The sequence below is a fragment of the Leptosomus discolor genome, chromosome 9, assembly GCF_034619465.1.
Source record: "Leptosomus discolor isolate bLepDis1 chromosome 9, bLepDis1.hap2, whole genome shotgun sequence".
Taxonomy (NCBI): domain Eukaryota; kingdom Metazoa; phylum Chordata; class Aves; order Leptosomiformes; family Leptosomidae; genus Leptosomus; species Leptosomus discolor.
The window spans coordinates 45507599-45750897 of NC_141399.1; the positions used below are offsets into that span (position 1 = coordinate 45507599).

The 243299-nt window shown below is 46.2% G+C and overlaps 8 protein-coding genes across 9 annotated transcripts; 7 read left to right on the plus strand and 1 right to left on the minus strand.

The window, feature by feature from the left end:
• The first annotated feature begins 8240 nt into the window (after positions 1–8240).
• On the plus strand, positions 8241–42029 carry LOC147414926 (serine/threonine-protein kinase PAK 3). Of its 2 annotated transcripts, XM_086470337.1 has the most exons (15): positions 8241–8415; positions 14729–14829; positions 18441–18485; positions 19615–19768; positions 20784–20821; positions 22860–22991; positions 23680–23842; positions 28518–28581; positions 32383–32431; positions 33547–33659; positions 34362–34479; positions 35346–35445; positions 35864–36060; positions 40217–40354; positions 41940–42029. In XM_086470337.1, exons 1-15 carry the CDS (start codon positions 8241–8243, stop codon positions 42027–42029), a joined length of 1677 nt encoding a protein of 558 aa, XP_086326463.1. The 2 variants fall into 2 exon arrangements, with proteins under 2 accessions (XP_086326463.1, XP_086326464.1); XM_086470338.1 differs by lacking the exon at positions 18441–18485.
• Positions 42030–53817: 11788 nt separating this feature from the next.
• Positions 53818–71480, plus strand: LOC147414927 (serine/threonine-protein kinase PAK 3-like). The gene is made up of 16 exons (XM_086470688.1): positions 53818–53992; positions 54098–54173; positions 56220–56351; positions 56841–56983; positions 57945–57982; positions 58904–59035; positions 59720–59876; positions 60923–60986; positions 61933–61981; positions 63513–63625; positions 64331–64448; positions 65315–65414; positions 65833–66050; positions 67146–67283; positions 68858–68923; positions 71091–71480. The coding sequence occupies exons 1-16, from the start codon at positions 53818–53820 to the stop codon at positions 71478–71480; spliced, it is 2109 nt and encodes a 702-aa protein (XP_086326814.1).
• A 130-nt stretch (positions 71481–71610) lies between these two features.
• LOC147414928 (serine/threonine-protein kinase PAK 3-like) lies at positions 71611–89268 on the plus strand. The gene is made up of 16 exons (XM_086470689.1): positions 71611–71785; positions 71891–71966; positions 74012–74143; positions 74633–74688; positions 75737–75774; positions 76696–76827; positions 77512–77668; positions 78716–78779; positions 79726–79774; positions 81306–81418; positions 82120–82237; positions 83103–83202; positions 83621–83838; positions 84934–85071; positions 86646–86711; positions 88879–89268. The coding sequence occupies exons 1-16, from the start codon at positions 71611–71613 to the stop codon at positions 89266–89268; spliced, it is 2022 nt and encodes a 673-aa protein (XP_086326815.1).
• Positions 89269–89398: 130 nt separating this feature from the next.
• On the plus strand, positions 89399–107143 carry LOC147414929 (serine/threonine-protein kinase PAK 3-like). The gene is made up of 16 exons (XM_086470691.1): positions 89399–89573; positions 89679–89754; positions 91800–91931; positions 92421–92476; positions 93525–93562; positions 94484–94615; positions 95300–95456; positions 96504–96567; positions 97514–97562; positions 99093–99205; positions 99908–100025; positions 100890–100989; positions 101385–101602; positions 102711–102848; positions 104528–104651; positions 106761–107143. The coding sequence occupies exons 1-16, from the start codon at positions 89399–89401 to the stop codon at positions 107141–107143; spliced, it is 2073 nt and encodes a 690-aa protein (XP_086326817.1).
• Positions 107144–107273: 130 nt separating this feature from the next.
• On the plus strand, positions 107274–122784 carry LOC147414930 (serine/threonine-protein kinase PAK 3-like). The gene is made up of 14 exons (XM_086470692.1): positions 107274–107516; positions 108500–108520; positions 109675–109829; positions 111400–111437; positions 112359–112490; positions 113469–113625; positions 114672–114735; positions 115682–115730; positions 117265–117377; positions 118080–118197; positions 119063–119162; positions 119580–119776; positions 120906–121043; positions 122632–122784. Exons 4-14 carry the CDS (start codon positions 111420–111422, stop codon positions 122782–122784), a joined length of 1239 nt encoding a protein of 412 aa, XP_086326818.1. The 5' UTR covers positions 107274–107516; positions 108500–108520; positions 109675–109829; positions 111400–111419.
• A 1619-nt stretch (positions 122785–124403) lies between these two features.
• Positions 124404–138540, plus strand: LOC147414931 (serine/threonine-protein kinase PAK 3-like). The gene is made up of 14 exons (XM_086470693.1): positions 124404–124646; positions 124801–124841; positions 125430–125584; positions 127155–127192; positions 128114–128245; positions 129224–129380; positions 130427–130490; positions 131429–131477; positions 133012–133124; positions 133827–133944; positions 134802–134901; positions 135320–135516; positions 136647–136784; positions 138388–138540. Exons 4-14 carry the CDS (start codon positions 127175–127177, stop codon positions 138538–138540), a joined length of 1239 nt encoding a protein of 412 aa, XP_086326819.1. The 5' UTR covers positions 124404–124646; positions 124801–124841; positions 125430–125584; positions 127155–127174.
• Positions 138541–140173: 1633 nt separating this feature from the next.
• Positions 140174–153947, plus strand: LOC147414932 (serine/threonine-protein kinase PAK 3-like). The gene is made up of 13 exons (XM_086470694.1): positions 140174–140440; positions 141200–141354; positions 142925–142962; positions 143882–144013; positions 144698–144860; positions 145906–145969; positions 146913–146961; positions 148495–148607; positions 149330–149447; positions 150313–150412; positions 150831–151027; positions 152158–152295; positions 153849–153947. Exons 3-13 carry the CDS (start codon positions 142945–142947, stop codon positions 153945–153947), a joined length of 1191 nt encoding a protein of 396 aa, XP_086326820.1. The 5' UTR covers positions 140174–140440; positions 141200–141354; positions 142925–142944.
• Positions 153948–159731: 5784 nt separating this feature from the next.
• Positions 159732–214551, minus strand: CAPN6 (calpain 6). The gene is made up of 12 exons (XM_009956673.2): positions 214387–214551; positions 183389–183520; positions 182706–182914; positions 182119–182311; positions 178215–178408; positions 176718–176795; positions 175294–175489; positions 171969–172091; positions 169422–169624; positions 168630–168751; positions 161441–161577; positions 159732–159914 (listed from the first exon to the last, which is right to left on the minus strand). Exons 1-12 carry the CDS (start codon positions 214549–214551, stop codon positions 159732–159734), a joined length of 1935 nt encoding a protein of 644 aa, XP_009954975.2.
• Positions 214552–243299: the final 28748 nt, after the last annotated feature.

Here is a 243299-nt window from a genome sequence, read left to right on the forward strand (position 1 = left end):
CCAGGTCATGTAACCATCCCAAAGCTCGAGTGGTTTAGTAAGTGGCCAGGATCCCAGCATGAGCGCGGTTTGAAGGGATAGCTTTTGTTTAGATGTGATTAAAAAACACCCACAAAGAAAATACGTTGGACTAGGAGTGTGCTCTAGGGCTCAGCCCCATCCCAGCGGGGTGGTGAGGGACTCTCTCCAGTGTTTCTTTCACAGTGCCCAACAGCTATACAGAAGCCTCCGTGTCCTTGTTCATGTTCTCTCATACATTAAGCACTGGTTAAGCATGGCCCTTAAATATACACCTAACTTTAAACATCGCTGGCTTTAATGATGCAAAAATAATCCCACGTTTCACTTTTTGGGACCACAGCCTGAGGAGCCGTGGCTTTGTACACAGAGTGAGAGGCACTCCGTGGAAACCTGGGCAAGTCCCAATGCTTGTTGCACTTGGAAAAGTGAACCAGTGTGAGGAGCCGTGAAGCTTTTGTAGCGGGAGTCGGTACTGAGTGCTGGGAGTCTGCAGAGCAGCAGCGAGTTTCCACCATGGGGGAAGAGGTGCTTAAAGCGGGTGGGCTGAAGGGTGTTGTCAGATGACAGACACATGCATTTTGTAAAAGTGTTGCCTGTGGTTGCATTGGCAGTTTTGCAGAGAAGGAGTTGAAGGAGTTGTGGAAAGAAATGTAGGTAGATAGGTAGACTAGGTGTTTGAAGAGATCCTTGAAGGCCATTTACTGAAAAATGCTGTCAAATGTCAATTAAGCAAGGGGAAAAAAAATATGTTTGCAGATTACTTGCATCAGCTGTGACAAGCTTCATTGCTTCAGTCCATTCCCAGCTCTTCGCAATTTAACTGGGTGATTCTTGGGGTCCAGACAAAGGACATAGTAATTGAAATGTGAACAAATATTTAGTCAAAACCATTAAATTCACAGCTACTGCACTCACATCTCTTTTGTATTCTTTTTTTGATGGTATCGCTGCAAGTGCAGCGTCAAGAGTAGATTTTAAACCAGTATTAGTAAGTCACTTAGTAAAAGTCTTAATGCTGCAATTACTAACAGAAGCTTGTTTCTCCCATCTCAGAAAACAAACAGTTGCCTTGTGACCTTGTTTCGCGTGGATACAACCTGAATTCAAAATACCCCGTGCACCCAGGGAGCTGCTTATGAACAGGTAGTTCAGAGGCCAGAAGTTACTTGTAGCAAGTTTCAGAGGCTAACTTCTGAATAAATGAATATATTGGAGATCATAAGCTGCTTACAGGGTGTTTGCAAACAGAAACAGAGAGTACATTCATCAAAGAAATTACTCAGTTTGAATAATTTGTTCAGCTCGGAGCATGTTTACCTGCCTGTGAGGGGAATGGGAAGGCTTAATTGGCAAATGTTTGTTTTGTGCTTTGAGACAGTTGTATGAAAGTGAAGCAGTACTGTTACGGTTTCTAGGGTTCTAATTCCTTCTGTAGTTTCTGTGAATGCTGCTTTTTTTCAGGGTTGTATAAAGAAGGGACGCAATGGTTGGTTTACAAGACATGCATGTGAGGGAGGTCCCAGAAAGATGTCTTTACTCCCAAAGGCACCGAGGCACCCTGGCTACATCCTGCAGAGGCAGCCCTGAGCACTCCTCTCCCAGGCTGCAGGCACCCAGGGGTGGAAGCAGCTGGGCACAGACTGCCCTGGGGGCATCATGGACCCTGAGTACCCAGACAGAGTTGTGTCTGCTTTAGCTGGTGCTGAATATGGCCCTTTTTTATCAAAAAGGCATCAGTATTGTATTTTAATGAAGTTTTGCAGAGAAGACGGTAAACCTCTTTCACTTAGGTAGTGGAGCCGTGACTGCGTCCATTCTGTACAACTAATGGGCTGCTCTTTCAGATGAACTTTCAGAAAACTGTGAGTAGACATGCAGTTGTAGAAAAGCAGGTACAGTTCTTCTGCGACTGGGCTGGGAAGTACTGTATAAATACCTTCAGATAGTACTTAACAGAGTGTCTCAGTACTCAGTATGTAGAGAGAATCCTTCTCAGTTACAGCACCATTGATTTCTGGGAAATGGATGAGTATCACTGGGAGCAGAATTTGGCCCATATAACTAAGTAATAAAATATCTTTTTGCAGGAAGTATATTTGTACACAAAGAGTGAGCATTGCATCTTCAAGTTACATTTGCAAAGCTACTGCCTGAAAATTGGCATGGCTCCTTCCAGTCAAGGGATCTTAGAAACAGTTTTGCTGCATCACAAGCTGCAATAGTATCTCTGAGGCTTTGAAAATGAACACCAGTGTCTCTGCAAACAGGATACTCTTTGTGAGTTTTAATTGGAACCAGTCATGTCTGAATGCTGCAGACTTTGAAATAACGTGACTAACCTAAGAAAGCTATTCAAGATCTATCTACAAACAGTATTCCCCAGATACACAGGGGTGAAGAGCTTACTTGGATAAAGGCCCAGCGTGAGATTCTGCTCTGAACTTGAACTGAATGGAACCAATTTTGTGTGTGTGTGTTGTTTTGAAGACATTTGGGTGCTTCAGATATCTTCCTTCCTCTCCTCTCCCTAGCTTGGCAAGAACTAGATACAAAAATATTGTAAGACAGGCTTTTGCAAAGGGGTAATTGAGTCATGGAGAAGCTGAATGCCATATATTTAAAGTCAATGTTTGTCTTTACACTTAGCAAAATTGGTGATTGGGCGGGAAGGGGAGGGATGTTGGAACATCTTCTATAACCCTGTAGTAGTTATGTAGAAGCAACTGACCTGGCTGAGAATTTGGCTTTTGCCACTTGGCCCTGAAGCCCTAGCTAACGTTTGTGTTTTGGTGCAACGGTCTTTTTTTAAATGCTTCCTTAAAGCCAATGGGCATTCAAAGGAATTTTCTCTGGAAGTAGGTGGTTATTTGCTATCTGTTCTCTTTGTTACACACGTGCTATTATCTTACAAATTTCTTTTAAAGGGTTACCAACGCTGCCTTGGTTGCACTAATGGGGTCTTTGAAGACCGAGGTGGGGAAAACGGTGTTGATGGTGTACTCCATCCCCTTGGCCAGCCCAGGCTGGCCTCTGCCAAAAGCGGTCCCTGCTGACAGCCTGGGCGGCTCTCACAGCTCTGCTGCGGTATGGTGAAGTGCTCTGGTAGCTGTGTTATAGGAACCCTCAGAAGTAGGGCACAGGGTTTACCGAGATCTTGTCTCCATTGCAGAATTATTCTGAGATCTCAGTTCTGTTTTATAAAATTTACTCTCAAGCACTCAGGGCTGCAGGAAGAGTCTAAAAAATGCGACAGGAGCGTAAACCAATGCCATGCTGCCTTCCTGAGCTTGCAAGGGCTGTGAAATATTAGCTGAGAGACCCTGGAACTGCTCCCTACCCGTCAGACTCCTGTGGATTTTGCGATCCTTTGGGCAAGGAGCATGTTACTTCAGCGTTGTTCTCCTAGAATTTGCAATTCTGATACAGGTGGGAATTGGAGGGGTTGTTTGTCTTGTTGAGGGGTTTGCTTTCAGTAGTTTCTTTGGGAGAAGCTCTTCAGTGGATTACATAATTCACTTCTTGAAGTACTGCACAGAAACTTAGTCAGCATGAAGTCAGAGACTTGGGAATTCATCTTGCACCTAAGAAATGGAAGTTTCTCTCCAAGGAGGAGTGCAATCATCAGCACCTTGCATGATAGCATTACAGGGAGCAAGGGCGCCTGGGAGCTTGCCAGGAGGCATAGGAAAAACTCATGAAACCAATGTGTGTTTTGAGTGGAGAACTTTGTGTCTGTATGTCTGTGTGTATGAAGGGGATGGGGTAGCAGAGATTATTTCTGGGAGGCAGGAATTGGTGCTGCTGCAATACTTAAAGATTCTTAATGAGGCAGAAGTTATAATTTCGGGACATGGGAAAAAGGATACAAACCCCAGCTTGTAATCAGGAGGCTGAATGCACTGCTTTGCTAAGAGTTTCCTAGGAGTGCCTTGTGGCATACTGGCTGGTTTGTCAGATGATGAGGGCAGAGAAAGCATTTTGTTTTGAAAGGTAATCCAAAGAGTGAAATTCTCAGTGAACCTCACATTTTTAAGAAATCAAGATAATTAGCTTTTAGAATAGTTTAGTTAGAAGGGGCCTATAATGATCATCTAGTCCCACTTCTGACCAAAAGTTAAAGCATGTTATTAAGGGCAGTGTCCAAATGCCACTTAAACAGTGACAGGCTTCGGGCATCGACCACCTCTCTAGGAAGTCTGTTCCAGTGTTTGACCACCCTCTCAGTAACGAAATGCTTTATAACTTCCAGTCTTTTGACCTTCCAATCTTATCAATATCCTTTTATTTAAAAAAAACAAACCAAAACAACAAAAAAAAACAACACACCCCACCCCGCTGCCACCCCCGCCAAAAAAAAAAAAAGGAAAAAGAGAGAGAACAGCAGAATTTGACTGTTTGACTGAATATATAGGTATGGTATAATAATTTCCAATAGACAGGAGGTGGTTTTGGATGGGGTCGTCCTGTTCAGAACAAGACTAGCAGGACCAGGGACTTGTTATGTCAGGCAAACCCGGCCCCAGGACAGAGTTTAACTTGGTCTGTCATCCTGTTGACACTTCTCTGCAATGCAAACCTGAGAAGTTTCTGAGCTGAATACATCTTGTGGCCCTCCAGTCTTTACAGGTTTTCTCTAAGTTAAGTTGGACTGAATTAGTACAAAACACTTAAATCTGAAGTCTCATGTGATAGTGAATGTTCTTTTGTTGTGATAGAGTGGTACATGGAAATTCTTAAAATTAGAATGAATGGAAGAGCAGATGGCTGCTGATCAAGAAAACCATAAATTGTAAGTCTCTTGGTGTGTATTGCCTTGTGGTTTGCTTTATTTTTTCTTTAGACCAGCTTTAGAAAGTTAATATCAACCGTTAAACCTTTTAGACTATCTTCCCCCCCCTCTTTTTTTTTTTTCTTTTTTTTCTGGTTTAGAAGTGAATAAAAGAGCTTTGTACAGTTCTTGAAACTGAGCCTGAAACAGCTCTGAACAAAATATAGTGTTCCTTTCAAAATCTTGGAAATAATTACATCATAGGCAAATTGGGCCAGAAACCGTTAATAGTATTCTTTGTGGAATGAAATCCCATGGGAGGACCTATTTCAGCAAACTGGCATTGTTTACAAATAAATGCAGTGACAGATACAGTTGTCCCATTCTGAGGGACAGCTGAAACTTTGTGCCCTATAATGGACTTCACGGAGTAACCATCTTGCTTTCGATAACAGGCTGAAAACGTGCCTTGGTGCTTCTGCGGTCAGCCTCACGCCGACAGTCTCAGGGAGGGAAAGCTGTCTTTGGCACTGGAAAAGTGTTTGTAGGTGGGTTGAAGAGAAAATAAAAGCCTCCATTGCCAGAAGCTCCTAGTCTGTAAGAATTACTGGGGGGGGATAGGGAGCCGTGTCCAGATGTGTCTGTTGGGCTTCATAAGTGGGAACTCTCTCGTGCTTCCCTGTGCAGAAATACCTGGGCAGCGTGCCCTTTCCCTTCACCAGGGTGACACGCATGGCACATGTAGTTCTCCCTGTTACCTTACAGTAGTTTTCGTTACTGGCTCCTTTTCCCTCCCCCCCCCCCCCCCATTACTGGAAAACCTTCTGCATTTCAGGATAGAAAGCACAAAGATTAGTAATGTTAACTGTTTGACCTAAATCTACAAAATCATTTAGTTCACTAGGTAGATAGGCTAGTCTGTACTTGAAAGTTAGATCAGCACAAGCCCTAGCCTGGGCGCAACTGTAGCTGTTCCTTGGTGATATAAAGCACATTACTGCCTACATACATGCTTCCATAGGAGGGTGGGCCATGTTCTTCCATCGCCAGAGCAGGTCTCCCAGCAGACTTTTTCCTGGGCAGAGCCATCTTGTGGGGAGTGGGGTAGACAGTGGGGACCACAGTGCTCTGTGTAGGGTCACTTCCCTGCTTTCTCCAGGTGGTGTGTTCTGAAAACATCTTTGACAGCTGCCTCCAACACCTGACTTCACTAGTTAACAGTGCATGATCTTTTCCACACTTCTAGGCCTGAAGGCAAAGCTATAGGGAACAACGCCTGGTCAGTGGCTACCTGTGCAGCGTGCAGGTGGAGCTGAGCAACTCCGTGGTGTAGGAAGGGTCTAGCAGTGCACATAGGGCTTGAGCCTACGAGTAGGCATCCTCTTTGGCTGGTGAACACCATATTGATCTACCAGCAGAGCAATTGCTTCAGCCCTCCCTAATTTGCTGCAGGCAAAATATGCCAGAATAGCTCAGATCACTAATTTAACACAAACCGGTTGATGAAGTCATCTGGGAAGGGTGCTTATGCAAACTGCTCCCCTGATGGAGGTGAGCAACTGGGGTCAATAACATCTTTAAGTGCATGTGTGTGAGTCAAGATCTCCAGGATCCCCACTTCATGCTGTATGTACCAGGGAGAGGGCTGGGACCAGCTGTTGCTAAGGTTTTCAACTGCGTGGACCCAGGACTGGTGCAAAACAGACATGGTGTGGTATGTTTCATTTATTGTTCTTGTCACTGGGCAGATGCTTTGAATCTCAGATCTGGCATTTCGAGATCTCATTTAGATGAAGCTAAAAATCTAGGTCAAATAAAAAAAGAAGTGATTGTTTTATGTATGGTAATTTAAAAATGGTAACAAAAGCTAAAATGCCTAATGTCATAAAAAACATCCTGGAGTAAACATCTCTAAATGTTTCAGTTGGTCATTTAGTTTTTACGTGGAAAGTGTTGTCAGTTAAGCCAATGTGTATTTGATTATCCCCTATTAATAGATCAGCTGGAAATCCTGGCAAAATTCCAGCTATATAAAAAGAAATGCAATTGTCGAAAATGTTAACCTCGGTCCTTAGAAAATCCAAAAAACCCCAGAAGCCCTCAACTGTGGCAGCTTTACCTGACCAAAGTGCGAGCAGCAATGCTGTTACCAGTTGAGCTTCAGGACCTCTTTCTGTAAGTGACAGTCACCACGTTTGACTGATACTTGTGAAAAAAACCCTATGACTTCCACAGCTGAAAACCATAAGTTGCTTCATTTTAAATTTGAGAGAGTAGCTGATGACTGCAGTAACTTGTGGTACCTGTGAATCAGCACAAGGAGAGATCCATAACACGTGCGCAGAGGTTTGCCTGTGCCTTCCATGAAAGGAGCCACATTGATTTTAGGGGGTTTGAAGGCAAGGTGCCTGTAGAATTTTAACCTTCAAAAATGTGCTGTATAGCCCACATCACATCTGATCTGTCTGAAATCACACCCTATTCTCAGGAGTTGAAACAGTTCATTTTACCAAGCATTCCTTACCAGCTGCTGAATTTTAATATTTAAGATACACTAGACAGATCAGGAATTTGAAAAGTCTTACCTGCCCTGTGTTTTTCCAGCTTATGAAAGTTCTGTAACAATTTCTGGGTATTTTTTTCTCTTAGATCAGTACCCCTGTTCTTAGCGGTCACCAACAGGCTGTGTGTGTCTGCTCCTCGCTGAGGTACCGCGCTTGGGACTTGGTGGTGCTCTTCAAAGCTGTGCCACAAACAGCCCTACGGTACCAGGCGTGTGTGGTAGCAGGAGAGAAGGAGGAAGACTGGAATTGTTTCCAGGCTACAGTCGTTTTGCTGCTCAGATTTTGACTGGTCCTAAAGCGACTCTATTGCTCATTTTTATGTGCGAGAAAGTATTGAATTGGTACTTCTGAATGAATTTCCTTTGGGCAGATTGTTCTGTTTGAAGCCCGGCACTCCCAGGACCTAACCCTCTGCAAACACAGAGCAGGGAGGGAACAGAGATCCTGATGCTTGCTGTCCGTATCCCCCCAACAGGCACCTTGTTTCTTACACCGTAAGAATGGTTCACTACTGATAGAGTTTCAGGTACCAGGTAGTTTCAGTGGATCATTTAAATTTTGCTTTGGAAGTCTGGCTTCAGAGAACAATTTGGATTGTAAACAGCTACAGGAAAAAAGTTGTAAACAAAAATTTAAAAAGCCTTTAACAGGGATTAAAAAAAGAAAAGCTTTAGTTTAGTGGTAATGCAGTGACCCTTAGGAATTGGCCGCTGCATTTATTTCTAGCAGTAATCTTCTTCGCAGCAAAGCGCTACTAGAGAGGCTTCCGAATTCCACCAGAAGGCTTTTGTCGCCCCCTTTCTCCCCAGGACACCAGCCTTGGCGTCCTGACCTGACAGGCTTGCTTTCTGTTCTGCTTTTGCAGGAGGCTGTGAGGGCTGCTGAAGATGTCCGATAGTCTCGATATTGAAGAGAAACCTCCAGCCCCACCGCTGAGAATGAACAGCAACAATCGCGATTCTTCAGCCCTAAACCACAGTTCCAAACCGCTCCCCATGGCCCCCGAGGAGAAGAACAAGAAAGCCAGGCTTCGCTCCATCTTCCCGGGAGGAGGGGATAAAAGTAAAGTATCAGCAGCGCGAACGGGCGTCTACGTCTCGGTTTGCTTCCTGTTGGCTGTGGGGCATCGCGTTTACCTTCTGCCCCCGTTTTCTGTTTTGGTTGCAGAACATGCTACAGCCCTTCCAAAGCCTTCTGTTCCGATTGCTCTAATCACGTGTTTCCAAGGAGGGGGAGGCATTCAGTCAGTTACTTCCTTGCAGTTGGAAAGCCAGTAACACGTGCCTGCGTTGTGCGACTGGCCTTTGAAAAATAACTTTCTGGTGAAGCTGGGGAATCCTGTCCTTTGGATTTTGCTTTGCGTTTGCAGTAAAAACGGAGCTCAGGTGGTGTACTTTTGAAGAGACCTGTGCAGCAGTGAGAAGGCAACGTGCCTGAGGCTTTTGGGTCGTTTATTTTAAATGCCCTTACATTCCAGGAATGGGAGCAAGGCTCTTGTTGCTTTTGCAGCAAGGGGGGCCGCAGAAGGGCTTGGTTTGAAACCTGCTAGTGCGATGACAGCACGAGAGTCTCTGAAACATGCAGGAGACAGCATTTCAGTTGCGTTCTTTGAAGTGCACTGGCAGAAAGGAGCGTGTTTTGAGTTAGCGCGTTCACAGAATTAAGGGAAGGGGTCTTCTCTTTTTGTAATGCCGTGGGAAGTGATGGGCTGCGCCCACGAGTGCTGAGGGAGCTGGCTGATGTCACTGCAAGGCCACTCTTGGTTCTCTTTGAAAAGCTGCGGTGCCTGGGGATGCTCCTGATGACTGTAAAAAAAGCAAATGTCACTGCTGTCTTTAAGAAGGAGGATGTGGGGAACTAGGGGCTGGTCAGCCTCACCTCAGTCCCTGGGAAGCTGGTGGAGCAAGTCCTCCTGGAAGCCATTTCCACACAAAGGCAGGCTAAGAATGGGACCAGGAACAGTCAGCCCAGGTTTCATGCTGAACCACCCTGACGGCCTTCTACCAGGAGGTGTCAGGCTTGGTGGCGATGGGAGAGCAGTGGGTGTTAGTTCTGCTTTAGGAAGGTGTTCAACACAGCCTGCCATGGTGTCCTCACAGACAAACTGATGAAGTACAGTCTGGGCGAGTGGACAGTGAGGTGGACTGAAAAGTGGCCGAGCTGCTGGGCTCAAAGAGTTGTGATCAGCAGCAGGAAATGCAGCTGGATTTTGAGAGGGATTCCACCTTTGCTGTGCCTCGCTGCTCCCCCAGTTCCCTCAGAGCTCCAGCTCAGCTGCGCTGCTCAGCCGCCCCACTCATGAGTCTCTCCCACAGGTCATGTGGAGCGGCTGGAGCGAGTCTGGCACTCAAAACTCCTCACAGGCAGCAGAAGGCACAGTTTCAGCCCCATTCCTTCCCTCAGCCAGGGGGAGTCCTGATGGCTCCTCTCCTGTGAAGGCTGGATGGGCCCGTTCCTCAGGCAGAGCTGGCTGGTTTGCTCTGCAGAGTGCTTCCCAAACTGTCCCCTTGTGGGAACAAGATTAATTTTCAACTGATTCTTTTTAAAGGCCAAACTTAAAATCTCTCCTGGCATGTTTAATTCCTGGAAGGACTTGGGTCACCTCTTCCCCTGACTGCCAGCGGGCTGGCTTTACCCTGCTCCGAGAGATCACTTCCGAAGTAGGAGCTGCTGTGTGAAATGCATGCAGAAACAGGGAGATTCAGAAACAGCCCCTCCTGGAAATGATCAGTGAGAATAAAAATCGATGCAATTACCTCCTGCCAGTCAGAGCAGTCTGAGGAAGCATACAGGTATCGTGATTTTAAATGTGACTGTGAGGGAAGGTAAGCTAACATGTATAGCTTACTTTTGTTGGGCGACCTAATAAATGGGGGAAGTTTAGCTTGGCTGGCCAAGGCCCTTGAGGTGGTTTCATCTGAGGGTTGGTTTGTGGGTCAGGGTATCAGCTGGCCTGTGTGTGCTTCGCAGATTCAGTGACACATTTTGGAGAGTCCTGCTTATAAAACAGAAGGTGGTTGATACGGCTGCTCTCATCTAGTGCCGTGCTTTGCAGCAGCACGACTTCTTACTAAGAGTCCACCACTGGCACTAGTAAACAGAATGTGAAGAAAACGCCATGGCAGGGTGTTTCTGCCTGAACCTGCAGGAACATTGTTGTGTTTCGTTTGCTCACCAGACTGGAGGAGTGTGAGGATGGATATGCCGCAGCACCTTCTCTCCAGGCCAATGGTGTATTCTGAGACTGCTGTGCTCAGGAACCAGGAATCTCTCGCAGTCACTCCCCTGTGGAATGTAGGGTTTTCAGTTAGGGTCTGAGCACTTCTGTGTTCAAAACCTGGTTTTCACAAGCCACTGCTGGCTCTGTGGGACCCTGCTGTGCTTCTGCAGTTGAAACACGCCATTTAGGCATTAATGTCCTGCTCCTTTCCGTAGCACCTGACTTCCTTACGTTCCTTTGAACAGCTCCTTCGCCCCCATCTCAGCAGTAAGGTACCCCATTTTCTGGGGGCAGGAAGCCAAGGCAGACAGCTGAAATAGGTTTCAAGTATCACGTGAGTGATCCGTGTGGAACAAGGAGCTGAACTTGTTCCCCCACAGCCCGTGCTGCCGCTGTGAAATTGGCCTGCCTTCCTCGGAGGTAATGGTGGTGGTGGGAGCCTCGGTGGAGTTCACAGCATTAGTGTTTCCTTTCAGCAGAGTGCTTTACCCAAGGAGAATTGAGAGCAGAAGGAGATGACTTATGTTCTTCTGGTTGTTTGATACAGCCTTGTTCTTCCTTCATTAAACCGCCTGTAATTCCTGTGCTATGAAATAAATTAATACTATGTGTGAACTGGTGGCTCTGTGAAGGTGCTGTAGAGCATTCCACCTAAAGAAATGAGAGGGCAGCAGGCCCCCCACAGCTGAGATGCCCCTTTCAGCTGAAGAGGTACATCCATGTTAAGATTACTGGATGAAGAGTATCACTTCCATTGAAGCTGCTTTAGACTGAGCTGCGGATGGGAGCAGTCTGACCTTTAGTCATCTGGTTGCCTCCTGGACAGAAAAACAAGAAAAGAGGGAAGGAGAAGAAGCCAGCGGGGTTAAGATTAATGGAGGAGAAAGAAAAGGACAAGGCAGCTGAGGTAGGACAGGAGGAGCAGAGCAAGAAGGAGAATGGGAGGACAGCGTGAGTGACAGGGGAAGGGAGAGGGAGGGGATGGAGGAAAGAACAGAATGAGATGAAGAGGAGGCAAGCAAACAGGAGGGCATAAGCATGGGGTCAAACCCTTCCTCCCTTTCTGGAGAAACGCTGATGCTTAGCTGAGTCATGTTTTTCTGCCAAACAACTGCTCGTTTAACATAATAATGATGGTGATGATGCACACTGCGAAGACAGAAAACTCTTTCCTTGTTCTCTTTCGATCTGTAATAGTTGCTGAGGTAGTGTGGGTGGCCCTTATGGCTAACTGCTGTGCGGCAGGAGTGTGTTCTGAGGGGCATTTATGAGAAAATCAAATAGGAATGTACAGTATAAACTCTTGAATCCAGTTAACCATTGCTTCAAAGAAGTCATGCCTTTTCGTATAATTTTGCCAGCTTACGTAAAACATGTGATGTGAGTTGCAGGGCGCAGACAGAAGTATCAGAGTTTTTAGGCTGGGGAGGGGTGAGGGTGTTGCAAGGAGATGTTTAATTCTGTATTTAATTTATAGTTTATCAGCATTTGGACCATAGACGTTATATCCACAGTCTGGTAGGCAGAGATCTGTGAAGCAGATGAGGCAAATCTTAGGGAATGAGCTGGTGGAACACTTGCCCCCCTGGCAGGAGAGGCCTAGAATGGACAAAGTGCAGCTTTTGATGGAACATTTTCTGTAATGCCTTATTTCGCTTCTAGATTTGACTGTTGCTTTGAGCTGAATTTGATGATCCTTTAAATCTAATTTTCACTGCATTTGCTTGCAAATGATGAGGTAGGAGAAGCCAGTTTTATTATCTACAGTAAAGAGTTATATATGCTGAATGGAGATGATGTCTTGTAACTGGCAACATCTATCCTGAAAATTAAACAACATCATCTTAGAGATAAAAGAAGAGGAATAGCCTTTGCATTTATATTTGATATATTGCTGCCATCTTTACTGAATGCTAAATGAAAATAATTTGTCAGTTAAGATTGTGTCGGGGTGTGCAGTACAGACAAAAGGTGACAGTTAATTATTTAATGAGGATAAATGCAACAATGCAGAGAAAGGATTAGAAACATCCAAAGTACTCTAGACTATAATTATGAAGAGCAGAGCATCTTCCAACTAAAGGAGGCTGTAAGGTACAATAAGAAAGGTACACAAAGAGAGGCCTTGTGGAGCTGCTGTCTATAAGCAAAGACAGACCCAGGCTGGGCGGCGTGCTGATACACAGCGAGTTCAGCCCTTCGATGAGACCCCTAGGTAAACTTAGGAAGCTGCAAACGTAATAGTAAAACATCGAGGGAAAATGTTAATTAAAAGTCCGTGAGCATAGTAGTGCTTTGTGTTAGAAGACTGATGTACCAGAAAATAGATTTCGCATAGCTCCATCCTGGTTGATAAGGGTAGAAGGGGACACTTGCTTTTGAAATAAGACACAGGCAAAATTGTCTTCATCCAGCTGTTTTTGATGTGCATAGCATGGCTGTCACTGGTGCTGCACGGAGGGAATACGGAAGGCAAAGACAGGACCTGCTCCTTTCTCTCCTGCTGATGTGTAACTATGGCACCTGTATTCATTTTCATATTATCGTTAATAAGGGGTGATACACGGGCCTTTAGAGATCCTGATATGGAGTCCCATTGTGAGAGGCACAGTATAAACCTCTCATATATCTCTGGGTTTCTCACAACTGTTAGCGTGAAGTCATGTCACATGAGATCTATAGAGCAAGCCTGCTCAGGACCACGATGAGGATGTGTAAACCAGACACACCTTAAACTGATAAGGAGGGCAGCAGAGGAGAGGGGGGACCCTGGGGTGCAGAGTACTCTCTTTAAAGATGTGAAATCACGTGATTTTTTTTGTATTCTACATGAGCGCTTTAAGCGTGACTCAGTTCCTGAGTTTGTGTTAATAACTCTCGTGTACTGCAAGTGAGCTCTGTAGTATTTGTTCTGTAATTTTTCCACTGAAATGACAAATGTATTTGGTAGAATGGCAGTTCCCCTCTCAACTGTTAGAGATACACTGCTGGCACTAGAGAAGATCCTACAGACAGCTCTGTACTGTATTATTCAACCATGTGGTGCTTAGTCTTGGAGCATGCTGGTTCTCCAGGGAAGCCAAATATTGGAGGTACCCACCAGCAGGATAGATGTTTGAATGTGGGTTTATGCTGAGTTTGCGAGTTGTCCAGAACTGGCGTTATTGTGACCGTTTCTCAGAGAAGACAGTCTCTGTTGAACACGGACTCTTGATGGATCAGAGTGAAGGCAGCTTCTCTCAGCCTTTATTGCACTCATTCTTTATCAGGGTCAATGAAAGTGGGCTGAAGTGGATCAATAGTATTCTTGCTGAATTTGTCAATAGTAAAAAGCACAGGGATGTTACTTTGGCAAGTTGTTAAAATAGGAGGGAGATGAGAAACATGCAGATTGACTGACTTCCAAATCTGTCTCCTTCAATAAGATACTCCACACTCTGGGAATACTAGTGGAGTGATTTAAAAACAAGGAATTCCTGGAGACTAATAAAGCCTGGGTTTTATGATTAGGTGCCTTAGTTAATTGAGAGCTCCAGTGAAACTTTTCCAATGGCATTTATGGGATCTTGTTGCTGTGCAGATTCTGTGGTTTCTAATACAGAAGAGAGGAGGCAGGAATTGGATCTTTGTCTTCTCCTGAGCTGCCTGTTTTCACAGAACTTGTAGGAGCCTGGTTATCTTAAAAAACCTCTCCTCTCTGATTTGGCTGAGTCTGACAACAGGTTCAAAGCATGTTGGAGATAAGACACACGTGCAAACAGTCACGTGCGTGTCCTGGGTGCTTTACTTCTGCAGGAACCCACAGAGCGAAGTTGGACAGGAGTTAGTTGCTGGATATGAAAACTTGGTGAAAAAATGTACTGATAATAGAAATCATGCTGGTTAGAGATAGCCTAAGAAGGCTACTTCATGAACAGCTTGCTTTGGCAGCTGTGACGCTGATTGGAAGGAAAATGAAGTAACACCTTCTAGACCTTCCCAAACAGGGGTTGGCAGGCTGGTGGTGTATTAGCTCGGGTCCGTTTGTCAAGTAAGATGGACATTAATTGATTTGGTTTCCACTTCTAAAATACTATTCTGAGCACACCTAATTGTGAAAATTTCTGAATGAAAAGCTGTGCAGAAAATAAGTGCATGTTAACATTTTGCCTCTAGCCAACAAGAAGAAGGAGAAAGAACGTCCTGAGATCTCTCTTCCTTCAGACTTTGAACATACCATCCATGTGGGATTTGATGCCGTCACAGGAGAATTCACAGTAAGTAGCTGCTGTATTGTGTGCTTACCAGAGCTTCTAGTTTCTTGATGGTAAAATAACCTCCTGTTGCCAGAAACATCAGATGACAGGAGCCAGGCTGTGAAGAGAGACTTTTATTTGTTGGGCTTAGGATTTGGAGTGTTTTACTTCTGATTCAGGCTGCTTTTTTTTTTCTCCAAGGATTGTCAGCAGTGTCTTTGGAAAGTGAAAACTAGGAAGAATGTAGGTGTATGATTTTGTCAGTCCCACAAGCTGCTACAGGGGTTGGTTATTCAGTGTCTTTGGAAAAGCACAAAACCCCCACACATACGTGCATAGTGTATGTCTTGCTGTAAACAATCAGCCCGAAAGAGTAAAGTTCAGCTGCTCTGCAGACAGCCCTTGGAGACACCCAGAAAGCGGCAGCATTGTGGAAATCCATTCATTTTAATTTAATATCCTTCAAAATACATCCATAGACTAGGTGATCAGACACATTTCTAGCCTTTATGTATTAATAAAATAGCAGTCAGCTTTTTCTACTTCCTTCATGGCAGTGTATGAAATGTTGGGAAAAATTAGTCTGATAGAAGCTCCTTGAAGTGTGCAGGGGGCTTCAAAGCATTTTCTCTCAGACTACTAGTTAGGTGTTGAAACCATTAATCCTTAAAGCTGAGATGGCAGTAAGTTTACATTTGGTTGAGCTGTGGAGGTGAGAGGAAGCATTAGCAACTCTGTACATCAGTAGTACCTGTGAGCTAAGTGGTCAGACTGTGTTACCACCGTGTGTCAAATTGTAAAGCGTGCTAGTGCTGACAGGCTGCATACACCAAACAGGATGGGACAAATCATTTGCCTGGACAAAGGATGGTTGGTTTTCAGATTATGAGCCCTAAGTGTGATTTTTTTCATGATTTTTTACTTTGGTTGCTACTTCTGTTTCTCAAAAACATTTCAGAAAGCTGGAAACTTTCTGTATACTACAGTAGCAGTAGCAATAGTAATAGTAACAATAGAAGGGAAAAAAAGGCACATTTAATGACAGCATGTCTTCAAAGGAATAGTGAAATTGAATTATCCTTAGTAATTAGGAAATACAGCTACATTTAAAATATGTGGAGTAGTTAATTAGCCTTTTTAAAATAGATGTCATTTACAAAATCTTACTTCAAAATTTGTTCTGTGCCAAACCCTAGGGCTTGATTAAATGCTCATTTAAAAAGCCTGGATGTGGTCATTTTTGATCAGAAACTTAGCATAAAGCTTTTAAAAATGTGTTTTCCCTGGTATCTGTCTTGATATTTCCTCTTTTTTTCCACTCTATCTCTCCCTGTGGCCACTTTATTGTTCAGGTTAATCTTCAGCACCATTCTCTTTATCTTGGTATCATCGTATATATTCTGATACTTTCTGCTTTTGTTTTCTCCCTTTTGTGTTTACATCCCTTCTTCCTGTCTGTCTCCCATTCCTTCCCTCCTTTCCCTCCTTTCCCTCCTTTCCCTCCTTTCCCTCCTTTCCCTCCTTTCCCTCCTTTCCCCACTGAATGTTCAGCTGTTCCTAGTCTATATTTGTTCTTCCTTTCAGCCCTCTGCCTTTATTTCTACCCTGTGCTTCAGACTTTTTCCTTCTGGCTCTATGAAAACGCGATGGGTCACAATCGTGTTCTCTTGTAGACTGACTGGTGGTGAGGATCCCAGTTAGTTTCATGTCCGTCCCAGCTGGAACAAAAAGGAGGGACATTTTGGTTAACACAGTTGAGTTCTAAGCACAAGCGCCCTTTATCAGTACTTCAGAGATCACCGTTTGAATGTTGTTATTATTATCATCCAGTGTGTCAAAACAGTCTCTAGCTAATCAGAGATCTTTTTTTTGTTTGTTTTTATGTGTTAGATGCCACCAGCACAGGTCCTGGCCTTTTACAGAACAAAGCAATTGTACATGGTTAAATGCGTACAGCTTTATCACTGTAGCACATTTCTTTTTAGTATCTTTTTCCCAGTTCAAAACAGTGGACATAAGATGGTTGCTGTTTCACAATTATATGATATTTCTACAGTAACCTTCATTCCTAAAATGTGGAAGTGCAGCCCCGCAGTTTGAGAAGGCTCTAACCAATTCAAAACAAACCAAAGGCACAGACGACTTCCCCTGTACAGCTTGCCAGCACAGGACTTAACACTGCAGTCCTTAGTAGAGTAAAATGTCAGTCAAAGCAAGGGGATTTTTGCACCATTAAGAACTAGCTATCAGCTCCCAACTACTCCCAGATGCAAGCATTATGTTACACATTACATCAGGCATGTTTGATTTGTCCCAACCTGGATTCCACCAGTGTATCAGCTGGGTAGTTATGTGGTAAGTATGTCCTGCTGAAGGGACTGCCACTAGCCATATCATGTAAAAATATTCCCACTGTCTAGTGATCACACTGTCTCTTTCAAAAGTTTGGAAGTGCCATGGGAATGTCCAATAAATGTGCAAATATATGGTTTTTTTCTTTCAAATTTAATTACAGTTGGCATGCTAAGAGCGTCTGCTCAACTGGTTATGTGCAATGCATTGGGCCATTTTCTGACACCTAACAGTCACCCACCAGCTGCATTACCTGGTTGCTGTTAGTTGCATCTCAAATCAAAGTTGCATGGACTCCTGAGTTTCAGCTTTCAGGCTTGAGCACTAAGCTGTGTTGTTGGTCGTGAATGTGTTATATCTCCATTTCACTGTGCTTGGAGCAACCACATTTGCTAAGAAGTGGCGCTTCAAAGGCTCAAAATAAAATTGATTGGAAACTATTGGGTGGGAGCATGCTGCTGGAGCTTTATGTTGATTTCTTTTGAAGAAACCGTCGCCTTCTCTGAATGGAGGAAGAAGTGTGGTTTGCAGGGCTTTGGGGAGTGCATTTTGTAAGGCATGCATTTTTGAAACAGTTTCCTGATCCCCAGTCTAGAACAAAATATGGTCACCCACCAAACTTTTAAAGTTTCAAGATTATGACATTAGCAAGTGGGAGAAGGTGGCTATAGATCCGAAGAAGTTGCACGTTATTAATCTAATGGGGCATTTTTTTAGAATTGTCCTGATTTTCAGTCTGACACACATAGATTACTTGCGTTGTGACAGTACACAATCTGCCAGTATGAAATCCAACTTTGACCAGCTACTTTCTCCACTGCACTTTGTTGATTCATGCACTGGCCAATTGTGAGCTTGGGGCTGGAGAACCATTGGAAAAAACTTGTGTAGAGCCATTCAAAAATGCTAACCTGGCTTTCAAAGCTAGACAAACAGCAAAAGCCCCTATTATTAAAAAAAAGAAATCCTGGGTAATTTTTACAGTCACTTAACTATTAATCCTCAGTCATGTATTTTTAGGAGGGAGAGAATAACTGGTTTAAAAATGAGAGGAAGGGGAATGATGCTTCCAAACTTTGGAACAGTTGTGATATTTCTGTTTTCCTAAGCCTGCCTTCCTGTAGCCTGTCCACCACCTAACCTGTTTGGTATCTACCTCATGACTCCCACTTTAGATGGGATTTCCCCATTTTGGCCCATTGGTTTCCTCCTACCACCTTCTAAGTTGTCCCACATTCTGTTTTAACTTTCTTTTCTTTCTTTATTTACATCCATTGCAGCCAGATCTCTATGGCTCACAGATGTGCACAGGGAAGCTCCCAGAGGTGCGTCACAGGCCCAAAAGAATCTTGCATCAAAATGCTTCTTTGAGATGTCATAGCACTGCAGCGGCAGGTTGATGTGTGTGCAGTAGATTTGTTGCTTGGCTTATCCCACTTTTTTTTTCATTAATCCTAAATTTTGGAGGCCCATGTCACACATTGCTTTGTGGAGAACTTCTTAGGAAGACACTATATTAAAGTGTTAACCTAGACTGGGGTGGCACCAAGGCTGAGTTGAAATGTACTTCAGGTGTAGCTTTTCATTCAGTAAGCCCTGCAATTCGCTGGTACGTGTTGGCTGTGCAGTGTATGGGGAAAATGACAGGCTTTCAAATTTAGGAAATTATACTGGATATTTAAAGCAATTTGTCATCAATATAATTTCAACACCGAGATGCAGCTTTCAGCGATGGGGTCAGTGTTCAAATGCCACCCTCACTCGTAAGACGTCCCAGAATTCATGCAAGGCTTTGGCACTCTCAGCCCATTTTCCGAGTCCCCAGTTTCTGCATCTTTACAGTAGCGAACCTAGAGAGCTACGGGAGCTCGAAAGAGAGACATCCTTAGCAGCGGTGGTAGGACTCAGTGTGAGGATTCTGAGAATTTCCATGCGGATTCTTAACCCCGCCACGTTCCCTGGTGTGCTGAAAACGAATTGTACCAGGGTGGGGTTTCCCTTTTAATCCGACAGCAGGGGTCATTGCAGCAAGATGTGTTTGTGTTATTAAGCATTAAAAATCCAGTGTAAAGCTCCTAAAATGCACGGTGTTGTCCACAAGTATAGAACAGTCATGTTGTGTCTGCACTGAATCACCAGGAAAACCAGCTAAGCCTTAAATCATTATTCCATGGGAAGAGGAGAGTTGATTTAAAGATGAGTGTCATGGCCTTTTTTTCCTATCACAGTCATAACTTTCTTTTCTTTTTAAAGTTGGATCCTGGTTTTAGCTCTCTATTTTGGTAGAGAAGAGAATGATTGCATCTAATGTCTAAGCTCCTAATTTGAATTGTAAGGTGTCAATCAAAGTTTCCGAAAGTAATCTTACAGGTAGCATGGGATCTTGGTAAAGGTCTGTGAGGCTGCAGCTGTTCATTATTCTAAATGCTGATTCTTTCCCGTTGACATCTACAGGGCATTCCAGAGCAGTGGGCCAGGCTACTGCAGACCTCCAACATAACAAAACTGGAGCAGAAGAAGAACCCACAAGCTGTTCTAGATGTCCTCAAATTTTATGATTCCAAAGAGACAGTTAACAACCAGAAATACATGAGCTTTACATCAGGAGGTAAGTCGACATCTCGCTGGGAAAAAGGGGGTGTCAGGCCCCGAGAGGAGTCAGACGGACGTTCGACGTTCAAGTGGTCAAGAAGCAACCTTAGAAAACTCCACTTTTGGAATGCTCCTGAAACAATAGAATCATAGAATACCGAGTTGGAAGGGACCTCGATGATCATCTAGTCCAACCCTTCAAAGTAAATACATAGTTTAAATTATATGGCCCAGTGCTGTGTCCAGCTCTGGGGCCCCCAACGCAACAAAGACATGGACCTGCTTGAGCGGTCCAGAGCAGGCCACAAAGATGATCAGGGGCTGGAGCACCTCCCCTGCGAGGACAGGCTGAGAGAGTTGGGCTTGTTCAGCCTGGAGAAGAGAAGGCTCCGGGGAGACCTCCTAGTGACCTTCCAGTACTTAAAGGGGGGCTGCAGGAAAGGTGGGGAGGGACTCTTTGTCAGGACGAGGGGTAACGGTTCCAAACTGAAAGAGGGGAGATTTAGGTTAGAGATGAGGAAGAAATCCTTCCCTGGGAGGGTGGTGAGGCACTGGCACAGGTTGCCCAGAGCAGCTGTGGCTGCCCCCTCCCTGGCAGTGGTCAAGGCCAGGCTGGATGGGGCTTGGAGCAACCGGCTCTAGTGGAAGGTGTCCCTGCCCATGGCAGGGGGTTGGAGCTGGGTGGCCTTTAAGGTGCCTTCCAGCCCAAACCGTTCTACCAAAAAAGGCTGCGGTAGCTCTTGGGCAGAACAGAAGCATTGACTGTAATAGAGCAATTTGTGTTTTCTTCAGCAAGTTTCTGTTTGACTGGGGGCAAAAAAAGGGCCAAAAAATAGACCTAAGAAACTGTAGAAAAAGAATAACCTGGTATATTGTCCTGCTCTCTTGCTTGCAATGTAAAATAACTATTGCTGCCAGAGGGCTGTTGTGGACGAAAAATGCGATCTGTTTGGATTTACGTGTTTTGTGGGACTCCCCACAACAGGCAGTTTTATAACAGCATCTGGTTAATTTTCCCTTGCCCATTGCAGATAAAAGCGCCCGTGGATACATAGAAGCCCATCCTTCGGTAAGTGTGAAAGTTACCTTTTACTTGCCTAGCGTTTAGGAACTGTGGAGCGAGCTGTGAGCGTTGCCTTTTGTGATAGAGTGCCAGCCTTGTAGGCTGAAAGAAAATACATCTTCTTGCCTTTGCAGCAGCAGAAAAGGGTTTGCTGGCTGTTTTTTAATTTTCTGTTCAAGGCCTTTTAAAGAGGTGGAAGTCTGTTTCTGCAGACGGAAGATTGCTTGCTGTTCTCAGGCATGGTCGAATATATAATTCACAACAGTATTCATTTCTGTCTAATTAGCCCATTTTAATTTAGTTTTAACAGCTTTTCTCTTACATTTTATGATTTATCCTTAGTACAGCTGGATGTGGAGCTGAATATAAATAAGGTTAGAATTGATACGTAACTCACTGGAGCCATTGAAAGAATGTTTTAAATAATCATCCACTCTAATGAGTACTGGATTGCCATAGCAATCCCAGAGATGTAGTCATGACCTCCACATGAATATTGACCAGATTTATTAGTGTTAATGTTAGTGCATTAAATAGCAAATGACTGAATGAGGATTTGGCCTTTATTTTCAAGTGTTAAGCAACATAATTTTAGGTTTGCAATTAAACAGCAGAGAGTGTGTGTAACAAAGTGAAAATCATCTGTGAATATTCACACTTCAGATTTTCAATTGATGCCAATTTCATCGTCTTATAAACCCCAATTTTAAAAGGAAGTTTGGGGTTCACCAGAGCACCCTAAGCCTTCCCCATAGCTTTTCCAGTGGGTACGGGCACATTGGCGGATGCTGTGGTAGTTTGTTCTAGCAGACGTAGACGGTGGTGAGACAGTCAAGATGTCAGCTTTCGCAAGTTACCGACTCGGAGCGTGCTGGTTGAGTGTTACAGTGCAGGGAGAAGGGCGCTCTGACAGGATTGAGCAGTCCTTGGAAGGACTTTTAATTTTGTTCCACTCCTTAACGGGAGTCTGGCACTAAAGACTATGGCGTTGTGTATGTTCTAGCTGCACAATTGAGTGCTGTCGGACCAAGCAGGGAGCCCAGTGGAAGAAATAGTTCTAAGAATTGGACATAACAGAAATATGATTATTCCCTCCTTTAGTTTGCCCTTGATCCCCTTCTGTCAGCATAGCGCTCATGATGCATAGAGAGCTGTACACTGATGTAAGATATGACAAAGAAACACTCACCTTCCCTTTAGGGCATCCTTTGCTTGAGAGCGTTGGCCCTTAAACTGGCGTTTAGAACGTCTGACGTATCATTCCCGGCGTTGGCCAGATTAGCAGCCTGTTTCACCATTTCCCTTTAAAAGTTGGGTTTTATTCTCCAATGCCTGTAAGGGGAGGCTGGGTGAGCAGTCGGGATGCCTGCCTGGCAGCCCCGGGCAGGGCGGCGTAGTGCACCTTGCTGCTGAGAGGGCTGCATTCACTCTGGGCTCCGGGCGAAGAGTGGAGAGATCAATGTGTTCACTTCTGATTGGGTGAAGAGGAGGATGGTGCTGCAAAAGGAGCTGCTGAACAGGGAAATTCAGCGCTGTGGGAACAGGCAACACGATTACCCCTCGGGTGAATTAGTAGAGAGACAAACAGCCTTTCTCTCCAAAACGCGATTCCCACCAAGATGATGGAGGAGGCCTTGCACTTTGAAGTGTGTGAATTAACCTGGCCAGTGGACAGCTGTCAGCTTCTGGTTAACGTTACCGTTTCTGCGCACCCAATGCTAAAGCAATTCACCAGCGAGCAGATGTGGTTCCTAGTGATGTACTCGAGCATTACATTTGTGAAATTAGACTCTAACTAAGGCCGGGAATGATGTAGTTGTTTGTAGCAAACACAAACAGCACCAAGGCGAATGAACGAAACCGCCCAGTAATTTGTAACCTTTAAATCGTGTTGTGCCGTGTGGAACTTAGCACTGAGGCCTGTAGGACTACAGACGTGTCTAGATTGGTTGCTGGTGTCTGAGCAGACTAAAGTTTTGTGTGGTTCTCAAACCTCTGAAGTGCCAAAGTGGTGGCTGTCACTCATGCTGCTGTCTGTCCACAGAGCACAAAAACAGCATCAGAACCCCCGCTAGCTCCCTCTGTTTCTGAAGAAGAGGATGAAGATGATGAAGAGGAGGAAGATGACAATGAACCTCCACCTGTTATTGCACCACGGCCTGAACATACAAAATCAGTAAGTCCCAGCTTTGGTTAGCGCTGCAGGGGGTGTAATTCAGAGCTGCGTGTTTCTGATCAGACAGCATTTGCCGCTGACGGATGGACGGGCTGGAGTCCTCCCATGACCTAGGGCTTCACCTGAGTCACTGACACACCCCTTAGCTTTTCCATGGCTGCAGTTTGGTGAGGAGAACCCTCCACAGCTCTGCCTTGTGCAGAGAAGGGAGGTCTGTGAAGGACCGGAACGCAGTTCCAAACGGCCACTCCCTAAGGCTTGAAATCCTGCTGAGAAGTCAGTTCCACCGCTGTGATCAGAAAAGGGAGATGCTTCCTGCTTCTATTCGGACACTTGGGTACCAACTAAAGCGTTGTTTTGTTACCCCTGAAAACACATGAGCATGGAGGAGCAAGGCTCTGGGGCCCTGGTCAGATCTATTTCTCTCTTCTTATAACGCAGTAAATTCATTGTTTCGGGCATCTTTCCGAAAATCAATGAAAATTGAAAATGAAACTGGCCATGAACTTGTGTAAAACCAGCCTTTCATGTTTGCCTGTTGAGTTTGAGAAGGGGACGGCAAAACCAGAAATTTTCTAAGAGCCCTGGATGGGGCAGACAGGATCTTCCTAAGGGTTTGCATGTAAAATAGGATCTCAGGGCATGTCTGCAAGCCACTTTTCTGACACAAAATACTTTCTTGTCACAGATCTACACGCGCTCTGTAATTGAACCTGCTGCTGCACCAGCACCAGCTAAGGAAGCCACCACTCCTCAGCCTGAAAACTCAAACACAAACACTTTGTACAGAAACACGGACCGGCAGCGAAAAAAATCCAAAATGACAGATGAGGAGATCCTAGAGAAACTGAGTACGTATTCTGTATTTCTTGTCTGATAAAGCTGTGTACGCTGTGTGCGCGTCTCGGGGTTATAGGTACTCAATGGTCATCCTCAGTTTAGTGTCACAGAGACTCGACTCCCTGCACAAACTGTTCCTGTGCTTAAGAGGAAGCAAGAGAGCACTCTGGGCATTGCTTCTGCCACCGAGGGTAGCTGTGACAGGGTTGGCTTTGCCTGAGCTGCCTTCTAGGCTAAAGGCAAAAGCAGAGTTTGTTTCTGGTTGAGCAGAGAAGGCTGTGACCTAGTGAATGACCTGGTGAACTCCTGTGTGCTAATGGCCAAATGGAGCAGAATATTTAGGTTCCTCAATTGTCTTTAGACTCCTGATTCTCACCCGTCCTTGGAGCAAAACACTTTGCAGAAGTCTGCTGGGGTTTTGGTTTGGGATTTTTTGGTGTTGTGTTTTTGTGTTGGGGTTTGGTTTGGTTTGGTTTGGTTTTTTTAAACCCTTGGACAACTACAGCACTAAGCTGATTCTTTTAAGCCTCAAGGCGCTCCCCTGCCCCAGATATTCTATTGGTGTCATTTTTATGATTGCTGTTACTACTACTAGTATATCGGAGTTCATTTTTGTAAGAATTCTATGTTTTTGTCAGAGAGAATTCCTTTGAAAGAACATCAGTTGACACCATGGATAGAGAAGAAGAGGTGTTTTCAGTGTTCCCTAACAGAAGAAATCCCCACTTTTTTATTCTTACTTTATGCTTATAAAGATGTGTTGGAGACACAGCTGTGCGGCATGCTCAGGTAAAACTGCACTGCAAGTGTTTCTCAGGAGGCCGCCTGCAGCACATCCACTGTATGTCCTTCAGATACGTGGCACTTTGTCATAGCTCATTTCCAGCCTGTTAATATTATTAAAATCCTAACCGTTGGCCCCAAAGCCCTCTGTAGGTCATACTTTAGGAAAAGACATCAAGCCCTTTGCGATTCTGCAGTACAACCAATTTCATCTGCTTCATGCACTTAATAACTGCCAGTGCTGTGTTCTCAGATGATAAATTTTTGGATTCATAACATAGCCCAGTTTATTCTGTGTCTGCCATTAACTGTTAGGACAAAAAGTAGATTGAGATACACCTCCTTGTGTGTGATCTCAAAGCCAATGACTTTCTGTCTTTAATGGGGACAACAGCTTGTAAAGGGGTGCAGTTGGGCTGTGGCTTCTTCACAGCAGTTCTCAGTGGTCGTTGTTGTGCTACACCAAACCTTTCTGTTGTCCCTGCCCTGCCACTGATGGCTGGTGTGACTGCAGAGGCTGAAGCCTTCCTTAGCTGCGAGATTTCAGGTACTTGTGTAGGGTTCTCTGCACCCTTACAGGTTGACAGGACTATAAAGAACTGAATCTCAGTGCCATTAGGAAGTATCCAAGGGCTAAATTCAATAGCTTTAGCTGAGGGCACAATGAAATAAATTCCAGAGCAGATAGTTACTTGCAGGTATGTCAGCTTATAAAGGGAGGAATTACAGCATCTTCAACTGAGGCTAAATGTTTGAAGCAGGCTTCCTCCATGGTATCTGCAGGTACTCTGCATAACTGAACGTAAATATGCATGTCATTTATTCAAGCTGCTGTGTATGCTGAATTAGGACTAAGCCCTTGAGTTATTGTGGGTTATATCTTTGAAATGTTACATGCTTTCATGCTTTTTCGTTCTTAAGAATTTGATGCCAAGTGAGCAAGGTCTGAAGGTCTGCCTTGGGCAGATTGTGATGTGGATGATGAAAATCTTTTTGTGCGTTCTTGAAGCTATATGAAAACGGGGGTGATGCTTTTTTGGTACAGTCCTGGGCTAATTGTATTTAAGCACATGTGATGGTTGTTTTTTTCTGTTTTGATTTTGTTTTAGCTTGTGTGACTTCTCCACCTTGCCTACTTCCCCCACAATTGATTTTATACTACTTTTAGGAAGATGTCCCCTGCTCTCTTTTATCTCAAATTGTTTTCATAATTCTTTTCTGCATGAAATAACTTGGGTTTTTCTAGAGCCACTTTCATTACAAGTTTTACTAGGGAGTAAAGCCTGTAATATTGAGATAAGATCAAACAGAATTCTGTCTGTAATGAAATCATGAATATGTTCCACTGCAATTATAAAGTAGAAATGGCCCAATTCTGCTTTCTTATCCACTTAATATCCACTTGATAAAGGAAGGTGCTTAAAGACATCAAAATAGCTGATAAGTTTATCTTTTGTCCAGAGTTGGGAGTGCTTCTCTGAACTGGTGCTGCATCCCAGTCACTTTGGTGGTTTTGGTTTTAGTGCTGCCATATTTGATACGTATCGACTTAAGAACAGGAAACCAGCCACAAACAACTAACTTGTGAAAGCAGCTACTCAAGTTTTGAGGAAACACTCCGGAAACCTGAACAGCAAAATCAGGGGCAAATTTGGAAAATTCTTTTTCAAAATATTTGTTCTGCAGTCTTTTTCTTTATTCTTTTCTAATACAAACTTCCGTGAACTTCTGATATCTGTTCTGATAGACACACAGTTCCATTAACTAGCTGAAAATAGCACCTAGCCAGACACCGGCAGCACAGTTTTTCCTCTTGTCCAGCCCAGCACAGGATTATGGCAGTGTTTGGTTTAGTGCTGCAGAGTCTCATGGGGATCCCTGTCTGGGGGATGGTTAAGCTCAGCAATGTGAGCAGGAGGGTAGGCTTTCTCATCTCGCATCCTTTCTTCTAGTCAGTTAAAAGGGAGTCCCAGGGTCTACTGGTCATATTCTTCTTGACTGAAGAGTTATTTTATAGTGGAGACCCACTATAGAGAAGCAGAACAAAAGCGTTGTCTTACGCTAGACGTTTCAGTGAGGTGAAGTTGACCAGGTGCTGAAAGCATGACATGGCTTGGACTCCAGACGAACCTGTTACTCTGCCTCTTGCAGACTGGCACAGTGGGGCAGGACCACTTCAGCCACTTGAGACCCTGTGGGCGTGCTCAGCAGCCAGGCGCTCGCACTGCCGTCAGCAGTGGGCACTGGCTGGCGTTCCTGGAGTGCCGGCTGGGGGCAGCGAGGACCGCAGGGCAAAGGAAGCCTCTTCTCCTGCAGCTCCCATTAGCGATCCTGCCAAGGCCAGCAAAATTATTTTACAGGGAGTGTACCAGGTGGTGGGGATGCCCCGTCGTCTTGCCGTGCTGGCAGGCAGGATTCCTGGCTAGGCATCCAGTCAGATGCCCATTTGGATGCTAAAGCCCTCTGCTCCAAAGAAATGGCCTGGACAGGGGATAGAGGTGTTTGTTCCTACTTACAGTGAATGGTGCATCACCTAGTTTTGTTTTGGATGCATGAGTGAACAAATAAGCATGTGTTTGTATTAGTGATACAGGAATGTTGCCAGATCAGTGAAACAAAATATGCTGTGAAACATTGGAAGTCTTCCTCCTGAACTAATCTTCTTAAAGTATTTCAGTGATGTATGTTCCAAGTTAAATCTTTAGAAGTCATTTGCATTGAGCCATCACCTTAGGCTTCGTTTTTTGTATTTTATCTAGGAAACTACCAGCCCAGAGAAAGCAAGATTGTGGTTTTTTTAACTATTCCTTCAGATTTGTTTGAGTTTATGAGATTTTGGCTCTTTCACTCAACACAAACACAATATTGTAATGACTGCTTGCTTTCCTTCCTGGTCAGACTGCCCGCACCTCCGAGCGGGCCAGAAGCCATCAGGCCGTGCACGCTTTACTTTTGGCCGTCAGTGGCAGATGAGCTGTACAGTAGCTGATGGACCCAGCCTGTCCCACGCCCTGTGCTGGACACGCTGGCCCTGCCTTGCCCTGCCGCAGCGCAGAGCTGCCGGGAGGCGGCAGCAGCCCGTCTGGCCTGGCTTCTGACTCGCCTCCCCTGCACCCCTGAAATGATCAGCATCTGGTTTGTGCAGCTCTGGGTGACACGAGCGCCTGGGGAGCGTTGCTGCTGCTGTTGTCCAGCACGGCTGTGCTTGTTGGGGGAGGTCAGCATGTGTGCAGTGTTGGGAGCGCGAGTCAAATGCTGGTCACTGATCCAAGTCAGGCTGGAGACAAACAGCGTGGTTCATAAAATGGCACAAACAAGGTCGTCTTAGGAACTTAGCCTGGTAATAAATTATAAGGGCCATAGTTCTTAAAGACCTGTAATTATTGATTATAACGGGAGATGCCATTCTTTAAAAACATAAAGGCATTCTTTTGGCAAACCACTGAAACATGGAGAAGATCCCCTCCTGGAAACACTTTGCAATATTCTTCCTGTTCTGCAAGTGGCACCTGTTCATAAACATTGATTCCAGAAGCCAAGGTGCAGTTAATCTTCAGAAGTCTTCAACCTTCTGTTGAGTCGCACAGACTATTTATTCCTAAGACAATGAAGGCTCTGTTGTTCCAGCGCTCATGAATGTTTCTAGACAGCAAACACTTGCATTGGTACTTGTTCTTTTCTGATATCTGGCTCCTGTGAATGTTCCTCCATGTTCTTGGTTTCCTGTCAAGGTAACTCTCCAAAGGACTGTAGAAAATCAGGCTTCGGGGAGACTCTCTGTGTGCTGCGGAGCTGCTTGTGTTGTTGTCGTTGCCTACAAATGGCTCACAGCCCCAGAGAGTGGGGCTGCGTTTCTGACCTGCTGGAAGGCGGAATCTCCATTGTTAATGTTGTTTCTTTCAGGGAGCATTGTGAGCGTGGGAGATCCTAAGAAGAAATACACTCGATTTGAAAAAATCGGGCAAGGGTAAGTCCAGTCACAGTTACTTACACAGAAACACGGGCCAGGTATTTTGCTGGTATAATACCAAGCGTGAAGTCAGGCAAGCTCCCAAGGTGTTCAGACACTGGTTTTAGACTCTCCTGTCTCTCCGTACTGATCAGAGTTCTTAACTGTGGTCAGAAGGCGTCATCAAAGAATACTTGATGCTGGCAGTGTCTTGTCTGCTGTGGCAAGGAGCAGGACCTGGAAGATCTCCTGTCCCTCAAGTTTGTGGCACCCGTTTGCTTATTTTCTTAGGAGAAATCATTTTTGTATGTCTCAAAATACTACGGCCACGCTAGAGAAAGGAGAAACAACTTTATTGCCTGAAAGAGCAGCTTGCAACCCGATAGTTGTCAGATAAATAACAGCTCTCAATAACATTTATTTCACATATTTTGCTTGAAAAATGTTCAGTGATCAGGCTTATAACGGCATAGTTTAGAAACTGAAACTAGAGATGAAATAATAAGCTCTCTTTCCTAGCAGAGGTAGTGAAAAACAACAATTCAGTAATAAACACAGTGTCGATGCACAAAGTACTTGATGAGAAAATGCATCATCTGCCTGATGGCAGAGAACTCGTGGATCTGGCAGGTTTTAGGAGTTTACTGAAAATAATCAACCACGCTATTCCCTTTTGAAGCCCAATTTTGCTTACTGTAAATAGGATTGATTTGAAATATTTCCATGTGATGAGGCAACAACAAAAGAAATTACCTCAAAATTAGGTATCTGACTTGCATTTTAATTGTGGACAGACTCCCTGCTCGGTCAAAGTTTCCTGGGCTGTGTTGTAATTCCAGGAGGGCTAGTGCCATTTGTGTAGCACTAGGATCACGCTGCTGTCAGTGTATGACAGAAGCTTTTTACTGACATCAGGAGACATTTTACTGCCTTAACTGTTTGTGAGGTTTGAACCCAGGGTAGCATGCTGCTGACCTAGAACTGATACATACTGCAGAAAGCCAGGCACGCTCATGCTCTTTCTCTGACAGGCTTTATCATAGATATATCTTGTTTGGTAGGGCACTTGTGGGAAGGTGTTTCTGCTCCATTTATTGAATAAAAACTCTTTTCAGTTTCCAGCTTTGCTTTCTACCCGAAGTTTTGGTTCTTATTGTCATTTGTAAAATGTCAGCGGACACTTAGAGCTTGCCAGACTCTTGAAAGAGAAGTGTCAGCCGAAGAAGTGAGAGTCAGAATAAGCATGCGTGTGAAGCAGATTATTGCTGTCACCGTGAGAATATGACCATCACCCTCACCATCTTTTATTTTGACAGTCCTAGGAGTGAGCTTGTACAAAGTTGCCTCAACAACTGGTGGAAAGACAAGGCTAATATCTGGCCTAAAAGGGTATCTAAATTGATTGCCTTCGGCTTTTAGTACAGCCTGAAGATTGCATGCCCTTCTTACAGAGGAGTGAGTGTGCTGCCATAACCAGCTCAGGACTGTAATGCCGCAGGTCAATTTACCGCGATGGGGAAAGATCCTAAAGAAAAAAATCATCACAAAGGTAATCAAACAGGATGATCAGGAGGAACCAGACTGCTGCATGGCTGGGGTTAGCGTTGTCTTTTTGCAGCAGGGCTGGGCTGAGATGCACTGCCTTGGATGGTGCTGATGTGCTTAGTTGATGCAGGTGCCAGTTCCTGAGCTGGCCGCCTTTGCCATGATTTCGGCACAGTTATGCCAAAGGCACTATTAGTGTTGGAAGCAAGTAGGTTTTTAGTAGTTACTAATGAGAGCGCTGCACGGCAGCAAGAGACGTGGCTGCTCAGAGAACGGCAGGTAGAGAGCAACGTCTTACTTTGAGGAAAAGCAACTTGACTGACACGTAGCACTTTGTGGCTTGATGCAGCTGGTAAGCTAATAAAGGGTGTGATGGTTTTACAGCCACTTTGCAGTGAACAGTAGTCACCAGGCCTGTGCTGAAGAACAGGTCAGCTTCAGTGCTGAATCTCTGGTTTGTCATCTGTCTCCAATTGAGGACTGAAAATGCTGCTGACAGTGGAGGAAACTTAGTTAACTTGTGCTTGATAAAGAGGCTGTGTTTACTCAAGCAGTGTTAGCTCTTGCTAGAATGACAAATTAGTGTGGAGCCATGAGCAGCCTGGGTTCAGGTTGTTTTTTTTTAACTTGTACTGCACCGCATCACAGTACCACAGATCTAATTGTGGGCCCTGGTACTTGCCTAACTGCATTAAACCCAAGAAGTGTTTAAAGGTTAGATACAGATCAGACATTATAGTTGCTTACAAGTAAAAGTTCATAATGCAGAATTGCAGAGCCCTTGCAATTATTTCACAGCTTTACTTAAATTACTCACCTTTATCTAAACTCCTCACAGATAGCCTGGAGCATACCAAAAGCATCCTAATTTAAATAGCTGTTTTTAAATAAACCCTGACAGGACTTTGCTTAGGAGGTACAGCACAGCGTTAGCAAGTCTGAATAAGTGGTGTTGGCTTTTTATGAAAACAAATTGGATTAATCTCGACAATTAGTTGTAGGAAAATGCATTTGCATTTATATTAAAAGAATACATAGCATGCCCAATGAGAACATTGTTCTCGACACAGACACACGGTCTCTGGTGACTGCTGAATTAAAATGCTTCAGAAATATTTCAGCCTGCAGGTGAACAAACAAGCTGAGGGATCATGTAAAAATGAGCAAACTGATTTTGGCATTTTCAGTCAGTGGGACACTTGCTGGATGCGTGTTCCTGCTTCTCAAAATTCCCACCCTGGCTCTCCCTTGCCTCACTGCCCACGCAGATGGGGGCTTCTTAAATGATGGCAGTGTAAACCTGTGGTTTAGCTCAGAAGAAAGCCCCATGAGGGTTTACAAGCCTGCAGTTGTTTTTAAACCCAAAGGGGTTTCCTCTGATCGTGGCCTATCCAGCCCTTTGCATCATTACAGGGGAAGAACCTCTTTTAAGGAGAGGCAGATGGCAAACAAAACCCCACACTGACTAGTCTGCAGGTGACTGTGCTGTTTATTTCTGGTGGCTTTACAACACAACCTATGTCTGCGACAGAAGCAAAACGTAGACACCACGAAGAGTCCTTAACGTGTCTGGTGCATCTAACACAAGCAGCTGCTGATGCCTCGTAGACACACAGAGAAGCTAAGGATCCTCTGTTTTGTGTAGTTCTCCATTTGTGTGTGAAATAAAACGTGCCGTAACCTGCTCTAGCTATGACCTCGCGGTGTGACTGGAGAATAGTTTCCTTGCATGCTGGAGAAAGCTGTGTCTAGGTCCTTTCCTCAAATGGCTGGCACACGTATTCAGGGCTCTCAGAATGACTGCATGGTGTTGCCTGAGTTTTGCAGATAGATCCAAATAAGAGGTCTGAGAAGGCACAACTAGACTGTGTGTGCATTACATTCTCTGGAAAGAAACCACACCCACTCACCAAAAAAAAGGAAAAAAAAAGAAGAGGAAAAACTAAAGCCCAACAGAGCAAAACTGGAGAAAATGGGAAAAGATTTAAATATATTATTTTCCCGTTTTTGTAGACACCCCGCCCTTCAGTTTTGAACTAAAATTATTTAGTATGAACATTGGAGATTAGCACCAGCCCTTTCTCTTCATGTTGGACATCAGTTTTCTCTTGGATAAAGGGGGCTGGTGGGCTGCTGCACTGTGCGCTGCTGGCTGAGGGAGTGCAGGAACCAAGGTGTTTTAGAAACACTAGAGGCAGCAGAGATCTCCTGTCAGGGCTTTCACTTACAGGGTCTAAACCACTGCTCATTTCTTCACTGCTCTTTTGTCTCTAGGGCGTCTGGAACTGTTTATACAGCAATCGACATTGCCACGGGACAAGAGGTAAGTGTCAACAGCCCCAGCAGATTTTGCAGGTGTTCAGTGCTTTTCCCCCCGGTGCGAACTGTGGCTGGGCTTTCGGATCGCCAGGAGATCTTTACTGCCAAGGCTGCTGTTCCTCTGAAGCACAGACTGGCGCCAGCCTGCAACATAGCTCATGTGCTGTCTTCAGGTTTTCGGGGAAAGCTCTTTAAGGACCACGTGGTTCTGTGCCTCAGGAACTGAGCGCTTGCTGCAGCTCTCCACTCTCCAGCAACCATTACACCGAGGGGTTGATTAATGCCTGAAAAGGTGCCTGCGAATTCCTGAGGGGAGGCGCTGGTCCCCCTGGAATCAGTTAGAGCCTTGGTGCTCTCTGTGCTTGGGCTGATGCTTCAGCCATCACTGTCAAGGCCAATTGTAAGAGAATTGGTTTTTTACTTACTCTGTCTTCAGAACAGGTTGGTGCTCTCCAAAGTATTGTTGTTCCCCGGCTGGCACCATGTTACATGGATTATTGTTTTTAAACGCGGAAAAGCATTGCAAATCTTAACTGTGTGAAAGAATGGTGTTTAGAGTTGCAAAATCAAAGTTCAAGATCTTAGGAAGTGTTAGGATCATATTTTCTTTGCATAACCTTAAGAATCTTTTTAGTACAGCATTTGATACAGAAGGTACATTTGAGTTTGCTTTCAGTGATGCAGTCAAGAATAACAGCAGTTGCTGAAATAATGATCAAAAAATCACGTAATTGCTGAAGCATTACCAGCCGTTTTGTTTTTGCAGTAACAAAATCACTTCCTGCTTGCAAAATGTGCATGACTAGTAATAGTGATGATAAACTGAGGCATTTGAAAAGAATGTAGGTCCAGAGAGGGCTGTTAGAGATTTGTGGCTGATAGTTTAAAGACCATTTTTACAGATTCACCAATCAAAATATACATGGCCACGTGTCCTGTAAGTAGCAGCCGAGCTAGCAGAGAAACAGGGTGTTGTAGTGTGAGTTGCTGACCTCTTATGTCTAGGAACAGGACAGCTTGGCAGAGCTCTGCTACGTCATTCCAAAAACACTCCCTCCATGTTCATTCTGATCTCGTGCAACCGACTGCTCAAATTAATGGTTTTCCATGTCCTTTTAGGTGGCCATAAAGCAAATGAATCTCCAACAACAGCCAAAAAAGGAACTAATTATTAATGAAATCCTGGTCATGAGGGAAAATAAGAACCCCAATATTGTTAACTATTTAGACAGGTAAGTAGTTCTGGTACAATCACATGAATGTTCCTTTACGTACTGCAAGCCAAAGATTAAAAACCCTTTTGGTCTCTGGCAGAAAATTGACCTCTTTTATTGTTTATCTGCTCATATAAAATTTATGGGAGAAGATTGTGTTTTGTCTGCATTAATCTTTTCTGGCATATATAGTTTGAAGGCAGTTTTCAAAAGCCCAGATCAGCCATATCTTACTAAAACAACAGCCTGTAAGTTCACTACCTTCGTGGTTTTTTGTGCCTGGGTTTTTTGTTGTCTCTGAGTGTATTTTATGTAAGGTTTTCCAGACTGTTGACCGATGTCTGTCCTCAGTGGTACACGCCCTCCTACGGTGGACAAGTATGAAAGTTGTGTTGCCTTGTTTCTGGAGCTGATCCTGGAATTGGTGTGTTAAGATGATGAACCAGTTGACGTGCTACCTCCTGGTTCAAGATTTATCTTTGCTGGTACTAAACTGCATTTTTCACTTGCTTGCCATCTAAGACACCTAATTTTTCACTTACCTGCCTTTCTTGTTTAGACCGGACAGTTTCTAGGTACGTATAGCCTAGAAGGAATGTCCAGTCCTTTTCGTCTGTCTTCATTTAGAAATGGCCTGGAAACCAAAACCAAGTGCAGTCTTTTTCCTGAGGTTATTTAGCTCTGCCTGTTCACCTGAGTGCCATTGTTTTCTTCTTTCAGCTACCTGGTCGGCGATGAGCTCTGGGTGGTTATGGAATACTTGGCCGGAGGCTCTTTAACCGATGTTGTTACGGAGACCTGTATGGATGAAGGACAGATCGCAGCTGTCTGTAGGGAGGTAAGGGATCTAGCGTGTGCTTCCTCTTCCCTGGCCAGGATGGTATTTCTGAACAGGTGGTAAGAACAAGAGGGATTTCATCTTGAGAGCTTTGTTTCTGTGTTGCTTTTAGAATATGGAGAAGAAAGAGCACCTTAAGTGAACTCCCTGCCGGTATCACTGCGCTTACTATACCCTGTCATTACTCTCTTGAATACTGTTATTGTATTTTCTCTTTTTTTTTCTCTTTTTTTTTTTTTTTTTTTAGTTTTACTCTTCTCAACTCTGCCTCTAAATTTAAACACGTGCCTGGAGCGTGTCTGTCCTGCATTCCTTGCCCATAAAAGCAAACATGCTGGTGGCACAATTTTAAAGTAACAGCAAAGAAAAGTAGAGATTCATTTGTCACAGTCCTCAGCTTAAAAGGATAGCATGCCACCCAAAAAGGTGTTTACTCCTGAAAAAAGAGTGACATGCTATTTCCAAATCTGCTCTAGAGCCTGACAATAAACCCTCTGTCATGCAACCGCCCACCCAACAGTGATCCACTTCATACCGAAGGGAGGGACTTTCTCATTTTGGCAAACAATGGTTTGTCGTACGGATGGAGATAGCACACTGAGTGCAGCAGCAGCCCTGCTGTCTGCGCTTTCAGGGGCTACTCTGTGACAGTAATGGACATTTCTCTTTCCAAACCTGTTACGCCTTCATTTAGAAAGTTATTATTTTAACAGTGTTGAAGGAGCAAGCTGTTCCTCTTGATGGCGCAATTTTCCGGCATTACTCACAATTCCTCTAGAAATTAAATCTTTTAGCAGCCTTTCCTTTCTTGTGTGATGAAATCAGGTCATCAGTTTTTACCCCCATGTTTCTTTGTTATCTATCAGTGCCTGCAAGCCCTGGATTTCCTTCACTCAAACCAAGTGATTCACAGAGACATCAAAAGCGACAATATTCTTCTGGGAATGGATGGATCTGTCAAATTGAGTAGGTATTCTTGGTCAGACTGTGGCATGGGGCTGCTTTTGACTGACTGCCAGTTCCCCAAAAGCGATGCCTGTGGTAGTGCACTGACCACTGCTGCAAGCTGCGAGCCCCATTCCAACGTGCAGAGAGGGGTAGAAAGGAAAAAGGTGTTGTAAAGAGTGGCTTTGGTTTGTGTATGGCCCTTCCAGCAGGAGAGATGTCCAGTCTAAAGCTTCAAGTAAACAAAAGCCACTGCAGGAAACTTGAGGGGTTTTTTAATGGCCACTTAAGGATTTCCTTGGCTACAGCACTGAGTAAAGAGAGCACGGCCGCTTTTCCAGACAGATTCAACAACGTGTTCTCAGGCATGCAGTGGGGGTTTCTTTTGCTTGCTTTCATAATTCAAGCTGCCTTTAACCACATTTTTTTTTCTCCTCAGCTGATTTTGGCTTCTGTGCTCAAATCACCCCTGAGCAGAGTAAACGGAGCACAATGGTCGGGACTCCTTACTGGATGGCACCAGAAGTGGTGACAAGAAAAGCGTATGGCCCCAAAGTGGACATCTGGTCACTTGGGATCATGGCAATAGAAATGGTGGAAGGAGAACCTCCTTACCTTAATGAAAATCCTCTCAGGGTAAGGTGCACATAAAATCCCAGTCACATCAGCTGGAAGTAGTTCCCCCAGGACCCGCTTCTAAAACTGTCACCGGAGCATCTCAGCATACACTGTAGCTTTGGTTGTGTCAAGGGGAGAACCTCCAAAGAGCAGTGACATGTAGCCAGGTCAGGAATGTGCCACTTTTGCCTTCAACGATGCTTGAAATATCTCGTGCGGTTTTTGAACTCTCTTTGAGCTGTATCTCTGAATGACAGCAGTTTTTCAGCGGCCAGTTTTTGTGAAAAGCATTCCGACTGTATCTACAGGCAGAGAAGTCTTTTCAAACTCGGGTCAGTGCCGCCGGCTTAACTGATCCTTTCAGGAAGTGTCACTGGTTATAGAAATGCCATAATTATTCATTAGCAAATAACTTTCTAAAAGGATGTTTTAGCACAGATACTTGTAGTAAACTAATGTATCTTTAATGTTTTGCAGTTTTCAGTTTTATCCTCATTTCTTAAAATTAAATGACCGGTTCTTATCCCAAATGAGTATGTAATAGTGCAGGAACGTATACCAAGTTAAAACCTCATGACTGGTAGCTGAAACAAAGTTAAATGCTGCACAGTTAATTGCTGATAGGAGGTAGGAATTTATGAGGAAATTAATTTTGACCTATGTGTATACATAGATCATTTTTGTGAAGGCTAGAATTAAAATAGAGCATGACGTGTAGCTTTTCTCGTAGCAGTAAGGCTGCACCCTCTCTGGTCTATGGCACCCAGACTGTGTACTGCAGGCTGAAAGAAGAAACAGAACAGTCAGGAAATACCCCCTGGCAGGCTGCTTAAGAAAGGAATACAACAACTACACCAATGTCAGTCTTCCACTCTGTTTGAACAAAGGTTCCTGAGTTTTCTTGGAAGACTTCTTTGGGTTCGGTAGGTGCCCTGGAGTTTCTGGTTCCAGTGCACGCACCAGGAGCGGTGTGCGTTGTGCCACCTCGTGAGGGGGGATAAGAAACAAACAGGTTTGGGTTCAGCCTGATGCTGAGTAAGCTGAGTGCACCGTAGCTGGCAGGGTGGCAGTAGGCCTGTGTCACTGGTTTGGAGGCTGAAAACTCCCAGCTTCCTTAACCTCAAGTGTTGATTAGGGCTCCTCAAGAAGCCTCAGGTCAACTGTTAAGAGGGGAACTGGATTTCTTTTCTCTGATCAAATTCACATTCAGTTATTCCTGTCCTTGCCTAGATGATTTGAGATGCTCTTTTTCTCCGTACATGCCTCATCTCCTGCTGGAGTTAAGATCAGCATCTTCAGGTGTCTGAGTAAAATTGCAGGAGATTAAAATCAGGCATCTGGAGTTGGTACCATCTGTGTTCGCTTCCTGGACTCTTTTGCAGAGGTGGTTGCCCCTGAGCTAAGAGCAGTGAACAGCTTGTGATGGACCGCCTGAAGTTCCCCAGTTATCAGCTGGTTTTATTCAAGTAAATCAACCCCAGCGGGGACAGGATCCTTCTGCTGTGGTATGTGGAATCACAGACTTCAGCGAGAGGTCTCAGCTGCATCCAAACAGGAGGGCTTATAAGCAAGACCTGTGTTTACAGGTCAGATTTTTAGCTGATGGCCCACAATAGTTGTTTGGTTTAATAGTCACATTTAGACCACATCCAGGGAATTCTGCAAAGCCTGGAAACAAACGGATGCTCTTTCAAATCTTTGTGAATGAGTGTTTTAATAATGGAAGACACACAGCAGCTTCAGTCACTGACATTAATTTAAATACATAAATACACTATAAGGGCATTAAAGGATCATTAATCATAGAGTTAACACCAGCCTTAATGTAGATGCGTTTGTTGTTTTCCACATGTAAAGCAAGCGCATCCCCTCTTGCTCAGGCTCTTTCCAGCCTATCCAGAACTCACAGAAATGAACCATTTTCCAACCATGAATGTCGTGGATATTTCTGTGATAGTGTTTGTTTTCTCTCACTGTGCTTTCCTTCCATCAGGCGTATGCCTGGGGCCTAAGGGACAAATATTAGTGTGGTAAATATCCTTTGAAATGCCTGTTGGACCTCCCCAGTTTGAGTTTTAAAAAAGCCCAACAAACCAAACCCTAAGCATTTCTGTTTGCTTTTTCATTTCTTAACCACAGTGCATCGATTTTCCTCAAAACTGTAGCATGTTTTCCAAATGCTGTGGATCTTCTACAGTTTCAGGCTTCTAAATCATCTGTATGTTGTGCTGTCATGTATGCGGGTGCCCTGGATAACTTTAGGATATCGTTTTCACAGGCGGCAGCTGTACTCGTATGCCAAATCTGTACTTGTTTCTTGGTACAGAAATTGTTAACAGAAATGGTTAAACAAATTCGTGAGCTTACTGCCCCTTTGCAGCTACCGCAAACACTCATTTCCTTTGTACTGTACTTGTTTTTCTCTGCCAGCTGTATCATAGGAAAGCAAAAGATATATGACAAGAAGGTACTTCAGCTTCCCATAGACCTTTTTCTGTTGTCGTAGAACTATTTAAAAGTTGCAGTACCCAGCTAAAGATGACTCAGATGATTCGTGTTCTGTGAAGAAACGAGCAACTGAAAGAGCTCCATTTGTCCTGGCACTCCTGTTTCACAGTCAGGTAGATGTAGCTGGAATAACATTTCCAAGGCTGACATCAGTGCTGTATTCCTTTACTGCAGGGGAAGTGACATCTCTCAGGCAGCACAATCTAAACGTCATGAGGACAGGCACTTTGGCTCACCGCTGTGCCCGGTGCCCGAGGTCAGCTGCAGATGGACAGGCTAAGACTGATTTTGTGACATTTATCTTGTGGGAAAAGTAAAGAAACTTCCTTTTTTTGTTTTTACTCTAGGATAGTTCATTTGACTTTTTAGGCCTGGAAATTTTCCTCTGTATTTAAGAGGATAGTAACAAAGTCAATTTGGTCACCGTCTATTTAAATGCCAGTCGTGCAGAGCTGTTCTTGTCATGGCAGACATCTTTATGGAAGACTCCTAGGCCTATTTCTATTATTATTACTGCATATTGGAGACATATTCTGCAAGTTTAAGTTGGAAGAGTTCAAAATGTTTCTCTTGCATTTCTAAAGAATATCTTGCAAAAGCAGAATGAACTCATCTGTCTGGCTGCTCAGCATGTTAGACCTTGGTTACGAGTGTACCACACTGGATAATGCTCGCCCGATGTTTTGCAAAATTACATTCTAATTCCTTGCCCTGAGGAATATCAGGAAGACTTCCTAAGCTATATGAACACTGTCAGCTGCATGGAAGTGAGTGTCCTTGGCTTTCCTTAAGAAACCTAAGCCTAGCTTAGGCTAGATGCTGTCGAGGAGGAGAAAGGATGGAATTTTCAAGTGTTTGGGTAGGCCTGTGGTGCACAGAATGACTGTGAATTCAGATGAGCAGCTGGACATTTATGCACATCATGGAAGGGAATTCACAGAGGACTCAACCCTTAACACAGACAAATACTCCCAGTTCTCAGGTAACACTTCGCTTTGGGTTTTAAGTTGTTCCAGCTCTTCTGTCTATGAAGATGACCCTGAAAACATGAAACAAGTGTAATAGATTTAAGGTTACATTTCCTAAAACCAAAAATAGATTAAAAAACTTTTCTAAAACAGTGGTTTTGAGAGATGAACTACCCTCCAGTTCTTCTCACTTGGGAAGCTTGTCTGAAACATGAAGATTATAGTTTAAAGGCAGCATAGTCTATTCTGGTTCTTGTCCAGTAACCATGTTTGTCTAGAACAGAGCAAAAAAACTTGACTCCCTTTGTTTTCTGGGAACTGTACTTTAGGGAGCAGTGAGCACTGCAGAGATGCATGTTATGTAAAAATCCTTTGAAGGAATACAGCTAGACCAAATTCACTCTTTCAAATAGCCAGCAAAGCTGGTGTCAGTCGTTGGAGAAGCAAAATGTGCTTTTGCTGATGTAGTTGATACTCACTAGGTCACCCCATGAAATCAGCTGTCAAGGCAAGACCAATGTGATGTTGGAGTAGCTGTGGCTGTATGCGGGGTTTTTTGTAGCTACAGAAAAACCATCTCTAACCCTCTGCCAGGGAAGAAACTGGGACTGGAGTCTGGACCTTAAAAAATGGGCTCTGTATGAGCAGTTACGGATAAGAAAGAAACAGGTGGAGTCTCGTGTTTGTTTTTTCTCTAGGCGCTGTATCTGATAGCTACGAACGGGACACCAGAGCTGCAGAACCCCGAGCGATTGTCCGCTGTGTTTCGCGACTTTCTGAACTGCTGCCTGGAGATGGACGTGGACAGGCGAGGGTCTGCCAAGGAACTTCTGCAGGTAGAACGCGAAGCGGCTGCGAGTGAAAGAGCTGTACTGTGTAATGGTTTTCTCATCAGCTAAACTCGAAGGCATCAGAGGGAGCCCCCTCGTATTGGTCTCCAGTCTTGGTGCTTTTCAGATGAAAAATAAGTGGAATCACAGGCTGGTTTGGGCTGGAAGGGACCTTTCAAGGCCCTGTAGTCCAAACCCCTGCAGGAAGCAGGGACATCTTCAGCTACATCAGGTTGCTCAGAGCCCCCTCCAACCTCACCTTCCATGTCTCCAGGGATGGGGCTTCTACCGCCTCTCTGGGCAGCCTGTGCCAGTGTTTCACCACCCTCAGTGTAAAAAATGTCTTCCTTGTATCTGGTCTGAATCTGCCCTCTTGTAGTTTGAAACCGTCACCCCTTGTCCTGTTGCAACAGGCCCTGCTAAAGGGTCCCTCCCCACCTTTCTCACAGGCCCACTTTAAGCACTGGAAGGCCGCTAGAAGGTCTCCCCGGAGCCTTCTCTTCTCCAGGCTGAACAAGCCCAACTCGCTCAGCCTGTTCCGTCCCTCTGATCGTTTCTGTGGCCCTATTTTGTATTTTGGTAGTATATTCAGTTTTACACGGTGGCAAAATAGCCAAAGTGCAGCGATACCAGGTGCAGAGGCCTGAAATGGGGTTGGGGACTAGTGTATACAGAGATGACCAGGGAGGAGCGCAGTGACATCAGTCACAGGCAAGCGGTCAGAGACTTGGCTGTGGGAAGGAAGGGGCTGTGGGTGCTCCCTGTGAGCATCAGAGAGGCCCTGGCTTGTCCATCCTGCCCCACTCTTAGAGGTTTCTGCTGCTGAGCCCCACTTTTAGAGGTTTCTGCCACCAAAACAGGGACGGCTGAGCAGGACGTGTCACAACTCCTTCTGTTGCCTGGCAGAGTCGAGTAGATGAAAACTGCTGCAGGTTTAGGGCCAGTTTTGTGGGAGATAGGGAGTGGCGCCGTGTGCCACTTGGCTGTCCCTGCTGTGAAGGTGCCAGCCAGCGCAGGAGGGGCAGGGGATGGGGTGGTAGGCACTGCCATCCCTGCAACCCAGAGCTGAGTCCATCAATCAGCGCTATGTCCCTTGTCTCCCTGCTCTTTTGGTGCTGAACACCTGTACCTCAGTGGCCTTCAGAAGAGCACATGGGCCTAAATACCACTGCGATCAACGTTTCCTAGAGGTACTGGCCTTGCCTGAGGAACGGCTTGTGCCCCTCATCTCTTCTGGCAACTAAAATAGCCCGTGTCTTCAGAAAACAGGAGCCTAAGTAAGCATTTGGAGTCTCCTGAAAGGAACAAGGCCCTGGGACAGCAAGCAGCATTCCCAGAGCGCTGGCAGGGCCAAAATGCCAGCAAGCTGAAGACACCTTGCTAAATGGATTAATCGAATGATGGGCCATGGTTGCCTGTGATAGCAAGGGACGGGACTAGAAGATGCAGGTGCAGATGGTCCCCTCGGTCCTATTTCTGCATGTTCCTGGTAACCAGCGAAATACTGCTTGAGCCTGTCAGTAACTGGGTTTGGAAAGTAACGGTTCCTTTCTTTTTTCTTTTTTCTTTTTTCTTTTTTTCCTTTGGGCAGCACCCATTTTTAAAGTTAGCCAAGCCTCTCTCCAGCCTGACTCCTCTGATCATTGCAGCAAAGGAAGCAATTAAAAACAGCAGCCGCTAGCACTTCACAACGGCTTTCTCCCACCTCAGCTCAGCGCAAGACTGAGAAGAAAAACTCTGTAAAACCTCAACTCTTGTGCTGCAGGACAGATGGACAGATGAACAAACCAACGGTCACAGTCATGGTGGTATGAGGGAGAACAACCCAGTCCCTCGAGTAAAAATTTATTGTTTGTCTTCTTCCTGCTTCCTGGCTCCTTAATTTATTTTTAAGATGAAACAGGGCTTAAGACGGAGAGGTAATGACCGAAAATGCTTTGCTGCCTCAACCGTTTCCAAGGTAAAGCAAATGGAGTTGGACGATTCTCTTCCTTCTCACCCTGTGAATAAGCTGTACCTTCACTTTTAAATTGTCAGTTGTTTCGTAGAGACGGAAAGTCCCTTTTATGGTTGGGCTTTTTTGGTAAGGTTTGGAATTGGAGAAGGGTCTCCTTCATTCATCAACTCCAGACTGCACTGCCTTTTCAGTACAGCCTACTTGCTGGTATGTGCCCAGTCATGGTCCTTCTGGAGGAGGAAGAAATTAAATTGCATTTCCAACCAAAAATGGATCGGGAGTGGGGCAGGCAAGACCTCCTGTTGCGAATCAGGCTTTCAGCTGTGAATGCATCGTGTTTCGGTTCTTGACCATTTGATTTGTATAACTAATTGTAATCTGTTTGCCTGGATGAGAGTCTTTAGTACAATGAAAAAGCAGAAAGGTCAGTCCGTGTGCTCAGAAAGGGCTCGTCTGATGCAAAGCTGCAAGAGAAAGAGGAGGTGAGAGCGGGCCCAGCCTTGCCTGGTGCTGAGCGCCAGCAGAGCCCTTGTGGAGCACAGAGCAGCCTCAGCATCCGCAGAGCCAGGCGGGAAGAAGGCGCTCGTGGAGGCAAGCAGCAGCAGACCGGCCCTGGCTGCTTGTCTCTTCCTGGGACCGGACTAAACATTCCGTATCGGAGCCAAACTGGCAGTGGGCTGCTCCTGAGGTGAATTGTAGCCATGCTGTGAAATGCACACACTGGTGGGATTAGCCATTTTGGGTATATGCAGGAGTAGAGGAGGGCAAAACTGAGCTGAGTGGCGGTGTCACTTCCGAGGATGCCTACTCTCCCGGTCGTCTTGTAGCTCCCAGGAAAGGTTAGTAGAATCTGCACTGCTCTTGGGAGAGGGTGTGGGAGCCAGGCTGCTCCACAGGCTCAGGCACAGGTGAGTGTCCTTTGGGCACTTGGGTTCTGCCATGGAAACGGAGGCCAACACGAGCAAGTGACAACTTCTGCCATTTAGGTATGTGTGAGCCAGTGCAGCAGACAGCTCTGGAAGAAAGCGCATTAAAACCTGGAGTTCTGGACTGAGTGAGAGCAAATGTGTGAGATGCAGAATGGACTGCAGAAATATTTAGAGACATCAAGCCAGCCCTTCTTTCTGCTGTCCTGTGTACAGCAAGCACTGCTGAATGCAGCTCTGAGTTGATGAGAGAGAGAGGGAATCCTGGATGTGGCTGAGGATTGTGCGTGACTAGTCAACTGATTTGTAAGGGAGCAGAATAGTTTACATTTGCAATTTGTGTTTTATTTATTCATTTCTGAAAGAAAGATGCAATGTGGCTTCACTCAGAAAAAGCATTTGCATCAAGCATTTGTTGCTATATTTTAGGAGTACAACCAAGCAAAGACCTTCAAAACAGCAGTTGAGGCAACACCCACCCAGTGAGCAAAAAAAAACAACCCAGAGTAAAACAGCTTTCTGCTGTAGATCTTCGTGTTTAAGCCTGGTCCTGCAAAGGGCTAAGCAGCCTTTAAGGTACTAACCACCTTCAGTGCCAGTAGGAACAAAGGATGCCTGGGCTATTCTTGAATCTGGCCACTAGCTTGTTTGGCTTTGGCTTTTTAGTTACCGTCTTTGTGTTGCAACTGTCATTAATACTGCCAGCTAACCTACCCTCGCTCGCTCTGTCCGTCCCACTGTCTTTGGCTGAGGCAACAGATGGAGGCAATGCTCTTTGAGTTACCACAGCGAAGTACGAATTAACCTTTCCTGATTCCCTCGGGAGTGCAACAGGTCTGAGTTTCTGACACCCAAATAACATGCTGAGGTGAGCAGCTCCCGTTTCCCAAACCAGGGGAGCCTCCGGGGGAGCAGAGACACCCGCCAGGAACCCACAGCTCCTGGCCTCTGAGCCAGACCAGGAGCAACAGTGGGAGGTTGAGGAGTATCAGGGAGTGTGAGAGACTACTGGAATTGCACCCTCCTTTCCCTGAGACAGGCCCGACAGGCAGACAGGACACATGATATGGAGGATTCCCTCCCCTCTCTCCGCCCAGCTGAACACGGTGACTTAAGGGAGAGGGACAATGGCGACAAGTTCCCGCCCGGCACAGCAGGCCCGTCTCCTCTGTGACTGCCTCACCTCCCCAGGTGCCCTTGCATAATAGGTACAAGGCTCTGCAAGTGGAACCGAACAATGGCAAGGACAATGGTCTGTCTAGCTTGGAGGTGTTGCTGAGGTTGAGTCTGCCTATGCCCTGTGTCAAAACTACTTCCATAAAGAGAAATGATGTGTCATTGTCATAGGAGGCTCACTTGGAGGGAACAGAAGGCCCAATACACAGACCGGACCCACTCCTTAGGGAAGTCTGCTGCCTCCCTGAGGCCCAGGTTAGAGATGTGAAGAGAAACCTTCCTACCCTGGTAAGGCTCTCAGATCACTATCCATTATTGATATTTCATGTAGGCAGCGATGAAGTTGCAACAAGAAGTCCGAGGGCAATCAAGAGACTTCAGTGCCTTGGGACAACTGCTTAAGGGATCAAGAGCACAAGTAGTGTTCTCCTCTATCCTGTCACTTGTGGGAATGATGAGGGAAGAAACGGGAAGACCCAGCAGGTCAATACCTCGCTCCGAGCGTGGTGTTACCGGCAGAATTTTGGGATTTTTTGATGATGGGTTGGTTTACACAACACCAGGCCTGCTGGCAACAGACAGGGTATGCCTGTTGCAAAGGGCGAAAAGGATCTTTGTGCAGGAGTTAGCAGGGCTCATTGAAAGAGCTTTAAACTAGAGTTGAAGGGGGGAAAGGGATAAAACCAGGCTCGCTAGAGATATGCCTGGGGGCATCACACCAGTGTTTGAGGGATGGTGTGCCAGTGAGGTCTTCCCTGTCAGCAAAGACACAAGAGTTACTGATGTAAAGAAACAGTGTGACTAGCAGGGCTAGGGGCGTGACCATCCCCCTGTACTTGGCACTGGTGAGCCTGCATCTCAAATCCTGTGTGCAGTTTTGGGCCCCTCGCTGTAGGAAAGACATTGAGGTACTGGAGTGGGTCCAAAGGGCGACAAAGCTGGTGAGGGGTCTAGAGCACAAGTCCTGTGAGGAGCAGCTGAGGGAACTGGGGTTGTTTAGCTGGAGGAGGCTGAGGGGAAGACCTTATCGCTCTCTACAACTACCTGAAAGAAGGTTGTAGTGAGGAGGAGGTCAGTCTTTTCTCCCAACTGACTAGCGATAGGACAAGAGGAAACGTCCTCAAGTTGAGCCAGGGGAGGTTTAGATTGGATATTACGAAAAATTTCTTCACCAAAGGGTTGTCAAGCATTGGAAGAGGCTGCCCAAGGAAGTGCTTGAGTCACCATCCCTGGAGGTATTTAAGAGACATGTAGATGAGGTGCTTAGGGACATGGTTTAGTGGTGGGCTTGGCAGCGTTAGGTTTATGGTTGGACTCGATGATCTTAAAGGTCTTTTCCAACCTCAATGATTCTGTTCTATTTTCTTCTATTCAAAAGAGTCTGTTTCTTTTGTAAGGTCCCATTTTTCTCTGTCAACTCAAGCTGTCTATCTGGGGGAGAGACTTTGAGAAAGACAGTAATTCGGGCTCGAGATGGACTGCTCTCAATTTGTAAAGCATTCATCTGAGTGAAACATGTTTGTATTTCATGTAAGAAGTGAAGAAACAAGTGAATTTCTGTTTCCAGTGTAGCCTTTATTTTTTCCTACCCACAAAGGAACAGACATCCGTCCTTTAAAAGGAAAGCACTTTTTTATGGTACATGTTTGCTGGACATACAATAGAAATACTTAGGTTGACAGACTACACTATTTGATTGGGGTTTTTCCTATTTATTTTTCTTTACCTATAAGTATTTTAGCATCTCTACTTTTAAAAAGAAACACCGCCACACCTTCCCGGAAGATAACAGATGCAAAAAATAGGAAAATGAAATGGTAGCATCTTTTTTTTTTTTAATTTTAAATCAGTGTATGCCCCAGCGTATTGTTGGCACTGGTGGTTTAAAGGCAACTGCTGAGATAAGAGTCCTTACTTTGTATTTTATTAATTATTATATTTATTTTTCTTTGCATCAGCAAATCTAGAGATTTTTCTTCTAAAAAAAATTCCTGGGAGGCAAACAGGATTCAACAGAAATAATCTCTGCCAGTGGCTGTTTTCAACATGGACTGTGATTGCCCAGCTGAGACTGTCTGACATGCAGGGATACGCACCTCAGGCATCCCTGTGGCTCTGTGCTGGAGACAGTCGCTGGCACTAAATTCTCAGTCACTAGATACTGAAAGATGGCAGCTGCGTTTATATCCTCCCAACTCTGACAGGAAATGTGGAAGAGGCATATTAATATATTAAAAAACCAAACTAAACCAAAAAACAGTCCTGAGAGGGGTAAGTCTTGCACATTATTTACAGGCTCACAGAGTACATTAGGATTGACAATAGCATTGACCTTGCAGAAAGGAGGGAGATGAATACTATAAAATCTCTGGAACCATCTTGGGTTTCCTGACTGCTATCCTCAGATTAAGCAATTAGTTATATGTATTTTTTGAGTTATTAGAAATAGGCTGTTTCTGTCGCAAAATGCATAGGTAAATAGGTTTCAAACACTTTCATGCCAAGGTTTTAAAAGATAAGTTAATTGTCTTAATTTTTAAATTCGTTACATGGTGAAACACCCTATCCAGAGCTTGACTGTGATTCCCATCCCTGCAATGAAGACGTGTGAAAATGACACGATGGCTTGCTGTGGTTTTAATGTGTTTTGGGACAGAAGCATGACAGCAGTTAAGTCAGGGAAGTTCTGAGAAGCACAGAAAAGTTTGTTTATTTAAGAAAAAAAGAAAAAAAAAAAAGGGAACCCCCCCCCCATACCTATGTAAAATTACATACAGCTCCTGCATGCACTCCTGGGAGCCTGCACAGGGGTGAATGTTACAGTGCTGTCAGGATTTGATCACCGACTCTGGCCGGGATTGCACTCACTTCGCATCCAGTGCTTTTGTAAATACCTGTGTGTTTATTCTCCATCTTGGGCTACTGCACACAAGCGAACTCAAGTATTTGTTTTAGCTGTTTGTGCTGAGTTTCTCTGAGGCCAGTGGCTGCACCTCGGCAGGTCTTTCAGTCAGTCTCCCCCCATGTCTTGCCACCGAAAATGAAGCACATTCCAGTCACCCCAAGAAGGGAAGTGAGGACATGTCTCCCGTCCTCCAGTTTAGGAGATGCCACCACACCCTGCTGTCTGTAAGGCAGTTGTTTCCAGTGGATAGTCATTGGTGTGGCTACTGAATGTTCCTCACGCTGAGCATGTAAAACCAGGTATTTCTTGGTGCAGTCCTGAGCAAATCTAGTGAGCAAAGAGCCAGAGAGAGCTCTGTGACACCTGCTGTTGAAGACAGGAGCCACCGGTGTTTCTTTGCTTGACATCCAGGGCATGCACAGTACTGCCAGCTTCGCCTTGCTGAACGTTACCAAGTTAGTGGTCCACACACCTTCCCAGTGGAATGTTGGTCATTCATGTGCAGATGTGCAGCAACTTAATGGTGGGTGATGGGGCAAGCTGATGAAGACCCATAAATGTCAGTGTTCAACTTATTTATTTTTTTTCCCCCCTCTGCCTTGACCAGCTAAGTATCTTTAATTTTAGCCCCCAGTTTTCAGGAAGCAGGCAAAGGACAACCTTTGTGTTTCAACAGAAACCATCCCAAGTTTCTTTGCATGTAATTTGCAATTCAGGGATCTTTAAAACTTCTCTTTGCTTGTGTCTGTCCTTGAGCTGATAGGGCAATTTCTTTTTCTGACTGAAACTTGCAGAATCTTGCTTATACGTACTCTCTTTGTATGCGGTTTAGAGCTGATTGCCACAATCCTAGGTGTGCATCATGCATATAAACCATCACTGGCCTGAGCCCACCAGTGGTTGTGTGCACCTTTGGTGACAAGAGCCATCCCAAAAGAAAAAATGGTATTGTAGGAAAGAGGAGAGGTGCTTACGTGCTCCCCATGGGTGCCCTCTGGACTGCCATGTGGATGTGAGCCTGAAAACTTTGTTCTTGCTGCTCAGCAATTCTCCCAAGCAAGTACTTGCATGCTGCTAGAATCTGACCCTGACTGAGGGAACTGGGAGCAGTATTAGTTAAAGCTGATAATATGGAAATTTGCTAATTGTTTTAATAACCTATGAGGACAGTGGCTTTGCATTGGACAGTTTCGCAGCAGACCACACCTCCGCCTCAGCAGCCGTGTGTCAGGTGCCTCCCGCTCTGAGTGGCACCATGTTCATGGCCGCTTGGGGACCACGCTTGGTTTCTGCGAGGTTTGCCCAGCTTACGTACAAAGACGGAAGGACTGCAGTTGGGCACGATGGCCTGGGTTGGCACATCAGGAGAGCCTCTGGGCACGTGTGCAGACACGTTTCAATCACAGCTCCCTAATGGTATGGGTTTACGCATGCCAGCCACTGTAAGAGGGTCCGACCCTAGGATAGGAGTGAAGGTTTCCAACTCTTCTGTTATTAGTTCTCAGGTGACAGCTTGAGCTGAGTGTCTCCAGAGAGGGACCCCTACCCCAATACACACCTCTCAATCACACCCGTACCACCCATCACCCCATCCCCAAGTCCAACACCACGTCAAATCACTTAATTCTGGTTAGTGGTCTCCTGATTTCTTACTGCTTTTCACTGTCGCTGGGCTGGCCACCTTTTGAAGTTACTTCGTTCTCTTGGATATGTCTCCTTGGTCCTTTTCTTCATTCTACACGTATCTGGCAGAAAAGGACCTGGGGTTGTTGGTCGACAGCCGGCTGAACGTGAGCCAGCAGAGTGCTCAGGTGGCCAAGAAGGCAAACAGCATCCTGGCCTGTATCAGAAATAATGTGGCCAGCAGGAGTAGGGAGGTGATCATCCCCCTGTACTCGGCACTGGTGAGCCTGCATCTCAAATCCTGTGTGCAGTTTTGGGCCCCTCGCTGTAGGAAAGACATTGAGGTACTGGAGTGGGTCCAAAGGGCAACAAAGCTGGTGAGGGGTCTAGAGCACAAGTCCTGTGAGGAGCAGCTGAGGGAACTGGGGTTGTTTAGCTGGAGGAGGCTGAGGGGGAGACCTTATCGCTCTACAACTACCTGAAAGGAGGTTGTGCTGAGGTGGGGGCTGGGCTCTTCTCCCAAGCAACAAGAGGTAGGACAAGAGGAAATGGCCTCAAGTTGAGCCAGGGGAGGTTTAGATTGGACATTAGGAAAAATTTCTTCACCAAAGGGAAGAGGGTGCCCAGGGAAGTGCTTGAGTCACCGTCCCCGGAGGTGTTTAAAAGACATGTAGATCTGCTGCTTAGGGACATGGCGTAGTGGGACTTGGCAGTGTCAGGTTAACGGTTGAACTTCGTGATCTTAAAGGTCTTTTCCAACCTAAATGTTTCTGTGACTCTGACGGATTCAGCTAGTTCCATGTTAGCAGCATTACTTTTATCAAAAAGTTTCCTCTCCTTCAGCTCTTGCAGCTTAAGGCTTCAGCTACTTTGGCTACTACTGCTAAGCTGCTGATGCTGAATGAGACTACTCAGAAAGAAGAATACAGTTAATCAAATTTCTTCTACAACACAGAGGGAGGAAGTGTATGAACTGAGGACATATTTGTGTGTCACCTCCTCTCTGTCCTTCACTCCCTTCAGGGGCTTGAAACAGGGAATTTTTTTCCTAGAGAGAAATTGAGCAGCGTGTTACCTCTTACAGGTCTTGCTCTTTCCAGTCTCGCTATGCCTGACTGATTTTGTCCCTCATGCTGTGCCCTTTGTTTTTCCTGCACTCGGTGGCTGCTAACCAAGACTGTAACTGGCTCAGATAAAGTGCTTGAGATCCTCATTTCTCTGCCCTTTGAATTGCCTGTTTACAGCAGCCTTTTGACACAGGTTTCAGGCAGATCTGCAACAGAATTCTGCAGCTCTTGACTGGATCAGGACGTCACCGGTGCTAAAACTCCGGTTCAGTCCGAAGCAACTAGTTTATGCCTATGCTGGTGTCTGCTAGATTTTTTTTTTTTTTCTTCAGGGTATCCAGATAAAAGAAAACAGAGGAGGAGCCTACATTTTCATTATTTATCAGAAATGTATCTCATTTTGCTGTACATTCCTTTTTTAGGACGTGTTATCTGTTTAAAAAAAAAGAAAACGAAAAAAAGACAAGAAAAAACAGAAAAAAAGAAAAAGGTAAAAGATAAAAAACAAATGTGTAGTGAAAAATCTTCTGTAACTTTGGATTAAGAGGTAACTGATCTTTTTAAAAAGAGAACTAAGTTATTTACTTTGTAAATGTGCTGATGGCATGAATCCATCTTACTGACCTCAGCATCCTTTTTTTTTTTAAGATTTTGGGTTTTGTTTCCAATATTAAGTTATTTTAAATTGTGGTTGAAGCAATAGAAAATTGAAATATGGATTGTGCATGACTGTGTCTTGAGTGTAAAAATATTGCAGTTTGAAACTTGGACCTAAAGTATTGCAAATAAAAGTTATAAATACCAATGGATTATGTGACTGCAGCTTTTCCTGTAGGATTTGCTGGTGCTGTTTGACAAAAGAGTGTCAGGAATGGCTGAAGATACACCAGCCTCGATCCTTGATCCTCTGCAGTCAGAAACGCTCCAGCGGTATGGCTGTGTGTGCTTGTAGCTTTGTATTATGCCATTTTAATATATAAAAGTATTTTTGTATGTACACATACCCTGTATACGGGGGGAAAGAGACACCCTTCTAGAACTACGTAACTCTCTCCATTTTATACACAGAAGTCACATGGAAAAGAAGAGGGATAATGGGGACAAGTTACTCCTGGGGAGATTCCAGTTGGACACAAGAGGAAAATTTTTCACAATGAGAATGATCAGCTATTGGAATAGTCTCTCCAGGGAAGTGGTGGTATCCCCAACGTGGGACATTTTAAGATTCGGCTGGACAGCGTGCTGGGCCATCTCATCTAGACCGTGCTTTCGCCAAGGGAGGATGGAACAGATGATCCTCCAGGTCCCTTCCAACCTGGTCTTTGTGATCCTGTTCATTACAGAGTAGATACCTACGTGTGTATGTGCAAACACACACAGACCCTTAATGTTCCCTGTCTCTAGCGACCTATGTTATATACTACCTGTATATTTTATATACACAGAGACACTTCTATGAATGCAATGTACTCTAGCTATACTCTATATATACATAGACGTGGTGTCACAGGAGAGTCAGAGATCACTCAGGTCCTGTGTGTGATGTTTATACACACCTATGTGGAAGCCATGGGGCGGGAGCACAGGACCGCGTCCCACCGTCGCAGAGCGCTGCCCTCGCCCCGCGCCCGCTCCGGCGGCACCGCGCTCCCCCGCCATGCCCGCCCCGCGCCCCCTCACCGCCGCCCCCTGCCCGCCCCGCCGGGCCTCACGGGCAAGATGGCGGCCGCCCCCCTCCCGCCAGGGCCGGCGGGCAGGGCGGGAGCGGGCGCGGGGCGCGGGCGCCCTCCAGCGGTGACGGGCGCTCACGGCAGCGGGCGGCGCCGTCCCGCCCTGCCGCTGCCCCGCCGACCCGGGGGCCGTCCCCGGCAGGAGCCTGGCCTGAGGGAGCGGCGGCGACCGGGCAGCGAGGGGCGGGCGGCGGGGAGGGGTCGCGCTGCTGTGGGGCGGCTCGCAGCAGCCGAAGGCTCGGCTCGGCCGCTGGGTCTTTCTCCCGGCACGGCGTGTGCCGCGTCCGGGCAGCGCCAGCCTGGGTGGCCTGGGGCGGAGGAGCGATGCAAAGGCGCGGGCTGTGGCGCCCAGGCCGTGCCGGGCTTCGTGCCGACTCCTGTGGCGTAGAACAGCCCTTCAGCCTTCCTAACTCGCCGCCGCTATGGGCGGTGCTGCCCCAGCAGGACCGACAGAGCCGGTCGCTTTCCCCCGAAGCTGCAGCAGGCGGTAACGCGCCGCTCCCGAACGCTGGCTGACAGCTGCAGGCCTGGCTGCTCACCGTCGACCTCGGCGACCGCCTCTGCACCCGCGGGCAGGGGATGGCGCGGGAGTCAGGCTGTGTGTCTGCCCCGCAGCCGTCCTAGGGCGAGAACTGGAACCAGCGAGGATTTCGTTGAGACAGACAGCAAAGCCGCGGGTGGAGTGGAGCTCTTCCAGCCGCGACAGCACCGCTGTGCGCTGTGCTCGGCAAGGTCAGTGCAGCGTTCCCCGCTGAGGGCACCGGCCTGGGGTGCCGGAGGAGACGGGTAAGCGTCAGCCTGAGCCTAACGGGGGGAAGCGTCCCGGGGGTTCCCAGAGCTCGCCCTGATGGGGGAGGAGGGAAAGGGAATGGGAACGCAGCCGTGAGGGCAGAAGCTGGGCTTCACTGAAACCGAAGGCGTTCGAGGTCAACTGCAGCGCTCTGCCTGCAGCTGAGGGCTGGTGAGCGGCTCCGAACCACAGCGCAGCGTCGAGCAGGAGTCGTGAGGCACCGCTGTTGTGCAGCCAGGGACGGGGCTTGGCCTTCCTCAGGGTGAGGGACAGCAAGGAAGGCTACAGTGCGATGGGGACCGTGATGAGCTGGGAACTGCTCCGGGGAAAGTGGGGAGCAGTTGTGAAGGAAAAGGCAGGCAGGGGAGAGAACTGTGCAGTGAACAGCCGAGATGCGTTTTGCTTCTCGAGCAAGCTGAAAAAACGTCACTTCTTTTATCTGAAACTGACTGTTTCGTTTCAGAAATTAACGAACATTTTTCCCCCCCCTTCTTTCGGTACCCCTGTTCTTAGCGCTCACCAACAGGCTGTTTGTGTCTGCTCCTCGCTGAGGTACCGCGCTTGGGACTTGGTGGTGCTCTTCAAAGCTGTGCCACAAACAGCCCTACGGTACCAGGCGTGTGTGGTAACAGGAGAGAAGGAGGAAGACTGGAATTGTTTCCAGGCTACAGTCGTTTTGCTGCTCAGGTTTTGACTGGTCCTAAAGCGACTCTATTGCTCATTTTTATGTGCGAGAAAGTATTGAATTGGTACTTCTGAATGAATTTCCTTTGGGCAGATTGTTCTGTTTGAAGCCCGGCACTCCCAGGACCTAACCCTCTGCAAACACAGAGCAGGGAGGGAACAGAGATCCTGATGCTTGCTGTCCATATCCCCCCAACAGGCACCTTGTTTCTTACACCGTAAGAATGGTTCACTACTGATAGAGTTTCAGGTACCAGGTAGTTTCAGTGGATCATTTAAATTTTGCTTTGGAAGTCTGGCTTCAGAGGACAATTTGGATTGTAAACAGCTACAGGAAAAAAGTTGTAAACAAAAATTTAAAAAGCCTTTAACAGGGATTAAAAAAAGAAAAGCTTTAGTTTAGTGGTAATGCAGTGACCCTTAGGAATTGGCCGCTGCATTTATTTCTAGCAGTAATCTTCTTCGCAGCAAAGCGCTACTAGAGAGGCTTCCGAATTCCACCAGAAGGCTTTTGTCGTCCCCTTTCTCCCCAGGACGCCAGCCTTGGCGTCCTGACCTGACAGGCTTGCTTTCTGTTCTGCTTTTGCAGGAGGCTGTGAGGGCTGCTGAAGATGTCCGATAGTCTCGATATTGAAGAGAAACCTCCAGCCCCACCGCTGAGAATGAACAGCAACAATCGCGATTCTTCAGCCCTAAACCACAGTTCCAAACCGCTCCCCATGGCCCCCGAGGAGAAGAACAAGAAAGCCAGGCTTCGCTCCATCTTCCCGGGAGGAGGGGATAAAAGTAAAGTATCAGCAGCGCGAACGGGCGTCTACGTCTCGGTTTGCTTCCTGTTGGCTGTGGGGCATCGCGTTTACCTTCTGCCCCCGTTTTCTGTTTTGGTTGCAGAACATGCTACAGCCCTTCCAAAGCCTTCTGTTCCGATTGCTCTAATCACGTGTTTCCAAGGAGGGGGAGGCGTTCAGTCAGTTACTTCCTTGCAGTTGGAAAGCCAGTAACACGTGCCTGCGTTGTGCGACTGGCCTTTGAAAAATAACTTTCTGGTGAAGCTGGGGAATCCTGTCCTTTGGATTTTGCTTTGCGTTTGCAGTAAAAAACGGAGCTCAGGTGGTGTAATTTTGAAGAGACCTGTGCAGCAGTGAGAAGGCAACGTGCCTGAGGCTTTTGGGTCGTTTATTTTAAATGCCCTTACATTCCAGGAATGGGAGCAAGGCTCTTGTTGCTTTTGCAGCAGGGGGGGCCGCAGAAGGGCTTGGTTTGAAACCTGCTAGTGCGATGACAGCACGAGAGTCTCTGAAACATGCAGGAGACAGCATTTCAGTTGCGTTCTTTGAAGTGCACTGGCAGAAAGGAGCGTGTTTTGAGTTAGCGCGTTCACAGAATTAAGGGAAGGGGTCTTCTCTTTTTGTAATGCCGTGGGAAGTGATGGGCTGCGCCCACGAGTGCTGAGGGAGCTGGCTGATGTCACTGCAAGGCCACTCTTGGTTCTCTTTGAAAAGCTGCGGTGCCTGGGGATGCTCCTGATGACTGTAAAAAAAGCAAATGTCACTGCTGTCTTTAAGAAGGAGGATGTGGGGAACTAGGGGCTGGTCAGCCTCACCTCAGTCCCTGGGAAGCTGGTGGAGCAAGTCCTCCTGGAAGCCATTTCCACACAAAGGCAGGCTAAGAATGGGACCAGGAACAGTCAGCCCAGGTTTCATGCTGAACCACCCTGACGGCCTTCTACCAGGAGGTGTCAGGCTTGGTGGCGATGGGAGAGCAGTGGGTGTTAGTTCTGCTTTAGGAAGGTGTTCAACACAGCCTGCCATGGTGTCCTCACAGACAAACTGATGAAGTACAGTCTAGGCGAGTGGACAGTGAGGTGGGCTGAAAAGTGGCCGAGCTGCTGGGCTCAAAGAGTTGTGATCAGCAGCAGGAAATGCAGCTGGATTTTGAGAGGGATTCCACCTTTGCTGTGCCTCGCTGCTCCCCCAGTTCCCTCAGAGCTCCAGCTCAGCTGCGCTGCTCAGCCGCCCCACTCATGAGTCTCTCCCACAGGTCATGTGGAGCGGCTGGAGCGAGTCTGGCACTCAAAACTCCTCACAGGCAGCAGAAGGCACAGTTTCAGCCCTGTGGAAATGTACTTCAGGTGTAGCTTTTCATTCAGTAAGCCCTGCAATTCGCTGGTAGGTGTTGGCTGTGCAGTGTATGGGGAAAATGACAGGCTTTCAAATTTAGGAAATTATACTGGGTATTTAAAGCAATTTGTCATCAATATAATTTCAACACCGAGATGCGGCTTTCAGCGATGGGGTCAGTGTTCAAATGCCACCCTCACTCGTAAGACATCCGAGAATTCATGCAAGGCTTTGGCACTCTCAGCCCGTTTCCCGAGTCCCCAGTTTCCGCATCTTTACAGTAGCGAACCTAGAGAGCTATGGGAGCTCGAAAGAGAGACATCCTTAGCAGCGGTGGTAGGACTCAGTGTGAGGATTCTGAGAATTTCCATGCGGATTCTTAACCCCGCCGCGTTCCCTGGTGTGCTGAAAACGAATTGTACCAGGGTGGGGTTTCCCTTTTAATCCGACAGCAGGCGTCATTGCAGCAAGATGTGTTTGCGTTATTAAGCATTAAAAATCCAGTGTAAAGCTCCTAAAATGCACGGTGTTGTCCACAAGTATAGAACAGTCATGTTGTGTCTGCACTGAATCACCAGGAAAACCAGCTAAGCCTTAAATCATTATTCCATGGGAAGAGGAGAGTTGATTTAAAGATGAGTGTCATGGCCTTTTTTTCCCATCACAGTCGTAACTTTCTTTTCTTTTTAAAGTTAGATCCTGGTTTTAGCTCTCTATTTTGGTAGAGAAGAGAATGATTGCATCTAATGTCTAAGCTCCTAATTTGAATTGTAAGGTGTCAATCAAAGTTTCCGAAAGTAATCTTACAGGTAGCACGGGATCTTGGTAAAGGTCTGTGAGGCTGCGGCTGTTCAGTATTCTAAATGCTGATTCTTTCCCGTTGACATCTACAGGGCATTCCAGAGCAGTGGGGCCAGGCTACTGCAGACCTCCAACATAACAAAACTGGAGCAGCAGAAGAAGCCACAAGCTGTCCTAGATGTTCTCAAACGTTCTGATTCCAAAGAGAGAGTTAACAACCAGAAGTAGCTGAGCTTTACGTCAGGAGGTAAGTCGACATCTCGCTGGGAAAAAGGGGGTGTCAGGCCCCGAGAGGAGCCAGACGGACGTTCGACGTTCAAGTGGTCAAGAAGCATTCTTAGGAAACTCATTGACTTTTCTTTGTCGCTTGTTTTTTGAACTAAGTTACTAGATGGAACAACCATGACCATTTTTAGTCAGAAGCATTAGTGGCCGAAGGTCACGTTTCCTTTTTGTCTTTGCATCCTTGTTCCTTCACAGTGTTCAGATGGGGGTACAGGGTGTGCTTGTTTTGTGCGTTTTCTGAGCTACTCTTGGATCCTTTGAGCAATAGGTTCCAGACTAAGAGGATTTTTTGGGGTACTTTGTGATTGAGCCCGTTTTTCAAGGATATCCTTGCATCAGCTGCCGAGCAGAGTTGGTTGCTATGCATGACATCACAAACCACCCTAGGCGGGCTGCTATTGTGATGTAACAGGACCGTTGCCTCAGAGGAGAGGGAAGGTGTCGGTGCCCAGAGCAGTCTCCGTAGCACACTCCTTCCGGGAGGGTGTGACGAGAGTGCCGTTTTGTCCCCTTGGTCAGGCCCAGTCTGCAGACTTGTCGTGTGGCGTTGCGAAGATGAAGAAGCAAGTCTGTGACGTGATTTTCCATGTCCTTTTGTCTTTGGCCCATTCTTTCTGTTATTTGCTAGACAAAATCTGGCTGATGACAGATCTAGTAGGTAAGCAGAGGGTCTGATGAGGTGCAGGGTATCTGGCTTTTGCATCGGTGTGTTCTTTTGCTGTTCCGTAATCACGGAGTTGATTTTCAAGCAAAAATACCATTAAGTTACCAGTGGTCCGGAGGATGCAACAAAGGTGATGAGGGGGCTGGAAGCACCTCCCCTGCGAGGACAGGCTGAGAGAGTTGGGCTTGTTCAGCCTGGAGAAGAGGAGGCTGCGGGGAGACCTCCTAGTGCCCTTCCAGTACTTAAAGGGGGGCTGCAGGAAAGGAGGGGAGGGACTCTTTGTCAGGGAGGGTAGTGACAGGACGAGGGGTAACGGTTCCTAACTGAAAGAGGGGAGATTTAGGTTAGAGATGAGGAAGAAATCCTTCCCTGGGAGGGTGGTGAGGCACTGGCACAGGTTGCCCAGAGCAGCTGTGGCTGCCTCCTCCCTGGCAGTGGTCAAGGCCAGGCTGGATGGGGCTTGGAGCAACCTGCTCTAGTGGAAGGTGTCCCTGCCCATGGCAGGGGTTTGGAGCTGGGTGGCCTTTAAGGTGCCTTCCAGCCCAAACCGTTCTACCAAAAAAGGCTGCGGTAGCTCTTGGGCAGAACAGAAGCATTGACTGTAATAGAGCAATTTGTGTTTTCTTCAGCAAGTTTCTGTTTGACTGGGGGCAAAAAAAGGGCCAAAAAATAGACCCAAGAAACTGTAGAAAAAGAATAACCTGGTATATTGTCCTGCTCTCTTGCTTGCAATGTAAAATAACTATTGCTGCCAGAGGGCTGTTGTGGACGAAAAATGCGATCTGTTTGGATTTACGTGTTTTGTGGGACTCCCCACAACAGGCAGTTTTATAACAGCATCTGGTTAATTTTCCCTTGCCCATTGCAGATAAAAGCGCCCGTGGATACATGGAAGCCTGTTCTTCGGTAAGTGTGAAAGTTACCTTTTACTTGCCTAGCGTTTAGGAACTGTGGAGCGAGCTGTGAGCGTTGCCTTTTGTGACAGAGTGCCAGCCTTGAGAGGGTGGGCCCTTAAACTGGCGTTTAGAACGTCTGACGTATCATTCCCGGCGTTGGCCAGATTAGCAGCCTGTTTCACCATTTCCCTTTAAAAGTTGGCTTTTATTCTCCAATGCCTGTAAGGGGAGGCTGGGTGAGCAGTCGGGATGCCTGCCTGGCAGCCCCGGGCAGGGCGGCGCGGTGCACCTTGCTGCTGAGAGGGCTGCATTCACTCTGGGCTCCGGGCGAAGAGTGGAGAGATCAATGTGTTCACTTCTGATTGGGTGAAGAGGAGGATGGTGCTGCAAAAGGAGCTGCTGAACAGGGAAATTCAGCGCTGTGGGAACAGGCAACACGATTACCCCTCGGGTGAATTAGTAGAGAGACAAACAGCCTTTCTCTCCAAAACGCGATTCCCACCAAGATGATGGAGGAGGCCTTGCACTTTGAAGTGTGTGAATTAACCTGGCCAGTGGACAGCTGTCAGCTTCTGGTTAACGTTACCGTTTCTGCGCACCCAATGCTAAAGCAATTCACCAGCGAGCAGATGTGGTTCCTAGTGATGTACTCGAGCATTACATTTGTGAAATTAGACTCTAACTAAGGCCGGGAATGATGTAGTTGTTTGTAGCAAACACAAACAGCACCAAGGCGAATGAACGAAACCGCCCAGTAATTTGTAACCTTTAAATCGTGTTGTGCCGTGTGGAACTTAGCACTGAGGCCTGTAGGACTACAGACGTGTCTAGATTGGTTGCTGGTGTCTGAGCAGACTAAAGTTTTGTGTGGTTCTCAAACCTCTGAAGTGCCAAAGTGGTGACTGTCACTCATGCTGCTGTCTGTCCACAGAGCACAAAACCAGCATCAGAACCCCCGCTAGCTCCCTCTGTTTCTGAGGCAGAGGATGAAGATGATGAAGAGGAGGAAGATGACAATGAACCTCCACCTGTTATTGCACCACGGCCTGAACATACAAAATCAGTAAGTCCCAGCTTTGGTTAGCGCTGCAGGGGGTGTAATTCAGAGCTGCGTGTTTCTGATCAGACAGCATTTGCCGCTGACGGATGGACGGGCTGGAGTCCTCCCGTGACCTAGGGCTTCACCTGAGTCACTGACACACCCCTTAGCTTTTCCATGGCTGCAGTTTGGTGAGGAGAACCCTCCACAGCTCTGCCTTGTGCAGAGAAGGGAGGTCTGTGAAGGACCGGAACGCAGTTCCAAACGGCCACTCCCTAAGGCTTGAAATCCTGCTGAGAAGTCAGTTCCACCGCTGTGATCAGAAAAGGGAGATGCTTCCTGCTTCTATTCGGACACTTGGGTACCAACTAAAGCGTCGTTTTGTTACCCCTGAAAACACATGAGCATGGAGGAGCAAGGCTCTGGGGCCCTGGTCAGATCTATTTCTCTCTTCTTATAACGCAGTAAATTCATTGTTTCGGGCATCTTTCCGAAAATCAATGAAAATTGAAAATGAAACTGGCCATGAACTTGTGTAAAACCAGCCTTTCATGTTTGCCTGTTGAGTTTGAGAAGGGGACGGCAAAACCAAACATTGTCGAAGAGCCCTGGATGGGGCAGACAGGATCTTCCTAAGGGTTTGCATGTAAAATAGGATCTCAGGGCATGTCTGCAAGCCACTTTTCTGACACAAAATACTTGTCACAGATCAACACACGCTCTGTCATTGAACCTGCCGCTGCACCAGCACCAGCTGAAGAAGCCACCACTCCTCAGCCTGAAAACTCAAACACTTCGTCCAGAAACACGGATGGGCAGCGAGAAAAATCCAAAATGACAGATGAGGAGATCCTAGAGAAACTGAGTACGTATTCTGTATTTCTTGTCTGATAAAGCTGTGTACGCTGTGTGCGCGTCTCGGGGTTATAGGTACTCAATGGTCATCCTCAGTTTAGTGTCACAGAGACTCGACTCCCTGCACAAACTGTTCCTGTGCTTAAGAGGAAGCAAGAGAGCACTCTGGGCATTGCTTCTGCCACCGAGGGTAGCTGTGACAGGGTTGGCTTTGCCTGAGCTGCCTTCTAGGCTAAAGGCAAAAGCAGAGTTTGTTTCTGGTTGAGCAGAGAAGGCTGTGACCTAGTGAATGACCTGGTGAACTCCTGTGTGCTAATGGCCAAATGGAGCAGAATATTTAGGTTCCTCAGTTGTCTTTAGACTCCTGATTCTCAGCTGTCCTTGGAGCAAAACACTTTGCAGAAGTCTGCTGGGGTTTTGGTTTGGGATATTTTGGTGTGGTGTTTTTGTGTTGGGTTTTGGTTTGGGTTTTGTAGTTTTTTTAAACCCTTGGACAACTACAGCACTAAGCTGATTCTTTTAAGCCTCAAGGCGCTCCCCTGCCCCAGATATTCTATTGGTGTCATTTCTTCTCCTGCAGCTCCCATTAGTGATCCTGCCAGGGCCAGCAAAATTGTTTAACAGGGAGCGTACCAGGTGGTGGTGATGCCCCGTTGTCTTGCCATGCTGGCAGGCAGGATTCCAGAAGCCCAACTGCAATTAATCTTCAGAAGACTTCAGCCTTCTGTTGAGTCGCACAGACTATTTATTCCTAAGACAATGAAGGCTCTGTTGTTCCAGCGCTCATGAATGTTTCTAGACAGCAAACACTTGCATTGGTACTTGTTCTTTTCTGATATCTGGCTCCTGTGAATGTTCCTCCATGTTCTTGGTTTCCTGTCAAGGTAACTCTCCAAAGGACTGTAGAAAATCAGGCTTCGGGGAGACTCTCTGTGTGCTGCGGAGCTGCTTGTGTTGTTGTCGTTGCCTACAAATGGCTCACAGCCCCAGAGAGTGGGGCTGCGTTTCTGACCTGCTGGAAGGCGGAATCTCCATTGTTAATGTTGTTTCTTTCAGGGAGCATTGTGAGCGTGGGAGATCCTAAGAAGAAATACACTGGATTTGAAAAAATCGGGCAAGGGTAAGTCCAGTCACAGTTACTTACACAGAAACACGGGCCAGGTATTTTGCTGGTGTAATACCAAGCGTGAAGTCAGGCAAGCTCCCAAGGTGTTCAGACACTGGTTTTAGACTCTCCTGTCTCTCCGTACTGATCAGAGTTCTTAACTGTGGTCAGAAGGCGTCATCAAAGAATACTTGATGCTGGCAGTGTCTTGTCTGCTGTGGCAAGGAGCAGGACCTGGAAGATCTCCTGTCCCTCAAGTTTGTGGCACCCGTTTGCTTATTTTCTTAGGAGAAATCATTTTTGTATGTCTCAAAATACTACGGCCACGCTAGAGAAAGGAGAAACAACTTTATTGCCTGAAAGAGCAGCTTGCAACCCGATAGTTGTCAGATAAATAACAGCTCTCAATAACATTTATTTCACATATTTTGCTTGAAAAAGTATTCAGTGATCAGGCTTATAACTGCATAGTTATGCATGGTGTTGCCTGAGTTTTGCAGATAGATCCAAATAAGAGGTGTGAGAAGGCACAACTAGACTGTGTGTGTTACATTCTCTGGAAAGAAACCACACCCACCCACCCACCCACCCATCAAGAAAAGGAAAAAAAAAAAAATAAAAAAAGGAGAAGGAAAAAATAAAGCCCAAGAGAGCAAAACTGGAGAAAATGGGAAAAGAATTAAATGTATTATTTTCCCCGCCCTTCAGTTTTGAACTAAAATAATTTAGTATGAACATTGGAGATTAGCACCAGCCCTTTCTCTTCATGTTGGACATCAGTTTTCTCTTGGATAAAGGGGGCTGGTGGGCTCGTGGGCTGCTGCACTGTGCGCTGCTGGCTGAGGGAGTGCAGGAACCAAGGTGTTTTAGAAACACTAGAGGCAGCAGAGATCTCCTGTCAGGGCTTTCACTTACAGGGTCTAAACCACTGCTCATTTCTTCACTGCTCTTTTGTCTCTAGGGCGTCTGGAACTGTTTATGTGGCACTCGACATTGCCACGGGACAAGAGGTAAGTGTCAACAACCCCAGCAGATTTTGCAGGTGTTCAGTGCTTTTCCCCCCGGTGCGAACTGTGGCTGGGCTTTCGGATCGCCAGGAGATCTTTACTGCCAAGGCTGCTGTTCCTCTGAAGCACAGACTGGCGCCAGCCTGCAACATAGCTCATGTGCTGTCTTCAGGTTTTCGGGGAAAGCTCTTTAAGGGCCATGTGGTTCTGTGCCTCAGGAACTGAGCGCTTGCTGCGCTCAGGACACGCTAGCTCTGTCTTAGTTACTGAATGTATTAGTGCATCCACTCGCTGCTGAAGGCTGCGGTCATTCAGTCCCAATTTACCTTAATCCCAGGTTCAGGCAGTGATACTGTTTAGCATCTTTTCCATCATGTGTTCCATCTTCAAAGACCTAACTAAGGAGAGATCGCTGCGTTTCAGACGCAGTTTTGTGTGTTAGTCGTCCTGAAGCTGGTTGGCCCGCACACTGACAAATGAGAAGACGTATATCAAGAGCAAAGGTCTCTCCAAAACAATACGGTCGTGTTTAGGTCCGGTGTCGGTGACAGCCCATGCCAGGCCGTGAACTGGTTGCAGGGAAGTGGGGGCCAGGGGCTTGAGAAGCAAATCATGATGAGGCAGAGGCGGGATGGCTACAGAGGTTCAGAGCAAAAGTGGTCATTTTAGTAATCAACAGACAAAGTGGTGTCTTAACGAATCCTGTTGTTCCTTGGGGCTACAGCTTAAGATTTCTGGTTGACCATTTCTGGCTGTCAGCAAATACCATCTGAATGTTACGGGTATTTCTCCTCCACCTGCAGTGCTGCACTTTATACCTGCTCTTAGGTGGAGTTCTACAAGGGATCTAAAAGCCCTAAGCTCTGCTTATAACCCTGGGTGTATCCATACGATACCATAGAACGGATTATTGGTTTTAAACGCGGAAAAGCATTGCAAATCTTAACTGTGTGAAAGAATGGTGTTTAGAGTTGCAAAATCAAAGTTCAAGACGTTAGGAGGTGCTAGAATCATATTTTCTTTGCGTAACCTTAAGGATCTTTTTAGTACTGCATTTGATAAGGGAGGTATGTTTGAGTTTGCTTTCAGTGATGCAGTCAAGAATAACAGCAGTTGCTAAAATAATGATCAAAAATCACGTAATTGCTGAAGCATTACCAGCCGGTTTTATGTTTTTGCAGTAACAAAATCACTTCCTGCTTGCAAAATGTGCATGACTAGTAATAGTGGTGATAAACTGAGGCAGTTGAAAAGAATGTAGGTCTAGAGAGGGCTGTTAGAGATTTGTGGCTGATAGTTTAAAGACCATTTTTACAGATTCACCAATCAAAATATACATGGCCACGTGTCCTGTAAGTAGCAGCCGAGCTAGCAGAGAAACAGGGTGTTGTAGTGTGAGTTGCTGACCTCTTATGTCTAGGAACAGGACAGCTTGGCAGAGCTCTGCTACGTCATTCCAAAAACACTCCCTCCATGTTCATTCTGATCTCGTGCAACCGACTGCTCAAATTAATGGTTTTCCATGTCCCTTTAGGTGGCCATAAAGCAAATGGATCTCCATCGAGAGCCCCAAAAGGAAGTATTTCTTGATGAAATCCTGATCATGAGGGAAAACAAGAACCCAAATATTGTTAACTATTTAGACAGGTAAGTAGTTCTGGTACAATCACATGAATGTTCCTTTACGTACTGCAAGCCAAAGATTAAAAACCCTTTTGGTCTCTGGCAGAAAGTTGACCTATTTTATTGTTTATCTGCTCATATAAAATTTATGGGAGAAGATTGTGTTTTGTCTGCATTAATCTTTTCTGGCATATATAGTTTGAAGGCAGTTTTCAAAAGCCCAGATCAGCCATATCTTACTAAAACAACAGCCTGTAAGTTCACTACCTTCGTGGTTTTTTGTGCCTGGGTTTTTTGTTGTCTCTGAGTGTATTTTATGTAAGGTTTTCCAGACTGTTGACCGATGTCTGTCCTCAGTGGTACACGCCCTCCCTCCTACGGTGGACAAGTATGAAAGTTGTGTTGCCTTGTTTCTGGAGCTGATCCTGGAATTGGTGTGTTAAGATGATGAACCAGTTGACGTGCTACCTCCTGGTTCAAGATTTATCTTTGCTGGTACTAAACTGCATTTTTCACTTGCTTGCCATCTAAGACACCTAATTTTTCACTTACCTGCCTTTCTTGTTTAGACCGGACAGTTTCTAGGTACGTATAGCCTAGAAGGAATGTCCAGTCCTTTTCTTCTGTCTTCATTTAGAAATGGCCTGGAAACCAAAACCAAGTGCAGTCTTTTCCTGAGGTTATTTAGCTCTGCCTGTTCACCTGAGTGCCATTGTTTTCTTCTTTCAGCTACCTGGTCGGCGATGAGCTCTGGGTGGTTATGGAATACTTGGCCGGAGGCTCCTTAAACAATGTTGCTGCGAAGGCCTCTATGGATGAATGGCAGATCGCAGCTGTCTGTAGGGAGGTAAGGGATCTAGCGTGTGCTTCCGCTTCCCTGGCCAGGATGGTATTTCTGAACAGGTGGTAAGAACAAGAGGGATTTCATCTTGAGAGCTTTGTTTCTGTGTTGCTTTTAGAATATGGAGAAGAAAGAGCACCTTAAGTGAACTCCCTGCCGGTATCACTGCGCTTACTATACCCTGTCATTACGCTCTTGAATACTGTTATTGTATTTTCTCTTTTTTTTTTTTTCTTTTTTTTTTTTTTTTTAGTTTTACTCTTCTCAACTCTGCCTCTAAATTTAAACACGTGCCTGGAGCGTGTCTGTCCTGCGTTCCTTGCCCATAAAAGCAAACATGCTGGTGGCAGAATTTTAAAATAACAGCAAAGAAAAGTAGAGATTCATTTGTCACAGTCCTCAGCTTAAAAGGATAGCATGCCACCCAAAAAGGTGTTTACTCCTGAAAAATGAGTGACATGCTATTTCCAAATCTGCTCTAGAGCCTGACAATAAACCCTCTGTCATGCAACCGCCCACCCAACAGTGATCCACTTCATACCGAAGGGAGGGACTTTCTCATTTTGGCAAACAATGGTTTGTCGTACGGATGGAGATAGCACACTGAGTGCAGCAGCAGCCCTGCTGTCTGCGCTTTCAGGGGCTACTCTGTGACAGTAATGGACATTTCTCTTTCCAAACCTGTTACGCCTTCATTTAGAAAGTTATTACTTTAACAGTGTTGAAGGAGCAAGCTGTTCCTCTTGACGGCGCAATTTTCCGGCATTACTCACAATTCCTCTAGAAATTAAATCTTTTAGCAGCCTTTCCTTTCTTGTGTGATGAAATCAGGTCATCAGTTTTTACCCCCATGTTTCTTTGTTATCTATCAGTGCCTGCAAGCCCTGGATTTCCTTCACTCAAACGGAGTGATTCACAGAGACATCAAAAGCGACAATATTCTTCTGGGAATGGATGGATCTGTCAAATTGAGTAGGTATTCTTGGTCAGACTGTGGCATGGGGCTGCTTTTGACTGACTGCCAGTTCCCCAAAAGCGATGCCTGTGGTAGTGCACTGACCACTGCTGCAAGCTGCGAGCCCAATTCCAACGTGCAGAGAGGGGTAGAAAGGAAAAAGGTGTTGTAAAGAGTGGCTTTGGTTTGTGTATGGCCCTTCCAGCAGGAGAGACGTCCAGTCTAAAGCTTCAAGTAAACAAAAGCCATTGCAGGAAACTTGAGGGGTTTTTAAGTGGCCACTTCAGGATTTCCTTGGCTACAGCACTGAGTAAAGAGAGCACGGCCGCTTTTCCAGACAGATTCAACAACGTGTTCTCAGGCATGCAGTGGGGGTTTCTTTTGCTTGCTTTCATAATTCAAGCTGCCTTTAACCACACTTGTTTTTCTCCTCAGCTGATTTTGGCTTCAGTGCTTGGATCAGCCCTGAGCAGAGTAAACGGAGCACAATGGTCGGGACTCTGCAGTGGATGGCGCCAGAAGTGGTGTTAGGAGAAGCATACGGCCCCAAAGTGGACATCTGGTCACTTGGGATCACGGCAATAGAAATGGCAGAAGGAGAACCTCCTTACCTCCATGAAGATCCTCTTGTGGTAAGGTGCACATCAAATCAGGTCCCACTGTCTTTCAAACCTATTCCATGTTTAGACCCCCATGTGACAAAATCCCAGTCACATCAGCTGGACGTAGTTCCCCCAGGACCCGCTTCTAAAACTGTCACTGGAGCATGTCAGCATACACTGTAGCTTTGGTTGTGTCAAGGGGAGAACCTCCAAAGAGCAGTGACATGTAGCCAGGTCAGGAATGTGCCACTTTGGCCTTCAACAGTGCTTGAAATGTCTCGTGTGATTTTTGAACTCTTTGAGCTGTATCTCTGAATGACAGCAGTTTTTCAGCGGGCAGTTTCTGCAGTTGGGCAATTTTTGTGAAAAGCATTTGGACTGTATCTGCAGGCAGAGAAGTCTTTTCAAACTCGTTGCCCCTTTGCAGACACTGCAAACACTCATTGGTTATGAGTGCACCACACTGGATAAGGCTCGCCCGATGTTTTGCAAAATGACGCTCCAATTCCTGGGCCTGAGGTGTATCAGGAAGACTGGCTGATGTGGAATTTGGAGACTGCTGAAAGACAGAGTTGCAGGTGGCTCCTGTCTGCCCAGTTACGCGTTTTCTTCGTAATGTATTTGTGCATGCAGCTTAGATGTCGGTGTTGAAAATGAGGTTCCAATTTCTATTTCTTTATCCAAGGAATAAGCTGATGGATTTACTTTTTTTTCATCCGGTTACCATGTTTGTCTAGAACAGAGCAAAAAACTTGACTCCCTTTGTTTTATGGGAGCTGTACTTTAGGGAGCAGTGAGCACTGCAGAGATGCATGTTATGTAAAAATCCTTTGAAGGAATACAGCTAGACCAAATTCACTCTTTCAAATAGCCAGCAAAGCTGGTGTCAGTCGTTGGAGAAGCAAAATGCGCTTTTGCTGATGTAGTTGATACTCACTAGGTCACCCAATGAAATCAGCTGTCAAGGCAAGACCAATGTGATGTTGGAGTAGCTGTGGCTTGTATCCGGGGTTTTTTGTAGCTACAGAAAAACCGTCTCTAACCCTCTGCCAGGGAAGAAACTGGTGCTGGAGTCTGGACCTTAAAAAATGGGCAGTTACGGATAAGAAAGAAACAGGTGGAGTCTCGTGTTTGTTTTTTCTCTAGGTGATGAATTTGATAGCTATGGAAGGGACACCAGAGCTGCAGAACCCCGAGCGACTTTCTGCTTTGTTCCATGACTTTCTGAACTGCTGTCTGCAGGTGGATGTGGACAGGCGATGGTCTGCCAAGGAACTTCTGCAGGTAGAACGCAAAGCGGCTGCGAGTGAAAGAGCTGTACTGTGTAATGGTTTTCTCATCAGCTAAACTCGAAGGCATCAGAGGGAGCCCCCTCGTATTGGTCTCCAGTCTTGGTGCTTTTCAGATGAAAAATAAGTGGAATCACAGACTGGTTTGGGCTGGAAGGGACCTTTCAAGGCCATGTAGTCCAAACCCCTGCAGGAAGCAGGGACATCTTCAGCTACATCAGGTTGCTCAGAGCCCCCTCCAACCTCACCTTGCATGTCTCCAGGGATGGGGCTTCTACCGCCTCTCTGGGCAGCCTGTGCCAGTGTTTCACCACCCTCAGTGTAAAAAATGTCTTCCTTGTATCTGGTCTGAATCTGCCCTCTTGTAGTTTGAAACCGTCACCCCTTGTCCTGTTGCAACAGGCCCTGCTAAAGGGTCCCTCCCCACCTTTCTCACAGGCCCACTTTAAGCACTGGAAGGCCGCTAGAAGGTCTCCCCGGAGCCTTCTCTTCTCCAGGCTGAACAAGCCCAACTCGCTCAGCCTGTTCCATCCCTCTGATCGTTTCTGTGGCCCTATTTTGTATTTTGGTAGTATATTCAGTTTTACACGGTGGCAAAATAGCCAAAGTGCAGCGATACCAGGTGCAGAGGCCTGAAATGGGGTTGGGGACTAGTGTATACAGAGATGACCAGGGAGGAGCGCAGTGACATCAGTCACAGGCAAGCGGTCAGAGACTTGGCTGTGGGAAGGAAGGGGCTGTGGGTGCTCCCTGTGAGCATCAGAGAGGCCCTGGCTTGTCCATCCTGCCCCACTCTTAGAGGTTTCTGCTGCTGAGCCCCACTTTTAGAGGTTTCTGCCACCAAAACAGGGACGGCTGAGCAGGACATGTCACAACTCCTTCTGTTGCCTGGCAGAGTCGAGTAGATGAAAACTGCTGCAGGTTTAGGGCCAGTTTTGTGGGAGATAGGGAGTGGCGCCGTGTGCCACTTGGCTGTCCCTGCTGTGAAGGTGCCAGCCAGCGCAGGAGGGGCAGGGGATGGGGTGGTAGGCACTGCCATCCCTGCAACCCAGAGCTGAGTCCATCAGCGCTGTGTCCCTTGTCTCCCTGCTCTTTTGGTGCTGAACACCTGTACCTCAGTGGCCTTCAGAAGAGCACATGGGCCTAAATACCACTGCGATCAACGTTTCCTAGAGGTACTGGCCTTGCCTGAGGAACGGCTTGTGCCCCTCATCTCTTCTGGCAACGAAAATAGCCCATGTCTTCAGAAAACAGGAGCCTAAGTAAGCATTTGGAGTCTCCTGAAAGGAACAAGGCCCTGGGACAGCAAGCAGCATTCCCAGAGCGCTGGCAGGGCCAAAATGCCAGCAAGCTGAAGACACCTTGCTAAATGGATTAATCGAATGATGGGCCATGGTTGCCTGTGATAGCAAGGGACGGGACTAGAAGACGCAGGTGCAGATGGTCCCCTCGGTCCTATTTCTGCATGTTCCTGGTAACCAGCGGAATACTGCTTGAGCCTGTCAGTAACTGGGTTTGGAAAGTAACGGTTCCTTTCTTTTTTCTTTTTTCTTTTTTTCCTTTGGGCAGCACCCATTTTTAAAGTTAGCCAAGCCTCTCTTCAGCCTGACTCCTCTGATCATTGCAGCAAAGGAAGCAAATAAAAAAAAGCAGCTGCCAAAACCTGACGATGGCTTTTTCTCACCTCAGCTCAGTGCAGGACTGAGAAGAAAAACTTTGTAAAACCTCAACTCTTGTGCTGCAGGACGGATGGAAAGATGAAGAAACCAACAGTCACAGTCATTGTGGTAGGAGGGAGAAGAACCCAGTCCCTCGAGTAAAAATTTATTGTTTGTCTTCTTCCTGCTTCCTGGCTCCTTAATTTATTTTTAAGATGAAACAGGGCTTAAGACGGAGAGGTAATGACCGAAAATGCTTTGCTGCCTCAACCGTTTCCAAGGTAAAGCAAATGGAGTTGGACGATTCTCTTCCTTCTCACCCTGTGAATAAGCTGTACCTTCACTTTTAAATTGTCAGTTGTTTCGTAGAGACGGAAAGTCCCTTTTATGGTTGGGCTTTTTTTGGTAAGGTTTGGAATTGGAGAAGGGTCTCCTTCATTCATCAGCTCCAGACTGCACTGCCTTTTCAGTACAGCCTACTCGCTGGTATGTGCCCAGTCATGGTCCTTCTGGAGGAGGAAGAAAGGAAATTGCATTTCCAACCAAAAATGGATCGGGAGTGGGGCAGGCAAGACCTCCTGTTGCGAATCAGGCTTTCAGCTGTGAATGCATCGTGTTTCGGTTCTTGACCATTTGATTTGTATAACTAATTGTAATCTGTTTGCCTGGATGAGAGTCTTTAGTACAATGAAAAAGCAGAAAGGTCAGTCCGTGTGCTCAGAAAGGGCTCGTCTGATGCAAAGCTGCAAGAGAAAGAGGAGGTGAGAGCGGGCCCAGCCTTGCCTGGTGCTGAGCGCCAGCAGAGCCCTTGTGGAGCACAGAGCAGCCTCAGCATCCGCAGAGCCAGGCAGGAAGAAGGCGCTCGTGGAGGCAAGCAGCAGCAGACCGGCCCTGAATCGGTGAGCTTGGCCTGGAGAGGGAGTTACCACCTCCATCTTGTGCACAACCTGCAGGAGCGCGGGGTCTGTCATCTGAAGTCCCTGCTTGCGTTGAGGGCTCCTGGCTACTTCAGGCTGGTGTGACACCACCGCAAACCTGAGGCAATAGTGGCAGGTTGTTGCTTTTTAAGTCAGGCCCTTTTGCTGCTGCCCGTTGCATCTGTCATTTGTCCAGCCCGGCCATAGACTTAGGGATCGGGTACAGGCACTGCTGCTACTCCTGTTGAGGCCAGGGAGAATTTGGTCGTTGGCCTCAACGGCAGCACAACTGGTCGCTTAAGAAGCAGGTGCTGATAATGCCCTGAGTATGGGGGGCTGGAGGTGTCCCTCGGCTGAGCGGGTGGAAGAGAGCTGCCGGTTGTCCTCCTTCTCCATCGTGCAAAGCTGTCCGGGTCAGAAGTGGGTCAACATAGCAAACATGAAGCATGCAAGTCTCCCACACCTGTGTCTGCTGAGATTTTTGAGCTTCAGGCGCACAAAGGCAATTGCTTTTTGTCGCACCGTTTATATTCTTGTTAAAAAATGCTGCTCAATCAGTCTGTAGCACAGCAACAGGGGAAAAAGCCTCTCAGCTCTTGAGGTACGACTGTGGTAAGGTGCCGGTATCCACCTTCGCAGGTGAGCCAGTGGCAGGGGAGCTGCTCTAGATGGGAACTAGTAGCACAGGACTGCACCCATCGCAGTCCTGGTGAAGAGAACGCCTCCTTCTTGGGCAGAGCCCAAATGCAGTGGGGGCATAGCAGGGTTACTCGGGTGCACTGGTGCTGGGTGTGCACCGCAGGTGCTGAGTGTGCAGACATAGGTATCGGGCAGATCTGCAACAGAATTCTGCAGCTCTTGACTGGATCAGCATGTCACCGGTGCTCAACTCCAGTTCAGTCCGAAGCAACTAGTTTACGCCTGCGCTGGTGGCTGCTAGCTACCAAACCTTTTTTGCCCCTGTTACAGGCATGGGTGTGAGTTTTGCTGGGAACTTTCGACATATTCATCCTGTTTCCTGGAACCAGTTCTCAGAGCTGCCTAGTTATTCAGCCTGGAGCCCCGAGGGGCTTCCATGGGGGCTCTGGTGGCCTTTGAAGAGGCGTCGCTGAGGGTCCTTTCCATGAAATCTGAGTCTGCCTTCCATACGGGCCTTCCCTCGTCTCTCCGCCCTGCTTGCAGATTCCTCAGTTGCCTTATCTCGGTGCTTTCCCTGCATTCCCCCAGGACGCGCCAGTGCAGGGGGCAAAACGTCCTCGAGGGCGTTCCTGCCCGAGGCTCTTCCCAAGGCCAGGGCGGGAACACAGGACCGCGTCCCACCGTTGCAGAGCGCTGCCCTCGCCCCGCGCCCGCTCCGGCGGCACCGCGCTCCCCCGCCATGCCCGCCCCGCGCCCCCTCACCGCCGCCCCCTGCCCGCCCCGCCGGGCCTCACGGGCAAGATGGCGGCCGCCCCCCTCCCGCCAGGGCCGGCGGGCAGGGCGGGAGCGGGCGCGGGGCGCGGGCGCCCTCCAGCGGCGACGGGCGCTCACGGCTGCCCCGCCGACCCGGGGGCCGTCCCCGGCACGAGCTTGGCCTTATTTCTAGCAGTAATCTTCTTCGCAGCAAAGCGCTACTAGAGAGGCTTCCGAATTCCACCAGAAGGCTTTTGTCGCCCTCTTTCCTCCCCAGGACGCCAGCCTTGGCGTCCTGACCTGACAGGCTTGCTTTCTGTTCTGCTTTTGCAGGAGGCTGTGAGGGCTGCTGAAGATGTCCGATAGTCTCGATATTGAAGAGAAACCTCCAGCCCCACCACTGAGAATGAACAGCAACAATCGCGATTCTTCAGCCCTAAACCACAGTTCCAAACCGCTCCCCATGGCCCCCGAGGAGAGGAACAAGAAAGCCAGGCTTCGCTCCATCTTCCCGGGAGGAGGGGATAAAAGTAAAGTATCAGCAGCGCGAACGGGCGTCTACGTCTCGGTTTGCTTCCTGTTGGCTGTGGGGCATCGCGTTTACCTTCTGCCCCCGTTTTCTGTTTCGGTTGCAGAACATGCTACAGCCCTTCCAAAGCCTTCTGTTCCGATTGCTCTAATCACGTGTTTCCAAGGAGGGGAAGGCGTTCAGTCAGTTACTTCCTTGTAGTTGGAAAGCCAGTAACACGTGCCTGCGTTGTGCGACTGGCCTTTGAAAAATAACTTTCTGGTGAAGCTGGGGAATCCTGTCCTTTGGATTTTGCTTTGCGTTTGCAGTAAAAACGGAGCTCAGGTGGTGTACTTTTGAAGAGACCTGTGCAGCAGTGAGAAGGCAACGTGCCTGAGGCTTTTGGGTCGTTTATTTTAAATGCCCTTACATTCCAGGAATGGGAGCAAGGCTCTTGTTGCTTTTGCAGCAGGGGGGGCCGCAGAAGGGCTTGGTTTGAAACCTGCTAGTGCGATGACAGCACGAGAGTCTCTGAAACATGCAGGAGACAGCATTTCAGTTGCGTTCTTTGAAGTGCACTGGCAGAAAGGAGCGTGTTTTGAGTTAGCGCGTTCACAGAATTAAGGGAAGGGGTCTTCTCTTTTTGTAATGCCGTGGGAAGTGATGGGCTGCGCCCACGAGTGCTGAGGGAGCTGGCTGATGTCACTGCAAGGCCACTCTTGGTTCTCTTTGAAAAGCTGCGGTGCCTGGGGATGCTCCTGATGACTGTAAAAAAAGCAAATGTCACTGCTGTCTTTAAGAAGGAGGATGTGGGGAACTAGGGGCTGGTCAGCCTCACCTCAGTCCCTGGGAAGCTGGTGGAGCAAGTCCTCCTGGAAGCCATTTCCACACAAAGGCAGGCTAAGAATGGGACCAGGAACAGTCAGCCCAGGTTTCATGCTGAACCACCCTGACGGCCTTCTACCAGGAGGTGTCAGGCTTGGTGGCGATGGGAGAGCAGTGGGTGTTAGTTCTGCTTTAGGAAGGTGTTCAACACAGCCTGCCATGGTGTCCTCACAGACAAACTGATGAAGTACAGTCTGGGCGAGTGGACAGTGAGGTGGGCTGAAAAGTGGCCGAGCTGCTGGGCTCAAAGAGTTGTGATCAGCAGCAGGAAATGCAGCTGGATTTTGAGAGGGATTCCACCTTTGCTGTGCCTCGCTGCTCCCCCAGTTCCCTCAGAGCTCCAGCTCAGCTGCGCTGCTCAGCCGCCCCACTCATGAGTCTCTCCCACAGGTCATGTGGAGCGGCTGGAGCGAGTCTGGCACTCAAAACTCCTCACAGGCAGCAGAAGGCACAGTTTAAGCCCCATGGAAATGTACTTCAGGTGTAGCTTTTCATTCAGTAAGCCCTGCAATTCGCTGGTAGGTGTTGGCTGTGCAGTGTATGGGGAAAATGACAGGCTTTCAAATTTAGGAAATTATACTGGGTATTTAAAGCAATTTGTCATCAATATAATTTCAACACCGAGATGCGGCTTTCAGCGATGGGGTCAGTGTTCAAATGCCACCCTCACTCGTAAGACATCCGAGAATTCATGCAAGGCTTTGGCACTCTCAGCCCATTTCCCGAGTCCCCAGTTTCCGCATCTTTACAGTAGCGAACCTAGAGAGCTACGGGAGCTCGAAAGAGAGACATCCTTAGCAGCGGTGGTAGGACTCAGTGTGAGGATTCTGAGAATTTCCATGCAGATTCTTAACCCCGCCGCGTTCCCTGGTGTGCTGAAAACGAATTGTACCAGGGTGGGGTTTCCCTTTTAATCCGACAGCAGGGGTCATTGCAGCAAGATGTGTTTGCGTTATTAAGCATTAAAAATCCAGTGTAAAGCTCCTAAAATGCACGGTGTTGTCCACAAGTATAGAACAGTCATGTTGTGTCTGCACTGAATCACCAGGAAAACCAGCTAAGCTTTAAATCATTATTCCATGGGAAGAGGAGAGTTGATTTAAAGATGAGTGTCATGGCCTTTTTTTCCCATCACAGTCGTAACTTTCTTTTCTTTTTAAAGTTGGTTCCTGGTTTTAGCTCTCTATTTTGGTAGAGAAGAGAATGATTGCATCTAATGTCTAAGCTCCTAATTTGAATTGTAAGGTGTCAATCAAAGTTTCTGAAAGTAATCTTACAGGTAGCACGGGATCTTGGTAAAGGTCTGTGAGGCTGCGGCTGTTCAGTATTCTAAATGCTGATTCTTTCCCGTTGACATCTACAGGGCATTCCAGAGCAGTGGGGCCAGGCTACTGCAGACCTCCAACATAACAAAACTGGAGCAGCAGAAGAAGCCACAAGCTGTCCTAGATGTTCTCAAACGTTCTGATTCCAAAGAGAGAGTTAACAACCAGAAGTAGCTGAGCTTTACGTCAGGAGGTAAGTCGACATCTCGCTGGGAAAAAGGGGGTGTCAGGCCCCGAGAGGAGCCAGACGGACGTTCGACGTTCAAGTGGTCAAGAAGCATTCTTAGGAAACTCATTGACTTTTCTTTGTCGCTTGTTTTTTGAACTAAGTTACTAGATGGAACAACCATGACCATTTTTAGTCAGAAGCATTAGTGGCCGAAGGTCACGTTTCCTTTTTGTCTTTGCATCCTTGTTCCTTCACAGTGTTCAGATGGGGGTACAGGGTGTGCTTGTTTTGTGCGTTTTCTGAGCTACTCTTGGATCCTTTGAGCAATAGGTTCCAGACTAAGAGGATTTTTTGGGGTACTTTGTGATTGAGCCCGTTTTTCAAGGATATCCTTGCATCAGCTGCCGAGCAGAGTTGGTTGCTATGCATGACATCACAAACCACCCTAGGCGGGCTGCTATTGTGATGTAACAGGACCGTTGCCTCAGAGGAGAGGGAAGGTGTCGGTGCCCAGAGCAGTCTCCGTAGCACACTCCTTCCGGGAGGGTGTGACGAGAGTGCTGTTTTGTCCCCTTGGTCGGGCCCAGTCTGCAGACTTGTCGTGTGGCGTTGCGAAGATGAAGAAGCAAGTCTGTGACGTGATTTTCCATGTCCTTTTGTCTTTGGCCCATTCTTTCTGTTATTTGCTAGACAAAATCTGGCTGATGACAGATCTAGTAGGTAAGCAGAGGGTCTGATGAGGTGCAGGGTATCTGGCTTTTGCATCGGTGTGTTCTTTTGCTGTTCCGTAATCACGGAGTTGATTTTCAAGCAAAAATACCATTAAGTTACCAGGTGTCCGGAGGATGCAACAAAGGTGATGAGGGGGCTGGAAGCACCTCCCCTGCGAGGACAGGCTGAGAGAGTTGGGCTTGTTCAGCCTGGAGAAGAGGAGGCTGCGGGGAGACCTCCTAGTGCCCTTCCAGTACTTAAAGGGGGGCTGCAGGAAAGGTGGGGAGGGACTCTTTGTCAGGGAGGGTAGTGACAAGACGAGGGGTAACGGTTCCTAACTGAAAGAGGGGAGATTTAGGTTAGAGATGAGGAAGAAATCCTTCCCTGGGAGAGTGGTGAGGCACTGGCACAGGTTGCCCAGAGCAGCTGTGGCTGCCTCCTCCCTGGCAGTGGTCAAGGCCAGGCTGGATGGGGCTTGGAGCAACCGGCTCTAGTGGAAGGTGTCCCTGCCCATGGCAGGGGTTTGGAGCTGGGTGGCCTTTAAGGTGCCTTCCAGCCCAAACCGTTCTACCAAAAAAGGCTGCGGTAGCTCTTGGGCAGAACAGAAGCATTGACTGTAATAGAGCAATTTGTGTTTTCTTCAGCAAGTTTCTGTTTGACTGGGGGCAAAAAAAAGGCCAAAAAATAGACACAAGAAACTGTAGAAAAAGAATAACCTGGTATATTGTCCTGCTCTCTTGCTTGCAATGTAAAATAACTATTGCTGCCAGAGGGCTGTTGTGGACGAAAAATGCGATCTGTTTGGATTTACGTGTTTTGTGGGACTCCCCACAACAGGCAGTTTTATAACAGCATCTGGTTAATTTTCCCTTGCCCATTGCAGATAAAAGCGCCCGTGCATACATGGAAGCCTGTTCTTCGGTAAGTGTGAAAGTTACCTTTTACTTGCCTAGCGTTTAGGAACTGTGGAGCGAGCTGTGAGCGTTGCCTTTTGTGACAGAGTGCCAGCCTTGAGAGGGCTGGCCCTTAAACTGGCGTTTAGAACGTCTGACGTATCATTCCCAGCGTTGGCCAGATTAGCAGCCTGTTTCACCATTTCCCTTTAAAAGTTGGCTTTTATTCTCCAATGCCTGTAAGGGGAGGCTGGGTGAGCAGTCGGGATGCCTGCCTGGCAGCCCCGGGCAGGGCGGCGCGGTGCACCTTGCTGCTGAGAGGGCTGCATTCACTCTGGGCTCCGGGCGAAGAGTGGAGAGATCAATGTGTTCACTTCTGATTGGGTGAAGAGGAGGATGGTGCTGCAAAAGGAGCTGCTGAACAGGGAAATTCAGCGCTGTGGGAACAGGCAACACGATTACCCCTCGGGTGAATTAGTAGAGAGACAAACAGCCTTTCTCTCCAAAACGCGATTCCCACCAAGATGATGGAGGAGGCCTTGCACTTTGAAGTGTGTGAATTAACCTGGCCAGTGGACAGCTGTCAGCTTCTGGTTAACGTTACCGTTTCTGCGCACCCAATGCTAAAGCAATTCACCAGCGAGCAGATGTGGTTCCTAGTGATGTACTCGAGCATTACATTTGTGAAATTAGACTCTAACTAAGGCCGGGAATGATGTAGTTGTTTGTAGCAAACACAAACAGCACCAAGGCAAATGAACGAAACCGCCCAGTAATTTGTAACCTTTAAATCGTGTTGTGCCGTGTGGAACTTAGCACTGAGGCCTGTAGGACTACAGACGTGTCTAGATTGGTTGCTGGTGTCTGAGCAGACTAAAGTTTTGTGTGGTTCTCAAACCTCTGAAGTGCCAAAGTGGTGACTGTCACTCATGCTGCTGTCTGTCCACAGAGCACAAAACCAGCATCAGAACCCCCGCTAGCTCCCTCTGTTTCTGAGGCAGAGGATGAAGATGATGAAGAGGAGGAAGATGACAATGAACCTCCACCTGTTATTGCACCACGGCCTGAACATACAAAATCAGTAAGTCCCAGCTTTGGTTAGCGCTGCAGGGGGTGTAATTCAGAGCTGCGTGTTTCTGATCAGACAGCATTTGCCGCTGACGGATGGACGGGCTGGAGTCCTCCCGTGACCTAGGGCTTCACCTGAGTCACTGACACACCCCTTAGCTTTTCCATGGCTGCAGTTTGGTGAGGAGAACCCTCCACAGCTCTGCCTTGTGCAGAGAAGGGAGGTCTGTGAAGGACCGGAACGCAGTTCCAAACGGCCACTCCCTAAGGCTTGAAATCCTGCTGAGAAGTCAGTTCCACCGCTGTGATCAGAAAAGGGAGATGCTTCCTGCTTCTATTCGGACACTTGGGTACCAACTAAAGCATCGTTTTGTTACCCCTGAAAACACATGAGCATGGAGGAGCAAGGCTCTGGGGCCCTGGTCAGATCTATTTCTCTCTTCTTATAACGCAGTAAATTCATTGTTTCGGGCATCTTTCCGAAAATCAATGAAAATTGAAAATGAAACTGGCCATGAACTTGTGTAAAACCAGCCTTTCATGTTTGCCTGTTGAGTTTGAGAAGGGGACGGCAAAACCAAACATTGTCGAAGAGCCCTGGATGGGGCAGACAGGATCTTCCTAAGGGTTTGCATGTAAAATAGGATCTCAGGGCATGTCTGCAAGCCACTTTTCTGACACAAAATACTTGTCACAGATCAACACACGCTCTGTCATTGAACCTGCCGCTGCACCAGCACCAGCTGAAGAAGCCACCACTCCTCAGCCTGAAAACTCAAACACTTCGTCCAGAAACACGGATGGGCAGCGAGAAAAATCCAAAATGACAGATGAGGAGATCCTAGAGAAACTGAGTACGTATTCTGTATTTCTTGTCTGATAAAGCTGTGTACGCTGTGTGCGCGTCTCGGGGTTATAGGTACTCAATGGTCATCCTCAGTTTAGTGTCACAGAGACTCGACTCCCTGCACAAACTGTTCCTGTGCTTAAGAGGAAGCAAGAGAGCACTCTGGGCATTGCTTCTGCCACCGAGGGTAGCTGTGACAGGGTTGGCTTTGCCTGAGCTGCCTTCTAGGCTAAAGGCAAAAGCAGAGTTTGTTTCTGGTTGAGCAGAGAAGGCTGTGACCTAGTGAATGACCTGGTGAACTCCTGTGTGCTAATGGCCAAATGGAGCAGAATATTTAGGTTCCTCAGTTGTCTTTAGACTCCTGATTCTCAGCTGTCCTTGGAGCAAAACACTTTGCAGAAGTCTGCTGGGGTTTTGGTTTGGGATATTTTGGTGTGGTGTTTTTGTGTTGGGTTTTGGTTTGGGTTTTGTAGTTTTTTTTAAACCCTTGGACAACTACAGCACTAAGCTGATTCTTTTAAGCCTCAAGGCGCTCCCCTGCCCCAGATATTCTATTGGTGTCATTTCTTCTCCTGCAGCTCCCATTAGTGATCCTGCCAGGGCCAGCAAAATTGTTTAACAGGGAGCGTACCAGGTGGTGGTGATGCCCCGTTGTCTTGCCATGCTGGCAGGCAGGATTCCAGAAGCCCAACAGCAATTAATCTTCAGAAGACTTCAGCCTTCTGTTGAGTCGCACAGACTATTTATTCCTAAGACAATGAAGGCTCTGTTGTTCCAGCGCTCATGAATGTTTCTAGACAGCAAACACTTGCATTGGTACTTGTTCTTTTCTGATATCTGGCTCCTGTGAATGTTCCTCCATGTTCTTGGTTTCCTGTCAAGGTAACTCTCCAAAGGACTGTAGAAAATCAGGCTTCGGGGAGACTCTCTGTGTGCTGCAGAGCTGCTTGTATTGTTGTCGTTGCCTACAAATGGCTCACAGCCCCAGAGAGTGGGGCTGCGTTTCTGACCTGCTGGAAGGCGGAATCTCCATTGTTAATGTTGTTTCTTTCAGGGAGCATTGTGAGCGTGGGAGATCCTAAGAAGAAATACACTGGATTTGAAAAAATCGGGCAAGGGTAAGTCCAGTCACAGTTACTTACACAGAAACACGGGCCAGGTATTTTGCTGGTGTAATACCAAGCGTGAAGTCAGGCAAGCTCCCAAGGTGTTCAGACACTGGTTTTAGACTCTCCTGTCTCTCCGTACTGATCAGAGTTCTTAACTGTGGTCAGAAGGCGTCATCAAAGAATACTTGATGCTGGCAGTGTCTTGTCTGCTGTGGCAAGGAGCAGGACCTGGAAGATCTCCTGTCCCTCAAGTTTGTGGCACCCGTTTGCTTATTTTCTTAGGAGAAATCATTTTTGTATGTCTCAAAATACTACGGCCACGCTAGAGAAAGGAGAAACAACTTTATTGCCTGAAAGAGCAGCTTGCAACCCGATAGTTGTCAGATAAATAACAGCTCTCAATAACATTTATTTCACATATTTTGCTTGAAAAAGTATTCAGTGATCAGGCTTATAACTGCATAGTTATGCATGGTGTTGCCTGAGTTTTGCAGATAGATCCAAATAAGAGGTGTGAGAAGGCACAACTAGACTGTGTGTGTTACATTCTCTGGAAAGAAACCACACCCACCCACCCACCCACCCATCAAGAAAAGGAAAAAAAAAAAAATAAAAAAAGGAGAAGGAAAAAATAAAGCCCAAGAGAGCAAAACTGGAGAAAATGGGAAAAGAATTAAATGTATTATTTTCCCCGCCCTTCAGTTTTGAACTAAAATAATTTAGTATGAACATTGGAGATTAGCACCAGCCCTTTCTCTTCATGTTGGACATCAGTTTTCTCTTGGATAAAGGGGGCTGGTGGGCTGGTGGGCTGCTGCACTGTGCGCTGCTGGCTGAGGGAGTGCAGGAACCAAGGTGTTTTAGAAACACTAGAGGCAGCAGAGATCTCCTGTCAGGGCTTTCACTTACAGGGTCTAAACCACTGCTCATTTCTTCACTGCTCTTTTGTCTCTAGGGCGTCTGGAACTGTTTATGTGGCACTTGACATTGCCACGGGACAAGAGGTAAGTGTCAACAACCCCAGCAGATTTTGCAGGTGTTCAGTGCTTTTCCCCCCGGTGCGAACTGTGGCTGGGCTTTCGGATCGCCAGGAGATCTTTACTGCCAAGGCTGCTGTTCCTCTGAAGCACAGACTGGCGCCAGCCTGCAACATAGCTCATGTGCTGTCTTCAGGTTTTCGGGGAAAGCTCTTTAAGGGCCATGTGGTTCTGTGCCTCAGGAACTGAGCGCTTGCTGCGCTCAGGACACGCTAGCTCTGTCTTAGTTACTGAATGTATTAGTGCATCCACTCGCTGCTGAAGGCTGCGGTCATTCAGTCCCAATTTACCTTAATCCCAGGTTCAGGCAGTGATACTGTTTAGCATCTTTTCCATCATGTGTTCCATCTTCAAAGACCTAACTAAGGAGAGATCGCTGCGTTTCAGACGCAGTTTTGTGTGTTAGTCGTCCTGAAGCTGGTTGGCCCGCACACTGACAAATGAGAAGACGTATATCAAGAGCAAAGGTCTCTCCAAAACAATACGGTCGTGTTTAGGTCCGGTGTCGGTGACAGCCCATGCCAGGCCGTGAACTGGTTGCAGGGAAGTGGGGGCCAGGGGCTTGAGAAGCAAATCATGATGAGGCAGAGGCGGGATGGCTACAGAGGTTCAGAGCAAAAGTGGTCATTTTAGTAATCAACAGACAAAGTGGTGTCTTAACGAATCCTGTTGTTCCTTGGGGCTACAGCTTAAGATTTCTGGTTGACCATTTCTGGCTGTCAGCAAATACCATCTGAATGTTACGGGTATTTCTCCTCCACCTGCAGTGCTGCACTTTATACCTGCTCTTAGGTGGAGTTCTACAAGGGATCTAAAAGCCCTAAGCTCTGCTTATAACCCTGGGTGTATCCATACGATACCATAGAACGGATTATTGGTTTTAAACGCGGAAAAGCATTGCAAATCTTAACTGTGTGAAAGAATGGTGTTTAGAGTTGCAAAATCAAAGTTCAAGACGTTAGGAGGTGCTAGAATCATATTTTCTTTGCGTAACCTTAAGGATCTTTTTAGTACTGCATTTGATAAGGGAGGTACGTTTGAGTTTGCTTTCAGTGATGCAGTCAAGAATAACAGCAGTTGCTAAAATAATGATCAAAAATCACGTAATTGCTGAAGCATTACCAGCCGGTTTTATGTTTTTGCAGTAACAAAATCACTTCCTGCTTGCAAAATGTGCATGACTAGTAATAGTGGTGATAAACTGAGGCAGTTGAAAAGAATGTAGGTCTAGAGAGGGCTGTTAGAGATTTGTGGCTGATAGTTTAAAGACCATTTTTACAGATTCACCAATCAAAATATACATGGCCACGTGTCCTGTAAGTAGCAGCCGAGCTAGCAGAGAAACAGGGTGTTGTAGTGTGAGTTGCTGACCTCTTATGTCTAGGAACAGGACAGCTTGGCAGAGCTCTGCTACGTCATTCCAAAAACACTCCCTCCATGTTCATTCTGATCTCGTGCAACCGACTGCTCAAATTAATGGTTTTCCATGTCCCTTTAGGTGGCCATAAAGCAAATGGATCTCCATCGAGAGCCCCAAAAGGAAGTATTTCTTGATGAAATCCTGATCATGAGGGAAAACAAGAACCCAAATATTGTTAACTATTTAGACAGGTAAGTAGTTCTGGTACAATCACATGAATGTTCCTTTACATACTGCAAGCCAAAGATTAAAAACCCTTTTGGTCTCTGGCAGAAAGTTGACCTCTTTTATTGTTTATCTGCTCATATAAAATTTATGGGAGAAGATTGTGTTTTGTCTGCATTAATCTTTTCTGGCATATATAGTTTGAAGGCAGTTTTCAAAAGCCCAGATCAGCCATATCTTACTAAAACAACAGCCTGTAAGTTCACTACCTTCGTGGTTTTTTGTGCCTGGGTTTTTTGTTGTCTCTGAGTGTATTTTATGTAAGGTTTTCCAGACTGTTGACCGATGTCTGTCCTCAGTGGTACACGCCCTCCTACGGTGGACAAGTATGAAAGTTGTGTTGCCTTGTTTCTGGAGCTGATCCTGGAATTGGTGTGTTAAGATGATGAACCAGTTGACGTGCTACCTCCTGGTTCAAGATTTATCTTTGCTGGTACTAAACTGCATTTTTCACTTGCTTGCCATCTAAGACACCTAATTTTTCACTTACCTGCCTTTCTTGTTTAGACCGGACAGTTTCTAGGTACGTATAGCCTAGAAGGAATGTCCAGTCCTTTTCTTCTGTCTTCATTTAGAAATGGCCTGGAAACCAAAACCAAGTGCAGTCTTTTCCTGAGGTTATTTAGCTCTGCCTGTTCACCTGAGTGCCATTGTTTTCTTCTTTCAGCTACCTGGTCGGCGATGAGCTCTGGGTGGTTATGGAATACTTGGCCGGAGGCTCCTTAAACAATGTTGCTGCGAAGGCCTCTATGGATGAATGGCAGATCGCAGCTGTCTGTAGGGAGGTAAGGGATCTAGCGTGTGCTTCCGCTTCCCTGGCCAGGATGGTATTTCTGAACAGGTGGTAAGAACAAGAGGGATTTCATCTTGAGAGCTTTGTTTCTGTGTTGCTTTTAGAATATGGAGAAGAAAGAGCACCTTAAGTGAACTCCCTGCCGGTATCACTGCGCTTACTATACCCTGTCATTACGCTCTTGAATACTGTTATTGTATTTTCTCTTTTTTTTTTTTCTTTTTTTTTTTTTTTTTAGTTTTACTCTTCTCAACTCTGCCTCTAAATTTAAACACGTGCCTGGAGCGTGTCTGTCCTGCGTTCCTTGCCCATAAAAGCAAACATGCTGGTGGCAGAATTTTAAAATAACAGCAAAGAAAAGTAGAGATTCATTTGTCACAGTCCTCAGCTTAAAAGGATAGCATGCCACCCAAAAAGGTGTTTACTCCTGAAAAATGAGTGACATGCTATTTCCAAATCTGCTCTAGAGCCTGACAATAAACCCTCTGTCATGCAACCGCCCACCCAACAGTGATCCACTTCATACCGAAGGGAGGGACTTTCTCATTTTGGCAAACAATGGTTTGTCGTACAGATGGAGATAGCACACTGAGTGCAGCAGCAGCCCTGCTGTCTGCGCTTTCAGGGGCTACTCTGTGACAGTAATGGACATTTCTCTTTCCAAACCTGTTACGCCTTCATTTAGAAAGTTATTACTTTAACAGTGTTGAAGGAGCAAGCTGTTCCTCTTGACGGCGCAATTTTCCGGCATTACTCACAATTCCTCTAGAAATTAAATCTTTTAGCAGCCTTTCCTTTCTTGTGTGATGAAATCAGGTCATCAGTTTTTACCCCCATGTTTCTTTGTTATCTATCAGTGCCTGCAAGCCCTGGATTTCCTTCACTCAAACGGAGTGATTCACAGAGACATCAAAAGCGACAATATTCTTCTGGGAATGGATGGATCTGTCAAATTGAGTAGGTATTCTTGGTCAGACTGTGGCATGGGGCTGCTTTTGACTGACTGCCAGTTCCCCAAAAGCGATGCCTGTGGTAGTGCACTGACCACTGCTGCAAGCTGCGAGCCCAATTCCAACGTGCAGAGAGGGGTAGAAAGGAAAAAGGTGTTGTAAAGAGTGGCTTTGGTTTGTGTATGGCCCTTCCAGCAGGAGAGACGTCCAGTCTAAAGCTTCAAGTAAACAAAAGCCATTGCAGGAAACTTGAGGGGTTTTTAAGTGGCCACTTCAGGATTTCCTTGGCTACAGCACTGAGTAAAGAGAGCACGGCCGCTTTTCCAGACAGATTCAACAACGTGTTCTCAGGCATGCAGTGGGGGTTTCTTTTGCTTGCTTTCATAATTCAAGCTGCCTTTAACCACACTTGTTTTTCTCCTCAGGTGATTTTGGCTTCAGTGCTTGGATCAGCCCTGAGCAGAGTAAACGGAGCACAATGGTCGGGACTCTGCAGTGGATGGCGCCAGAAGTGGTGTTAGGAGAAGCATACGGCCCCAAAGTGGACATCTGGTCACTTGGGATCACGGCAATAGAAATGGCAGAAGGAGAACCTCCTTACCTCCATGAAGATCCTCTTGTGGTAAGGTGCACATCAAATCAGGTCCCACTGTCTTTCAAACCTATTCCATGTTTAGACCCCCATGTGACAAAATCCCAGTCACATCAGCTGGACGTAGTTCCCCCAGGACCCGCTTCTAAAACTGTCACTGGAGCATGTCAGCATACACTGTAGCTTTGGTTGTGTCAAGGGGAGAACCTCCAAAGAGCAGTGACATGTAGCCAGGTCAGGAATGTGCCACTTTGGCCTTCAACAGTGCTTGAAATGTCTCGTGTGATTTTTGAACTCTTTGAGCTGTATCTCTGAATGACAGCAGTTTTTCAGCGGGCAGTTTCTGCAGTTGGGCAATTTTTGTGAAAAGCATTTGGACTGTATCTGCAGGCAGAGAAGTCTTTTCAAACTCGTTGCCCCTTTGCAGACACTGCAAACACTCATTGGTTATGAGTGCACCACACTGGATAAGGCTCGCCCGATGTTTTGCAAAATGACGCTCCAATTCCTGGGCCTGAGGTGTATCAGGAAGACTGGCTGATGTGGAATTTGGAGACTGCTGAAAGACAGAGTTGCAGGTGGCTCCTGTCTGCCCAGTTACGCGTTTTCTTCGTAATGTATTTGTGCATGCAGCTTAGATGTCGGTGTTGAAAATGAGGTTCCAATTTCTATTTCTTTATCCAAGGAATAAGCTGATGGATTTACTTTTTTTTCATCCGGTTACCATGTTTGTCTAGAACAGAGCAAAAAACTTGACTCCCTTTGTTTTATGGGAGCTGTACTTTAGGGAGCAGTGAGCACTGCAGAGATGCATGTTATGTAAAAATCCTTTGAAGGAATACAGCTAGACCAAATTCACTCTTTCAAATAGCCAGCAAAGCTGGTGTCAGTCGTTGGAGAAGCAAAATGCGCTTTTGCTGATGTAGTTGATACTCACTAGGTCACCCAATGAAATCAACTGTCAAGGCAAGACCAATGTGATGTTGGAGTAGCTGTGGCTTGTATCCGGGGTTTTTTGTAGCTACAGAAAAACCGTCTCTAACCCTCTGCCAGGGAAGAAACTGGTGCTGGAGTCTGGACCTTAAAAAATGGGCAGTTACGGATAAGAAAGAAACAGGTGGAGTCTCGTGTTTGTTTTTTCTCTAGGTGATGAATTTGATAGCTATGGAAGGGACACCAGAGCTGCAGAACCCCGAGCGACTTTCTGCTTTGTTCCATGACTTTCTGAACTGCTGTCTGCAGGTGGATGTGGACAGGCGATGGTCTGCCAAGGAACTTCTGCAGGTAGAACGCAAAGCGGCTGCGAGTGAAAGAGCTGTACTGTGTAATGGTTTTCTCATCAGCTAAACTCGAAGGCATCAGAGGGAGCCCCCTCGTATTGGTCTCCAGTCTTGGTGCTTTTCAGATGAAAAATAAGTGGAATCACAGACTGGTTTGGGCTGGAAGGGACCTTTCAAGGCCATGTAGTCCAAACCCCTGCAGGAAGCAGGGACATCTTCAGCTACATCAGGTTGCTCAGAGCCCCCTCCAACCTCACCTTGCATGTCTCCAGGGATGGGGCTTCTACCGCCTCTCTGGGCAGCCTGTGCCAGTGTTTCACCACCCTCAGTGTAAAAAATGTCTTCCTTGTATCTGGTCTGAATCTGCCCTCTTTTAGTTTGAAACCGTCACCCCTTGTCCTGTTGCAACAGGCCCTGCTAAAGGGTCCCTCCCCACCTTTCTCACAGGCCCACTTTAAGCACTGGAAGGCCGCTAGAAGGTCTCCCCGGAGCCTTCTCTTCTCCAGGCTGAACAAGCCCAACTCGCTCAGCCTGTTCCATCCCTCTGATCGTTTCTGTGGCCCTATTTTGTATTTTGGTAGTATATTCAGTTTTACACGGTGGCAAAATAGCCAAAGTGCAGCGATACCAGGTGCAGAGGCCTGAAATGGGGTTGGGGACTAGTGTATACAGAGATGACCAGGGAGGAGCGCAGTGACATCAGTCACAGGCAAGCGGTCAGAGACTTGGCTGTGGGAAGGAAGGTGCTGTGGGTGCTCCCTGTGAGCATCAGAGAGGCCCTGGCTTGTCCATCCTGCCCCACTCTTAGAGGTTTCTGCTGCTGAGCCCCACTTTTAGAGGTTTCTGCCACCAAAACAGGGACGGCTGAGCAGGACGTGTCACAACTCCTTCTGTTGCCTGGCAGAGTCGAGTAGATGAAAACTGCTGCAGGTTTAGGGCCAGTTTTGTGGGAGATAGGGAGTGGCGCCGTGTGCCACTTGGCTGTCCCTGCTGTGAAGGTGCCAGCCAGCGCAGGAGGGGCAGGGGATGGGGTGGTAGGCACTGCCATCCCTGCAACCCAGAGCTGAGTCCATCAGCGCTGTGTCCCTTGTCTCCCTGCTCTTTTGGTGCTGAACACCTGTACCTCAGTGGCCTTCAGAAGAGCACATGGGCCTAAATACCACTGCGATCAACGTTTCCTAGAGGTACTGGCCTTGCCTGAGGAACGGCTTGTGCCCCTCATCTCTTCTGGCAACGAAAATAGCCCATGTCTTCAGAAAACAGGAGCCTAAGTAAGCATTTGGAGTCTCCTGAAAGGAACAAGGCCCTGGGACAGCAAGCAGCATTCCCAGAGCGCTGGCAGGGCCAAAATGCCAGCAAGCTGAAGACACCTTGCTAAATGGATTAATCGAATGATGGGCCATGGTTGCCTGTGATAGCAAGGGACGGGACTAGAAGACGCAGGTGCAGATGGTCCCCTCGGTCCTATTTCTGCATGTTCCTGGTAACCAGCGGAATACTGCTTGAGCCTGTCAGTAACTGGGTTTGGAAAGTAACGGTTCCTTTCTTTTTTCTTTTTTCTTTTTTTCCTTTGGGCAGCACCCATTTTTAAAGTTAGCCAAGCCTCTCTTCAGCCTGACTCCTCTGATCATTGCAGCAAAGGAAGCAAATAAAAAAAAGCAGCTGCCAAAACCTGACGATGGCTTTTTCTCACCTCAGCTCAGTGCAGGACTGAGAAGAAAAACTTTGTAAAACCTCAACTCTTGTGCTGCAGGACGGATGGAAAGATGAAGAAACCAACAGTCACAGTCATTGTGGTAGGAGGGAGAAGAACCCAGTCCCTCGAGTAAAAATTTATTGTTTGTCTTCTTCCTGCTTCCTGGCTCCTTAATTTATTTTTAAGATGAAACAGGGCTTAAGACGGAGAGGTAATGACCGAAAATGCTTTGCTGCCTCAACCGTTTCCAAGGTAAAGCAAATGGAGTTGGACGATTCTCTTCCTTCTCACCCTGTGAATAAGCTGTACCTTCACTTTTAAATTGTCAGTTGTTTCGTAGAGACGGAAAGTCCCTTTTATGGTTGGGCTTTTTTTGGTAAGGTTTGGAATTGGAGAAGGGTCTCCTTCATTCATCAGCTCCAGACTGCACTGCCTTTTCAGTACAGCCTACTCGCTGGTATGTGCCCAGTCATGGTCCTTCTGGAGGAGGAAGAAAGGAAATTGCATTTCCAACCAAAAATGGATCGGGAGTGGGGCAGGCAAGACCTCCTGTTGCGAATCAGGCTTTCAGCTGTGAATGCATCGTGTTTCGGTTCTTGACCATTTGATTTGTATAACTAATTGTAATCTGTTTGCCTGGATGAGAGTCTTTAGTACAATGAAAAAGCAGAAAGGTCAGTCCGTGTGCTCAGAAAGGGCTCGTCTGATGCAAAGCTGCAAGAGAAAGAGGAGGTGAGAGCGGGCCCAGCCTTGCCTGGTGCTGAGCGCCAGCAGAGCCCTTGTGGAGCACAGAGCAGCCTCAGCATCCGCAGAGCCAGGCAGGAAGAAGGCGCTCGTGGAGGCAAGCAGCAGCAGACCGGCACTGAATCGGTGAGCTTGGCCTGGAGAGGGAGTTACCACCTCCATCTTGTGCACAACCTGCAGGAGCGCGGGGTCTGTCATCTGAAGTCCCTGCTTGCGTTGAGGGCTCCTGGCTACTTCAGGCTGGTGTGACACCACCGCAAACCTGAGGCAATAGTGGCAGGTTGTTGCTTTTTAAGTCAGGCCCTTTTGCTGCTGCCCGTTGCATCTGTCATTTGTCCAGCCCGGCCATAGACTTAGGGATCGGGTACAGGCACTGCTGCTACTCCTGTTGAGGCCAGGGAGAATTTGGTCGTTGGCCTCAACGGCAGCACAACTGGTCGCTTAAGAAGCAGGTGCTGATAATGCCCTGAGTATGGGGGGCTGGAGGTGTCCCTCGGCTGAGCGGGTGGAAGAGAGCTGCCGGTTGTCCTCCTTCTCCATCGTGCAAAGCTGTCCGGGTCAGAAGTGGGTCAACATAGCAAACATGAAGCATGCAAGTCTCCCACACCTGTGTCTGCTGAGATTTTTGAGCTTCAGGCGCACAAAGGCAATTGCTTTTTGTCGCACCGTTTATATTCTTGTTAAAAAATGCTGCTCAATCAGTCTGTAGCACAGCAACAGGGGAAAAAGCCTCTCAGCTCTTGAGGTACGACTGTGGTAAGGTGCCGGTATCCACCTTCGCAGGTGAGCCAGTGGCAGGGGAGCTGCTCTAGATGGGAACTAGTAGCACAGGACTGCACCCATCGCAGTCCTGGTGAAGAGAACGCCTCCTTCTTGGGCAGAGCCCAAATGCAGTGGGGGCATAGCAGGGTTACTCGGGTGCACTGGTGCTGGGTGTGCACCGCAGGTGCTGAGTGTGCAGACATAGGTTTCGGGCAGATCTGCAACAGAATTCTGCAGCTCTTGACTGGATCAGCATGTCACCGGTGCTCAACTCCAGTTCAGTCCGAAGCAACTAGTTTACGCCTGCGCTGGTGGCTGCTAGCTACCAAACCTTTTTTGCCCCTGTTACAGGCATGGGTGTGAGTTTTGCTGGGAACTTTCGACATATTCATCCTGTTTCCTGGAACCAGTTCTCAGAGCTGCCTAGTTATTCAGCCTGGAGCCCCGAGGGGCTTCCATGGGGGCTCTGGTGGCCTTTGAAGAGGCGTCGCTGAGGGTCCTTTCCATGAAATCTGAGTCTGCCTTCCATACGGGCCTTCCCTCGTCTCTCCGCCCTGCTTGCAGATTCCTCAGTTGCCTTATCTCGGTGCTTTCCCTGCATTCCCCCAGGACGCGCCAGTGCAGGGGGCAAAACGTCCTCGAGGGCGTTCCTGCCCGAGGCTCTTCCCAAGGCCAGGGCGGGAACACAGGACCGCGTCCCACCGTTGCAGAGCGCTGCCCTCGCCCCGCGCCCGCTCCGGCGGCACCGCGCTCCCCCGCCATGCCCGCCCCGCGCCCCCTCACCGCCGCCCCCTGCCCGCCCCGCCGGGCCTCACGGGCAAGATGGCGGCCGCCCCCCTCCCGCCAGGGCCGGCGGGCAGGGCGGGAGCGGGCGCGGGGCGCGGGCGCCCTCCAGCGGCGACGGGCGCTCACGGCTGCCCCGCCGACCCGGGGGCCGTCCCCGGCACGAGCTTGGCCTTATTTCTAGCAGTAATCTTCTTCGCAGCAAAGCGCTACTAGAGAGGCTTCCGAATTCCACCAGAAGGCTTTTGTCGCCCTCTTTCCTCCCCAGGACGCCAGCCTTGGCGTCCTGACCTGACAGGCTTGCTTTCTGTTCTGCTTTTGCAGGAGGCTGTGAGGGCTGCTGAAGATGTCCGATAGTCTCGATATTGAAGAGAAACCTCCAGCCCCACCACTGAGAATGAACAGCAACAATCGCGATTCTTCAGCCCTAAACCACAGTTCCAAACCGCTCCCCATGGCCCCCGAGGAGAGGAACAAGAAAGCCAGGCTTCGCTCCATCTTCCCGGGAGGAGGGGATAAAAGTAAAGTATCAGCAGCGCGAACGGGCGTCTACGTCTCGGTTTGCTTCCTGTTGGCTGTGGGGCATCGCGTTTACCTTCTGCCCCCGTTTTCTGTTTCGGTTGCAGAACATGCTACAGCCCTTCCAAAGCCTTCTGTTCCGATTGCTCTAATCACGTGTTTCCAAGGAGGGGAAGGCGTTCAGTCAGTTACTTCCTTGTAGTTGGAAAGCCAGTAACACGTGCCTGCGTTGTGCGACTGGCCTTTGAAAAATAACTTTCTGGTGAAGCTGGGGAATCCTGTCCTTTGGATTTTGCTTTGCGTTTGCAGTAAAAACGGAGCTCAGGTGGTGTACTTTTGAAGAGACCTGTGCAGCAGTGAGAAGGCAACGTGCCTGAGGCTTTTGGGTCGTTTATTTTAAATGCCCTTACATTCCAGGAATGGGAGCAAGGCTCTTGTTGCTTTTGCAGCAGGGGGGGCCGCAGAAGGGCTTGGTTTGAAACCTGCTAGTGCGATGACAGCACGAGAGTCTCTGAAACATGCAGGAGACAGCATTTCAGTTGCGTTCTTTGAAGTGCACTGGCAGAAAGGAGCGTGTTTTGAGTTAGCGCGTTCACAGAATTAAGGGAAGGGGTCTTCTCTTTTTGTAATGCCGTGGGAAGTGATGGGCTGCGCCCACGAGTGCTGAGGGAGCTGGCTGATGTCACTGCAAGGCCACTCTTGGTTCTCTTTGAAAAGCTGCGGTGCCTGGGGATGCTCCTGATGACTGTAAAAAAAGCAAATGTCACTGCTGTCTTTAAGAAGGAGGATGTGGGGAACTAGGGGCTGGTCAGCCTCACCTCAGTCCCTGGGAAGCTGGTGGAGCAAGTCCTCCTGGAAGCCATTTCCACACAAAGGCAGGCTAAGAATGGGACCAGGAACAGTCAGCCCAGGTTTCATGCTGAACCACCCTGACGGCCTTCTACCAGGAGGTGTCAGGCTTGGTGGCGATGGGAGAGCAGTGGGTGTTAGTTCTGCTTTAGGAAGGTGTTCAACACAGCCTGCCATGGTGTCCTCACAGACAAACTGATGAAGTACAGTCTGGGCGAGTGGACAGTGAGGTGGGCTGAAAAGTGGCCGAGCTGCTGGGCTCAAAGAGTTGTGATCAGCAGCAGGAAATGCAGCTGGATTTTGAGAGGGATTCCACCTTTGCTGTGCCTCGCTGCTCCCCCAGTTCCCTCAGAGCTCCAGCTCAGCTGCGCTGCTCAGCCGCCCCACTCATGAGTCTCTCCCACAGGTCATGTGGAGCGGCTGGAGCGAGTCTGGCACTCAAAACTCCTCACAGGCAGCAGAAGGCACAGTTTCAGCCCCATGGAAATGTACTTCAGGTGTAGCTTTTCATTCAGTAAGCCCTGCAATTCGCTGGTAGGTGTTGGCTGTGCAGTGTATGGGGAAAATGACAGGCTTTCAAATTTAGGAAATTATACTGGGTATTTAAAGCAATTTGTCATCAATATAATTTCAACACCGAGATGCGGCTTTCAGCGATGGGGTCAGTGTTCAAATGCCACCCTCACTCGTAAGACATCCGAGAATTCATGCAAGGCTTTGGCACTCTCAGCCCATTTCCCGAGTCCCCAGTTTCCGCATCTTTACAGTAGCGAACCTAGAGAGCTACGGGAGCTCGAAAGAGAGACATCCTTAGCAGCGGTGGTAGGACTCAGTGTGAGGATTCTGAGAATTTCCATGCAGATTCTTAACCCCGCCGCGTTCCCTGGTGTGCTGAAAACGAATTGTACCAGGGTGGGGTTTCCCTTTTAATCCGACAGCAGGGGTCATTGCAGCAAGATGTGTTTGCGTTATTAAGCATTAAAAATCCAGTGTAAAGCTCCTAAAATGCACGGTGTTGTCCACAAGTATAGAACAGTCATGTTGTGTCTGCACTGAATCACCAGGAAAACCAGCTAAGCTTTAAATCATTATTCCATGGGAAGAGGAGAGTTGATTTAAAGATGAGTGTCATGGCCTTTTTTTCCCATCACAGTCGTAACTTTCTTTTCTTTTTAAAGTTGGTTCCTGGTTTTAGCTCTCTATTTTGGTAGAGAAGAGAATGATTGCATCTAATGTCTAAGCTCCTAATTTGAATTGTAAGGTGTCAATCAAAGTTTCTGAAAGTAATCTTACAGGTAGCACGGGATCTTGGTAAAGGTCTGTGAGGCTGCGGCTGTTCAGTATTCTAAATGCTGATTCTTTCCCGTTGACATCTACAGGGCATTCCAGAGCAGTGGGGCCAGGCTACTGCAGACCTCCAACATAACAAAACTGGAGCAGCAGAAGAAGCCACAAGCTGTCCTAGATGTTCTCAAACGTTCTGATTCCAAAGAGAGAGTTAACAACCAGAAGTAGCTGAGCTTTACGTCAGGAGGTAAGTCGACATCTCGCTGGGAAAAAGGGGGTGTCAGGCCCCGAGAGGAGCCAGACGGACGTTCGACGTTCAAGTGGTCAAGAAGCATTCTTAGGAAACTCATTGACTTTTCTTTGTCGCTTGTTTTTTGAACTAAGTTACTAGATGGAACAACCATGACCATTTTTAGTCAGAAGCATTAGTGGCCGAAGGTCACGTTTCCTTTTTGTCTTTGCATCCTTGTTCCTTCACAGTGTTCAGATGGGGGTACAGGGTGTGCTTGTTTTGTGCGTTTTCTGAGCTACTCTTGGATCCTTTGAGCAATAGGTTCCAGACTAAGAGGATTTTTTGGGGTACTTTGTGATTGAGCCCGTTTTTCAAGGATATCCTTGCATCAGCTGCCGAGCAGAGTTGGTTGCTATGCATGACATCACAAACCACCCTAGGCGGGCTGCTATTGTGATGTAACAGGACCGTTGCCTCAGAGGAGAGGGAAGGTGTCGGTGCCCAGAGCAGTCTCCGTAGCACACTCCTTCCGGGAGGGTGTGACGAGAGTGCTGTTTTGTCCCCTTGGTCGGGCCCAGTCTGCAGACTTGTCGTGTGGCGTTGCGAAGATGAAGAAGCAAGTCTGTGACGTGATTTTCCATGTCCTTTTGTCTTTGGCCCATTCTTTCTGTTATTTGCTAGACAAAATCTGGCTGATGACAGATCTAGTAGGTAAGCAGAGGGTCTGATGAGGTGCAGGGTATCTGGCTTTTGCATCGGTGTGTTCTTTTGCTGTTCCGTAATCACGGAGTTGATTTTCAAGCAAAAATACCATTAAGTTACCAGGTGTCCGGAGGATGCAACAAAGGTGATGAGGGGGCTGGAAGCACCTCCCCTGCGAGGACAGGCTGAGAGAGTTGGGCTTGTTCAGCCTGGAGAAGAGGAGGCTGCGGGGAGACCTCCTAGTGCCCTTCCAGTACTTAAAGGGGGGCTGCAGGAAAGGTGGGGAGGGACTCTTTGTCAGGGAGGGTAGTGACAAGACGAGGGGTAACGGTTCCTAACTGAAAGAGGGGAGATTTAGGTTAGAGATGAGGAAGAAATCCTTCCCTGGGAGAGTGGTGAGGCACTGGCACAGGTTGCCCAGAGCAGCTGTGGCTGCCTCCTCCCTGGCAGTGGTCAAGGCCAGGCTGGATGGGGCTTGGAGCAACCGGCTCTAGTGGAAGGTGTCCCTGCCCATGGCAGGGGTTTGGAGCTGGGTGGCCTTTAAGGTGCCTTCCAGCCCAAACCGTTCTACCAAAAAAGGCTGCGGTAGCTCTTGGGCAGAACAGAAGCATTGACTGTAATAGAGCAATTTGTGTTTTCTTCAGCAAGTTTCTGTTTGACTGGGGGCAAAAAAAAGGCCAAAAAATAGACACAAGAAACTGTAGAAAAAGAATAACCTGGTATATTGTCCTGCTCTCTTGCTTGCAATGTAAAATAACTATTGCTGCCAGAGGGCTGTTGTGGACGAAAAATGCGATCTGTTTGGATTTACGTGTTTTGTGGGACTCCCCACAACAGGCAGTTTTATAACAGCATCTGGTTAATTTTCCCTTGCCCATTGCAGATAAAAGCGCCCGTGCATACATGGAAGCCTGTTCTTCGGTAAGTGTGAAAGTTACCTTTTACTTGCCTAGCGTTTAGGAACTGTGGAGCGAGCTGTGAGCGTTGCCTTTTGTGACAGAGTGCCAGCCTTGAGAGGGCTGGCCCTTAAACTGGCGTTTAGAACGTCTGACGTATCATTCCCAGCGTTGGCCAGATTAGCAGCCTGTTTCACCATTTCCCTTTAAAAGTTGGCTTTTATTCTCCAATGCCTGTAAGGGGAGGCTGGGTGAGCAGTCGGGATGCCTGCCTGGCAGCCCCGGGCAGGGCGGCGCGGTGCACCTTGCTGCTGAGAGGGCTGCATTCACTCTGGGCTCCGGGCGAAGAGTGGAGAGATCAATGTGTTCACTTCTGATTGGGTGAAGAGGAGGATGGTGCTGCAAAAGGAGCTGCTGAACAGGGAAATTCAGCGCTGTGGGAACAGGCAACACGATTACCCCTCGGGTGAATTAGTAGAGAGACAAACAGCCTTTCTCTCCAAAACGCGATTCCCACCAAGATGATGGAGGAGGCCTTGCACTTTGAAGTGTGTGAATTAACCTGGCCAGTGGACAGCTGTCAGCTTCTGGTTAACGTTACCGTTTCTGCGCACCCAATGCTAAAGCAATTCACCAGCGAGCAGATGTGGTTCCTAGTGATGTACTCGAGCATTACATTTGTGAAATTAGACTCTAACTAAGGCCGGGAATGATGTAGTTGTTTGTAGCAAACACAAACAGCACCAAGGCAAATGAACGAAACCGCCCAGTAATTTGTAACCTTTAAATCGTGTTGTGCCGTGTGGAACTTAGCACTGAGGCCTGTAGGACTACAGACGTGTCTAGATTGGTTGCTGGTGTCTGAGCAGACTAAAGTTTTGTGTGGTTCTCAAACCTCTGAAGTGCCAAAGTGGTGACTGTCACTCATGCTGCTGTCTGTCCACAGAGCACAAAACCAGCATCAGAACCCCCGCTAGCTCCCTCTGTTTCTGAGGCAGAGGATGAAGATGATGAAGAGGAGGAAGATGACAATGAACCTCCACCTGTTATTGCACCACGGCCTGAACATACAAAATCAGTAAGTCCCAGCTTTGGTTAGCGCTGCAGGGGGTGTAATTCAGAGCTGCGTGTTTCTGATCAGACAGCATTTGCCGCTGACGGATGGACGGGCTGGAGTCCTCCCGTGACCTAGGGCTTCACCTGAGTCACTGACACACCCCTTAGCTTTTCCATGGCTGCAGTTTGGTGAGGAGAACCCTCCACAGCTCTGCCTTGTGCAGAGAAGGGAGGTCTGTGAAGGACCGGAACGCAGTTCCAAACGGCCACTCCCTAAGGCTTGAAATCCTGCTGAGAAGTCAGTTCCACCGCTGTGATCAGAAAAGGGAGATGCTTCCTGCTTCTATTCGGACACTTGGGTACCAACTAAAGCATCGTTTTGTTACCCCTGAAAACACATGAGCATGGAGGAGCAAGGCTCTGGGGCCCTGGTCAGATCTATTTCTCTCTTCTTATAACGCAGTAAATTCATTGTTTCGGGCATCTTTCCGAAAATCAATGAAAATTGAAAATGAAACTGGCCATGAACTTGTGTAAAACCAGCCTTTCATGTTTGCCTGTTGAGTTTGAGAAGGGGACGGCAAAACCAAACATTGTCGAAGAGCCCTGGATGGGGCAGACAGGATCTTCCTAAGGGTTTGCATGTAAAATAGGATCTCAGGGCATGTCTGCAAGCCACTTTTCTGACACAAAATACTTGTCACAGATCAACACACGCTCTGTCATTGAACCTGCCGCTGCACCAGCACCAGCTGAAGAAGCCACCACTCCTCAGCCTGAAAACTCAAACACTTCGTCCAGAAACACGGATGGGCAGCGAGAAAAATCCAAAATGACAGATGAGGAGATCCTAGAGAAACTGAGTACGTATTCTGTATTTCTTGTCTGATAAAGCTGTGTACGCTGTGTGCGCGTCTCGGGGTTATAGGTACTCAATGGTCATCCTCAGTTTAGTGTCACAGAGACTCGACTCCCTGCACAAACTGTTCCTGTGCTTAAGAGGAAGCAAGAGAGCACTCTGGGCATTGCTTCTGCCACCGAGGGTAGCTGTGACAGGGTTGGCTTTGCCTGAGCTGCCTTCTAGGCTAAAGGCAAAAGCAGAGTTTGTTTCTGGTTGAGCAGAGAAGGCTGTGACCTAGTGAATGACCTGGTGAACTCCTGTGTGCTAATGGCCAAATGGAGCAGAATATTTAGGTTCCTCAGTTGTCTTTAGACTCCTGATTCTCAGCTGTCCTTGGAGCAAAACACTTTGCAGAAGTCTGCTGGGGTTTTGGTTTGGGATATTTTGGTGTGGTGTTTTTGTGTTGGGTTTTGGTTTGGGTTTTGTAGTTTTTTTTAAACCCTTGGACAACTACAGCACTAAGCTGATTCTTTTAAGCCTCAAGGCGCTCCCCTGCCCCAGATATTCTATTGGTGTCATTTCTTCTCCTGCAGCTCCCATTAGTGATCCTGCCAGGGCCAGCAAAATTGTTTAACAGGGAGCGTACCAGGTGGTGGTGATGCCCCGTTGTCTTGCCATGCTGGCAGGCAGGATTCCAGAAGCCCAACAGCAATTAATCTTCAGAAGACTTCAGCCTTCTGTTGAGTCGCACAGACTATTTATTCCTAAGACAATGAAGGCTCTGTTGTTCCAGCGCTCATGAATGTTTCTAGACAGCAAACACTTGCATTGGTACTTGTTCTTTTCTGATATCTGGCTCCTGTGAATGTTCCTCCATGTTCTTGGTTTCCTGTCAAGGTAACTCTCCAAAGGACTGTAGAAAATCAGGCTTCGGGGAGACTCTCTGTGTGCTGCAGAGCTGCTTGTATTGTTGTCGTTGCCTACAAATGGCTCACAGCCCCAGAGAGTGGGGCTGCGTTTCTGACCTGCTGGAAGGCGGAATCTCCATTGTTAATGTTGTTTCTTTCAGGGAGCATTGTGAGCATGGGAGATCCTAAGAAGAAATACACTGGATTTGAAAAAATCGGGCAAGGGTAAGTCCAGTCACAGTTACTTACACAGAAACACGGGCCAGGTATTTTGCTGGTGTAATACCAAGCGTGAAGTCAGGCAAGCTCCCAAGGTGTTCAGACACTGGTTTTAGACTCTCCTGTCTCTCCGTACTGATCAGAGTTCTTAACTGTGGTCAGAAGGCGTCATCAAAGAATACTTGATGCTGGCAGTGTCTTGTCTGCTGTGGCAAGGAGCAGGACCTGGAAGATCTCCTGTCCCTCAAGTTTGTGGCACCCGTTTGCTTATTTTCTTAGGAGAAATCATTTTTGTATGTCTCAAAATACTACGGCCACGCTAGAGAAAGGAGAAACAACTTTATTGCCTGAAAGAGCAGCTTGCAACCCGATAGTTGTCAGATAAATAACAGCTCTCAATAACATTTATTTCACATATTTTGCTTGAAAAAGTATTCAGTGATCAGGCTTATAACTGCATAGTTATGCATGGTGTTGCCTGAGTTTTGCAGATAGATCCAAATAAGAGGTGTGAGAAGGCACAACTAGACTGTGTGTGTTACATTCTCTGGAAAGAAACCACACCCACCCACCCACCCACCCATCAAGAAAAGGAAAAAAAAAAAAATAAAAAAAGGAGAAGGAAAAAATAAAGCCCAAGAGAGCAAAACTGGAGAAAATGGGAAAAGAATTAAATGTATTATTTTCCCCGCCCTTCAGTTTTGAACTAAAATAATTTAGTATGAACATTGGAGATTAGCACCAGCCCTTTCTCTTCATGTTGGACATCAGTTTTCTCTTGGATAAAGGGGGCTGGTGGGCTGGTGGGCTGCTGCACTGTGCGCTGCTGGCTGAGGGAGTGCAGGAACCAAGGTGTTTTAGAAACACTAGAGGCAGCAGAGATCTCCTGTCAGGGCTTTCACTTACAGGGTCTAAACCACTGCTCATTTCTTCACTGCTCTTTTGTCTCTAGGGCGTCTGGAACTGTTTATGTGGCACTCGACATTGCCACGGGACAAGAGGTAAGTGTCAACAACCCCAGCAGATTTTGCAGGTGTTCAGTGCTTTTCCCCCCGGTGCGAACTGTGGCTGGGCTTTCGGATCGCCAGGAGATCTTTACTGCCAAGGCTGCTGTTCCTCTGAAGCACAGACTGGCGCCAGCCTGCAAATAGCTCATGTGCTGTCTTCAGGTTTTCGGGGAAAGCTCTTTAAGGGCCATGTGGTTCTGTGCCTCAGGAACTGAGCGCTTGCTGCGCTCAGGACACGCTAGCTCTGTCTTAGTTACTGAATGTATTAGTGCATCCACTCGCTGCTGAAGGCTGCGGTCATTCAGTCCCAATTTACCTTAATCCCAGGTTCAGGCAGTGATACTGTTTAGCATCTTTTCCATCATGTGTTCCATCTTCAAAGACCTAACTAAGGAGAGATCACTGCGTTTCAGACGCAGTTTTGTGTGTTAGTCGTCCTGAAGCTGGTTGGCCCGCACACTGACAAATGAGAAGACATATATCAAGAGCAAAGGTCTCTCCAAAACAATACGGTCGTGTTTAGGTCCGGTGTCGGTGACAGCCCATGCCAGCCCGTGAACTGGTTGCAGGGAAGTGGGGGCCAGGGGCTTGAGAAGCAAATCATGATGAGGCAGAGGCGGGATGGCTACAGAGGTTCAGAGCAAAAGTGGTCATTTTAGTAATCAACAGACAAAGTGGTGTCTTAACGAATCCTGTTGTTCCTTGGGGCTACAGCTTAAGATTTCTGGTTGACCATTTCTGGCTGTCAGCAAATACCATCTGAATGTTACGGGTATTTCTCCTCCACCTGCAGTGCTGCACTTTATACCTGCTCTTAGGTGGAGTTCTACAAGGGATCTAAAAGCCCTAAGCTCTGCTTATAACCCTGGGTGTATCCATACGATACCATAGAACGGATTATTGGTTTTAAACGCGGAAAAGCATTGCAAATCTTAACTGTGTGAAAGAATGGTGTTTAGAGTTGCAAAATCAAAGTTCAAGACGTTAGGAGGTGCTAGAATCATATTTTCTTTGCGTAACCTTAAGGATCTTTTTAGTACTGCATTTGATAAGGGAGGTACGTTTGAGTTTGCTTTCAATGATGCAGTCAAGAATAACAGCAGTTGCTAAAATAATGATCAAAAATCACGTAATTGCTGAAGCATTACCAGCCGGTTTTATGTTTTTGCAGTAACAAAATCACTTCCTGCTTGCAAAATGTGCATGACTAGTAATAGTGGTGATAAACTGAGGCAGTTCAAAAGAATGTAGGTCTAGAGAGGGCTGTTAGAGATTTGTGGCTGATAGTTTAAAGACCATTTTTACAGATTCACCAATCAAAATATACATGGCCACGTGTCCTGTAAGTAGCAGCCGAGCTAGCAGAGAAACAGGGTGTTGTAGTGTGAGTTGCTGACCTCTTATGTCTAGGAACAGGACAGCTTGGCAGAGCTCTGCTACGTCATTCCAAAAACACTCCCTCCATGTTCATTCTGATCTTGTGCAACCGACTGCTCAAATTAATGGTTTTCCATGTCCCTTTAGGTGGCCATAAAGCAAATGGATCTCCATCGAGAGCCCCAAAAGGAAGTATTTCTTCATGAAATCTTGATCATGAGGGAAAATAAGAACCCCAATATTGTTAACTATTTAGACAGGTAAGTAGTTCTGGTACAATCACATGAATGTTCCTTTACGTACTGCAAGCCAAAGATTAAAAACCCTTTTGGTCTCTGGCAGAAAATTGACCTCTTTTATTGTTTATCTGCTCATATAAAATTTATGGGAGAAGATTGTGTTTTGTCTGCATTAATCTTTTCTGGCATATATAGTTTGAAGGCAGTTTTCAAAAGCCCAGATCAGCCATATCTTACTAAAACAACAGCCTGTAAGTTCACTACCTTCGTGTTGTTTTGTGCTTGGGTTTTTTGTTGTCTCTGAGTGTATTTTATGTAAGGTTTTCCAGACTGTTGACCGATGTCTGTCCTCAGTGGTACACGCCCTCCTACGGTGGACAAGTATGAAAGTTGTGTTGCCTTGTTTCTGGAGCTGATCCTGGAATTGGTGTGTTAAGATGATGAACCAGTTGACGTGCTACCTCCTGGTTCAAGATTTATCTTTGCTGGTACTAAACTGCATTTTTCACTTGCTTGCCATCTAAGACACCTAATTTTTCACTTACCTGCCTTTCTTGTTTAGACCGGACAGTTTCTAGGTACGTATAGCCTAGAAGGAATGTCCAGTCCTTTTCGCCTGTCTTCATTTAGAAATGGCCTGGAAACCAAAACCAAGTGCAGTCTTTTTCCTGAGGTTATTTAACTCTGCCTGTTCACCTGAGTGCCATTGTTTTCTTCTTTCAGCTACCTGGTCGGCGATGAGCTCTGGGTGGTTATGGAATACTTGGCCGGAGGCTCTTTAACAAATGTTGTTACGGAGACCTCTATGGATGAATGGCAGATCGCAGCTGTCTGTAGGGAGGTAAGGGATCTAGCGTGTGCTTCCGCTTCCCTGGCCAGGATGGTATTTCTGAACAGGTGGTAAGAACAAGAGGGGTTTCATCTTGAGAGCTTTGTTTCTGTGTTGCTTTTAGAATATGGAGAAGAAAGAGCACCTTAAGTGAACTCCCTGCCGGTATCACTGCGCTTACTATACCCTGTCATTACGCTCTTGAATACTGTTATTGTATTTCCTCTTTTTTTTTTTTCTTTTTTTTTTTTTTTTAGTTTTACTCTTCTCAACTCTGCCTCTAAATTTAAACACGTGCCTGGAGCGTGTCTGTCCTGCGTTCCTTGCCCATAAAAGCAAACATGCTGGTGGCAGAATTTTAAAATAACAGCAAAGAAAAGTAGAGATTCATTTGTCACAGTCCTCAGCTTAAAAGGATAGCATGCCACCCAAAAAGGTGTTTGCTCCTGAAAAAAGAGTGACATGCTATTTCCAAATCTGCTCTAGAGCCTGACAATAAACCCTCTGTCATGCAACCGCCCACCCAACAGTGATCCACTTCATACCGAAGGGAGGGACTTTCTCATTTTGGCAAACAATGGTTTGTCGTACGGATGGAGATAGCACACTGAGTGCAGCAGCAGCCCTGCTGTCTGCGCTTTCAGGGGCTAGTCTGTGACAGTAATGGACATTTCTCTTTCCAAACCTGTTACGCCTTCATTTAGAAAGTTATTACTTTAACAGTGTTGAAGGAGCAAGCTGTTCCTCTTGACGGTGCAATTTTCCGGCATTACTCACAATTCCTCTAGAAATTAAATCTTTTAGCAGCCTTTCCTTTCTTGTGTGATGAAATCAGGTCATCAGTTTTTACCCCCATGTTTCTTTGTTATCTATCAGTGCCTGCAAGCCCTGGATTTCCTTCACTCAAACGGAGTGATTCACAGAGACATCAAAAGCGACAATATTCTTCTGGGAATGGATGGATCTGTCAAATTGAGTAGGTATTCTTGGTCAGACTGTGGCATGGGGCTGCTTTTGACTGACTGCCAGTTCCCCAAAAGCGATGCCTGTGGTAGTGCACTGACCACTGCTGCAAGCTGCGAGCCCAATTCCAACGTGCAGAGAGGGGTAGAAAGGAAAAAGGTGTTGTAAAGAGTGGCTTTGGTTTGTGTATGGCCCTTCCAGTGGGAGGGAAGTCCAGTCTAAAGCTTCAAGTAAACAAAAGCCACTGCAGGAAACTTGAGGATTTCCTTGGCTACAGCACTGAGTAAAGAGAGCACGGCCGCTTTTCCAGACAGATTCAACAACGTGTTCTCAGGCATGCAGTGGGGGTTTCTTTTGCTTGCTTTCATAATTCAAGCTGCCTTTAACCACACTTGTTTTTCTCCTCAGCTGATTTTGGCTTCAGTGCTTGGATCAGCCCTGAGCAGAGTAAACGGAGCACAATGGTCGGGACTCTGCAGTGGATGGCGCCAGAAGTGGTGTTAGGAGAAGCATACGGCCCCAAAGTGGACATCTGGTCACTTGGGATCACGGCAATAGAAATGGCAGAAGGAGAACCTCCTTACCTCCATGAAGATCCTCTTGTGGTAAGGTGCACATCAAATCAGGTCCCACTGTCTTTCAAACCTATTCCATGTTTAGACCCCCATGTGACAAAATCCCAGTCACATCAGCTGGAAGTAGTTCCCCCAGGTCCCGCTTCTAAAACTGTCACCGGAGCATCTCAGCATACACTGTAGCTTTGGTTGTGTCAAGGGGAGAACCTCCAAAGAGCAGTGACATGTAGCCAGGTCAGGAATGTGCCACTTTGGCCTTCAACAGTGCTTGAAATGTCTCGTGCGATTTTTGAACTCTCTTTGAGCTGTATCTCTGAATGACAGAAATTTTTCAGCGGGCAGTTCTGCAGTTGGGCAATTTTTGTGAAAAGCATTTGGACTGTATCTGCAGGCAGAGAAGTCTTTTCAAACTCGTTGCCCCTTTGCAGACACTGCAAACACTCATTGGTTATGAGTGCACCACACTGGATAAGGCTCGCCCGATGTTTTGCAAAATGACGCTCCAATTCCTGGGCCTGAGGTGTATCAGGAAGACTGGCTGATGTGGAATTTGGAGACTGCTGAAAGACAGAGTTGCAGGTGGCTCCTGTCTGCCCAGTTACGCGTTTTCTTCGTAATGTATTTGTGCATGCAGCTTAGATGTCGGTGTTGAAAATGAGGTTCCAATTTCTATTTCTTTATCCAAGGAATAAGCTGATGGATTTACTTTTCTTTCATCCGGTTACCATGTTTGTCTAGAACAGAGCAAAAAACTTGACTCCCTTTGTTTTATGGGAGCTGTACTTTAGGGAGCAGTGAGCACTGCAGAGATGCATGTTATGTAAAAATCCTTTGAAGGAATACAGCTAGACCAAATTCACTCTTTCAAATAGCCAGCAAAGCTGGTGTCAGTCATTGGAGAAGCAAAATGGGCTTTTGCTGATGTAGTTGATACTCACTAGGTCACCCAATGAAATCAGCTGTCAAGGCAAGATCATTGTGATGTTGGAGTAGCTGTGGCTGTATCCAGGTTTCTTTTGTAGGTACAGAAAAATCTTCTCTATACCCTCTGCCAGGGAAGAAACTGGTGCTGGAGTCTGGACCTTAAAAAATGGGCTCTGTATGAGCAGTTACGGATAAGAAAGAAACAGGTGGAGTCTCGTGTTTGTTTTTTCCCTAGGTGGAGGATTTGATAGCTACGAATGGAACACCAGAGCTGCAGAACCCCGAGCGACTTTCTGCTTTGTTCCACGACTTTCTGAACTGCTGCCTGGAGGTGGATGTGGACAGGCGATGGTCTGCCAAGGAACTTCTGCAGGTAGAATGCGAAGCGGCTGCGAGTGAAAGAGCTGTACTGTGTAATGGTTTTCTCATCAGCTAAACTCGAAGGCATCAGAGGGAGCCCCCTTGTATTGGTCTCCAGTCTTGGTGCTTTTCAGATGAAAAATAAGTGGAATCACAGGCTGGTTTGGGCTGGAAGGGACCTTTCAAGGCCCTGTAGTCCAAACCCCTGCAGGAAGCAGGGACATCTTCAGCTACATCAGGTTGCTCAGAGCCCCCTCCAACCTCACCTTCCATGTCTCCAGGGATGGGGCTTCTACCGCCTCTCTGGGCAGCCTGTGCCAGTGTTTCACCACCCTCAGTGTAAAAAATGTCTTCCTTGTATCTGGTCTGAATCTGCCCTCTTGTAGTTTGAAACCGTCACCCCTTGTCCTGTTGCAACAGGCCCTGCTAAAGGGTCCCTCCCCACCTTTCTCACAGGCCCACTTTAAGCACTGGAAGGCCGCTAGAAGGTCTCCCCGGAGCCTTCTCTTCTCCAGGCTGAACAAGCCCAACTCGCTCAGCCTGTTCCATCCCTCTGATCGTTTCTGTGGCCCTATTTTGTATTTTGGTAGTATATTCAGTTTTACACGGTGGCAAAATAGCCAAAGTGCAGCGATACCAGGTGCAGAGGCCTGAAATGGGGTTGGGGACTAGTGTATACAGAGATGACCAGGGAGGAGCGCAGTGACATCAGTCACAGGCAAGCGGTCAGAGACTTGGCTGTGGGAAGGAAGGGGCTGTGGGTGCTCCCTGTGAGCATCAGAGAGGCCCTGGCTTGTCCATCCTGCCCCACTCTTAGAGGTTTCTGCTGCTGAGCCCCACTTTTAGAGGTTTCTGCCACCAAAACAGGGACGGCTGAGCAGGACGTGTCACAACTCCTTCTGTTGCCTGGCAGAGTCGAGTAGATGAAAACTGCTGCAGGTTTAGGGCCAGTTTTGTGGGAGATAGGGAGTGGCGCCGTGTGCCACTTGGCTGTCCCTGCTGTGAAGGTGCCAGCCAGCGCAGGAGGGGCAGGGGATGGGGTGGTAGGCACTGCCATCCCTGCAACCCAGAGCTGAGTCCATCAGCGCTGTGTCCCTTGTCTCCCTGCTCTTTTGGTGCTGAACACCTGTACCTCAGTGGCCTTCAGAAGAGCACATGGGCCTAAATACCACTGCGATCAACGTTTCCTAGAGGTACTGGCCTTGCCTGAGGAACGGCTTGTGCCCCTCATCTCTTCTGGCAACGAAAATAGCCCATGTCTTCAGAAAACAGGAGCCTAAGTAAGCATTTGGAGTCTCCTGAAAGGAACAAGGCCCTGGGACAGCAAGCAGCATTCCCAGAGCGCTGGCAGGGCCAAAATGCCAGCAAGCTGAAGACACCTTGCTAAATGGATTAATCGAATGATGGGCCATGGTTGCCTGTGATAGCAAGGGACGGGACTAGAAGACGCAGGTGCAGATGGTCCCCTCGGTCCTATTTCTGCATGTTCCTGGTAACCAGCGGAATACTGCTTGAGCCTGTCAGTAACTGGGTTTGGAAAGTAACGGTTCCTTTCTTTTTTCTTTTTTCTTTTTTCTTTTTTCTTTTTTCTTTTTTCTTTTTTCTTTTTTCTTTTTTCTTTTTTCTTTTTTCTTTTTTCTTTTTTCTTTTTTCTTTTTTCTTTTTCTTTTTTTTTTTTTTTCCTTTGAGCAGCACCCATTTTTAACGTTAGCCAAGCCTCTCTTCAGCCTGACTCCTCTGATCATTGCAGCAAAGGAAGCAAATAAAAAAAAGCAGCTGCCAAAACCTGACGATGGCTTTTTCTCACCTCAGCTCAGTGCAGGACTGAGAAGAAAAACTTTGTAAAACCTCAACTCTTGTGCTGCAGGACGGATGGAAAGATGAAGAAACCAACAGTCACAGTCATTGTGGTAGGAGGGAGAAGAACCCAGTCCCTCGAGTAAAAATTTATTGTTTGTCGTCTTCCTGCTTCCTGGCTCCTTAATTTATTTTTAAGATGAAACAGGGCTTAAGACGGAGAGGTAATGACCGAAAATGCTTTGCTGCCTCAACCGTTTCCAAGGTAAAGCAAATGGAGTTGGACGATTCTCTTCCTTCTCACCCTGTGAATAAGCTGTACCTTCACTTTTAAATTGTCAGTTGTTTCGTAGAGACGGAAAGTCCCTTTTATGGTTGGGCTTTTTTTGGTAAGGTTTGGAATTGGAGAAGGGTCTCCTTCATTCATCAGCTCCAGACTGCACTGCCTTTTCAGTACAGCCTACTCGCTGGTATGTGCCCAGTCATGGTCCTTCTGGAGGAGGAAGAAAGGAAATTGCATTTCCAACCAAAAATGGATCGGGAGTGGGGCAGGCAAGACCTCCTGTTGCGAATCAGGCTTTCAGCTGTGAATGCATCGTGTTTCGGTTCTTGACCATTTGATTTGTATAACTAATTGTAATCTGTTTGCCTGGATGAGAGTCTTTAGTACAATGAAAAAGCAGAAAGGTCAGTCCGTGTGCTCAGAAAGGGCTCGTCTGATGCAAAGCTGCAAGAGAAAGAGGAGGTGAGAGCGGGCCCAGCCTTGCCTGGTGCTGAGCGCCAGCAGAGCCCTTGTGGAGCACAGAGCAGCCTCAGCATCCGCAGAGCCAGGCGGGAAGAAGGCGCTCGTGGAGGCAAGCAGCAGCAGACCGGCCCTGAATCGGTGAGCTTGGCCTGGAGAGGGAGTTACCACCTCCATCTTGTGCACAACCTGCAGGAGCGCGGGGTCTGTCATCTGAAGTCCTTGCTTGCGTTGAGGGCTCCTGGCTACTTCAGGCTGGTGTGACACCACCGCAAACCTGAGGCAATAGTGGCAGGTTGTTGCTTTTTAAGTCAGGCCCTTTTGCTGCTGCCCGTTGCGTCTGTCATTTGTCCAGCCCAGCCACAGACTTAGGGATCGGGTACAGGCACTGCTGCTACTCCTGTTGAGGCCAGGGAGAATTTGGTCGTTGGCCTCAACGGCAGCACAACTGGTCGCTTAAGAAGCAGGTGCTGATAATGCCCTGAGTATGGGGGGCTGGAGGTGTCCCTCGGCTGAGCGGGTGGAAGGGAGCTGCCGGTTGTCCTCCTTCTCCATCGTGCAAAGCTGTCCGGGTCAGAAGTGGGTCAACATAGCAAACATGAAGCATGCAAGTCTCCCACACCTGTGTCTGCTGAGATTTTTGAGCTTCAGGCGCACAAAGGCAATTGCTTTTTGTCGCACCGTTTATATTCTTGTTAAAAAATGCTGCTCAATCAGTCTGTAGCACAGCAACAGGGGAAAAAGCCTCTCAGCTCTTGAGGTACGACTGTGGTAAGGTGCCGGTATCCACCTTCGCAGGTGAGCCAGTGGCAGGGGAGCTGCTCTAGATGGGAACTAGTAGCACAGGACTGCACCCATCGCAGTCCTGGTGAAGAGAACGCCTCCTTCTTGGGCAGAGCCCAAATGCAGTGGGGGGATAGCAGGGTTACTCGGGTGCACTGGTGCTGGGTGTGCACCGCAGGTGCTGAGTGTGCAGACATAGGTATCGGGCAGATCTGCAACAGAATTCTGCAGCTCTTGACTGGATCAGCATGTCACCGGTGCTCAACTCCAGTTCAGTCCGAAGCAACTAGTTTACGCCTGCGCTGGTGGCTGCTAGCTACCAAACCTTTTTTGCCCCTGTTACAGGCATGGGTGTGAGTTTTGCTGGGAACTTTCGACATATTCATCCTGTTTCCTGGAACCAGTTCTCAGAGCTGCCTAGTTATTCAGCCTGGAGCCCCGAGGGGCTTCCATGGGGGCTCTGGTGGCCTTTGAAGAGGCGTCGCTGAGGGTCCTTTCCATGAAATCTGAGTCTGCCTTCCATACGGGCCTTCCCTCGTCTCTCCGCCCTGCTTGCAGATTCCTCAGTTGCCTTATCTCGGTGCTTTCCCTGCATTCCCCCAGGACGCGCCAGTGCAGGGGGCAAAACGTCCTCGAGGGCGTTCCTGCCCGAGGCTCTTCCCAAGGCCAGGGCGGGAAGACAGGACCGCGTCCCACCGTTGCAGAGCGCTGCCCTCGCCCCGCGCCCGCTCCGGCGGCACCGCGCTCCCCCGCCATGCCCGCCCCGCGCCCCCTCACCGCCGCCCCCTGCCCGCCCCGCCGGGCCTCACGGGCAAGATGGCGGCCGCCCCCCTCCCGCCAGGGCCGGCGGGCAGGGCGGGAGCGGGCGCGGGCGCCCTCCAGCGGCGACGGGCGCTCACGGCTGCCCCGCCGACCCGGGGGCCGTCCCCGACACGAGCTTGGCCTTATTTCTAGCAGTAATCTTCTTCGCAGCAAAGCGCTACTAGAGAGGCTTCCGAATTCCACCAGAAGGCTTTTGTCGCCCTCTTTCCTCCCCAGGACGCCAGCCTTGGCGTCCTGACCTGACAGGCTTGCTTTCTGTTCTGCTTTTGCAGGAGGCTGTGAGGGCTGCTGAAGATGTCCGATAGTCTCGATATTGAAGAGAAACCTCCAGCCCCACCACTGAGAATGAACAGCAACAATCGCGATTCTTCAGCCCTAAACCACAGTTCCAAACCGCTCCCCATGGCCCCCGAGGAGAGGAACAAGAAAGCCAGGCTTCGCTCCATCTTCCCGGGAGGAGGGGATAAAAGTAAAGTATCAGCAGCGCGAACGGGCGTCTACGTCTCGGTTTGCTTCCTGTTGGTTGTGGGGCATCGCGTTTACCTTCTGCCCCCGTTTTCTGTTTTGGTTGCAGAACATGCTACAGCCCTTCCAAAGCCTTCTGTTCCGATTGCTCTAATCACGTGTTTCCAAGGAGGGGGAGGCATTCAGTCAGTTACTTCCTTGCAGTTGGAAAGCCAGTAACACGTGCCTGCGTTGTGCGACTGGCCTTTGAAAAATAACTTTCTGGTGAAGCTGGGGAATCCTGTCCTTTGGATTTTGCTTTGCGTTTGCAGTAAAAACGGAGCTCAGGTGGTGTACTTTTGAAGAGACCTGTGCAGCAGTGAGAAGGCAACGTGCCTGAGGCTTTTGGGTCGTTTATTTTAAATGCCCTTACATTCCAGGAACGGGAGCAAGGCTCTTGTTGCTTTTGCAGCAAGGGGGGCCGCAGAAGGGCTTGGTTTGAAACCTGCTAGTGCGATGACAGCACGAGAGTCTCTGAAACATGCAGGAGACAGCATTTCAGTTGCGTTCTTTGAAGTGCACTGGCAGAAAGGAGCGTGTTTTGAGTTAGCGCGTTCACAGAATTAAGGGAAGGGGTCTTCTCTTTTTGTAATGCCGTGGGAAGTGATGGGCTGCGCCCACGAGTGCTGAGGGAGCTGGCTGATGTCACTGCAAGGCCACTCTTGGTTCTCTTTGAAAAGCTGCGGTGCCTGGGGATGCTCCTGATGACTGTAAAAAAAGCAAATGTCACTGCTGTCTTTAAGAAGGAGGATGTGGGGAACTAGGGGCTGGTCAGCCTCACCTCAGTCCCTGGGAAGCTGGTGGAGCAAGTCCTCCTGGAAGCCATTTCCACACAAAGGCAGGCTAAGAATGGGACCAGGAACAGTCAGCCCAGGTTTCATGCTGAACCACCCTGACGGCCTTCTACCAGGAGGTGTCAGGCTTGGTGGCGATGGGAGAGCAGTGGGTGTTAGTTCTGCTTTAGGAAGGTGTTCAACACAGCCTGCCATGGTGTCCTCACAGACAAACTGATGAAGTACAGTCTGGGCGAGTGGACAGTGAGGTGGACTGAAAAGTGGCCGAGCTGCTGGGCTCAAAGAGTTGTGATCAGCAGCAGGAAATGCAGCTGGATTTTGAGAGGGATTCCACCTTTGCTGTGCCTCGCTGCTCCCCCAGTTCCCTCAGAGCTCCAGCTCAGCTGCGCTGCTCAGCCGCCCCACTCATGAGTCTCTCCCACAGGTCATGTGGAGCGGCTGGAGCGAGTCTGGCACTCAAAACTCCTCACAGGCAGCAGAAGGCACAGTTTCAGCCCCGTGGAAATGTACTTCAGGTGTAGCTTTTCATTCAGTAAGCCCTGCAATTTGCTGGTAGGTGTTGGCTGTGCAGTGTATGGGGAAAATGACAGGCTTTCAAATTTAGGAAATTATACTGGGTATTTAAAGCAATTTGTCATCAATATAATTTCAACACCGAGATGCGGCTTTCAGCGATGGGGTCAGTGTTCAAATGCCACCCTCACTCGTAAGACATCCGAGAATTCATGCAAGGCTTTGGCACTCTCAGCCCGTTTCCCGAGTCCCCAGTTTCCGCATCTTTACAGTAGCGAACCTAGAGAGCTATGGGAGCTCGAAAGAGAGACATCCTTAGCAGCGGTGGTAGGACTCAGTGTGAGGATTCTGAGAATTTCCATGCAGATTCTTAACCCCGCCGCGTTCCCTGGTGTGCTGAAAACGAATTGTACCAGGGTGGGGTTTCCCTTTTAATCCGACAGCAGGGGTCATTGCAGCAAGATGTGTTTGCGTTATTAAGCATTAAAAATCCAGTGTAAAGCTCCTAAAATGCACGGTGTTGTCCACAAGTATAGAACAGTCATGTTGTGTCTGCACTGAATCACCAGGAAAACCAGCTAAGCCTTAAATCATTATTCCATGGGAAGAGGAGAGTTGATTTAAAGATGAGTGTCATGGCCTTTTTTTCCCATCACAGTCGTAACTTTCTTTTCTTTTTAAAGTTGGTTCCTGGTTTTAGCTCTCTATTTTGGTAGAGAAGAGAATGATTGCATCTAATGTCTAAGCTCCTAATTTGAATTGTAAGGTGTCAATCAAAGTTTCTGAAAGTAATCTTACAGGTAGCACGGGATCTTGGTAAAGGTCTGTGAGGCTGCGGCTGTTCAGTATTCTAAATGCTGATTCTTTCCCGTTGACATCTACAGGGCATTCCAGAGCAGTGGGGCCAGGCTACTGCAGACCTCCAACATAACAAAACTGGAGCAGCAGAAGAAGCCACAAGCTGTCCTAGATGTTCTCAAACGTTCTGATTCCAAAGAGAGAGTTAACAACCAGAAGTAGCTGAGCTTTACGTCAGGAGGTAAGTCGACATCTCGCTGGGAAAAAGGGGGTGTCAGGCCCCGAGAGGAGCCAGACGGACGTTCGACGTTCAAGTGGTCAAGAAGCATTCTTAGGAAACTCATTGACTTTTCTTTGTCGCTTGTTTTTTGAACTAAGTTACTAGATGGAACAACCATGACCATTTTTAGTCAGAAGCATTAGTGGCCGAAGGTCACGTTTCCTTTTTGTCTTTGCATCCTTGTTCCTTCACAGTGTTCAGATGGGGGTACAGGGTGTGCTTGTTTTGTGCGTTTTCTGAGCTACTCTTGGATCCTTTGAGCAATAGGTTCCAGACTAAGAGGATTTTTTGGGGTACTTTGTGATTGAGCCCGTTTTTCAAGGATATCCTTGCATCAGCTGCCGAGCAGAGTTGGTTGCTATGCATGACATCACAAACCACCCTAGGCGGGCTGCTATTGTGATGTAACAGGACCGTTGCCTCAGAGGAGAGGGAAGGTGTCGGTGCCCAGAGCAGTCTCCGTAGCACACTCCTTCCGGGAGGGTGTGACGAGAGTGCCGTTTTGTCCCCTTGGTCAGGCCCAGTCTGCAGACTTGTCGTGTGGCGTTGCGAAGATGAAGAAGCAAGTCTGTGACGTGATTTTCCATGTCCTTTTGCCTTTGGCCCATTCTTTCTGTTATTTGCTAGACAAAGTCTGGCTGATGACAGATCTAGTAGGTAAGCAGAGGGTCTGATGAGGTGCAGGGTATCTGGCTTTTGCATCGGTGTGTTCTTTTGCTGTTCCGTAATCACGGAGTTGATTTTCAAGCAAAAATACCATTAAGTTACCAGTGGTCCAGAGGAGGCAACAAAGGTGATGAGGGGGCTGGAAGCACCTCCCCTGCGAGGACAGGCTGAGAGAGTTGGGCTTGTTCAGCCTGGAGAAGAGGAGGCTCCGGGGAAACCTCCTAGTGCCCTTCCAGTACTTAAAGGGGGGCTGCAGGAAAGGTGGGGAGGGACTCTTTGTCAGGGAGGGTAGTGACAAGACGAGGGGTAACGGTTCCTAACTGAAAGAGGGGAGATTTAGGTTAGAGATGAGGAAGAAATCCTTCCCTGGGAGAGTGGTGAGGCACTGGCACAGGTTGCCCAGAGCAGCTGTGGCTGCCCCCTCCCTGGCAGTGGTCAAGGCCAGGCTGGATGGGGCTTGGAGCAACCGGCTCTAGTGGAAGGTGTCCCTGCCCATGGCAGGGGTTTGGAGCTGGGTGGCCTTTAAGGTGCCTTCCAGCCCAAACCGTTCTACCAAAAAAGGCTGCGGTAGCTCTTGGGCAGAACAGAAGCATTGACTGTAATAGAGCAATTTGTGTTTTCTTCAGCAAGTTTCTGTTTGACTGGGGGCAAAAAAAGGGCCAAAAAATAGACCCAAGAAACTGTAGAAAAAGAATAACCTGGTATATTGTCCTGCTCTCTTGCTTGCAATGTAAAATAACTATTGCTGCCAGAGGGCTGTTGTGGACAAAAAATGCGATCTGTTTGGATTTACGTGTTTTGTGGGACTCCCCACACCAGGCAGTTTTATAACAGCATCTGGTTAATTTTCCCTTGCCCATTGCAGATAAAAGCGCCCGTGCATACATGGAAGCCTGTTCTTCGGTAAGTGTGAAAGTTACCTTTTACTTGCCTAGCGTTTAGGAACTGTGGAGCGAGCTGTGAGCGTTGCCTTTTGTGACAGAGTGCCAGCCTTGAGAGGGTGGGCCCTTAAACTGGCGTTTAGAATGTCTGACGTATCATTCCCGGCGTTGGCCAGATTAGCAGCCTGTTTCACCATTTCCCTTTAAAAGTTGGCTTTTATTCTCCAATGCCTGTAAGGGGAGGCTGGGTGAGCAGTCGGGATGCCTGCCTGGCAGCCCCGGGCAGGGCGGCGCGGTGCACCTTGCTGCTGAGAGGGCTGCATTCACTCTGGGCTCCGGGCGAAGAGTGGAGAGATCAATGTGTTCACTTCTGATTGGGTGAAGAGGAGGATGGTGCTGCAAAAGGAGCTGCTGAACAGGGAAATTCAGCGCTGTGGGAACAGGCAACACGATTACCCCTCGGGTGAATTAGTAGAGAGACAAACAGCCTTTCTCTCCAAAACGCGATTCCCACCAAGATGATGGAGGAGGCCTTGCACTTTGAAGTGTGTGAATTAACCTGGCCAGTGGACAGCTGTCAGCTTCTGGTTAACGTTACCGTTTCTGCGCACCCAATGCTAAAGCAATTCACCAGCGAGCAGATGTGGTTCCTAGTGATGTACTCGAGCATTACATTTGTGAAATTAGACTCTAACTAAGGCCGGGAATGATGTAGTTGTTTGTAGCAAACACAAACAGCACCAAGGCAAATGAACGAAACCGCCCAGTAATTTGTAACCTTTAAATCGTGTTGTGCCGTGTGGAACTTAGCACTGAGGCCTGTAGGACTACAGACGTGTCTAGATTGGTTGCTGGTGTCTGAGCAGACTAAAGTTTTGTGTGGTTCTCAAACCTCTGAAGTGCCAAAGTGGTGACTGTCACTCATGCTGCTGTCTGTCCACAGAGCACAAAACCAGCATCAGAACCCCCGCTAGCTCCCTCTGTTTCTGAGGCAGAGGATGAAGATGATGAAGAGGAGGAAGATGACAATGAACCTCCACCTGTTATTGCACCACGGCCTGAACATACAAAATCAGTAAGTCCTAGCTTTGGTTAGCGCTGCAGGGGGTGTAATTCAGAGCTGCGTGTTTCTGATCAGACAGCATTTGCCGCTGACGGATGGACGGGCTGGAGTCCTCCCGTGACCTAGGGCTTCACCTGAGTCACTGACGCCAGGAACATCTGCTTTGAACTTTTGCACGTAGAGATGAGTTTCCTGTGCTCCTGCTAGAGACCGTGTATTTCTCTTAGTATTGGCTAAGAGGTAGCATTCTGTCTGTTAATGCTGCTGGTGTAAAAGTGAGCAGCTTTGTCCAAAGTACCTGTCCAGGCTCTCTGGCATCAGTGGAGAGTGCGGTGATCAGACACAGTTCACACCCTTGCAGGATACATCAGAGAAACCGTCCCCTGGAGGTACCCGTCGCTCTCCACAGACTATATAAGTAGAGAAATGAGCAGCTCAGGCACACCCCTTAGCTTTTCCATGGCTGCAGTTTGGTGAGGAGAACCCTCCACAGCTCTGCCTTGTGCAGAGAAGGGAGGTCTGTGAAGGACCGGAACGCAGTTCCAAATGGCCACTCCCTAAGGCTTGAAATCCTGCTGAGAAGTCAGTTCCACCGCTGTGATCAGAAAAGGGAGATGCTTCCTGCTTCTATTCGGACACTTGGGTACCAACTAAAGCGTCGTTTTGTTACCCTTGAAAACACATGAGCATGGAGGAGCAAGGCTCTGGGGCCCTGGTCAGATCTATTTCTCTCTCCTTACAACGCAGTAAATTCATTGTTTCGGGCATCTTTCCAAAAATCAATGAAAATTGAAAATGAAACTGGCCATGAACTTGTGTAAAACCAGCCTTTCATGTTTGCCTGTTGAGTTTGAGAAGGGGACGGCAAAACCAAACATTGTCGAAGAGCCCTGGATGGGGCAGACAGGATCTTCCTAAGGGTTTGCATGTAAAATAGGATCTCAGGGCATGTTTGCAAGCCACTTTTCTGACACAAAATACTTGTCACAGATCAACACACGCTCTGTCATTGAACCTGCCGCTGCACCAGCACCAGCTGAAGAAGCCACCACTCCTCAGCCTGAAAACTCAAACACTTCGTCCAGAAACACGGATGGGCAGCGAGAAAAATCCAAAATGACAGATGAGGAGATCCTAGAGAAACTGAGTACGTATTCTGTATTTCTTGTCTGATAAAGCTGTGTACGCTGTGTGCGCGTCTCGGGGTTATAGGTACTCAATGGTCATCCTCAGTTTAGTGTCACAGAGACTCGACTCCCTGCACAAACTGTTCCTGTGCTTAAGAGGAAGCAAGAGAGCACTCTGGGCATTGCTTCTGCCACCGAGGGTAGCTGTGACAGGGTTGGCTTTGCCTGAGCTGCCTTCTAGGCTAAAGGCAAAAGCAGAGTTTGTTTCTGGTTGAACAGAGAAGGCTGTGACCTAGTGAATGACCTGGTGAACTCCTGTGTGCTAATGGCCAAATGGAGCAGAATATTTAGGTTCCTCAGTTGTCTTTAGACTCCTGATTCTCACCCGTCCTTGGAGCAAAACACTTTGCAGAAGTCTGCTGGGGTTTTGGTTTGGGATTTTTTGGTGTGGTGTTTTTGTGTTGGGTTTTGGTTTGGGTTTTGTGGGTTGTTTAAACCCTTGGACAACTACAGCACTAAGCTGATTCTTTTAAGCCTCAAGGCGCTCCCTTGCCCCAGATATTCTATTGGTGTCATTTCTTCTCCTGCAGCTCCCATTAGTGATCCTGCCAAGGCCAGCAAAATTGTTTAACAGGGAGCGTACCAGGTGGTGGTGATGCCCCGTTGTCTTGCCATGCTGGCAGGCAGGATTCCAGAAGCCCAACTGCAATTAATCTTCAGAAGACTTCAGCCTTCTGTTGAGTCGCACAGACGATTTATTCCTAAGACAATGAAGGCTCTGTTGTTCCAGCGCTCATGAATGTTTCTAGACAGCAAACACTTGCATTGGTACTTGTTCTTTTCTGATATCTGGCTCCTGTGAATGTTCCTCCATGTTCTTGGTTTCCTGTCAAGGTAACTCTCCAAAGGACTGTAGAAAATCAGGCTTCGGGGAGACTCTCTGTGTGCTGCGGAGCTGCTTGTATTGTTGTCGTTGCCTACAAATGGCTCACAGCCCCAGAGAGTGGGGCTGCGTTTCTGACCTGCTGGAAGGCAGAATCTCCATTGTTAATGTTGTTTCTTTCAGGGAGCATTGTGAGCGTGGGAGATCCTAAGAAGAAATACACTGGATTTGAAAAAATCGGGCAAGGGTAAGTCCAATCACAGTTACTTACACAGAAACACGGGCCAGGTATTTTGCTGGTGTAATACCAAGCGTGAAGTCAGGCAAGCTCCCAAGGTGTTCAGACACTGGTTTTAGACTCTCCTGTCTCTCCGTACTGATCAGAGTTCTTAACTGTGGTCAGAAGGCGTCATCAAAGAATACTTGATGCTGGCAGTGTCTTGTCTGCTGTGGCAAGGAGCAGGACCTGGAAGATCTCCTGTCCCTCAAGTTTGTGGCACCCGTTTGCTTATTTTCTTAGGAGAAATCATTTTTGTATGTCTCAAAATACTACGGCCACGCTAGAGAAAGGAGAAACAACTTTATTGCCTGAAAGAGCAGCTTGCAACCCGATAGTTGTCAGATAAATAACAGCTCTCAATAACATTTATTTCACATATTTTGCTTGAAAAAGTATTCAGTGATCAGGCTTATAACTGCATAGTTATGCATGGTGTTGCCTGAGTTTTGCAGATAGATCCAAATAAGAGGTGTGAGAAGGCACAACTAGACTGTGTGTGTTACATTCTCTGGAAAGAAACCACACCCACCCACCCACCCACCCATCAAGAAAAGGAAAAAAAAAAAAATAAAAAAAGGAGAAGGAAAAAATAAAGCCCAAGAGAGCAAAACTGGAGAAAATGGGAAAAGAATTAAATGTATTATTTTCCCCGCCCTTCAGTTTTGAACTAAAATAATTTAGTATGAACATTGGAGATTAGCACCAGCCCTTTCTCTTCATGTTGGACATCAGTTTTCTCTTGGATAAAGGGGGCTGGTGGGCTGGTGGGCTGCTGCACTGTGCGCTGCTGGCTGAGGGAGTGCAGGAACCAAGGTGTTTTAGAAACACTAGAGGCAGCAGAGATCTCCTGTCAGGGCTTTCACTTACAGGGTCTAAACCACTGCTCATTTCTTCACTGCTCTTTTGTCTCTAGGGCGTCTGGAACTGTTTATGTGGCACTCGACATTGCCACGGGACAAGAGGTAAGTGTCAACAGCCCCAGCAGATTTTGCAGGTGTTCAGTGCTTTTCCCCCCGGTGCGAACTGTGGCTGGGCTTTCGGATCGCCAGGAGACCTTTACTGCCAAGGCTGCTGTTCCTCTGAAGCACAGACTGGCGCCAGCCTGCAACATAGCTCATGTGTTGTCTTCAGGTTTTCGGGGAAAGCTCTTTAAGGGCCATGTGGTTCTGTGCCTCAGGAACTGAGCGCTTGCTGCGCTCAGGACACGCTAGCTCTGTCTTAGTTACTGAATGTATTAGTGCATCCACTCGCTGCTGAAGGCTGCGGTCATTCAGTCCCAATTTACCTTAATCCCAGGTTCAGGCAGTGATACTGTTTAGCATCTTTTCCATCATGTGTTCCATCTTCAAAGACCTAACTAAGGAGAGATCACTGCGTTTCAGACGCAGTTTTGTGTGTTAGTCGTCCTGAAGCTGGTTGGCCCGCACACTGACAAATGAGAAGACGTATATCAAGAGCAAAGGTCTCTCCAAAACAATACGGTCGTGTTTAGGTCCGGTGTCGGTGACAGCCCATGCCAGCCCGTGAACTGGTTGCAGGGAAGTGGGGGCCAGGGGCTTGAGAAGCAAATCATGATGAGGCAGAGGCGGGATGGCTACAGAGGTTCAGAGCAAAAGTGGTCATTTTAGTAATCAACAGACAAGGTGGTGTCTTAACGAATCCTGTTGTTCCTTGGGGCTACAGCTTAAGATTTCTGGTTGACCATTTCTGGCTGTCAGCAAATACCATCTGAATGTTACGGGTATTTCTCCTCCACCTGCAGTGCTGCACTTTATACCTGCTCTTAGGTGGAGTTCTACAAGGGATCTAAAAGCCCTAAGCTCTGCTTATAACCCTGGGTGTATCCATACGATACCATAGAACGGATTATTGGTTTTAAATGCGGAAAAGCATTGCAAATTTTAACTGTGTGAAAGAATGGTGTTTAGAGTTGCAAAATCAAAGTTCAAGACATTAGGAGGTGCTAGAATCATATTTTCTTTGCGTAACCTTAAGGATCTTTTTAGTACCACATTTGATAAGGGAGGTACGTTTGCGTTTGCTTTGAGTGATGCAGTCAAGAATAACAGCAGTTGCTAAAATAATGATCAAAAAAAATCACGTAATTGCTGAAGCATTACCAGCCGGTTTTATGTTTTTGCAGTAACAAAATCACTTCCTGCTTGCAAAATGTGCATGACTAGGAATAGTGGTGGTAAACTGAGGCAGTTGAAAAGAATGTAGGTCCAGAGAGGGCTGTTAGAGATTTGTGGCTGATAGTTTAAAGACCATTTTTACAGATTCACCAATCAAAATATACATGGCCACGTGTCCTGTAAGTAGCAGCCGAGCTAGCAGAGAAACAGGGTGTTGTAGTGTGAGTTGCTGACCTCTTATGTCTAGGAACAGGACAGCTTGGCAGAGCTCTGCTACGTCATTCCAAAAACGCTCCCTCCATGTTCATTCTGATCTTGTGCAACCGACTGCTCAAATTAATGGTTTTCCATGTCCCTTTAGGTGGCCATAAAGCAAATGGATCTCCATCGAGAGCCCCAAAAGGAAGTATTTCTTCATGAAATCTTGATCATGAGGGAAAATAAGAACCCCAACATTGTTAACTATTTAGACAGGTAAGTAGTTCTGGTACAATCACATGAATGTTCCTTTACGTACTGCAAGCCAAAGATTAAAAACCCTTTTGGTCTCTGGCAGAAAATTGACCTCTTTTATTGTTTATCTGCTCATATAAAATTTATGGGAGAAGATTGTGTTTTGTCTGCATTAATCTTTTCTGGCATATATAGTTTGAAGGCAGTTTTCAAAAGCCCAGATCAGCCATATCTTACTAAAACAACAGCCTGTAAGTTCACTACCTTCGTGTTGTTTTGTGCTTGGGTTTTTTGTTGTCTCTGAGTGTATTTTATGTAAGGTTTTCCAGACTGTTGACCGATGTCTGTCCTCAGTGGTACACGCCCTCCTACGGTGGACAAGTATGAAAGTTGTGTTGCCTTGTTTCTGGAGCTGATCCTGGAATTGGTGTGTTAAGATGATGAACCAGTTGACGTGCTACCTCCTGGTTCAAGATTTATCTTTGCTGGTACTAAACTGCATTTTTCACTTGCTTGCCATCTAAGACACCTAATTTTTCACTTACCTGCCTTTCTTGTTTAGACCGGACAGTTTCTAGGTACGTATAGCCTAGAAGGAATGTCCAGTCCTTTTCGCCTGTCTTCATTTAGAAATGGCCTGGAAACCAAAACCAAGTGCAGTCTTTTTCCTGAGGTTATTTAACTCTGCCTGTTCACCTGAGTGCCATTGTTTTCTTCTTTCAGCTACCTGGTCGGCGATGAGCTCTGGGTGGTTATGGAATACTTGGCCGGAGGCTCTTTAACAAATGTTGTTACGGAGACCTCTATGGATGAATGGCAGATCGCAGCTGTCTGTAGGGAGGTAAGGGATCTAGCGTGTGCTTCCGCTTCCCTGGCCAGGATGGTATTTCTGAACAGGTGGTAAGAACAAGAGGGATTTCATCTTGAGAGCTTTGTTTCTGTGTTGCTTTTAGAATATGGAGAAGAAAGAGCACCTTAAGTGATCTCCCTGCCGGCATCACTGCGCTTACTATACCCTGTCATTACGCTCTTGAATACTGTTATTGTATTTTCTCTTTTTTTTTTTTCTTTTTTTTTTTTTTTTAGTTTTACTCTTCTCAACTCTGCCTCTAAATTTAAACATATGCCTGGAGCGTGTCTGTCCTGCGTTCCTTGCCCGTAAAAGCAAACATGCTGGTGGCAGAATTTTAAAATAACAGCAAAGAAAAGTAGAGATTCATTTGTCACAGTCCTCAGCTTAAAAGGATAGCATGCCACCCAAAAAGGTGTTTGCTCCTGAAAAATGAGTGACATGCTATTTCCAAATCTGCTCTAGAGCCTGACAATAAACCCTCTGTCATGCAACCGCCCACCCAACAGTGATCCACTTCATACCGAAGGGAGGGACTTTCTCATTTTTGGCAAACAATGGTTTGTCGTACGGATGGAGATAGCACACTGAGTGCAGCAGCAGCCCTGCTGTCTGCGCTTTCAGGGGCTAGTCTGTGACAGTAATGGACATTTCTCTTTCCAAACCTGTTACGCCTTCATTTAGAAAGTTATTACTTTAACAGTGTTGAAGGAGCAAGCTGTTCCTCTTGACGGTGCAATTTTCCGGCATTACTCACAATTCCTCTAGAAATTAAATCTTTTAGCAGCCTTTCCTTTCTTGTGTGATGAAATCAGGTCATCAGTTTTTACCCCCATGTTTCTTTGTTATCTATCAGTGCCTGCAAGCCCTGGATTTCCTTCACTCAAACGGAGTGATTCACAGAGACATCAAAAGCGACAATATTCTTCTGGGAATGGATGGATCTGTCAAATTGAGTAGGTATTCTTGGTCAGACTGTGGCATGGGGCTGCTTTTGACTGACTGCCAGTTCCCCAAAAGCGATGCCTGTGGTAGTGCACTGACCACTGCTGCAAGCTGCGAGCTCCATTCCAACGTGCAGAGAGGGGTAGAAAGGAAAAAGGTGTTGTAAAGAGTGGCTTTGGTTTGTGTATGGCCCTTCCAGCAGGAGGGACGTCCAGTCTAAAGCTTCAAGTAAACAAAAGCCATTGCAGGAAACTTGAGGGGTTTTTAAGTGGCCACTTCAGGATTTCCTTGGCTACAGCACTGAGTAAAGAGAGCACGGCCGCTTTTCAGACAGATTCAACAACGTGTTCTCAGGCATGCAGTGGGGGTTTCTTTTGCTTGCTTTCATAATTCAAGCTGCCTTTAACCACACTTGTTTTTCTCCTCAGCTGATTTTGCCTTCAGTGCTTGGATCAGCCCTGAGCAGAGTAAACGGAGCACAATGGTCGGGACTCTGCAGTGGATGGCGCCAGAAGTGGTGTTAGGAGAAGCATACGGCCCCAAAGTGGACATCTGGTCACTTGGGATCACGGCAATAGAAATGGCAGAAGGAGAACCTCCTTACTTTAATGAAGATACTCACAGGGTAAGGTGCACATCAAATCAGGTCCCACTGTCTTTCAAACCTATTCCATGTTTAGACCCCCATGTGACAAAATCCCAGTCACATCAGCTGGAAGTAGTTCCCCCAGGTCCCGCTTCTAAAACTGTCACCGGAGCATCTCAGCATACACTGTAGCTTTGGTTGTGTCAAGGGGAGAACCTCCAAAGAGCAGTGACATGTAGCCAGGTCAGGAATGTGCCACTTTGGCCTTCAACAGTGCTTGAAATGTCTCGTGCGATTTTTGAACTCTCTTTGAGCTGTATCTCTGAATGACAGAAATTTTTCAGCGGGCAGTTCTGCAGTTGGGCAATTTTTGTGAAAAGCATTTGGACTGTATCTGCAGGCAGAGAAGTCTTTTCAAACTCGTTGCCCCTTTGCAGACACTGCAAACACTCATTGGTTATGAGTGCACCACACTGGATAAGGCTCGCCCGATGTTTTGCAAAATGACGCTCCAATTCCTGGGCCTGAGGTGTATCAGGAAGACTGGCTGATGTGGAATTTGGAGACTGCTGAAAGACAGAGTTGCAGGTGGCTCCTGTCTGCCCAGTTACGCGTTTTCTTCGTAATGTATTTGTGCATGCAGCTTAGATGTCGGTGTTGAAAATGAGGTTCCAATTTCTATTTCTTTATCCAAGGAATAAGCTGATGGATTTACTTTTCTTTCATCCGGTTACCATGTTTGTCTAGAACAGAGCAAAAAACTTGACTCCCTTTGTTTTATGGGAGCTGTACTTTAGGGAGCAGTGAGCACTGCAGAGATGCATGTTATGTAAAAATCCTTTGAAGGAATACAGCTAGACCAAATTCACTCTTTCAAATAGCCAGCAAAGCTGGTGTCAGTCATTGGAGAAGCAAAATGGGCTTTTGCTGATGTAGTTGATACTCGCTAGGTCACCCCATGAAATCAGCTGTCAAGGCAAGATCATTGTGATGTTGGAGTAGCTGTGGCTGTATCCAGGTTTCTTTTGTAGGTACAGAAAAATCTTCTCTATACCCTCTGCCAGGGAAGAAACTGGTGCTGGAGTCTGGACCTTAAAAAATGGGCTCTGTATGAGCAGTTACGGATAAGAAAGAAACAGGTGGAGTCTCGTGTTTGTTTTTTCCCTAGGTGGAGGATTTGATAGCTACGAATGGAACACCAGAGCTGCAGAACCCCGAGCGACTTTCTGCTTTGTTCCACGACTTTCTGAACTGCTGCCTGGAGGTGGATGTGGACAGGCGATGGTCTGCCAAGGAACTTCTGCAGGTAGAATGCGAAGCGGCTGCGAGTGAAAGAGCTGTACTGTGTAATGGTTTTCTCATCAGCTAAACTCGAAGGCATCAGAGGGAGCCCCCTTGTATTGGTCTCCAGTCTTGGTGCTTTTCAGATGAAAAATAAGTGGAATCACAGGCTGGTTTGGGCTGGAAGGGACCTTTCAAGGCCCTGTAGTCCAAACCCCTGCAGGAAGCAGGGACATCTTCAGCTACATCAGGTTGCTCAGAGCCCCCTCCAACCTCACCTTCCATGTCTCCAGGGATGGGGCTTCTACCGCCTCTCTGGGCAGCCTGTGCCAGTGTTTCACCACCCTCAGTGTAAAAAATGTCTTCCTTGTATCTGGTCTGAATCTGCCCTCTTGTAGTTTGAAACCGTCACCCCTTGTCCTGTTGCAACAGGCCCTGCTAAAGGGTCCCTCCCCACCTTTCTCACAGGCCCACTTTAAGCACTGGAAGGCCGCTAGAAGGTCTCCCCGGAGCCTTCTCTTCTCCAGGCTGAACAAGCCCAACTCGCTCAGCCTGTTCCATCCCTCTGATCGTTTCTGTGGCCCTATTTTGTATTTTGGTAGTATATTCAGTTTTACACGGTGGCAAAATAGCCAAAGTGCAGCGATACCAGGTGCAGAGGCCTGAAATGGGGTTGGGGACTAGTGTATACAGAGATGACCAGGGAGGAGCGCAGTGACATCAGTCACAGGCAAGCAGTCAGAGACTTGGCTGTGGGAAGGAAGGGGCTGTGGGTGCTCCCTGTGAGCATCAGAGAGGCCCTGGCTTGTCCATCCTGCCCCACTCTTAGAGGTTTCTGCTGCTGAGCCCCACTTTTAGAGGTTTCTGCCACCAAAACAGGGACGGCTGAGCAGGACGTGTCACAACTCCTTCTGTTGCCTGGCAGAGTCGAGTAGATGAAAACTGCTGCAGGTTTAGGGCCAGTTTTGTGGGAGATAGGGAGTGGCGCCGTGTGCCACTTGGCTGTCCCTGCTGTGAAGGTGCCAGCCAGCGCAGGAGGGGCAGGGGATGGGGTGGTAGGCACTGCCATCCCTGCAACCCAGAGCTGAGTCCATCAGCGCTGTGTCCCTTGTCTCCCTGCTCTTTTGGTGCTGAACACCTGTACCTCAGTGGCCTTCAGAAGAGCACATGGGCCTAAATACCACTGCGATCAACGTTTCCTAGAGGTACTGGCCTTGCCTGAGGAACGGCTTGTGCCCTTCATCTCTTCTGGCAACGAAAATAGCCCATGTCTTCAGAAAACAGGAGCCTAAGTAAGCATTTGGAGTCTCCTGAAAGGAACAAGGCCCTGGGACAGCAAGCAGCATTCCCAGCGCGCTGGCAGGGCCAAAATGCCAGCAAGCTGAAGACACCTTGCTAAATGGATTAATCGAATGATGGGCCATGGTTGCCTGTGATAGCAAGGGACGGGACTAGAAGACGCAGGTGCAGATGGTCCCCTCGGTCCTATTTCTGCATGTTCCTGGTAACCAGCGGAATACTGCTTGAGCCTGTCAGTAACTGGGTTTGGAAAGTAACGGTTCCTTTCTTTTTTCTTTTTTCTTTTTTTCTTTTTTTTTTTTTCCTTTGAGCAGCACCCATTTTTAACGTTAGCCAAGCCTCTCTTCAGCCTGACTCCTCTGATCATTGCAGCAAAGGAAGCAAATAAAAAAGAGCAGCTGCCAAAATCTGACGATGGCTGTCTCCCACCTCAGCTCAGTGCAGGACGGAGAAGAAAAACTTTGTAAAACCTCAACGCTTGTGCTGCAGGACGGATGGAAAGATGAAGAAACCAACAGTCACAGTCATTGTGATAGGAGGGAGAAGAACCCAGTCCCTCGAGTAACAATTTATTGTTTGTCGTCTTCCTGCTTCCTGGCTCCTTAATTTATTTTTAAGATGAAACAGGGCTTAAGACGGAGAGGTAATGACCGAAAATGCTTTGCTGCCTCAACCGTTTCCAAGGTAAAGCAAATGGAGTTGGACGATTCTCTTCCTTCTCACCCTGTGAATATGCTGTACCTTCACTTTTAAATTGTCAGTTGTTTCGTAGAGACGGAAAGTCCCTTTTATGGTTGGGCTTTTTTGGTAAGGTTTGGAATTGGAGAAGGGTCTCCTTCATTCATCAGCTCCAGACTGCACTGCCTTTTCAGTACAGCCTACTTGCTGGTATGTGCCCAGTCATGGTCCTTCTGGAGGAGGAAGAAAGGAAATTGCATTTCCAATCAAAAATGGATCGGGAGTGGGGCAGGCAAGACCTCCTGTTGCGAATCAGGCTTTCAGCTGTGAATGCATCGTGTTTCGGTTCTTGACCATTTGATTTGCATAACTAATTGTAATCTGTTTGCCTGGATGAGAGTCTTTAGTACAACGAAAAAGCAGAAAGGTCAGTCCGTGTGCTCAGAAAGGGCTCGTCTGATGCAAAGCTGCAAGAGAAAGAGGAGGTGAGAGCGGGCCCAGCCTTGCCTGGTGCTGAGCGCCAGCAGAGCCCTTGTGGAGCACAGAGCAGCCTCAGCATCCGCAGAGCCAGGCGGGAAGAAGGCGCTCGTGGAGGCAAGCAGCAGCAGACCGGCCCTGAATCGGTGAGCTTGGCCTGGAGAGGGAGTTACCACCTCCATCTTGTGCACAACCTGCAGGAGCGCGGGGTCTGTCATCTGAAGTCCCTGCTTGCGTTGAGGGCTCCTGGCTACTTCAGGCTGGTGTGACACCACCGCAAACCTGAGGCAATAGTGGCAGGTTGTTGCTTTTTAAGTCAGGCCCTTTTGCTGCTGCCCGTTGCGTCTGTCATTTGTCCAGCCCGGCCATAGACTTAGGGATCGGGTACAGGCACTGCTGCTACTCCTGTTGAGGCCAGGGAGAATTTGGTCGTTGGCCTCAACGGCAGCACAACTGGTCACTTAAGAAGTGGGTGCTGAATATGCCTTGGGTACGGGGGGCCGGAGGCGTCCCTCGGCTGAGCGGGTGGAAGGGAGCTGCCGGTTGTCCTCCTTCTCCATCGTCCCCATGCCCACTCATCGTAGCCCCCTGCCCGCCGCGCCGGGCCTCACGAGCAAGATGGCGGCCGCCCCCCTCCCGCCAGGACCGGCGGGCAGGGCGGGAGCGGGTGCAGGCGCCCTGCAGCAGTGACGGGTGCTCACGGCAGCGGGCGGCGCCGTCCCGCCCTGCCGCTGCCCCGCCGACCCGGGGGCCGTCCCCGGCATGAGCTTGGCCTTATTTCTAGCAGTAATCTTCTTCGCAGCAAAGTGCTACTAGAGAGGCTTCCGAATTCCACCAGAAGGCTTTTGCCGCCCCCTTTCTCCCCAGGATCCTGACCTGACAGGCTTGCTTTCTGTTCTGCTTTTGCAGGAGGCTGTGAGGGCTGCTGAAGATGTCCGATAGTCTCGATATTGAAGAGAAACCTCCAGCCCCACCGCTGAGAATGAACAGCAACAATCGCGATTCTTCAGCCCTAAACCACAGTTCCAAACCGCTCCCCATGGCCCCCGAGGAGAGGAACAAGAAAGCCAGGCTTCGCTCCATCTTCCCGGGAGGAGGGGATAAAAGTAAAGTATCAGCAGCGCGAACGGGCGTCTACGTCTCGGTTTGCTTCCTGTTGGTTGTGGGGCATCGCGTTTACCTTCTGCCCCCGTTTTCTGTTTTGGTTGCAGAACATGCTACAGCCCTTCCAAAGCCTTCTGTTCCGATTGCTCTAGTCACTCACTCGTAAGACATCCGAGAATTCATGCAAGGCTTTGGCACTCTCAGCCCGTTTCCCGAATCCCCAGTTTCCGCATCTTTACAGTAGCGAACCTAGAGAGCTACAGGAGCTCGAAAGAGAGACATCCTTAGCAGCGGTGGTAGGACTCAGTGTGAGGATTCTGAGAATTTCCATGCAGATTCTTAACCCTGCCGCGTTCCCTGGTGTGCTGAAAACGAATTGTACCAGGGTGGGGTTTCCCTTTTAATCCGACAGCAGGCGTCATTGCAGCAAGATGTGTTTGCGTTATTAAGCATTAAAAATCCAGTGTAAAGCTCCTAAAATGCACGGTGTTGTCCACAAGTATAGAACAGTCATGTTGTGTCTGCACTGAATCACCAGGAAAACCAGCTAAGTTTTAAATCATTATTCCATGGGAAGAGGAGAGTTGATTTAAAGATGAGTGTCATGGCCTTTTTTTCCCATCACAGTCATAACTTTCTTTTCTTTTTGAAGTTGGATCCTGGTTTTAGCTCTCTATTTTGGTAGAGAAGAGAATGATTGCATCTAATGTCTAAGCTCCTAATTTGAATTGTAAGGTGTCAATCAAAGTTTCTGAAAGTAATCTTACAGGTAGCACGGGATCTTGGTAAAGGTCTGTGAGGCTGCGGCTGTTCAGTATTCTAAATGCTGATTCTTTCCCGTTGACATCTACAGGGCATTCCAGAGCAGTGGGGCCAGGCTACTGCAGACCTCCAACATAACAAAACTGGAGCAGCAGAAGAAGCCACAAGCTGTCCTAGATGTTCTCAAACGTTCTGATTCCAAAGAGAGAGTTAACAACCAGAAGTAGCTGAGCTTTACGTCAGGAGGTAAGTCGACATCTCGCTGGGAAAAAGGGGGTGTCAGGCCCCGAGAGGAGCCAGACGGACGTTCGACGTTCAAGTGGTCAAGAAGCATCCTTAGGAAACTCATTGACTTTTCTCTGTCGCTTGTTTTTTGAACTAAGTTACTAGATGGAACAACCATGACCATTTTTAGTCAGAAGCATTAGTGGCCGAAGGTCACGTTTCCTTTTTGTCTTTGCATCCTTGTTCCTTCACAGTGTTCAGATGGGGGTACAGGGTGTGCTTGTTTTGTGCGTTTTCTGAGCTACTCTTGGATCCTTTGAGCAATAGGTTCCAGACTAAGAGGATTTTTTGGGGTACTTTGTGATTGAGCCCGTTTTTCAAGGATATCCTTCCATCAGCTGCCAAGCAGAGTTGGTTGCTATGCATGACATCACAAACCACCCTAGGCGGGCTGCTATTGTGATGTAACAGGACCGTTGCCTCAGAGGAGAGGGAAGGTGTCGGTGCCCAGAGCAGTCTCCGTAGCACACTCCTTCCGGGAGGGTGTGACGAGAGTGCTGTTTTGTCCCCTTGGTCGGGCCCAGTCTGCAGACTTGTCGTGTGGCGTTGCGAAGATGAAGAAGCAAGTCTGTGACGTGATTTTCCATGTCCTTTTGCCTTTGGCCCATTCTTTCTGTTATTTGCTAGACAAAGTCTGGCTGATGACAGATCTAGTAGGTAAGCAGAGGGTCTGATGAGGTGCAGGGTATCTGGCTTTTGCATCGGTGTGTTCTTTTGCTGTTCCGTAATCACGGAGTTGATTTTCAAGCAAAAATACCATTAAGTTACCAGTGGTCCAGAGGAGGCAACAAAGGTGATGAGGGGGCTGGAAGCACCTCCCCTGCGAGGACAGGCTGAGAGAGTTGGGCTTGTTCAGCCTGGAGAAGAGGAGGCTGCGGGGAGACCTCCTAGTGCCCTTCCAGTACTTAAAGGGGGGCTGCAGGAAAGGTGGGGAGGGACTCTTTGTCAGGGAGGGTAGTGACAGGACGAGGGGTAACGGTTCCTAACTGAAAGAGGGGAGATTTAGGTTAGAGATGAGGAAGAAATCCTTCCCTGGGAGAGTGGTGAGGCACTGGCACAGGTTGCCCAGAGCAGCTGTGGCTGCCTCCTCCCTGGCAGTGGTCAAGGCCAGGCTGGATGGGGCTTGGAGCAACCGGCTCTAGTGGAAGGTGTCCCTGCCCATGGCAGGGGTTTGGAGCTGGGTGGCCTTTAAGGTGCCTTCCAGCCCAAACCGTTCTACCAAAAAAGGCTGCGGTAGCTCTTGGGCAGAACAGAAGCATTGACTGTAATAGAGCAATTTGTGTTTTCTTCAGCAAGTTTCTGTTTGACTGGGGGCAAAAAAAGGGCCAAAAAATAGACCTAAGAAACTGTAGAAAAAGAATAACCTGGTATATTGTCCTGCTCTCTTGCTTGCAGTGTAAAATAACTATTGCTGCCAGAGGGCTGTTGTGGACGAAAAATGCGATCTGTTTGGATTTACGTGTTTTGTGGGACTCCCCACACCAGGCAGTTTTATAACAGCATCTGGTTAATTTTCCCTTGCCCATTGCAGATAAAAGCGCCCGTGCATACATGGAAGCCTGTTCTTCGGTAAGTGTGAAAGTTACCTTTTACTTGCCTAGCGTTTAGGAACTGTGGAGCGAGCTGTGAGCGTTGCCTTTTGTGACAGAGTGCCAGCCTTGAGAGGGTGGGCCCTTAAACTGGTGTTTAGAACGTCTGACATATCATTCCCGGCGTTGGCCAGATTAGCAGCCTGTTTCACCATTTCCCTTTAAAAGTTGGCTTTTATTCTCCAATGCCTGTAAGGGGAGGCTGGGTGAGCAGTCGGGATGCCTGCCTGGCAGCCCCGGGCAGGGCGGCGCGGTGCACCTTGCTGCTGAGAGGGCTGCATTCACTCTGGGCTCCGGGCGAAGAGTGGAGAGATCAATGTGTTCACTTCTGATTGGGTGAAGAGGAGGATGGTGCTGCAAAAGGAGCTGCTGAACAGGGAAATTCAGCGCTGTGGGAACAGGCAACACGATTACCCCTCGGGTGAATTAGTAGAGAGACAAACAGCCTTTCTCTCCAAAACGCGATTCCCACCAAGATGATGGAGGAGGCCTTGCACTTTGAAGTGTGTGAATTAACCTGGCCAGTGGACAGCTGTCAGCTTCTGGTTAACGTTACCGTTTCTGCGCACCCAATGCTAAAGCAATTCACCAGCGAGCAGATGTGGTTCCTAGTGATGTACTCGAGCATTACATTTGTGAAATTAGACTCTAACTAAGGCCGGGAATGATGTAGTTGTTTGTAGCAAACACAAACAGCACCAAGGCGAATGAACGAAACCGCCCAGTAATTTGTAACCTTTAAATCGTGTTGTGCCGTGTGGAACTTAGCACTGAGGCCTGTAGGACTACAGACGTGTCTAGATTGGTTGCTGGTGTCTGAGCAGACTAAAGTTTTGTGTGGTTCTCAAACCTCTGAAGTGCCAAAGTGGTGACTGTCACTCATGCTGCTGTCTGTCCACAGAGCACAAAACCAGCATCAGAACCCCCGCTAGCTCCCTCTGTTTCTGAGGCAGAGGATGAAGATGATGAAGAGGAGGAAGATGACAATGAACCTCCACCTGTTATTGCACCACGGCCTGAACATACAAAATCAGTAAGTCCCAGCTTTGGTTAGTGCTGCAGGGGGTGTAATTCAGAGCTGCGTGTTTCTGATCAGACAGCATTTGCCGCTGACGGATGGACGGGCTGGAGTCCTCCCGTGACCTAGGGCTTCACCTGAGTCACTGACGCCAGGAACATCTGCTTTGAACTTTTGCACGTAGAGATGAGTTTCCTGTGCTCCTGCTAGAGACCGTGTATTTCTCTTAGTATTGGCTAAGAGGTAGCATTCTGTCTGTTAATGCTGCTGGTGTAAAAGTGAGCAGCTTTGTCCAAAGTACTTGTCCAGGCTCTCTGGCATCAGTGGAGAGTGCGGTGATCAGACACAGTTCACACCCTTGCAGGATACATCAGAGAAACCGTCCCCTGGAGGTACCCGTCGCTCTCCACAGACTATATAAGTAGAGAAATGAGCAGCTCAGGCACACCCCTTAGCTTTTCCATGGCTGCAGTTTGGTGAGGAGAACCCTCCACAGCTCTGCCTTGTGCAGAGAAGGGAGGTCTGTGAAGGACCGGAACGCAGTTCCAAACGGCCACTCCCTAAGGCTTGAAATCCTGCTGAGAAGTCAGTTCCACCGCTGTGATCAGAAAAGGGAGATGCTTCCTGCTTCTATTCGGACACTTGGGTACCAACTAAAGCGTCGTTTTGTTACCCTTGAAAACACATGAGCATGGAGGAGCAAGGCTCTGGGGCCCTGGTTAGATCTATTTCTCTCTCCTTACAACGCAGTAAATTCATTGTTTCGGGCATCTTTCCGAAAATCAATGAAAATTGAAAATGAAACTGGCCATGAACTTGTGTAAAACCAGCCTTTCATGTTTGCCTGTTGAGTTTGAGAAGGGGACGGCAAAACCAGAAATTTTCTAAGAGCCCTGGATGGGGCAGACAGGATCTTCCTAAGGGTTTGCATGTAAAATAGGATCTCAGGGCATGTCTGCAAGCCACTTTTCTGACACAAAATACTTGTCACAGATCAACACACGCTCTGTCATTGAACCTGCCGCTGCACCAGCACCAGCTGAAGAAGCCACCACTCCTCAGCCTGAAAACTCAAACACTTCGTCCAGAAACACGGATGGGCAGCGAGAAAAATCCAAAATGACAGATGAGGAGATCCTAGAGAAACTGAGTACGTATTCTGTATTTCTTGTCTGATAAAGCTGTGTACGCTGTGTGCGCGTCTCGGGGTTATAGGTACTCAATGGTCATCCTCAGTTTAGTGTCACAGAGACTCGACTCCCTGCACAAACTGTTCCTGTGCTTAAGAGGAAGCAAGAGAGCACTCTGGGCATTGCTTCTGCCACCGAGGGTAGCTGTGACAGGGTTGGCTTTGCCTGAGCTGCCTTCTAGGCTAAAGGCAAAAGCAGAGTTTGTTTCTGGTTGAACAGAGAAGGCTGTGACCTAGTGAATGACCTGGTGAACTCCTGTGTGCTAATGGCCAAATGGAGCAGAATATTTAGGTTCCTCAGTTGTCTTTAGACTCCTGATTCTCACCCGTCCTTGGAGCAAAACACTTTGCGGAAGTCTGCTGGGGTTTTGGTTTGGGATTTTTTGGTGTGGTGTTTTTGTGTTGGGTTTTGGTTTGGGTTTTGTGGGTTTTTTAAACCCTTGGACAACTACAGCACTAAGCTGATTCTTTCAAGCCTCAAGGCGCTCCCCTGCCCCAGATACTCTATTGGTGTCATTTCTTCTCCTGCAGCTCCCATTAGTGATCCTGCCAAGGCCAGCAAAATTGTTTAACAGGGAGCGTACCAGGTGGTGGTGATGCCCCGTTGTCTTGCCATGCTGGCAGGCAGGATTCCAGAAGCCCAACTGCAATTAATCTTCAGAAGACTTCAGCCTTCTGTTGAGTCGCACAGACTATTTATTCCTAAGACAATGAAGGCTCTGTTGTTCCAGCGCTCATGAATGTTTCTAGACAGCAAACACTTGCATTGGTACTTGTTCTTTTCTGATATCTGGCTCCTGTGAATGTTTCTCCATGTTCTTGGTTTCCTGTCAAGGTAACTCTCCAAAGGTCTGTAGAAAATCAGGCTTCGGGGAGACTCTCTGTGTGCTGCGGAGCTGCTTGTGTTGTTGTCGTTGCCTACAAATGGCTCACAGCCCCAGAGAGTGGGGCTGCATTTCTGACCTGCTGGAAGGCGGAATCTCCATTGTTAATGTTGTTTCTTTCAGGGAGCATTGTGAGCGTGGGAGATCCTAAGAAGAAATACACTGGATTTGAAAAAATCGGGCAAGGGTAAGTCCAATCACAGTTACTTACACAGAAACACGGGCCAGGTATTTTGCTGGTGTAATACCAAGCGTGAAGTCAGGCAAGCTCCCAAGGTGTTCAGACACTGGTTTTAGACTCTCCTGTCTCTCCGTACTGATCAGAGTTCTTAACTGTGGTCAGAAGGCGTCATCAAAGAATACTTGATGCTGGCAGTGTCTTGTCTGCTGTGGCAAGGAGCAGGACCTGGAAGATCTCCTGTCCCTCAAGTTTGTGGCACCCGTTTGCTTATTTTCTTAGGAGAAATCATTTTTGTATGTCTCAAAATACTACGGCCACGCTAGAGAAAGGAGAAACAACTTTATTGCCTGAAAGAGCAGCTTGCAACCCGATAGTTGTCAGATAAATAACAGCTCTCAATAACATTTATTTCACATATTTTGCTTGAAAAAATATTCAGTGATCAGGCTTATAACTGCATAGTTATGCATGGTGTTGCCTGAGTTTTGCAGATAGATCCAAATAAGAGGTCTGAGAAGGCACAACTAGATTGTGTGTGTTACATTCTCTGGAAAGAAATCACACCCACCCATCCACCCATCAAGAAAAGGAAAAAAAAGAAAAAAAAAAAAAAAAAGAGAAGGAAAAAATAAAGCCCAAGAGAGCAAAACTGGAGAAAATGGGAAAAGAATTAAATGTATTATTTTCCCCGCCCTTCAGTTTTGAACTAAAATAATTTAGTATGAACATTGGAGATTAGCACCAGCCCTTTCTCTTCATGTTGGACATCAGTTTTCTCTTGGATAAAGGGGGCTGGTGGCCTGCTGCACTGTGCGCTGCTGGCTGAGGGAGTGCAGGAACCAAGGTGTTTTAGAAACACTAGAGGCAGCAGAGATCTCCTGTCAGGGCTTTCACTTACAGGGTCTAAACCACTGCTCATTTCTTCGCTGCTCTTTTGTCTCTAGGGCGTTTGGAACTGTTTATGTGGCACTCGACATTGCCACGGGACAAGAGGTAAGTGTCAACAGCCCCAGCAGATTTTGCAGGTGTTCAGTGCTTTTCCCCCCGGTGCGAACTGTGGCTGGGCTTTTGGATCGCCAGGAGACCTTTACTGCCAAGGCTGCTGTTCCTCTGAAGCACAGACTGGCACCAGCCTGCAACATAGCTCATGTGCTGTCTTCAGGTTTCTCGGGAAAGCTCTTTAAGGGCCATGTGGTTCTGTGCCTCAGGAACTGAGCGCTTGCTGCGCTCAGGACACGCTAGCTCTGTCTTAGTTACTGAATGTATTAGTGCATCCACTCGCCGCTGAAGGCTGCGGTCATTCAGTCCCAATTTACCTTAATCCCAGGTTCAGACAGTGATACTGTTTAGCATCTTTTCCATCATGTGTTCCATCTTCAAAGACCTAACTAAGGAGAGATCACTGCGTTTCAGACGCAGTTTTGTGTGTTAGTCGTCCTGAAGCTGGTTGGCCCGCACACTGACAAATGAGAAGACGTATATCAAGAGCAAAGGTCTCTCCAAAACAATACAGTCGTGTTTAGGTCCGGTGTCGGTGACAGCCCATGCCAGCCCGTGAACTGGTTGCAGGGAAGTGGGGGCCAGGGGCTTGAGAAGCAAATCATGATGAGGCAGAGGCGGGATGGCTACAGAGGTTCAGAGCAAAAGTGGTCATTTTAGTAATCAACAGACAAGGTGGTGTCTTAACGAATCCTGTTGTTCCTTGGGGCTACAGCTTAAGATTTCTGGTTGACCATTTCTGGCTGTCAGCAAATACCATCTGAATGTTACGGGTATTTCTCCTCCACCTGCAGTGCTGCACTTTATACCTGCTCTTAGGTGGAGTTCTACAAGGGATCTAAAAGCCCTAAGCTCTGCTTATAACCCTGGGTGTATCCATACGATACCATAGAACGGATTATTGGTTTTAAATGCGGAAAAGCATTGCAAATTTTAACTGTGTGAAAGAATGGTGTTCAGAGTTGCAAAATCAAAGTTCAAGACGTTAGGAGGTGCTAGAATCATATTTTCTTTGCGTAACCTTAAGGATCTTTTTAGTACTGCATTTGATAAGGGAGGTACGTTTGAGTTTGCTTTCAGTGATGCAGTCAAGAATAACAGCAGTTGCTAAAATAATGATCAAAAAAAATCACGTAATTGCTGAAGCATTACCAGCCGGTTTTATGTTTTTGCAGTAACAAAATCACTTCCTGCTTGCAAAATGTGCATGACTAGGAATAGTGGTGGTAAACTGAGGCAGTTGAAAAGAATGTAGGTCTAGAGAGGGCTGTTAGAGATTTGTGGCTGATAGTTTAAAGACCATTTTTACAGATTCACCAATCAAAATATACATGGCCACGTGTCCTGTAAGTAGCAGCCGAGCTAGCAGAGAAACAGGGTGTTGTAGTGTGAGTTGCTGACCTCTTATGTCTAGGAACAGGACAGCTTGGCAGAGCTCTGCTACGTCATTCCAAAAACGCTCCCTCCATGTTCTTTCTGATCTTGTGCAACCGACTGCTCAAATTAATGGTTTTCCATGTCCCTTTAGGTGGCCATAAAGCAAATGGATCTCCATCGAGAGCTTCGAAAGGAAGTACTTCTTCATGAAATCCTGATCATGAGGGAAAATAAGAACCCCAATATTGTTAACTATTTAGACAGGTAAGTAGTTCTGGTACAATCACATGAATGTTCCTTTACGTACTGCAAGCCAAAGATTAAAAACCCTTTTGGTCTCTGGCAGAAAATTGACCTCTTTTATTGTTTATCTGCTCATATAAAATTTATGGGAGAAGATTGTGTTTTGTCTGCATTAATCTTTTCTGGCATATATAGTTTGAAGGCAGTTTTCAAAAGCCCAGATCAGCCATATCTTACTAAAACAACAGCCTGTAAGTTCACTACCTTCGTGTTGTTTTGTGCTTGGGTTTTTTGTTGTCTCTGAGTGTATTTTATGTAAGGTTTTCCAGACTGTTGACCGATGTCTGTCCTCAGTGGTACACGCCCTCCTACGGTGGACAAGTATGAAAGTTGTGTTGCCTTGTTTCTGGAGCTGATCCTGGAATTGGTGTGTTAAGATGATGAACCAGTTGACGTGCTACCTCCTGGTTCAAGATTTATCTTTGCTGGTACTAAACTGCATTTTTCACTTGCTTGCCATCTAAGACACCTAATTTTTCACTTACCTGCCTTTCTTGTTTAGACCGGACAGTTTCTAGGTACGTATAGCCTAGAAGGAATGTCCAGTCCTTTTCGTCTGTCTTCATTTAGAAATGGCCTGGAAACCAAAACCAAGTGCAGTCTTTTTCCTGAGGTTATTTAACTCTGCCTGTTCACCTGAGTGCCATTGTTTTCTTCTTTCAGCTACCTGGTCGGCGATGAGCTCTGGGTGGTTATGGAATACTTGGCCGGAGGCTCTTTAACAAATGTTGTTACGGAGACCTCTATGGATGAATGGCAGATCGCAGCTGTCTGTAGGGAGGTAAGGGATCTAGCGTGTGCTTCCGCTTCCCTGGCCAGGATGGTATTTCTGAACAGGTGGTAAGAACAAGAGGGATTTCATCTTGAGAGCTTTGTTTCTGTGTTGCTTTTAGAATACGGAGAAGAAAGAGCACCTTAAGTGAACTCCCTGCCGGTATCACTGCGCTTACTATACCCTGTCATTACGCTCTTGAATACTGTTATTGTATTTTCTCTTTTTTTTTTTCTTTTTTTTTTAGTTTTACTCTTCTCAACTCTGCCTCTAAATTTAAACACGTGCCTGGAGCGTGTCTGTCCTGCATTCCTTGCCCATAAAAGCAAACATGCTGGTGGCAGAATTTTAAAATAACAGCAAAGAAAAATAGAGACACATTTGTCACAGTCCTCAGCTTAAAAGGATAGCATGCCACCCAAAAAGGTGTTTGCTCCTGAAAAAAGAGTGACATGCTATTTCCAAATCTGCTCTAGAGCCTCACAATAAACCCTCTGTCATACAACCGCCCACCCAACAGTGATCCACTTCATACCGAAGGGAGGGACTTTCTCATTTTGGCAAACAATGGTTTGTCGTACGGATGGAGATAGCACACTGAGTGCAGCAGCAGCCCTGCTGTCTGCGCTTTCAGGGGCTACTCTGTGACAGTAATGGACATTTCTCTTTCCAAACCTGTTACGCCTTCATTTAGAAAGTTATTATTTTAACAGTGTTGAAGGAGCAAGCTGTTCCTCTTGACAGCGCAATTTTCCGGCATTACTCACAATTCCTCTAGAAATTAAATCTTTTAGCAGCCTTTCCTTTCTTGTGTGATGAAATCAGGTCATCAGTTTTTACCCCCATGTTTCTTTGTTATCTATCAGTGCCTGCAAGCCCTGGATTTCCTTCACTCAAACGGAGTGATTCACAGAGACATCAAAAGTGGCAATATTCTTCTGGGAATGGATGGATCTGTCAAATTGAGTAGGTATTCTTGGTCAGACTGTGGCATGGGGCTGCTTTTGACTGACTGCCAGTTCCCCAAAAGCGATGCCTGTGGTAGTGCACTGACCACTGCTGCAAGCTGCGAGCCCAATTCCAACGTGCAGAGAGGGGTAGAAAGGAAAAAGGTGTTGTAAAGAGTGGCTTTGGTTTGTGTATGGCCCTTCCAGCAGGAGGGACGTCCAGTCTAAAGCTTCAAGTAAACAAAAGCCATTGCAGGAAACTTGAGGGGTTTTTTAATGGCCACTTCAGGATTTCCTTGGCTACAGCACTGAGTAAAGAGAGCACGGCCGCTTTTCCAGACAGATTCAACAACGTGTTCTCAGGCATGCAGTGGGGGTTTCTTTTGCTTGCTTTCATAATTCAAGCTGCCTTTAACCACACTTGTTTTTCTCCTCAGGTGATTTTGGCTTAAGTGCTTGGATCAGCCCTGAGCAGAGTAAACGGAGCACTATGGTCGGGACTCCTTACTGGATGGCACCAGAAGTGCTGTTAGGAGAAGCATACGGCCCCAAAGTGGACATCTGGTCACTTGGGATCACGGCAATAGAAATGGCAGAAGGAGAACCTCCTTACTATAATGAAGATCCTCTCGGGGTAAGGTGCACATCAAATCAGGTCCCACTGCCTTTCAAACCTATTCCATGTTTAGACCCCCATGTGACAAAATCCCAGTCACATCAGCTGGAAGTAGTTCCCCCAGGTCCCGCTTCTAAAACTGTCACCGGAGCATCTCAGCATACACTGTAGCTTTGGTTGTGTCAAGGGGAGAACCTCCAAAGAGCAGTGACATGTAGCCAGGTCAGGAATGTGCCACTTTGGCCTTCAACAGTGCTTGAAATGTCTCGTGCGATTTTTGAACTCTCTTTGAGCTGTATCTCTGAATGACAGAAATTTTTCAGCGGGCAGTTTCTGCAGTTGGGCAATTTTTGTGAAAAGCATTTGGACTGTATCTGCAGGCAGAGAAGTCTTTTCAAACTCGTTGCCCCTTTGCAGACACTGCAAACACTCATTGGTTATGAGTGCACCACACTGGATAAGGCTCGCCCGATGTTTTGCAAAATGACGCTCCAATTCCTGGGCCTGAGGTGTATCAGGAAGACTGGCTGATGTGGAATTTGGAGACTGCTGAAAGACAGAGTTGCAGGTGGCTCCTGTCTGCCCAGTTACGCGTTTTCTTCGTAATGTATTTGTGCATGCAGCTTAGATGTCGGTGTTGAAAATGAGGTTCCAATTTCTATTTCTTTATCCAAGGAATAAGCTGATGGATTTACTTTTTTTTCATCCGGTTACCATGTTTGTCTAGAACAGAGCAAAAAACTTGACTCCCTTTGTTTTATGGGAGCTGTACTTTAGGGAGCAGTGAGCACTGCAGAGATGCATGTTATGTAAAAATCCTTTGAAGGAATACAGCTAGACCAAATTCACTCTTTCAAATAGCCAGCAAAGCTGGTGTCAGTCGTTGGAGAAGCAAAATGCGCTTTTGCTGATGTAGTTGATACTCGCTAGGTCACCCCATGAAATCAGCTGTCAAGGCAAGATCATTGTGATGTTGGAGTAGCTGTGGCTGTATCCAGGTTTCTTTTGTAGGTACAGAAAAATCTTCTCTATACCCTCTGCCAGGGAAGAAACTGGTGCTGGAGTCTGGACCTTAAAAAATGGGCTCTGTATGAGCAGTTACGGATAAGAAAGAAACAGGTGGAGTCTCGTGTTTATTTTTTCTCTAGGTGATGGATTTGATTATTGAGGAAGGGACACCAGAGCTGCAGAACCCCGAGCGATTGTCTGCTTTGTTCCACGACTTTCTGAACTGCTGCCTGGAGGTGGATGTGGACAGGCGATGGTCTGCCAAGGAACTTCTGCAGGTAGAACGTGAAGCGGCTGCGAGTGAAAGAGCTGTACTGTGTAATGGTTTTCTCATCAGCTAAACTCGAAGGCATCAGAGGGAGCGCCCTTGTATTGGTCTCCAGTCTTGGTGCTTTTCAGATGAAAAATAAGTGGAATCACAGGCTGGTTTGGGCTGGAAGGGACCTTTCAAGGCCATCTAGTCCAAACTCCTGCAGGGAGCAGGGACATCTTCAGCTACATCAGGTTGCTCAGAGCCCCCTCCAACCTCACCTTCCATGTCTCCAGGGATGGGGCTTCTACCGCCTCTCTGGGCAGCCTGTGCCAGTGTTTCACCACCCTCAGTGTAAAAAATGTCTTCCTTGTATCTGGTCTGAATCTGCCCTCTTGTAGTTTGAAACCATCACCCCTTGTCCTGTTGCAACAGGCCCTGCTAAAGGGTCCCTCCCCACCTTTCTCACAGGCCCACTTTAAGCACTGGAAGGCCGCTAGAAGGTCTCCCCGGAGCCTTCTCTTCTCCAGGCTGAACAAGCCCAACTCGCTCAGCCTGTTCCATCCCTCTGATCGTTTCTGTGGCCCTATTTTGTATTTTGGTAGTATATTCAGTTTTACACGGTGGCAAAATAGCCAAAGTGCAGCGATACCAGGTGCAGAGGCCTGAAATGGGGTTGGGGACTAGTGTATACAGAGATGACCAGGGAGGAGCGCAGTGACATCAGTCACAGGCAAGCGGTCAGAGACTTGGCTGTGGGAAGGAAGGGGCTGTGGGTGCTCCCTGTGAGCATCAGAGAGGCCCTGGCTTGTCCATCCTGCCCCACTCTTAGAGGTTTCTGCTGCTGAGCCCCACTTTTAGAGGTTTCTGCCACCAAAACAGGAACGGCTGAGCAGGACATGTCACAACTCCTTCTGTCGCCTGGCAGAGTCGAGTAGATGAAAACTGCTGCAGGTTTAGGGCCAGTTTTGTGGGAGATAGGGAGTGGCGCCGTGTGCCACTTGGCTGTCCCTGCTGTGAAGGTGCCAGCCAGCGCAGGAGGGGCAGGGGATGGGGTGGTAGGCACTGCCATCCCTGCAACCCAGAGCTGAGTCCATCAGCGCTGTGTCCCTTGTCTCCCTGCTCTTTTGGTGCTGAACACCTGTACCTCAGTGGCCTTCAGAAGAGCACATGGGCCTAAATACCACTGCGATCAACGTTTCCTAGAGGTACTGGCCTTGCCTGAGGAACGGCTTGTGCCCCTCATCTCTTCTGGCAACGAAAATAGCCCATGTCTTCAGAAAACAGGAGCCTAAGTAAGCATTTGGAGTCTCCTGAAAGGAACAAGGCCCTGGGACAGCAAGCAGCATTCCCAGAGCGCTGGCAGGGCCAAAATGCCAGCAAGCTGAAGACACCTTGCTAAATGGATTAATCGAATGATGGGCCATGGTTGCCTGTGATAGCAAGGGACGGGACTAGAAGACGCAGGTGCAGATGGTCCCCTCGGTCCTATTTCTGCATGTTCCTGGTAACCAGCGGAATACTGCTTGAGCCTGTCAGTAACTGGGTTTGGAAAGTAACGGTTCCTTTCTTTTTTCTTTTTTCTTTTTTCTTTTTTCTTTTTTCTTTTTTTTTTTTTTTCCTTTGAGCAGCACCCATTTTTAACGTTAGCCAAGCCTCTCTTCAGCCTGACTCCTCTGATCATTGCAGCAAAGGAAGCAAATAAAAAAGAGCAGCTGCCAAAACCTGACGATGGCTTTCTCCCACCTCAGCTCAGTGCAGGACGGAGAAGAAAAACTTTGTAAAACCTCAACGCTTGTGCTGCAGGACGGATGGAAAGATGAAGAAACCAACAGTCACAGTCATTGTGGTAGGAGGGAGAAGAACCCAGTCCCTCGAGTAAAAATTTATTGTTTGTCGTCTTCCTGCTTCCTGGCTCCTTAATTTATGTTTAAGATGAAACAGGGCTTAAGACGGAGAGGTAATGACCGAAAATGCTTTGCTGCCTCAACCGTTTCCAAGGTAAAGCAAATGGAGTTGGACGATTCTCTTCCTTCTCACCCTGTGAATAAGCTGTACCTTCACTTTTAAATTGTCAGTTGTTTCGTAGAGACGGAAAGTCCCTTTTATGGTTGGGCTTTTTTGGTAAGGTTTGGAATTGGAGAAGGGTCTCCTTCATTCATCAACTCCAGACTGCACTGCCTTTTCAGTACAGCCTACTTGCTGGTATGTGCCCAGTCATGGTCCTTCTGGAGGAGGAAGAAATTAAATTGCATTTCCAATCAAACATGGATCGGGAGTGGGGCAGGCAAGACCTCCTGTTGAGAATCAGGCTTTCAGCTGTGAATGCATCGTGTTTCGGTTCTTGACCATTTGATTTGCATAACTAATTGTAATCTGTTTGCCTGGATGAGAGTCTTTAGTACAACGAAAAAGCAGAAAGGTCAGTCCGTGTGCTCAGAAAGGGCTCGTCTGATGCAAAGCTGCAAGAGAAAGAGGAGGTGAGAGCGGGCCCAGCCTTGCCTGGTGCTGAGCGCCAGCAGAGCCCTTGTGGAGCACAGAGCAGCCTCAGCATCCGCAGAGCCAGGCGGGAAGAAGGCGCTCGTGGAGGCAAGCAGCAGCAGACCGGCCCTGAATCGGTGAGCTTGGCCTGGAGAGGGCGTTACCACCTCCATCTTGTGCACAACCTGCAGGAGCGCGGGGTCTGTCATCTGAAGTCCCTGCTTGCGTTGAGGGCTCCTGGCTACTTCAGGCTGGTGTGACACCACCGCAAACCTGAGGCAATAGTGGCAGGTTGTTGCTTTTTAAGTCAGGCCCTTTTGCTGCTGCCCGTTGCGTCTGTCATTTGTCCAGCCCGGCCATAGACTTAGGGATCGGGTACAGGCACTGCTGCTACTCCTGTTGAGGCCAGGGAGAATTTGGTCGTTGGCCTCAACGGCAGCACAACTGGTCACTTAAGAAGTGGGTGCTGAATATGCCTTGGGTACGGGGGGCCGGAGGCGTCCCTCGGCTGAGCGGGTGGAAGGGAGCTGCCGGTTGTCCTCCTTCTCCATCGTCCCCATGCCCACTCATCGTAGCCCCCTGCCCGCCGCGCCGGGCCTCACGAGCAAGATGGCGGCCGCCCCCCTCCCGCCAGGACCGGCGGGCAGGGCGGGAGCGGGTGCAGGCTCCCTGCAGCAGTGACGGGTGCTCACGGCAGCGGGCGGCGCCGTCCCGCCCTGCTGCTGCCCCGCCGACCCGGGGGCCGTCCCCGGCACGAGCTTGGCCTTATTTCTAGCAGTAATCTTCTTCGCAGCAAAGTGCTACTAGAGAGGCTTCCGAATTCCACCAGAAGGCTTTTGCCGCCCCCTTTCTCCCCAGGACACCAGCCTTGGCGTCCTGACCTGACAGGCCTGCTTTCTGTTCTGCTTTTGCAGGAGGCTGTGAGGGCTGCTGAAGATGTCCGATAGTCTCGATATTGAAGAGAAACCTCCAGCCCCACCGCTGAGAATGAACAGCAACAATCGCGATTCTTCAGCCCTAAACCACAGTTCCAAACCGCTCCCCATGGCCCCCGAGGAGAGGAACAAGAAAGCCAGGCTTCGCTCCATCTTCCCGGGAGGAGGGGATAAAAGTAAAGTATCAGCAGCGCGAACGGGCGTCTACGTCTCGGTTTGCTTCCTGTTGGCTGTGGGGCATCGCGTTTACCTTCTGCCCCCGTTTTCTGTTTCGGTTGCAGAACATGCTACAGCCCTTCCAAAGCCTTCTGTTCCGATTGCTCTAGTCACTCACTCGTAAGACATCCGAGAATTCATGCAAGGCTTTGGCACTCTCAGCCCGTTGCCCGAGTCCCCAGTTTCCGCATCTTTACAGTAGCGAACCTAGAGAGCTATGGGAGCTCGAAAGAGAGACATCCTTAGCAGCGGTGGTAGGACTCAGTGTGAGGATTCTGAGAATTTCCATGCGGATTCTTAACCCCGCCGCGTTCCCTGGTGTGCTGAAAACGAATTGTACCAGGGTGGGGTTTCCCTTTTAATCCGACAGCAGGGGTCATTGCAGCAAGATGTGTTTGCGTTATTAAGCATTAAAAATCCAGTGTAAAGCTCCTAAAATGCACGGTGTTGTCCACAAGTATAGAACAGTCATGTTGTGTCTGCACTGAATCACCAGGAAAACCAGCTAAGCCTTAAATCATTATTCCATGAGAAGCGGAGAGTTGATTTAAAGATGAGTGTCATGGCCTTTTTTTCCCATCACAGTCGTAACTTTCTTTTCTTTTTAAAGTTAGATCCTGGTTTTAGCTCTCTATTTTGGTAGAGAAGAGAATGATTGCATCTAATGTCTAAGCTCCTAATTTGAATTGTAAGGTGTCAATCAAAGTTTCCGAAAGTAATCTTACAGGTAGCACGGGATCTTGGTAAAGGTCTGTGAGGCTGCGGCTGTTCAGTATTCTAAATGCTGATTCTTTCCCGTTGACATCTACAGGGCATTCCAGAGCAGTGGGGCCAGGCTACTGCAGACCTCCAACATAACAAAACTGGAGCAGCAGAAGAAGCCACAAGCTGTCCTAGATGTTCTCAAACGTTCTGATTCCAAAGAGAGAGTTAACAACCAGAAGTAGCTGAGCTTTACGTCAGGAGGTAAGTCGACATCTCGCTGGGAAAAAGGGGGTGTCAGGCCCCGAGAGGAGCCAGACGGACGTTCGACGTTCAAGTGGTCAAGAAGCATCCTTAGGAAACTCATTGACTTTTCTTTGTCGCTTGTTTTTTGAACTAAGTTACTAGATGGAACAACCATGACCATTTTTAGTCAGAAGCATTAGTGGCCGAAGGTCACGTTTCCTTTTTGTCTTTGCATCCTTGTTCCTTCACAGTGTTCAGATGGGGGTACAGGGTGTGCTTGTTTTGTGCGTTTTCTGAGCTACTCTTGGATCCTTTGAGCAATAGGTTCCAGACTAAGAGGATTTTTTGGGGTACTTTGTGATTGAGCCCGTTTTTCAAGGATATCCTTGCATCAGCTGCCAAGCAGAGTTGGTTGCTATGCATGACATCACAAACCACCCTAGGCGGGCTGCTATTGTGATGTAACAGGACCGTTGCCTCAGAGGAGAGGGAAGGTGTCGGTGCCCAGAGCAGTCTCCGTAGCACACTCCTTCCGGGAGGGTGTGACGAGAGTGCTGTTTTGTCCCCTTGGTCAGGCCCAGTCTGCAGACTTGTCGTGTGGCGTTGCGAAAATGAAGAAGCAAGTCTGTGACGTGATTTTCCATGTCCTTTTGCCTTTGGCCCATTCTTTCTGTTATTTGCTAGACAAAATCTGGCTGATGACAGATCTAGTAGGTAAGCAGAGGGTCTGATGAGGTGCAGGGTATCTGGCTTTTGCATCGGTGTGTTCTTTTGCTGTTCCGTAATCACGGAGTTGATTTTCAAGCAAAAATACCATTAAGTTACCAGGTGTCCGGAGGATGCAACAAAGGTGATGAGGGGGCTGGAAGCACCTCCCCTGCGAGGACAGGCTGAGAGAGTTGGGCTTGTTCAGCCTGGAGAAGAGGAGGCTGCGGGGAGACCTTCTAGTGCCCTTCCAGTACTTAAAGGGGGGCTGCAGGAAAGGTGGGGAGGGACTCTTTGTCAGGGAGGGTAGTGACAGGACGAGGGGTAACGGTTCCTAACTGAAAGAGGGGAGATTTAGGTTAGAGATGAGGAAGAAATCCTTCCCTGGGAGGGTGGTGAGGCACTGGCACAGGTTGCCCAGAGCAGCTGTGGCTGCCCCCTCCCTGGCAGTGGTCAAGGCCAGGCTGGATGGGGCTTGGAGCAACCGGCTCTAGTGGAAGGTGTCCCTGCCCATGGCAGGGGTTTGGAGCTGGGTGGCCTTTAAGGTGCCTTCCAGCCCAAACCGTTCTACCAAAAAAGGCTGCAGTAGCTCTTGGGCAGAACAGAAGCATTGACTGTAATAGAGCAATTTGTGTTTTCTTCAGCAAGTTTCTGTTTGACTGGGGGCAAAAAAAGGGCCAAAAAATAGACCCAAGAAACTGTAGAAAAAGAATAACCTGGTATATTGTCCTGCTCTCTTGCTTGCAATGTAAAATAACTATTGCTGCCAGAGGGCTGTTGTGGACGAAAAATGCGATCTGTTTGGATTTACGTGTTTTGTGGGACTCCCCACACCAGGCAGTTTTATAACAGCATCTGGTTAATTTTCCCTTGCCCATTGCAGATAAAAGCGCCCGTGCATACATGGAAGCCTGTTCTTCGGTAAGTGTGAAAGTTACCTTTTACTTGCCTAGCGTTTAGGAACTGTGGAGCGAGCTGTGAGCGTTGCCTTTTGTAAGAGTGCCAGCCTTGAGAGGGTGGGCCCTTAAACTGGCGTTTAGAACGTCTGACGTATCATTCCCGGCGTTGGCCAGATTAGCAGCCTGTTTCACCATTTCCCTTTAAAAGTTGGCTTTTATTCTCCAATGCCTGTAAGGGGAGGCTGGGTGAGCAGTCGGGATGCCTGCCTGGCAGCCCCGGGCAGGGCGGCGTAGTGCACCTTGCTGCTGAGAGGGCTGCATTCACTCTGGGCTCCGGGCGAAGAGTGGAGAGATCAATGTGTTCACTTCTGATTGGGTGAAGAGGAGGATGGTGCTGCAAAAGGAGCTGCTGAACAGGGAAATTCAGCGCTGTGGGAACAGGCAACACGATTACCCCTCGGGTGAATTAGTAGAGAGACAAACAGCCTTTCTCTCCAAAACGCGATTCCCACCAAGATGATGGAGGAGGCCTTGCACTTTGAAGTGTGTGAATTAACCTGGCCAGTGGACAGCTGTCAGCTTCTGGTTAACGTTACCGTTTCTGCGCACCCAATGCTAAAGCAATTCACCAGCGAGCAGATGTGGTTCCTAGTGATGTACTCGAGCATTACATTTGTGAAATTAGACTCTAACTAAGGCCGGGAATGATGTAGTTGTTTGTAGCAAACACAGACAGCACCAAGGCGAATGAACGAAACCGCCCAGTAATTTGTAACCTTTAAATCGTGTTGTGCCGTGTGGAACTTAGCACTGAGGCCTGTAGGACTACAGACGTGTCTAGATTGGTTGCTGGTGTCTGAGCAGACTAAAGTTTTGTGTGGTTCTCAAACCTCTGAAGTGCCAAAGTGGTGACTGTCACTCATGCTGCTGTCTGTCCACAGAGCACAAAACCAGCATCAGAACCCCCGCTAGCTCCCTCTGTTTCTGAGGCAGAGGATGAAGATGATGAAGAGGAGGAAGATGACAATGAACCTCCACCTGTTATTGCACCACGGCCTGAACATACAAAATCAGTAAGTCCCAGCTTTGGTTAGCGCTGCAGGGGGTGTAATTCAGAGCTGCGTGTTTCTGATCAGACAGCATTTGCCGCTGACGGATGGACGGGCTGGAGTCCTCCCGTGACCTAGGGCTTCACCTGAGTCACTGACACACCCCTTAGCTTTTCCATGGCTGCAGTTTGGTGAGGAGAACCCTCCACAGCTCTGCCTTGTGCAGAGAAGGGAGGTCTGTGAAGGACCGGAACGCAGTTCCAAACGGCCACTCCCTAAGGCTTGAAATCCTGCTGAGAAGTCAGTTCCACCGCTGTGATCAGAAAAGGGAGATGCTTCCTGCTTCTATTCGGACACTTGGGTACCAACTAAAGCGTCGTTTTGTTACCCCTGAAAACACATGAGCATGGAGGAACAAGGCTCTGGGGCCCTGGTCAGATCTATTTCTCTCTCCTTACAACGCAGTAAATTCATTGTTTCGGGCATCTTTCCGAAAATCAATGAAAATTGAAAATGAAACTGGCCATGAACTTGTGTAAAACCAGCCTTTCATGTTTGCCTGTTGAGTTTGAGAAGGGGACGGCAAAACCAGAAATTTTCTAAGAGCCCTGGATGGGGCAGACAGGATCTTCCTAAGGGTTTGCATGTAAAATAGGATCTCAGGGCATGTCTGCAAGCCACTTTTCTGACACAAAATACTTGTCACAGATCAACACACGCTCTGTCATTGAACCTGCCGCTGCACCAGCACCAGCTGAAGAAGCCACCACTCCTCAGCCTGAAAACGCAAACACAAACACTTTGTACAGAAACACGGACCGGCAGCGAAAAAAATCCAAAATGACAGATGAGGAGATCCTAGAGAAACTGAGTACGTATTCTGTATTTCTTGTCTGATAAAGCTGTGTACGCTGTGTGCGCGTCTCGGGGTTATAGGTACTCAATGGTCATCCTCAGTTTAGTGTCACAGAGACTCGACTTCCTGCACAAACTGTTCCTGTGCTTAAGAGGAAGCAAGAGAGCACTCTGGGCATTGCTTCTGCCACCGAGGGTAGCTGTGACAGAGTTGGCTTTGCCTGAGCTGCCTTCTAGGCTAAAGGCAAAAGCAGAGTTTGTTTCTGGTTGAACAGAGAAGGCTGTGACCTAGTGAATGACCTGGTGAACTCCTGTGTGCTAATGGCCAAATGGAACAGAATATTTGGGTTCCTAAATTGTCTTTAGACTCCTGATTCTCACCCGTCCTTGGAGCAAAATACTTTGCAGAAGTCTGCTGGGGTTTTGGTTTGGGATTTTTTGGTGTGGTGTTTTTGTGTTGGGTTTTGGTTCGGGTTTTGGCTTTTTTTAAACCCTTGGACAACTACAGCACTAAGCTGATTCTTTTAAGTTTCAAGGCGCTCCCCTGCCCCAGATACTCTACTGGTGTCATTTCTTCTCCTGTAGCTCCCATTAGTGATCCTGCCAAGGCCAGCGAAATTGTTTAACAGGGAGCGTACCAGGTGGTGGTGATGCCCCGTTGTCTTGCCATGCTGGCAGGCAGGATTCCAGAAGCCCAACTGCAATTAATCTTCAGAAGACTTCAGCCTTCTGTTGAGTCGCACAGACTATTTATTCCTAAGACAATGAAGGCTCTGTTGTTCCAGCGCTCATGAATGTTTCTAGACAGCAAACACTTGCATTGGTACTTGTTCTTTTCTGATATCTGGCTCCTGTGAATGTTCCTCCATGTTCTTGGTTTCCTGTCAAGGTAACTCTCCAAAGGACTGTAGAAAATCAGGCTTCGGGGAGACTCTCTGTGTGCTGCGGAGCTGCTTGTGGTGTTGTCGTTGCCTACAAATGGCTCACAGCCCCAGAGAGTGGGGCTGCGTTTCTGACCTGCTGGAAGGCGGAATCTCCATTGTTAATGTTGTTTCTTTCAGGGAGCATTGTGAGCGTGGGAGATCCTAAGAAGAAATACACTGGATTTGAAAAAATCGGGCAAGGGTAAGTCCAATCACAGTTACTTACACAGAAACACGGGCCAGGTATTTTGCTGGTGTAATACCAAGCGTGAAGTCAGGCAAGCTCCCAAGGTGTTCAGACACTGGTTTTAGACTCTCCTGTCTCTCCGTATTGATCAGAGTTCTTAACTGTGGTCAGAAGGCGTCATCAAAGAATACTTGATGCTGGCAGTGTCTTGTCTGCTGTGCAAGGAGCAGGACCTGGAAGATCTCCTGTCCCTCAAGTTTGCGGCACCCGTTTGCTTATTTTCTTAGGAGAAATCATTTTTGTATGTCTCAAAATACTACGGCCACGCTAGAGAAAGGAGAAACAACTTTATTGCCTGAAAGAGCAGCTTGCAACCCGATAGTTGTCAGATAAATAACAGCTCTCAATAACATTTATTTCATATATTTTGCTTGAAAAAGTATTCAGTGATCAGGCTTATAACTGCATAGTTATGCATGGTGTTGCCTGAGTTTTGCAGATAGATCCAAATAAGAGGTGTGAGAAGGCACAACTAGACTGTGTGTGTTACATTCTCTGGAAAGAAATCACACCCCTCCATCCACTCATCAATAAAAGGAGAAAAAAAAAAAAAAAAAAAAAAGAAAAGGAAAAAATAAAGCCCAAGAGAGCAAAACTGGAGAAAATGGGAAAAGAATTAAATGTATTATTTTCCCCGCCCTTCAGTTTTGAACTAAAATAATTTAGTATGAACATTGGAGATTAGCACCAGCCCTTTCTCTTCATGTTGGACATCAGTTTTCTCTTGGATAAAGGGGGCTGGTGGGCTGGTGGGCTGCTGCACTGTGCGCTGCTGGCTGAGGGAGTGCAGGAACCAAGGTGTTTTAGAAACACTAGAGGCAGCAGAGATCTCCTGTCAGGGCTTTCACTTACAGGGTCTAAACCACTGCTCATTTCTTCACTGCTCTTTTGTCTCTAGGGGGTCTGGAACTGTTTATACGGCACTTGACATTGCCACGGGACAAGAGGTAAGTGTCAACAGCCCCAGCAGATTTTGCAGGTGTTCAGTGCTTTTCCCCCCGGTGCGAACTGTGGCTGGGCTTTCGGATCGCCAGGAGATCTTTACTGCCAAGGCTGCTGTTCCTCTGAAGCACAGACTGGCGCCAGCCTGCAACATAGCTCATGTGCTGTCTTCAGGTTTTCGGGAAAGCTCTTTAAGGACCATGTGGTTCTGTGCCTCAGGAACTGAGCGCTTGCTGCGCTCAGGACACGCTAGCTCTGTCTTAGTTACTGAATGTATTAGTGCATCCACTCGCTGCTGAAGGCTGCGGTCATTCAGTCCCAATTTACCTTAATCCCAGGTTCAGGCAGTGATACTGTTTAGCATCTTTTCCATCATGTGTTCCATCTTCAAAGACCTAACTAAGGAGAGATCACTGCGTTTCAGACGCAGTTTTGTGTGTTAGTCGTCCTGAAGCTGGTTGGCCCACACACTGACAAATGAGAAGACATATATCAAGAGCAAAGGTCTCTCCAAAACAATACGGTCGTGTTTAGGTCCGGTGTCGGTGACAGCCCATGCCAGCCCGTGAACTGGTTGCAGGGAAGTGGGGGCCAGGGGCTTGAGAAGCAAATCATGATGAGGCAGAGGCGGGATGGCTACAGAGGTTCAGAGCAAAAGTGGTCATTTTAGTAATCAACAGACAAGGTGGTGTCTTAACGAATCCTGTTGTTCCTTGGGGCTACAGCTTAAGATTTCTGGTTGACCATTTCTGGCTGTCAGCAAATACCATCTGAATGTTACGGGTATTTCTCCTCCACCTGCAGTGCTGCACTTTATACCTGCTCTTAGGTGGAGTTCTACAAGGGATCTAAAAGCCCTAAGCTCTGCTTATAACCCTGGGTGTATCCATACGATACCATAGAACGGATTATTGGTTTTAAATGCGGAAAAGCATTGCAAATTTTAACTGTGTGAAAGAATGGTGTTTAGAGTTGCAAAATCAAAGTTCAAGACATTAGGAGGTGCTAGAATCATATTTTCTTTGCGTAACCTTAAGGATCTTTTTAGTACCACATTTGATAAGGGAGGTACGTTTGCGTTTGCTTTGAGTGATGCAGTCAACAATAACAGCATTTGCTAAAATAATGATCAAAAAAAATCACGTAATTGCTGAAGCATTACCAGCCGGTTTTATGTTTTTGCAGTAACAAAATCACTTCCTGCTTGCAAAATGTGCATGACTAGTAATAGTGGTGGTAAACTGAGGCAGTTGAAAAGAATGTAGGTCCAGAGAGGGCTGTTAGAGATTTGTGGCTGATAGTTTAAAGACCATTTTTACAGATTCACCAATCAAAATATACATGGCCACGTGTCCTGTAAGTAGCAGCCGAGCTAGCAGAGAAACAGGGTGTTGTAGTGTGAGTTGCTGACCTCTTATGTCTAGGAACAGGACAGCTTGGCAGAGCTCTGCTACGTCATTCCAAAAACACTCCCTTCATGTTCATTCTGATCTTGTGCAACCGACTGCTTAAATTAATGGTTTTCCATGTCCCTTTAGGTGGCCATAAAGCAAATGGATCTCCATCGACAGCCTCGAAAGGAAGTACTTCTTGATGAAATCCTGATCATGAGGGAAAACAAGAACCCCAATATTGTTAACTATTTAGACAGGTAAGTAGTTCTGGTACAATCACATGAATGTTCCTTTACGTACTGCAAGCCAAAGATTAAAAACCCTTTTGGTCTCTGGCAGAAAATTGACCTCTTTTATTGTTTATCTGCTCATATAAAATTTATGGGAGAAGATTGTGTTTTGTCTGCATTAATCTTTTCTGGCATATATAGTTTGAAGGCAGTTTTCAAAAGCCCAGATCAGCCATATCTTACTAAAACAACAGCCTGTAAGTTCACTACCTTCGTGGTTTTTTGTGCTTGGGTTTTTTGTTGTCTCTGAGTGTATTTTATGTAAGGTTTTCCAGACTGTTGACCGATGTCTGTCCTCAGTGGTACACGCCCTCCTACGGTGGACAAGTATGAAAGTTGTGTTGCCTTGTTTCTGGAGCTGATCCTGGAATTGGTGTGTTAAGATGATGAACCAGTTGACGTGCTACCTCCTGGTTCAAGATTTATCTTTGCTGGTACTAAACTGCATTTTTCACTTGCTTGCCATCTAAGACACCTAATTTTTCACTTACCTGCCTTTCTTGTTTAGACCGGCAGTTCTAGTTTAAAAACGGACCGTTTCTAGGTACGTATAGCCTAGAAGGAATGTCCAGTCCTTTTCTTCTGTCTTCATTTAGAAATGGCCTGGAAACCAAAACCAAGTGCAGTCTTTTTCCTGAGGTTATTTAACTCTGCCTGTTCACCTGAGTGCCATTGTTTTCTTCTTTCAGCTACCTGGTTGGCGATGAGCTCTGGGTGGTTATGGAATACTTGGCCGGAGGCTCCTTAAACAATGTTGCTGCGAAGGCCTCTATGGATGAATGGCAGATCGCAGCTGTCTGTAGGGAGGTAAGGGATCTAGCGTGTGCTTCCGCTTCCCTGGCCAGGATGGTATTTCTGAACAGGTGGTAAGAACAAGAGGGATTTCATCTTGAGAGCTTTGTTTCTGTGTTGCTTTTAGAATATGGAGAAGAAAGAGCACCTTAAGTGAACTCCCTGCCGGTATCACTGCGCTTACTATACCCTGTCATTACGCTCTTGAATACTGTTATTGTATTTTCTCTTTTTTTTTTTCTTTTTTTTTTTTTTTTTAGTTTTACTCTTCTCAACTCTGCCTCTAAATTTAAACATGTGCCTGGAGCCTGTCTGTCCTGCATTCCTTGCCCGTAAAAGCAAACATGCTGGTGGCAGAATTTTAAAATAACAGCAAAGAAAAGTAGAGATTCATTTGTCACAGTCCTCAGCTTAAAAGGATAGCATGCCACCCAAAAAGGTGTTTGCTCCTGAAAAAAGAGTGACATGCTATTTCCAAATCTGCTCTAGAGCCTGACAATAAACCCTCTGTCATGCAACTGCCCACCCAACAGTGATCCACTTCATACCGAAGGGAGGGACTTTCTCATTTTTGGCAAACAATGGTTTGTCGTACAGATGGAGATAGCACACTGAGTGCAGCAGCAGCCCTGCTGTCTGCGCTTTCAGGGGCTAGCCTGTGACAGTAATGGACATTTCTCTTTCCAAACCTGTTACGCCTTCATTTAGAAAGTTATTATTTTAACAGTGTTGAAGGAGCAAGCTGTTCCTCTTGACAGCGCAATTTTCCGGCATTACTCACAATTCCTCTAGGAATTAAATCTTTTAGCAGCCTTTCCTTTCTTGTGTGATGAAATCAGGTCATCAGTTTTTACCCCCATGTTTCTTTGTTATCTATCAGTGCCTGCAAGCCCTGGATTTCCTTCACTCAAACGGAGTGATTCACAGAGACATCAAAAGTGGCAATATTCTTCTGGGAATGGATGGATCTGTCAAATTGAGTAGGTATTCTTGGTCAGACTGTGGCATGGGGCTGCTTTTGACTGACTGCCAGTTCCCCAAAAGCGATGCCTGTGGTAGTGCACTGACCACTGCTGCAAGCTGCGAGCCCAATTCCAACGTGCAGAGAGGGGTAGAAAGGAAAAAGGTGTTGTAAAGAGTGGCTTTGGTTTGTGTATGGCCCTTCCAGCAGGAGGGACGTCCAGTCTAAAGCTTCAAGTAAACAAAAGCCATTGCAGGAAACTTGAGGGGTTTTTTAATGGCCACTTCAGGATTTCCTTGGCTACAGCACTGAGTAAAGAGAGCACGGCCGCTTTTCCAGACAGATTCAACAACATGTTCTCAGGCATGCAGTGGGGGTTTCTTTTGCTTGCTTTCATAATTCAAGCTGTCTTTAACCACACTTGTTTTTCTCCTCAGCTGATTTTGGCTTCAGTGCTCGGATCACCCCTGAGCAGAGTAAACGGAGCACAATGGTCGGGACTTCTTACTGGATGGCACCGGAAGTGGTGTTGGGAGAAGCATACGGCCCCAAAGTGGACATCTGGTCACTTGGGATCACGGCAATAGAAATGGCGGATGGATTTCCTCCTTACATCGGTTATGATTCTCTTGTGGTAAGGTGCACATCAAATCAGGTCCCACTGTCTTTCAAACCTATTCCATGTTTAGACCCCCATGTGACAAAATCCCAGTCACATCAGCTGGAAGTAGTTCCCCCAGGACCCGCTTCTAAAACTGTCACCGGAGCATCTCAGCATACACTGTAGCTTTGGTTGTGTCAAGGGGAGAACCTCCAAAGAGCAGTGACATGTAGCCAGGTCAGGAATGTGCCACTTTGGCCTTCAACAGTGCTTGAAATGTCTCGTGCGATTTTTGAACTCTCTTTGAGCTGTATCTCTGAATGACAGAAATTTTTCAGCGGGCGGTTTCTGCAGTTGGGCAATTTTTGTGAAAAGCATTTGGACTGTATCTGCAGGCAGAGAAGTCTTTTCAAACTCGTTGCCCCTTTGCAGACACTGCAAACACTCATTGGTTATGAGTGCACCACACTGGATAAGGCTCGCCCGATGTTTTGCAAAATGACGCTCCAATTCCTGGGCCTGAGGTGTATCAGGAAGACTGGCTGATGTGGAATTTGGAGACTGCTGAAAGACAGAGTTGCAGGTGGCTCCTGTCTGCCCAGTTACGCGTTTTCTTCGTAATGTATTTGTGCATGCAGCTTAGATGTCGGTGTTGAAAATGAGGTTCCAATTTCTATTTCTTTATCCAAGGAATAAGCTGATGGATTTACTTTTTTTTCATCCGGTTACCATGTTTGTCTAGAACAGAGCAAAAAACTTGACTCCCTTTGTTTTATGGGAGCTGTACTTTAGGGAGCAGTTAGCACTGCAGAGATGCATGTTATGTAAAAATCCTTTGAAGGAATACAGCTAGACCAAATTCACTCTTTCAAATAGCCAGCAAAGCTGGTGTCAGTCGTTGGAGAAGCAAAATGCGCTTTTGCTGATGTAGTTGATACTCGCTAGGTCACCCCATGAAATCAGCTGTCAAGGCAAGATCATTGTGATGTTGGAGTAGCTGTGGCTGTATCCAGGTTTCTTTTGTAGGTACAGAAAAATCTTCTCTATACCCTCTGCCAGGGAAGAAACTGGTGCTGGAGTCTGGACCTTAAAAAATGGGCTCTGTATGAGCAGTTACGGATAAGAAAGAAACAGGTGGAGTCTCGTGTTTGTTTTTTCTCTAGGTGATGGATTTGATAGCTATGGAAGGGACACCAGAGCTGCAACACCCTGAGCGACTTTCTGCTTTGTTCCACGACTTTCTGAACTGCTGCCTGGAGGTGGATGTGGACAGGCGATGGTCTGCCAAGGAACTTCTGCAGGTAGAACGCAAAGCGGCTGCGAGTGAAAGAGCTGTACTGTGTAATGGTTTTCTCATCAGCTAAACTCGAAGGCATCAGAGGGAGCGCCCTTGTATTGGTCTCCAGTCTTGGTGCTTTTCAGATGAAAAATAAGTGGAATCACAGGCTGGTTTGGGCTGGAAGGCACCTTTCAAGGCCATGTAGTCCAAACCCCTGCAGGAAGCAGGGACATCTTCAGCTACATCAGGTTGCTCAGAGCCCCCTCCAACCTCACCTTCCATGTCTCCAGGGATGGGGCTTCTACCGCCTCTCTGGGCAGCCTGTGCCAGTGTTTCACCACCCTCAGTGTAAAAAAATGTCTTCCTTATATCTGGTCTGAATCTGCCCTCTTGTAGTTTGAAACCGTCACCCCTTGTCCTGTTGCAACAGGCCCTGCTAAAGGGTCCCTCCCCACCTTTCTCACAGGCCCACTTTAAGCACTGGAAGGCCGCTAGAAGGTCTCCCCGGAGCCTTCTCTTCTCCAGGCTGAACAAGCCCAACTCGCTCAGCCTGTTCCATCCCTCTGATCGTTTCTGTGGCCCTATTTTGTATTTTGGTAGTATATTCAGTTTTACACGGTGGCAAAATAGCCAAAGTGCAGCGATACCAGGTGCAGAGGCCTGAAATGGTGTTGGGGACTAGTGTATACAGAGATGACCAGGGAGGAGCGCAGTGACATCAGTCACAGGCAAGCGGTCAGAGACTTGGCTGTGGGAAGGAAGGTGCTGTGGGTGCTCCCTGTGAGCATCAGAGAGGCCCTGGCTTGTCCATCCTGCCCCACTCTTAGAGGTTTCTGCCACCAAAACAGGGACGGTTGAGCAGGACGTGTCACAACTCCTTCTGTTGCCTGGCAGAGTCGAGTAGATGAAAACTGCTGCAGGTTTAGGGCCAGTTTTGTGGGAGATAGGGAGTGGCGCCGTGTGCCACTTGGCTGTCCCTGCTGTGAAGGTGCCAGCCAGCGCAGGAGGGGCAGGGGATGGGGTGGTAGGCACTGCCATCCCTGCAACCCAGAGCTGAGTCCATCAGCGCTGTGTCCCTTGTCTCCCTGCTCTTTTGGTGCTGAACACCTGTACCTCAGTGGCCTTCAGAAGAGCACATGGGCCTAAATACCACTGCGATCAACGTTTCCTAGAGGTACTGGCCTTGCCTGAGGAACGGCTTGTGCCCCTCATCTCTTCTGGCAACGAAAATAGCCCATGTCTTCAGAAAACAGGAGCCTAAGTAAGCATTTGGAGTCTCCTGAAAGGAACAAGGCCCTGGGACAGCAAGCAGCATTCCCAGCGCGCTGGCAGGGCCAAAATGCCAGCAAGCTGAAGACACCTTGCTAAATGGATTAATCGAATGATGGGCCATGGTTGCCTGTGATAGCAAGGGACGGGACTAGAAGACGCAGGTGCAGATGGTCCCCTCGGTCCTATTTCTGCATGTTCCTGGTAACCAGCGGAATACTGCTTGAGCCTGTCAGTAACTGGGTTTGGAAAGTAACGGTTTCTTTCTTTTTTCTTTTTTCTTTTTTTTTTTTTTCCTTTGAGCAGCACTCATTTTTAACGTTAGCCAAGCCTCTCTTCAGCCTGACTCCTCTGATCATTGCAGCAAAGGAAGCAAATAAAAAAAGAGCAGCTGCCAAAACCTGATGATGGCTTTCTCCCACCTCAGCTCAGTGCAGGACTGAGAAGAAAAACTTTGTAAAACCTCAACTCTTGTGCTGCAGGACGGATGGAAAGATGAAGAAACCAACAGTCACAGTCATTGTGGTAGGAGGGAGAAGAAGCCAGTCCCTCGAGTAAAAATTTATTGTTTGTTGTCTTCCTGCTTCCTGGCTCCTTAATTTATTTTTAAGATGAAACAGGGCTTAAGACGGAGAGGTAATGACCAAAAATGCTTTGCTGCCTCAACCGTTTCCAAGGTAAAGCAAATGGAGTTGGACGATTCTCTTCCTTCTCACCCTGTGAATAAGCTGTACCTTCACTTTTAAATTGTCAGTTGTTTCGTAGAGACGGAAAGTCCCTTTTATGGTTGGGCTTTTTTGGTAAGGTTTGGAATTGGAGAAGGGTCTCCTTCATTCATCAGCTCCAGACTGCACTGCCTTTTCAGTACAGCCTACTTGCTGGTATGTGCCCAGTCATGGTCCTTCTGGAGGAGGAAGAAATTAAATTGCATTTCCAATCAAACATGGATCGGGAGTGGGGCAGGCAAGACCTCCTGTTGAGAATCAGGCTTTCAGCTGTGAATGCATCGTGTTTCGGTTCTTGACCATTTGATTTGCATAACTAATTGTAATCTGTTTGCCTGGATGAGAGTCTTTAGTACAACGAAAAAGCAGAAAGGTCAGTCCGTGTGCTCAGAAAGGGCTCGTCTGATGCAAAGCTGCAAGAGAAAGAGGAGGTGAGAGCGGGCCCAGCCTTGCCTGGTGCTGAGCGCCAGCAGAGCCCTTGTGGAGCACAGAGCAGCCTCAGCATCCGCAGAGCCAGGCGGGAAGAAGGCGCTCGTGGAGGCAAGCAGCAGCAGACCGGCCCTGAATCGGTGAGCTTGGCCTGGAGAGGGAGTTACCACCTCCATCTTGTGCACAACCTGCAGGAGCGCGGGGTCTGTCATCTGAAGTCCTTGCTTGCGTTGAGGGCTCCTGGCTACTTCAGGCTGGTGTGACACCACCGCAAACCTGAGGCAATAGTGGCAGGTTGTTGCTTTTTAAGTCAGGCCCTTTTGCTGCTGCCCGTTGCGTCTGTCATTTGTCCAGCCCAGCCATAGACTTAGGGATCGGGTACAGGCACTGCTGCTACTCCTGTTGAGGCCAGGGAGAATTTGGTCGTTGGCCTCAACGGCAGCACAACTGGTCGCTTAAGAAGCAGGTGCTGAATATGCCCTGGGTGTGGGGGGCCGGAGGTGTTTCTAGGCTGAGCGGGTGGAAGGGAGCTGCCGGTTGTCCTCCTTCTCCATCGTGCAAAGCTGTCCAGGTCAGAAGTGGGTCAACATAGCAAACATGAAGCATGCAAGTCTCCCACACACGTGTCTGCTGAGATTTTTGAGCTTCAGGCACACAAAGGCAATTGCTTTTTGTCGCACCTTTTATGTTCTTGTTAAGCAATGCTGCTCAATCAGTCTGTAGCACAGCAACAGGGGAAAAAGCCTCTCAGCTCTTGAGGTACGACTGTGATAATGTGTCGGTAACCGCCTTCGCAGGGGAGTTGCTCTAGATAGAAAGTTGTAGCACAGGACTGCACCCACCGCAGCCCCGGTGAAGAGAACGCCTCCTTCTTGGGCAGAGCCCGCCCCGCTGGGCCTCACGGGCAAGATGGCGGCCGCCCCCCTCCCGCCAGGGCCGGCGGGCAGGGCGGGAGCGGGCGCGGGGCGCGGGCGCCCTCCAGCGGTGACGGGCGCTCACGGCAGCGGGCGGCGCCGTCCCGCCCTGCCGCTGCCCCGCCGACCCGGGGGCCGTCCCCGGCAGGAGCCTGGCCTGAGGGAGCGGCGGCGACCGGGCAGCGAGGGGCGGGCGGCGGGGAGGGGTCGCGCTGCTGTGGGGCGGCTCGCAGCAGCCGAAGGCTCGGCTCGGCCGCTGGGTCTTTCTCCCGGCACGGCGTGTGCCGCGTCCGGGCAGCGCCAGCCTGGGTGGCCTGGGGCGGAGGAGCGATGCAAAGGCGCGGGCTGTGGCGCCCAGGCCGTGCCGGGCTTCGTGCCGACTCCTGTGGCGTAGAACAGCCCTTCAGCCTTCCTAACTCGCCGCCGCTATGGGCGGTGCTGCCCCAGCAGGACCGACAGAGCCGGTCGCTTTCCCCCGAAGCTGCAGCAGGCGGTAACGCGCCGCTCCCGAACGCTGGCTGGCAGCTGCAGGCCTGGCTGCTCACCGTCGACCTCGGCGACCGCCTCTGCATCCGCGGGCAGGGGATGGCGCGGGAGTCAGGCTGTGTGTCTGCCCCGCAGCCGTCCTAGGGCGAGAACTGGAACCAGCGAGGATTTCGTTGAGACAGACAGCAAAGCCGCGGGTGGAGTGGAGCTCTTCCAGCCGCGACAGCACCGCTGTGCGCTGTGCTCGGCAAGGTCAGTGCAGCGTTCCCCGCTGAGGGCACCGGCCTGGGGTGCCGGAGGAGACGGGTAAGCGTCAGCCTGAGCCTAACGGGGGGAAGCGTCCCGGGGGTTCCCAGAGCTCGCCCTGATGGGGGAGGAGGGAAAGGGAATGGGAACGCAGCCGTGAGGGCAGAAGCTGGGCTTCACTGAAACCGAAGGCGTTCGAGGTCAACTGCAGCGCTCTGCCTGCAGCTGAGGGCTGGTGAGCGGCTCCGAACCACAGCGCAGCGTCGAGCAGGAGTCGTGAGGCACCGCTGTTGTGCAGCCAGGGACGGGGCTTGGCCTTCCTCAGGGTGAGGGACAGCAAGGAAGGCTACAGTGCGATGGGGACCGTGATGAGCTGGGAACTGCTCCGGGGAAAGTGGGGAGCAGTTGTGAAGGAAAAGGCAGGCAGGGGAGAGAACTGTGCAGTGAACAGCCGAGATGCGTTTTGCTTCTCGAGCAAGCTGAAAAAATGTCATTTCTGAAACTGTTTAATTTCAGAAATTACCAAACACATTTTTGATTAACTTTTTATTTAGGTCATTTCATATTGAAAAGTAAAGAAAGGTTGAAATTAAACTTTTTCCAACTATTTCCCTCTTAAGCAGCCAAAACTCTCTGGTGAAGGTGGCCCAAGTGCATACATAAATGCAGCGCCCCGCCCCCCCCCCCCCCCCCCCCCAATCCCTTCTTTTCCCAGTTATTATTAATTGTTAAAAAAAAAATACTGCTCAGGTCTGGTAACATTTGATCTTAAATTCCTGTGTCTGAAAAGGCAATCCTCTCTCAAACATGTAACATCATCTTCCCCTGTAAGCTAAAAGCCTGCGGAGCTGGCTTTGCCTTCAGCACATGGTAAAATCTTCACATTTACCTACTCCACCCTGATTTCCCTCCCTGTCAGGCTGTACACAACAAAGAATTGCTGGTCAAGTTCCTTCTGCCCTGCTGACCCTAGGGACGACCCTTGCACAGCTGCTGCAGTGGAGTGGTGGTGCTGGGAGCTGGAGGCCAGGACTGCAGGGCTCAGAGGTAACAGCCAAGGGACCCCCATCCAGATCGGAGGCGAGATGGCTTTGTGCCCTCTGTGAGCTCAGGCGAGCTCTTGGATCAGGCAGGTACTGGGCCAGGGAGCATAAGCTTCAGGTCTCCTGCCTCAGTGTGCAGAAGGGAAAGTGCTGGGTGCAATCTCTGATCTGAGAGGAACCTTCTTCAGGCTAAACACTGACCCAAATCAGTCAAGGTCAAGCCAACCCCTCCTTACTGCACCCATCTCATACGGAACAGCCCCTGGAGGCTGTCTGAACTGGGAGTGATATGACATGATCTGTGCTGCTCTGCCTTGGTGTGTTCTCCTGCATGACTTGCAGCCCTACGAATTGCAGTGCGGGGCTTTAACCACGCCAGAACACCAGCATGGTGCTCGCTCTCCACCTGTACAGTGACGGAGTGCCAACAGGATGCTGTCACTCGTTGTGCCACGCTGCTCAGAAGAGGCTACCATGGCATAAAATAGTGAGTGAGGAAAAGCGAAGCAGCTCGGACTGGGTTGTGGTTCCCTGTGTGGCTTGCTCAAGCTCTGGTCTGTATGAAAAAGCATGGTTTTTTTTTTAAAAAAAATAATTGCAGTTTACAGACATATCTGAGAGTAAGCAACTCTGAAGCTGTGAGTTTACAGAGAAGAAGCACACTTGTCTGTGGGGCTGTCAACTGCATGTAGTTCATGTCTGAAAGTGCTCTGCGTGCAAGATGGCTTGAGCTCAAGCTATTTAAAAAGAGAGCTGGGTTTAGGTACTTGGTCCATGCATGCAAGCTGATGGCAGTATAATATAATTCATAGCCTTACATTCCATCTCCAGGATGACAGAGAAAGCATTTTCCTACTGCAGCAATGATCCTTTTGGAGCCCTGAGGAGATTTCAAAACTTTTTGTGAAAACATTAAGTCTACTGAGAGCCATTTTGTAAATTAAAAAAAAAAATGCACAAGATGGCTGAAGTGGTCACGAGGTACACAGACATCCAAATTTCCTGGCTGTACAGAAGGCAGAATAGTCATCCTTTAGCTTCACTTTCAAGACAAGAATTTGCAACCATATAAAATGCATTTCTAACACAGTGAGCCTCTTACATTGCAGAATCACTGCACAGCTTGACCACACAGAAATGTCTGCTGTGAGGAAATGCTGCCACCAGGCTATATGCAAAAGTTAAAAGAACGTTTGTACTGGAACCCTGCTTTGAAGGAAATGTGAAACAGTATCTGTGGCTGTCCTCCATTATACCCAAGTTAAACTTCATCAAAGACATCAGCTCTGTCAGCAATAAACTGATGCAAAATTTCAAGAGTGAATCATTTTACAAACCCATCCCTGTAATGAACTAATTTTGTCCTCTTCCAGTCTGGTGCTACCCATCACGTCTAATGAAGCCAAGGGAGTGTTACTCCATTTTTTGCATCATGTGGCTTAAACAAAGCCTCCTCAGCAAGGAGGCTCCCATTACTGAATTTGTCCTCTGAGCAAAACCACAGCTGAATTGTGAGATGCCCTTCTCTTGGCCAAAGATACCAAACTTGTGAGTCATTAGCTTGAGGTGGAGAAAAGAAGAAAAAGAATCAGTCTGAGAGCCTTTATGCGGGCAAAGCTCTTAGTTGCTATGGTGTTCAAATAGGCACTGCAAGACCTGCCCTTCTATTTTTATGTTGCCCTGGCATGTCTGGTCTTAAGGCTATGACCTATGACTGAACTCCTTGAGTAATGACATTTTCACCAAGGAACAGAAACATCTGATCGGTAGCAATAACAATTAAATTTTTTTCAAGAATTTTGTGTACTTATATGGGGAAAAAAATTCCAATCAAAGCTTAAAAAAAGTTCCCCTAAATACTGGCAGTGAACAAAGATTCCACCTTGCGAATGCGGATCCACCTTGTGCTTGCTGCCCCACCAACCTGCTGGTACGTGACCATGGAGATGCAGCCATTCCTGCAGCCAGTCCCACTGCTGAGAACAGATGACAATGTGCTGGGAACCTGTGCGAAGAGTCACGTGCGCTTATGTGCCAAGAGCTCCTGAAAGATGCTGCTGGGGAAGATGGGCACATCATAATGAGCTTATCTGCTAATGTTTAGTTTGGCCCCTCTTCTGCATTTACTATATCATGAACATATATATGTATAAATATGTACTTTTGCCTCTTTAAAAGCCTCTCTCCCCATTATCCATGATAATGTGGAGAGTTAGAGGGCTTTTTCTTTTTAAAGCGATTATGATTATCTGCAACCTTTGCTCCCGAGTCATTCACACAGAAAGCACAGACAAGCCCCCCTGCTGCGAGGTGACAGCTCTGTCTGGCTCTGCGGGGCTTTGGTATTCATAGCTCCATGAGGTCATCGCTGGAAAAAACCTTGACGGTGATGTGACCTGGCACCTCGGCTGCTTCTCGTCTGCCTCTCCCTCGGAGCTGCAGAGTCTGCTGTTCTCTGGGGTCACTGGGTGAAGCTGCCAGCACTGCCTGTCCGAGGAACTGGTCACACAAGATGTTGCTGTTCCAGACCTAGAGACAAGGGAACAGAAATAAACCCAGATGAAGTAGTGCTTCTCTCACACTCCGCCTGAAAGGGTTGTGCTGGAGGAGGGTCACCCGCATTAACCCCTTGAAAAAGCAGTGAGGAGGGGGTATACTTCTAAATTGAGCTAATTGTCTAGAGAGCATGTGGGAGACTCTGGATTTGCATGCTCATTTACATACACTATGCAAATATGCTTTCTAGGTCACAGCCTGCCTAGAAGAGGAATAAAAATTACCTATTTGAGCTCATCAGCAGTAAAAACTGACATGCCATCAGCCTGTCTGTGCTACTCTGCCTCCTTGTGCTCACCTCTGCAGTGTCTTTCCTCTGACTGTGTTAGAGCCAGGTCCACGCTGCTAGAGCAAGGGACGGCAGTGGTTTTGGAGTCCTCAGACACGTCCTTTGTTGCTAGGCAGAATGGGGTTGGGCATATAGCAAGCAGGACTTGAAACGGTGTTAATAGTGGGTTTTGCTGCTAGTCTCACATGCCAGTCTTTGGTCTGTGAAGTTCATTAGTATCTAACTTTCAGTTATCCTGGAAAAGTCCAAGTGTTTGAGCTGCATACTGTAGAGAGATGGGGTGAAGTCCCATGTGTAAATCAAATATCTTTACTAAGGATTAGGCAATCCTGCACATGCCAAGAGCACAGACCATGTTCTATCAGCTATTGTATCAGCTCCCTCTAACCCATAACTACAGTCTGTGGTTTGGGGGATAACACTGCTATCATCCTCCTTCTATTTATAATATTTGTAGAAGATACCTGTTAGTTCAGAGGGGTACTGTGGCACAGGAATACTACGCACTAGCACTGCATTAGGCACTGAAAAGTCAGAAATGTGTCTCTTCCTGCAACACGGTGCTATAAAGCTATTTCAATTCCTGGCACTTACATGCCACAGTGAATTGATTCACAGATTCATTGTAAGATCTCCCTACACTGATGAAGACAACATAGTCCTTAGTGTTTGTCTAATACTAAACAACTGTGTGTATCAAACTGAAATGCTGTTCCACTCTCCCCAAGTTTTCCTGGACTGCCTCAGATAATACAAAGCTGTTTCTCCAGCTAGTGCTGAGGTAACCAGTGCGGTCTAGTTCCCACAGGACTATAATTCAGGGTAAAAAGCTCCTTAATAGTAGCCATAGTTTTGGTTTTATTTCAAACACTGACTCTGGACAACACGTGGCTTTTCTTTGTCTCTGTTTCGTCAGGTACCAAATGAGGCAGAAGGTAATTCTGTAAATTCCTTCAAAGCCTTGGAATGAAATGTGCCGTCTGATCCCTAAGCGTCATCAGTTGCTGTTTTATGGAAGAGACGTAGACTTAGAGAGTCAGTAGAACAGCTGAACAGCTCCAGGCATAGCCCAGTAAGGGGAGTAGAGGTTCTCACACTTCTGTCCTGGCTATCAGTCACATGAAGGAAGAGTTGGCACACATCAAGCCCAGTGATGCTGTTGTGCTCCCCTGCCTGGCTTTGGCAGCCCGCCCTGTGTGGCTTATCTCACCTGGACAATGATAGGACTGTCGATGTTCTTTCTGTAGAAAATCACTTGTGTGTTGAAGATGGCACTGGTCGCGTTGTGTTGCACAGGAGAGCGCAAGTTTTGGTTCTCACACTTGATAAGCACATAGGGATCTGCTCCTAAAACACAGTCAGCAGCACAGCTCTTAGGACACAGAATGGCAGCTGAGACCTGCCCAGAAACCCAGCAGAAGCAATCCCATCCTGTGCCTGGCAGCACCACTGCCACTGAGCACAGGAACAGGGCTCCAGAGCACGTCACACCCACTGCTAGCTGCCCATCACCAGCAGAGGTGAAACACCTCATCCTTGTAACAACTGGATGCTCGCAACTGGAAACCAAGCACACCATTTGCTGTGAAACCAGCTCACTCCTAGACTGGGACGGCGATCTTTCCACATTCCCTTGCTGTGCATCCCCCTAGCTTATCTAGCAGACAGACTTCAAAGTGAAACTCTAAGCTCCCCAACACTGCTCTAGATGTGAGAGCCAAAACACATCTGTGCATACGGAATCTGATATGTAGTTCTGGGCGCCTGGGCCAAAATGGAAGGTAAAACCTGTTCATCATCCACAACTCCTATGGAGGGCAAGGGCAGGAACTGCACAGAACTGCTTTTAGATCACTGAACGCACATCTCAGTGCCCACCTTTAGACTGCCTAGCTTGAAAGTGCTGTCTGCTGCATTCTGAAACAAGTATTAGGGTTAGGAGGTAGTTTTCAAGAAGTAGTTTCTCTTCCAGAAAGTAAAATACTGTCAAAATGCAAAAACATTTTGTAGGAACCGCACTGGTTTCAGTGAAGTTTTGTGGGAAGCTCTCAAAGCAAATCCTCCCCCGTTTCTCATTTCATTCCCATGAACGTGAGACAATTTGGTTCTATCATTTGGACTGATGTAATTTCAAAGTTTATGTTACCACAACATGTTTGTATCTATTATAGGTCCTAGTTAATGTTTTAAATTACACTTTAATCACATGTAACCCACTGAGGTTATTCAACATTCTAGAAATGCTTTGTTGTTTTTACACTGACCATTTTTACTTTGTTATAAATGTTGGTATTTTCTTTCCATTCCAGTAGGGAGCACGAACCGGTTTGGAAACATCCTCAAATAGAATGGACCATTCCACTTCGTAATTAACTTTTAATTAAACACAGGCACTACCATTTTTTTTGTATTTCAACACAACTATTTCTGTTCATTCCTATTGTTAATGACAGCATATCTGTTTTTCCACACCTTCCTACTTTTTAGATACGGATTTTAAATAAACCCACTGAACATGTGCAATTGTAATTCAGACTCGTGATCATTTCTTACACGTTTTGTCACCATCTACTTGAAAGTGCCACCACTGGAACAAAGCCATAATGCAGTGTAATTTCAAGGCAGCTTTAACTTTTTAACAGTTCATATCCAGGATGATTTTCCTCAAACACGTCACTCATTTGCAGGAATGGACCAACATCTCCTGCAAACAAACCATGAAACGTCCGAAACACACTGAGCTATTTCCACTTCCGAGACAGAAACAGATTTTTCCGTATGCTGCACTGTGATTACACCTGGCCAGACAGGTAACAGGCTGTCACCCTGTTACCATCTCACGCTTTCCATCGCAGGTAGCAATGTATTGGCTTTTCTGATAGGCAATTACTTTCTGTGCCACTGAATGTGTGGATTTAGCTCTGGGGCGCTGGCGGCACCACGCTGTGTAATCAGCGATGGAAAAGCTTCCCCTTTGCAATGAGATTTGGAAAATGGATCTGAATAAAATGGGGTCTTGCATGAAATGGTGTCAACTACTTTGGCTGAAGGCAAAGAGCAAAGCAGCATCTGATCATTCACAGTAATTAAGAGTTAAAGGGCATAAAGAAGGGGTGGGGAAAGGACACAGAGCTTAAAGAGGTAACAGGGCATATCTGCTGGATGAAGGGACTTGGTAAGTGAACGGAAAAGGAAAGCTAACATTTGAAAGGAACAGATCCAAATCCTCAGAAAGAGCTAAGAAAAAAGAAGGAGGTAGAAGAGGAACAGGAAAGGCACAGCACAGCCTCATGAATGGTCAGTTTTATTGGGAGGACTGGCTCCAATTCCAGAATGAAAGAAAGAAAGGAGGGAACTGCACATGTGGGAGGAGACAAGGGACGTTCTCAGCTACAGCTGGCCCAGGTCTCTGCAGCTCTCGGCTGGTTTATTTATAGTACAAATTATTTAGAGTACAAAAGCAATGCAGAAAAGGCTATGAACGTGGAACAGCAACATTATAGTATTCACCGTGAGCAGGGAATGAAACCCCTGGAGCTGCTACACTGGCAGCTGCCCTGGCAGTGGAAGGAGGACCAGGTTCAGTTCTCAGGCACACATATGACTCAAGCTATGCCCTGACCACCACATTGTGTATAAACAACTGTTCCATCTCTGTCCTATGGCCATGCTGTCGTATTGGGAAGTTTGAAAGAACAGTGCAAAGGAAAAAGTTGAAAACTGTAAAAGCCAGAAACACTGGAACAGTAATGACGTTTCTAAGGCTTAAAGAAATCTACGCACAGTAGTCTAAGGCTACCTTTTTTTTTCTTTTTTTTTTTTAAGAATTGGACTGAGGTTCTAACATACACCAGCACTGTACCAAACACAAAAGGCTTTCTAGAAAACGTTCTCAAGAAAAAGTTCTCAGAAACATTCCCACACTTCTCCAGCTAGATCACTCTTACTGGTATACGGAGAGCTATGACAAATTCAGTCACTGGAAAAAGGCACGGGCCAAACAGAGCAGACACAGTGCTGAGACACAAGCACTGCCTTGGGAATTACAACAGGTTGTTTTGCCTTTTGCCATTGAGTCTTTGCTCTTGTGATACCTCTTAGCTTCTCCTGCAATACAGATAATAAAAGGGAGTCTTTCCACTGGCATCAGTAAACCCTCCCTCCACCTCTGCTCCATTTTCTTTCTGCTTCCCTTCTCATGCTTTGACTGGATATTTACCAGCTGCTTTTTGCCTTCTCCTTCCTTCTATTTCTCAGACTGCTCCCAAGGCAACTGCCATTAAAGGTACCAGATTCACTGCTTACCAGTGTGTCACATAGCGGGGATCACAATACCTAGTTTAGAAAAGGAAGTGGTGAAAGGCAATTAAACATGGGAACGGAACATGGAATTTCAGTGGGAAGACTTAAAAATGCAAAACGTGGTTTGTTCTCAAAGATAAGCTCTTGAGGAAAAAAGTGTGACAGACAGTAGTGAGAGCAATTTTTAAAACAGACTTGGAAACAAGAGACAGAAAATCTCCAAGCACACAGTGCTTCCTCATCTTCTTGCAAACCTGCCGCTGCGCTTGGCTCACAGGTAGTTGGATTGACTTCAGAGCAAGCTAACTGGGAGAGAGGTAGTTCCAAGAGAAGCAGCCTGTATGCATTCAGAATTGAGTCTGGGCAGCTAGATTCATCCACTGTTCTTCACAACAGCAAACTAACCATTATTTTTTCCAGACAGGACAATGGATCAAAGACAGTAGCAAGGAGAAGCTTTCCAATAAACATTTAAAGGAGAGATTAAACAACCCTCCTCTGGCAGGGAGCAGGGTTCTGATGACAGCCCACTCGTGAAGCAGGACAGGTACGCACTTGCTATGCACTATTCATTCTCTTCCAGTTTTGTTTAAGCAGTCACTCAGAAATTTGTGCTAAGCACAACTCTCAGGTGACAGTGATGGGCTTATGTGAAGAACAGTGCAATCAAGTCTGAAATCCCTCTATCCTAGCTCTATCAAAACAAGGTATCTCTGTTCAGGCTGCTCTTACTTTGCACAACTGCAGTGTCAGAGTAGTGAGACATCCTGATGTTTTCAGGAGTTTGTCACAGAGATGTAATGCCGTGTCTCAGTTCTCAGAAGCTTCAGAATGAATCAAAACCTCCTCCTTTATCACCAAGTTTTGTCTTCTCTCTGTGCTTAGGGATGATAGTGACAAACCAGGCAGGTGGCTGGACAAGGCAGAACACAGCTGACAGATGAGAAGGTGAAGTCAGGAAACCCTTGTGCAAGGCAGCGCGGATAATAAGACACAGCAACTCACACAGAAGTGGCCAACAACCTTCATACCAGAACATGAGTAACCGTTGTGGGAGGTCCTCTTACCAGCAAGCAAATACAACCACTTAATCTACCTGTTTTCTACTTGAATAAACATATTGACTGTGCCTAACCTGAAAGGAAACCTTTACTTGTCACTCCCAATGGCAACTGCTGTGTGGCCTCTTCCCTCGTCTCACAGTATTGATTAGAGAGGAGGCTGCTGATGACTTTTAAATCTAGTTCACATCAGGAAATGTTCCAAGAGCGGCTGGTAAGACTGGTATTTCGGTTACTGCCTGTGTGACTTTGGGGTCTAGACTCACTTCTGAGAAAGCTGGTCTTTTTTCAAATGCCAGGCTGCTATTTCTCCTTGAGATAGGCATGGGAGAGGATCCAGACGTGGATCCAGAGAAGCCAGAGAAGAGACGAGAGATGACAAGGAGTTTCATTCTTTTGTGGCAGTACTAGGAAGGAATCTTAGAATATGGGATATTTAATGTTCCTGGACACAATCCTTTCTAGTATAAATTTGCAATCCAGACAGACAGTGTGCTTCAAGGAACTCCTATATCCACTCTTTTAACCTACCAAAAAAAAACCCCAAACAAAACCCCAAATGTGAAAAACGTACTATCCAGCTTTTTATGCTACTGAAAATGGACTCTGGTAATCAATCGGGAGCTTTGCAAAATTTCCCAGCAAGGTGCCCTTAGCAGGCAGAGTGACAGTTATGGTGTTATCCTGGTCATTGCACAGCTTGATTTTATTGTGTAGCACAAATGTCAGCAGTGCACATTTGCCTTTGTGGTTTTTTATTTACACACTCTTCCTACTTCATTTTTTCGAAGCTGCTATAAGATACATCATTCTGCAAGACCATCTATGAATGTACTCTGTGAACTGGAGATACTTATAGGAAAAAAAAAGGCTAATAAAGAAAGATTCAAACAGGGATTTCACAGCAGAATTCAAGATAATGGGAAGCTACCGAAGTGAAGTAACTCAGCCCTCCTTCAGTGCCCCCTGAATGGATGAGATTTGGAACTACAGGCTGAAAAGAGACAAAGGCTTTTACTGAAAGCTTTATACAAAATTGACACAAAAGGAAAATATTTTAACTTTTTGGGTGAAGTTTTAGTCAAAGTCAATAAGATTCATTTATGTTTTGTGTTCAAATCCCCTTATGTTTTTGATGAACATAAAACTCACACATTGTTTCACACAGGGAAATGGGAACACTTCAGAAAAAAGTTGACAATGCTAGACTTTTTTGTCAGCCACTTGATGAATTCAATACCAATTCACAAATAGTATCGCTTGACCCAGTTACGCATTTTTTTTTTCAGCAGATAAAATAAACAGAAGTTTCGCTTAGGTTTAAACAGGAAATCTGTGAGTCCATTTCCTATAGACAGTTCTTCCCACAATAGGTTACCTTTTCAGTTCTGTCAGCGTAATCATCAGCCCAACACCAGATGCTGAAATCGAAGTGGAAGAAGATGCTTCAACTCAACCTGACCATGTGTGGTAGTACTGGGTCCTCAAGGTATCTGGACTGTGCTGTCATTAGAATTTTTAGTACACATTGGTTGTATATTTGTATATTCCTGAGGGTCTGTGTCACAATGCACCAAATCCCACAACTCTGAGCTCACGCCTGGTCTTTGGCAGCTGCAGGCAGTTGTTTTTAATGATCCTGTCAAGACTGTAATTGTGCTAAAGATTGTGAAATGCTAAGGGTGGAGAATTGGCTTTTATTGCTTTACAGCAGGGAATGTTAAGAGAAAAAATGTTTAAGGAACTTTAAAAGCAAAAAAAAAACCCTCACTTAAAATGAAAATGTCCTTCACAGGGCAAGAACAAGAATGTACTGCCTCTTCAATGCACTGCTCTGCTGTTCTTGTCACATACAGCCCCTTCAGTCTCTCCCATCCATCCTGACTTGCTGAGAACGTGGAGCCATACTGCTAGTTTGACTGAGGTGTTTGTGATTCCTGTTTTTCAAGAAAAGTACCAAGAAAAATGAACTGAATCAATTTTCTCTGTCTCTTCCCTCCAACATTCCTGTCCCCTGAAGAGACAACCAGATTTAACAGAAACTGACTTTCACAGTAAAAAGTACATTCAGTCACCGCTCAGTGGGTGCCAGGAATAACTATGAAAAGGGGACTGGAATAAAATTGTAGCCCACTGCTGGGAGAAATTTTACAGCTGCTTTGTGAGACTGAAGATGATCTGTACTACAGGTCTAAGTCAAATGCCTTCTCTACCACAAGAAGTTAATGTAACTGAGCTCCACATCTTAAACCGAAGAGAGCTGAAGAGTTATCTGGAGCAAACTCAGCAGATGTTTCAGGAACCTCTTTAGTTTCCTGTTCCAATTTCATGGTAGTATCTTTGCTCCTTTGCTTTCTCCCTACTAACCACTCAGTGCTGGATGTGTCGTCTACCTTTTTCTGTTGCACTGGTCATGGAAAAAGAAGGCTGACAGACAGAAAGTAGGAGTAGAAAATGAGAAGCAAATGACAACCGGACAAGTCTCCTAATTAACTGTCAACATCAGATGCCAGAAAGACATTTTAGTGTCTTTCAGAACTTCCTTTGACTTGTAGATACACAGTCCTTGTACAAGTCATTTAACCTCTCCAGCTGTTTCAAAACCATAATTTCCTCCCTGAAGTGCTATTAAGTTTGTGGTAAGGAATAACAAAGTGCTCTGAAGGCCATGAATGACACTGCTGAGGTAAGTGTAATAGATGACTTTGTGTGATTCAGCTGTCTCCCTGGATATTTTCCATTTAGAAAACATGTAATTCTGAAAGGTGAGTTTCTCACTAGTCCCCACAAAAAGCTTCTCAGGAGGGACTGGCTACTACTGCCCATCTGGACCAGCATAGATGAGACATAACTCTTGCTGTTTTGGATCATCTCACTCATCTGATCTCTCCTTTTGAGCAGATTTTACAATGTGCTGAAAAAAAATCCCATAAATCTTCAGTTTGGATAATTTCTGTCTGCTTACATTTCAACTCAGATCATCTCTAGAGGACTGAAGAAGCCTCTTCTGCTCTTCCACGCTTGCTTTACACTTACCGCCTGATCTGTCTTGCTTCTGCAAACCCTCTGCAGAGTGAATTTTGATTTGGGTGACTCTGCGTGGATAGCCGGAAAGAAGACTCCAACATGTCTTTTTAGGCTTATCTGCCTTCAGCTCCCTGAACAATAATGGGAAAAGCAATTGAGGCAACAAATGTTAAGCAAGCAATCCATGTTTGTGGAAATTTGGCATTTTCAGAACATGAGACTTACACTCTTTCCTCATCTCCCGTTTGGAAGTTTGTGGTACAGAAATGACAGACTTAAAAAATAAAAACAAAGAAGGGCAGAGCAAAGTAAACCAAATGTGTGTCACCCTTCAGATGGCAGCAAAAGTGGCAGAATAAATCCCAAACTTTAAATCATGAAAAATAGTATCAAAGCAAGAAAAAAATTCAGTGGGCCTGATTTCATGAAACACTAGTTTGCCTTCGCAGACAACCTCTGGTTTCAAAGGAGATGGTCAAAGAACTCAACTGTAACTGCAAGCACCAGTGCTCAGTGTTCTGACCTAGAACTGGAGGCAACTCAAAAGCCAAACTAAAAGGCCAAAAGACTCAAACTGAATTGTCCACTAGGTTTCTAAGTAAAAGTGTCCTGACCATGCACAAATCCCAGTGAGCCACCTGGAGATTCTTGGAGGTGACCCTGACCATCTCAAGGGCCTAGTTCTGGAGCGATATGAGCTAATGAGTCAGGGATATTTGAGGGCAACCAGGCAACCATTTCCAAGGAGGTGCAGCCAATGTGGGCAAGGGAAGAGCTCATGTAGCTGTGAGTGTCACCTACCTGAGTTTTGATGGCACATCTGTGAAGAGTCTCAGGATAAACTTTGCAGTGATGCCGGGATGATATGTAGTTGGGATAAGGACATAGCGGCCTTGTTTAAGGATCCTCTTCAAGAACACAGTGCGTGTGTTGATGTACGGAGATGTGGCCACTCTCTCCTGCACAGTGAGCTTGTGTAGTCGATAGCTTCTGTTATCCTCCACCTACCACCACAGAGCAGTATAGGGATTAAGGCAGGAGCTACCAGGCAGGATTTTCCCTGCACATCACACAGCCTTTCATGGGCAGCAAGGACAACATGCAATAAAGGCAAATGGTTTGGCAAACGGTTTTTCACCCACTGAAGCTGTGGCAGATAGTCCTGATGGGCAAGCCAGTGCTCCAAGCGCTAGCCCACACAGGCTTCTAAGCAATGCTGATCTGTACTTCACTGCATCAGAGTGGAGGTGAAAGTCTGGGACCGGCAAAGACATGCATCTGTTAACAGACACATAATGCTGCTGTGGAGTTTTTAATACTTTCAGAGATGCGTGCACACTCCAAGGACTCCACCTGCTGAGCTACACTGCCATCTTAGACAAGGCTGAGATTCACCTGCCTCCTTTCTCTAGCATGTAGGGAAGAGCATTCCAGCCTTACGTAGCAGGCTCTCAATCCAGATGCACACAGCTCTACTTCCATTGCCCTTTCCTGAATGCAAAACCCACAGAATAACCATTTCTGTTTTGGTCTAAGCCTTGAAGCTGTGCTTAACTATTAACATCCTCTTCAAGGAACTGGTATTTGGCACAGCACTGTTAAAATATAAACCTATTTCTTAAGCAGCTCTTGGGGGCACAGACAGCCCTACATTCTTCTCTGGTAATTGTCTTTTGTTTGCAGATAAATTAGGCCATGGTCTTCCAAAGGCCTTTAGTCATGATAATGAGTGAGTTAGAACACTTCTGAAACAGAGAAATTCTTGAACAGAAATAGAGCACTGATACTTTTCTGAAGGTGTGATTTTCTTTTCCAAGCCTTTCCAAACTAGATATACAGGCATGAAAAAGGCAAGACAAATTATGCTACTTTCTGTAATGACACTTCTCAATATATACAGTTAACAGGTGATTGTCAAAACAATAGGTGTGATGCAGACCTCAGCAACTCTAACTGACCCTTAAAAACAGACTTTTTTTTTAGGGTAGGGCCATCGACTCAGTGTAGTCCTACTAGCTATGTCAATAGATGATAAGAAAATCATGATCCTCAGTGAAAAAGCAGATGCATAGCTGTTTCTCTTGCCTTCCTCCTTTCAGTTTGTACGTTTTCATTTTACTTAATTTGCCCTGGGAGTGCAATTAAATTACTGTTCGGGATCCCTCTGGTTCCTTCTCACATACGCTCATTTCCTACTCACTACTCCAACTTTTGAAAACACTCTTGACTCTTTATTCTAAGTGGAAAAAGAAAAACTGCAGACTTTTCAAACTCATTCACTTGGCTGTATTTGCTGATGAAATGGAGGCAGGAGCCTCCAGTGAAAAGGAGAAAAAAATCTCCATGTTTCAAGTGTTATTATTTTCTTGCATTTCTCTTCAAAGTTTGGTGTAGGAAAATCACTTAGAATTGTTTTGCAATAGGGAAAAATGACGTATGTTCCTTTAGTTCCAATAGAGTTTGAACTGAACTAAATTAAAATTGTCTAATGTTAGCTCTGGTGACTGACTGCAGTACATAGGCAAAGCTCACGTTGCGAGGAGAGCCAGACCCCACCATGATAATCATGCCTCTGTTATAATCAGGTCTGAATTTTGAATAGATAATTATTTTTCATTGATAATTAATTGCTTTTAATGAGCAACTTAATTGTTTTTAATGAACAACTAACGTCTGATATTAATTTCCTGATCCAATCAATTTACATTATGGTAAGAAATATACAAAACCTCACTTATGCTAAGAGACAGCAGATGCAGGCCTTGTGAAGATGGCCAAAGCTAAAGCTGCTACAGGTTGTGAAATTGTACAGAACACAGAACAGTGAGGCAGGGAGACAGGTACAAGGAGTGAAATAGTACGTTCTCAGCTAGTTCTCTTATGTGATGAAACCATAGAAACAAAGGAATGTTGCTGTGATGACTCTCACATCCTCCCCATCCTAATTTGTATATCAGAGATTTTGATCAGTAAAATAACCAATGACTATATTAGTATAGGGATATTAATAAAGTCATATAATAGGGTGGACCAATCATTGTAAATTTCAAAATTAATAGCGGGCATAACATGCATGCTTATGTTAAAATATGTTAAAGATCATGACTTTGCAGAAAAAGCATATAAAAATGTTGAATTTTTGATGTAACTTTGAAGCACGTCAGGTGGAGCTATCCCCGTGCTTCCCAGCGCTGTAATAAAGAAGTGCCGGCTTCTCTGCAACTGTGTAGATAAGTTTGTCGTGATTGTGACTCTCCATCAACACCTCTATCTGCCAAAGATCTCATTGCCAGGATGAAGCAGGACTGCTGAACAAACTCTGAACCAGGAGTGCAGATGGCTGCCTACCTTGAATATTTCAAAGCCAATTGGGATGCTGTCTCCTTTCCCTTCTTTTTTGTATTTGCGGCGATCCTCCTGTTGTAATGAGATCAACACTTTGTCCTCAGTCTTCTCAACATCAAAGATGTACTAGTAGAAGAGAGAAGAGGGTGAGTTGTTAGAAATGCCTTAGGATACTGAGGATAAAGCTATCTCCAAGGAAATACATGCATACAAAGCAGGCAAATCAAAATACATTTGGGAGTGTGAGGAGAGTTCTCCATATAACAGACATTCCTAGCAACTCACAGCTGAAGACTAATGCTAATGATAAGGGTCTTTAAACCAAAAGTATCAGAGACACTGAAACAGGTAATTCACATAAAGGACAGCGTGAGACAGTATTACAAAATAACTATGGAGGCAGCAGAAGAGAACATCTCTGAAAGCAAAAGACAAAAGATTAAGTTTTATTTAGATATATATAAATTACATGTGGGATAAAAAAATTAAACCAACAGACTCCAGATGGGGTCTTCTATAATTGTTGATTCTTCTTTTAACTTGAATATCTAAACAGGACCTGTACATTTCAAACACCTTTACAAAGGACCTGCAAAGGAAGGAATCTTCCAAATCTCAGTTAAAAAAAAAAAAAACCAAACACACACCTACAATTTCTATTTACTGTAAGAATGACAGGAATGATAATTTTGGACTTTTCTCAGTTTTCCTGAAAGTCTTAGAAATGCCCAGTAAAAAGGGTAAGAAGGACTCCTGCATCTTTAACGTGCAAATCTTTTATCCAAACTGTTTCAAGTAAACTTGAATCAACTTGAGTTTAAGACCAATGAAAGGAATTTATTTCAAGTTTAGGCAGCAGTTCCCATCTCAATAAATCAGACTTGAATTGCTTACATTATTAAGTATCACCTCCAGATCAGTTAATGAGTAAGTATGTACCCTTTCAGTAGACAAAAAAAAGGTCAGATAGTGGTTTTTTATACAACAAAGAATTAAACACTCAAATTTGTTCACTATTAAAGACTCCTTTAAATTTTGTTTCTTTTGAGCATACAGAGGGCAAATCTGAGGTGTGAGAACCAGTGCAGGGGAAGAGGACACTATTTACACCAAGTTTAGGCAGATGCTGTATTCTTCCATCCTCAAAGACCTTTAAATGTGAAGCAAACAAAAACTGTGGCTGTGCACAGCTGGCTACTATGTGCACCACACGTTCTGATTTAAGCTGAAATTCTCTGACAGCATGGAGAGGAATGTCATCAGTGGTTCAACTGCCCCCTCCCTGCTCCTCCAAAAGCTGCAAAAAAGCAAATCCTCACTGAGCTTTGCTCTGAGGTCGATACTGAAATTGCCTTGGTTAGTGCTGTGGAACCATCCCCTGTAATGACTTCACATCCCTCTGTGGTCAGAGCTCTGCAGAATAAGGCACCATCCCATTTCTCACCCCTGACCCTCACTGTCTCAGTCAGGGTCACACCCACACGGAGGAAACACCAACCTCTAGCAGAGTTGGCTGAAGCACAGCACTATTGGAAAGAAAATCAATACTTTCCCAAACCTTGAGTCTTCATTAGTTGTTCATGGTATTTACAGTCCAGATTGGTCTCCCCCAGAACTACTACTTGCTATTTGGGCCGCTGTTTTTTGGTATGAATTCAATGCTTCTTTGTGCTCTTGTTTGTGTGCTATATCAACATTGTGGCAGAGAAAGCACAGGACCCTGAAGAGAGTCCTAGGGGTTGTAAAGAGCTGCTGCAGAGAGCATCTAAAAAGCGAGATACCAATATGAAGCAACGCCTAGTCGGGCACATTTTAATTCTTGTCCCTGTTGAATCATATGCAGCATTACCTTGTCAGATAGCCTAGAGTGTTCCAGGGCAAATGGAGGTGTGGAAGGGGAACTGTGGGAGTGTAAGAGAGATCTCTTGATCTGATGAGAGGTATGCAACTGAGACGATCTTTGATCTGATGAGCTTTCAGCTGTCCTAATGGGTAACAACCTGGAAATCAGCAGGTGGCTGTAGGAATACATTTACACTTGGCATAAATTCCCTTATCTTAAAGGTACTGGAAGTGTCACAATCCCTCTCTTCACAGATGAACTTCACAGGAGGCCTCAGTGTCAGGAATTTCACTCACGCAGAACAGACAGAGATTATCTCTAGACTATGGTAGTATGTGTCACGTAATTTATAACAGCCTTAAGTTAACATAAATGTGTTCCAGTGCTGCTATTAAGAGCCTTTTAATCAACCAGCCTAGAGATAAAACTGGAATAAAAAGAACTTCCATTGCATCAGGGATTGCACTCAACCATAACATGTATATTTTGTTCTCTGTTGAGCTAAACGCTTACAAATGAGACCTAGACAAGTACTTGGAATGTGTCCAGAATCATACAGGGGAGTATCTGAATAAAATCACCTGCTGGAAGTGAGGCACTGAGAGAAGACAGAGCAGTGAAGAACTGCTTCTCCATCTACATCTGTATGACAGGATGAGCTGGGAGTTCGAGATTCACTCTTAGTCTGAACAGCAGAGGCTGCACTTCTCCAATATCCTGCTATGAAAATCAAGGGATGCAGACAGAAACCTCCCATACAAATGCAGAGAAGCAGACACAAGAACCTCTTTAATTAATCTAAAGTATGTGGTGAATTACAAAACAACAGAAAGGTCAATTTTCAAAGTAATAACTAAAGCAGTAAGTGCCCAGGTCTGATTGACAGTAATGGAGGTTTTATGCCTGAATTTGCATGTGCTGGCATGAAAATGTACAACACTGAGAAGGGCAGGGAGGTGAGAAATGGAGTAAGAATGGATGAACAGATAAACTGAATAGCTTGAAAGTTACCAAGTAGGATGAGACAAGGACAATTCTGTCATGCTGATGAGAGGGTGAGCTTGGGGAAGAGACTAGATACTTTCAGATACATGCAAAGGGATACTAAGTAAATACTTAGTATACAAAATCCTCAGGCTGTTTAAGGGTGTTAAGTGGATGGAGTTCTGTCATTAGAAAATCAGACTTGCTGCCTTTCTACAGCTGGAAAACTGAAAGAAGTCCAGGCAGGACTTCACTAATCCTGGTGTGTCTGACTCATCAGCCCCAAACATGATCAGTCCTAAACAAATATCTAAACTCTTCCAAGAGATTTCACAGAAATCACTGAAACATGCAGTGAACCAGCTTACTCTCAGAGGACAGACACTGGCAATGAGATTTCTGTCAAGTTGTCACTGCCAACTCCTAAATAGGGTGGATGCTTCAGAAGCCCTAGCTAAAGTGGATACACGCCAATACTTCACAAAATACAGAGATTCCCACCTGGGGATTCTGAAGGAAGGTCTCTCTGTTATCAAAGCATCCACCGGAGCGATTTAGCAGGGGCTCTGAATTCTTTGCCCAAGCCCCATGCATCATTTTCTTCTCCCAGGTCTTGTGGATACTGAAGTAGGAGGTATTCACAATCCGGCAGATGTCCACATCAGTGAAATTCTTACACCAGTCCTCAAAAGTCATCCTATTCCATGGGGCACCAGGAAAGTAATGGTTTATTTAAAAATAAAAAATGATACTCACACAAAGAGCCAAAAAACACACGAAATCTTCTAGTAATTTAGGAGGAGGCATTGCTCCGCTGTCCAGACAACAAACTGATTCACTGGAAAGCTCTCCATGTGGAAATACTTGTGAATCCACAATCACACTATCTTAGAACTTAATTTAGAGAAATATCCCCTTGGTAGGTTTGGTCAGCTCTGGATTTGTTCTGTTGCAGCATCTATGCCTAAAGCATAGGTTGTATCTACCAGGCTGGATTTGATAATGTATTTTTTGTAAATGCGAAAGAGATTCTCTTCAACCAAAGCACTATCCACGCGTCATTATTACGGTCTTTATAGTTACATCTGTCCCTGAGCATGACTCACCCCTCTGTACTCTGGACATAGCTATTATTTAGCACCATCTCAATGCCATATCCTGTGCCTGCTAAAGTGACAGACTGGATTGCAGAGCAGTTAAAATTAACATTCACCTCCTCTAACAGCTTCGTATCTCTGAACTACCATCATGTCCTGGCTTATTAATGGCCCAGAACCAAATCCTACAGCTGGCTTCCAGTTGGCAGTTCTGACAAAGCCAAGCAAACAAAAGACTTTTCATACTGAGCCCTACCAGCACACTTGATGCAATATTGATGATCTGCTGAGGTAGCTGCTGGCCTGCCTTGGTGTATCTAAACTTTAAGCAGAGTCAAAATTATCGGAGCTCTAGAGATTCTGTAGAGAATGAACACTTTTTGTGCCCATGCTGGAAAACACTGACAAACATCAAAATTCATTGGCTGCAACTGTATTTTACAGATACCTCAGCCAAGGTTCACCTAGAAATCCTACACACAGGCACCAGTAGTCAGTAAACAGGATTGACAGTGAGTTCGGTATTTGGCATTCTGTCATGTAAACCTTGGATTCTGAGTGAATGTCATAAATACAGAAAATACATTTTGAGGGTGTCTGAAACTTGTATTTACTAAGAGCTACTAATTTTGTTCGACTAGTTTTTAATCCATTTTTTCTATTCTTCTCTGTCATGCCTTCAGAGTTTAAAAGAAACAGACCTTGTGTCAGGACTGGATAATCTTATCCATTTGGGGAAGTTGTTTTCAAAGCTATTAAATGGCAGTATTAATGACAATTACTCAGTGTAGCCAGTATCTTCAAACCCTTCACATGACTCCCACTCACCAGAACTCTCCATCATTCTCAAGAGTGAGTCCCAAGCTCTTACATTCTGAATTGCTGACTTTCTTCCACTCCTCAGAACTAAAAGGCAAAAAAAAAAGAGGGGAAAAAAAAAGAACAACGGTGATTAAAAACTTAAATTAAATACTCTCACCTGGAAAAAAAATTGCTAGTAAAATTCTCTCATGGTCCCTTGTTATAAAGGTAACATCAGAGTACTGAAAAGACAGATGATACTCAGGAAGAAAGCGTGAGGCTTACAGGAGGAGTTTTAAAACATTAACTGATTTGAAAGCTACTAAAAAAGAGAGAGATGAATGGGAAATTGGCACAACTAGAGCAGAACCGTATTGATTTCCTTTGTCACAACCTCCCTTAGGACACTTAAACAGCTGCTTTGGAAGGTCATAAGAGATTGACTCCATTCCCTGAAGGCTCTTCAAAAGAAACCTGGTTTTCCTCCTCTGGAGCTTATTGAACACTTCACTTAGGCCAGAGTATTCGCCTTGTCTTTCAATCTCCTTAAATAAAACAGGCCTGAGGTCTGATATTTCCCCAGAGAGGCTTTGAGAAGAAACTGTTGCAGCAGGAGCCTAGTGTCCGGTTTCCAGAGTAACACTAGACTGCACAGACACTTCATTGCCTGCATTAGCATGTAACTTATGTGCTTTGCATTGTCCCCTGGAGGCACCTGCCTCTTTCCACTGACTGCAGAGGAGCACAGGATCCTAAATGCAAGCAGTCTGATGCTTCAATCAAACAAGACAGAAGACAGCAGCATGAGCCCCTTACCTAACATGTCACACAAACACTCCTCACTTCCTTTCCCAAAGTACTTGGAGGATAAAGTTGAAGGTGGTTGGCAGGATGGAAGAGAAGTTGCTTGCCATAACAGATATTTTCTTAACCTATTTGGAAATTCTCAATCTAATTCTGTCAGGCCAAGAACCATGGGCCAACCTCAGACTCCTCAGTGCTTCCACTGGAATGAGCTGCAGCTGTGCCAAGACAAGGGCTAGTGGGGAACCCCAAGGGTTCATTAGAAAATCATACAAGAAATCACAAATGTGGCAATTTTACAGCATTTTTCACCAGTCACTTGAACCATCTAAGAATAAAAGACTTATACCACCCCCAGCAGCTAGCAATTACAGATGAGAAACTGAGTCACAGACAAACTCAGTGGTGAAGCTGTGAAGAAACCCCATGTTCTTGACTCATCACCTTAATCGTAGGCTATTTTTCTACTCATGCTCCAGTGTGCCAGAACAATGATGTATACAGTAAACTAAGGTCCAGGAAGCCATAACCTCCTGGCTCCTCCAGGATGTGTTCATTTGCTCAAAGAATGCTCTACTTGGGAAGAGATGGCACAATGGTTCAGCCATCACTGCGTATTGCAGACTGACATTGTGTCTCAACGGTGTTTAATCACGCATCTAACATCCAGCGGCCTTAACCACAGTTCCATTCCTTTGACATGGGATTTGCAGCACTTACTTGTCACTCCAGGCGCCATTCCACTCTCTTTTTCCCCAGGGATTTCTCAGCCTGATCATGAACAGCTTTTCTGCCTTAAAAGAGAATATGAGCCTTTCTCCAAGGCGCAGCTTCCGAATTGCCGTCACTGAGTAAGCATGGCCGATGACAAGACCCATCTCTGTCTCCGCTTCATTGGCACTGCCAGAGGAAGCCTTTAGCACCAAGAATGACAATTAAGAAAAAGAACTGACATCACTGAGGGACCTGGCAGCTATGCATTCAAGGGGCAGGACAAGGAAGGCTTGTTTTCTTTCAGAGCAATACGTTCCCTTGCTTATGCAGAAAAACAACAGCACGGGGGCTTAAAACTAGTGGCTCACTAGTCTGGTCTTTTGTATGATAGTGGCAGACAAGTTCTAGAAGACAGGAGTCCAGAGCATAGGAGAATACTGCCTGCTACAGCCATTCTGTCTCCTCCTGGCCTCAGAGACTCCTTAAAGACTGGACTGATAGACAACCTTTTACCAGCCCTTCGAAAATCCTGTCCTCTTTACAAAATGGCTCTTCTGGATATTGATGACTGTGCTCAGACATACCACTGTTTGGTGGTGGCCTTAGCTGGACACTTTGCAGGGCCTAAGGATTTAGACAGTGAGTCCAATGCCTGTTTCTGTGTTGGGGTAAATTTGATACCCAGGAAGAAGTACTGGCAGTGGGTAAAAATAGAGGGCACAGGCAAGAAAACTTTCTAGCCATTTGTTGAACCTGTCCTGTACCTCACTTGTGACCTGGCAGGCCTCTCTGACGTGGCAACTGGCAGAGCTGCAGGCTTTCTTAGGAACTGCGTTTGCTCCTCATAGACTTCACATAAGAAGCCTAGTTTCCAGCAGTGATCAGGCAGTAAACTGTCCTTCTGGGTAACCTAGGCCTGATCAGATGCTGATTTAAGAATACATAAAAATTGTCGAGATGTGAAAAAGACCACAATTCCATTTAATGCATCCAGATCAAAATCTCCTAAGTACATCTAAGAAAAGCAGTATCATATAAAGATGCTGGAGTTGCTTGGAATGACTGGCCCTTTACAAAGCCAGTACAATGCTGCTTCTGAGCAACACACACCAGGCAAGAGAGTGGAACAAGTAAAGCTATGCCAGTGCTACAACCCTTCTTCTGAGCCAGAAACAATCCAAATGGTCGTGCCTCTGGATTCATCACACCCTCGCTGGAGCTAGCATGAGTGAGGTACAGGACATGGGCATTTTTGCACGAGCCATACCCAGTGTCTCTCTCACCTATATTGGGCTATAACCCATTGGGCGTTTTAAGACATTCACTCCCTTGGACAGCAAGGGAGGAAGATTTGACTCAGCGCAGATCCTTGTTGCGTAAACTTGTAATAACCTAATTTAGAGTTCAATGATCAAGCAAGCCTTTGCTCTGGGGGAGAGATATGGACTTACTAGAGTTACAAAATGCACATTGTACTTTCTCAGATATTTTTATCCATTTCAAAATTCCTCTCGTGTAACAGAAAGGCTCCTTCTCCTAAGGCAAGTGTTGCACTGATATGACAATATTCAGTCCCCAAAGGTAAGAAATCAGGAAAAAATAAAAAAGGAAAACAGAAATTTGTATCAAATTGGAACTGACAGATGGTTTGGCAACTGTGAGACTCTTGCCACGATCTCTTTGCCTTTCACCAACATCAGCTCCTAAAGAATCAGCTCATGTGTTACACCAAGACTGTCTGACATTTCCAATGGGTTTGGGCTTTCTCCAGTGTAACACTTCCACTTGCATTTTTCACAGCTAAAAGCAAACAAGAGTCCATGACACAGAAGTCTGTAACCTCTCCTGCTGCCTTATTATCCCCCAGGCTCTTCTTACTGCTGGGCTGCCTTTCCCACCTCAGTCTGAAGTTATTTATTTAAATGAGATATTCGAACACCTACTGTCTGTTCCAACTTCTAAATGGTGAAGCTCAGGGCTATTTTGCAATCCAAGGAAAATGATGACATGTTCGTAAGTCAGCAATGAAATCACTTGAGTATTAAATACTCTATACCTAGCAAGCTTCACTGTGTGTATAATACATCTATCAAAAAGTGATAAATGCAGACGAGTCAAGCCAAACCAATAGGAACAGCCTCTGTGCAATCCATGTTTAGAAGCATCTGCGTTTAATTTGACAGGTAGAAATACAATGCTAGGAAGAAGCGAAAGGATTAAAACCATCTAATGAATTGCTTTGAAAAATACAATCCCCTGTACTTAGCCTATCTCCTCATCAGATTCACGTTAAGAAACTGAACTGCCTTAGCATCTGAGAGCAACTTATCATCCTGGAAACAATGTTTAAAACAGCAGTTCACACCAGGAATTCTGGTCTGCCAGTCTGGTCTGACCAAACCAGATGGAATTCTTTCTCAATAAAAATTCAGACCTTGTGAAAAAGGTAAAACAAATACCAAAGATCAAGAAAAATTTGTTTCTGAGCTTTGCCTGATGTTGCTGGGAGGGACAGTTCAGGACTCCTGTTCTACCCCAGCTGAGTTCTTAGGTTCAAATTCATCTCCCAGAAGGTACCACGTGTTCCTTTTTGGTACCATGGCACTGGTGCAGGGCAGTGCATGGCCGGGGCCAGCAAAACAGATAATGTTCTCAGGCATCTTCAAACATGGCTGATTTTCTGTTGTTCTAGACAACTGCACAACTACCATGATACTTGCAAGAATGAACCAACACTTGGGCGTCCACCAGTTTACACCACAAGTACAAAACAGTTAAGTGCTACAGTAACAAGATCTTCATTTTACAGATGGGGAAATTAACACAAAGCATTTAAGTGATTTAACTAAGTCCACATAAGATCAGCCTTAACTAAGGTCTTAAACTGGAAGCAGAGGGCATGGGAGTAAGTTGCTGAAGATGCCAACCCAGCAATGTCTAGAGAATGATCCTTTTCCTGAAGGCTGCACTTTAAAAATCATTTAAAAGCAATCTTTTAGGAAATATTCAGGTGCCATGGCAGTTTGCAAGTCCTCCACATACGGTAACAGCTTCAGACAAGGTAAGAATTTCAGTGCTACCCCGTCATGGCCTGACATTGCAGACTTTGACAGAAGGCGAGTTAAGCCTAGTTGTCACTGGTTTCCCTCCTATGGCAAGGGGCTGTGCAAGGCCCTTGTCTGCCTGTGGTTTGTGAAGTATATAGCACCCTTCAGGAGCTGCTACTCACCTGCCTTCCAGCACCTCAAGTGAATGGAAGGAGGTAAAGCTTCCCCTGTATCACCCTTGGGGAAGCCATCCCCTCTCTACTGACTAAGGGAACTTCAGGTTCACGACCTCCTGATGTAGGCACCTGAGTTGGCTGCCTCACGTTAGCCAGCATAGGCAAGCTCTGCTGGTTAATTCTAATGGGGAGTCTTATCAACAAAGAGTATTACCTGAATAACCCAGTGAGCTCAGCCTTTCAGCTCAGCTCCAGTGTGACACAAGAGGACAGCATCACCACAACCAAAGTCAAGAAGCCTCAGCAGCTCAGTGCCAGCAGAACTGTTTTCTGTAAACAGATTTCCCCAAGAAATGAAGAGATTGAACACTGCCATTTGGCCTGTAAATTAGGGCATTCTAGCTGGATTAACCTCGGGTCAATACACAACTGTGACCACTCAGAAAGAACAGCATTTCAGATCCACAGTGAAGTGGCAGCACAAACGGCTTTGTGGTTTTGTGATTGTATTTAGTGGCTCATGGAGTTGTGCTTGGCTGACAGCACTGCCAGTTTGCTAGCTTTTTCCATACGAAGCTTTTCCAAAGCATACAAATAAAGGACATACTCAACATAGTAATAATGGTATTTTTTTCCAGATTTTTTTTCATTGAAATTAATTCTCAAAATCCAGCTCTCTGTACATACCGTGATGTAACAGCTGATCAACCCGCCTCTTTTATGCACTTTCAGCAAGTCTTCAAACAGCTTCATCTGCTCAGAAATAACCTCACCGTATTTGCCCTGTACCAAATCAACAGATTCTGCCACTGCTCCAGTGAAATCCACAATTGCATCTGCAGCACTGCCTCCATCTAGGGCTTCGTAAGATCCAGCCAGCCTGAAGGCAACACAGAATATTTTGAGTCACCCAGTGGCTGTTATAAGTGCTCTAACTTGGCTTAAGTGCAGGTAATATATTTGTGTCTCACCAAGGAAAAAACAAACCAGAACAAACTAAAACAAAACAGCAGAACGCAGATAAACCTTTGCTGGGTTTCTAGGAAAGGAGTGTAATGATCATGAAGGCTTTGGGCTGCTAAAGTAGAGTGCATTGCAGTCTTTTATGATTCACCTCCTCCGTGCAGATTAAAGGAGGAGTTTTCAATCTTTTTTAGGTTCTCTACTAGCAGCAAACCTAAAACCCATGGAAAGTATGAAGTTGAAAGACCAAACAAACAGATGCACAGAAGGGACAGCGCTGAGGACTAAAAGGATAATGAATCAGATCATACTTTGCATAAGCTTTCTCCAACAATGCGCTCCAGAATTCATTTTTCACATTGGAATGGCAGTAGATCAACTTCCCATCCATTGTCGGCAGCAGATCATCAACAACCACTTCTGTCCATTCTCCAAGGCACCAGAAACGGAAACGGAAAATCCCAGCATATTTCTCTGGGTTTTTAGGGTCCCATTCTTGTTCGTTAAAGTCTGGAATCACCTGAGAAACCATGGAAGGGAAAGCTCACCAAATGCACTATGTTAAGATTTATTCAGAGAGCAGACTGCCCTGGAGCATGCACTACGCTGGTATTCAGCTTCATGAGCAGTTGACCTTAAATAGATGAAGCAGTGGAAAAAAAGGGTGAATTTGGTACAAAGTCAAATATAGTCTCACTTCAAAGAATCTTTTAGGAAATTAAAATGCAAATTGCTCTGCAGAGAAAGACAAACAACCTATTGCACTCTTTGGCTTTGTTATATCTCTTCTTTGGTGCTCAATGGGACTGTGGAGTAGTGAGATTTCATAACATGAAAAATGAACTTCTAAAGAAAGGAAAGATTTGAATCCATCAAAACTCACCACTCATCAGAGGCACATTAGTCCTAGAGGGAAAACCATTGGCTGACTGGCAGGTAAACAACCAGTGTTTATTAGCTTTATTTCATGCACCAAGTCACACTGATCACCTACCTTCTGCCAGAGGGTATTCCTCAGGGCCAAGCAAGAGCATGCAGCTACAAACCAGCAGTTCCCCAGGGTGCCTTGGTGTAAGTCGTGGGAGCTGATTCCATTCACAAATAGGTGGGGGTCTTCGCAGAGGTCCTAACAAAGCAAACCAGAGGTTACTGGAGACTCCACGCCAGAAATGATCGATCACAGCATCCTTCCAGCTATACCCCTCCACACTTGTTTTGCATTACATTCCCACTGAAGTGTGGAGTTTCTGCACCAGGAAGTTGAAAATCCCTCTGGCACTGAGTATGTTTGAAAGTCAGGGTATAAAGGATTACTTAAGTTCTTACAAGTAGGTTTTGTTGCCTTATCTAAACACTACAATTTGCCAATTCTTTTGCCAGAGTTCCTAGTTCTGTCCTCAGCTGAAGGTGATCTTTGAGGACTGGAATGAATTCAACATTTGGAAGATTTATTTGGCATCGGGGCAGTTAATGAACTGACAGTAACTGAAAGGAGAAGGAGGGAGTGTTACAGGGAAAGGCTTTGACCAAAAAAAAACCCCATCAAGAAAAGCAGCAGGAAATGATGCCACTGGCACCAGAACTCTAAGCTCCTCTTCCTTCATCACCACTCCCTTAGCTGACATACTGGAAACCCTCCTCCACCAACATGAGTTACTGCAATGACCCCTGCAATGACACCCAGCACCAAAGGCGGCAGAGAATACATGTCTGTGAAATATGCCTCTCATTCTCTGGGTTCCATCTTCCTCATTTATCTGGCTCTTACTAGAACCACTCATTCCTCCTCTCCCATTGCTTTCCTGGCTCCATCTCTGTTTACATGCAGATTCTCACCAAAGCATAGTTGGCTCTTCCTGTGATGTCTCCTTGTTCCTCACTAGCTTGCCCCTTGCTGTGTCTTTATAGCCCACAGATCAAGGCACTAAAAGGAGCGCCTCTAAGTATCATCGAACATGGGAAAGCCACAGGGATACCTTTTGCAGCAGTATTGTGCTTGTTACCAAGAAATCCTTGGTAGATGGTGTTCTGCTGAACAGATACGTATGTGGCCTCACAGTCCCGGAGAGAGCCTCCCAAGCAACCCTTCAGAAAACAGGTAATCTGACTGTCCCATAATTGATATGGAACCTACTACTTTCAACCCAGTGATTGCTCATGACATCCTTGTGTGAATCGTTGCTTTTCCTGACTGGTTGAGAGAATGGAAGAGCAGTCAGTGGCAAGAAATTCTGCTCTTTCACAGTGTAAGAATAACCCTAAATTTCAACACTGTGGGAAGTAAACGATCTTATATCCAGGCATTAGAAATGCAGAATAACTAACTCCCTCCCATCTCAAAATGGCAGAAGACTCCAAATTTACTGCGGTCTTTCCAGTTTGTTAACAGCAGCAGAATAAGGAGCTGTGCTCCTTACCTCATGGATTCTCACTGCCCTTTGATAATTATAGATGATGATCCCAAAATACCAAGACTGCAATCCAAGCCTGGCTACACGCCACAGGCATGTCAAAACCTCTCTGTCTTCCCTCTGAAGGGACTATGACAATTCAGTGCCAGTTGAACTTATTTTCATAGAAAAGAACCACCTCAGTGAAGAGCTGAAAGCTTGTTTTCCTGGGCTAGTTTAGCAGATGGCAGCCTGAAGTCAGCTCACGGTATGTAACGCATGGGCTTGCTGATCTTTTGTTTAAGAAAATATTATTTTTGGCATAAGACTTTTTTCCTTAAATAACAATTGGTAGAAATTTTAAATGCCTCTTGGGAAACAAGTAAGTGATCATTATATGACACTGTTTTTCTGTCAGCATTTCTTACATGTGTCTTCACTTGAGAGAAATTTCAAAGCTTATTAACAGACCTTAATAAAATTCTGAGTAACAAAATGGTGTCTACAAGGAAAACTGACCATGCACAAGATACTCAGCTGCATCATGGACAGATTCATTTAATCTGCCTGGATGCTCTGATACGGTAACATGAACTTCAGGCTAGCACTTCAGCTGATGTAGGTCAACCCAGTTGGCTGTTACAGGGATTGACATCAGTTGACTACTTGGCCTTCACAGTGGTACCACACATTCCAAACCCAGCTTGGGTAGACTCAAGTTTCATATCCCATTTCCATGCATCTCTGGCAGTAATAATTTCTAGCTTGTTTTTCCTTTCAAAATATTATTGTGTTAGCATAATACACAATGGATAAATTGAGCCTTCAGGGTTAAAACTGTCCAAACCTTTCTGTCACTAGAGGAAGAAAAAACTTTCATTGGTTTGGAAAGAAATTAAGCACTACTGTGTATTACAAATATCTCCTCTTATTTGTTTTTTTTTTCTAAAAATAATCACATTAAACTATCATTTTTTAATTGAAGTGTGTCTCACATCTCACATAGTCCTTAGAGAAAAAACAGAGAGCAGCATGTGTCAACTGCCAAACATATGGATGAGATTAGCATTTGCTGACCACTGGGGTCCAAAGCAAACACTGAACAGCAGAACACAGAAACGGCACCTCCCTGTTTCCACCACAGTCACTAAATTCTTCAGGATCCTGCTTCACAAACCCCTTATATTAAACTGCCTAGGAGCCCTGGCCTTCTGAGACTAAAGAACAGTGCAAGAAAATGGCATTAGCTCTATTTCTCTTGTCATTAATTACAGCCATTATAACAGCTTCTGTGATGACTGTCGCTGTGTGGCTCAGATGAGATGCACAATGATATTCAAGCGCAAGCTATAGCTAATTTCAGCTGTTTGCTCTCTTTTGGGCTTTTTTTCTTTTCACCACTTATGCGGCACGGCAAATCCTAAGGAACACTTTTGAGATGGAATTAGCTACCTAAGCCACAATTGCCCCAGCACACTTAGAAATGTGTTATTTAAATATATTATTCTGCAGTCCTTGTAAAGAACTTTAAGCATTTTTGATTGCCCCAAGCATGTAAAAACCAAAAAACCAAAAAATTTTAAAAATCACTTTTCACTAAGCAGTGATAATTTAGGATAGTTGAGGACCAAGCCAACTACCACCAGAGGAATTACAAGGAAGAGAGACTGATGTGACATATGTGCCAGGCATTTCAGGAGACCTGATGCCTTCTTTCCCTTGCAACCTAACCACCTAAGCACTTAGTTCTGAGTTCTAGTAGAAGTACCTCCTTTGCAAATCTAGTGGTTTAACCCTAATCCCTTTTCTCAGAGTCAGCCTGCATTATCTGTGCTGTAAAAAAGAGAAATACCTTCACATTTGCAAGAAAAAGTTTATAGGAGGTTACTGGGTCTTATTATACATCATTAATGTATAATAGCCACACTATTTCTGATGCAACACCGCTAACAAAAGCAGTTGTGGTATTTATGCCCACAGGGAGTGTTCCACCATCCAAGACACAGAGCTCTCCCCAGTTCTCCCCTTACACATGTACATAATAAAATAAACACCATCTGCAGAACTATAATTAAGCTGTAGAGAGTTTGAAAGTGAGGTAAGAGGTTACAGGGCCTCATGGTTCTGCTGAAAAACCTGATGCTCTTATTTTCATACCAGACTTCCATTTGCATGACAGAAGTCTATTTGTGTCACCTCCTATCCTTGCTCCACTGCGTAGGCTTGAAATACCTGACATTTAGTGTTAGTCAGCCACTGATCCTGTGAGAAATAATGTGGCTCACAAACCCCTCTTTCTGATTTTAATTGGTTCATCTCTTTGTAACACAGCAAGTAAATGAACTGGCTAATGAGCAGACTGGGAGAACACTGAGCAGTCTGGAGATGAGAAACTCAGTGTGGGATCATAGGAAATAACAGTGGGAGAGACCTTGACAGGTTAGTCAGTCCCAACACTTGTCTAGTGTCCAAATTGGCTATCCTTAACCTACGCGTGACTGAAGTTTCTCTAACCTGGATTTAACACAGTCTATGAGGGAAAGTCCATGTGCTTCCTCCACTGGTCAGCAAAGAAATGCATTGCTGAGCTGCTCTACAAGCCCAGACCTCTGTGAATGAAGAGAACAGTCAGTTACCTTTCCTTTCTACTGCAACCCCTCATATAATCTACAAACCTCTAACAAGTCTCTCTTCTCTAGTCTTAATAACTGGTTCTTCATGTTTTGTATCACTGGTGAAGTGTGGTGCCCAAATCCAGACACTATGCTCTAAATGTGGCTTTAGCAGTGCTGAACAGAGCTCGATGCTCTTGCTTACTGAAGCTGGGATGCCATTTTTCTGTCTTTTTCACTTGAAGTTCACATATTTAATTTGTGTTCAGACTGTGATCCACTCTCTGATCCTATTCTACGGACCTGCTGCCTAGTCATTCTTTCTCCCTGAGCCATGAACTCACTTAATACCAAAGCACTGTACTTGGTTGCATTGATGAAGTGATGCTGAATTCCATCCTATTTATTCCACACTATTTTCCCAAGACATCAAGATAAGTTTGAATTCTCAGCCCTGGAAACCGGCTTGCAATCCATTCCCAGTCTGTGTCCTACAGCATTCCCGTACGTGCCTTTCTAGCCCCTCACCCAAATAGTAATGGAAATACTGAAGAGTACAAGACTAAGGGAGATTTCCGTAGGACTCCATCAATACAACGCCAGCTTGTATTTCATCAGCTATGCATCCCTAAGAAGTTTGAATTAATCCAAATATTCATACTTTGGAAAGACATATTGGATATTGCCAAAGTCTTACAAAAGTCAAACTACATCAGATCTACTGCTTCCCTCTTAGTTACAAGATCTGTCCTGCCATATGCTGGAAAGAAATCAAGCTGGTACATATTAGTGTCTCTGACACAATGCATTTTTATAATACAATCTATACCATCAGACTAACAGTCATCTGCTTAGATCTGATAAATTGCAGTCAGGAATTTCACTGAGACACAAAAATGTTTGGACTGTAGCACAAATATGAAAGATGGCAACTTAACTTTTCTTTGCTACAACATATCTTCCTTAGGAAATTTCAAGACAATGTGAACCATGGGAGACAACAGACACCCATTTAACTGGAGCTATGAAATGGCTTGTCCATTGCTCCATTATGATTCCCTAAAAAAAAAAAAATTAAAAAAATATTAGAAAGGATGGGTTTTATTTGAGACCAGAAGCACCACAGAAAAGTACAGGAAATAACTGATTAACTATATGCATTAACTTTGAGTTGCTGTGGCTACTTTGAATCTTAGAGTAATTTAGCTAAAGAAAAAAGTTCCCCTTAGCTCTGAAAATGCATCTCTTGGCAGAAGCATTACCAATATCCATGAACTAAAAAATATGCAATATTGGTTATAAATAGGGAGGAAAGGGTTAATTCATTCCCTATGTGTCTTCACAGACATTAACTGCACCTGCACTCTAAAACGTTATGAGAGATCTCTGATGTCTGAGAAAAGGGAAAGATTATTTTTTAATCGATTAGGGTCTGTCAGCTGGCTCAGACAGTAAGACAGAGATTCAGGGAAAGGGAAGAAGAAAAAAAGCAATAATGATGTTTGCAACTAAGATTTTCAAAGAATTCAGTAGCATTTAGAGCTTACTTTCTTCAGCACCCTTCAAAGAACCCAGCCCTAACTTAAAAAATAATCTACCTTTGCTTGCACATGAGACCTATGGAGACAGGCACTTTCCTTGATTATATCAGACTGATCTACTTAAGCCCAGTACACCATTCCCTTATATTCTTTTAAGCAGTTTGAATTATGTCAGAGCTGAGAATTCTTTCCATTTTCTTCTCTTCTCCTGTCCTCATATCATACTGAGTCAAATCCTGTAGACAGTGAGGTCAGTGTAGGGAAGCAAGGGGAAAGGCAATTCTTTCTGAATATGGATGCAAAAATTCAGCTCTGGCTCCAGCTAACTATGACCTAACCTCATCTAAAGGAAGGTAGCAAAGACAGCACTTCAGGTTGTGTAGCTGAAGAGGTAGAAGAGATTGTCGGTCCTATAATAAATCCCAGCTGTGCTGGCATGTTTATAGAAACCCTCTCCAGATCAGGCTGTTTGCCAAGGCAATTGCAGTTAGCCCTAAAAAGAAAAATAACTGAGTTCAACCATGCTAGATACTTCAATGCATGCAAAAAGCCTTTTGCAACCTTGTTATGTCTGAAAAAACTGCCTATGGAGTGGAAAAAGAGAAGTCTTAAGTTACATGTTAAGTTAGAATCATGCCCTGTGGTATTGCCCTAACCCCTCAGAGGACAGTTCTCAGAGAAACCCCCATCAAAAGAAAACCAGGGTCAGATACGACCCTGACTGAAACAGCCCTTGCCAAGATCAGGAAGTGACTTTATCATCAGTGCTTTTATGCCATGTAAATCAAGAAAAGTAAGATTTAGCCCTCAGGTTTCTGTCTGTACACTCTGAGCTTGGGATGTGCAATTCCTCTGTAAACTTCATGCCCAATGTCCAGCAACATCAGTTCCTGAGAGCAAGATAATGTCCAATATTGCTTAAAAAAGAAACCCAACTGTACATACGCAAGGGGAAGAGTATGTCAGTTTGCTCCAGCCTTGTGTAAAAGAAAACTCAGTTATTTGGGGATTGAGAAATGCTTCTTCCCCCTTCTCCCTCTCCAATAAATCCTATTACAAAACCAAAGGCATCACAGACATTTTTATAGTGTTCTTTTCCATTTTCAGTTTGGGGCTAGCAGTGACTAATACTCAGTGAAGGCCATGGGTTTCAGCCTTGTCCTGCCTACTGGACACGTGTATTTGGGGAGGATCTGAATCAATGTTCTGGAAGAAAAAACCCCAAACATTGGGCAACATGCTGTGTACCTTGGCTGCATCTAGAGTTCACCTGACCCTTGGAGCACTAGAGCTGCTCTCATCCAGAATGCTGACAGTTGCTGGAAAGGGTACGAATGGTGTGCCGTAGGGCTGACCTTTTCCTGAACCTCAGAAACAAAGTGTTCACCGAAGCTCTTTAGAATCCTCTGCCGCTTCAATCCAGAAATCACTCAAGACTATGATGAAAGACTTTCTGTTCTCCCAGGACCCTCTTAGAAGTATATCATACCACCTCTTGCATCACTTAGTTTGTGATGCTTCAGATCAATGTTCTACAGAACGTTTTTTTTTCAGAGAAAAGTTGCCTTGTTTGAGGATAATATTATTTTCTCACTGAACTTACCAGACAACAACCTTTCTCTCTCTCTCTCTTCCCCTAGTACCTAATCCCTTCTCTAAATTCCATGCGACAATTTGTGTTACTTTTCCTCACAAGCAGCAACCAGAGATGCCATTCTTAGGACTGGATTCACCTCAGGAAACAGGCATGTTCTCTCAGCTAGGTGTCTAAACTCCCCTGTAACCAGAACACAAGTTCTTTCAAAGAGCAACTTGAAGTCATTACCTTGCCACCTCTCTCATGGTGTGATAACACTGGAGAGAAGCCTCTCTCTCTCTTGATCATATAAATCAAGGTAATAGTTCAGAACAGGCCCATACCTTTTAAACAGTTACTAGACAACTTTGCATCTTTGATGAGGAACTCATCAAACAAACCCAGTAATACACATCACAAAAGCAGGCCCAGCTAGTTACAGGAAATGCATCCAAAGTGGCACAGGTTAAAACCTAAAATATAACTATTTTAGGGGTTATTTTATCTGAATTTTTTTTTTTTTAATAATTAAGTGGTGATCTGAAGTTAAAATCTCCTGAAGATTATTGTTGGTTTAGTGAACACAGGTGCTGAGTGCCTGAGATCACTTTTGGTCGGTTAATGTTACCACATTTTCTGGAATATCTTGTTTCTTCCATGTCTCACTCATTAGCCATGCCAACCTCTATGGAACTTCATTCTCTGCTATGCCAAAGGTACTACAAGTTTGACATAATTTGGGGAGAATAATTTAATTGGCTAAAAATTTATATATTTCAATTTCTTGAAAAAAGTAACTGTTTTCCATCAGAAAAGACACCATTTTGGGGCTACTAACCCAAAGTCTTCTTGTAAAACGCTTTTACAAGAATTTACTGTGATTCTAAGGTGGTGATGCTCCATGAAAAACAGGTAGATACAGTACATATATTACTTGAGGCTGGACAATATTCAATACTACTGTGAACATAGACATCAAAGGAACTTTTGTGGGATGAGCTGCCCACCAGCAGGAATAAGGACATTACAAATCTGTTCCTTAGTATTTAATAAAATCAATCATCAATGAGTTCAAAATCATTATTACAGATTAGAATGTGTATAGCAGCAAGAGCATACACAGCATAGGGGGAAGGGCCCCAGACAAGTCGGACTCATGGGACACGAGCTATGGACTTAAGTCTGCATGTGTGCTGTAACCGGTTAGTTGGGACTGCTACTCAGCAAGCTGGAACTGCTCCAAATGGGCTGCCAGCAATCCGGGGATCTCAGATCAACTGGCCTTTTTTCGCCAGTGGAAAGGAAAGAAAATTGAGGGCATTTTTGAGAAAAACTGGATGTACAGTTCTCTTGAGAAACAGATGGCATAAGCCAGCCTAACTATTTCTGCAAAGAGCAACCTACCCAAGCAGTGGAAATATCTCTGCATTAAATACAAGTAACAGAAGGATGGCCAAGTTCGAAGACAGTCAGTTTAGAGCGACTCCCCAACATCACTTCCAGGCACACACTAATGTGTCTGAGGTCAGACATGGGCTGTAAGTCCACTCATGGTTCATCAGACTAAAAGGCCACCCACTGTTTAGCTATGTTTTTTTACCGCTTCCTCAAAACATGTTTTTCAATCAAGTTCTTGAACTAGTTTCCTAAGATGGGAAATAAAAACAATAAGAAAAGGAGGTTGGAAAATGTCACACAGAATTTTTCACAACACTGAAATATTCACCATTGGACCAGGGCGGAATAAACAATTCCCAGGTCTGTACGCCTGACTCTTCATCTCTGGTTGGGGAGGCAGCTATTTTCTTTGCCTGATAATGAGCATCATTTTGGCTCAGTGGCCATGACCTTTCTAGGCTTGTCCAGTTTGACCTTATTCTGTGTCTCAAGGGGCTGGTAACTGATGCAGACTGAATTCTTCATTACTGCCTTTTACGAGGAAGGGAATATCCTGTTTACAAAAGAGTATTAGGTAGATTTCAGCAAAGTCACCCCTTTTTTCTTTCTTTCTTTCTTTCTTTTTTTTCTTCTTTTGTTATTACATTGTGGATAGTTTTTGTTATTACATTGGGCATTGTATGGCAAAACCAAAGTCAGGTCATCTAAGAAACGTTGTCTGGAGTGAAAACTCAGATTAAGCTGGAGGCGATTTGTTTTACTTGAAAGGAGATATTTCTTCCTTGTCCAATGGCAATACACAGACTTCAAAGGTTAAAAAGCATAATTGTAAACCACAACATTAAAGAGCATAAACCTTTTAGCAAAAAGTTCCTCCTTTCCCCATGCCTTTTCCACCTGAGTTTGGTTTCAGTCTAGAATCCAGTATCTACCAATTGTGGTGTGGCATTTCTCTCAGACACTTTCTTGAAGATAAAAATCTTTTATCCTCTTCTCCCAGGCTCCTCATCTTTTTCAGACAGCACTTTGAGGTATTCTCCCCCACTTGCTTAAAGCAAAAAAAAATTAATGCCTGGGATAACAGTGCATGGAGTAGCCATTGTAACTTCCCAGATATATTTCTGGAATTGTGACACATGCCACACCATTCTGGACTAGGTGTTTGTTTTGTAACATAAAAAGAAGAAATGTAAACTTGTATATAAAATCCTGATCATAAGACACAAGCTTTTTAAGCTGTTAGAGGACTTGAAATACATAAAATTTTGGATTTTGATGGGGGTTTTTTAATAGAAATTTTGTACTAGACAGCACAACCCAACTTTTCTGAGCCTACATAAGTCAGAGTCAATGGACTCTCTCAGTTCCAACAGGACAAGGATCAGACTCTTAAATTCTAGTCTGGACACCCCTTCTGGCAAAAGTCAGCCCAAGATCATTTAGAACAGAGAGTATTTGTCTTTTAGTGACACAGAGATATGCCCAATACCTTGCAGAGAACCATAGTGCTCTCATGCCATCAGAACTTTATCAGATCACTCATCTACAAGCTCTAGAAAAAAAACCTTCCCATCAGGCTATTCCTCGAGCCTTCTGGTATAGCTCACTCCTTCCATTCACTGTCCAGACTGGGTGTGAGCTGCAGCCCAGAGAGTCACACCAGTGCCTAGTGCTGTCCAGGTGCCAGCGAACATCAGGGCAGCGAAGCGTTACAAAGTGAGGATAAACACCAGCACCCATCAGAGTGGTCAGAAAGGTCACCAGTGTCGCCAATTGCAGCCAGAGGGAGTAATACAGAAAATGTTGCTAAGGAACCAAACAAATAGACCAGTGGAGAGAGACAACCCAGAATATGTGATACGTGTTTGACAGCCTGAACAACCAACCACCTTCCCAGTTTAAGGAATCTCACTGCTCATGTAAGAGTTCAAATTCTGAGTATAAAAAATGTTGCATCAAAGCAGACACAGAAGCATTCGCTTTACTTCTGAATACTAAAAGCACTTTTATGACTCAGCGAAATTGGTGGATCATCTCTCATAAATTCATAGAAACTACCAGAAAAAGTTTTATTTACACATCTCGAAAATAAACAGCCACTTCGATTTCTAAAACATCTTTTAAAACCTTATCTTGGAAAGATATCACTTAGCAATAAAGTTATCAGCACATGAGATAAGCTTCTTCACTTTTAAGTGGTGAAACTGGGAAACTCACAACAGTGATTTCCAAAGTAAGATACTTAAGCAAAGTCACAGTTGTCATACCCGCCAGGCAATCAAGCACGTACTTTTCTTTCCCTCCGTGTAGGTTAGTTTTTATTTCGCCTAGGATAGATAGCTGTTAGAGGACTGAAATGAATAAAACATTTTTGGATAAGCTCCTTTTCTTCTAATTATATCAAAACATCAGTAAGTTTTTGAAATTTAAGGAACCGTATTTGGGTTCCATCCTAAAGGGTAAACTTTTTAGGGTAATGTGTGACTAACATGCCATATCTGCAGCTGATCATGCCAAACAATGGCCAGTATTGCCACTATATCCATCAATTCACTTTAACCAGGCACCCTCCTGTCCAGTTCTGCCTCTTTCATTGTGTTCTCACATTTGCTTTTCTTCCCCACACTCCGTTATCAACAAAACACGTTTCAGAAGGAATCAATAAGAAAACTACTTCCATATCTCACTGATCTGTCTAAGAAGCTGCTTTCTGGCATCTTCCTCCCTCTCTGATACCTAACAAAGGATAAGTTTTCTTCCAGAGTATCCTGCTCCCACGCAACTGCCTGTTTTCGTGGCACATGTAGTTTCACCAAGACATGTTACCCATTTACCAAACTGGGTCGAAACTGGTCCATAGTAAAGCATTGCTGGGGGAAGAGGAGAACAGACACAGACTTGCAGACAACCTAACTGTAACTGCTTCTTCTGGCGTGGGGAAAAGGCCAAAAGGAACCAAGAGCCTGATGGCAAGTTGCTACCTGCTCACTGTTCTCCATCGACACTAGTCAGTCTCGCGGATCACAGAGCATCCCCTAAATATGACCCAAATTACTTGGCTACCTAACATCAAGGCTGGAGATACCCTTTCTTCCTGCCTCATTCAGTCTGGGAGGGACCTCTACTTACTCTGATGTCAAATGCAAGTGACTCCAACCTCATGATCACTGTCAAGGTTCTCCCTATCATGATCCAGGATTTTCTTCTGTTTCAACCCAAAATGAAGACTAGGGCAGATTCAGTCAGATAGATATATTGACAAAACCCTTTGGCTCCTTGGGAGGAGTCAGCCTGCCAGGGTATAATCAGAATGTTTACTTGGTCGTGATTTTATCCCAGTTGAAGCGCAGTCGGTTTCATCTCTGTGTTTAAATGGTTTACATGCTTAAGAGACCTCTTGCTTGGAAAGACATAATGAGAAAGTTTTTTTCTTATTTATATCACGCTGTTTCTTTACATAGCACTTTCACTGCATTTATCAAGCTTAATTTTGTTTTCCCAATGTGATACAGATATACAGATTTGAATTCACTACTTCATTTCAGACAAATTCCTTTGTTAAACACTAACATTACACCTGCCTGATACCAGCCTAAGACAAAGACGTTATTCAACTGTCAGAAAACAGAGAAAGCCAATACAGCAAATGGAAGACCCAGAACTATTTTATCACAAAATTCACTGCTAAGAGATCTGTATCTTCATCAGTTCAAATAAAATCAGTACAAAGATCAGGGTGCGTATCAGAATGGATGGCAGTTCATGAAGGATCACATGGGATTACCTATCTTCAAGAAGAGGGTCATATACATATATAAGAAAAAACAGGCTCTGTAGAACTGTCTATTTAGAAAATCTCCAAGTTAGCAGGAACTGAACAAAGGTCAGTGATGGCCAACAGATGAGTCAGTGCCATCACTGAGAAATTACCCTCCTGATTTACCAGTTTAGAAATCCTGGCAATCCCAATAAGCTCCCACTTTTTGCAACGACTATCACCAGCCACAGGAATTACCACAGTGGACAACCTCACTTTTCCAGAGAGCACAAGCTGTTTGACTTGCAGTTATGAATTTGAAGTTACATACTGGGTAAAACAGAAGGGATCCAGACCTCCAGTTACTATTACAATGTGTTCAAAGCACCATAAAATTTCCTTTAAAGATGGAGATTCTCTACGAAAATTTAGGAGCTGCTGTGAGAACTTCAAGCCTCCCATCGTCTGAGAAGACAGAAACCTCCCAAGGTCTTCTGTTGTGAGAAGCAGTCTGCTTGTCTCTCAGGAAGAGAAGTCTAAGAGGTGTTGATAACTCAAACATAAACTTGACTAGACATCAAATTCCAGCTACTCTTAGAGCACAGTGCTCCACCTCTAAGTGCCGGAGAACCACTTCAGCTCCAGCACTGCTCCTCTCCTGCCAGGTTTAATTTCTTTATGATGTACCAGGAAAACCATCTCAGCCAGCTGGAATTCTAAAACTCATCAGGGACACTGAAATCATTCTGGCTCATTTGTGTCTCCAGTAACCTCTCTGTTAGTGCTCAACACACAGACCACTTCCAAGAGAAAATTGTGAGTCACCTTTTAACCCCACCCTTACTCTATCAATCACATTAATTATTTTATTCATTCAGGGTCTAATAGTCAAAGTAAAGTTACTGGAAAACCTAAGGAAACATATCTTAACTCTCAAAAGGCAAGGAGAAGGGCCTGTTTCTAATAATGTTGAGGTTTGCCAATGTTGCTTTTTTCTTGTCTTACAGTTTAAGTATTTAGAGCGCAGCCATTATGTTCACTAGAGGGGATTTTTATTTTTAATTTTTTGCAGATTTTGGAATGTCTGCAGGAGTAACTTAGCATGGTGTTCCTGTCTCTTCGAAGCACACCATTCCCCTTAGTGTCTATAGTTTTCAGTCTATTCGAATGTAGGGATGCAGACCAGAATCTCAGCTGTAAATCATCATCGCTTTAGCTAAGTTAAGGGGGTGCTGTTGCTTTATGCAAGCAGAGGTGCAAGGCTCCTCAATCCACCTCTATCCATAGACAGATACTGCTTTAGTTTTGCTCATGAGAGATTCATCATATGTTTAGGAACAGAGAAAGTCCATTAAGACCAGGGATGAGAAATGCCATGGTTGGATTACATTTTAAATATTTTGATTAAATTTGAATTATTCCTCTTACAGTCCAGACATTAGCTGTTTTTCCAGTTAGATCTTGTGCCCAAATGTGAAAGCAGCTTTTAGACAACTATCACTTCCGAGAATTTTCATTTGTGAAAAGCAGAGTCAGTGAGTGAAAGAGGAGGGAGAAGAGGCCAAAGGATAGGGTACTGCATTCACATCTCCATTTAGGGAGGAAAATTAGATGCCCGAGGCTTAAATGACTCTTATCTGAAGGTAGGAGAAAACAGACAACAGTGATCACACACAAAAACTACAGCAAGATGAATCTGAAGGGAGGAGAAAACAGACAACAGTGATCATGCACAAAAACTACAGCAAGATGAGCTCTGCACAAAGTCTTTGCAAATGGATCCAATTATCTACAGGGTTATCCTAGTGACTAAAGGAGAGCAAAGCCCTGCTTTCATGTTCTTCATCAGTCCCACAAGTGCTTGTACTTGCGGTAAAGCTGAAGCAGCAATAAAAGTCTAAACTTGCAGACCAAAGCTTAGCCCACAGCTGGACCTTTGCTAAATGAGATTTAACTTTTTGCTCACCATCACAGGACTGAAGGTTTGGTCCAGTCTTAGGAAAAAAACCTATTTTGATTATTTATTCACTGTATCAGACTAGAAAGTGCTGTTTCCAGGCAAAAATCAGACCTCAATGTACTTGATACAGCATAGACACTCCTTATTAGACAGGCCCAGTCCTGAAGGCCTTTTTAGTTAATGAGGCCAGTTCTGCTCTTTTCCAGGGCCAGTTTTCCACCCAAAGTGTTGCAGCCAATGAAATAAGCATCTGCATAAAGCTGTATGTTTTGTTATTTCTGGTGAAACAGATAGACCTGGGAGTTAGGGAGTGAATTTTTGAGGATTTTGTGAGCCTCTAAAGAGGCTAGAGGTATTCTGCATTTGAGGAGTGAAGATAGGAAGTAGGGCCTGCCTTCCCAACTCAAAGAGCACGTATAGATGTACGTATATACCTGTATTATATAAATATATGCACACAGATGACTGCACACACATGAAACCAAGTGGCCTCAACGTGAGAAAACTGAGATGAAAGTAAGAGGACCATATGGACACTCATTATCCAACCCAACAAGGGAGTCCCAGACCCCGTACTAACGGCGTGCTCATTAGACTCTGCACGGAAATCCCCCACGGCCCAACTCTCCTCTCCCTGATCACAGAATCGTTGAGGCTGGAAGGGACCTCTGGAAGTCACCTTATCCAACTCCCATGCTCAGGTAGGGTCACCTACAGCAGGCTGCCCAGGACAATGCTCAGATGGCTTTTGAGTATCTCTAAGAACAGAGATTCCATTTCCTGATGCACATGAGTAGGTCAAGATGGCTTCTGACACCTGCAACACTGGCCGAAGTTCATTGCATAAAAACCAGAAGATAACATTTGCTCTTAACAAAGACAGTGTCTTTTCCTGAGAAAGATTTTATTTCCTGCGAACTTGAAAAGATGCAAATTCAAAATGTTTTAGCCTTTATGATTAAGTTAGAATCAATGCCACATACAGGCAAGACAGCAGTTCTAAAAGCTCTTCCAGCTGTGAAGGATTTCTAGGTGCTTCTTTTTAGCCAGGAAAACATACATCTTTCTTTAATTTTTAAATAGATTAATCTGAAGGAAACATACATTTAAATCATAGGGAAACAGCATGAAATTCAAACAAATTTTGTAAATCTAAGATATAATGGCTTACAAAACCAAAATACCAGGACTTTACTCATTCCAAATACCCTTTTACATATGGAAATAAAACAAGAAAAGCATAAAGCTCTTAACATACAAAGCATTTTTTGGATGTGGATGCTTTCCACTCTTGGGGAAGAGTGTTGACAGAACAGTACCTTCATTTCCTTTGCAACTGGCATGTTTGGGCTGTAATTTTTCCTTCAGAGAAGGCAGGCATTTAATTATTTAGGAAGACTAAATCAATGAACTAACAATTACTGTAAGAAGACTTAAGCTATCTGAGGATATGATCGTTGGGCTTTTTGTTTTACAGGCTCAAAATAAATTTTACCATGTCATTCTTACCATCATCATGTTGCCTCAGGACAAATAGAAGCTGAGTCTCTGAGAAACCAATTTTCATCTAGTGACGACTGAATCAAGTAAATAAAATCTGACATTTTAAACTTTAAAGAAACATTCAGAACCTTGGAATTGTACTGTTTATGTTCTAGAAATGACATTGAGGTCGTTTAGTAATTTTTCTTTATTAGAGGGAACAACCACAACAACATAAGAAATCCTCCATCCAATCTGAAGGAGGGAAATATAAACTGGAAAACCTGCCAAGGGAGAAGATAACAAAATACCAGCATCTGGAGAGCTGTCTGCTTGGCAAGCATGCATGTCATTTACAAATGTTTGCTCATAATTATATCCCTGGAAGACTTGGGTGAATAATACTGTTGAGAAAGATGCCACTGTCAAAACACTGCCTCTCCGTCATATTTAAATAATGCAACACTCATTGAAGGGTTAGCATATCTAAGGATATTGCCACAAAAAAAGGGAACCTGTGCCTCACACTGCCTTGGTACCTGCGAGACAAGGGGGAGGAAGGATGCAGCTGCGTATTAGGACATCCACTGAACTCCTAGCTCTTCGGCAAGCCTTCTGGAGGAGGGAGGGCACGGATGCTGGCACAGAGCCACCGTGTTTTTTGCTTCCTGTCATGACACAGCCAACACAGACAGGCACAATGAAAAACAAATAATTTTCAGAAGGGACACCAGAAACAGGATTGAGTGATCAAGTTCATGTCATACAGGGTCCACTCTGTCACCAGACTGTAATGGAAAGGTTAGACATAGGGTATTTGCTGACGGCTGAAGGCTTTATAGTTCCTTGCTCATCTCTTCTTCTGGGTGAGCTCCATCTTAACAAGATTTTCCAGACAAAATAAAAATAAAATCATGGAATTAATAAAATAAGGGTGAGCAACAGCTCCATTCAGGGAATATTTGGCAATTCCAAAAGAAATATGTCACAACTTCCCCAGCTGAAAACATTAAGGACAAAATATTCTGGGAGGAATGGTTTATCCAGTCAGAAACCAAGATGGAAACATGCCAGACAATGTTTTCACAATGCCTCCCATGCTCAGCCCCTTGGGGGAAAGGCAAGGCGATGACCCAGACCACAGCGAAAATCCCAAGGCTTTGAAAGGGGCCAGGGTTTCACCCCAAAACACAGGTTATTAATACTGAGGTGCACCATCTTATATCACTGATGGGAATGAGAATGCATTAAACCAAGTTCATACTGTTAATTACCTATTGTTTAGAAAAGGATGCTTTCTAAAATAACATCCTCAGGAGAATAAACCAGTGTCTGTTTCAGTCTCAATAGCACTTCTTAAATTAAACACACATCTCAAAAAAAAGCGAGGACCTCCCCTCCCAAGTTCTGGAGCACTAGGTTCACCCATGTTTTAATTTTTCAAATTGCTTAACAGCAAGAAGTGCAGTCAAGGTCTGTTCAGGGCTAAGCATGCTGCCAGAGTTGGGCGTCAGCAGCCTGCTGCAGAAAGGTGAGAAGAAACACAAAAACCTAGTACAAAGCAGAGTTCCTGTTCCCATTTCTGATGAACCTTCTCAAACACAGAAACGGAGCCCATCTGAATGAAATACCATAAAGTTTTCGGGGCTTCTTATTTAGAGCATGGCTGAGCCACAGCACACTGAACTCCACAGTACACCTCAGCCTTGATTTGAACTGCAGATTCTGGTCTAAGAAAACGGGACCTGGTCACACAGCTGTACGTACCCCTCCGAGACTTGAATCCCAGCCACTGCCAGCAATAACTGCCGGAATGGATTAAGGGAGTTAAAAGATTCCCTACTTGTTTGTTTGGCTATGTGAGAGGAGTCCTCAGGGCACCGCACACAGCTCTGCTCGCTTCCTCGCTATGGGAACAAAACAATTGGGAAAGGAAGCGCTTAACAACACATCTGCGACGGCACTTTGCATTTGATGGTTGCTCTGTCCAATAACTTCTCCATGCTTCTTGGACCCATCTTCTAGAAAAGCAGATGGCTTACTGTCCCTCTGGAATATTACCATTTTCCCATCACTACTTGCAGCACATGCGAATACTGACCCACCTCTGAGGAAAAAAAAAAAAAAAGAAATCCCCCTTATAAAGCTAACACCACTCAAATTTTATAGCACTGATTCTGGGCTCTGCCTGCCTTCAAAATGCCACAGATTTGCCCTGGTGTGACAATGCAAGTCCAAAGCGCTGCTTCATCCTTCTTCCCACTGCACCATTCTGCTTCCCAAGTCCCTGTCAGATGTCTATGTACTCACATCCATGCCTGCCTGCTCTGGGAGGGGGACTTGTGAGTGTGAAGCACTTGTAATTATTAACACCCATTGGGACGGGACACAAAACTTCTTAGCGCATGGTGACTTTGGCATCTGCAGCCCATCATATAGGCTTCATATTTATAGTAGAAATCGGGTTAGTGTTGTCACAAGTGGAAAGTGAATCAAGATTTCAGGCTGCTGCGGGTTTATATTGGCGAAATTTATAGTTTTGTATGAAGTTTATATTGCTTCACCTTTAAAATTCTCTCTAGCAAAATGCAATCAAATATAAATATTTGCGGAATTCTTGCAGGGTCCAACGTACAGCAAACTTCCAGAGACAAGCCTGTTAATTATCACTTTGATGTTTTGGTGACAGAGGTTATTTTAGAATAATAACAGGCCAAGTCTGCAGACAAAGTCAACACACATTTTCCAACCCAAACCTCTGACAATAAACTCCAGTTAGAGCGCCTGCTGGAAGATGAGGTAGGTCTTGCAGCAGAGCATGTCACAGCTACGGTAAAAGGATCAGTGTCATGTTGAGCATGAACTAGCACAGTGGCCATGGCCCGTGCAGTTCGACCCAGGATGGTCTCCCATCCAGGCTACCATGATCAACATAATGTGCCCTCAAGTGCTTGAGGAGGGATATCTTGTAGCAGCTGTCTCTTCTACTCTGGCAATAAAGGCCCTTCCCTTCACTCTACAGGAGCTGACTCCGTAGGAGATCAGCTAACAAGAAAAGATGTATAATAATGTTCATCTTAAACACAGGAGACTAAATTGTACGCTCTTTGGTGTCTCCCTGTTTCCGCGGGCTGCTTTCAGATGTTGTGAGCTGTCAACCATGTTTTACATGGCTAATGTAACAAAAATGCCCCTGTTTGTTTCTTCCTTTTCTAACCAGATGGAAAAAAGCTTCCTCCCAGTTGTGAAACACACAAGGACATCCCCCAAAACCCCAACCTTTGCCATTTCTCGGCCAAATAAGGGCAATGGACTGTACGAAACAGCTGCATGCAGCTCATTACCTTCATCTGCCAGGGTGCTGCTAAAGGGTGTCACACCGGTTCCGGTCTTTCCTTCTGCCTGTAACTTACTTCGGCTACCAGTTCCACCTGCCTAATTTCTGAGGCAGCAGGACACAGCACATTGCAGATACAGAAGCAACAGCATCTTGATGCCAGTCATGAACACCCAGTCTGAGCACTCTTCTGCCTGAAAATGACAGTCATTTGGTCTTTCACCTCCTTCCTCCTCAGGTAAGAACTCATTTCCCTCAAACTTAAAGCGAATCACCATGAGAAGAAATAGAAACACACACACATGCTTGCACACTCTGGTACCCTTGCCACACCAGACCTATTTATTGTGCAAGGCAATTATGCTGATCAAGTCCTAAAAATAAGTCCTGAAGCACAAAGATTAGAAGGGCTGGAAAAGCCCCGCATGACTCTCCTCAGAATGTCTAGATCATCAGCTACAACAGCACAGACAGCAGCAGTTTGGAGGATTTGCCTGGACAGTTTGCTCCCTTTATTTCTGCAAATAATATGAGCAAAGAAATGTCATATGAGGAGGAAGACAGAAGAGCAGTGATAGAGAGCAGACAGAGAGGGAAAGAAACATGTGAAGGTGTGTTCCCTTGCAAAGGGAAAAGTCATTTTCTTTTCAGAACATGTTCAGTGAAAAAGAAACACCTCAAAACCTTAAGAGAAAATAATAATGGGAGAAAGAAACAAAACAAAGCCCACGATGTTTTCAGGGAATTACTTGGCCTCACACCATGAGAACATGCCATTCCAAGTATCTTAGAAGATCAGCAGGGGAAGTGCCTTTATAGCTGGAAAATGTTTCCTTGCTTCCAAGAAAAAAATTCAAGAAACATTTCATTTTTATGTTTTTGGGGGAAAGTTGCAACATTAAAAAAAATAATTAAAAACTGCTTGAACTGAATTTCTGTCATTCACATTACTCGTGGCCAGAAATTTCTGCTATTCCCACCACATTATAATCAATACTCCAGGCACCAAGACAATTCCCATGAACACTCAGTTTGCTGGTGAAAAGCATGAGAAGGAACAAAAGGAAGGTCTGATCCAGAAGATCCCATGCAACATTTTAAAGCCCTGGGCTATGGTTGAATGGAGAGAGTTGCTGTGCTGCTTGTGCTCACATTTTTATTTCCTTGAAATATTGTGCTCACATTTTTATTTCCCATTTCATTCCATATCAGAACCCCATTACAACTGCATTTATTCAGTCTCCAAGCCAACCAACCTAAGTATGACGTGCTCACATAAGGAAGAAAGCATATACAGAAGCACATCAACGTACCCTTCACAGCATTTCACTGAATCTGTCTGTGCACGAAGTACCTGTACTTCAGCATACAAATATTCATCTCATATCCAAAAACTGAAATTCTTTTCAGGTACAAATCAGCAAGTAAAATTATTAACATTAAACAAAACGCTAAAAGCTTGATCCCCCCTCATCCTTAACATTCAGATTTCAATATCCCCTTCAAAATACAGGCAGATGGTTTAGTATTTGTGCTTTTTCCAGGAGCAGAAAAAACATCCAATAGTACTTCCTGATGATATTTCTCTTACGTTTTTAGCACCCCACATTTACCTGGTCATTCACATCACTTAAGTCCCATGAATAGAGGGCTTTACTGCCTAGACCTGTCCTGAACATTCAGTTGGCTTGGAAACCATTTCTGGAGCGGAACTAGAGACAAGATCAGGACCTTGTAACTGATTCACTGACAGTGAATAAAATCAGTTGCATGAACCATTTTAAGCAATGATTGGTTAAGTGTTCTTGCCTTTGATTAGGTGTTGCTGGGCTTTAAAAGCAGGGGAAACATTAGTCTCAATATACTGAAGACATGCCAGGGTGCTGCTAAGAGCTTTATAACATTTTGAGCTTCAGTGGATTCACATCACTCATGCACCAAGTCATAACTGACCGTCTCTGCCTCAGTGCTTCAGGGCAAAGCCATGTGGCAACCACCCCACTTGAACATTACAACACTGCATTTCCCACTCCTGCTGAAAATGATCCAAATCAACTGATTTCACCAAATAAGACAAGAAGACAGCAGATTCTGAATCCAGCTGATCCAGAATTACAGCCATACAGCGAGGGTAAGACTTGTTTTGGCCCGGATTTGAAAGACCTTGCTCTCTACTTTTGGACACCTCCTTCTAGTAGCCCCATTCCATGGGGCCTTTGTAAATCTTGCTGTTCCCTTGCTGTGGATTACCAGGATGCAAGAACAATGATAGCCAAGATGTACGGATGCTAACTCCAGTAAATCTACTCTCAGTAAACAAATAAAGCTCTTGAGGCAGATTTTTTAGTCTCTCAAACAAAAAAACAAGGTTCAGAAGCCAAGTGCCAGCACTGATTTCACCCTTAAAGAAACACACAGCATAATGGGGTTCTGCCTACACCGGGATCTCAAATGGGCGGCAGTTCATTGTTAATATCACTAATGTTCACTCATCATCCCACCCCTTCCCCACTAGCTCAAAATTAAATCTAACAACCTGAAGACAATTCGACTTAATTGCAAGTGCATCATCTTCTGCAGGATCCGGCTGCCAATTCCTGCCAGTTGAATGTGCCGTTGCTAGGGCAACGGGTGTGAAGAGCATGCTTTTGTGTTGCCACATGCATCTTTGGGAGCTGTGCCAGCATGTGAGCTCCCACAGCTGGGATGGATTTAACACCTTCCTCCCCAGGAGCTGTCCTTACTGTCCTTACTTCCAGTGTGGGGGCTGTGGCAGCCAGCCCTTGGCAAGCAGCTACTTGATCGACACCTGCATGAGAATGACAGATGGCTGCGGCCAAGCTCAGTATAACCAAGCACCGAGGATGCTGTAACACTTTATCAAACCAAACCTTCAGCAGTGCTAGGCTTCATTGCCAGAAGGTTACGGGATACACAGTTCATCGTGTACACAGCTAATGAGGAATGAAAAGATCATTTACCACCATTTAAAAATAATTTTCTTCTGGTGGTTTCCCATCCACCCGTTGTCGTCCCCTCACTGCCCCCCCGCCCCGAATGTTGCATCCTATCCAGAGGACTTCACGGTCTTCTCTCCGCCTCCACAATTTTCACCTAGAAAACATGATTAATGTGTACAGAAACCTTCCCATCAACCTCGCCTGTTATCTTCCAGGGCAGACTGCTTCCCAGAGTTTAGCTCCTAATTTCTTTCCTATTTCTTTAAGATGAAGGGTTTAAACTTAGGTCAGAGCCTAGTTTGCCTATGACCTTTTAAGCCTCTTTTGAGTCTGCAAGGCTCAATATAAAAATTAAGGTGTATTCCAACCCTTCCCTTTATATATGTACACATGTACATTTAGCAAAGACACAGCTGACAATCTTCTCTGTAGCTGAGAACAAGCTGGAGCTCAAGACCACAAGCTAAATCTGCTTTTAATGGCAAGTAAAACTATTCATAACAATGGCAAATAGTCTCCCTGTCACTGCACGTGTGTGTAATCACAGCTAATTACTGCATACAAAAGTGCCTGTTAAAATGATAAACAGTGTAATCTAGGAAGTCTTGTAATCCTCTGGGAGCCCCATCCAGCACCAGTAATGGAGTGCAATGTCTGAAAGTCACACACTGAAGGTTACAGCGGGTACCTCAGACTCACAGCGGGTACCTCAGACTCACTTGGTCTGGCTGTGGAGGACAACATCCACGGTGTTATGATCTAGGATGTGACACAAGCAAAAGGAAAACGCAGCCAGTTAAGATTCATTTCATGTTAGTGCAAAGCCAAGTTTTTCACAGTTCTTTTCCCCTACAAACATGTTCCAGAGAAGCACAACAAATAAGCAAGTTGCAAGACACCGGTCCATGGCTCACACAACCTACAACCTGAAACCACCTTTGTATTCCCATCAATGCCTCCGTATGTTTGAGGCACATAAAAGGATTTGTGAGCTCACTCAAAGCTGAGCAGAGGCTCACTACCACATTTTAAAACACATTTCCTCACCACTCAGATGTAGGCACATCGCACATGTGCCCAAACACGAATGTCACAGCACACAGGGCTTTGCAACTTGTGTTCATCTGCACTTCAACAAGAGTCAATAACCACCACCAACAGTGAAACGTGGACAATTCTGGGCATAGACAGGGAAATGGAAACCAAAACTTCGACTCTTTCAGGATGTGTCAGCAACCTTTGCAGAATAGGTCATATTTTCACAGAAGAAAATAATCAGATCCTGCAAAGCTTGAGGGGCAAGGAGGCGGGTAGGGAGGGACCTCTATTCTGATTAAGCAAGAGCACTGGCATTGCCCCATATTTTTAACTGGAAAGAAGAGGCTGAAGGGAGAAAAAAGCACGTTCAGATCTGAAAAACTGATCATTAAATCAAGAGCTATGCTCCAGAAGCAATCTGGGGACATGGGAAGGGAGTCTGGCAAACCAGAGAAGCGTCACTATTCACAGGGGCTGTTACAATCAAACCAGTTTGTCACACAGTAACCACGCTGTCCTGCTAAGAGTTCACATCACTTTGTCACGCCAGTTTTATGCCATTCCCCTTTAATCTCCACTCTGCTCCAGCTCTGGATTATCCCCAGGCCCCATCCTGGCTGATATCCCAGGGTGCAGCGAGCTGTCACTCCGCCCCATGCCCCAAAACTGTTCTTGCAGTGCACTGCCAGGCAACTGCTCAAATCCAGCCACAGTGCCAGGACGCCTCCCTCTCCAGTGACTTTCCTGCATGCATTACTGGACTCTTGACACGTAATCCCAAGCATAAGCAGACATCTCTGGTCTTGTTCACAGTCAAACTGGAAAATAGGGTTAGACCTTAGCAATGCAGGTACAGAAGAGGCAGAGGAATCAAATGATCAAGCCACATGTTCCCTCTCGGGCATTTAACTCAGGCATACTTACACCTGACAGCCAAGTCTTTCCTGACACCTATTCCACAAAATTTATGAGGACTGGGATACTGTTAAACATTCTGGAGGACTGCTTACCGTGACCACACGAGAACATACGTCACTGTCACTGAGAACATATGTGGAATAAAGAACGTTAAGGCAAAATATCTATACCTAACCCAGAGTAAGTGCCCAGGCAGGCATGCCCCGAGCCTCCTCTTCCTTCCAAAGATGGGCAAAAATCTTCTAAGACAGGTATAGAGGTGGGCGAGGTTTCCGAGGTTCAAATCAGCACCTGCAAATATGAAGATGTTTCAGCTCCTGAGAGAATGATCATTCTCTACCAGTTAGGAGGAAACAAAAGCTGGTGCCACCTTCAAGAAACACGTGTAGGCACAGAAGTCAGAGCTTCTGAGTTCTCTGGCACCTCAGTCCCTCACACTGCCCTGGATAAGTCACCAACCTACTCATCTCACATTCCCCAGTTTGGAAACTGGGGATACACTTGTTCTGTTTATTCCTGTCACTGCATCATTCCAGAATACAGTGCCTTATTTCCTGATCTTTTTCACTTGCATGGTAATATCCACCCCTGAAAGCGTTGGAAAATGGGTGAGAAGAATGGTGAACCGGCCCACAGCATGCAGTGTTTCTAGGAACACAGGGCAAGCAGCGGGCCATGAGTATACAATTCTTCACTTTCAGTCAGATATCTGACCTTTGGCACCAGGGGGTTAATGGGGATTTAATCAAACACAGCAGCAGTCCCTCCTGTGGCCTGGGACACCAGAGAGGTTTCTTAGGAAGCAGTTCACACAGTGTCTTTCTGTGCTATCTTACCGAAAAAGAACCAGCTCTGTCTTTCCGGAACATAAGGGTACAATCATAGCCCTTTCATAAAGAGAAGATGCAGACAAAAGCAAAACCAGGGCTTATAAAACAGAGGGTCAAGCAGGGAAAGCACATGATAAGACTCTCATTCTGTAGGATCAGAGTATTATTTTCCTTTATGAATAACTAAAAGAACATTGCTTGTCTCTGAAGCAAGCTTATCTACTATTTCCCCACATGGATGCCTGCCCTGGTTGGAGGATCACTGCTACTTGTTTAACATTGACAGAGATGTCCTTGGGATTTAATATTTTTTGCAAGGACAGTGCTCAGTGAAAAAAAATCGAGGCAAACCCGAGGTTTAGTTAAAAATAAAGACAGACAAAATACCCTTTCAGCAAAGTGACTGTCATTCCCGGGTATTTTCACTAGAGCTGCTTGCTGCTAAAAGTCGATGCTGACCAGGACCACCACGCAGAGGCAGTGTTTGTCCTCAGTGAGGGGTTAACCAGGACAGGTGGCTGAGGACATCCCAGGGCCAGCAGAGATAGCAGGGGGGCGAGAGGCTTCTCCTACCTCTTAGCAGGACACAGCTGCCCCCAGCCCCACTTCAGCCTGGCAGAGGGGATGGAAACTCCAGGGAAATCACAGGAGAAGAGCAGGATGGGCTTCGATGCCAATATCAATGGGCAGAAAATATCTTCTCCAATGAGGTGGATTGTTTCTTCCTCTTTTTTCTAACAAACCAGCAGGTTTTCCCCACAGAAAATTTCAGGTGTTTTGTGTCTTAGATGATTGCTTTTGATCTAAATGCTGGGGGCTAGTTCTAGAAAGAAGAGTCCCTCAACTCTGCATTAGCATCTAAAAGAGTTTCTTGAAAATGGCTGTGCAAAATCAGCCACTTACAAATCCTTACTCACAGGCTGAGCCCTTCTGTCTGAGGACAGTCCTGACCAGCCCCTGCATGATTTCCCCCACAACAGGCAGAGATGCTGTCCCTCTACAAAGGTGTAGAGCAAACAGAAGAGGACATACCTCGATTCTCATGTGATGCAAGGGCATCAAGCGCAGGTGCTGCAATAACAACGTGGTGATATGCTGACCCCACTCTCCCTCAGTGGCAGCCTGGAACACCACAGAAGCAGTGGGAGCACCTCCCTGTGTGGTGTCAGGGGCAAAGGAGCGAGTAAGCTGTAACTCCTAAAGACACGTTACAGCAGGGAGCCTTCCTGCACGCTGATGGAAGATGCTGCACCTTTGAAATGGTCATTCTCAGCTCAGGTATTATTTTACAGGTGGACAGAGGAACAGAGCCCAGCGTCCTGAAACACCAGCAAAGGATTCATGTTGTTGGCATCAACAGCTGAATTCACCCTCTGAACTTTTGGTGGGAAGAGACCAGGCACTTGTGGGGTATGATTCATCCCAGCCTGAAGCCAACATCTCAGGTAGACCAGTTAAATCACACCCTAAATATATCAGTTCCTCTCCACTGCCTGTAACAGGAACTGGTGGTGACTGCTCCACATCAGACACCCGTTATGAGCATCCAACCTTTGGGCAAGGCACGTCCTGCCCAAAGTGCCCATAAACTGCCTTGGGCTGAGCAACCTAAGCGTTGGCCAGGACATGCCCTCCCCTCCCCGCCCCTGGGGCTACAGCGGGGCAGAAGGGCAGGGGACGAGACACTGAGTGCCAGGGAAATCACAGCCAGCAGTCTGACACCAGTGACATCTGTCAACAGTTCTGTCAGAAAATGTCACTCTGACAAAGATGATTTTTTCAATGAAATCAAGTCCATTGTTTCCAGATTTTTTTCCCAGAACTGAAAAACAATTTAGCATTTTTGTACTGTTTTTACTTTTCATAACCCATCACTGGTGTAGGGAGTGTCACAAAGGAAGGTGATATAGAAACAAAGCAAAATAAGGTCCAAACTCATTTTTAGGCAAATCTTCTGGCACATTCAGGCTTCTCTTTTTCCTGCTTAGAATAAAATATGGAAATTCAAAGTGCTACAACTTGCCAATTCCATGTTTCAGCCAGCTCTATCAGATATCCCAGGTGAGGTCAGACCTTTTGCATTCATTTACTACCCAGCACTGAAATACAGCATCATCAGCAAACACGCACCCAAGCTCCTGTGTACAATCAGCACCCACTAGCCTGGCCTGCCAACTACATACCATGCCACCCTGCACCCAAAGAAACCAAGACCCAGTACCGCACATAAGCAGTGTGCAGCACTCTTATTTGTTGCATGATCTTTCTGTAACAACATTTCTCCTTGGAAAGTCATGCCATCCAAGGGAGACTGCATGGTAATTACACAGTGCCTTTTGTGTTTGCCAGTTTCTTAATACTGGGGTGCCACAGAAGTAACACCACCCTGTCTTTGTTCTCTTTCCCAAAGAGACTTTAAAGGTACAAAACAAGTCATTAATGTCAGATTGTTAAGACCTATCACTGTGAGTCTGACTGGAATGAGCAAACAGAACATATTTAACATCACAGGTGCAGATTCAAGGACAACAACAAAGTGGTAGAAAACCTTTAACCCTCCTCCTCTTTTCTCTCTCTCACTTATACTCCTTTTTCCATTAGAGCAGAATAAAATTCTTTTGACTACACAGATATTCTTCCTAAGCATTTTCTCTGATGTCATCACCACCAAACATTTAGGGTAATTGAACAAAGCATGAACATATTTGTGAGTTGAAACTAAAATACTGGCTTTCACCTCTCCTCAGAAAAGCTTTAAATTTACAGATCCCAAATGTACTTGTTTGGACACCAGCATCAGCAAGAGCAACTGCAGCGGCATCCCCCAGCTCTGTGTGCTGGGCCGCACTCCCCAGCTGCTCAGACAGCTACACAGGCTTTCTAAGCAAAAAGCTGGTTGCTTGTACTGGTGTACCACTACCAGCATCTGGACAGGCTATCCACTGCCTATGTAGATGGCAAGAGGAGAGGAAACAGGTTATCACCATTTTAGTTCCTTCACGTTCAAGACGCTGTAGAAACATCCAGGGGTGGCTGAGGGAGGCACAGCTGTAGTTTCTGGGGCAGCTAGTGAGGCAAGATGACTAAGTGGCTTGCTCAGAATCTGTCTCAGTAGATGACATGTCTGGCCTTTGCCTTATGCTCATATTGCAAAGCCATTTCCCTCTCCAAAAAACAAAACGCTCTGGAAAGCCCATCACTCCAAAAAAGACATTCAGCCAGTTACCTTAGAGTTCACAATAGTCCCATATGGCAGAGAGTAGATAACCCATGAACAAACATTGGGAAGTAGATCCTCACCTCTGCTTTGCTGAACAGAGACAAACCACTCTCCCTCAAGATGTTCTAACAGGCTCTTCATGAGAACAAAGGCAGCTTTCACCACCTCCTACGCATTAACTCCCTCTCCCACCCCAAGAAGGGCAAGACTCGTATACTTTAGCTATTCTCCACAAATCTGTAAGAGTAGCCCCACATGCACCCCAAGAGGAGCAAGGAAGGCACAGCTTTAGAACAGCACACAGAATCACAGAATGACTGAGGCTGAAAGGGATCTTTGCAGGTCATCTAGTCCAATGCCCCTACCTCAGCTTCCAGACCATTAATGAAGATGTTGAACAGGATCGGACTCAGTATTGACCCCTGGGGTACAACGCTAGTTACTGGCCCTCAACTGGACTTTGTAATGCTGGTCACCACCTTGAATGAACACACACACAGAAGAAAGGCAGAAAATGGCATCCTTGTCTGAAGTCTAGCTCTTGCTTCACATCTCTTGACCTTGCTGTCACTGGCTGCATGCTATTTCCCCCTTTCAGGAGGGGAAGAAAGACTCCAATAAACAGGAAAGCACTACAGAAATAAAAATAAACCCAAATACTTTGGAATGCCTACATTGTTTTCCAAATTAATTTTGCCTGTTCTTCTGTCTCATGTCTTACTTGGAAAACTGAAATGAGAAGCAGGAAAGCAATCCTTGCTTTGCTCACCAAAATGTCAGTATTGCAGCTGCTGTGAGAAATGAACACCACAGGAAAAAAAAGAAATAAAAAACTCCAGTCTAATGCCATCCTGGCAAATACAGCACAGCCTTGGTGAGCCTCATCTGTTACACTGTCACAGAGGACAGGCAACAGTACCAGATGTTTATGAAGTAGATCACATTGTCATTGGCATCATGGTTTCTAAGGAAAGACACACAAGTTTGTGCTTCCAGAAGATTAACCCTAATCCCAAAAGTGGACATGGGTGAAGTAAAGGACAAATTCATCATGCTTAAGGGTAAAACCACTGTGCGCATCTAGCTAGAGACTTCCACTGTCCTCTTCATTCCACTTGTCAGACGATGAGAACAGATTACATTCTCTGATGGAAAGCCACATTGTCAAAGTTGGGAATGATTTTGTGTTCTTCTGAATTATTTGCTTATGGCTGTGAATATTTTATAAATAGAAGATATAAAACCTCAGATAAAACGAATTAATAGAGACCAAATATAAGAAATATTAACAACCTGAAATATCTTGTACGTTAGTCACAATTAGAAGTGAATGACATGTTTGTTTTCCTGTTAAGACGCTAGTAAAAATGGCAAATAGACACAAGCATTATTGGTTGTGTGCAGACAACAGCTGTTCATTTCGAATTTGAAATCACTGGTGTGTAACAGGTTTTATAGAAGTCAAAGGCAAAATCCACACTACCTTCAGCATAGCCATGTAAAGACCAGAGATTATATCAATCAATAAAGGAAAACTCTCCATTCCCTCCAGGTAAAACTATCTATCTGCTAAGATTTCACCAGAACCCTTCTGAAACACAGCCAAAGAAGAGGGTATCTAGTTCACTACAGAACAAAGGTTTGCTTAGACACCTCTTGGGAACTCACCTTCTCTCTTCTGCATCAGCTACACATCTGCATAGCTGAGTATTCCCTGGGAGCAGCTTGAGTGTCCTGCCTTAAACTGAAGAAATCATTCAAAGCTCTTTAGACCCGTACGTAGCTGTGCTTTGTGGTTCCAGCACAGTTAATACAAAAGGTAACCTGGCAGCCAACTATACGCACATGGTTTCCTTTTATTTTTGGCACTATGTAGAGAGCAAACCAACTGATTCTGGAAGCACAAGTCAGTTCCCCGTGGAACAGAAGTGAACCCATTCGCGTTGACCAGAAAAGGGGTATGTGCTGATAACGAGGGCTCTCAATTCATTCCATTGGTGGCAGCTGAAAACAGCCAAGCATTTTTTTAGTGTAACAAGACCACACCACCAATGGCGCCTTGCTGCTTGCTGCCTCAGATAGACCCCGGGCTGGGAAGACTGTGCCTCTCCTCTTTCCTACTCTTTCCTCCCAGAAAAAATACAAATCATTTGTTAATACATATAAATGAACTAGAGAGCTATGTGAGATTGGAGAAGCTTCCCCTTGCTACTGTGAGATTTCCTTTCCCCATACATTTTAATAAGGCACAAGTTACTCTGAAAACATGCAGAGAGCTATGATAATGAACAATAATCCTACATTATTATTTGAGTTGTTTCCAGTATTCCAGGCAGGAAGATGCTACCTATTCAGTTAATAAAATCTAATTTTTGATAGTATTTTTTGCAAGGGTTATATCTAACTTAAAGAAAAAGGAACAACTTTGGGGGGCACTAGATTGGATAACTAAAGCTCAGATTTTATATTGCAATTACTGTGCATACACATCAGGCCCTCAGAAGTGACAAGTATTCAAGAGAAACTTCAATTCAGAATCTCAACACCTTGCTGAAATGCTTCTGTCAACACAGCAACCTGTATTGACAGGGACGTATCGCAGATTGACCCAGGAAATTATGAATTTATTCACAGAATATATTCCTGTATTGACTGATCTATTTCTGGTATTCCTAATCAAATAGAGGGCTGATTTAAACATCACTATGGCTGGAGTCACTTCACACTGCTGCTTGTTATTAGAGAGCCATCAACAGTAAAAAGCACAATTATGCTGCACAGAGCATTTCCTTTTTCTCTTTTTACAGTAAGGCATGATTTTCATTTCGGACACAGAGGGGCGGCTGTCTGAATCACCCAGTCACAGGATATGAATTGAAAAAGGGAGGCAGAATATACTCGCTTTAGCACAGGGAAGGCAGCGGGAGAGGAACGCTACAAACGGCACCTCCTCACTAGGAGAGCGTCGATTACCTTTGGGCGCTTCCATTCAACTGTCCTTGGTGGCGCAGACTGATAGAAAAGGGACTCATCTGAGGCTGGAAACTCGGGATCTTCAAAGAGCCGTCTCTGCTGGATACACTGCCCTTTCAGCTCGTGGTACTTCTGATCTCTGAAGAGTCGCACGGATGAAGACATATCTTTCTGTCTAGATAAGATGAATATTGGCTTATGCAAATTATGAAGGCTCTTTAAAGTCCATAGATGATAGCACTCATTGGTCTTTAACAACAGAGCATATAACTTATTCTAAACAAGATTAATTACTGATTTCTGCTAAAAACCCTACAGATTATAAATCAGATCATGTTAAGTAGTAGGCTAGAATACCATAAAACCCAAGATCTTATATATTAGGATGGTATTTTTGGCTGAACAGAACTCTTATCAGGAAAGACATTAGAGAATCCAGATCAGGCACAAAACGAGCATTTTGCTTTGTCTAACTGATTGGAAAGGTGACAGAGTGGGGCTTGGCGCTCAGTCAGTACTGCGTGTGAAGGACTGGACCATCTTTCTGTACTGCATTCTTCTTCTGGCCACTAAAGCTCTAATTATCTACTCCAACTCTTATGCCTAAAGAAAAACAAAACCAGATTTCTACAGCTCTCCATCTTAATTTGAGAATACTTTGGCTGGTATTATTGTCTTCGAGCTTCATGTTACGTTTCAGGGAACTGAATTCCCAGAAACAGCAAATATTTGCAAATAATTGATGAGAATTAAAAAAAACCCAACACAACCAAAATCCACGACAACAACAAACCCAAACAACTTGCTCTCAGGCCTTAGTTCCCAGAATCACAACTGTCTTCTAACTTGGCAAGTTCATGGTCACAGAGCTCAAATAAATTCCTTAAAAACATTCTACAAATCAGAAATCAACTGCAGAAATCATTCAGGATGTTTGAAGTCTGGCGGATGTGAGGTATTTCAAGACAGGGAGTGGAAAGAGCATCTGAACTTACTCTGTTTGGACGCTCCTGTGTGTCAATTCCTCTCCTCTTCCTTCCCGCCACCAGTTAGAGATTTATCTCCCCTTCCTTACCTACAGCAATAAAGACAAATGCAGGTTGCCCTGATGTTAGATCGTAAGAATTAAACAACACACATGCAAATGATGAGCATGGCATCACACTGCCCTAGCAGCCCACTTGCTGTGTCCTGTTGCAGAGATCTCCGGTCGTGCTCCTTCAGACATTTGCAGCGTGAATTGGATGAGATTCCACAAGTTGGCAGAAAACGAAACCAAGCCAGGCACAAGCCTTTCCAGGCATGCAAGTGACCACAATGGGAGAAATACAGAAGAGTAATGAGGAACACATGAAAATGTCACATTTACCACAGTCTTTGTTCTTGTGAGTGAAAGCTGCTGTGGCCAAAATAGTCTAGGGATGGTTTTAACACCCTTCCCCTCTGCCCTCTCTCTCTCTCTCCCCCTCCTCTCCCTCCTCTCCTCTTCCCCCTGGCCCCAAAATAAATTAGAAGGTCCTTCAAGGATGAGAAATGCTGCTCTAATGCCTTCACTCATGAGAATGAGAAGAGTATTCAGGAGTGCTCTTCTACCTTGGTGCCATTCTTGCACCTATTCCAAAGCACCCTAACCACACTCAGAATAATCGACCCGTAAGTGTAAGTACCACCTGATTTCTACCTCTACAGGGCAAAGCGATAGGACAAAGAACGAGCTCATTCTTGATATTTCAACCAGCCAAATCTTCAAATGTTGGCTCATTCTCCATCCTTTCTCAGGGCAAAAATCCAGCAGCAAATTTTACATACATCGGGACTGTAATGACTTGGAGTCAAATCCTGATGCTGCTGGAATTGATGGAAAAATCCCTATGTCTTCAGCCAGGCCAAGTGTCTTCCTTCCGAACTGGGCCATGGAGTCCCTTAGTGACTGTGTTATCCAGCTTCAATAAAACTACACTTAAATGAACTGTTCAAAACCAAAATGGCTCACTGACACTATGCCATTTTTAGCAATTTCCTTTTTCTTAAGGGCTATTTTCTTGTTAATTATCTCCCTCAAAAATAAAAGTCACAAGGCATCTCACTTAGCAGACGGCCTCCCAAGGCAAGGCAAATAGACTTGCTTCCCCTCACAAACCAGTTCTTCAAATTCAAGTGCAGAACAACTTGTCAATTATACAAAGATAGCTCAGGGACAAAAAAAATTAAATCATTTGGCTAATTTGGGTGGGATATAGATTATTTCATGATAACTGGCATACTTGCTTATTGAAAATTCCTCACGAGCTAACTAACACTAAACCGAACCTATTTGCAAGATATGCTTGTTTTTAAAATAGCCCCTGGGTGATAAGGTTTTGAGCTATCACTGCCTAATTCATAGAGATAAGTCTTTAATGACCTCATTCCCCCACCCTTTCTCCCCTTCTCTCTGCTGGACTGGAACGCGAGTCCTTCCAGCATTAACACCCCGTTACACAACAGCCAGTCTTGCAGCAATGCACAGAATACGGTCATAAAGCACAGCACATGAAACCAAGCTGCTACCTGCCTCACCCTGGGCTCCACGGGCAGTGCTCACCAAGGGGAACGCTAACAAGGAAGAGGCTTCTCCCACCAGGCTGTTAACCTGCCCCTCTCCAGGCTCCCTGTGCCATCCTGAGCCAACGACTGAGTGTGTGCCTTAGAAAGGGCTCCCAGGGCTGCCCAGCCTGGCTGCTAGCTGCTTTCCAGCGCCCAGGAGACACTGAGCTCTGGAGCTGAACTGAAGTCCCATCACCATGTGGTGAACTAGGAGGAAGCCACTTTCGCAGGAACCCAAACTCACCCTTTTGAAACACAACAGAAGTCTTTCATGTTGGAAAGTCAATAGTAAAGAATGTAAATGCAGTTTCTATACAATACCCTAGTGGTTTGAGCACTGAGGGTGGAGGACCACAGCTGAGCCTGTCGTCTCCTGGGATGTTCACCTACCAGGACATGGCCTAATCTGGCTGAGACAGGCAGCAGGCACCTAGCTCCAACTCCAAGGTTTATTTTTGAAGCAGCTCCCATTTTTTGACCTTCAGTTGAACATCGAAGCTCCCAAACTAAGAAACACGCTCCCTCCTCCTTTCTGGAGTTCACAGTGCACAGCCAGCCCGGCTCTGCACCCGAGAGCTTTTCCTTTGGATTGGCTGAAGCTCGCAACGTACGGCTGCGCGGCGGAAACACCAAGCACAGCTTGGCAGCCGCTCTTTCCAGGGCTCCCTGCGCTGTCATATGATACCGAGCGAGCTGTGCACAGCGTAACGACAGCTAAGAAGCACGTCTTAAAAATACCGTACCACAGTTTGGAGACCCCCTAACCGCTCCATAGAGAGAAAGGGACCACTCCAGGGCAGGGACAGAAGAGAGAGAAAGAGGGGGGAAAAGCCCCAAACAGGTCTACAGGTCAGCCTTTCTTATATTTTTGGTTTATTTCCATGACCATGTACAATTACAGTTTTGCTTTTTATCTTTTCCAGCCTCTCAGCTCCCCAGTGTTTCATCTGGGCAGCACAACAGCTCCACAACTGACCCCAAGGTTTCTACAGCACCACGGCAATTCCTCTTGATATCAGAAGGAGTACAGGAGGTCTTCTATCTCTCAGCTTTCAACCACTGAGCTTTAAAGTCTTTCTCTGACCCTCTCTTTTTCCAGTGAGATTCCTATTTTGATCAGAAAAAGGATTTCAGCAGAACAGTGAAGACAAGCCAGTGCAGGTCCCCTTTTCAATCAAGCTCTACTTGCAGAGTCCCCTCCTCAGGCTGACAACAGAAGCATTTAATTTTTACTTACAGTTAATACTCAGAGCTGCTTCCCCCTGTCAAGGCCAGCAAGAGTATGGCAAAATCACATTCAGCACAGTGGCAAGTATCAGCTCCTGGCGTTATTAGCAGCCTTAAATTAAAGGGACATTCACTTGAAATCCAGTTCTTCACAAGAGCATTAAGATAGCTTCAAGTATTATTTCCACTACCCAATAGTATTTCTTTACTCTCACATTTTCCTGTTTTAAACTTTCCTTCCCCAGCTGCTACATAGATGATCCACAACAAACAAGACTGACTAACCGTACAGACAGGCGTGTGAGGGAAAAGTACACCCTCGCTACCATGAAATTAATGCAATAAGCACACAAAAACTAACAGAAGTCATCTCTTCTCAGCCCATTTTTCATTACTCTGTGTAACTAAGCGACACACAGGGTAAAAAGTCAGAGAGAGAGGTTATTGCAGCTGTCAAGCCAACTGCACCCCTCAGTAGCGAGCCAGCTTGCATGCAAAAGCATCCCTCCCACTCTCGTCCCTGCAGGAGGAGCACGGGGACAGCAGAGCTGGGTTTGCCGTAACAAAAAACAGCACTTTCAGTCCCAAAGGCAAACACGGCCAAGCAGCTGCAGTGAACCCTCTGTTCTGGATGAAATTCCTCTTCAAGGAAGAGGCTTGGCACATTGTAACACATAAATTTTATCACGGACCCCACTTTTCTGTCCCAGTTGCAGGACTCAAAGGAATTTCCATGCGCAGCACCAGGACTAAAAGGGCAAAGTGCACTTCCAGCCTGTATTTAACGCCACGGTTGAACACAGCTTTGAACACGAAACCGCTTCTTCCAGCATGTGGATCCTGAGATGAAACTGCCCAAGCTCAGGCACATCCCAGCCTCAGGACCACATTCCTCCTGTCCCAGGAGCTCCCATCTGGGAAGACCACGGTGGGAAGCCAGAAGGGACACAGGCAGCGTATGCTGTGCTCTGGGGTAGCACCCCAGTTTTAAGATTATTAAGCATTTGCAGGTACCAAGCTTGCTTTTGTTTCATGCAAACAGTAGCTTTACCAATAATAATAAAAAACAACATCTGGTTCTTGGGCTTCTCTTTTGTAACCGCAGTTATGCGCCTGTCTTGACAATACACAAAACCCTCCCAGCTGTAAACTCTGCTCTTTCAGTACTGACTTATCACCAACCTCAAAGCCACTGTTTGGACTGTGACAGCAAAACAGGGACCCAAGTATTTAACTGTTCGCAAACATAGTTTAGTGTTTTCCCAAACATTTCTTTCTCCAAACTCATAGCTTGCTTCAGAGCAACCAAATCAGTGAGTGCTTCCAAAGAAGCAGCCCCGAAGCCAAAAGCTTTAAATTACTCTGAACTGGTTTTCTGTAAAACTAATTAAAGGCACTTCCAGGGCTCCAGCTGGAAAAGGTTATTGCCTTCTCTTCCTGTGCAGAATGAACAAAGGTCTTCACAAAGCAGTGACTTTGCAAATTTGTATTAAGAGTGTGAGGGAATTTAAAGCAGTTGAAAAGCTTCCACTTCACATATGCTGCGGTTTCGTGATCTTGGCTGTTCCACTGCTACTGATGCATCAGAAGCATCACTGCCTGTAACACAGAGCATCGCCACTGGAGAAATTTACTCATTCAAATTCCTTAAACAGTTCAACGCACTACCTGCACTGGGAGTCCTTCTGCTGGATTGGGTATCCTCTCTTCTTCTGCATAAGCCAATATAAAAGTATATTGTCAGTGCTAAATCTGCAATGCATGGATATGCAATTGCATTAGTAAGAGCATATTCAATTTGGATCTAATTTGCTGCACAGGATAATTTAATAGCATGTGGTCCAGTATTAATGACTGTGGTCCCAGGGCTTCTCAGTTGTTTTGGATGGCAATGCTCTCCCTGCTTGGATGAAATATCAAGTTTTATCGCATGCTCTGGGGATACCGTGGTTGTGCAGCATTAGCCCTTCTTTCGTGCAGCTTTTGGATCTTTCAACAAAATAAGGTTAATTCGACTATTTTATGGCCTCTGAAACTCAGTACTTTAATGGGCATATAAAGGTTCCTTTGTCTAGATCAGCTCAAGAATCGGCTAAGGAAAGGAGACCCAAGCATTTGTCTTCTCATATGAACAGGAAGGTGCCAACACTGTTCTGCTGTGTAGTTTTGCTATACCTAGCACTTAAAAAAAAAATCACACATTTTCTTCTGAGAATATCTGCCCATATCTTATCACTTCTGAGCAGAAATGCAGGGGAGACTAACTGGACACCAGGAACAGGACTGGCCACAACCTGTTTGCTTTCATGGACATCATCAAGGACTGGCAGAATCATCTGGCTACAAAACAAACCTTTACCACAATAAAATTAATCACAGCACTTGTGCTGCAACATCATGGTGCTTAACCAGGCTTTTCTTTCAGGTCTCACTGGGACAGAGAGATTTTCTACAGCACTTTAGCTCAGAACAGAATGCAGTTCATCCTGCAAAGCCTGTGTCCAAGCCAGACGGCTCAGGAGGGTGAGTGTTGGTGCAGGATCAAGCCTGCTGTTCCCATAAGCCCAGGGGCAGAGCAGGAGCTCTACCAGGAACCCTGTCATAGATTTTCACAGTTGGTTCTCTCTGGCACCTCTCTTCTAGTCAGTTCCTGGCGAGATAAAGTGCAAGCCCATTCAGACCTTCAGGGAGTGCTGGAGTCAGGGCTCATGCCCTGCAAACGCCCTTCAGCCCTTTGGGGTGTGAGGAGCTGGCAATCTTAGTAGAGCTTCATCCTTTAGCTAAACTAACACAATGCCTCTCTTTTTAGGGAAGGCAAAGTGGCTACAGGACACATTTTTAAGGATACGCAGGCAGGTAGGATTTTCCAATGCACAGGTGTCTGCAATACTTTGAAAAATTTTACTTTCAGTGGCTTCCACTATAGCTTGAAGACCAGACAGGTTTGCAGCTAACTACAGAGAGGTACAATTCCAGTTTTGAATTAAAAAAAAAAAAAAAAAAGTAATTTAGTATGGGAGATGCCAATTCTTACAATTAACATTAATCTAAGTGAAGAGATCTATAACAAGCTCTAAAGAAAATGCTAACAGCAATGTCAGGCAATTTGTTCAAGCCAAGCTTTTGTGCTGAAACCACAAAAAACAACTTTCTTCAGAATTTCAATATCTCTCCATTCTGTCTGTTCATAAAAGTTAGTTTAAAAAAGACCATGGTTGCAAATTAACAGTTAACTGCCTATCAGGCCACTCCGTTAGTTTATGTATCCACTTATCTACTATTTTAGACACAGTATAAAAATCTCTCCTTCACAAGAACAAGAACAACATAAAAAGTAAAATACCCACTTGAATTTCACAATGAAAGAATCCTCGGAGAGAACTGACAGTATTTTGGAATATCAGAGACAGTATAGAGAATGGCATTATATGAGTACTGAGATCAAATCACACTTTATCAGTCTGGCCCTTTTATTCAACAGAACCATTCCTGATGCCTGTAGAGAGAAGATTAGTGTTAGACAGGTTATCCCAGAAGAAATGAGAGCAACCATGCTTTTGCAATAAATCACAATGAGCGCTTGGCTCAGAGTTAGCATACAGTCGAGATGTGACTTTCTGAAAGAAATGTACATTCCTGCAGTAGACAAAAGCATTTTCTCACTGTGCTGGCTGAAGTGCTCACTATCAGTAATACAGAGAGTTTGCATCCTGGGTTAAAGGTGCAAATCAAGTAAATCCCAGTTTACAGCCCACCTCTGGCACTTACCTGGCTGAGGGCTGTCCCTGCTCTGAGGCACATCAAACTCCAAAATGACTCCTGCAAAGATCCCTTCGGCTTCTCAACCTGAAACTCTTTGGACTGTACCAAGATCACATCACCAGGGGGGAGTGTTTCGGGATGACCCTTCCAGTGGTGAGTCACAGGGACACCAGGAAACCTTCCGAGCTGACCCAAAATGCAGAGCCTTGTTTACTCCGGGGAAACTGTTTGCTAGCTGCGATTGTGGCTGTAACTGTGAATGAACTTTTAAAGAAGGAGATGAGGAGAGGCTGTTTGGCAAGAGTTGCAGGCATTTTTTGTATGGAAAACAGCGCAGATTAAGGCGTACCATGAAAAAAAATATTCCTTATTAGGCTGCACACTGCTCCTCACTTGCATAAAGCCAGTGTCAGTGCCTCTGCCACAGTGTGTCCCTTCCAATAACAGTCCAGGCCGCAGAGAAGTCACCCACGGCCACTGTGGCACTCACAGCTGGATGGGGTGGCGCAGACCAGGAGATGCAGCAAGACCCAGTGAGTGACTTAGTGCCCGTGGCTCTGAGCACTGTGGCGAGCCTGTAGCAGCCTCAGGCTCTCGCACGCTGCCTGCGTCAAGCTCTCCTGGCTTGACTGTTCACAGTCTAGAACTGCCTCATTTTGCTGTTCCCATTTCACTTGTGGAGGGGAAAACAACCTGAAGGAGGAAGAAGTCCTGCCTGTGAGACAGGAGAGACTCCAGAGGTCCCCAGCCTCAGGCATCAGGAGGCTGAGCTGCTCCTGGGCTCCGCGCCACTGCGATCCAGCTCTCTTGATCTCTGACCCTCCACGAACCCACCCATCCTCGCTCAAGCACTCATCCTTGTCTTGCTCCTCTCCCTGTGCTAGTAAAGGAAGATATATCACTTCATGGGGGTAACATAGTTCAGAACTCAGAAAATAATACATTTCTCTGTGCTGTAGCAAAATAAAAAATAAGGCAAAAATAAATTCTCTTTAAGAAATGGTTTTGGTGAAACAAACTTCTTTCCATACTCTGCTCAGCCCCAACTTCATTTTGGGTAAATCCTAAATGTTTGAATTAATTTGACATGAAATTTTTCTCATTTGAGGATTCTAACACTTTTACTTTACCATTATGTGGCTTTTATTTATATTTTAGTAAATGTAGTCCAATTTTTGAAGAAGCACCATTTCAGAATACATTACAAAATTTCATTTGTACCTGTAGTTTTAAAAATTCTCCCCAATTTCCTTCCTCCATTTAGTCCTCCTTATTTTAGCATAAGTTTACAAATACGTCCATCCCTTCTCCCAAATCTTTCTATTCAGCAAACCTCTTATTTGCTAAAGGAGTTTGGATCTCGGGGGATGAGCTACATCCAGAAAATACTTTGAAGATGAAAGTAGTATCATAAATTTCTGTACTGCAAGGTTTGCTGCAGGACTGTTTGCTCTCTCGTAGAGCACTTACCCGCATTCCTTTTGAAGGCATGCTGAAATTTGGACAGAAAGTCCCTGCAAGCTGCCACTGCAGTTGTAACATTTAATGAGTAAAGAAAGCCCTACATACTAAAGCCATGTGTTTTCAATTCATGACTAAGTAGACCAGAGTTTAAATCACCATAAAAAGCTGGCATCCACCTATATATACCACACGCACTGTGATTCATTTGCGCAGTTGAGGGAAATGAAAAACCCCATGTGAGTACAACAAAATTCTACTTTTTGCGAGCTGATAATAAATATTCACAGCTTATATAGACATGTTCTCACAGTAGCTGCCTTTGATCCAATGTGGAACAAAACCACGAAAACTTTTTCATACAAGTATTAAATGTGGTGGTGTAATCCAAGAATTGTATGTGATTCGCCTGGCTGAGGAGGAGCTCTTGCTGGAAGTCTTGTCAAAACCAGGAATTCCTTTAGATGAGCCACACAGGCGGCAACCAAGAGCAATCAGACAGCTCTGGTCTCACTGCAGAACCACGGCAAAAAAGCTTGTAGTTCAGTGGGGCTATGCCGAAGCATTCAAAGAGACATGCTCACATATACTGCTGTGGCCTGCAAAGAGGTCTCACTTACTGTGGACAGTTTAACCTTCCAACATAGTACCTGAAATCCTTGGGTGTTCCCAGCAGCCTCTAGCTTCCCTGTTGGAGGTGTCCCAAGCATCATCATCACATGCTCCCCTAGGCTGGTTTATATCAAGGATGATGTTGCATCTCCACGTGTCCCTGATTTCCCCGTTGCTGTCTTGCCACCACACTCTCCTCTGCTCTAGACTTGCTGCTTTCCAAACCTTATTCATGCGTGCACCCTACGCAGGCAAACAAGAGCCCAGAGCTGGCCCTTCATGTAAAGACACATCACAGCACAAGTAGACAACAGAACCTGCTCCTTCACAAGCCAGTGGTTCCCACACATCTGTGCCTTCAGCACCTAGCTCTGCCCCTGTGCTCAGAACCCATCCAGACCTCCATAAATACATGCCCTCCCCTACCAGGCCACAACCCTTCATCTACAAGCAACACCAACACCCCTCAGTCCTCGAGTCCAGGCACAGGAACCGCTCCTCACCCCGCAGCAGCACACCGGCCTTCCCAGGGCAGCACAGCCCAGGCTGCAGCACACGGCCCCATCGGTGCTTCGCCAGCCGTGCCCGACGCCGAACACCTCCCCGCTGCAGAGAGGACACAGCTCTGTGCTACAACCCGCCAGTCTATTACACGGCTGACAGAGACTATGAGGGGCTGTTTCGACCCAGGCAGTGTCCTCTGGCTCTGCCTCCCTGTGGGGCCGTCAGCAGAAGGTCTGATAGCAGAGTACACAGAACAGCTACAGGCTTACCAAGGCAACAGGCAGCACTTCTGAGTGGTTAAGAGGTGTCCCACATTGAGGATGCTAGTGGGTATCAGCATGAATTGTGGCTACTAGAATAAACAAGCTGTAATGATCAGACAAGAAGCTGTTCCTTTGGGAGCAACTTGACCCTTCGTCCCCAGCAGTAAATGTGGCACATTTCCCATTTGCATTTGGTTCAGCTCTCTTGGGGCTGCCCTATCTCTGAGGGCTGAACAAGGCAAGCACTAGCAAGATCATTACAAGCCTGAACAATGCCCAAAGCTGGTGACAGCAGCAGAATTTGAACAGGCTACGGTCCAAACCCACCCTGTTTTATTCATTCAGTATCCTGCTATCTAGGACCAAGCATTGTTCCTCTCTTCCCACCCAACCCTGATCCAGGATATCTACTCTTATGGAAACACTCTCTTCACAAAGAAGGATGCAATAGCAAGGTCTTCTTCACGCCAAAGGACTTTTTGGTTTCACAGTACAGTCCAGTTCCAGATTGCTTTTCTCCAACAGCTGTTCTCATGCCTGTCAGAAGGACTACTACTGCAAGGTGTCTACATGGCTTTGCCCCACTCATGACTATTTATTACAGAAGCTTGCAACCTGCCCATCACCTTGCAAACACACTCCACTGACAGGTTCTCGTGTCCCACCAGAGCTACATTCATCTATTATTCACTTCATTTCATGGGGCAATTTGTTAATAAAACATTAGGTGGTTTCCAGCAGAGATTCTACTTAAATCCTACATGTTTACTCTACTCTTTCTAATTTAAGCAGTTTTGTGCAGAGAAGAGCCCAAGAGGCAGAATCTGAAAACTAACCAAGATTCACAAAAAACTTTCAGAGCTGTGTATCCAGTCAAGGTCTGATTCTGCTCAACAGCAGCATTTTGAATCTGGTAAGTCATCCTTTGCACCTTGGGATTTTAATAATAGGTTCCTTCATACTTTCTTCCATATCATCAATGACAGACTGGAAGAAGGGATCAGTCCCAGACTGATGGTTTGCTGGCAGTGAACCTTCTGCACAGCACTAAAAGGAAGACAACCCCTAAACCACAGGGCACTGAGGGGGCTGTGCTTTGCCCCTGGCTACAGCTGTCAGAGAAGCTTTTTTGCCCGTTTGTTGCAAATCTGCAGTGATAACAAAAACTTACCTACACAAAGTTAGATAAGTAGAGACGTCCTTTATTAACGATGCGCACCGGGGACACGGGATCCTTCCCAAAGATGTCCACCTGCACATTGCAGTCAACAAATATTTATATATTAAATTCATACATATTCAGTCTATACAATGTATATTTAATTCCATCCTCTCGACAACTGGTTCTTCTTCTCTCACTTCTGATGTAAATTAGCGCACAACCTCTGTCATAGTCTTCTACTGTTCTCTTTTGAGTAGGGGATATAATTTGGGTAAGTGGTCCATGAGTCGGAGGTCTTGACGACTCCTCAAATTGACCATGTATGGTCAAGGAACATGTGCTTGGCTCGTAGGCTCTTGGCTCGTACCTACTCTGGTCATGATTCAAAGGTTATACACAGTGGGTACCATCATAAATCCTGTCTTGCAGACATCTTGGACTACAACAGATTGTCCTTCTTTCTAACCACTAACAGATTATTGGTTAATGAATACCTTAGGTCTGGAATTTTACAGGACTATGCTAGCAGCATTGGCAATACAGATTTTATTTTACATTGGATCATTTATTCCATTTGAAATTTGTTTTCCCAACATAATCATTAGTTTCTCCTAGTAATATTCACTAATTAGAATTCTTGATAATCAAATCAAGATGGGAAAAGTAAGGGGATTTCTAAGCAGTGTCCTAAAATCCTAAATCTGGTGTTTCTTGCAACACACTGAGTGTACAGGGCAGGATTTATCCCCCAACTACCTTAACCACAATCATAAGAAAAATTTCTAAACCTTGAGAAACAAAAGGCCCAATTCTGCAACTCGGAGCCAACAACAATTTTAATGGAAGTAGGGAAACACAAGGCAGCATTGCCATCTCTCAGGATCCCTGGAGGAGCAAGATTTGACGTGGGCGTTTGGAGTTATTTTTCAGGCAGGCTGGTCATGGGGGGAAAAAAAAAGAGACTGAAGAGGAGCAGGGAATACAGCTCCAGAGCAGACACAGCCGTAGGGAATGGCCCCGGGACCTCCCTGAACACACACAAACCTGGCTTGCCTACCAGCCCTTCAGAGCCCAGCTCTCGCCCAGGCCCCAGCAACAAAACTGTGAGAAAACAGCTTTCTGCTCACCGGAGGGCCATGGCTGCACCCTGCAAGCCCCTGAAGAGAGGCACAGCCTGTTGAACGCACCGACCGCACCTCTCTGAGCAGCGAAGGCCTGGCGGGAACCGTCTCCCCGGTGGAGCGCGGGGCGCCCTGACGGGAAGCAGGATCATGGCGGGCCGAGCTGAGGGGGCTTCCCTTCAGCTCTGTGACAGTCACTGCCTGAGTGGGTAGGGAACACCCCGCCTTCCCAGGCGGAAAGCCTGAGCAGCTTGTGAGTAAATCAACGACACTGCTTACGGCTTCCTCACCTTCCCGCTGCCCCAGAGCGCTCAGAGCCGGGGTTACAATAGGAGGCCCTTCGGCAGCAGCTCCTTTGGCTCGACTCCAGCCCCGTTCCGTTCCGGGCGGCCCAGCAGCCGGGGAAGAGCTCCGCAGCCCGGAGAGGGCGATGGAGACCCCGGCCCGGGGGTTCATCGCGGAGCGGGACGACGCAGCCGCCCGCACTGAGGCCCGGGGCCGGGCGGTGCCGCCGCGGACCGCGAGGTGGCGGCCTCGCCCAACGGTGCGCGAGCGGCCGCGGGCACCAGGCGAGGCGGCCCCGCCCCGTCCCGCCCCGGGCACCGCCCGCCGCCATCTTCGTGCTGTTGGGGAAGGGGCTCTGGGGAGCGCCGAGGTGGTGGCGGCTGGTGTTGCAGAAACCACCAGATTTGGGATTTTAGGCTACTGCTTAGAAATCCCCTTACTTTTCCCATCTTGATTTGATTATCAAGAATTCTAATTAGTGAATATTACTAGGAGAAACTAATGATTATGTCGGGAAAACAAATTTCAAATGGAATAAATGATCCAATGTAAAATAAAATCTGTATTGCCAATGCTGCTAGCATAGTCCTGTAAAATTCCAGACCTAAGGTATTCATTAACCAATAATCTGTTAGTGGTTAGAAAGAAGGACAATCTGTTGTAGTCTAAGATGTCTGCAAGACAGGATTTATGATGGTACCCACTGTGTATAACCTTTAAATCATGACCAGAGTAGGTACGAGCCAAGAGCCTACGAGCCAAGCACATGTTCCTTGACCATACATGGTCAAATTGAGGAGTGGTCGAGACCTCCGACTCACGGACCACCTACCCAAATTATACCCCCTACTCAAAATAGAACAGTAGAAGACTATGACAGAGGCTGTGCGCTAATTTACATCAGAAGTGAGAAAAGAAGAACTAATCATCAAGAGGATGAAATTAAATATACATTGTATAGACTGAATATGTATGAATTTAATATATAAATATTTGTTGACTGCAATGTGCAGGTGGACATCTTTGGGAAGGATCCCGTGTCCCCGGTGCGCATCGTTAATAAAGGACGTCTCTACTTATCTAACTTTGTGTAGGTAAGTTTTTCTTATCACTGCAGATTTGCAACAGTGTCAGGGGCTCGCCTCTCCTGCATGGCGTGGTGGCCCCTTGGGCTGTGGGCAGTGCCAGTCGCCTGCCTTGTGAAGGGCCAGGAGAGCCCCCGTCGTGTGACACTTGAGTTCAGCTCAGCCTGGGCCGGGGGTGCGGCCATGTTCTGTGCCAGCAGGCCGTGCCCAGCAGTGTTCTGAGGGGAAAACGGCACAGGGACGGGAGGAGGAGGCTGGGTCCGATTCCACAGCCACCTGTGACCTTGGGCAGGTCATTTTGCCCTCCTGTGGTCCCATGGGTGAGGCAGGTTTTTCCCCACGAGTGACACGGCGGATCTTCTTCGTGGGGGTGTGGAGCTCACGGTGGCAGCAAGGGCCCTGCAGAAAGGCAGATGTTTGCAGATATGCTGCCATTCACCATTTGTGTAGGCAGACGTCAGTCATGCTGAAAAACACACATGAAGGGAAAACTCCCCGAGGAGCTTCCAGAAGACAGGAGTTTCCATCTCTTTGAATTGCCATTTGTATTCTGAGTGTTGTGTAAACATTAAATATTTAAAATATTGCCTGTAGCGCTCTTGTTTCTCGGTGGGATTTGGATAAAGCTATTCCTGTCTCAGGGTCATGAGAAAAGCTCGCAGGCTGAACTGTTTTCCCTTCCCCACCTGAGCAGCTGAGACCTCTAGGAGCGGTGCCTGTCTGAACCAGGCTTAAATTGAAACCTCGTTTAACTTCAGGAGGAGTTGGAAGGGGATTTGGTGACGTTTGCTCTGTCAATCCCAGTCTGTGGGATGATGCGGCTGCAGGAGCATGGTCTGAGCCCCTCCTGCAGCACTGTGCTCATGGGCAAAAGGCCCAGGGCAGTGCACTTCAGTTTTCCCAGTTTTCCTCTGCTTTGGAGTCCGTGAGGTTTTACCTTGAACACTTGACCACATAATGACTTTTTTTATTTAATGAAGGCCTGTCTTGTGGCAGCGTGAGGTCCCAGCTCTGCTACTGATCGTGCTGCTGATTTCGGGCGCTGGTGACTCTTAGCAGCTACTGTAGTTTCACATGTGAAACTCTTTGCACAGAGTCTGGAGTAGGGATTATCTTTCCTGCTGGCACCTGAAATCCAAAGAAATTCGAAGCCCATTTTGGGCCCTGTGTTTTGGCTGTGGCCCTCAGTGACCCCCTGTGTCCCACAGAAACCTGCGGCCACATCAGGAGTTGAAACTACCTCTCTTGAGTTGTAGCCTGCTGGTCTAATTACTCTTTTCCTGGTGCTATTGCCTGACATTCTTAAAAGTCACAGCTGATCTACTTTTCTGACCAGCAGCAGAGTATCTTGAGTCATTTAGATTTAAAGATTTAAGGATATTAAGGGCAGGCTTTTTTTTCCCTATCTAAATCTGTGTTAAGGGGACAGAAAGATGTTTTTTACTTTCTGCTTTAATGGAGTAAGCCATAAGGGGGACGCTGTACTTGCCCATGTGTGCCTGGGAGCCTGTTCCGCAGTACTTTGTCGTGAGACACTAGCATGAAGAGATTGTCCTTTAGCAGGAGTTACAAGGAGGGCACGGGAGGACACGTTTGCCCTTGTTCTCAAGTTCTCCAGCACGTAACTGCACTGCCTCCCCTTTCGGTTCCCCTCCCACCCAAAGGACTACCCATTCATTCACAGAGCTACAAAAGCTTGGCCTCATCTCACTGCGTTTGGCTCGTCTTCCTGCTGCATGTGCACAGTAGTACATGGGTGGGCGACCTCATTTGAGAATTGATTTCATTACAGATCAAGTGTGTTCCTCCCTGACGTATCTTGTAGTGATCTTCTTCCCTGATGAGGACTTGTTAATTAAAGCATGAACAATTTGTGACAGAACAGCATCTTCCAAAAATTTTCTTTTTTAGGTGCACAAATGCATTGTTCTCCAAAGGCCATGTAACATCCAGGTAATCTGTTAATTTAGAATCAAGGTTTTATTGCCACGTCCTGCTGTGGATGCTGGTCATCGTTCATGGTGGTATAGCAAGGATCGTAGTTCACAGGCTGGTTACAGATTTGGCTGTATATGCATCTTCAGTGGGAATTTTTCTGGTTATTACAGTCAGGCTGCTGTACTGTGCTAATACAAGCTGAGGCTGGCTTTGCTTCCTGATTTTTCAGCAAAGCTGTGGCCTTACACGTCAGAGAATGGCGTCTTTGTCCTCCTCCTATCCTCAAAAAGAGAAATTGAGTTCCTGTGTTCCACCAGCAGTTGAAAACCCAAGGAGATCGTGCGGCTTTTGGGAAGGTCTTTCTGCTTGCTCTAGTGCTGTCTTCCAAGAGCAGTGGCGGTTGAACAGTGGTCCTGCCCTGTGTCCCATGGGCACCGAGGTCAGACCAGTGCAGTGCTGCAGCACCCAGCTCTGCAAGGGGGCCACGCTGCCTTCAGACCCCAGCTAGTGCTGCGGTGCTGCACGGCTCAGGTCTCCGCGCCGTGTCACGCTGTGTGACGTACTCAGGCTCTTTGTCACTTCTCCGATGTCGAGCTTTTCATAAGCTTTTAAGGCCACTAAAGAGCCAGGTCAGCCTCACGGGACTGTTAAAGCACTGATATAATTACAGTGGTGCCGCTGGATTGTTCAGACCACTAATGTGTTTTCGCAGCTCTCCAGAGGATCTCCCCATGGTTACGAATGCTCATAGCCATTCGGGCATCTCTGCTTTGGAAGGTGGACAAACACGGAATGACGTGTTGTCTAGAGAGCAGCGAGCAGCCAGCCTGTGGTGACAACCTCTGAGAGAAACTTTTAAAATCACAATAGTTTTATCACCTACGGCGAAAAGGTGTGCCTCAGAGAGTGGTCAGACTCGTGATTTGTTGCCCTGGGCTCAAGAAGACCAAGATCTGAAGACAGATGCTGAACATTATTGCCAGTGATCTAAAATCCTTCACCGTTTCCACATACCATTAAAAGCAGTAAACCTGCTGTGAAACCTCAGTGCTGTGAGTGGCAGCCTGCATCACTGAACTGACATGTTGCCAGAGACATTCGGAAATTACCTTTTTCTCCTCAGCTCCGGTTGCCATCCTGGCTGTCACTCTTTCAACGGTGACTGGAAGAATGGAGGTTTAACCAGCTTAATGGCACTTCCTGTGACTGTGTGTGGGTGCTAAAAGCACACTCCTAAATGAGAAGATGACACACACGTCGTGGCTGGAGCGCAGTTGTCAGAAGAAACAACTCAAATCTTCTCCAAACAGCTGTTCGACTGCCAGTACTTGTTTGGGTGCACCAACCGTGGGAAGGCCTGTGCTGAAAATAAATGGGCTTCCAGCACAAGCAAGCAGCGGATTTGCCATTTAGCATTCTCTGCTGGCTCTTGCCACCTGCACCATGCTGCTGGCCTTGCTGGTGGACTCTGTCCTGAGCAAAGCAGGAGAGAGAAGGTGCTACACTGTCCTTGGGAGAAGGTGCTTCTTCGCAATGACAAAAATCACACCAGTATGCCCAGTACAACCCAGCTGTAGCTGGTGGCCTAGACACTGGGGGTTGGACAGAAGCGGGAGGAGGTGTCACCGCTGGGCCAGCACCGTGTCCCCTTCAGTGAGATGTGCTTCCCCGAAGGCTTTGCAAGCTCTGATTATCCCACTGGTTTCAGGCCGTGAGCACATCACTGTAACTGTGTTCCTGATCGCCGCTTACACAGTCCAAAGATAAACGTATTTTGCAGGATCTTTTCTGCTTTTCACCCCCAGACACGTCAGGGGAGTTGGGGGCACTCCATGCCTTACTGCCGTACAGAATAACCCCAGAAAAGCCATGCAACTGGAACCGAAGTGCGTGCATCATTTCATACATGCAGATTAGGGAGAAGCAGAGTCACAGTCATTGTGAAGCTGAATGTGTCTGGGATCTCAGGGTGAACAGATTTATGTAAAACATTGATGGGAATGTTAAAATTTGAAAATACTTGTGAATAAAAAATACAGATTAACAATGAACGATTGTTGTTATTTTCAGTGGCAAAGGTGTGTGTATGGTAATTGCAGTCACACTCCATAAAACATTACTCCTGCTCCCTTACACACACACACAGACACTTGAAATCTTACAGAGGCTTAACATATGGTGCTCAAGGCACCATGCAGAGCCCAGGTGAGTATTACTGGTATTAATGAGATGCAAATGCAGGGCTGAGTGCCTACAATTTCATGTCATTGGAGTTCCCATTCACTTTGAGGTTCTGAAATTAAACCTTTTTGATTTGGTGCTTTATTTTTAAAAAACCCAAACAGCTGTACTATGACTGTTTTTCCAGTGGACATCTGGACAGTCAGGTGTGCAGGGCCTGCATTATGGTAAAGGTGACACTTATGCGGAGAATACCTTTGAAGTTCAGGTGTATTTGAGAGAGGCTGGGAAGGAGCAGATGGCTGCAGTGGAGGACAAGGGACAAAGCTCAGGCTGTAGGGGAAAGCATGTAGATGCTCTAGATTTGTTGACTTTCAAACGTGCTTTATTTACAGAAAAGATAAGATTAAACATTGCTACATAAATCCTGAGCCGTAGAGTTGATGCTACAGCCACGTTCAGCGTTTCACAGAGCTACGCTGGCAGAGCCCAGTGAACGTCCCGTTGCACAGGGATCTGGCTGCCATATTTTGGGCTGCAGTTCAAAGGCAGCACCCACAGAAAACTTGGCTTATTTGCAGCTGACAAGTCTGACAGGCAAAAGTACGTTTTTGATTGGAACCAGATTGTACAGCGAGCAGTGGCCGAGCACCAAGTAATGGCGATGAGGTCAAGAGACCAGCCAAATGTTTTCCAACCAGGCCAAACCACCTATTTCAGTCCAAACAACTGACACTGCGCGGGGCCAACGCACTTGAACCCAGACCTTTTGGAAACAACCGCCATTCTGCTGCTCTGATGAAACAATGAATTCAGGGATCCTTCATGGACGTTTCTGTATCGATCCGGGCGGATGTAGCAGGAAGGCTGCGCTTTGGCAACGTATCTGCTGTCATTTACATGACTATAAGCCTGGCGTAATTTCACGTGTGTCAGTGGGATTCATCCTAAGACAGCAGCATCATTTCCACTGGTTCACGGTGCCAGCTGTTGGCGCCACACTATCCCCATCTAGGATTCCTCTTAACGCTCTAGAGTCCCTGAATAGCTGTGATAGATGCACACAGTGGGTCAAGGGTTGTAATTCTGCCAGTTTCAGAACATTCTGCATGGGCAGGAGCACTACCTCTTGTCTTTTTTATTGACCTCATCTAATACGCAGCCCCTAGAAAAGATACCAGTGCGCTTTGTTTGCTCTTGGGGTGCATAAAAACACACACAGAGTATTTTCTAAAGTACTTGTTCTGCTTTTCTGATAACATTTGCTTCAGTTTCACTTCATGCACATTCAGATAAAGGCTGTTCTTAGGGTGTTTTTTTCTTCTATTGGTTTTATTCTGGGAACTGCAATTTTTTTGTGTGTGGTCTTTCACTGCAAACAGAACTGCACTGTATGTGGCACTTCTGGCTGTCCAAGCATGGCATGATAATCACAAGTGGGTGCCAGTAATTGACCAAGTGGGGTGACACAGTTGTAGCCTCCGTGCTGTTTGCCAGTTGGCACAGCATCTCCTTTGGATCCAGAGGGCAAAGAGCACAGCCCTCTCCAGGCTGACGTGCGATGACCACAGGGAAAAAAGGATAAAAAGGGCTCCATCTGAGCATGAAACACGGGGAAGAATCTGAGCTCTTTCACAGCAGCCCGGTCTACGGCAGGGATGGCCAGAGCTGACTCACCACGCTGGCTCTTAATTCTGCAGATGTGAAGCAGAAACAAACAGCAAAGTGGCTCGGACTATAGAATTAAATAAGGAGGGCTAAGCCTTATTAACATTTTTCAGGGCTTACAAGGAAGAATGTTATTGTCTTCGCTGTGGTTCTGACAGGGTAGCTGTGAAAGAAAAACCTGGACGTTTTTCAGGCCTGTGTGGGAAGGGAGGACAAACACAGCGTTACCTCAAACCTTACCAAACTTCCCAAAGCTAATGTGACCCCGTACAGGCCTTGCCCAAGCCATGGACGCCAAGACAGAGTTCAGACGGGGGCCAGATCTTGCTGCTTTGACTGAAGTGCTGCATGTAGGGAAAGAGCTGCCCTTACTTGCACTGTATCTCCTACGGTGGGGCCCACGCTGAGCTCATCCCATTAGTCAAAAAGATGGGCTGTTTCAATCAGTCTTAATTAATTCAGGGCTGCCAAATTTCCTCCCCAGTCTTTCTTCTGCATTTGTACAAGTGGGACTGATTTGGGAAAGCTGATGAATCAAAATGAACGAGTACCGCTGTAATTCACAAGTCACAGGCAATGCACACTTGCCAAATAAAAGCATCGGAAAGGTTTTTATCGGCCTAAATATTGAAACCAAATTTTATTTTTTGAAAATGACATTACACACATCTTGCAAATGTACATTTAGATGAGAAAACAATGAGTAACAAATATTGAGAGCAAAGCTATAAAGTGGACAGGTTCTCTGCTGCATGGCATTGCATTACAAGAATACTCAGACCTGGGATGGTTATTACAAGTAGTAAAAACAGTTCACAACACCTCACAAAAATGGAATTTTTTTCTAGAAAGTCAAATCTTCTAAGAAAAGGAAATTCTGTTTAGGGAGAAGAGGCGTGGGGGATAGATGTGTGGATCTAGGTACGTTGTGTGGGTTTGTGGCAGGGCTTTGTGGGGTTTTTTAAGTCCGTTTCTTACAAAATCCATCTTTGTGAGTGACCCCCTTTTTTCCAAGACTTTGACTGTTTTCTGTCCTCCGTTGCCAACAGAACCACAGCTATTAAAGAATAAGCCCTGTGTACTCAACTCAGGGCTTGGGAGTGTGGAGCAGGAGTTGTCTACAGAACCCCTAACAACATAATTCCTATACACCGTCCCCCACCCCCTTCCGCTGTGTATCCAGGAAAATCAAAAAGTGTGTGCAAACTCCGCAAGTCGGGGGCCGCGGGCCTAGTCCCACGTAGAACACCCAGGCGTGGGAGCCACGGCCCATACACCACGTGCCACGTGCCTCAGCTGCAATGGATCAGCCAGATCTCATCGTTTACCAGTGACGCAAACTTCCAAAAATTTCTCTTGTTCCCCAGTTCGAGTGGAGGCAACAGGTGACTGATCTCCATCTGTTTTACCTTGAAAGTTAGAGTCTAATCAAAGTGCCAAGGCAAGGCGCTGTGAGAAATAAGTTCCCCGAGAGAACCTGTTGAGAACTGCTTTTCAAACCTCGTACATCATTGTATTTATGCCCAAATCTGTACTTTACAACCACGAGAGAGACAAAGACAGAATAAGAGGGAGGGGGAGAGAGAGAATCTTTCCAGGAGGAAAGGAAGAGCTAATTAAGAAAAGAGAGGTACAGGACCATGCATTTACTCTCAAAAGCTTGTTCACGAGCAAGCTAACATTTCTACCACTACAACCACTCATCTACATCTGTTTGCTAAGTAACTGAGTTCTACCTACAACTAGGGAGCAGAAGGGGTTCTTTTCTTTTCTTCCCCCTCCCTTTAAAACGTCAATAAAAATGTTTTCTGTACAAGTTGAATGGCACAAAAGGTGGTTAAAATGCTAAATAACTCACCACAAATGGAGAATGCAAAATTAGTTCAAAACATGCATGGACTGTGTACAGGTAAGCAAGGAATCATTGGCATAAAGCTGCAATATATTACAAGATGATACAGTTGAGATCTTTCGGAATAACCTCTGCTTGTTCTGTCCCTTTCAGAGAACTTCACATAAAAATTCAGCATAAAGGGAGCTCAAGGTATATATCCAAGCAGAAAGTTAACTATGGGCAACCTCATTTGTCTGAAGAGAAAAGCATTTCCCCTCCCCTTCCACACACTCCCCCAAGGTACAAAAGTCATGATTAGCATTGCTGCAGGCTTGCCAAAAAGAACGTTCAGATAGATCTGTTTTAGGAGAACAAAAGCACCTTTTAAATTAATAGCTCTTTGTACAATGTCATTAATTAAATACCTTATTATTTAAACAAAAACAACCTGAAATTTACCAATCCCAACAAAATAACAACTGAACCCTCACCACCCACGTGTCCTCCAAGGTTATGTACACAGAGTTTAAAGTATACCAGCTAAACTTTAAACCCGGCTGCCCCTCCAACCCCCACCCACTGAATGACAATAGAAAATACATCGTGGCCTCTCAGTTATATTATATTGCAGCTTTGTTATTAATGATGAAATCATACAAACTCAATGAATGACCTAAGACAGTAATCCATGATCAGGTTCCAGTTCAGCTGCATATCTCCCTCCCTCAACACAACTTCTCGGCAGATTTGCAGCTCAGAGCGCGCCGCAGAGCGCAGGGCCGTGAGCGAAGGCAGTTTGTGCTCTTCAGAGAAGAGTGGCATGAAGAACTCAGGCTTATGCAATGAGAGCTGCTAACCCTAGCTTGTGATTGTATCTGTGATGAAGAAAAGAGGCAAAGGCTAGTAACAGCAAAGTCAGCAAGCTGATACTCCTTTCCTGTGCTTCTAGACTAGACAGTGTCGTAAAATACAGAGTACTGTGGAGGGGAACGCGTCATCATCTCAGAGACTAGAAGGACATTTGGCTAGACAGGTTTCCTTTTTCTAAAAGACCCTGGGTGTCTTCTAAATTGATAATCACAGCTGTACTAGTACTGCCACGGTGATAAAGCTGCTTGGGTCACACATCATTTAAATAAGAAGCAAACTAACAACAATTTTACGTGTCAGAATTCAGCATGTAATTATAACTCACAGGCTTTCTTGTTCTTACATTCAATACTTCTGCTTCACCTTATCTATAAACACCAATTAGTGGTGCGATTAATTCCCTAGACATTCTTCTTTTTAAGGAGATGCATCATTAGACATCACACTAAATCTGGAAAAAGCTCTTCGGTTGTAAAGAGGGGGGAAAAAAAAAAAAAAGGAAAAAAAAGCTGTGTGTTCTGAAACTGCTCAGTGACTGTGTGGTCAGTGTGAGGAGGAGATAGAATATCACACATTTCAACTGCCACCTGCAAAGGGAAGTGAATTAAAAAACCATCTATATCTGCTGCACAATGGTTGGAAGCTGATGGAAAAAAGCAGCCATACTGGAAATCAAAAAAACCAAACCAAACCAAAACAAAACAAAAACCCCAATCACAAACCATAAAAACAAACAACAAAAAAAACCCCACTAAATGTTTCACAGGGATTCTCTGAAAGTAAAATTCTTCATTTCAAGAACTGGGCCTGGACCCCAGCTTGGGGTCCATTTGGTCCTTTACAGACATTTCCTCTGCGCTTGGGTTTCTCAGAAACTCGGGGTTCAGAACCAGGGTTTGGTTCAGGTCCACCCTGACCAAATGCCGCCAACGTGTTTCATTCTGACTGCACGTGCCAGGTGAATCGCTTTCCTCTGCCACAACCCCGCTGATCAAACGTGGCTCAAGTTAATCTCGATTTCCTATATAGAACTGTTGCAAATAGAGAGGGAAGAACCAGCTTGGATAAAAATGAAAAGCAGCCTTGAGTTTGGATGAGTCACCTAAAACGAACTGAACCTTCCTTTTTATGTTCACAGACATTTGGTAATATTTTACTCTAAAAGCCAAGCCAACCATAAATCTCTATTCTGCGTGGTACTAGCTGGGACTAGAGTAGAAAAATGCTGGAAGAAATAGAAATGCTATTTCTAGTTCCATAAAACTGCTGAGCTCAGGGCATGTCTATTGGTAGACTGAAGTGAGAGTAAAGTGAGATAAAGCCAACACTCTTTAGAGCCAGAAAATATAGAGGAGACCCTGATTTGCTGAGGTTCCATGTTTACTTTTCAATGCTAAAAGTTTTAAGATATTTCAACAAAGAAAAATCTTTCAGCTTTAGCATTAATTATAATAAAACTACACAAAATACCTCTCAGATACAACTTGCCATTAGAGGTTCATATAAGAGATCACCTTGTAGCCAGGATCAATGAGGTTTTCTCTGCAAAGGCTGCAGCTGTCACCCAGGATACTGAATCTGCACTTAAGTAATCAATCACACAAGAGTTATTGACAGTAATCAATCTTTGAAACAGGAGACCAACCTTGGACCAAATGGATTCAGCTCCCTTAATTACAGAGGAGCTTCTGCCTGTTTAAAGCAGCAGAGAATTGGGTGTATTGGGTTTCACTTGTGTTATATTGAGCATCTGAGAATCTACGGAAACAAAGAGGTGCAATCTTTATGCAAAAAAAAAAATTTAATCTGAGACTAAACAGCAAAAAAAAGGTGTTCAGGTAAGGCAGTTGTTTTGCCTTTTAGGATTAAATTCACAAGCGCTGTAACTCAACTGAATTTGGAAAAAAGATCTCATGAGTAAAGTGGAGTTAAACACAGATCCCCTTGTTCAGCACGGAGTTCCCATTGATTTATTGAATGCAGCAGCTCTCACGCACGTGGCTAGGCATTTCACGGACAGGATCACCATCAGCCCCTTGGCCTGCACAGCCAATCAAGGTCACCTCCTCCAGCAGCCCGTCTTGGCCTTTCACCCTGGTGAACCTGGGTCGCTACTTTTTCCACAGTTTGGGATGGGAAGCGATGGGAGGCTCAGAGGTGCCCTTGTTATTCTCTTGCACATGTCTTGTGGTTCCCCAGCATGCCAGGCCTGTCCTTCTCCCAGCCAGGGCACGCTGATGAATTTCTATTTCTGATCTGATAGGGAGGAATACAAAGAAAACCAACGCCCAGGTTGGTGCTGTCATTCAGCAAAGGGCTGGATCTTCCCCCTTTTAGGGATGACACGTACTGGCAGGAGAGTAAAACAGGAGCAGGGGAAGAACGTCAAACCAAGTTCTCCTGCCTGCGGCCAAGTGTGACCTTATTTCTGCCATCAGGAGTGGGACACGCACTCTTGTGGCAGATAGCCTGTATCCTGGCTTAGATACCTGCAGGGGCAATAACTCTCTCGACATCCAGTCAGGAACCCCTGCTGCTTTTCTGTTCAGAACCAAGCTGTAGATCCTCAGCTAGCCCCAGCCTCCCCTTTTATTTGTCCCTGGAAGTTCTTGGCTTTTGTCTTTTTATTCTTCCCACACATCAATGGCACTGACGTTTCCAGTGCTCTGCCTCATGTTCTCCCTTCCATTTGATTGTCTGTGAAGTTCAAGCTCATTTCATCACTCAGTAAATATCTCCTAACTAATGCCCCCTACCACTCCTCTTAGAAACAAGTCTTTTTTTCTTTCTTTCCCGTAACACTGGCCATCATGGCATTTTCTCTAATGATGCCAGCTTTCTTTTTTTCAGCTGACAGACTCTAATTACTGCCAAGATTTGTTAATTCCCTTTGAGCATCCTCCTTCTTCAGTTGTTTAAGTGATAAACTGTGAGACCTAGGGAAGCTCTAAACTGGCTCGAGACTCCTGAGTTACAGTTCATTGAGATAGAGAGCAAGAGCCAGAATAGGTTAGTTCAACTACGTGCATTAAGCAATGAAACCGAAAGGCAGCTCTTTCCCATGAAGCCATCTGGCCATGACCACTCTCTAAACAAGAAAGCTTTCAACAACGGGCCCACTGTTTTCTTGGTATAAGGCCACTGAAATAATTAGACTTATTCATCGTTTACAAATACAAGGCCCACACTTTGAATAGTAACACGGGTTTCCCCTCGTAGATGTAACAAAAAGAGGGGCAGCAGGGGTCTGTAGTCAGGCCAGAGGTGGCCACTGGATGTGGACGTGGCCTTGCTCTCAGGGGTGTTGCTGGCTCCTCCATGGGTTTTGAGGGAACTAAGATGATGTGTCTGTCTTTTACCATTAGTAAAATAATGAAGCATTTTTGCAGCATAGTTTTGGGAGAGCCAGAGTTCCTGAAAAGACTTGCCAAAGACAATGGACCATAGTTTACTTCTGTAAGGTTTTCAGGCTTCGCTAAGCAATGAATAAATCTTAAGAGCAAGCTCTTCCATAGTTCTTTGTATCAGCTTATCTCAAAGCACCTTACAGATGGAGGTCAGTATTGTGATCAGCTCTTCATGCACTGGGACACTGTGGCACAAGGAGAACTGATCTGTCCACAGTTATGCCAAAGACCAACAGCTTTGAAATCCCAATGGCTCTGAAATCCCACTGCTGAATACACTAGGTTTGATTCTTATTTGCTCAGAAGCTCATCTGTTGGCCAAAAATTGATGTCGGTGTTTTTAACCTCTTCTAGACAGCGTCCTGAAGGATGGATCGTGGTCTGTGACCCCAAAGCTCCGCATTCTCACCTGCAGACATACCCCACCCTGCAACTGGGATCCTGTCAGAGCAGCTATGCAACGGCATTGCTGAGAAAAAGCCTTTCCATCCACTCACTTACAGTCTCTAAGCATCTCCCCTCTCCCTTTTAAAACACGTTTTTTTGTCAGCTTGGCCCCAGACCTTCAGACAAACATCAAACAACTAGATCTGCTCCAGAGGAACCAAGACAAAACGAGGGGTCTATACACATTGCTGGCCCCAGCCTTTCACCTGGAGGAACCGAGAATGAGACACACCAGATCTCAAGCCAGGAGCAAAGAAGGAGGGTGAAAAATATCTGAATGACAGACTGGATAACCAATGCAGCAGAACCCAGCCCCATTCATTCCACAAGCAGTGACGAGTGGCTGCACTGTGAGACACAAGACTCAGCTTTAACATTTCCTGAGATACGCCGGAGAGGCCTGCTCAGATGGGACAGAGGCATCAGCCAGAAGACATCTGTGATTCTGGAGACAGTAATTTTCAAGAGCTGGTTGAATAAATGCGAGATGGGCTAAATATCTCAAGAATCAAAGTCTGTCCTGTTGCCTTTGTCAAGGGCATTTTTACCTAGTCCCACGTCTGAAGCCCAAAGCATGTTGGAAGGCACTTAAAGTCTTAACCCTCTTGGTCTCGTTACACCAAGGTGGTGTTTCAGCTGGATCTCTTCTAGTATCTTGCATAAAGTACTAATCCTGTTGCATGGACTGACCTCACTCTTTATCTAGATAGATAGACAGAAAAAGATCTTCATCTTGTGCCATCCATTTGCTCCTGCAGAGAACCTCACCAGTCCCAAATACTGTTCCAGCCTGCTTCCATTAGCAACCAGAAGAATAACTTTGAGCCTATATCAGCACTAGAAAAAAAAGAAGCTGTTTTGTTCTGTCTTGGTCATGGTCAGCACCTCATGTGTGGTAAACACACATCTATATAGCTTTTCTCTGGTTGTGGATTGTCTTAGCTTGAGGAGACACTTTCTGAACTAATTTTATACCTACTTTACTTGGCTATTTTTTCTTCCTTTCTCTAAAAATGAGTCTACATCTACTATAGTAAAAGACAACTCTGCAATTGCCCTGAATGGATGTGGGGTACCACTGAAGTCAATGACAAAATACGTCGATATGCTCTCACTGCAATAAAGAAGTCTCATTACTGTAAAGTCCATACCGTGCCCCTGCAGAGAGGATGCAGGTTCCAGGGATGGCTGTCGCTGGAACAGCGTCTGTGTAGGGATCCAGCATGGCGTTACAGAGAAACGTCACAAGGTGTTCTGTGAAGTGGCAAGATGACCAGCACTGACCTCAAAGGCATGAAAAAGCCAACACAAGGCATCCTGGAAAATATCATCAGTATCTGTATGGATAAGGAGAGACTAACACTTTTATGCCATTATTTCCTATTAAAAATGCCTGGGTGTAACATAGTTTTGCTGTTTGCCATAATTTTTGGTCCTACCTCCTTTTTTTCCCTTCAAAACTACTGTTCAAGCAAACAAGAGAGAAATAACAGCTAGACTGTGTGTGCAATTTTTTGCATGCATACGTGTGCATTAGCTAAATGTGAAAGAGATGTGGAAGTTGTTTTCTAAGCAGAATTATTTTTCTGTTCTCTATGAAAATAACACAATTAGTGTTTCTAGCTCCTGAGAAGATTGTAAATAATGTGCAGGTACAGGAAACAGACAATGGAAGGCAAAAGCTATTTCCATCTCCCACTGCAGAGCGGACCAAGGTAAAATCCCATTGCCAAACTCTCTCAAAATTACTTCAAGGTGTAGAGTCTTGGTTGGCTGCTTAGCTGGTGGAACTGAACTAGCTCCAAATCTTATAACAAATGAGGCTTTAACCTAGAAACTTCAGGATTATAAATGCTTTACAAGTGACAAAAATCCTAAGGCTGAAGATTTTGCTGCATTGCCCTGATCTTCTCCAGTCAAGACCATCACCGGAATGTGTGAATACTAAATACATCAGTCTTTGCTTGGGGGATTGCTCTAATTCCTTCCTAATGATTGTGTGTCTGAAACAGGTATTTTTACTGTATATGCAAATTTGCTAAAATATACTGGATACTGAATGAAGCCAGGTTTCAAAGAAACAAAGCCCTACTACTTTAAGAGTCACTCCAATTTTAAATACTGTATTGTTTTAAAACAATATAGTCTTAGTGATTCAATTAGTCTCTGAAAACATTAAAGGCAGCCTCATGAGGCAAATTAGACAGGGTTTTTATAGCAGAATTAATATGGCAAATCCTCATATCCTGTGGAGTTTTATGTGCTTGTAAAAGTAGAAAAAAAAAAAAAAGTTAAACTCGGGAGTATATAGTGGAATTACTATCATCTGCTCCAGGATCTCATAGGGTCTGGAATTATTACATTATATTGAAAGTAATTACTAATTCATTCCAGTTCAGGAAAGCTTTCTGACCAAACCCAAGCTTTTATCTGATGAAAAATCAAGAGGAGTAAAGCACGTGCTAAAATTTAAGGTTGTCTTTAAGTTCTTTCCTGAATC

Excerpts from the sequence above, each read along its gene's own strand:
- CAPN6 (XM_009956673.2), bottom strand. The coding sequence starts at position 214,551 with ATGTCTTCATCCGTGCGACTCTTCAGAGATCAGAAGTACCACGAGCTG. Across the intron at positions 183,521-214,386 it reads TTGAATGGAAGCGCCCAAAG|GACCTCTGCGAAGACCCCCA; the intron begins GTAATCGACGCT and ends TTGCTTTGTTAG. Across the intron at positions 168,752-169,421 it reads GATGTGCCATCAAAACTCAG|GGAGCTGAAGGCAGATAAGC; the intron begins GTAGGTGACACT and ends ATTATTGTTCAG.
- LOC147414930 (XM_086470692.1), top strand. Across the intron at positions 113,626-114,671 it reads GGAGATCCTAGAGAAACTGA|GGAGCATTGTGAGCGTGGGA; the intron begins GTACGTATTCTG and ends TGTTTCTTTCAG. Across the intron at positions 118,198-119,062 it reads TCGCAGCTGTCTGTAGGGAG|TGCCTGCAAGCCCTGGATTT; the intron begins GTAAGGGATCTA and ends GTTATCTATCAG.
- LOC147414928 (XM_086470689.1), top strand. The coding sequence starts at position 71,611 with ATGTCCGATAGTCTCGATATTGAAGAGAAACCTCCAGCCCCACCACTG. Across the intron at positions 71,967-74,011 it reads CAAGGAGGGGAAGGCGTTCA|GGCATTCCAGAGCAGTGGGG; the intron begins GTCAGTTACTTC and ends TGACATCTACAG. Across the intron at positions 77,669-78,715 it reads GGAGATCCTAGAGAAACTGA|GGAGCATTGTGAGCGTGGGA; the intron begins GTACGTATTCTG and ends TGTTTCTTTCAG.
- LOC147414927 (XM_086470688.1), top strand. The coding sequence starts at position 53,818 with ATGTCCGATAGTCTCGATATTGAAGAGAAACCTCCAGCCCCACCGCTG. Across the intron at positions 59,877-60,922 it reads GGAGATCCTAGAGAAACTGA|GGAGCATTGTGAGCGTGGGA; the intron begins GTACGTATTCTG and ends TGTTTCTTTCAG. Across the intron at positions 60,987-61,932 it reads TTTGAAAAAATCGGGCAAGG|GGCGTCTGGAACTGTTTATG; the intron begins GTAAGTCCAGTC and ends TTTTGTCTCTAG.
- LOC147414926 (XM_086470337.1), top strand. The coding sequence starts at position 8,241 with ATGTCCGATAGTCTCGATATTGAAGAGAAACCTCCAGCCCCACCGCTG. Across the intron at positions 8,416-14,728 it reads CCCGGGAGGAGGGGATAAAA|CCAACAAGAAGAAGGAGAAA; the intron begins GTAAAGTATCAG and ends TTTTGCCTCTAG. Across the intron at positions 28,582-32,382 it reads TTTGAAAAAATCGGGCAAGG|GGCGTCTGGAACTGTTTATA; the intron begins GTAAGTCCAGTC and ends TTTTGTCTCTAG.
- LOC147414929 (XM_086470691.1), top strand. The coding sequence starts at position 89,399 with ATGTCCGATAGTCTCGATATTGAAGAGAAACCTCCAGCCCCACCACTG. Across the intron at positions 91,932-92,420 it reads GAGAGAGTTAACAACCAGAA|GAGAGGGAAGGTGTCGGTGC; the intron begins GTAGCTGAGCTT and ends GTTGCCTCAGAG. Across the intron at positions 102,849-104,527 it reads CTGCCAAGGAACTTCTGCAG|CACCCATTTTTAACGTTAGC; the intron begins GTAGAATGCGAA and ends TCCTTTGAGCAG.
- LOC147414931 (XM_086470693.1), top strand. Across the intron at positions 130,491-131,428 it reads TTTGAAAAAATCGGGCAAGG|GGCGTTTGGAACTGTTTATG; the intron begins GTAAGTCCAATC and ends TTTTGTCTCTAG. Across the intron at positions 134,902-135,319 it reads GGATGGATCTGTCAAATTGA|GTGATTTTGGCTTAAGTGCT; the intron begins GTAGGTATTCTT and ends TTTTCTCCTCAG.
- LOC147414932 (XM_086470694.1), top strand. Across the intron at positions 145,970-146,912 it reads TTTGAAAAAATCGGGCAAGG|GGGGTCTGGAACTGTTTATA; the intron begins GTAAGTCCAATC and ends TTTTGTCTCTAG. Across the intron at positions 150,413-150,830 it reads GGATGGATCTGTCAAATTGA|CTGATTTTGGCTTCAGTGCT; the intron begins GTAGGTATTCTT and ends TTTTCTCCTCAG.